The sequence below is a fragment of the Gambusia affinis genome, linkage group LG05, assembly GCF_019740435.1.
Source record: "Gambusia affinis linkage group LG05, SWU_Gaff_1.0, whole genome shotgun sequence".
Lineage (NCBI taxonomy): Eukaryota > Metazoa > Chordata > Actinopteri > Cyprinodontiformes > Poeciliidae > Gambusia > Gambusia affinis.
The window spans coordinates 12819424-13107781 of NC_057872.1; the positions used below are offsets into that span (position 1 = coordinate 12819424).

At 39.0% G+C, this 288358-nt stretch overlaps 9 protein-coding genes across 20 annotated transcripts; 4 read left to right on the forward strand and 5 right to left on the reverse strand.

Moving 5' to 3' along the window:
* The first annotated feature begins 14252 nt into the window (after positions 1 to 14252).
* Positions 14253 to 24879, forward strand: tcea3 (transcription elongation factor A (SII), 3). Of its 3 annotated transcripts, none has more exons than XM_044116501.1 (20): positions 14253 to 14628; positions 15342 to 15404; positions 15498 to 15603; positions 16717 to 16822; positions 18855 to 19325; positions 19407 to 19520; positions 19756 to 19848; positions 19933 to 20001; positions 20963 to 21073; positions 21203 to 21271; positions 21460 to 21519; positions 21657 to 21728; positions 21808 to 21876; positions 22217 to 22285; positions 22484 to 22644; positions 22725 to 22781; positions 22884 to 23038; positions 23140 to 23286; positions 24373 to 24444; positions 24539 to 24879. In XM_044116501.1, the coding sequence occupies exons 1-20, from the start codon at positions 14560 to 14562 to the stop codon at positions 24545 to 24547; spliced, it is 2142 nt and encodes a 713-aa protein (XP_043972436.1). In that variant the 5' UTR covers positions 14253 to 14559; the 3' UTR covers positions 24548 to 24879. The 3 variants fall into 3 exon arrangements, with proteins under 3 accessions (XP_043972436.1, XP_043972435.1, XP_043972437.1); XM_044116500.1 differs by having other exon boundaries at positions 14254 to 14628; positions 21200 to 21271; XM_044116502.1 differs by lacking the exons at positions 18855 to 19325; positions 19407 to 19520 and having other exon boundaries at positions 14277 to 14628; positions 21200 to 21271.
* A 20671-nt stretch (positions 24880 to 45550) lies between these two features.
* oprd1b (opioid receptor, delta 1b) lies at positions 45551 to 50752 on the forward strand. Its single transcript, XM_044116504.1, has 3 exons — positions 45551 to 45958; positions 47005 to 47360; positions 47555 to 50752. The coding sequence occupies exons 1-3, from the start codon at positions 45714 to 45716 to the stop codon at positions 48082 to 48084; spliced, it is 1131 nt and encodes a 376-aa protein (XP_043972439.1). The 5' UTR covers positions 45551 to 45713; the 3' UTR covers positions 48085 to 50752.
* A 6224-nt stretch (positions 50753 to 56976) lies between these two features.
* Positions 56977 to 62725, reverse strand: rcc1 (regulator of chromosome condensation 1). Its single transcript, XM_044116503.1, has 10 exons — positions 62586 to 62725; positions 61654 to 61750; positions 60909 to 61102; positions 60624 to 60803; positions 60002 to 60098; positions 59772 to 59894; positions 59530 to 59670; positions 59235 to 59354; positions 58965 to 59117; positions 56977 to 57850 (listed from the first exon to the last, which is right to left on the reverse strand). Exons 2-10 carry the CDS (start codon positions 61730 to 61732, stop codon positions 57675 to 57677), a joined length of 1263 nt encoding a protein of 420 aa, XP_043972438.1. The 5' UTR covers positions 61733 to 61750; positions 62586 to 62725; the 3' UTR covers positions 56977 to 57674.
* A 1166-nt stretch (positions 62726 to 63891) lies between these two features.
* Positions 63892 to 101115, reverse strand: phactr4b (phosphatase and actin regulator 4b). Of its 8 annotated transcripts, none has more exons than XM_044116508.1 (16): positions 100952 to 101115; positions 90125 to 90229; positions 89861 to 89905; positions 79736 to 79906; positions 79451 to 79531; positions 77502 to 78002; positions 73434 to 73769; positions 71379 to 71510; positions 69006 to 69534; positions 67805 to 68082; positions 67405 to 67603; positions 67136 to 67191; positions 66765 to 66826; positions 66536 to 66673; positions 66321 to 66397; positions 63892 to 65487 (listed from the first exon to the last, which is right to left on the reverse strand). In XM_044116508.1, exons 3-16 carry the CDS (start codon positions 89871 to 89873, stop codon positions 65472 to 65474), a joined length of 2589 nt encoding a protein of 862 aa, XP_043972443.1. In that variant the 5' UTR covers positions 89874 to 89905; positions 90125 to 90229; positions 100952 to 101115; the 3' UTR covers positions 63892 to 65471. The 8 variants fall into 8 exon arrangements, with proteins under 8 accessions (XP_043972443.1, XP_043972444.1, XP_043972445.1 ...); XM_044116509.1 differs by lacking the exon at positions 100952 to 101115 and adding an exon at positions 99413 to 99595; XM_044116510.1 differs by lacking the exon at positions 100952 to 101115 and adding an exon at positions 97111 to 97150.
* A 7813-nt stretch (positions 101116 to 108928) lies between these two features.
* Positions 108929 to 112474, reverse strand: LOC122830872 (endothelin-2). Its single transcript, XM_044116612.1, has 5 exons — positions 112343 to 112474; positions 111397 to 111553; positions 111023 to 111136; positions 109814 to 109867; positions 108929 to 109704 (listed from the first exon to the last, which is right to left on the reverse strand). The coding sequence occupies exons 1-5, from the start codon at positions 112398 to 112400 to the stop codon at positions 109617 to 109619; spliced, it is 471 nt and encodes a 156-aa protein (XP_043972547.1). The 5' UTR covers positions 112401 to 112474; the 3' UTR covers positions 108929 to 109616.
* Positions 112475 to 117051: 4577 nt separating this feature from the next.
* On the reverse strand, positions 117052 to 164440 carry LOC122831184 (transcription factor HIVEP3). 3 transcript variants are annotated; one of them, XM_044117189.1, is made up of 11 exons: positions 164119 to 164440; positions 141630 to 141739; positions 137166 to 137259; positions 132844 to 135171; positions 132068 to 132357; positions 129949 to 131949; positions 128243 to 128388; positions 121643 to 121818; positions 121436 to 121537; positions 120077 to 120735; positions 117052 to 118597 (listed from the first exon to the last, which is right to left on the reverse strand). In XM_044117189.1, exons 4-11 carry the CDS (start codon positions 134819 to 134821, stop codon positions 117944 to 117946), a joined length of 6006 nt encoding a protein of 2001 aa, XP_043973124.1. In that variant the 5' UTR covers positions 134822 to 135171; positions 137166 to 137259; positions 141630 to 141739; positions 164119 to 164440; the 3' UTR covers positions 117052 to 117943. The 3 variants fall into 3 exon arrangements, with proteins under 3 accessions (XP_043973124.1, XP_043973123.1, XP_043973122.1); XM_044117188.1 differs by lacking the exon at positions 137166 to 137259; XM_044117187.1 differs by lacking the exons at positions 137166 to 137259; positions 141630 to 141739.
* Positions 164441 to 170490: 6050 nt separating this feature from the next.
* serinc2l (serine incorporator 2, like) lies at positions 170491 to 178331 on the reverse strand. Its single transcript, XM_044116188.1, has 10 exons — positions 178142 to 178331; positions 177242 to 177403; positions 176655 to 176842; positions 176475 to 176554; positions 176229 to 176366; positions 175103 to 175272; positions 174791 to 174881; positions 173842 to 173992; positions 172470 to 172679; positions 170491 to 172100 (listed from the first exon to the last, which is right to left on the reverse strand). Exons 1-10 carry the CDS (start codon positions 178178 to 178180, stop codon positions 171962 to 171964), a joined length of 1368 nt encoding a protein of 455 aa, XP_043972123.1. The 5' UTR covers positions 178181 to 178331; the 3' UTR covers positions 170491 to 171961.
* Positions 178332 to 181044: 2713 nt separating this feature from the next.
* On the forward strand, positions 181045 to 184027 carry LOC122830655 (stathmin-like). Its single transcript, XM_044116189.1, has 5 exons — positions 181045 to 181148; positions 182602 to 182644; positions 182917 to 183089; positions 183187 to 183378; positions 183467 to 184027. Exons 2-5 carry the CDS (start codon positions 182629 to 182631, stop codon positions 183524 to 183526), a joined length of 441 nt encoding a protein of 146 aa, XP_043972124.1. The 5' UTR covers positions 181045 to 181148; positions 182602 to 182628; the 3' UTR covers positions 183527 to 184027.
* A 2369-nt stretch (positions 184028 to 186396) lies between these two features.
* Positions 186397 to 194955, forward strand: paqr7b (progestin and adipoQ receptor family member VII, b). The gene is made up of 2 exons (XM_044117322.1): positions 186397 to 186567; positions 191093 to 194955. Exon 2 carries the CDS (start codon positions 191106 to 191108, stop codon positions 192162 to 192164), a length of 1059 nt encoding a protein of 352 aa, XP_043973257.1. The 5' UTR covers positions 186397 to 186567; positions 191093 to 191105; the 3' UTR covers positions 192165 to 194955.
* The last annotated feature ends 93403 nt before the right edge of the window (positions 194956 to 288358 follow it).

Below are 288358 nucleotides of genomic sequence, written 5' to 3' on the forward strand. Positions count from 1 at the left end.
TTTATATTTTTCAATTCTTTTCACTTTTTGCACAGCCTTTACACAAAGCCAGGACGCACTTGACCGTGCTTTGGACTTATTTAACCACACATGGAGATCTACAGGTGGTATATTCAGACTGACAAAAGGTGTGAATCATCAGACACACCTGGCTGTTCATGGGAAGGAAGTGATGTCATGGCGTGCAGATGGAGCATCCCGAAAAAGACGGGAGCAGAGAATAGACTGGCCCCTCTCTGCTTGGAGCAGGGAGGGGTGGTAAAGGGTATTAAGTGTTAGCAACCAAAAAAGTTTGCACAGACTCTGAAACTTGACTGACTTTAAAGATCAGGGGGCACTGGGTGTCACGGCAGATGGAAACTGCTGCTGGGGGAGGCAGAAGTGTGAGAGACACTTGCACACAGCGCTGAGGATTCTTGGCATTGCAACCCACTGACAAACAATCCTAACTTTATCCTGCGAGCCGGGCCAACTGAATGGCGGCAGTGTGCAGAGTTTACCCACCAAGGGGGGCTGCAGCTCACCCCAACCTAACTCTGTTCCCATCCGAATGCTGTGATGTCTGAGGCTGGACTGTCAACTGCATTTATCATCATTTCTGTATTGGTGCCAGTAAATCTTCCCTGAAAATCCTCCCCCTTCTCCCCAAAAAAATAATCTACAGAATTTGGGGGCTAGCAAACAAACCTGCCAGTGCTTTCTTTTGTTAGACTCGGTTGGTATCATGATTCTAGCACAGCATCAAACATGTTGCTTTAGAGATTTACGGTCTGACACATGCTGATAATTACTACCAGATAGACGGGGATTTTTCTACAAGCCCTTATTTACTTTCTGTAAACTTAATCAACTACGATTACAAACATTTTACTGCAAAATCAGCATGTGTTTAATTTGGCCAAAGGAACACAGTTGAAACAGCTCCACAACATCCAGATCAAACCAAGTTGCTTGTTGTTTTAACATCATTCATGAACTCACACTGACAGGTGGGGGAATTTGAAAAGATATGTATATTTTTAAAAACCACAATTATCGGCAATCTTAGTTACTTTAAAATAAATGTAACTAACCTCCTTTTGTAAATCATACTTTGATTATTCAAGGTTAATCAAACTTTCCAGGAATTAGTAATCCATGACTTCTTGTTTCCTGAAATATAAACATGATGTAACATTTAGATCCTGATTTCTCTTTGTGATGTGAAAGACAAGACAGCATGTAATTTAAGTCATCTGGGAACAGCTGAAGTTGTCCACATCTATCGAATGAGCAATAATTGAAATGCTTAAAATTGGAAACAAAAGTTAGAGATGGAACCACATTCTTGCCACCATGCAGTGACAAAGACAAGAAAAAATGTGCCAATAATTAGCTTTGCTATCCATGAACATCTGTGTTGCTGACTCCAGTATTTTGCCATTACTATACCAGAAATTACTGCATTGCTTAGATGATTGCAACTTCTCAATATACAACTTTGGAAAAAATTTAGCGTCCACTGCACTGAACCCCATTGAAATCCTCATGATTATTCCACAAAATATTGATTTCTGATCTCTCCTTGAGTTAAAACATTAGTATTGTTTCTGAATGAGCTTGTTTTTTTTTTTTTTTTGTTTTTTTTTTGCATTATTTGAGGTCTGAAAGCACTGCATCTGTTTTGTTATTCCTCATTTTCTGCAAATAAATACAAAATTTCTGCTTGGAATTTCATAGACTTGTTGTCAGTAGTTCATAGAATAAAAGAACAATATTCATTTTACTCCAACATATACCTAGAAAAAGTAAAACCAGAGAAACTGATCATTTTAAATAGTCTCTTACTTTCTTCCAAAGCTTTAGGAAACTTTCTAAGCAATGTGACTTAGACTTTTGATCCTGACTTGTGGGAAACATTGCAACCGTCTCAGTTTAAGATTAACAGGAAGAATTTGCTGATGTGAAGCTACTTCAAAGAGCTCTTGTCAGGAATTATGGGCTCATATAAACTCTGAGCTTGTTAAAGAGTCTCAATGGAGACTTTATTTATCAAAATGTCAATTTAAAATGGGAAATTGTACTGTAAATTTTATACTCGCTTTGCCAAAATGGACCACAACATGGTTAAGTGCATTCAATGTCAAGGATCATATTTTGCAAATTCTTCAAGGAAAAAGGAAAAAACTTTCCAGAAGTGGGTTTAAGTGATGCTACCACCCTGGGCTTACCTTCTCACCCCCATGTAGCTCATCAATAAGACTTCTTTCACTTGTGTCCAGTCCTTCCTACATTCCTGGAACAGGACAGGAAGCGCAATATTGAGAAAAGGGTTTGGACCATGCTCTTCATCAACACTGGGGGAGTGTTGAAGATCTCCTTGGGGGTTTCAGAAGTCTGGTGACTCATGCAGGAGGAACCTGGTCCAATCTGATGGAGGTTTGTTTAGTCAGGGATCAGAAATATTATTGGCTTTTCCACATCCCTATATCGTTCTCTGGCTGCTTGGCTGTCCAGCTCCCACAATCATTCTCCAGCTGCAGGGGACTGGGAATACTGGCTACCATGTTCTCTGAACATGATCTGGTTATAATAACCGCATGGTTTGGTACTGATACTAATCTGAGCAAAGCCTTTATATCTTGATGTTACGCCAGAGTTATTGGAATACTTTGGAGGAGGGAATTTTCCCGAAATCAAAACCAACTTGTCTTTATACAGTTTAATAAAATAAAAAAGGGGGATCTTGTCAAAACAGATAAATCTACTGCTTTGTTCTGCCAGTTTTCACTTCAGAGACATGAGTGTTTTCCTCCAAAATCCTTATAATCCTTATAATGTTTCAATGCCAGTCATAAAGGAGCCGTCAAAAACATTATGGGAGCATCAAACCAGCTTTTTATTCATATTTTTCTTCTGATTTGTTCTCTAAAGACAAATAAGATGTTTATAAGAGTTGGTTGACTAAAACTAGTGTCTCAACATATTTTAATTAGGTTTATTTGTTAATGTTTTTTACACTAATAGAAGTATAAAATTAAATTATAACTTTTGGAAAATACTTGGTATACATTTAACATTCCCTGATTAAACAATGTAAGGGAGTGAAACAAAAGATTTCTGAGGTAATTGCATGAGAACATTTCCAAGTTGTAAATCACACTTCAGAAAGTCATGAGAAAATTAGATCTGAGTGTTTCCTGCTGTTTTGTTAAGTTAATTCCTGAATAATCCATCAGCTCCCACAGTGAGAAATAAAGCGGAGCAGCTCCATTTCTCATGAAATTATGTTGTCTGTCTACCAAGAGGTCTAAAGTTTGTTAGAAGCTGTGGCGCCTCCAGGGGAACCCCAAGAAAGAGAGGGAGACAAAAAACACTTTTTCCATGTGAAAATATCAGAGTTCCTATTTTTCTTTCTTTATTACATTCTTCTGAGATATTTCAGTCGACAGACATTTTGAACTATCTAGGAGTGTTGACTTTGGCTGTTATGCTGTGTGCTTCAAATTCCATATTTTCAAGACAATAAAATATAAAGCACAACAAACGGATTTGGAAGAATCTCATTTGTCAACTTGAGCGATCTTCCAGATTTCCAGATTCTGAAATATTTGTATTTGGACACCTCACCGTAATAAAACGAAGCTCCAGGCTCCTCCACCCCGAAGTGGATTTGGTGAGTCACTTTAAACCGACCGTTATTGTTTTCCCAATTTTGCTGAATTTTCCCCAAGTTCTGGCTTGATTGAAGGAATGTTCATCGCTGTTTGCAGCAGTGAATGAAAAGCTTTTCTGTTTAGCCCTTTGCATCACATTGTTTCACTTTTCTGCCACAGTATGTCTCTGGGTACGCAAAACAAAGTTAGGAAATTGAAACTGACAGTTACAGATACAAAATGAAAAGCATAAGCAGACTTTGTTAATCTGGCTGCCCAAACAAACTTAGTATTTATTGTGAAAACCGTTGTTTATCCAAGAACCTGTTGATGACAACCAGAAGCAGACAATGAGGACAACAACAGATTTGCCCTGATCCCAGCAGAGCTTCTCAAAATGGAGTGGAAATTTTAAATATGATCTAAAACAATCTCAGTACATCTATGAAAAGGTTTCATTATATTAATTTCAAGATGAATTTGCTTAGCATGTCCCAATCAAGATTATTTTTCCCTCCGTTTTAATCTGACTTGTTGATAATTTGGCTTGTAGCATATTTTATTGCAGCTACAGTTAAGTGTGTGATGGATGGATTACGTGATGGCCGAGGACAGAGCTCCTGCAACACAGAATCAGTGCGCGGTCCAAGGATGTCACACTGATCCTGTGCGCTTTTAGAATTTTGTCTTGTGTGGTTTTGGAAATTGACGGTCTAACGGGACAACTCCTTAATGTCCCACAGTCTGACCGTGACACTCTTCCTGAGCTGATGCGCTAATACCGAGGGAAGTTTAAGAAAAGCGTGCCAAGCAGGCTACATGACAGAGGCAGAAAGGGGGGGGTCCAGCACCCAATACTGTCTCTCACAATCTCACTGTGAACATCATTGTCCAGAGGAATAAGCATTTTGATTTGTTAGACCAACAAAATGATGCTCGTGGTTGGGAGTGTAGTTCCAAAAGCTTTGCAAAAGTATAAAGGCTTGGGATTTCATTAGATTCATAATGGAATATGCAGATGTACAGTTTGCTCCGTATTCCTATGACATAAAGACCAAACAGTACAGAACAAGTATCAGCAGCTGAGTTTAATCATGGACTTCAATGCTGGAAAAAACCCCCCAAAACATTCCTAACATCAGGTATATGATGTTTTGTCACTGTGATGGATTTAGTGTAGCTTAAGGAAAAACAAATCGACATGAATTTATTTTAATGTTAACTTAAAGCTTTAAAGGGCCTTAAAACTGTCAGCCAGCTCTGTAGCCTCATCTGGGAGACGACTGTCCCAGCGTTTACTGTTGTCAGAGATGCAGAACAGTGATAAAGCCCTGCTAAAGTTTACAGTGGCAGCCGACTTGGACCTTTTGGTACTTTGCCAAAGTGATGTAACACAGTAACCTGGTTTCCGTGGCTCAGTGGGGACTGAAACATTAATGATTTGATTGGATCAAAATGCTTTTCTTCATCTTTGTAATCTTTTTGTTTTCATCCTTCCGCTTGGTTGAGGCAGACCATCAGAAGCCCTGCATTAGCCCAACTTCTTTAATATTCAGGTTACGGTTAAAGAGTATGTATATCAAGACGACAGCGTTACTTTGCTGCTGTAACCGTGTATGTGTCTAAAAGATGACATCACCTGGTGGTCTGTTTGCAGGAAGCTTGAGAAGGAGTCTCAAAGCATCCTCTCCAAGCCGGAGATGCCTCCTCTGCTCTGAGACCCTGTGACTTCCTGGACCTACAAAAACAGAGTGGGGTTTGTGTGCTGTCAGAGAACCAAGGCCGACACAAATACACTCATCAGCCTTTCCCACCTCCCCCAGAATACACTCCATACATTCCCTGTCTTCAACACACACACACACACTGGAGACCTCCGAGCAGAGATGACACCTACGCTTTAACATGTCAGCTTGAGCTCAGGAGGGCTCCTTTATTTACTTATTTTTGTTTGATGGAGCTTTTGGACAAGGTTCCTTTTCCTTTGGGCTGCTGAAGTCTCGTGTGGTGGCCATAAATATTCCGCAAGCTTGAAACGAGCACAGATGTTTGCACAGCCAAGCCTTGATTTTACTGTTTTCTTTTTCTAAAATGATTCATGATTTCACGGTTTTAGTTCCTCCCACAGGGATCCCAGCACAAGAGGAGGCTGCACAGCAAACAGTGAAAGTGGAGACAATAGGCGACGATGCAAGTTTTTCTGAAGCAGGACATCAGAGCTACGCTTTTTACAGTTCACATACGCTCATGATGGACATAAGTGTAACTTAAGTATAGATTGTAGATCGAGGAAATTACAACTTTGATGATTTTTTTGAAGGAACTAGATTCACATGTTTAAATTGATTGTGAATTTATATGCTTTTTTTTTTCAAAAGTACCTCAACTTGATAATGATAAGACTTGTTAGACTTGTTAGTATAGCACCCAATACTATTGATCAGTGTTGGGTTCAGCTTGCTGTTAAATAGCTCTTATAGAAAAAACCAACATTCAAAGAAGGAACTTTTAAATTTTTTGGAGTCAGTTCTAACACCATGTACTAGGCAAGAAATGTGATTATCGCTGTCCAGAATAAAGCCGGCAGAACGAAACCCTTCTTCCAGAGCTGGCACCTGAAAGCTTGACTAAAATTCACAAAGCATTGAGGATCCAAACAACGATTCAGTCAAGGATTCATGTCCTGTCAACACAACATGTAAATTTCAGTCAATTCAATTGTCAATAAAGTGCTTATTGTCTCTTTATGTTTTATTCAACAGTTAGGAGAAACCTAATTGCTTAAAGATATTTCCCCTCATAACATCTTGAGAAAACATAGCCAAGTCTTTATTGTTTCCCTATGTTCAACTTAATGTAAGAATTTATTGCAGCAATACTTTTGAGGGGCCATTAAATGCCCGAAACAGTTATTGGCTCCTTTGGTAAAGAAATAATGAGAGGAGACATCAGTAAACTCTCGCAGATTGTTACAGAGGAACTCTGTTCGTTTTCAGATGAGAAGTTTACAAATATTGAAATTCGTCACCGAAAAATGTAAGCTGCATATCACCACTGCAAATAGGCAGCTAAATTCTCTAAATTTCTGTGTTTTTAGCTGCTTTGCGCTTTTCTGGAAGCTTGTTCCAGGTTTGTGGTGCATAACTTCTTCCTAGTTTTAATAATTTCCTACTTTCTTTCGATCTGTCACATAAAATGTCCAGCAAAGTAATTTGAAGTGTGAGGTAGTGCTGCATGCAAGAACAAGCTCTGACTCCTGTTTTATCTGCAGACTGTGAAAGAATAAAGCCGCTGACAGAGGTAGGGGAAAGGTGCCGGACACGTCTCAGCGTTTGAACTATAGTGCACTCAGTGGATTACTGTGCATTTGAAAAAGAAATCAGACTAAGAGGGGATTTGCACACTAACACATTTCATCCTATTGGCACAGGAACACTGCTTCATTTATTAGCCAAGTTTGACCTGATGGGCATGTTTGCAAACAGCTACATTATTCAAGTTGTTTGTCTTGGTGACATTAAAGCACAAGCAATACTTGATAAACTCCTAGCCACGTTCTGGTAGATTTTTCTTTGCATGAAAGCCTTTTCCTTTTTGTTTAGAAAAACGGGGAAGGTGTTAGTTTTTTCACCGTTTTGTCAGAAAATTGAAAACGCAGCACCAACGGAAAGCTCAGAGATCAAAATCGCAGCCTTGAGAAGTACCACAGGATCCTCTTGCAGACGAGCCATTTAAAAAACTCCTTACTGTGTCCCATGTGTTAGAATCCATTTGTCAATTCTGGATTGAATATGGTCTAAGTTTCTAAATTCCTTTCTGTTGTTTTTGTCTTTAACCTTTGTTGCCTTGAATCATTTTCTTTGTCTCCTTTCCCCCCACCCCAGATCTGCAGCTCAGGTGTCACACAGTAAAATGGACCTTCAGTTGTCAGGATGGGGTTAAATGTCTTGTGTTTAATTCAGGCTTAGTTTACTCAGTCATTTAGCTATTTTGGTTGGTACCCCAGTTATTTTGGTCAAAGGTAGTCTACAACTGCGGCACCACCAAACTAGCTCTCAATATGGCACATTTGGCAAGCATGTGCGTGCATGCGTGTGTGTGTGTGTGTGTGTGTGTGTGTGTGTGTGTGTGTGGCAGTAAATAGCGATTTAGACACAGCTGAACGTGAAAGGAGGTTCTTAAAGTCTTTGGGTGGTCCGGCTTCTCAGCCTTCTTTCTGGAAGTGGCGACACCAAACAGTGGTCATTATTAGCAGACGAACCACCCTACCAGGCTGGGATTACCTTGCAGCCAGCTGCACATGTGAACGTCTAAACAATCCTCCCACCATGTTTTGACATGCTCTATTATAGGTTCTGCATTCCGCACCAGATCCTGAGAGAGAGAGAAAAAAAATGACATCTAAATGAAATCATTCATTTGCTCGTCTGATGTCATCCAAAAATTGCCATAATTGCCGAGCTCTGGCGTCTCTGGTCTGTGACTGGAAGAGACAACAGCGGTGGGAGAGGTGTAGGCTGGAAGGATGTTCTTTGCTGGATCTATCTTAAGTCTGGCTATGCAATCATGGGAACACTTTCTTTTCTCCGCTCGACCAACAGAGCACACCTTTAACACCCCACTGTAGCTGCAAACACATGGCGCGATTGGAAGCGGTGTGGTCGGATGCAGGAGGCTAATGCTAGGCTTTCAGAGCCAGCAGCACCAGCAGCAGCAGCAGCAGGGGCTTAGAGTTGCTCGGTGCAGCAGCATGTGGGAATACACAGGTGTAGTTATGTAACTAAGTAAAGCCTGAGAGGCACAAATGCAGGCGAAGTGAGACGCCCTGAAAAGAATAAGTAAAAAGACAACAGGAATATGGGTCTCTGCAGTTTCTGTGATCTATTTTGTGGTTTGGTTTAATGAAGGTCTGTTTTGTGTTTTACTTTTTTGACATTGTCTACCTTTTCATTCAGTCTTAGTCCAGTGCTTGGATCCGGTCGTGTGTAATCAAGCTCTGTTTCTGCAAAGTGCTTTGCGGGATAAAAACAGACCCTTCACCCAAATGAATCTTTCTACGAAGATTAAAACAAAGACACAAATAAGAAAATCAAACACACTAACCTTTAATAACACACATTTAAATGTAATGTTAAAATTTTCAAAGAAAATAGTAAACACCGGGGTAAAACAAGGTAGCGTACAACCGATAGGGAAAGCAAATAAAATTCCGACTAAAAGTAAATTATATAGCTCAATAAAGGCACAGATAACACCAGCAAGCAATATATTACTCTTACATGTCAGCTAAAACACAAAGTCAACAGTGTGCAACTAGGACACAAGCAGAAATGTCAGCCCTAAAAATGACGCGACTCTGGAAAGGAAAGTCGTGTTTTTTAAGAAAGGGATAAAAAAAATCCAAAAGTTTGATTCTCAACACTTAAAATCAATCATCAGTAAACACTGCATGCAAAATCCAGTCTACGTTTGTTGCCCCTTTAAGGTCCCAGCAGCAATGGAGATTTCAACATGTACTTTTATGATTTTTGCGGTGTGCTTATGTGTAATAATCTGTCTGTGAAACCTGTTTGCACGTCTAACAGTTAGGTTTCTTGCTAATTCAAGATGAATACTGCTCTCTTTGTCTGAGGTAAACCAGCCTGTTTTCTAGCCAGCTCTCTTACATGGATACTTACCTCCTCCTGGCCTCTGCTCCAGCCACTACTTCCTCCCCATTTAGCCTGTGGTAAATACAGTTTCACTTTACCTGTTGACTGGTGTCTAATTTTTGGTTCTGTTAAGACTTATCCCAACAACAGCTTCACTGTAACCAGTATTAATGGGCTTAAACAAGTGCAGATATTTGTTTTTAATCTTTTTTTTTTCAAAAAAAAGAAAAAAAAAGTCTACTGGACTTTTATTTTTGTGTTGGTATAGAGAGATTTATGCATTCTAATTAAAGTTAGAAGACGTGGACTTTGCAATTTTACGAATAATGATAATAACAATTTCAGCGTCTTCAAACCTCAGTTAGCATGTTAAATGCTGAAGTTAATTTCAGTACAAATAGAAAAAGACAGAACAAATGGCGAAGGGGGGAAGCCTTTGCGAAAAGAACATGGCAGCAGTTCAGATGTTTGCCGACCCGAGTCACAAAACATTTGGAACAATACGCTTTGAACCGATGTGACCAAGCAAGGTGGTTTGTCAGTAAGTCACAATGTTTGGAGACAGCCAAACACAGTATGTCAACACAGATGCATCACTCAGTTGCTAAGCATGGTGGTGGAGGGGTGGTGATATGGACTCGTTTGACCTGTGCAGCTTGGAGTCCTTAAGTTGGACATGAACCCTCCATGGATCAGATGTGAGAGCATCTGTACAGGGTCAAGCCTGGCAGAAAATGGCTACTTCAAGTTACTTTTCCAAAACGTACAATCTACAAGCTACTGATTGGAATTTGATAGACTTTGACACTTTTTTTTCCCCAAGCCAGCAGCTAACACTGGATTGTGTCTGAGCTGAGCAATGACTGCCAGATCTCTGCATGACTCATCTGGACCGCCTAAATCAGCCTGGAAAATGGTTAAATCATGACGTTGCGGTTTCTTTACGGCTATGTTTTTGTGCTCTGGAATCTGAACATTCGCACACAGCTAAACTGTTTGTTGTGATGCAAATAATTTTGAAGCTCTATCGCGTTAGAGCATTTTTTTTAAAAGTGGTAATGCAGTCACTTTGTGTTTTTTATTGAGTTGCTCATGAAGGCAGTGAGGACAACTACAATGATGTCATGAGATATTTGCATTTGAAATAAGCCTCTCCCCTTGTCCCTGTTCTCTATCTCGCTCAGTGGAGCCCCAAAGGAGGTTTGATTGTAAACATACCGAATCTATGAAAAACACTGAGTATGATGAAAGCTTGAAACGAAATGAAAAATGACGCAAAGTCAAGGATTTGTAAAAATGTTTGATTATTTAAAATTGCAGAGCGATGAAGATTTTAATCATCAGTTTATGAGCTTCTACCAAGTGGATGCTGCAAACAAAACCACAATTTGCATAAAATAGTCTGAAAAGTTGCTGCAGCTGCAAGAGTTGCTTGCACATCCACGTAGGGAGGGATTGTTGTGGAGCAAGTCACAAATCAAACCAGTGCTTACCTACGGGATTACATGCTGCATGTGGATTTGCAGCGGCGAATAATCCCTTTTATTATCCAAAAGACAGACATAAACAAGAAATTGGCAGTAATAGTTCAGCTGTTTTATGCTCTAAACTGCACTTGGCTGGCAGCTTTGTAGCTCTGTCATCTACAAGCTCACCACATTATGCGTGTACTCGATTCATCGGTTGAAGTACTTGGAGGAACCCCACTTCCTACCTGTAGCCACGGGAACAGAAAACCAGGAAGTGCTTTTCTAAAGGAGTATAAATTGTCAGCTTCTTTGCTTAGCATATGTAACACATGCAACGCTGATTTTAATGATAATGAAAGCGATTCCGGTTTATATGCAATTCAACGTTGAACCCAAAAGTCAAAGTACAAGTATTATAGAATGAGTTCCAAACCCGACCTGACAAATCCTGAGACAAAACATTTCCAACAACGATCAAACAGTTTCAATTGGAAAGTGGAAATATAACCCACGATGATAAAATGGCTCAGTCTGTTTATTAGTAATAAAAAGCTCAGACGGTCTGAAATCTGGGACCAGGTCAGAGGTCACTGCAGGAGCACAGCTTTTGATGCATTTAGGTTTGGTACATGAAGTTATAGGATGTCGCAGGTTGATCTTGATCGCTGGTTCCTCCTCTTAACCTGCTTCCCCTCTTACCTCACAGTGATCCGCCCCACTTCCCGAGCTGGCCGGCACCGAGTCTGCCTTCCAGACGGGGGGAGGAAGAGGCAGAGGGGATGGAGGAGGGTGGATGGCGCTCAGCCTGTTGTGTAAGAGCAGTGTAAAGAGATAATACGCTTTGCTCAAGACAAGCTCTTTGTCTGTACTTTCACCTGCGGTCATTAACACAGTTATCTTCAAATCCCTGTGCTGCAGACAAAAGTGCCACAGTTTGTGCTCAGATAAATGGACTGAGCTTCACATTTAAAGATTTTATGATTGAAGGTTTTTTTAAAAAAAAAAAAAAAAGAAAAAAAACCCCGCTAACTATCAGGATTTAGTCCAGAGAGTTAACAGGCTCTTATTTTTTAAGGAAGGGTACATCAAAATCTTTTCTACTGTAAGTTTTGATATAGAACCAGAATTTTTCACATCTTGCATATCAAATCTAGGATTCAGGTTTGGGTGGATAAAGTTTCATATCTGCAAGAAATTATGAGTGAAAACAGTCAGCAAGCTATAAAATATGACCACATTGTTTTCAGATGTACCAACTCAACCTGAGCAAAGCACTTTCACATTCTCAACATATTTGCTTTATTTCCCCCAGCAGCAGGACTAACAGTAACTTTGAGCAGAAAGGTGCTTGAGTGGTTATTAAGAACACATGTTTTGATCATCATCCAGCACCAAGTTAAAGTTTTCAGATTGTCCTTTGTTAGTCTCATTTTCTTTAACCCACAGATGAAACCACAAATTCACATGTGCCTTTTTTCTGACTGTCTGGGGTTAAATTAGGCCAGTTCGGTGATTCAAACTGACCTAAAACAAAATAAATTTGGTCTGATTTAACTTTGGGCAGTGAGACAAAAAGTACATGTGTCTAAGTCTCTTTGGTTTATTGTTCAGTTTGCACAGAATCCTGAGTATTAATTGTCTCTAGCGTTCCGATGATTTATTTAAACACTTATCCATTTATATTTTTATTTGGATCTCTGATCTCTCCAATTGACTGAAAATTGCTTCATTACTGATTTAATATTGGAGCCTGATTTAAATCGGATCGACGTCTGCGAAAATCAGAGCTGATTTTTAATGGTCAGATCAAAACATCTGTGTAACTGTGGGATGAGTCATAAATAGGAGACGTTTGGAATCGAGAGCAGATTTGTTGGATCTGATTGCTCAAAACAGCAACAACAACAACAACAACAACAACAAAAGAACAGAGCTTTGCCCGATGAGTCACCGAGTCTTTAATAGTCATTTAAAATGCCAGTTTTGGTCTTACAAATTGGGTTTCAGGGTTTGTTTAGTCCAGAGGAAAAGCATGGAGTCTCGCCACAGGCTGATAATTATTGTTTCCATTGAATCAACAAGCTGAATCATTTCATCATGAACAGCTTGGCGACATAAGACTGTGGGAAACCTTGGGAATGCAGCATCTTGATCTCAAATCAATACTAGTAGAGCATCTAAAGTGAGACGAGTAGTTTGAGATGATGAGAGTTTGATCTGAAACTCAGAACTACTGGAGCTTGGAAAGGGTTTCATTGGTCTTGAGACTTTTCCTCGAATGCTCTCACGATAATCTTCCTAGGTAACATCTCTGCTCTAACAGCAGTCTGAATAGTTACATTGTCATCTAAAGTTGCAGAAAGATATATTTAATATGCTTTGAAGCCATGATTTCCTTAATCCAAACTGATTAGTGTATGTCAGCGCCAGTAACGGTGGTTAGACGTCTGTGACAGAGGCCATAGTAGCAGCTAGAGCTGTGTGGTTTTCATTAAACCAATGTTTCTTACTCACAGATCTTTCTGAGGCAAATCAGACAAACAAATGTGGCATGATTCATGTCTCATTTGCTCTTATTACAAGCTGCAACGCCAAAGAGAAATGTTCAAAACCCATCACTTCTGAGACACATCTGCATGTAATCCCTGCCAATCTGTCCAGTTTGCACACAATGACCAAGCAGGTTTATTGCTGTTTCACTATTTCCCCCACAAACATTACAAGACTCACATGGTTCACAGCTGACTAACTGAGGCCCTATGTTTCAGACATCTATCATTTTGCCTTGCATGCACGTGAGAAAACAGTATGATTCACATTCAACTCAACTATCAGCAGATAAAAAGCTCATATATAAAACAAGATATGGAAATATGACTGGCTCTGGTATTTGAGCAACCAAAATAGAGCAAATATATCAACCCAGAACTTACTGAACTCAACAAGCTACCGTCCGACAGAGAGATATAAATACATGCGTCTTAAGAACCGCTGTCCACACTGCCCTCTACAGGTTGAAGCAGTTATGGAACTGTTGAGTCTGCATCTGAAAATGACTCCGTAGTCTAGCGCTCCCTCTGGTGGCTAAATTACAATGACATGTTTATTTGATTTTACTTTACTGTATTTTACGTGTTACTTTTAATTACTACATTTTTTTTAGCCCTCTTTTGGCCTTTCTCGCTAAAGACCAGAAATGAATTTTCTTCAAGATAAGACAGAAACAAATCAAAACTAAAGAATCCCTGAAGTGGTCCATGTGAGACATACAGGTTTAAGTTTCTGTGTCAGACTGCTCTTTCGCACAGCAGCTGCTTTTGGCGCAGCGGTGTAAATAATTTCGGAGTGGACTGCAACCAGGATGGCCGTCAGTTTGCAAAGATTAATCATTACACACTGACCTTGCCAGAGTATGGGACCCTGAAGCACAACTCGAAAGAGTATGAAACCTTTCATTTCATATCCAGAGAGTTTTAAAGCAAAGTAGCTGAAGCCTTTAATTTCCTGTTTTAAAGGCGGAACTTTAGAGTATCAAGCACAACTTTCTCAGCTTGCTCTGAAGGAATCACCTTGAGGCTTGTGTCGCTGCTGCTCTCCGCGCCTCCCTACTCCAGCCTCTATATTTAGGCTGCTTGTTGTGGCGCTGGTCAGCTGGGACCTTCAGCAGGAGGACACGCCTCTGGATTGAATGGAGCGCACCGTGCGTAAAGTCCAGACCGCAGCAGATCCAAACTTCGTCGGTTCTTTTGGGTGTCGATTGGTTTTGGTATCGGCATTAGTTCGTCGGGGACTATAAATGCAGCGATGACTCGAGAGGAGGACCTGATCCGGATCGCCAAAAAGCTAGACAAGATGGTGTCTAGAAATAACACGGTGAGGCTGTATTTTGACACCCGGTGGCGCTTTGTCACCTCGTGCTGCAGGGAAGGCCCAGAAAGGACTCCCGCATTAAACTAAAGTTTAGTCTGAAGAGGAGTTTGGTTTTAGTCTGACTCCATGGGAGTCTGCATGAGTGTAACAAGAGCTTGTCTGTTCTGTAACAAACGATCGACAGGTGTTTGCGGGCTTGCATCTGTTTTTTTTTTCTTTTTTTTGCTGTTGCAGCCCCCTCGGTGTATAGCTGCACGACTTAAGCTTGGACAATTTGATTTGACACTTTTTTTTTTTACATATCGTTCCCCGATCGTCTCATTTCGGCCCGAAAACATTCGTGCAACAGAAAGTAAACAGCTCGGCCTGTTGATTTACAGTAGCCCCGTAGTGCCTGAGTGTTGTGTCTGCTTCTGCAAAAAAAAAGATAAAGTTTCATGGCGCTCCTACAGTCCTGCAGAAACTTTTAGCAAGTCTCAGCGCGGCTGACTCGCCCTCTGTTGTCAAGTTAACTACACGAGCTTTGTGCATTTTCTCACTTTGTTTGCGAAGACAGTACAGAAGTGAAAGTGTTTTTACCCACCAAGCAAAAATCTCTTTAAATGGCGCCCGGTTGAGTGTATGCAGATCTCTGTTTACTCTGCCATTGCATGTTTGCAGTGCATTCAATGAGTATCACAGGGTTAAAGCAACTGTAATGTCTTCTGTGAATGCAGGAAGGAGCCATCGATCTGCTGAAGGAGTTGAAAGGCTTCAATATGACACTGAAGCTTCTCCAGGTAAACTACGACTGCTATTCATCCAAAAGTCTGGCAACAACATGGAGGTGTAAGGAAGTGCAAAATACTTTTTTGGTGTTGTTGTTGTTGCAGGAAACAAGAATTGGCATGTCTGTGAACAACGTCAGGAAGCACTGCAGAGATGAAGAAGTTATCTCTCTGGCAAAAGTCCTCATTAAAGAATGGAAGAGACTTCTGGGTGAGAATATCTAACCGGACACGTAGTTTCTGGACTAACTAAATCCTTAATATGCAGGTTCAGTTTGATAAATTACAGTATTACAGATAAGTTACTAATACTTCAGCAAAGGAAACTCATCTATTACAAAGCATTACACTAATTTAGTGGATACAGCAGAAGTTTAGCAGAAAGTCAAAATATTAAATCAGAATATTACACAAGGTTAGTAAAAAGAACTTTTAAAACAAAAATATAAACCTACTGGTTATGTTGTGAATCATAAATACTTGGTTGGAACTCCTTTTGTATGAATAAGTGCAGCTTGGCATGGAGGCGATCAGCTCCATGCTCCAGCTCCAGGTCAGAGGTTTCTAGAAGCCCAGGTTGCTGCAGCCTGTGCCGATACTTGATCACTTGATCACTTTTACCTTAAAAACCAGACTTTGGATTACAAAGCAGCAGTCTAGTTCGTTGTGTCCAAACCCCAGTTTTAGTCTGACTCCATGGGAGTCAGACAAAAGTTTTAACACTTTTACACCGCAGTAGTTGTAGGCCGTGCTCTGGAGATGTCTGTCCTTGGTGGCTCGTGAAGCTTTACTCCGGCCCTCATTCCCTGTGAATCTTCTCAGAACTCTTGAGTGGACTTTGCTTCTCAAACCTCTGTGGTTATCCCTGTTGCTTCTGCTCTTTTTTTTGATGCCGCACTTTTTCTTCCACTCAGCTTCTACTTAATGTGCTTGTGTTCTGCATTCTGGGATCAGATAGTCCCCAATACCACCGTGAGGCTCCCCCCGCCCCTGTGGGACTGCCTGCTGGACATTTGTCAAGTCAGCTGTCTTCCCCATGATTGTGAATGCCGTTACATTACATTTCTGTATTAAGTTTTTTCTTTTGTTTGTTTGTATTTGTCTTATATAAGTTTCTAATTTTATTTCCTTTTTTAAATTTTGGTTTTCATTTGCTGTGAGCCATAATATTTAAAATGAACAGAAGTAAATCGCTGACGTTTATTGCTCCATGTTTAATAAATCAGTAGATTATTGAAGTTAGAAGGATATTGCCATTTTCTGATATTCGCCTCCATTCTGAGGCTGAATTATCTGCCTTTTTGTCTCCCTCTAACTCTGCCAGACTCTGGAAATTCTCACTCAGAGAAAGTTGATGAACCGAAGAACGGTTTGGATGCCAGAAAACCTGCAGCAGCTACAAACAGCTGCTGCTCAGAGCCACAGAGCAGGTCAGTCTGATGACATTTGGAAACACAAGCTGCATAACTCTGACATTACAACAAATGGACTGGATGTATATTATGATAGAAGGTTCTGTCAGAACCAGCACATGCACAATCTGCATTTTTATCAAACCCAAGATGAGCAAATTATTTTCTCTGCGGGAATAAAAAGAGCACAGCTATGGAGACAGTCATCAATTTTTGTTCATAGCTAAATATAATAGCAATCTACGAAAGCAAAAGCAAACACTTCATTCGCATTCTGCACAGATAAAATGATCTGATTGTATCTTCGTTGGTGGGTACCAATGCGCCATCTAGTGGAAACAGACACTTAATCCACCGAGAAGCAGAGCAACTGTCTTGAATAAACTCCATATTTATTCATGTTTGTATTGACATAGCAGTCAATACAAATACATATTCAAAAGTAGTTTTTCAGATTTTCAGCTAAATATTTGGTTCAATAAAACTGTTAATAAAAAAAAGATCACAATAATATATTTTACTTATAAGTACCTTTCAGATTACTTCGTACCAACAACATTAAAGCAACACATCGTGAACAAAGGTAGAACATGAATCAAGGAGAAAACATATAAGATACAAGTTGGTGTTTGTGTGATGCTTGAGAAGGTGGAGTGTACCATGCTGGTCTGAACTGGTGAGTTTTGAAGAGTCCTTTATTCAGTCTAAAGTTGAACAATTCATTTACTTCTTATTTCTCTCAATATCAGGGGAGTTCAGACTTTTCTCCAAACTGTAAAGTTGACTGTGTTGCAGGTCTCAAAAATTCAGTTGTTAATTAAAAACTCAAACATTCGTTTAGTTGTATATTTCTTTCTGCTTTTATGCTTGCAAGAAATGAACTAAACATTATCCTACTGAGAAGGACAAAAAGAATTCAGATTTTTGTAGAAACCATCCGGGTCGGATGGTTCTGTAATTTGTGCTGTATCAGATAAGTGAAAAGGATCTCAAATTGTTGCCTCATTAAAAGAAAGAAAATATTATTATTTCCAACATTTTTGGGTTTGTTTCTTATTGACTATTCTCAACAACAAGAATAGGGTACAAGTCACTTTTTCTTCAGAAATTGTTTCTTCAACAATTGCCCGTTGTGGTCGGGCCAATTTGAGTGTCTACAAATATCAATTTCCTGTCTAAAGTTTATCTGGGTGTGCACTCATGTATGATATGGGGGGCAAATTGACACAATATTTATCTCAGTTATATTTAGTTAAAAATATTCCCTCAAGACACACTTGTCACACTCCTCCACCATTAGTTGCTTATTCCCTCGTTTGTTATGAAAGTTGCTGAAACCTGGAACAGCTCCGCAGCTGTGAGACAGACCATAAAAACCTTGGGCTCCACAGATAAGAGGCCCACTCGAAAGAAAAGCTCCAAATCACAAGGACAGAGTGGGACCTGAAAAGTCTCACATGTTTTAGTTCCCACGCTTTTAGCAGAGCTTCAAGATTACTGAAGGTATTTAAGCTACTCCAGAAAAGATCACCTGCAGGGAAACTAATTTATAATTTAAACTAACAAATGCAACAATTTCTCTACTTAAAGTGTGTTTCCAACAGTTATTCATTATGTTAACTTCTATTTGTGATTTTATGTCTGAGACCGACATTAGCACATTTAGCCCCGCTGAGTGAATACTTTGAGAAACACTTCTCTTCTTAAAATTACTAACAGGGAAAAAAATGAAGAGATTTCCAAAAGCAATTGGTTGTGCCGGATTTTATTTAGGGGTACCAAACTAAAGAGGACTCAGTATAAATGCACTTTTTAGATTTTATTTTTATTTTAAGATCTTTATTTGCAAAATGTCATGTCTGTTGTCCTTCATTTTCACAGTTATGTATTATGTTTTAGTCTGTCACATAAAATCCTAGCTCTAACATGACAATACGTTTGCAAAGCAACTACATAAGAGCACAGCAGCCTTTCCTGAGTATAAAATACTCCAAAGGGGAGGAAAAAACCATTACCTCTTGACAAGAGGTAAAATACGTCTTTCTTTTAGTCACAGGAGGGTGGAGGCCAACCTGAAACATGAATCAGATTCTGACAAAAACACAAAAGAAAAACAGAACGATAACCACATAAACAAAAAGAGGCATGCGGACGATCCCGGGTCGGATGGAAAACACCTTGAAGGGCACCAAAGTGAGAAACACCTTCAAGAAATCAGAGTAGAGAAAGAAACCCCTGCCGAGAGTCCCAAACCAAAAATGGATAATAAGAAACAGAGACACGCACCAGACCTGCAGAGTGGAAAACACAAGTCGGACCCAATCAAGCACAAATCGCTGGAGGATTTGAAGAAGATGAGAAACGCTGAGCTACTAAAGAAAGAGAAACCTCCCGAGGAGCCTAAGAAATACGCAGATGATGGGAAGCAGGATAAAAGCAGAGCTGAAGGCAGACATGAGTGGCCTGTCGGCACACCTCCGAGAGGGAAGCCCGCTGAAGCTCATAAGCTAAACTTTGAAAGGTGAGGACCCGTTGGCCCAAATACTGACATTTACAGCTCACGAAGGATTCACAAAACTTCAGACTGAACTATTAATTTCAGGAGAGGAGTGCTGGACAGCAGCGTACTGTATCCCACCCGCTTCCCCTCCCCCCCTCGACCCGCTCGGCCTCTTCTACCCATCAAACGTCCATCTCTGGACTCGAAAAAAGACAGGTCAGGACCCCTGTCTGAGCTGATCGCGTGCTAACAAGCTGACGCTGGTTACCGCATGACTCAACAGGCTACTAGCTCCTCACATGTCCCGACGCCAGCCCTCCCAGTTTTATACCTGGAGGGCTGCTGTGCATGGTGCATGCCGAGGTGTGTGTTTACATGCTCGAACAGAACAGCATTCTGCTACGCCTGCTCTGATACGGCTCACATCTCTGCTGTTGTGATGTGTGATCAGGAAGGACGGTAAAGAGTCTTCCTCTCGACACTCTCGCTCTCAACCGGCCTCTCCGCCGCCAAAGCGACCTGCAGCGGAAGTCAAGAAAGAGAGGTCAGGCATGCTGTGACGCATGTTTTGAAGTATTTGTTTCACTGTGCAAAAATGAAATAAACCAAAAACTCGTTTTCACAACAGGAAAGTTCCACCGGACCCAAATGCTCCGATAGCTCCTCTTCCTTTCCACCTCCATCCTCCTCCACCGAGGTTAGGCTCTGCATGCCTGCCTGTGTGTCATATTTGCTACGTCACGGCCTTGAACTTTTCCACATTTCGTTACAACCACAAACCTAATTTTACGTGAAAGACATCAAGCCTAAATATGTTTTATGGATTCATTTTGATCACAATGACTACTGTACTCGGAGAAAAAAAAAAGGGGAGACGAATAGAAAAATCTTGACACCATTTGAAGCTATCAATGCCAGAACCAGTTGTTAGGAGGAAAAATGGGACAATTTGCTGTAAGGAAAACAGTTACCATAGCCAAGTTTTACAAGCCTTCTCTAACCAGGCAGGGCAAGTCTTGTCTCGATGGACTCTGGTCCCAAAATAGCTCCTCATGGGTCTCTGCTTGTTCGGACGACGTCGTTAGGAGGGATGGCACAACCAATCAGAGGTCTGTTAATCGGACAGCTGCTTCACAAAAACAATGTGGTTCAATTATTTTTAGCCATATCCTGTAGCCTGATGGAGATCTCTTTCTGAAGATCCAAACTACAGCCTAATCACTTCAGAGACCAGAAGTCATCACATCATCCGTTGTCCTTCTGCTATTTTTCTAAGCCACTAAATTTAGTAGTAGACAGATTTACACTCAAGGTTTAAAACAGTTTATAATCAATATTAAAACTCTGACTTACGGTTTAGTTATAAGGTTTTTAATTTTCAAACTTTGCAAAATGCAATGATTTATTAACAACACATTTTTTGACATGTGTTGACAGGCATTCAGACCCGACATATTTAGCAAAGTGAGCTCACTAAACGTGCGGAAATGTGAAATCTAATGCGTCCATCTGCACTGCGGAGACCAACACGACGTCATGCAAAATATTGGGGTTATAATGTGGCAAAATTGGGAAAACATTCAAGGGGCACAAGTGATGTAGAAATCCATCACATCATCCTCGTTCTGAAGTGGCTGAAAAGTGTTTGTCTCGTTTAGAAAAGAGCCTCCTGATCCCAACGCGCCCCTTCCTCCGCTCCCACTCCACCTCCACCCCCCCGCTGCTCCTCCGAAGCGCCCCTCTGTGGATGGGGGCAAGGACAGAGAGAGGTCTGGACCAGATGAGCTCACACTGTTATTGCCTTGAAGTACCAGAGTGAAACAGTCAAGGGAGATACAGTACTATTCAACACAGAGTTTCCCTCTTTGTGAGTTGAATCCTTGTGTTGTTTGCAGCAGCAGGAAGTCATCCTCAGACTCAAAGCCTCTGCCGCAGAAAAAGTCTGCAGATTGCGTAAAGCAAGACAGGTCTGCTTTCTGTCAAACCGCTCTCCACCCTGATGTGTATTTGTGAAAATATTAGTCTGATCTGATCTGTGATTTCAGATTTTATTGCTTGTTTCTTGCAATAAATTGAAAGCCATTCCCAGAATTAATTTATCTGCAGGTATCTTTAGTTGAGGCGTGTTTTTTTTACAGCTATTTTAATTTAACAGGAAAGATTCAGATGATGGCAAAGCGTCTAAGAAACTATCAGATGACACCAAGAGAGAAAGGTTGGAAACTCATTAACAGTGCGTGACAAAGTGAATGTCGGGAGTTCCTGCTCTGACATATGCTCATTATTATTATTATTATTAGCAACTTAACTCTACGACTGAAATTAGTACAAATTCTCACATTTTCTTGTCAGGAAAGATTCTTCTGACTCTAAACCACCCTCTACCAAAAAGCCCACCATCGAGGTCAAAAAAGAAAAACACAGGTGTGCAGGAGTGTGTGCAGAATCAAATGTGCACTTTTTTCACAGAAAGGTGTGTTTAATTATCGGTGTTTTGTGGCAGGAAGGATTCCAGTGAACTGAAGCCAGGCCAACCTGCAAAAGGCCATTCCGCTGACTCCAAATCCCTCAGGTACGAAACGCATTCAAATCTAATATTAAGAAAATACATTGAAACAGTGGATTCGGATCGGTTCCGTATGCACTCCAATGTCTTGTTCTAATTGATTAGGCGATTAAATGAAGGGTGACAAAAGTCTGGAGTTGTGTTTAAGATTTTCCATCCATTTCATAAAGACTTAGTCCGGTATGGTTGTAGCCCCTAGCATCTGATACGGCATGATGTCCTGTAATATTCAGATAGATAAAAGGATAAAAAAGCATCAATGAAATACCACTTTAACAGAGCACAATCTTACAGGGATTTAAAATGTTTGCACAATGATGCAAATTACCCTGACTGTGTTTCTCAGGAGAGAGTCTTTAGGCTCGAAGCCTCTTGGACAACCACAGAGGAAACCGTCTACTGACAGCCTGGAAAGGTATTTAGCTGTTGGGATAAAAACTGTTATAAATGACGCTGGCCATGTGTGACTTTTTTTTTTTTAAATGAAGAAAAGTGAGTGATTTAATTTTATAAAATAGCCTTCGTTTCAAAAAACACCAATAAATCTGCAGAGTGAGCTTCACACTTTTTCCAGAGCTTTTTAGCTCTAAAGCATTCCTTTTTAACCCGACAGGAAGGGTAAAACCGAAGCACCCAGAACTCCCACCACCCCGACCAGTCCGCTGTCACCCAGCTTCAGCTCTCCGGGGGGTCCTCTGTCCCCTCACCTGGCTACTGGAGACTCCGTTAGAGACAAGTGCATTGAGATGCTGGCAGCTGCCCTGCGGACCGACAGTGAGGCTAAAACCTCTCTGTAGACGACTGAAACTGCAGAGGTGATCACTGAACTGACTAATTCGCTCTGCGTTTCACAGATGACTACAAAGATTTTGGAGCAAACTGCGACGGGATGGCAGCAGAGATTGAGGATCATATCCTTTGCTTACATCACTTCACAGCTGGATCTTATTTTACTAATTGGTAGCAGACAAAATTTTAGATTTTACTGTTTGGACTTGACTGCGTGAGTTCACATATCTACCAAGAGATCAGGGCCACAGATATGAAGTACAAGAACCGAGTCCGGAGCCGCATCAGCAACCTGAAGGACCCCAAGAACCCCGGACTTCGCAGAAACGTCCTGGCCGGCAGCATCGAGTTGAGCCGCATCGCCAGCATGTCTGCTGAGGTAGTTCACTGTTACGCGGTCACCGTCTCCCAGTATTCCCCTCTTTAGTTTTCATCCTCACTGTAGGCTACATGTTCTCCTGCCCGCTGTGTCGTGTCCAGGAAATGGCCAGTGATGAGCTGAAACAGCTGAGGAACGTCCTAACCCAGGAGGCCATCAGGGAGCACCAGATGGCCAAAACTGGTGGGACCACCACAGACCTGCTGCAGTGTGGCAAATGCAAGAAGAAGAACTGCACCTACAACCAGGTAAACGGGGCTGCTCTTACAACTTAAACCGGCCGTCACAAAGGAAACGGAGGCAAGATGACATGATAATAACGAGTCGGTGTTGCTTCCTCTTCCATGCTTCCATTAAAAGAGGAACCGAGCTTTGGTTTCCTCTTTGGTGTTACACCTAAATGTTTCACATCAGCAAACAAATGTTAGCATGCACTCTGTTCTCCGTCAGAAGAAAGTCCTGGTCATCAGGTTAACTGAGCTCACGAGAGTCCACCTTTGAACAGCTCCAAAAATACAAAATCTTGCATTTTTAAATGGAAGTTCTGAAAATGTGCAGAAATGTCCTAGCTGAATTAAAATACTTCTGCCAACATACAAGGAAGTCTTTTACTTCCTCCACAACACAGTAAAAGACACATCCCAAGTTATTCCAAATGCTTGATTACGGATCATGTTGTTATGAGTGTCGTAGTCGGTTATTAACCTTTTCTCACATGGTCAAGTTACTGTGGGTAGTTTTTTTTTCTCCCCTACATACGGAGAGTCATAATTTCAAGACTTCACTTTGGATTAAATCAGGCTATCTTTGTCTGATCCTAACATCACTTACAGCTCGTTGTTCTAAAAGCAGCGGAGAAGTTTGACCGTCTGTGACGCCTTATTCTGAAAGATGTTTGTTCTGGAATGAGATATTTGCTCCTGTCCACCTGTCTGGGTTTTGGTTGTTTTTTTTTCTCTTTAGCCCTCCTTTCTATTTTTCTGGACTCTGGTGTGTCTGGTCCCTGTAATGATTCTGAACATTGTGTTTGGATTTGTATTTATTCTGGTTTTTGTGTTGCTGTTCTTTGTGTATAATTGTTTTTCCTGTGTCTGGCTGCATTGTTTACATATAGATATGTTATTGATCTGTTTTCCTTGGCTCATCAGTTTGCTTCATGCACTGCTCTTTTGGAGTCTGTTGATTACGCTCACCCCTCATCTATATTTATGCGTCTGTTTCACTTTGTTCCTCTCCAGATTCTTTTATAACTTTTCGTTCCACTTTATTTTATTTGATCACTTATTACTTTCAATATGAATTACTTTCACTCATTGTAGCTCTCCTCCTTTCAGGTGCAGACCCGCAGCGCTGATGAGCCGATGACCACATTTGTCCTCTGCAATGAGTGTGGCAACCGCTGGAAGGTAGGCCTTTAATCTGATACGTAAACTTTTCTACATAAAAAAAACTAAAACACGTTCAGAATTGTTTCTGTTTCTGTTTGCTTTTAAATTTCAGTTCTGCTGATGCCTTCGAAGGCGAAGTTATATTATTCAGAGACCCTGTATTGCTTCTTCTCCATAACTGGACAAGAAAAAGTTAGTGAACCACTGTAGATGATGATTTCAACGAAAACGTTCTTTCAATTTTTACTTGAGATTTTTTTAGATTTATGACCATGGATAAATAAAGTTGGAATACAGTGGAGTGGACTACGGCTTAATCATAAAATCCACATGGTTGTAAATGAATAATACCTAATTAACAGGACATGTTAATCTCCTTAACATGTCATGCAATACAATAGCCGTTTATTTTGTATATACATATATCTTCCAATAAAACCACATAAATAAAAACTCTCTGAAGTATCATTTAAGAAAATAAATGATTGTAATTTTCCATTGCTGTGTTTGATGTGTACAAACTGCATGTCAACTTAATCTTTTTTGGCATCATTTAACCCTTAATGAATGTATTTGCATGTATAGTGTCCTTTGTAACAGAGTCGTTAGATTGTACAAGAAAGCTAATGGAGACCTAGAAGTACGTTTTGTTTATTTTCTCCAAAACGTTACTCAGGTAAATGTAACCGAATAATTACTTAAGGCAAAATAAAAGCTACATCATGGTGGCCAAACAATTCATTCACCTGAATTAACTGGACTCTGCTTTGGGAAGTTGCCACTGGTTTGCTCATCTTCTCCAGGTTTCTCAAAGTCGTGATACCTGGATTTTTTTTCAACTTCACTAACAATTTCTACTATATTTAAAAGTATATATTTTTCTGTTGCTCTTCTCCCAGGAAAGAACAGTAGGTGGCGATAGTTCCCAGGAACTTAAAACAGCCTGATGCAGACACATCCACTCAAAAAATACATACATTTTTTTTTTTTTTTTTTTTTTTTACCACAGGGCTACAAATGATACAATTCCTGTCTCATTCAAGACCAGGTGGAAAAAAACAAATAGAAGTGCTGGTGAAATTCAGTCACATTTTCAAAGAGAGCATAGAGAAAGCATCTTCCTTTTCAGCTTCAGTAATCTTCTAACTATGCTCTATATGTCCTCTGGAAAACCTGTGGATGGCAATTATATAAATAAATAAATATACATATTTTCCCAGGTTTCCAGGCAGCCCTTCGTGAGTTTTCACCATCTGTTTTAATGCGATTAGAAACACATTCGTTTGCTTTTTCTGCATTATTTCTGCCATTAAAAAACTCTCTGCTGATCAGCAGGCAAAGATGGCATAAACATTGACTCAGCTATGTGCCAGTGCTTTATGCATGACGCCCTTTAAACTTTAAATCTTCTGGAAAATGCTGTGTGAATTTCAGCTTGACTTGACAGGAAAAAAAAACACAAAACCTACATCTGACTCCATTAACTAGCATACAATTCTGAATATGCTTACACAAGCAGATGATATTATTGACAAAGCCCAAATGTGTTCCCTATTATAATTTGTTAATGGATTCTGCAACATAATTCCCCACATTTTGAGGCAGCTGCTCGGCTCTCTGACCTCTTTTTGTTCGGAACAGTTGGTGATTTCTGATCAGAAAAGGATAATTTATTCTCCTAGGAGTAAATATTATTTCCCCCCCATTCTTTTCCAGGCTATAATGCTCTTATTGAAAATATTTTCATTTTCAGCATTAAGTACCACAAGGCTCCATTCTTAGACCTCTTTTTTTCTTGTCATTCTTGTTGGTATTTGAAGGCAAACGGGGAGAAAAATAAACCAACAAAACAACTCTAGGTTCATAAAAATCAAGGAAAGTAGAGTTGCATGAAGAGAAACTGTTGGACTTTACAAAAACTCCCAGTATAAATAGTGGGAGGGGAGATTCCTGGTACAAGAACAGGTGAGTTTAAATGATGAATGTGAAACAGTTGTTGCAGGAACAGGAGGTTAGGCAATGAGGGATGAGAAGACCGAAGGTGTAAGTGACTATTTTAAAGGGATTTTGCATAAATAGACATTAATGCCTTTGGAGAGAAGAGGAAAACTTAAAACTGTATCCAAAAATGTCATCATTTCCAGATCACTGCAAAACTAAATATAAACTAAAACGTCTATGCTGCACCTAAGAAATGCAGGATTAAAAACATTCATTTGCAATTAAATCAATTTAGAAGTTCTTTCTCCAAATTAAAAGCAAAATGTCACTTTTAACGACTATTATGTTGTCAAAATTATTCAACCTCTTCATGACGAGCAACTTTAGAGACGCATCCTTTTGTTGTTGTAACATGCTGCCAATGAGATTTATAGCCAGACTGCCCAGAACTTTCCATTTCTTAATTCCCAGTCAGTGTTTGGTGGATTTGCTGGTAAGTTTGTCATGTTGCAGGATTCAGTTCGGCTTTCAGGGTCTCGCATTTTCCACAAGCTCCGACATATATGCACCGTAGAATTCATGGTCGATAATAAGACTGTGATCTTGCCTGGTCTTGGTGCAGCAAAGCTTCCCTAAAACTCAAGACGTCCACTTCTGTGCCTCACAGCTTATATGAGGTTATGTCCAAACAGGTGGCATTTATTTTATGTTAAACGTGACATCTGTTTAATATAAAATAACCAAATAATTCAGTTTTAGTCATCTGTCTTGACGACCAATATTGTGACAGTCCTGGCCTTTGTCTAAATTGTCTTTGGCAAACATTAGTCTGACCTTTGGGTTTTTCTTGGAGAGGAAAGGTTTCCTCATTACACACCTCACAGGTGACCCATGTCCTGTCTCATTCTGATTGGACATGAACTTTCACGTCAAAAATAGGAAGAGCCAGCCGGCCATTGACTCAGTACTAACCATTTATATCCTGTTATTGGATCGTTTGTATGAATTCACCACACTGTCAAAGCTGCTTATGTGTTTGGTGTTGGTGTTGCAGAGTGGAGTAAACTGCTGCTGTGAAATTATGCACCTTCAATATGTTGTTTCAGCATCACTTTACAAGAGAACATTAAAGTCTGGGTCATTCTTAATGAAACTGAGGTGATTAAAAGATGATGATGTATAATCGAGCATTATTCTATTTTACCAAGCGTAAGTTTAGCTTACAGATAAATTCAGAAGATGCTCTATTAAAATCATTTGAATGAAAAATAATATTTCAGGTTATTTTTCTCCTTCCCGGATGTTGCCGTGTCTTGTGGAGACAAAGACTCAGACTCCTCTTTTTCTCCTGCTCCCATAATGGATCTTTAAAGTAGCCACTCCCTGCCTGCCCCAAGCCATTATCGCTTCGAGAAATTTCTTGCTCATCAAAACTATTTTCCCTCTTTGAAATCTTGACACTGCTGCACTGCAGCAGGCTAATGGAGTTCACCAACCTTTCTCTTTAGCTGAGAAACTTTTGATGTGAAAACTCGAATCAGACTTTCTAAAGAGGCCTTCATTGTCGTTAAACACATCCACTGTCTAATAGTGGGTCAGCCCCCATTTTCTGCCAAAAACAGCCCTGACTCATTGATGCATGGACCCTGAAGGTGTGCTGTGGTTTCCAGTATTAAAGTGTTGCCAGTAGCAACTCTGGTCGTCTCTGCAAATGCTTACTCAGCACTTTCTATTGATGCTTGACTGGACTGAAATGGGGAATTTGGAGGCCAAGTCAACACCTCAAATTTGTTGCCTTGCTTCTCAAACTAGCACTGAACTTTTTTTGGGGGGGGGGAAGAAGATTTTTTTTTTTTTAGCAAGTTAACTAAAAAATGATTAACATTCCCTGTTAGGCCATGACCAACAAGGAATATCCCGTTAGCAGAAAAAGTGTACATTTTCTGCAACAATAATTAATTAGTTTGTACTTGTGACATCAAAATTTCCCAGCAGCAGAAGTTTGCCCAAAGAATTGTCGATTGTGCCTTCCTCTCTAAGTGCATCTTGGTGCAGTTTGTGAAAAAACTAAACAAAACAAAAAAAAAAAACCATTATCATTCAAAATACAAAATCAATCTCCATTATCGGTTAGGTTGAAACCACCCACTTGCCACCTTTCACCTGTCCTCCACTCAAACTTTGACCAAGTTTCTGTTAATCCTTCACAATATTGATTCATACACCACAATACTCTCTGAGCTCCATTTAGATGACTGTCGTCTCTCCTGGGTCGTTCGCTGGCCAGACAGGCTTTGTTGATTCACCCTTCTTCTGTTCTGATAAATTACAGTAAATAATCTTTTTTTCACTTTCCTGGTCTTGACTAGACTTGTTTTTATGATTACAGCAGTACATTCAGAGCAGTCACTCTCCATCATCCTGCATTGACAGGAGCTCAGAGCTCACTAGAAGCTTTGCATCCTTTCCCTTTGGATGTTTGTGTCAACAGGTCTTCCTCCTTTGGTCCCATTATGATAATAACTCCTGCTTTCATCACAATCATATATTGTTTAATTCCTTTGAGGTATGCAAATGAAGAATGGTGTCGTTTGAGGATCCGCAGTTTGTTAGATGTTTAGAGTGAGTCATGTTTGCCTAGAACAGGAGCCACGGGAGTGTTGTTCCTGGTATGGCATCATATGCATGGATGCTTGATGTCAGGTGAAATGACCTGCAGGAGCAAGAGGCTCTGCAGTGCTGGAAAATATGTGACGGCAGGCTCCATGACTTCACCCGAAGCTCTCAAAGTAAGGTTTACAAGAGAAGTCTTTACAGCAGAGACATCTAAGAATAGAATAGAATAGAATAAAATAGAAATATCCTTTATTGTCCAACTGTGGGGAAATTCATATGTACCAGCAGCTGGATCTGCTTCAGTGGAAATCCATCGCCAGCTCCTTGGCTTCCCCCACGTTGATCAGGAAATGCTTCAGCTGACACCAGTCCACAAAGTCCTGAGTCCACTGTCTGTGTCTCTTTAACCACTAAATGCTGTGAGGTGACATGTCTCCACCCAAAACAATGCTTATATTTAACATAAGGATGTGTGCTAAAGTGTAGTTTTGTCTAAAAATGTTTAAAGTCAGCATTTTTAGAACATTTCTCTACTATTGGAGCATCGTAGCACAAGTAGAGTCGAATTCTTACTATTCCTACAGTACTGAAAATTTCCATTGGCCAGAAAAAACAAAACAAAACAAACAAAAACAAAAAGAAAAACAAGTGTAGAACATGTTGTTATGCATCCCTATTTTGCACACAAAGGAGTAAACAGGAAGCTTTCCTGTTGTGGTTCCTATTTTAAAAATGTTAACCAGACCAATATATAACCATAAATTATCATGTAAATACCTCTGACTAACAGCTTTAAATGTCACGTCCATTTCAGGCAGTCTTCATCAGGACATCATCAAGTATAATGAGACCAACGCTACTGTTATGGAGATTAATGTTCCTTCTCCTCATCTTCTCGAGATGATTTAATGAACCTGGAGGAGGATAGAAAACTGGGGAAATTGCTTACCACAGCAGAATGAAGGAGGACAATTTTCTGGAACAAACGTCCAGAAATATGCAAAAATGCTGAAACACTGATTTCCACTAAACCAAGCATTAAAACTTATTTATTTGGAGTGTCCTTCAATTAATACCAACATAAATTGCAGTCAGTCTTTCACTATTTTGCCACTGCAATGTAACATTTTGCTGGATTTTTCTTTTATTTTCTGATTGAATTTTGAAATGTGCTATACAAATAAAATTGCCTTCCGTAGCCAATAAAACAACAGAGTTTCCACTTAGTATAAAAGTCAATTAACATTTAATATTTCACCAATGGTGCAAGCTGTTTCATCTGCAATGTTATTCAGATCTGAAGGCCATACTATCATCCAAAACGCAGCGTCATCAGCGTCACGCAGCTCTACATCTACATCTAGATGATTTCCGCCACGTTGACCCAAAACAACTTGATTTGAAGGTCCATTAGAGCTTGGCTTTATTCTCAGAAAACACTTTTCCGTCTCTGTTCCCTTCTTGCCTGGGAATTGAAGGCAGGATGAAAAGGTTTGACAGGATTATTCATCCTCATTTCCTGGCTGACTGATGCCACTGTGGTGTTTCTAACTCTGTTTGGCTCTCAGTGAAAACTTAATTAGGCTTCAGTTTGTTACATTGGGAAAGGGGAAAGTTTGGCTCACCAATATGCTTTTGTTGTTTTAATATAATAATCTCTTTGCTATTTTTTTTAAATCTCATTATAGTGCAGAATTGATGTGTTTGCATAGTTGGAAATGGCTTCTGTATTTTTTAACAATGATTTGTAATGTCATATTGTTTTCTGAGCCATTAACTAACTAAATATATTCCATGCTTTAGATTTTCCTTTTTAATCTTGTGATTTATGTCAACTATAAGCACACAAGTAGAGCTTTTCAACTAAAAGCTAACTTTTAGATTAAGTTCAGCCATTATTACTAAGATTTAATTTATTTCTCCTTATACTGACTTTGGACGTCTCCTGCCCGAATTAGAACGCCAAATCGTATCAGAAAACAGATATTTGTTGGATTTTATAGTGATATATATATAAAGAATCTTCCTGCTTTGTTTTAACGTGGAGTCATTGTCATGTTCTCGTTTTTAGAATATTTAATAAGCTGAAGAGATTTCCTCAGTTTGATTGCTGTTAATTACCCCTTAGGAACATGCAGCTTATTTGGTGAGTTTATGGATAAAGTATAATTCTAATGTAATTTCTCAAAACCAGTGATCTTGGTCCCTTTATGAACACAAAAATGTAATTACAAGCGGCTGATTGTTGCTGCATAATTAACGGTAAATTGAGCATGTCAACATTTCCTCCCTCCATAGACTTTTCCTGCTCAGTGCTTCACACTGAATCCAGTCCCTCATTCTTACTCTAAAATCTTTTGTCAGATGATGTGATTATATAACTGAGGTTACTTATACAGTATGCAAAGAGAATGGTTTAAATCTCATTGAATGCAGCTATTATTCACTTTCTTGTCATCATCAGTGAAACGTTGAATGAACTGGACGTCACTCTGGCATTTTCTGAGCTGTAAATATCAGCGACCATCAGAAAATGCACAAATAGGTTTGAGATAGGTTTGACGAATTTCATTCGTCATGCATGGTTAAATTTGTCTCACTTCTCTTCAGGCTGCATTTTTTTGTGACTCTCTATAGTCGAGCCCACTTCTCCATCTTTGGTTCATTCAACTCTAAGTAGGAATGATGACTAATTTTCAACTTTTCTGTTCTCTTTTTGACTGAGTGGGAGTGCAGTATGAGGTACAGCTGCAGGCCGTCTGTCCACCTTTTACGTTTTGCGCTAAATTCCATTAGATGTTCAAACTTTCTTCAAACACTCCTGCCATAATGGGGATTTTGAAAAATCTGACAAACACGGAGATGGCTTCACTGCATTTGAACCTTTTTGCTGAGACAGATTTCAGACATAATTTTCCGGATGTCTCGGCGAGGGGCAGCAGACCTCTCAGAGAACAGAGAATGGCATTACAGGAGCACCATGCTTTCCCTGGGAGGTTTCTATGGTAACCACATTTTCCCAACTTTGCTTTTTCTTTTGTCTCAGATTGGTCATTGAGGTCTTTTAACTCCTACAATACTATATGGTCTCTATACTTGCCAATTTAAATGCACTTCTCTGCTCACAGTCTTTGAACCTCTACTGTCAGACAGCAAGGGCTGTTTTTCATCCCTTGCTAGTTTTATATTATTTAATAAGCTGAAGATCTTTCCTCAGTTATAATATTTATAGTTTATAGCCTCTCATCACGCAGCCAGTCTGTCCATCTTCCTGTTTCTGTCAGATTTCCTGCAATTTTTCATCTCCTCTTCTGATTCTCTCAACCTCTCACTCTCCTGACTTCAACAGCACTTGAACAGGATTTTTGAGTGGTCGGTTGTTTACCTTCATTAACATGCGTCCTCCCTGCTGCAGCAGCAGGCTGTACAGAGGTGGTTCTGCAACATTATTGGCAAGTTTGTTTACAGATAACACTTTATACGACCCGGTGCATTTAAGAAATCAAGAACAACCAACACGGATTACAAATATGATTAAAACACCTAGAAAATATGCCACTCGAATGAAAACATCAAATCAAATAATATAATATAAACATTTATTCGTGATAAATATGTACGCCTACAGTGTGGGAGGAATGAAATGTTTTGTTTGTTGCCAAAACAAAACATTGTGGTAAAAACAGTTTTTGTATCATCAAGAATACAGAAGAATGGTGGAAGAAATGTGGAGCTGACGTTTAACTTATTTTTTTCTGTGACAAGAAAATGACTTAAAAAACTCTAAAGATGTATTTTACTGTTTTCTTTCCTGTTCCTTTCCACATAGTAATAAGTGACATAGACAAATGATTTGATCACAATATGTAGAGTCTTTTTTATTTTTTGGTAAATAATCTGTAAACAGTCAGACCCTTATAAATAGACATTTTGCTCCAAATAGCTTCTTATCATAAACACAGCGTCAGGCGACTTCTACAAAGTAAAACTCTCAATCATGTTGTCAGCTTTTAAAGAGAATCCTGTAAAGAGAAATCATAATTCTTATGGTAATAACTTCCTCCAATACACTTACAATATGAAAGAAAAAAGTAAAAAAAAAGAAGTATTTCTTGGTATATCTTTTATTTTTATGATGTAATGTTTTTATTTACAAACTTTTTGCACTTGCGTTCATCGTTGTACATAGTAACCTTTTGAAATGTGTGGTGTGTTTGTACGTTTGTGCTGACATTTAAATAATCGTACAAATTGATAAGGATCAGATCATCGTCCCACAAACCCTTGAAATGACACTGTTTACTTCCCTCTAGTGTTAAGCAGCGTTTACACTTCAGAGACTCAGCTTTTGGATTTGCACTGGTAGGTGGACTTTGGGTAGCTGATTTTATTCCTAACACATATATTTGCTTCAGATATTTGAGCTTTTCTTTCTGTCTAATGTTAAAAATGCCATGTTATCATTGTCGTTCCACTTCACAATTATACAATAACTTATGCTAGTCTGTCACATTAATTTAATTGAAATACATCAATCTGTGTGATTGACACACTCCTGCAGACGTAGGTCTGTATATTCACAATCTTCTAAGAGATAAGAGTAATATCAAAATCTATCGCTTAATCTATTTGAAAAAGAGGGACAATTTTTTTCAAGTCAAATCCATTTTCTATGGAAGCAGGGAGCCAAGGAGTCATCCGTAATTTTCCGTCCTGTTTTCCTGCTGTGGCTTTCAAAGAGAAAACTGATGAGATTCTCTCCACCATGTGGGTAGTTGCATCTGATCGTCGCCTCTTTAGGTGTTACGTAAACCTGTCCGCACTCCCTCTTTTCTCATGCAGATAGCATTCTTTAACTGCTGGTTGAGGTAATGATGGGGTTTTGACATTTTATGCAAGCCTTTGTCTGCCTCTGTACATGTGCATGCAAATATCAGAGTGTTTATGAGCAGCCACGCCTGCTAGGCTCTGGACTCTCTTCCGTCTCATTTCACACCTGCCTGACACCCAGCGCTTCCACCTTCACTTTGGATCAGAGCAGGTCTGCAGTAACCCTGAAGGAAATCGTGCAGTAACACTACAAAAGATAGGGATTGTGAAATTATCAAAAACAATAAGGAATTAAAATAATAAAACCTCTGAGAGAGCATGTTTTGATTTTGTTTCTGCACCACGTCTTGTGCTGTTATAGTATATATATATATATATATATATATGTATATATATATATATATATATATATATATATATATATGTGTGTGTAGGGGTGTGTGTGTGTGTGTGTATAGTATTAGTTAAAACTGCTACTTTATACTGACAGAGATTATCTATAGTATGAAGTTGATCATTTGTGAAAATGTCGAGCTCCTCTGTCTTCTCCATGTGGTTCTACTGGCCTCTGCAGAAATGCACCACTTCCAGTCAAAAACATCCAATCAGGGCCAGAGGGAGGGTCTTAACGCAGTCAATCACACTTGTGCATGAATATTCAAACAAATGTTTACCGTGTTCTCGGTTTCTGGAATTTTGACAGACAATGAGGCACGAAAGAGTTTTAACCATTTGGTTTGTTGCCATGATGGTGCCCTGCCTTGTGCATTGAGTCTCAGCCACAAGGATAGCAAAATTTAGAGAAATCTTTTAGATTTGTTTGTTTTTTAACTTAAATAATATTTTTTGTTTCCACGACAGCAAGAAAATGTACTGTTTTCATTTAATCTCACTTGAAATGAATGTAAATTTGTTTTGCAGCAAGATAGTTTAATATAAAAAGTGATACCAAGTTAAGCACAGTTCATATGTTATGTTATTCTTATAGTCATCAAATAGGCTGATTAAATCAAATCTCAAATACCAGCAAAGCCACTGCTGGTCAAGGCAGACATCTCAGCTTCGCACGGGGTTCAGACCATCAGCAGTTCATTATCCTTCAATTGAAATCTGTTTCCACCTCATTTAAACCTTCACACCTTTACAAAGAACTGGTAACATCCTTGAAATTTCACTATGCTGCTCTCAATTTTCGTCATGCCTTTTATTACTTGTGGGTTTTTTTTGTGCATTTAAAAAAAAAAAAAAACATTCCTCACACATCCCACGTTGATATTTCAACCATTCAGCTTCGACAAGACCAATAACTCTTCTGCAGGTTTTGACCCGAAGAATAGATTTGTGACCTCTTGTTTCTCCAAGGTCTATTCTTTGGAACATTTTATTATGTTTATGAAAATATTTTTTCACATAAAGTTTGAATGTGACAAGCTTTCAGCCAAATAAAGTGGTTAAGAGGCAAGAGTTTTGCATCAACGATGGTTGTTGTGTTAGTTCTGCGTAAGCCAATTAAAAAGGTGTAAAATCTTCAGAGTGACAAGAAAACAACCGTACTGACTGGCTTACGAGAAATGCTGGATAAGGAATAGGATTCCCTCCCACATCAGTGTGTGACCTGTTTAAAAAAACAGGTCTTAAAATGACTTAATTTTGAAAAAAACAAACAAACAAACAAACAAATAAAAGCAGCATATTTTTTTCTCCATTTTTTTATTTATTTATTTTTTTTTGTAACAACCCATAGCTGTTGATTTTCCTGCTGCAAATGAAAATAATACTAAAAAAAGTGTAAATATAAATATTTATTTTCTTTTTGTGAAACCTTGTGTCATAGACTTTGATCAACTAAGCATGGGATCCACAAAGACAAATTACCCACAGGACGACTGCTTCAACTTACAGCATTCACACTGCATTTACACAGGAAGTGGAGTTTCACTAGTTGCTCTTTGAATTTTCTTTGTTTGGGTCAAGACTGAGGTTCTGCCACGCAGAACAACCCAAGAAGAATGACTCAGTTGCTTCAAAGGAAGAGCTGCTTTGAGAAGACAAGCATAAACAATCAGTCATTGCAGTATGGAGGCTGTCTCTGCCTCCCCCTGCTTTGTTTCTTCCCCTCAATCATTAATGACATCATTGCTCTTCAAACACATAAAGTGATTTAGATATATTAAAGTACTTCAGCTTTGGTTCTGAAGGCAGTGAGGATTTGTGGAGATTCAGGAGCACCGTTTTTCATTTGGCAGCCACTGCCTCTGTCTCGTCTTTTCTGAGCCGTTTGCCCCCACCAGACGCAAATCAGGGAACTAATCAAGTCCTAGACCCACAGAAATCACTGTTGCATAACTAATTGTCAGCTGAAGCTCTGACAACAAACGGAACCGCTGGCTGTTATCGGCGAACACTGCTGAGAAGGAGCTTAAAAAACATACATGGTGGGAAGTAACGTCCTCTGAGATTTCAATTTAGCAGCTAGAGAGAGCGAAGAGCAGCCAGTCACAGCTATCATACCAGAGGAGCTTCTTCTGCAAAGATTTCACAGTTTTCTCAAGGAGTGATATATGAAATCAATGTAAAAAGATGGAAAACATTCACTGGTTTCGGCAAGCGTTACTGGGATTCCAAAACACCAGCAGTGCACATCCTTTAAAGGAATAACATCTGACAGTATCCTTCATTTATTCCTTTAATGGCACTTAAATAAACTAATTATTCAATATATTTTTCAAAAGAAAATAAAGCTTAAATGTCAGAGTCACTGTATCATATCCCAGTGGTTTCTGTTCTTCTTCTTCAGAGGCAAAGCAGTTAATAAATGCAATTAAACCGACGACACAAACAATAGCAGTCCAGTTTCTTCTAAATAATTACTGCAGAGCTCAGGAATCATTAAATAACTGACTTGCAAAAGCTTTACAGTGTGATATTTCTGGTTGTTCAGTTAAACATCGATGCTCTCTCTGAGCCTATCAGAATCAAAACAGTCCTGCGGACGTGAAGAAAGCTCAATCGTTTCCTAACACAGGCATGATACTCACTGAAAAAATAACCCAAAAGAATAGACATGTTTTTTTTTATAAAAAAAAAAAACCCACATAACTGTAAATTATTAATATGCAGTTCTGCCACAGCAAGTAGCAGCAACTGCTTGTTGATGGCTGAGCAGCATGTCAAATCAGGAATAATGTTGTTGCACTAACAAGGGCAGCGCTGTGAAAGCACAAACTAGAGTTGTAGTGAAAGCTGCTTGCTAATATATCTGAATTATTCCTTCAGCTTTAAGTCAAACAGATAAATAGACCAGAGGAAGTGAAGCTTTGCACTTCACCTCAAGGTGAAGTTTTACTTATATTGATTTACATAAAAACCTTCTGCAGTTTTGGCATAGAGTTGTCAAACCATGGATGTCATGGCTGGCTATCCGAGCAGTTAGCTTGTTTTTCTGAAGTTATAGCAGGAATCTGTGCAGTAAAATGTTAAATATCCATTTGTAAATGGATAGTATGGGAAGTATGGGGAATAGAAAAGATAAATGTTACTGTTAAAGTACATTTTAACAGCAGAAGAAATCGTCTTTGTTTAATGATTTTGTTGAAAATAAAGTGAAAGAATTGTATTCTGCCAGGAAGCAGGTTTTTAGTCTTTTTTGAGTGATTCTATGGAGTAGAGCAAGAACAAGTTTCCAGGTGTTGTCTTTATAAGTACAATCTTAATTCAGATAAAGTACTGCAGAGGAAAATGCTCATGCATGAAATGTAGTTTGTACAATGCAGAATTTTCAGTGTTTTGTTTTTGGGCTTTTAACATTTTGTCAGTTTTTCAGCCATTCTGACTGCCGATGTGCAGGGAGGTAGTGAAGGGCCAAACGGACACGCCGACTCTCCCCCAGAACATTTTAGTTGAATGTCAAGCTGGGGGTGGCAGGTAGGAAGCCCTGATGCATGGGCAATTGAAGAAATATGAGGTACTCCGTGGACGGATCATTTTTCCATTTAGCTCCATCTCTGTTTCACAATGCACACTCACCCCCAAGACCAACTTTGGAGTAAAAAAAATACCTTAGCATGCATGTCTGTTGAAGAAACATGAAAACAAACCTCGCAGAAAGCTTTGCTGATTGTGGTGACGTTGCTCATTTCTAGAACATCAACATGCAGCTCCAACTTAGCATTTATATAGTAATTGTTATTTTCAGTTTTCTATATGACTGTGGTAAATGATCAGAGTCCTGCGGTCGCTGACCTCCAAATGCAACCAACCAGCCGTTTCTGCAGGGAGAACCTACTGATGCCAAATGGAATAACAAAAGCTGTGTTAACGTCTTCAGAGCTGAAGACAGCAGCAGCAGTTCTGGGCTGAAAACTGTGGACACTTCAAGGCAATGCAACATGACAGCTAACAGATGCTCAGCTCTCCAATGGGCTTTAGCTCTGACAGACACACAAGTGACTTACAGCACTGTCAGTAAACACATTCTTTTGTTTCTTCTCTCTTTCGTACACAGAGGTTTCTGAAATAACAAAGGCAGCAGAAGAGTAGATAATTCAACATGTGTTCCCTTTTTTTATTATTTCTTGTTCTAGGACATATAGCTCACTAGAGTGATGTAACTCATTTTGACAACCTGCAAAAGTCTGATGTTGACATAAAACTTATTCACTCACAATAATAAAAACATAAATAATACAGTAGTTCCTTTGAGCTGATAACTCAATCTACTGAGGAATATGCTCATGTTAGGACCGAAACAACTCTCTGGATCTGATCTGTCTATCTTGTTTCATCACTAAAAATTGAATGCCGATCTTCATTACGCAACAACTTAGCAACATGCAGACTTGAAAGTGCCAGTGCCATGAGGGACATGGTTCAGAGAGGCAGCGTAATCCTTCCCAAGGTTTTCATTGGGCTGATGACTGATGCGGGTAATCACGCTGCCTGTGCAGACTAGTAATGAGTGATTTTCTCTAAGGGGAGAGGAGAAAATTAATAATAATAATAATAATAAAAAACACGACTTCAGCTGTCTGTTTTTGTCCTTTAATGTAGGACCCATTTCTTGTTCTTTTACATTTCCACTGTAGGTCTCAGAACTCTGCAGGCAGACAGATGGAGAGGATTGTAAAGGTTCTGTCTTCACAGCGAGCGCTCACCCCGCTGTCATAACATTTCGGGGGTTTTTTTTCAGAGCTCCCTTTTTGCGGAACAGATTGTTCTCTAAAATAAATACCTATTTCATCACATCTGAGCAGGTGGAAGAACATTTTGCATGCAAACATTGATGAGCGCAATGAGATAAAGAGTTAAGGAGGTAGTCTCGCTCCAGCACAGTGTGTGAGCTATCTCACTTTCACTCCTGTCACTTACTGTTATCGGGCCGTCAATGTTTGTGAGAGTGACAAGAAAACGTACAATTCATAATTTTCTGCACAAATTTTGATATGCTTAACTAATGTGAACAAAAGAGGATCCCTCTTTAAATATCCACTGTGAATTTTGACAACTTGCCGTGAGAAATTCATATCACAGCTCGTCGAGATTACAGCAAAAATTAGATTTCTGAGCAACTAATGTTCTGGGAACATTTTCCATTGTTGACCTTTCTGCCACAGGCAGTCTAGCCGTGGGGCAATTGGAGTAGCCACTCCAATATATTTCAAAAAAAGGGGAGCAAAATTATGCTTTTGGTAAAACCAAACAAAAAATGGATCACTCCTTGTGGAGTGATCCCAACAACAAAAATTAGAAAAATCTTTATGATTTTTCCCTTCTACTTTGAGTATGCAGTGTTTGATACACTATGAAAAATTATTACATAAAAATAAATCCATCTCATAGATATCTATTGTCAAAATTCATGTTATTTAATATATATTTACAGAAGCAAGAAGATTATGTGCGTTTCTCAGAATGATTACATTATTTTAACACTACACTATTTAAGGATTGCAAGTTGAACCACTGAAAACGCGTAAGGCTGACTGCTATCAAAACTTCATCAGTCACTCAGGAGTTCAAAGACAAAATGTTGTTTTGAGTCTAATACCTCATGTGAAGTTGAGAGGAGAAAGAAGACGCAGCCTCCTTGGTTGCTGCACTGCAGCAAGAAGGTTCTGGGTTCAAATCATTAGATTTGCAGGTTCTTCAGCTTCTTCCAAAAAACAAGGCAGTTACTTTAATTGGTCTCTCTAAATTTCCCTCTGGTATGAGTGTGTGTGCATAGCTGTGTGTCCAGTGTGCCTCTGTGTGGCTCTGTGTGCCCAGCCTCTCATAAAGGCACCAGCTGCCTCTGCTAAATGTCTCCATGCCTCTCTGCTTGGTGTTATTCCTGTCCAACAGGTCATTCAGAGACTGAAAGGTGTTGATTCGGTTCAAATAGTCAGATACCTTGATGGTTCTCCACTTTAGATACACCTGTCTACTATGAGCATCTCTAAAAAAAAAAAAGTCAAAGAAAAATATTTGCAGCAACTAGTAAATTATTCACCCCAGCAAATTCTCCCAAAAAATTATTGGGTTTTCTGACTTTGTCAGGTTAACTAGATGGATTGTTTTAAGCTGGATTTCTAAAAAAGGCAACAAAAGATCATTCATAAGAGAATTTGGACATAATCACAGCGAATCAGATAAAACTCCGAACCTAACACTTTATACTCTTGACATTTATTCTCTTCACAATCCAAGATGTGTCCTTTAACCTCAGTCTTATTAAAGGGTAACTGTGGCCAGATTCATCAGAATTAAATGAAGCAAAAGCGGTTCAAGAAGCACAGGCCATTGCTTGCACAGAGTCCAGACTTTAACACTTGGAGTGTAGATTTTGTTGCAACAGTAGGATTTGTTTTTCTTCTCTCATCGGAGGCTCTGGCAGAGTCTGCAGATGCATCTCATATTCTTAAAATCAACTTTGGGCCATGATCAAAGCTAAATAAGTCACAACAACATTTTGGTATTTTTCTGTGAGTATCTTACAGGGAGTTTTGTCATGTCTACCCTATTTGTTTCATGGTTAATTTTTTTTTAAATAAAATACTGAAACCCCAGTTGTATTATTCAGTATGCAAAGAAAGGTGGCATTTATGAATTAATGTCTCAGTATTCCCCATCTCTGCACTTCATACTGCAGCAAATCTTATTTCATCTTCTGCTGACTCAGGCTAACATACATTTTTTTGATCACACTGAACAACTCTGAGGTAAGGGCAACATATTTCCACCACTGCTTCCAAACTGATGCAACTGTTGTTAAAATGTTGCTTTAATGACGCAATAATAGTCAGCTTTAATCTCTCGCTTCTCAGTTCAGCTGCTGCGTCTGCACTGATGGTGATTTATTTATCTAAATGCAGTGAGTGCCTGGAGTGGCTCCAACAGGAGGACAGCATGGTCTTTTATCTGATTAACTGAACTAATCTGACCGCTTGGAGGCGCTGATGGACTGAATACGTAAAATATGCAAAATGCAATTGTTCTTACATATTTCATCCCAGTAAAGACATAGTATACACAACATTATGCTTTCTGAGTGCTATAATCTTTCCTGATACATTTTGTATTTCACAAAATGAATCTATTTGATTATTTAAGATTAAAAATGTGATTTTAGTTGTGCCAAGCCAAAGGGAAGGGAATGAGCGGATTTCAATTAAATTGTTTTCAAAATGCTGTCCTATGAGACCTAGTAAATATACCTTCACACCATTTACTCTTCCATTTATCTGAACACTTTCATATTCTTGATGTAAATTAGTCAAAAATTAGCCGAACAAGCAGCACAAAGCCGGTGGTTTTGTTTTAAGGATTTGGTGAGGAGATATTTGCTTCTCAGTTAAAAAAAAAGAAAAAACAAAGAATCCAGCATCACATCATAGTTCCAGGTGAGATAGTTGTGCTGATTATAATTATATAATTATATGTTGACCTCCTTCCTCTATTGCATTTTACATAATGCAGCTGTGCTGTGTCTGTGGCAAATTAGGGACACAATGTAGTCTGTTAATGTTACTTACTTTATATTAGCATGCTTCTATTATTTGAGTAGCAATCTTGTCTTTTATTTAAGATATATAAAGACAAGTTATTACTTTTTTTCTGTAACATATTGTTCATTTTAATTTTTCTAATCTCCAGGTTCACTCTGTCAGCTCATGTCACGTCTTTCCTTTGTTTTGAGTCTCAGTTCAAGTCATTAAAACTTGCGGCGAGACAGATAGCTGCGAAAAACAACATTTGGAAATGAATGCTCTTGTAGACGTGTACGTTAATAGAAATCTTGTCAGACTGTCAACAGCTTCACGAAATGTCAACAGTGTCAAATTACATTAAAGCCAAAGTGTAGGAGCAAGACGACTGCAAGCAGAAGGACATGACTATTAACCATCAGGCCTGGAGCTAGCTCAGTCTAACACTATTAATAGCAGCTACGAGAAGTTTACAGCATATTTCTGGCTGGAGTAGAGTCCTTATTTTAATACAAACATTTATAAAATAAAATAAATAACTTGGTTTTGTGGTGTAAATGAAAAATTCCTCCTGCTGTGCAGCAACCACAGATTTTCTTTGATTTTTCTTGCATCATCTATTTGCAGTCTGTGGTTGCTGCAGAGAGAAAGGCTCTGCTGTCGCTTACCACCTTTTTCTTCTTACCGTTGCTGATTTATAAAGGTCATTTACCAGAGGGTGGCAATTAAGAGCACGACAGACATAAATAGAGGATGATTACGATCTGTCTGAGGTATAGAAAGGCTGGCGGCATGGCCACCAGCAGAAAACCTGATGAGGTAACGCACAACAAAAATAAAATAATGTTTTATCTTTTTATAAAAGTTTTAAAAACACTTAATATTAACTTAACAGCAAAGCGAGGTTGTTTGCCAACTTGGATGTTTTTCTTTGTTCATCTGTTCACTCCTAAATCAGAAGAAAAACTAAAGAAAGTGCAAACAACCTAGAACATGTGGTTTCTTTATGTAACCCAACCTTGTTTTAAACCTCTTGAGAGCTTTATCAGATACTGGTGTGTGGTTAAACATGCAGAGTCTGTTTGCTAATCAGGTGAAATCTGGATCCTTTTGGGTTCGATTGATTTGACACTAGCTGAGTTTCAGTTGGATTTTTTTAGTCATTATTTTTGCTTGTTAATCATGATTTGCATTGCAGATGTTAATATACAGTCATATTCAGTGTGTTTTATATGCTTTCTGTTGAGGGTTATTTTACAAATTAACCCTCTGATGTTTTCAGATGGGGTTTTTTTGTGTTTCTGTAAGATTTTATAAAATATGACATAAAATTATGTTGCATTGCATACAAGTGTTGCACAAAAATGACAAATGTACCCATATTCTAGATACTGTAATAATCAGCCAATACACGTTTAAATACATTTTAGTTACTCTGTGGAAGGAACTAGCATGAACATTTTCTGTCCAGTAGCATTTCAAGACTCTGCAAAGTCTGCGTATAAAATAAATAATAATAAAAAGACATTAACCACTGTACACTTTTTATGTTTGAAAACAAGCTGTAGATATGTTGCAATATGACAACATTGGGTCTTAAAAACCACAATTCTGCATTTAATAAATTCTTTTATTGGTTCGATAGAATTTTCAAATCTTAAATGTCACGCTTTCATTGGCTGTCAGCAGATATTCTGATGTTTTCTAGAGTTTATTTCTTTTATGATTAAAAGTAAAAAAGTCTAGAAAACATCAGTCTCTGTGCAATTAATCTCTATAAAAATGTTAATTCACTTAGTGAATTAAATTACAGAATTTAATTAACTTTTTCACAATATTCAAATTCATTGAATATGACTTTAAATCAACTCCAGCTCTTCTAGGCTGTAAACTTTGCAAAAATTGATGAAGGAAACGTTTTGTACTCTACTGAAACATGTCTTCGGTCAGCACGAATTGTCTCCAAGCCCTTTTTTCTAAATTGAAGTATACTACATTAGAAATGTGAGGGCATCATGCTGGCCCTAATCTTCCTGCTATCGCTGTTTTGCGCTGAGCTGATGGTGGCCCTGTAAAAGCAGAGATTGGTAAAGGTCATTTTATATAAATGCAACTGAAAGACAGCAGACACAGAGACAGGAGACAAGAGAAGCAGTCTGAGCCTGAAATCGTCTGACAGATTTCTATAAACACTGCTCACATCAGCGCTCAGGACTCAGCAGGCAACCAGACAACGAGTCGTGAAGGTTTCGGATACGATGGGAAAAAGGTCAAAAGGTACATGCTTAGCGACTAAATTTCTGGTAGGTAAGGATTTAGACACATCCTGGAAATGAACTCTTCAGGTTTCCATAAATTAATTTATCAATTCATACAGATGGATCGAAATATTTTTCCAGATGAATTCATAAAATATAAAATATTTGATGTATTTAACTCTCTTAATCTCAGATCAAAAGCAGAAATATCAAACTAATGCATCTATATTAGTACAATTCAATGGCAAATTGATGAAGCAGCACAATGATCATTTCTGAGTACTGCCTTAAAAATGTGTGTAATTGTCTAATAATTCCTAGGACCTCAAACCTTAAATATTTAATCAGTCCCGGCATCCCTCTTCTGCTTCAGTGAGGTCATTTTAAGGCACTAACTGACTGGTGAGAACAGCCCATCCTCTAATGAAGCCCCATTAACACGAGCTACAGGGCATGAAAGCAGCCAGAGCTTTGATCTATTCGCCTCGCGAATGTGCAGACATGTTTGATCAGGCTGTTAGGCTTCAACACAGAGACATTTTCTCAGCAGTTTCTGGTTTTGGCAATCTGGTTTCTGGAAGCTGGGATAAGAAGCTCTAATAAGAAAATAAATAGTGAACTGTTGGAGAGAATAGAAGTCAAACACGAGCAAATTCATCAAATAGATTTGAATGGATCTTATCATTGTTAATTCAGGAAATCTTGAACATTTTCAGAGCACTAATATTAACCTATTTGCTGCAATTTGTTAGTGAATTGCAACAAATTCTTAGTTTATTAGTTAAATTGACATGAAGTGTGATGAAACTCACAGGGTAACTTTTATTGAAATCTTAAGCATGGCTTCCTAAGTGTAAGACGAACATGGACAATAGATTCTGTGTTCAGAGTGATATAGGCTGACTAAGTACATGTAGCTGCTTTTAAATCCCAGTAATTTAGTTGAACATCTCTCCCCAACAAAGCCAATAAATTGCTGCCCTTAACTCGTTGTGTTCTGTGTTTTTCCCTCCTAATGAAAGTACTGCTGAGTGAGTGCTGCAGTGTGGGATTTTCTTCTGGCTCTCAGTTAGTTTCTTTCTGTTTTTAGGGACTTGTTTCTCTCCACTATCGCACCATACTTGCTCAGAATGGGAATAACTTTATACAATGTGCTGAACTCCATTGGATATACAACTGTCCACCAATTCATATTATACATTGAATTGTGGTTAACCTGATTGAATGGGAGTATGTGTAATTTGAATTTAAATATATAAGTGTAATTAGATTTATTTGATTCTATGTCTTTTGGCATTAATCGGATCAGTTTGCTTCGCAAAGACATTTGCTGTGAGAAGGTGATGTGAACAAAATAAAACTACAAAAGGAAATAAATAAAGATGTTTGTGTGTTGTACTATTTTCAAAAATCTGAAAAGCAAGCCTTGATAATACAAAAATAAGTCCTAAATCTCTCCTCTCCTCTCTTCTTCTCGTCACTCACCGACGCGCTCTGCCAATGGGAACGCGCACAGACGCACGGAGCGAGCGGGCAGGAGAGACACAAGTCCAACATCCTCTGAGCGCCATATCTCTGATCTGCTTTCTGGAGCGCTCCTGGACACCTGCAGTGGAGAAGAAAAAAAAAAAAAAAAGAAGCTCCGACTTGTCAGCGCGTTTAAACTTTCATCCAAATTGTGATGGAGTTCCCTACAGTTCCTTCAGAGGACTTTCAGGAGGTCTACTCTGGGTCTACTACTCCTTATTTAAATGCCACATTCTTAGAGGATCTGCTGACTGAACCGTCTAAAAGCAACGAAACCAGCGGGGTCGCAGTCAGAGACACCTCAGGTCTCATCATCGCAGTCTGCATCACGGCTCTCTATTCTCTCGTCTGCGTGGTGGGACTGCTGGGAAATGTGCTTGTTATGTACGGAGTGATCCGGTAAGATACACATGCCACCGTTTAATAAAAGGGGAGGAAATGTAAAAGATGGTTTGACTGTTGTTTGATTGTTTGATATAATTTTTCACACATTTATTTATAGAAAAAAGATGATGGATGATTAGAAATGGTGCAAAAATAACTACAATTTAATGAATTTTATGATGATTGGAAAAAATAAATTTTCTCTCTCTCTCTCTCTCTCTCTCTCTCTCTCTCTCTCTATATATATATATATATATATATATATATATATATATATATATATATATATATATATATATATATATATATATATATATATGTATACATATATATATATATATATATATATGTATTCAATCGTATCAGCAATTCTGCTGATACGATTGAAGTGGTAAGTATATCTACAAAGTATTCAACAAAGCTGCTGAGATTTAAATTTTTAAAGTGGCTTTGAACTAGAGAACAGAAACACTGGCTGATATTGAGGACACTGAATATTTTGGTTGTGACACTGGATTTGAAGCTTGTCATTTTAGCTCCCTCCAAAGACTAAATGTTGCAATCTAGTCAGGAATCTATGTTAATACCACTAACACTGCTTTCAGTCAGATGCAATGATGTTTTCCTCTCACATCTTCTTAGGCTGTAACATAACATCCAGACACATAATCTAATTACTAACCATCTACTGTCATGTTTTATAGAAACTGATATGTAAGCATTTGTTCATTTGGCAGAAGCACTGAAACATACAAGTTTAAGAAAGAAAATCTGACTCTAAGATGTTCCTCTGTTGGATTATTCAGTTTTTATCAACTCATTTCAGGATTACAAGCTCATTCTTAGAATGTACAAAAGCTTCTGGGCATTTGGTGTACTTTAGCTAGAAATCCTATTTTATTAGACACTGTTTAGCTTTGCTTCTGGATTGGTTTGTCAGCAAAATGAATCGCTGCATTAACTGTGATCTGAAACCTCCATGTTTGCCAGCTGAGGCCTATTCACTGCCACTGTGAGTTAGTGCCTGATATAATTCTCTGCTTCTCTTCCAACTCAACCAGGTACACCAAGATGAAGACTGCCACCAACATTTACATCTTCAACCTGGCTCTGGCTGACGCTCTGGCCACCAGCACCCTCCCCTTCCAGAGTGCCAAGTACCTGATGAGCACGTGGCCCTTCGGGGAGCTGCTGTGCAAGGCGGTCATTGCTATCGACTACTACAATATGTTCACCAGCATCTTCACCCTCACTATGATGAGCGTGGACCGCTACATTGCTGTTTGCCACCCTGTGAAAGCCTTAGACTTCCGGACGCCTGCTAAAGCCAAGCTCATCAACGTCTGCATCTGGATCCTGTCCTCGGCCGTCGGAGTGCCAGTGATGATCATGGCGGCTACCAAGGTGACAGATAAAGGTGGGTTAACATAGAAAGAAATAAGCGATATTATTTACAACGGCTGCTTTATTGGAAACTTTCCTTACCGTTTGAGCTGTAAGTGTTGACTTCAGGCAGCAATCACACCAGGAAGGATGATTTCAGCTCGGTTATTAATTCAAATTAGCTTCTACGCTTGACCTCCTATTAAAACTAATTGCTTAACTCCTCAGGAAACACCACCTGCACGCTCAGATTTCCCATGCCGGAGTGGTACTGGGACACCGTGATGAAAATCTGCGTGTTTATCTTCGCCTTTGTGATGCCAGTCCTCGTCATCACTGTCTGCTACGGCCTGATGATCCTGCGGCTGAAGAACGTCCGCCTGCTGTCCGGCTCCAAGGAGAAGGACAGGAACTTGCGGCGCATCACGCGCATGGTTCTGGTGGTCGTGGCCGCTTTCATCATCTGCTGGACCCCCATCCACATCTTCATCATCGTCAAGACCATGGTGGAGATCAACCACAAGAACCTCCTGGTGGTAGCCAGTTGGCATCTGTGCATCGCCTTGGGCTACGCCAACAGCAGCCTGAACCCCATGCTGTATGCCTTTCTGGATGAGAACTTCAAGCGGTGCTTCAATGACTTCTGTCTGCCGTACCGCTCCCGCTCGGAGCAGAGCAGCTTCTCCAGAGCGCGCAACAGTGCTAGGGAGCCCGTGTCTGTTTGCGTGCCTGCAGGGGTGCAAAGAGCGCCTGGCTGACAGAGCACAGGTCAGTCAGAGGGAGAAACGGGTCAGGATGGACTGCAGACTGATGACACACAGTTCTCCACCACAAGAGTCTGAGGTTTTGACCTTTGAATGAACCATGTTGTGACCTCTCATCTAAAATATAATTAAAGCATTTTATTTGAAATATATGAGTGCCTGCCGATAAGAAATCTAGACAATCTTCCCCTGAGCTTAGTATAAAAAACATATTTAATTCACACAAGATTGTATTACTAGATTAAAAAAATAAAAAAATAAATAAATTATTGACCTTGCTTTATTTGACTTAAAGAATCATTTTCAGCTTTAATAGTTGGGAGCTCCACATTTTACAGAGAAGATTCAGGTGTGAATTGTTTTATAGAGTATTTTAATGATTAGTATGAGGCCAGTGATGGTGTACGGATGAATCAGTGTAATCGTCACTCTCCCACAGATTACATGCTGCAATTGATGAAGATCACCTGCCTCTGATAACAGTCTGGATAGCAGCTTCCTGTTAGAACAGCAGAGAAGATTTTGTTGAAGATACTCGTGACCGTAGCTCAAAGAAACGCACAGTTTTGAAGTTAAATGTCATATATGATCCAATAAATGATGTCTAAAAATTACATTATAATTCTAAAAATTGTAGCAGCCTGTAAAACAATAAAGGACTTCAAATTCGTCAATTTGACAGCATCAGTGCCACATACTCTCTATTTATTAACTCAAAAACATCCTGAATTCAGTAGTTGGCATAAGAACAATTTTTGGTCAAAAGCTGTAAAGTAATAGTAGTAAAAGCAGCAGATTGTTGAAACGATGAACTGCTATAATTCCAGCTTGTATTTATTAGGTTCTCCATTCAAAGCAAACAAATGAAAAAAGTTGGAATAAAAAAAAACAGAAAAGAAATTAGGACATCTACTTCTTTCAGGTTTTCTATATACTATTTTCCTACTAAAATGTAAAACATTGGATACTTATTATTTATTTATTCAGTTCTTTCTTTGTTTTTATTTATATTTCAATGGTTTAGTTTTGCCTAACACTTTTATACAGTCCAGGGATGCAGCAATATTTGGGTCGATGTTGATATCCAATATTAGTACTGTTGTATTTTCCAATATTATTTATATTGCATATATTTCTCTGCACTTTAGATACTGTAAAAACAACCAGTCATTTATTTTGGCCCAGTTTTTCTTATAACAGCGATAAGTTAAAAAAAATTACTAACTTTGGCTGATACTGATGTAGGTGCTGATTTATTGTGCATTCTTAACGCAAACCCAGGCTGCGTTATGACAACAAACACTGAAAAGGTTCTGGGCTCCCGACAGGTAGAGGTATAGTCATGACACGTCTCTGATTTCATGCGATTCTACAAGTGAATGTTGATATAAAATACGTTTTTTTGCATCACTGGATGTATTTAACTCCTTCACACAGACGCACTGCCTTCATGAATGAGTAGCAATCACCTTTCATCTCTGCTCAGCTGAATATAATGTAGTATAAAGATGAGCGACTTACATTTTTTAAGGTGTACTGGGGCTGAGGGTAGTTTAGTGCCAATGATGACGAGAGAAGACATACTTGAGTGGCTGCCATATTTAACATTGTACGCTGTATGAAATGTACTGTAGACATAGGGATTTCTAATGGCCAATATTTAAAGTATTATTTATTTTGTGGTTTTGTTTGATTATGTTTCTGCACAAATGAGCTAGAGTTGGGTGAACATAGTGTTGTGTAATGACTAACACTGTAAATATTGACTCTGTCGTTACAAAATATATATATTCTGTCGCACTTTGACTTATTTTTCCTTTTGTCCAGAATTGATAGGAGAGCATTTAAACTTAGCACAAAAAGCAACACTTTTCTTGGTTGACTATTTCTCTGTTGCAACACTTCCTGGAAATAAATCTTGTACTGTCGGATTTATTCTATTTATTTTCTCTTAAATGTTGCTACATTCGTGAGGAAAATGTATTTGTGAGTTGCGCAGGAGAGGTTGGTAATTTTGGTAGGAAGAACAAAAGCTGACCCCAAGAATCTTTGATTTTGTGGAACCATTTAAGCTGAAAGAAATGTGTGCTGTTGTTGTTTTTTAACAACATAAGATATATTGCCAAAAAGCATTGTTCTAACATACTCAAAAAAAATAAAAAACAAAAATTTTTGTTGTTCTAAATGTATACATGTCCAGCACAGTCATTCAATGGATCTTCATCAATAAGAACGGTGAAGACGTTATTACTTTTTTTCTTGATCTGTTTTGTTTCTAAAATAACAAATTCTTCTAAAACTATTTTTAGTTTTTAATTATTCTGCAGATGTTCACAGACACATGTTAGATTATACAAATATTATATTTACTGCTTTTATCGTTGCTGAAAAAACTGCTGTAGTTTCTTTCTGGTGTGTTTTATTTTGAAGTTCTGATTGACAGTAGTTAAATTCTGCACTTCCTTTTCTGTGATATTTATGTCTTATTATGCTGTTAACAAAAGTGTGAGATGTGTGAGCTTCCTGTGTAATTCTTACAATATGTTGTTGATCATTATTTGAGTTAATATACTGCCGACTTGTGGCACCTGGTTACAGCTGAAGCTAATATTTGAAGTCTGTGCAAATGTAAGTGAATAAATAAAACATGCCTGCCTAAGACTGTGTTGCTGGTGAGATTTTTGAACTCCAAAATAAAAACATAATTAACTATTTCAGGATGTCTTGTATCCTTTTAACTCTGACCAGCTCCTCTGTCCCTATTGAAGAAAACCTTCACATACTTTCCCATAATGCTGCCACCACCATGCTTCACAGTGAGGGGGTTTTGTTAAGAGTGAACATTGATTTCTGTTCTTCATGTTGGCTGATAAGTTCAGTTTTGGTCTTTAGTGAGGTAAAGCAATTAGATATAAAACTATTAGTGTTTCTGACTCAGATGTGAGATTAAGAAACAACTTTAATCAGATCGTTTTGATTTTCTTCCCAGCTTAAATTTGAACATTACAGACTAACTGGGAATTGACAAAAAAAAAAAAAAACAACAACAAACAAACAAACAAACAAACAGCATAACCATTTTCTCACATAAAGATAAAATAATAACATAGGGATTTTAATGGAAGCATTTATCATTGTTAGCATGCAATTTCAAAGATGTAACAGATGCAGACTTACAAACCACAGCAGACATAGTGGCATATTGAAATCGAGCAATTCATGTAACACTGATGAGAACTGCTGAGTAAGTGCTATTTCACACAGAACTTAATATGCGCCAGAAGAGACATTATGATTATTTGATACACTGATGTGGGCATGGTGCGCTCTGCAGCAGATGCTTGCAAAATGAAGGATCAGATTATCGAGCCTCGCTTGAAATGTTGACTGAAAAGCTGAAAAACAAAAAGCTGTGAAGCATCAATTTTCATTGCAGGAGAGCTGAGACTGGATGTTGAATATGCATGCCATCTGCTAGCCGTCGAAACAGGCTGCTTGGAAATGAGAGATTTGTAAGGAAGTGAAACCTGACCCATATATTTTATTTTGCTGACAAAACAAGAGTTGCAACTTGACCCTTTAACTGTTGTGATTCACTTCCAGCAGAATACACTTTGCTATTCCTCACACCGGTGGGTGGCAGCTTTTTTAGGACACTGAAGTCGATCATTGAGTAGATGAGAAAGTGTGAAAATCTGTTAAAACTTTAAAACTTAAAGGCTTGTCTCTAAACCACAGGGATATTTTTAAAAATAGAAAATAGTGGGTAGATTTGACAAAATGTTTCTGGACCAAAGCCCAATGATTTCTGATTACATCGACTGAGGCTGGCACTCAGACAAAATGATGTGGCAATTACAGCTTTATCGGAGCAGATGAGAATATCACAGAAAACCTAAAGTTCAGTCATTCAACCGGACAAAGTTATGCACAGATTTATTTTGATGCCTGTGTCTAATGAAAATTTTAATTTGGGCTTGTCTAAAAATTACAATATTATGTAAGATAAAATGGATTTTAATATAGAAATAGAGTAGAGGAGACTAGAATAGAGATAACCTCTACTGTCTGGTGTACCAGCAGTAAAGTGACGGCTGATGGGAGCATGCAAATTCAGACAAAGGCGAGACATATAAAAACGAAAAATAAGAATGTACAGAAAGTCCTAATTTAAAGTATAAAAAAGTACCGTGCCATTGTTAAAAATAGCATTGAGTTTCTGCTTTGAAATGAATTAAATTAACTTTCTGATGATGTTCTGATGTATTGAACTGTCTGCATGTGTTACATTATTCCTTCTTTTTAATTGGAGCAGTTTTGTAAATCATTCAATCAAAAATGATAGGAAATGGATCTATTTTACAAACGAGTATGTATGGAAAAAAATACATAAAATACTACATTCATTTCCACTTCATTTCCATTCTCTCCCAGAGTCCCCCCCCCCCTCTCTCTGGCAAATCTTTTTACCGAATCACAACTCAGACTGTCGCTCAGCAGTTGGATAAAAAGAAATGGTTTTTTAATCCAACCTGCCCGTCATGGACCTCTGAAGCTAATTATCGCCCAATCAATACGAGAGAGAGAGAGACACAGGGGTCCATCAGAGGGCTGAGTCACACCACGTCCTTCTTTCACTACCGTGGCTCCATTTATGACCACCCACCACTACCGTGGCCTCCAGAGGAACCTTCAAGCCACGGGATGAACGACCCAATCTATCAGGCAAATCACCAGTAATTACAGGAGCAGCCTGCAGGCAGTGGAAGACCCGCAGTTTGACAGCAAAAGAGATATTTATTTGCAAATGATCCCTGTTTGTTTTCCGGCGCATCTGCTCGCACGTTTTCTCAGAAAAAGACCATTTACGCGACACAACGATAACATTAGAGTATTTGTGTCATTTAGTACATTAGATGCTGACTAATGCATGAGTAAAAGCAGTGGCATTTGTTGCTTCAATGTACTGACAGGCAGCTATTTGTTTGTCAGACAGGAAGCGTGACTGTATAAACAATTTAAAAAACGACGTTCTGCGAAGTGCCCTTGGCTAACAAATGAGCCCACGGATCATTATTTTCCCACCTGCAAAGTAAAAGCCGCAAAACAACGCACAGTCAAGAGTAGTCCAGCCTACGTGGTTGATGAAAAAAAAAAAAGATGCGTGGGTTAAATGTTTGCTCGTACAAACATCAACACGCACTCACTCACACCCGTACTATCGGTCATTTCATCACAGCAGTGATAGAAAAACGAGTGTCTCAACAAGTGGTTTAGCAGGGTTCGTGTCAGACTGTTGGTTTCTGTCAACCATTTTTTCCCCCTTATGGCTTAAATATCACACAGAATGTTTATAATCTTTGCACAGGTATTCATTCACACCTTTTCACATGTTGTCGCTTTATTTACAACCTCAAACAGGCAGATAGTTGTGATAGACTGAGAGCAAAAGTATAAAGTGGAACAAAAATGATACATTTATGAACTCCAAAACAGTGAAATTGTTCTTGGAGTAAAATTTGCATTGAGCCCCCTGTGCTCTGATATGCCTGAATAAATACCAGCAAGAAGCTTTTCTTCAGCAAAGGCATTAAAAGGAACAATACATAAAAAACTGTCGATAGCTATAGTTAAGACTTGAGATCAGAGCATATAGAATGGCCCAGTCAAATCCAAATGCGACTTTGTGGCAACACTCAAAATTTGATGTGTAGAAATGTTCTCAGGTCAATCTGACTAATCTTGAGCTAGTTTGCAAGGAACAATTGGCAGAAAAATATATATCTCTAGATGTGCAAGCCTGGTGGAGACTTACAGTACCTGAAACAATCCAGGTGTAATTGAATAGATAGAGATACTTGCTTCCCATCTCTGCCTCTTTTTCTAATTATTAGGTGAATTTTGAAGGAAACTGGTTACACTGTATTTCATGTAGGGGTATCAGAGTAAGTGGGCAGGATTAAAAACGTGTGCCTCATATTTTAGATTTTCACTCGTAGAAAAAAATTGAAAACCATACACTCTTTCCCTTTCACTTTACAATCGTGTGTCCCTTTGCCTTTATGTTCCAAATCCATTAAATCCAATAAAATACATGAAGGTTTGTCATTCTGGTGTAAGAAACCCCTTACACCAGAAGAGTTTTCTCTCAATACCAGATACATTTACCAAATGATTTATTCTATGAAATAATCCTGGGTTTCTTCATTGAAACCTTCTTAAGACACTGCATTCAATCTAATTCTTAATGACATGTCAATTAAGAAACCAGCCGCGCAATTCAAGAGCTGCCAAGTTACACACAAAGAATTGCTAAGTAAGGGGAACAGATGCAATATTGCACTATTTTACTGAACACATCGTGAATGCACACGCAGCCCGTGAAGAGGACGCTCCACACCTGCAGCCTGGAGTCACTTCCTGTAATGGATCAGCGAGCTGCTGTGATTAATGTGGCTTTGTCTGTTATTAGGAGCGAAGGAGCAGCAGTGCGGGCGCCGGAGACGTCTTGGTCTCTCCTGCGATTAGTTTAACAAGAAGAAGATTAGAGCCCACACTCGTGATGACAAATCCACTTTCGGCGTGTGTGAATGAAAGGAACTAATCACAGGATTCCATTGCTCCCGTTCAGCGCAAATGTCTGTCTTTGTGTTGGGAACTTTTGAGTCTTTTTCCTTTTTTTCCACCATTATCTGTCACTGAATGTTCCTGCTTTTTAAAAGCTTATGAAATCATTCAACCTTGACACCTGTTAACCTTCACAGCTTAAATCTTTCAAAACCTGTTTTTTTTTAAATAAAAGCTTTTACTTTCAGCTCCGAAAAAAAATAAATACATACATATATATATATTGAAATGTTCTGCCTTTCAAACAGAAAGTTAATTAACTAAAATTGCACTCCAAAAAGAAACTCCTGCAGTAAAAATATTTGCAGAAAACATGTGAGATGTGTTTTAAGTGTTGCTAAGGTCTTCAACAATCCATATGAAGAGGAAGTTACATGTTTCATGCAAGGAAGCCAAGCATCAGAAATCAATACAATCTTGTTAAAACTCAGACTGTGCAAACATTAAGATCTTTAATGCAATCTAACCTCTTATAATTTCTGACATTTTTTTTCCCAAATCAGAGAACAACAACATGCAACAAAACAAGTGATGCACTTAGTTCAGCTAAGTGCTCATAAACTCTACATTAACATGTCAACAGTCTCTGATCAGCCTTTTGCCACAATGACTCTAGTCCAACAGAGAATCCTCAGTCCATTTGGTCAGATGAGAGGAAGATGAGGCCAATGAGGACACATGCATCTCAGCTTCACAAATTAAACACAGGTGAATGTGGCATCATTTACATCCTCTGTTCATTTAAATTCATGACTAGCTGCGTTTGTCTGGAATGTGGTTATTTGCATTCATGATTGGCATAAAGTGAATGAGAAGCAAACTGCTGAGCATTCAGGGAACACGATTTACATATCTCTCTTCAGAGGCTCAACAGGACATTGTCCAGCTGACAGTAATGGCACAAGGAAGCAGGGTGTAGGCGTATTCTAACGGAAAATTGAAGTGCATGTGGAAGAGAAAAGGGGTTGTTAATAAAAAAAAAAAAAGGGATCTAAATATTCTATTTACAATTAATTTTTAAGTCCCAGCAGTTCCCTCTGTCGGATCAGGAAAGGTCACGCTCCATAACCCTCCAGGGATGATCGATTATGTTCCGGGATCGCCAATCATTTTTACTTTCATATTTCTGTACCCGTTTCTCAATGTGTTATTGGTGGTATTCTGTGTGTCATTTGCCTGATTTCTAAACTGATGCACTGACAGCTGTTTTTAGGGCTTTAAATCTTTTAGTTGAATCTTGGGTGATGCTGAGTGGTGTTGACCTGCCTGAATAAGGCTACATATATTTTTAATCAGCGTGGTTATGATAGAAAGTTCAAAAATGTTCTGTGATCACTCTGTCTTTCAAGCAAATTTTCCAATGTGCTGCAAAATAACTTGTAACTAGTTCATCCATTCGTAAAATTTCTTTATCATTGTCCCCCACTTATCCCCGCTCCTCTTCCTCCCACTCACTGTTGTCATCCTCTTTCTCTGTCACTCTTTATCCCACTTATCCACCTTGTGTTCCAATTAACCTTTAAGACTCATTAAACCCACTCCAGTCCTCAGAGCATTCAGAGCAAAAAGCACAACTAATAAGTCTCAAGCAGATTATTGTCAGTGTTGTCCATTTCAATCCTTAATCCTTCAATTTGATCTCTCACTCTTCAAGCACTTTTATTTTCCCCAATGCACCTTTGAGGGATGGAGGATACAGTGACAGATGGGTCTCTCATCTCTCGAGTTGAGAGACCCATCTGTTATGGATCGAGTTGAGATCCATCTCTCAACTCGATCCTGCGTTTTCTTCTCCCAAGCCACATCAGTGGAGATGGCAAACTACAGTCATCAGACTCTCTATAGTCAGATGACTCGCCCTTTCACTTTGGTTAAGACAGTAAACTCAAATCAGTAGCTTTGAAAGTCTGGGTTACATTTGTTATTATGGCTCGGAGTGCTGTTGACATTCATTCTAATTTCTCTGACTGTTGTGCTCTCCAAACATTTTCCATCTTCTTTCTATAACTGTTGTGATACCTTGTGTAGTTTCTGCCCAAAGCACGTTGGTAAAGCTGCCCTCACACTGAAATGCAACCAGATCCACAGGACAGAAGAAGCACCAACCATTTCATCCATTTGCAGTCTTGGTCATTTTGCTCGCTTTTTCATAAAATTCAGACTGAGTTTTTGCTAAGTGTGATCGAGGAGCTCTGCTTTCTATTTAAAGTGGAATTTTGTTAATTTGCTTAGAACATAAAAAAAAAAAAGAATCTCTTCAAGGCTAAAAGCGATTTATTAAAGCCCTAAAACTTGAAGCCACAACTTTAAAACATGAAGTACTGGTATGTGTAATTTACAGACTGGCTTAATGAAAAAATAACTTGCTGCAAATCAAAAACAGCTCTTAAAAAATAATCACCTTTATTTTTTGCAGGACCCAGAATGTTATTACATTTTCAAACAGTCACGACAATTGCATGTGTTTGTGTGTGTGTGTGCACTGAATAAAACGAACAGTTGTTACACATCTTGAACACATGGAATATGAATGTCCCGTCTAAACAGGTTTATTGCTTAAAGAAAATACTTTAAAAAACTAGCCTTTAGAAACGTCAAACAGCTTCTCACTTCCTTCTCGAAACGTTGCTTTCATGAATGCACTAAATACTTTCAGTCATACAGAATAACTAGAAGAAAAATTAAAAAGAAACAAAAAAGAAACCCAAAAACATTTAAAAAAATAGTCTCTCATTTTACATGATCTACCATGTAAGTCGTATCAACATTTCACCCACATTAAGAACAAAGCAGTTCTGCTAAAAGGCCAGGCCTCACCTCCTCTGCATCCTGGACATTGCTCTCCTTCAGCACAGACAGCCAAAAAAAACTCTCAATATTCAATCTGAGCATCATGAACGTGGCCCCCCACAGCAATAATTACCAAAACTATCCCCATCATGGTGTCAAGAGGCACATCAGCTCTCCTGTTTATCTTTAACCAGGAGGGCCGTGTGCTGCCCTCCACTGGAGGCCAGGAGAACTTCACGATTCTCCAGCTGCTTCCCTGTCATCTTCACTGGGCTCCACTCGTCTTCCTCCTCTCCTGTGCCGAGCTGCAGGTTGGTTCCCATGCCCCAGGCATACACAGATCCTAAAGTGAGTGCGTGTTGGAGGGGGGGAGAATAAAACAAGCAGTGAGAACTCAACTAGAAAATTTGAACTTGTAGTCAAGCACAGAATAATAAAATCTGCTCATTAATTTTTAAAAGTGCAACAAAACTGCATTTGACCAAAATTTAAGTGTTACACAAGGAGTTTTGGCTATTTAGGTCATTACACTTATATGTTAGATGATTTTACAATTCATAACTTCAGGAAAGCATTGATTTTGTTTCACTCTCTATTGTTTACTCTCATCTCAGGAAAACAGAGCAGCACTGCAGATGATCTACTGGTTTATTTAAACAAAGAAAGTTGAACAGCCTGGAAAATGACTTCCACAAAGACATTTTAGTAACTTTTAAAAAATTCAAAACTTCACCAATTATTTAACACAGCATCAAGGACTAAAGCAGAACAAAATGACAGATTAAACAAACATATAAAGCTCACAAACACAAAGAAATATCAAGGTAAGAGACATGAAGCACAAACACACTGCAGCTGTTTATGAGTAATGTCATAACAACACAATCTGTGAAGTTTTGTTTCCAAAGTCTGACGGCAACTAGAAGCTGGTAACAAACCTGGAAGAGTTGCTTCTGTAAAGGATACAAACTGTTTATGGCTGATTTTTTTAAAATACCTTTACTTGCCAGTTTTGTTTTTGTCATAAATACAACAAAATGACATATTTAAACTGTAGGCCCACATTTGCCTATCATTATTTAGAATGGCTACAACAGCTGGTGACCAGAAATGCCCTTTTAAATGCATCTAAAGTGAAAACTGACTATTTTCAGAGTGTAAATATGTGCACTCTGTGTACATATTTAAATGCAATTTAGTGACTAAAAATCAGATCATAGTTGTGACTTGATAAAGATAATCGTATTTATATTGCCTTCAGTTTCTGTTGGATCCTAAACAGTTTCTTCATGTTTATTCTACACGCTGAACCTCTTTCTGCAGCGGCCAATCTCTGTTCTTATTAGATCAGACATCAAGGAAACACCTGAAGCTGAATTTAAGATAAATTTGATTCAGGAAACTTTAAACCAAATACTCATGTGAAACTCAGAGACCAAATCTAGTTTGTTTCTCACCTTCTCTGGTAACTGCATAGCTGACAGAAGCTCCACATGACACTCCTTTCGCCGGCTCTATCCCCGCCACAGGAGTCGGCTCACTCTTCTCTTCAGCTCCTTCACCAAGACCGAGGCGGCCGTACTCGGCTCTGCCCAGACTATAAACCTGCCCTTAAAGCACAAAGGGCAAAAAAGATCTGATTTGCCTCCTGTTTCTATTTTATTTAACATTAATACTGTCTCTACATATTAATGGTATTCATAGACAGTCATGTGTGGTCTGCCAACCTTCAGCATCGAGGCAGAGGGTGTGATGTTGTCCTCCAGAGAAATCCACCCAGGCAGTGGTGGAGTTCCTGAAGCATGTTAGTTTTACTGGGGCAAAACACATCGGGGTGTTTTGAGTGCCTGGACAGATTGTGTAGAAAAAGATACGCATTTATTATGGAGACATGTACTGACACCTTTTACTACCAAACTGAATTAACTCAACAAGCGGTGTAGACAGATGAATGGAAAGAAATGAGGCCAGCATTCATAGATTGATAATCTCTCCAAATATCAAGCCAACAGCCACTCTTACCCAGCTGATGGTAGTTTGAGAGACCAAATCCATAAACGTATCCTTCTTTAGAAACAGCAAAGGTAAAATACGCTCCACAGAAGGCATCAGTGAAGCGGACTTTCCTTTTAAGTTTCACCATCTGCGGGACCAGCAGTCGTTCTAAAAGGCCGAGACACAGTTCACAAAAAACAAATGAAAGACATACCAAGATTTAGCCTTTGATCATTTTATTAACAAGTGGAGGACATGACGTTACCCACCAAGGCCTTTCCTGCCTCCTCTGTTTGAAAAATGTTCTGGTACTCTCCCCAGCTGCCCCTGCTCCGCTGTGCCCAACGTGAAAAGGTTTCCATCCACCGTCAGCAACACTATATGATCGTTACCTATTCATGCACACACAGCTGATTAAAAATAAATAAATAAAAAATACCTGCTGGCTAACACAGAGAAAGCATGAAACAACTTGACAATGAAGCAAAGTATTTCATACCTGAGGCAATTTTCACAACAGTTTCTGTGAGGGGAATTTTCACAGGAATGGGACATGTTTTCATGGGCTCTAGAAGACCAATAACACCATTGTTGTCCTGGAAATAAAATGGATCAAACACACACAAGTTAGGCTCTTTTCAACAAACATAGCAGGAGAAAAAAAATAGAGGAGCAGAAGCAAAACATATAACCCAAAGGATGGGCTACAAACGAGAGCGGACGAAAGAAATGAAAAGGCTAAAGCATAGGTTAAAAAAACTTTGATATTAAAATATAACAAAATTCAGCAACACAGAGATACTTCTTAAAATGATTTATGTCAAATGTAAACAAGTAAGCTGATTAAGCTTTTATAAGCTATGCATTGGTTACCAATAATCAAATATCAAGCACCTTTATCTTTATTACATTTTTGAAAAGATCAAACAAGTAGAAAATGAAAACTCCCATTGTTTTTATCTAACGCTGCTGTCTATCACACAAATCTTGTTTACTCTTCCACTGCGCTATATTTTGACTTGTGACATCTTGCAAGGAGGAAATTTGCAACACACAAAGATTTCCAAACATATTGAGAAGTTGATCTAAGCAAAAAAAAAAAGAAGAAAAAAAAGATTAACCCTGAATGAGCCGCAGATGTACACCGATCCATCCTCTGTGAGCGCAGCAGTGTGGCTGTCCCCTGCAGACACCTGGACCACCTTCTCATTCAGTATCAACTTCCCAGGAACCATTTCGGACCCTTCCTCTGACGTGTCCCGACCCAGAGCTCCCTCATCGTTACAGCCAAATGTGTAGACCTAAAAACAGCCACAAGCAAAAACCCAAATCATCACTTGAGAAATTCACACTTTTTAATTGCTCCTTAGTAGGAGGATCTAAGGAGGAGACAAAAGTTGACTCACATGACCAATTTCACCCAGACACACTGTGTGCATGCCTCCGGCCACCACCTGCACCATCCTCTCTGGTAGAGACAGCAGGGCTGGCTTCCTCCTCTCAGTGATGTTCTCACCTAAGCCCAGCTGTCCAACATCACCTTGGCCCAAAACCAGAACCTGGCCCACCTCTTTACAATGACTCCTATGTGAAACCACAACTAACACACAAATACAAAGACATGAACTGAATTATAAATCATTATTAATTTCCTTGTAGAAAATGAATTCAGACATCACGAGAGACTGGATAGCTTTGCTATAAGATGCTGCTTAAAGGAAATTAAACTAAAGTAAATACAATGATCAACACCCAGCTGTTAGTAATAGTACACATTTTAAATTGCTTTGCAAATAACTCAAACAAACAGAAAAAAGTTTTCAGAGTAACAAAAGGAAATATATATTTTGTGTGGTTGAAAAGGATGTTTTTCTTGAAGTAATGAAAAAAAAAATGCTTTTGACTCAGAAATTTTACAGTGACAGATTGTGTCAGAGAGTCCAATCCAGCATGTGATAATGTATAAAAATGCCAGAAGCACCTAGTTTAAACCTTGGTGGCCTTGTGACATTTTGTATGTTATAACTGTTAAAAATTTAGCAGGAAATACAGAATACAACGAGACTAAATTACCATGTAGTCTCGTGGTAATTTCCCACCTTTTCTAAGAACTTACAGGAAACCAGCATAGTTCTGAAGTTTATAATTTACCTTTTATTTTCTTGGCCTGTTCCACATCTTCACCACTGGCTTCAGTCTTCCTCTTGTTGATTAGCTTTTTGGTAGACATGGCAGCAATGCATTCACACTACAGAAAACAGTGGTACAATGAAAAGGGCATTAGACAGGATTTTCATTTTAGTTTCAGGCAAAATAATGCGCTTAATAAAAAAAAAATGTCTTAAAAGCAAAGTTGCGTGAGACAGAAGGGTTGTTGGTCTGAACAACAGCAATATAACGCCTTTAATCACTTATAATGCTCAAAGGTTTATGACTTAATGAGACGTGTGGCAGGACATGACCTGACAACAGCACAAGCGGTCTTTATTTCATTGACCGGTGGCTGATGGGGTTTAGCAGCTGTGAGGGGATCGTTTTACACTGGAAACAGCTGGACTTTTTCCACCTCTGCTACCAGACGAAAAGCAACATTCAACGTGAGCATGCATAGGGAACCACTATAGTGCAACTCTCCTGGGCTTCGTTACATCCACACAAAATGACGTGTATACATATGACCATTTGTCAGTCTATGTTGCCATATAGCAAACCCGGACAGTTTAAATTCAGTTGCGTGACCCAACACTTTCCACATGTGTGCTATAGTTAGCCTTACATAAGTGTATCTCCTAACAATAAATATATACGATGTGTATACAGAGATTCCACCTGTCAAAGTAACAAATAAAGCAGTCGTTAATGGTGCTATATAAAAGTGAGACATTTGCTTAAAAATAAATATGAAGCTGGGTTGAGTATTCAGAAGCCAACGCAAGCTAGCTTACCGTTAGCGTCACATTTGGTAATGAATGAACAACGGTTACAAACTACGGTAACTTACTAGTGCGCACATTAGTAACGATTGATTTATTTGTCTGTTGTTAGCCATATCATCACAAGAATTGGGTAAATATTTTACTAACCGTAAAACTTGCAACAGTTTGTACTTTAGGCAGAGGTGAACGTTCACAGACTGTTCCCGGTTTCCACACGCGAGCTGTACGTAAGACGTCACGTTCTTTGGAACCTTGAGAGCACGTTTTCTTAAAGAGACAGTGACGAATTGAACTTGCCGCACAAATACCGAGTCGCCACTTTCATACGCAAGTAATTATAGTGACAGAAAAAACGCTACTTGTCTATTTATATTTTTTTATTTTCAGTTTTGGTCAAAACATGTCTGGTGAAAAAAAAAGTCGCTGGAACGACATGTTTAATTCGTAAGCATGACTTAGCATCTCCAGATAGTGAGTCGTCCCCATGAATTAAACAAGTAGAGGGTACAAGTTATTAAGTCGTAGCCAAGGGTTTTTTTTTCCTTCTAAAACGGGCTACCTACAATTAAATATTTCAGGTGTTCAAACAAATTATAACATCACACAAATACTTAATATAATATCATTTACTGTCCCACAGTGGGCAGACGTAATAGCAATAGCAAGGACAGTAAATACAAAACGTAGTTTTGAGTAGAAGATATAAGAGAAATAAAACTATGCAAACTAACCCAATCCAATGTGAAAATAAAAAATAGAAAGAAAGAACAGGAAAAAAAAATGTAATAATACTATTTCTCTTTGCTCTTCAGATAAGCAGTAAGCACAAAACTAGCCCTATCACTCAAACAATTTCACAGAGATGATTAAATTAGTAAAGAAAAGTGTGGATGTTGCTTTGCCTGCTCTGGACATTGGGATATGCTAATTCAAGTCAGATTTAAATAATATTAAGAATACTAATTATGATAAACTCCCCAGAGCTTTAAAATGATCCATCCATAACCTTAAAGTGATTAAAACCTAATTTGTAATCTTTTCTCAATTTTCTTTGAAAATAAACAAAATAACAATCCATTAAAATACAATGCCAACCACACAAACAATAGAATAGCAAGGATGTGTAAAAAGACTTATTTTGCCACTTCAGCAGCATTTTCAATGATGATCAGCTGTTAATGGATGTGGATTTATTTAATCGTAGACAAACAATCTAGGAGGGTGGAGTGAAACCAAAGTGACAGCAGGTAATTATTTTGTAATACGGTATTTCCACGCCTAAATAAATGTACTCACACTTAAGATGACATAAGTGGGTTTATATGTAATAAAAGATCACTTTCTTTTAAGGCTTTTTGCACATCCTTACCAAACCCCTCCACTGCAGGGGGCGCTGTTAGAAAGTCATATTGAGTAGGGGAAAAAAAAGAGCCACGCACATGTTCACTTCAGATGAGGTTCAGAGAATAACGGCATTATTTATTCAGATCCAGATGTGACTATTTACAGTTAAAAAGAAAACTCATCGGCTCATATAATTCAACATCCAATTAAAACTGAACTTATCTTTTTTTTCTTTTTGTTTTTTTTACAGGAAAAGAAAGGCATTTCATGTTCCCATTCTTGTAGCATTTAATCACAAACTAATGTTTTGTACTTAAAAAAATAGCAACCTATAATACCTTTATATTTAAAATTTATTTCCAAATAAAAGGAAGACAAGATATACAGAAGCATCAGTTAAACCTATATGAACCCGTACACAGCATAGAGAACCCTGTAAGCTATTGGCCAGACAAAAGTACATTAAAACACACCTGCAGCTTCAAAATTCTCCAAACAAAATTGACTCCCTGTCAACCGGTTATTCATTTTCAGACTTTTGTTGTTGTTGTTGTATAAATCCCTGATCTATGCTCACAGCAACTTATATTTAAACTCTTATTACAGACACTATGAGTATGACCTTATTTAAAACGGCTACAGAATGCATTGCTTGCTCAATTGTTAAAGGGTAGTACAAAAACTCATTAAAAAAAAAGTATAAATGAAGAGAGATCGTCCAGGTCCAATGGCACTGGACGTCCAGTTGGCTCATGCAGAGGATTGCAAAAATCAGTTTCCTTTAGTTCTTCAGGCATTGCTTATGTTGGCACGCATGAACACGTAGATGGCCTCCCTGACCTGCACTTTTTTTTTTTCTGCAGCTAGATTGACGCTAAATTGGTCACCTTACATCACAACCACAAATACAGGCAAAGCTGAATAATAGTATAAAAACCAGCTCAAATATAAGCTCTCACTACTCATGTGATTACAATAACAAAATAAAATGTCTTGTGCATTACAGAGTATTTTATCATAACATCTTTCCTCAGTTGCATTCTAAGATATAACAACAGCAGTCTGTACATAACTAATAGAAAACACAAAATCCCAGAGATGCCAAGTCCTAACACGGAAAATGTCCAAATCTTCACATTCTGGTGCTTCAGTCTCTGTTATCTATTCTTACGGTGTGAAGTATGATAGGTCCTCATTGTTATTACTGTTTTTATTGTATGCTATTACATCAACAAGATGAGTTAGTGTTTCCATATACAACAAAGAGAAGAAAAAGGCAACAGAATGAGGCCGTGTTAAAGGTTTTAACTAGATCCAAGTCTCTGAAGGATGCCACACGCAGCAGCAGAGTGAGAGTAAGCGCTGGCTGTGGTGTAGCTTCTCTGCAGCCTCACTCTCTCGTTGGCACGTTGGGTCTCTCACACTCCCCTCAACCCCACGTCATCTAGGAGAAATACTGCATCTGGACCTTGCCTGCTACCGCCTCGGGTCAGGCAGAAAGCGATGTGGTGAGAGGGTGATGGAAGGCAAGCGGCGGGCATTCTTATTGTGAGTCACTTCCAGGCTCTTCCCTGATTACACAGTGCAGCAAAGTCTGGATATGGTGGGGGGAAAAAAGGGGCAATCTGCGCACGGAGCCGCCTCTGTTCACAGAAATCCTAAGTGCTTCATTATCCGAGAGCGTGGACGCTAAGGTCGATGAAACCTACACAAAACAGAGATCCAGTTTAAATAAATTCATCACACTAATATATTTATTTTTTTTCACTGATTGTGCATATTGCTTATGAAGTAAATTAGAATGATTTTATTACCAAGTCTAAATAATTACTAAGTATTTACACCCCTTAAACTTTACTCTTTCGTCACAGTAACCACAAACTTCTAGGTATTTGTTGGGATTTTTTGATAGACGCAATATAGGTTATGATTTTGATGTAGGAGGAAAACGAACCTTTCTACATTGTTTATAAATAAAAAATAATAATAATGTGGAATGCGTCTGTATTCAGCTCGTTACTCAAATATTCCTGAATAAATTGGCAAAAGTCAGGAAGAAAGTTGTGGAGTAGTTTTAAGCAGGGCTACACCCTAAGCTATTGATATCTCACATCACATCTAACACAAGACATGGATGTCAACCTAAATTGACAGGCTGACAAGGAGAGCATTAATCTGAGAAGCAGCCAAGAGGACTATAGTAACTCTGGGGGAGCTGAAGAGATCCACCGCTCAGGTAGGAGAATCTGTTAACAAGATAACTAACATTTCTCAGATAAGAGAAAAGTAATTGTTGAAAGAAAGTCCAGTTTGCAGACGCAATGGAGAGGAAAGAGCAATATGTTAAAGACGGTCACATTAGATCAAATTAAACTTTTTAGCCATATACTGTGATAAATGTAGTGCACAAAAAACTCTCCCTGGTGGTAGCATAATTGTGCATCACTCTATGCAATCAATCAATCATATTTCCTTTGGTATTCAGATTGTTTGAGAAACACTAGCGTTATAAAGGTAATATTTAACCCATAATTGTACCTTGTGTAAATTCTACTCTCTTCATGAACTTCCATTTCAGTGCTTTTATAGTCGTTGAGCTCCTTCCGAATGGCGGCCTACAAAAACAGGTAATGTTAAAACAGCAAACTTTAGAAGAAAAATATTGAATGTCACACATAGTTTAGTGAACACGATCAGTTAGGTGTATTTTTGACATAAAGGAAACTCTGCTTTAGCTTTATAATAAGCAGTACCTTGTCTGCAGGAGTCAGCTTGGTCCACGGCTTGTCTGCCCTCCTGTCGTAGTCCTGGGCCTCTGTGACTTCCACATACTCGTGGAAACGCAGGATCTTTCTCGCCTGCAGCTCTGCGACTGTGGGTCTTTGACTCAGCTACGACAGAATGATGATTTCTGTTACTACTTCATACCCATCAAAAGCAAAATATGACACCTGGGTGTTTGTTGTTGACGTGCTTGTTCACCTTTCTGGTCAGACGCCGTTTGATCTCTCTGACCTCCGCTTGCCTATCAGCTTGATTTTTGGCTAAAAAAGAACAGGGACAGAGCTTATTTTAGGCTTGAATGTGAAAGCTTTATTTGATGTGCAGGAAAGGCAGAGAAGAAAGAAGTTTCCAAAATTAGATCTCTCAACTGAATTGAGAAACCTTCTGAAAGCAAAACATCTATACAGGAGACAGCTTTGTTGAATACACTGGAACATGCAGTATAATTTGGCTTCACTGAAATTAAATAATTCAGAGGTAAAACCATCACAGCACTGAGAGATGAGTAAATACTAGAAAGTATCATTGCTGCTAATTTAAAGTGAAAGGGAGAGACAGCTGATACTGACGCTGAAGGATGTTCCTTTGCTCAAGCTCCTCAGCAGTCGGTCTCTGGCTGAGCCTCCTGAATACATAAAAAACAAACAAAAAGAAATCAGTATTTTTACAGTGTTTCATCCACTTTTCAGTCATGAAATAAGTAGGGCAACGATCTAAGAATCTATTTTCGTATCTTTTTTTGTTTTTAGAAAATCAGATTTGACATCGTCTGTTTGAGTCACAAAAAAACCCAAAACAAAACAAAACAAAACACAACAACAAAAAACAATGAATTTACCGTGTGAGTGCAGTGCCAATCTGTGTACGAATGGCCTCCCACTGCTCCCTGCTCTGCCAGGTCAGGCCCGTCTGACCCGGAGGCTGGTCCTCTCTGCTGCTTCTCTCCTGTGTGAACCTATCCCTGTCCGGGGCGCAGGGACGGCTGCTCAGCTTCAGAGCCAGAGTGTCCTTCCTCTTGACCCTGCTGGCCAGGGCACCTGCATGAAAGAAATGGAGAAAAAGAGACAAAGACAGTGGCTGTGATGGAGTACCAGACTACTGCACAGCTTCACATAGCAAAAAAAAAGAAAAAAATGAAAAAAATCAGACCAGGTTCAAAATCCATTTTCAAATTTCTCTGTACTGCGCAGGAACTTTGTAAAATAATCACTTAAATTATTTTTCTATCCCCCACTTACTGAGTGGGGGCTCATCCTCTTCGTCAGAGTCTTCCTCTTTGTGGGCCACCTGATCATCTGAATCACTGTCCTCCCTGTCATGCTGTCCTCGCTCGTCGTCTTCCTCATCTTCCTCCTCCTCACTGCTGTTTTCCCCAGGAAGGACACAAACACCAGCGTCCCCGACCAGGCAGCGGCGACTCCGTGGCTCCAGCTCTGGCTGGGGGATTTCACCGTCGTACTCCTCCTCTTCCTCATCATCTTCTTCTTCTTCTTCCTCTGAGTAGTCATCTTCAGATCTGACAGGAAGGAAACATTTCTGAGTGGATAATTACACAAATGCTGAACTTGCCTTTATTACGCTAATAACTTTTCTATGACAAAAATTTGATCAGTGCAACTCTAGTTGTGACATGAGCAGAGAAACAAATCTCACGATTTTAAAGCGCACTAATATTTGTCATTGAACTGAAGTCTGAACTGTGATGTGCTCTTTAGTCTGTGTAAAATATGAAGGCATAAGTCTATGTCTGAGACTTATTTTGAAGTAAGAAAGGAAGTAGTTTGTTTTTGCTGGTGGAGTGGACTAATAAGGACTGAAGGTCAAGTTAGCAACATTCATAAATAAAGATTAAAGAAACACTACAAACTTTTAAATAATTTATATGACCTTTGTGTTATCCAGAAGGAGCAGTAACATATTGACACACAAGATACAAACAGTTTGAAGGCACTGGGAGAATATTGCAACTGGCTAACCATTAGCACCCACCGACAATGGGGTTAGCATCTGTTTTCCAGCCTACTGTCACTGCTAAGAGCTATTTTACAGTTCTTAAAGAGGATCTATGTTAAAACTACGTTAGCTTCAGTTGTTTTAAAAATTATAAAGTTATTATATATCAAACATAACTTAGAAGAAATTTTACTTTGTAAGTTGACGGAATGAAATTGTGCCTGTCTCTTTAAGAAGCTCCTACTCTTTCTGACGCTTTGCCTTCAGCAGGATATCACAACAATGCTTCTCATTTTGCTGTTAGCTGCTCTTAGCAGAGAAGTAGTTTGTATGATGAACTCAGCAGACCGGTAGTCCCACCAGATGTTTGCTAATTGAGGCTGCTGCTAAATAACATGCCACAATATTTTGAACATTGCTGGACTGTGCAGCTCCAGTGTAGCACGAGACATGAGGATATGTCGTGCAAAGTGCTGAAAAACTCACAGCTTTAGAGGCTGAATGCTGACAGGGAGAGGTCGGCCGCGATCCGCTTGATACTCCGGAGGGGTTTCGAAAAGTAGCGCATGTGCCCGCTGCACCCCGTCTGGGTGAGGCTGCGCTGGGCCAGGACTGGAAAGAGCTCGCTGGATCATGATGTGCAGCGGGACAGGGGCGGGGCGCTGGGGCGACTCCACGGTTGGGCTCGGTGGGTCGAACAGCATCGGTATGGGCTGGGGAAGTGGGTGCGGGTAGGAGTGTTGATGGTGGAGGTGGTGGGTGTGCATGTGCTGGCGGGGTGGAGAGGGCGGTATGTGGGTGGGCAGGGGTGGGGAAGGAGGAGGAGGAGGCAGCTGGAAGCCCACAGGGAGGATGCCGTGGTCCTCCACAGAGTGCGGGGATGGAATGATGGGATGGCTCGGAGTAGAGTCCTCCGTGTTGCGCTTAGTGACTGGGGTTGTCCTCTTGGGAGGCATTGGAGGGGAGGGCTTAGCCGGATGAAGACTCGCACCCCCTGTGGCTTGACTGAAGTCGCCTGCAAGTGATAAAAAAACGAAACACCTAATCAAACTGTTCAAACGTAGAGAGACTGCTGGGGAATATGCATAATGGCGAGCTGCTAGCAAGTTTTTCTTTTTCAGTGCAGTTTGCCCCGTGACATGTGTGCACAAATGTCAGTCACACATATGCAGTCATTAAATGCACACGAACAAGCACTTTTATTACATGTGTGACTGAGCATCAGAGCACATATGCAGTGTGTGCCAGAGATACACACGCTGCCTGGGTAGAGGAGAGAGCAGCATGTGCCCCAGGCAAGAGAGACAAACGAGATGCATACATGCTCTTCGCAGCCAGACCTTAAACAATCCATCAAAGCTCATATAATTTGCCTCATACTGTGCAAAAGAGGCTCTTAAACACAAAGCTTCAGCTGTTTGCATGCACAGCTATGTGGTTGCTACAGTGCCTTGCAAAAGTATGTATAGTCCTTGAAGTTCTTCACATTTTGTCACACCACAGCCACAAACTTGAATGTATTCTTTCCATTTTATGTGACAGACCAAATTAAAGTAGCATAAAAATTGTGAAACGGAAGAAATTGCTGTATGGTTTTGAAATCCGGATCATTCTAACGTGAATGTGGTTTGATCTAAACTTCACTTTGAAGTCTTTTGTTGCCTCTAACAGACCAGGATTTCTTTTATTTGGCTCCATACGTCTTCGAATCACGTCTAAGCAGTTTCCGTGTGCAGCCACACAGCGTAACGCGGCCAACACCACTATCATGTCATCCTGGCGATTGCGTGTTCAGGTTCATGTGGAGTGTTGCTCAGTTTAGTTTGAAGGCTTTTTCTTGAAAGGTTTTGCACTTTTACATTTTTGAAACCTCAAGATTTTCAAAGCTCTGGATATTTTTTTAATATAAACTAACCTTGATTTTAACTTCTCCACAGTTTTTTCTCTGATCTGTCCTGCTGTGTTTCTCAGTCTGTACAGAAAGGCTGGACTTTGAGATTAAATCAAACCCAAGACAACTCAATTTACTTATTAGGTGATTTTAAAGGCTGCTTTATTTAGAGGAGTTACTTAGGAGAGCATGTGTACAAAGGCCACACCTATCTGATGTTTATTTGTTAAAAATAAATTAAAATAACTGAAAACCAGCTATCCTTTTTCTTCCACATCTCAAATGTCAGTTGTTTTGTGTGTCTACCACATAAAATCTCTGTAAAATGCATAAAATTTTGTGGTTTTAATGTTACAAAATGTAAAAAAAAAAAAAAAAAAAAAAGAACTTTGCGTGGCACTGTATATAGCTCTTGAAACTCTTCAGAACAGCTGGGAAAGCATAGTTGTTCTATGGAGTCAAAGTGAAAGAACAGAGGAGACAAGAGTTACAACATGCAGTTGACTGTGCTGTAGTGGAAAACATCTTCTCCTCTACCTGAAGCCCATACCATTGTCTCCACTCTACATTCCCATCCCTCCATAATTTTGCCATTTCCTCTGTGTATAACATGGGTGGAATATAACACATGATCTTGTATTATGCAAAAAACATTTGATGCGGTGCGGTCAACAGCTGAAACCTGCTGAAGGCTTGTCCTCATTCACACGTATAGCCTCTGAAAACAGGTCAACCGCACTCACACAGAAGCTCCCTCATTTAAACACAAAGCAGGGCTCAGTATCGGCTTATCGTAAGCATGCGACTCTTATTTAGTGCATCCAAAGAAAGAAATTCAATGACAATCAAGAGGTTAAAAGGCAGAGCAGCAGAAAAAACATGTTGGCACCAAAGAGGGGACGTGACACGATGAAGAAGGAAGACTCTGGACTGGCGGCGTCCTGGTGACAGAAGAGTCTCCTCTTTACCTGAGCGCAGGCCTCCGGCCCGCCGGCACAGGTAGACGGGCAGCGACAGGTAGACATCGTAGTCGCATTCTCGCTTCCAGCAGGACCAGTAGAGAGGAAGCTGAGCGTTTTCTCCCCCCTGCAGGGCGGATACTAATAGGGAGGAGACGGAGGCCTTTCAGCGAGTGTTTGTTACATAAATGAAGCTGCGTGGCGGGGCTGTCGAAGCGTTTCGTTAGGGAGTTATATTGCTGTGACGCAGCAGATGGGAATCCTTAAAGGTCGTTAATTAAACATGTGCAGCCAAACTGTAGGTTACTATGCTTTAGTTTTACACTTTTAAAAATCGTAAAGGCAAAAAATGATTAGTCTCTCTTCATTTTTCGTGCTTTATTAATCACGTGTAGACGTTTCAGATAATCTGAAAAAGGTGTATTAGGCATATAGAATGTAAAAACGACAAAAATCTGTTTCTAAATTACAATATTTTTCAAAAACTGCCTTTTTGGGGTTACAAGTACACTTACAATCTACTGATTATCCACTAAAGGAGAAAGCATGGATCAGTGATGAACCATGCCAGGAGCATCGTGTAAGTTTTTCTAAATTACTCCAAGTTCACATCAACAACTCACACAGGAGGTGAAAAAGAAACCAAAACAGCATCTAAAGCTCAGGCTCAGATAAGGTCAGGGTTCACGAGACGACAATAAGAAAAAGACTGGGCAAAAATGGTAACCATGGAAGGGCTCAGGCCATAAAATCCCCAACTTTGAATAAAGCAAACATAACAGTCTATCTCATGTTTGACAACAAAACCCCTAAATATCTTTATGATTCCCGAGAATTTTAGAACGATATTTTGTTGACTGATAAGACTAAAGTGGAAGGTGTCAAACTAATATAGCATTTCAGAAAAATAACATCATATATAGAGAGTCCAATATGCAGTTTTGGTGCTTTGGGAACTGGATGGCTTAACATAAATGATGTTAAATAGAAATAGAAAATCCTGAAGGACAAATTTCTTCTATAAGCTTGTGACCTTAAGCTCAAAGCAGACCTCTGAATGGCTCAGAAAAAAAAAAGTTTTTATAACGTCTTTGCTTAAATCAGATAAAGTCGCTGCTGCGTGACCTTCATATGAATACTCCAAAAATCTTCCAATAATACTGAATTGTTACAAAAAAAGGTCGAACAAAATTCCTCCAAAATGATTTAAAAGGCTTACTATCAGTTATTGTTTTGTCAGCAGTTTTTGCCGCCAAAGGGTGACACAACCAGTTTTTAAATTTAGCGGGCAAAAGTATGTTTTCCACATGGTTTAGGCAGGTTTATTTATTGTCTAATGACTAAAATCACAGTTTGAAATATGTGTTTAGTATTTCATCAGATTATCTTTCAGTTTTATTACATTTGCTTGATTATGTTAGTGATGATTTTGGTAGGTCAAATAGGCATAATTTATGACTCCTTTTGACAGGAAGGGGAAATAAGGAAGCACTTCTCCTGCTTTTTGATGAGCAAGACATGTTGTGTCTCATAGGTCTATAAAGAACCGTCCAAACCCGACTGTCTCTTTGAAGCAAACCATGCACTTCATTACCAACACGGATGGCTTGTTTCGCTGACTTCAAGAACATGAAGTACTAATTTATTACGACACTACAATATCAACAGATGTGCTGTTAAGACAAGAGCGAATCATAATAGAGAGTCTTAGCCTTGAGGGAATTAAAACAAGATCCCAGATGAGAGGAAAACCTCACTGTAAACAACAACTACACTGTCTGTACTGAAGCACAGCCACTAGAGCCTCCGTTATCTTCACAGTGTAAAATGCATAAAATGTTGACACTGAAGGAGCCCAGGCATGATAAATAACTAGCTGGGGAAAAGCTTCTCAAGCTGTTCGAATAACATCATTAGTGCAATGTCTGAATGTGAGCGAGTGGAATTTCTCAAGGCCAAAACTCTCCGCAGTCATTTCCTGTAGAAAACTGCTTGCAAAGTGAGTACTCATTAAGAAGTCTGTGCATTTCGGTGGCTAAGATCTGCTTGTTTTGTAGCACTTACCCAGCATGGCTGCGTTGTTCCTGTTTACAGGCTTGGGTGGAGGCAGAGGAGGCTGCTTAGTGCCCTGAGAGGAGGGCATCAGGGTTGAAGGTGTAGGCTGATGCGTGCTGGTTCCCGCAGAAGACACGGATCGAACAGGTTTGGAAGTCCCAGCGGAGGGGGAGGAGTAAAGAGTCGCCGGGTGGTTGGACGGGGTCCGAGGTGGGCCCTCGTTTCCAGGCTCAGAGGAGGAACTCATCAGCCACTTGGGAGGCATGACCGACTGCTTAGGCGGCAGAGGTTCACGGAGAGTGTCCTGCAGCGCCTCCAGTTCAGGTACAAAATGGCTGTCTGACTCTACAAACAGGGAATATCAGAGAAGCTTTATTTAATAAAGCCAAATCGAGTGGAAAAACTACAACACTGCAACTGAGTTTAAGAATATCAAACAAACAGGTCCTGAGTTATGATAAGCACACCTCTGATATTATCCAACTTCATGATGATTCAGTTCAAAAGTCAGTTTTGAAATCAATTAAATATGTAATCTTACCTATCCAGAGGTTTACCTTTTAATATAATACAAGATTTTCTTCTTTTGATTTAGTATATAGTAGCCAGCTACATAATTTAGTTGTTTTCTTTATATCAGAATCCCATGCTACTTCTCATCTCTCTCTGCTTACACTGGTGAGGCAAGTGTAAGCCAATATTCTTTGAGTAGAGGGATTTTATCTCGACACGTTTTTGAGACTCTTATTTAGCAGTAAGAAAGAAAAAGGTTCTCGAGATGCCAGAGTGGACCGTGGTTTGGACTGTGGTTTGAAGAAGCATCCGCTACTTGTAAATAGTTTTACAAGTAGCGGATGCTACTTGTTTATAGTGATTTAAAAAAATCACTATATAATTTTATAGTAAAAATTAACAGGAACTGTGTGACAGTCAAAAAAAAGAGAAAAATTTTTACTGCAGGAACAGCCCAAAAGGTGCAAATAGTGCTACAGCTAACATCAGCTTCTGAGCTTCTCGTTCATTTAAACTAAAGGCTGTTTCACAGTTGTGCATAGAATACCATAGGGCAGGTCAGGCGTTGCTAAAAGTGACCGTATTTCTCATCTTGAGTGAAGTCTGGTGCAAAGACCATCCATTATTAAATCTTTAGTTGGATCTTCCAACCTTGTCTTTTTTATGATGATTCACAATATAATTTAAAACAGATTTTCATTTTCAACTGAACATTGATTTAAACTTTTAAATAATGTCTCTCTTTATATTTCTTTCTATGATTGTAATATTATGCAATGAATGGTGCCTTCCTGCTATATGTGAACTTTTCAACAATATTTTAGTACAGCATTTTTTAGCACTAACGTTGCTGAGTTCAGTCAAGCTACCGTAATCACTACCATAGATTAAAAAAAAAACAAAAAAACAAACAAAATTGACCAAACAGTAATAAATAACTCCACTGACTCCCAGCATTTTTTCATCTGTCCAGCAGGGGGCTCCTTCTGTGGTTGCACAAAGTCTTAAGTTTAAATAAAAAAAAGAGAAAAGAGGCAACATGCTAACAATTATCTCACTGTTAGCATGTAACAGTAAAACATGCTAAAACAAAAAAACCTCATCCTAATTATTAGTTTGTGGGTTTTGTTATACTCTGTTGGAAGCCATTCTCCTCTTTTTGATAATTACCGTATATTCAATTCAAAATAAAATGGAGGATAATAATCAGAGTAAACATTTGGGATGAGGCTTTATTATTATTTTGTTATAATGCCTCCAATGGGTACACGTGATCTAACGCAATTCCTTTTCAATGTGCAAATCATCTCAGAAAGCTAAATGGTGAAATGAGGTTTCACTTGATTACTGTTAGAACCTTTTATCTGGAAATTTTAAAAGTAGCTAAATTCAATTCAAGTGTATAGCTTGTGTTTTTTTTTCCTATATTGTATAACATACTTAGGTTATGTTAAGCTTGTGGCATAATACTGGCATGAAATGAACGAAAAAAAAAAAAATTACTTCCTAGTTGCAATTACTATATCAATAATTCCTCCCTGGGCAGAAATGAACTATTATATGAGCCACTGGCAGGGAATTTATTAAAAGCAGAAGATTATCAAAGACCTTGCTGCAAAGCTCTGAATGCTTCAGCTAAGAGACTGAGTGAGCAACTCTCTGCCGCTGCAGCACTCGAAGCACCGTCTGTGGCAGCTCTTGTTTGAGAACGGCATTATCTGGGATCAGCTGTGAAGGTAAACAGTGTGGGCAGCTGCAATTACGGCCAAAAAAAGCCCACCGCCCTCTGACCACCCCTCTGCTGCCACTGCTGCTCCCACGCCATTCCTCAAAGTCGTAGCTCCAAAGTACAAAGCTGTTTATGAACAGATGAACCTCTATCAACGCGACGTCACCGAGCTAAAGAGGAAATCATCCAGAGGAAAGCAGGAAGTAGAAATGAAGCACAGTGGAGGCAGAGAGAGAGAGAAAACGAGGACAGAAAGCAGGATATGTGATAAAGATAGAAAGAGAGTAGGAGAGGGAGAAAAAGGGTCGTCGGAGAGAGAGACAGAAAAGGAAAATACAAGGTGAGATTTAAGAACAGGCACATGAAGGTGTGCAAAAATCTTTCACATCCAGCAGATTTAATTTCAACACCTTTATCTGTAATTCTTCACATTATTTATAATTTTCTTCATCTGTTTCTCCTTAACAATTCCTTCCTATGTCCCAGAGACACCACATGTATCAGTGCTACACAGCGTCATGCAAAAGACTTTTCACTTCTTGAACTTTTTCACTTTTTGCCTTGTTACGAAGGCAAACATCAACATCTTTTACTAAGACTTCATGTGACGGACCAGCACAAAGCCGTACGGTTTACATAGTAAAAATAATAATCTGAAAAAACTCACATTCATCTGCATTCAGCCTTGTTTAATCTGATACTCCTAAATAGAATCTGGTGCAGTCACCTGCTTTGACAAGTAACCTAATTAGTGAATGGGTCGACCTGTGTGTAATTTAATCTCAGGATAAATACAGCTGTTTGGTGAAAAGCCCAGAAGTTTGTTAAAGAACATTATTGAACAAAAAGCATCGCGAAGACCAAGGAACACAGCCAACAGGAGAGTTAGGATGTCAAAAAATAACCCAAAGTCTGACAATTTTTGCAAAGCGCTACTCAAACCATCACGTGAAACTGCAAACCTTCCAAGACTTGGACGTCCACCAGGTGGAAAGATCCACAGAGGTTCAGTCCCTCAAATGGACAATGATCAGTTTTTAGCTCCACAAATATGACCATTGGGAAAGGCTAATACATCGAGTTTTCAGTTTGAAACAAATAAGGGTCACAGCAAACAAGTAGTGGACATTGCTCTGGTCAACACACCATCTTTTCTTTTCTTAAGGGACGCTTGTCAAAACTGATGGCAAGCGACGACAAAAACAAGGCAATCCCAGAAGAAAACCGTTTAGAGGCTTCAATGACTTGAGACCAGGGTAGAGGTTTAGCTTCCAGCATGACCTTCATCCTGAATATACAGCCAAAGCTAAAGTGCAATAATTTAGTCGTGAGTTAGAATGGCCCAGCCAAAGTCCAGATCCGAAAGCAATGCTCAATCAGTAACAAAATGACAATGGTTACTGATTGTTGTCCTTCAATAAAAGAAGAACAACTACTATTATTATTTTCCATGTCTGGTTTTGGGAGGAATCAGCTGGTTTTTGTCTTTTTGGAGAGTTAACAGCGTGAGCATTTAAGAGCAACAATGGCTGTAGTGATCATGACAGATTAATGAGGAGAAGAGAAGGGAGGACGATCTGTTCTCTCATGTTCCTGAATAAGAAGCATAGCTGGAGCAAGCCTCCTGGGAGCCGACAGGAGGCTGTCTATATCTGGGAGGACCGCATTGTGCGCCGAGGAGTGACAGCAAGATGGAGGGAAAAAATACAGAACTGAAGAAACGCCTTCAACAACACATCAGCAAGGTCAGGTGGGGAAATGTGAGCATTATCTTTGCCTTTCACGACAACAGCTCATGTTCTGACTGTAGATCTTCAGAGTCGGAGGAGCCTTACCTCTGCGGGTCCTTCCCTCCTCTGCAGAGGCATGTCGAGGAAGGGTCGGCTTCCACTCTGCTTCTGCCGGCCGCCTCCTGCCGTCCTCTGATGGGGCCTTCTGCAGCCCCGGCCTTCTCTGCCCATCGTTGGGGTGAAGTCTGCCCCCGCGCCTGCCTTCATCCTTCTGAGCGTGGATCTGTCCCTGCCAGGCCAAGTTGGATTTCCATTCACCCTCCCCATGCACATGTGCCCCCATGGCCCCGCTCCTCCAGCCATCCTCATGCAGTCCGGTGCCCCTGGAGCACAAAGCCCCGCGGCGGTCTCCGTCTGAGGGAGAGCGGCCCCTGTGGTCCTCCGGCTGGGCGAGCCTCCCAGGGTGCATCCTAAAGTCCGACTCTCCGGGGAGTTTGACCTGGTTACCTGGGCTCCTCCCACTGCTGATGACTCCTCCCCCTCCACTGACTGGAAGCGTGTGGCCGTTTTTAACGTAGGACTGTTTCACATTTTGCGCCTCTCCATCTGAAAAGGTTGGTTGTGAAACACAAGACAAGGAACAGGTTAAAAATTGGATCTGACCTTCTGAACCAAAGACAGTATGTAACATAGAGAAAAGATGAACGATGATCTTCACAGCTGTCCAAGTCTCAATGATTTAGATAACTATGATTTTAGGCAGTAATGCACCAAGTTTCTCCACCAGCATCGTCTTTTTTCTGTGACTGTTTTGTCCAGCTCTGACCAAACTACGCTGTTATAAATTAAACTCCTAGTAACATTTAGCAAACTCCAACTGTTTGCATTTTTCTGATAGTTGGATGGAAAAGGCTTTTTTTATTTGCCATGTTTGCAAACAGCTGGTTGGCACTAGAGAGCATTTCATAGTTGCTATGGAAACTTGGTGACACCATGACGCAACTGTTTCCTGCAGTTACCATCCTGCTCATTGTATGCGGCGCCAAGGTAAATATTATTTAACCAGATGCTAAAACTTCATCTTTACCTTGAGGAATGAATATAGTGAGTTGTTTCATCTTGAAAAAGGGAAGTCGCCTGAAATGTTTTCCCCACTAAAGACAAGGTCAGCTGTTTGAATTTTGTTCTTACTAGCAAAGAACAGAGACGGGTTTTCTCTTAGAGGAGTACTGCTCACAACTTTTAGGGTAAAACACCTGATGGCAACAAGTTAGGAAAAGTTATCATGTCTCCCTGTCAAATAAATAGCTCAGTAGAGGTATTATGTCAAACAACATGGCTACCTAGTTGGCTAAAAATGTGTCGCTGCTATTGAAAAGTGGGGAAATGACAGCCACTTACTCTTGCTCAAATTTGTAAATGAGTAAATGTCCTCAAATAAAAGATTGTGCTTTTTCTTTAAAAAATTCATCTAAAATAAATCCAGAATTTATTTGGAAGATTTTACACATTTGTAGAGTTCCTAATAACTACATAGGGGACCCCATATACATATTTTCTGCATCTGACCTGTAGCTATTTGAGATTAGCAAGTATGAGTGTGAAAAAATAAAACAGCCACTGAAGAGATATTCAGTATTTGTTGTTGTGATGCAGAAGCAGCTGTAGGTTTAATAAATGGGCTTCTGAGCTGGCGGGGCCGGCAGAAAGCTTACACACACACACACACACACACACACACGCACACACGCACACACACACATACACCCCCTTCTCGAAGCTATTTTGCTGCAGGGCAGAATCCGTTCCACTTTTTCCAGAGCTCTGGAGATTGGCATGTAATTTTAAACTTATATTACATTACTATGAAAAACGGAGAGTAAATTTCCTTGTCCTAAAGTGCATTTCAGACACCTGATGGATGCCGTTTCTGCCACAATGTACTTGTGACCTAACCCTAGCGTCTGTGTCGATGTGATCACCTCAGGGCAACTTCTGTCAGAGACAGATACTGCTGTTCAAAGAGATCAAATGAATCACAGAGGACTTCTTACCATTATCTGGGACTTCCTTCAGCAGGCCCTGCTCTATGAGCTCCTGTCGGGTACGTCTAGTTGACATCTTTCTCTCCAGTTCTGCCGTCAACAGACACAATTCAAAGCAAGTTTTCATCTCCTGATGTTTTCGCAGAAAAACTTCAGGAAAACTGAAGAACATGCTAGCATTAAGGGAGAAACGCACACGCTTATTGGGTTGAAAGTTGAATGCAACCGATATGATCAGTAAGAAAAGGACGGGTGGAGACCACTCGGAGTCCAAACAAAATAAGCGACACAAACCTTCGGATGTTTCTTTGAACTTTTCGCTGCTTTTCTTCTTCCGCCACTTCCAGGGTTTGAAGATCTTGCCAATGGTAGAAAACTTGCCTTTACGCTTTGGAGGAGGGGTCGTGTCCCCTGTGCTGCCCCCCTCTCCCACCATTGTGCTGTGGTGCTGCTCCGTTTCGTCATCTGAAAGCAAGAAATGGGAAAAGTGTTACATTTTAAGACACACAGCAATACAGAACAAGAGACGGGGAGCTGGAATGTCAGAGCCGAGCTTCATCAACAAGAAGAGATGCGCAGAGAAATCCAAGTGACCGGAGTCTGCTGAAAAATAGACTACGTGGTCGGAAACTCAGGAAGTCAGTTTATTTCCAATCAATAAACGCATCGCAAAGGATAGAGACAAATTCACAGAGTCTTCAGTGTGGAGTGTCAAAGACTCAAGCGATTTTCAATACCGGTGAGTTTCTTAAAAATGAAGTCAGAGGAATCTGAGGTATAAGAAGCTACTAAATAAGAAACTGTATTTTCTGCACCATATGTCTGTGGTTCAACCAGGCTCATAGAGAGCGAGGTGTCTAGTAGACAACTGGAGTTCAGCAACGTTGCTCTGTTTTATCGTTTCTATCTTCCAACAGCTGCTTGTCCTGAAACATGTTTGTTTTAAAAATGTTGGCAGCCTCTTAGCAATCTGATGGTCTTCATCACTGGGAACAGTGGTTCTCAAAAATGTGCATAATTAAAACTAGTCATTAGCATACAAATAAAATATTCCACTGGTTTCTGAATGTGAAACTGGAACACCATTAACTTGGGTTTGATGCGATGCCTTGCTGTAAAAAAGCAAAATGAGCTACCATCCACTGATTCACTGCCGTCCACTACCTCACAGTTCTTATTTATTTTGTAAATAACTCTTACAAAATTTTCTTATAACTACTTTTACATCAGTCCCCATACATTGACAGCATCTGGAATGGTAGCCAAGATAACCAACAACGTCAAAAACTAAAAGTTAAATTCAAACCTTCAATGCTGTTTTTTTTTGTTTTCTTTTAAATGATAAAAACCCGGTTTCACATTGACTGCTCTCTCACACACAGTGAGGTGAAGATGCCTTCATTCACATATTAAATGAGAAATAAATCTAGATTATTTTCAGTGTGGTTCTTCTTGTATCCTAAATATGAGAAATCGGAGTTGGTTAACGTCGCTAGCAGCAGCTCAAAGTTTTACCACAGATCATTGATCAAAGCTCCTCTAACTGCTGGATGTCATGTTTCTGGTTTCCTATCTGTGCCTTTGTAAAATCAAGCTGCCTCATCATGGCTGGTATTATGTTTCACTGTTACTTCTCGGGCACTGAGTGTGCTTTGGCAGGGTGATGCTGAGAGATCGAGGACTCCTCCACAGAGCTACCGTTAGCAGGAGGGCTCTGGCGTTGGCTTTTAGCCAGCCTTTTTCACTGTCAAGTGCTCACATTCCTTAGCTAGATGGAGCCTCGTGCTTTATCAGCCCTTCAACTCTCGCTGTCTCAATGCAGAAGAGGGGCCGCATGCTGGAAGCGGCCATAGGCAGCAGGAAAACACTGCCAGTCAAAGCACACACGATACAGCTAGCATTAAGGAAACAAGCTTTTTTTTTAAGGAACCGCTGATTACTATGGGATGTCAATGAGGCTGGGAGCACTCCATCAAATGGCATTCTGCAGTAATGGCTAAATATTCTGGGATGCATGACTGGCAGCTCCATTGACAGAGTGCTGAGCTCAGAGAGAGCTTCGAACATCTAGTTTGTGCAAAAAGCTGCAGCTGCCGCATTCAGCCGACAAAATATTTACCACTGGAAAGAGAAGAGAGTCGGGTTTAAAACTCCCAGCGAGATGCACACACAGGATGCCTTGGCGTCGGAAGCGCCTTGCAGTCTGATTCCCACAACAATACGCTTTTGCAAAATACTAATGCAAGTTATTTAGTAAATGACTAAAAACCACAGAAGCGGAATAACAACATTAATCTTTTCTGACAAGCAAATCTACATTTCAAACACAGTGGGTCAGGGTTGTCTAGAAATATCTCCCGGCCCTCATTCAGAGTTTTAGTATCATCCTCACCCTTACAAAAGAATCCCGTGAAAATCACATGTGAAACACGGTGATATGATGAACAACTGCTGACACAGAACCGAACCCCGTTTTACAGTCAAAGGAACGACTCCTTAAGCACTTTTCATCAGTGCTTAAAGTAAAAGTTACCATTATGAAGACATAACCAGGTTTTAAAAAGTTCTGGTTTTAGAAATGTTTCTCCAAATCATTGAAGTAGTTTAAGGCCCTTTTAACGAGGTGCCAGACAAAGTGGCAAGAGTGTCAAGAGTTTCCTGTTCCTATGGAGGACCTATAGCTGGCCTCTGCTGGCCAGCTGGCTGCAATGAAAGCTAATACATTTCCCCTGAGCAAACAGTGGACTAATTAACCACCTAATACCAGCTTGTTACTCTATAAGAAGAGTAATTCAAAAATGTATATTCCACACAATAAGTAGTTCAGTTTTACTGGCAAACTTAGTCAACGTTTGTTCTATATTTCTAAAAGTGTAATATAATAGTTAGTGGTGTAGAAAATTTTCCCTGACAGATTCCCTGTTCACAGAACACACAGACACCCATGCATGCACAAATTCCTTCAAGAGAGACCACATAACCTAAACACAGGTCAACAGCCATTTTTTCCCTTTGTCTGATCACCAGGCAAAATGAGATTTTTTTTAAATTATTTATTAAATTCAATAACTGCATTGTCCCACTATTTCTGTCCTTTGGAAGGATCAACCAGCAGAACGTACGGAACCGGTCAGAATGAGAATCTGTAGGTCAGAACTTGCAGAAATCCAGAAACCAGTGCCGCCTTTCTAAAACCGGGTCCTAAGCTACCTGGACGGGGGCTGTTAAGAGTCCAGCTTCCACGGTGACGGGATCTGAAGCAACATGCCATGGGGAAGCAGGCAACATTCAGAAATCCAAGATGTCCACCCCCCCTCTGCGTGTCTCAGAAATCAAATCTAAAAGGAGGAGAATCCAGATGAGCATTTTCCCGTGGAAAAATTAGAGCAGAGAAGATCCAGGTTCCAGTGGCAGGGAAATCCGCTTATCTCGGCGAGACAAGAATGCGAGGATTCAGAGCAGCTGCCACAACGTCCAACTTAAGCATTGCTAAGGACGGCTTCTCTGTCATCCAGTTTGGATGGTGTTTCTCACACAGAGCAGACTGTTCTGTCAGAAACGCCTCTGATACAGAGGCTCAGCTGAACCAGTGGAGCAGGATGAGAGCTCTGACTGTGCCGGGCCTGCGCACACGCAGCGCAGATGACGATTGTGGAGGCTTCAGCCCGTCCAGCAGGCTTCCGTTTGAAAACAAGATCTCTGACAATGCTCGTTGAAATGTGTCAATCCAACGCCGCAAAGCTAAAATTATCCTTTGGACCCACACAAAATGATTCCTTCACAGAAAAAAGAAAAAAAACTTCCACTTGCTTCTGTTGCAGTGAGAAGTGATTCAGAGTCTTGTTGGAAGTGCAGCTGTCTGTTCCTGTGAGTTTGGAAATGGTAGTAGACGGGATAAAAAGTGCTACAAAGAGAGAAAAAGTACAGGCGTGATTGGTGGTGGTGGTGGCGGGGAGGAGGGGGTACTGGAAACGCAGTCACACAATCAGGGTGGAGGGCCATTTCCTCCCCGAGAACAAAGACAGCCTCTTCCCTTAAACTCAACACAGTCCAAGAGAGAGATTCCAGAAGAAAGCTACCAGTAAGTCGGGTGAAGCCAAGAAAAAAGGAGGAGAGAAAAATAAAATATACTTTAATGGATGATAATATAGTCGGTTCTATATTCAGAGGCTCTGACGAGATGAGGCTGAATGGTCAGATAACATGTGGGAGTCCAAGCATGTGTGGGCGGTTCCTCTGACATGCCATCCTAATGCTCTGTCAAGCATCTCCTCGAGAGGCTGCATTACCCTGGACAGCTGACCGCACGGCTAAAGGAGCCTGCTTTTTACCGGGTCTGTCTGAAAAGCTTACATAAGACACCCACATCCACTCAGAGAGTCCTCCAGTTGGGAAATACCCCCAACCTTACGAGAACTCTTATCCGTGGCAGGGCAGATTATCAAATTTAATCTTCTTAATTGAGCACAGTGGTTATAATCACGGTGACTGGTTCTTGTGGAATACAGTTGGTAAAAAAAACAAAACATTTTATCTTACCAACTTTACCTTAATTTAACCCAAAGAAGCATTTTAAGTTACAATCTAAACGTTTACTGTTAAAATTAAAATAAACTAAATACAGATACATAGTTCAGTTTAAGATTAATCTTAAGATTAGTAAGATAAAGATACATAATAAGAAAATGCAGTTCTACTAAGTTCATAAAAAATTATTTTAGACATTTTCAGACTCCTACCTATATAAAAACTAACATTTAAACCAACCCAAAGCGTCATCACTCAAACCCATGTCACCTGTTAATTTTACAGCAAAAAATGTTACTTCCTGTCCTAAGTGTTAATAACTTCAAGTATTTCTCTCATGGCTCCTATTGCAGCACCACAGAAAGCATCTCTGTGTAAGATCCCTGAAAATCTCGAGCCAACCAGGTATTGCTTGGATTTAGCTTTCTGGAAACGCTGAAATGCCCCAGTAGGGTTCACAACCTCCCAAAATTAGCTGAAATCAGCAAACACTTTTGACCCCATCCAAAAATGCTTACAACTACCCATTTTATTACTTCAAACACAGTAGAAACTGTGCCAAGGAAAATAAATGGGGTTCATGGATTAGGAGCTTTCCAAACGCTGGTCTATTTATTTCAGCTTCCAAGTGCAATTTATATTCAGTACTTTAGGTATGCTCTACGGAAAAATCCGCAAATAATTTAGAGTTACATCTTGCAACAAAACGTCCTCAAATAAGTGAATTCATTAATACTGAACATCACAGAAGCAGGAGAAATTTTGAGAGATATAATTATTCAATTATGTAGGACCAGTGTTGAATCAGGCCAGCTTTCCAGCTGTTAAGAATGACATTAGTCTGTAGACCAGGGTTAAACATACGAGCAAAAGGCTCAGCAGTAAAGTAGTTTGCAGTTTTCAAAACACTGGGATTTAAAAAGGTCCAGAATCCTGTTTTGGATCAACAGGTTTTAATGCTTTATGGAATGCCAGAGTAGAAAGACGTAGAAAAACAAACTGGACTCTTGATAAGACAGGAGGTGAAAAGTGCGTTGAATTCAAAATGATACAAGAGAAAAGAAATCTGTTTTAAATTCACAGTGCAAACAATTTCCTGTGCTCTATAACAGGAAGATAAATGGCCAGCACGTGCATGAGTGTGTAAAAACACAGCTGAGATTCATGCACATGATCCCATGATTTAGCATTCCTTGTGGTGGTGAAAGTGAAGGATAGGAACAGAAAGAAGAAGAAAAAGAGAGCGAGCGAGAGAAAGAGAGAGAGAGAGAAAGAGAGAGAGAGAGAGAGAGAGAGAGAGAGCAGGCTATGCAAAGTTGATTACACAATATTCAGCCCCCTTCTCTCCAAGATGTTTAAAGTCTTTGAAAGCACCATCAAATAAGGGAACAGATTTAAACTCTGCGTAGGAGGGGGAGTAAATCCTGTACTTTGACAAAGAGAGCCAGAGTAACATCAGAAACTCACCGCCAGAGTTCTGCTGCTGTGGGTCCTGAGTTGGGATCTCCACACGAAGGCTTTGTCCCATGATCCAGCCCCCGAGGGGCCTCTACCTGTTCTGCACCCAGCACTGAGGCCACCACTCTAGACAGATCAGCCGCTGCACCTGCCTTCCTGCTCCTTCAAAAACAGCAGGCTCTCTTTCATCCACTTTTACTCTATGTCTTTCACTTTGGTCCTTTCCCCACCGTCCCTCCTTCTTCCAAACTCCTTAAGACTTTCCCTCCCTCTGGGAGCTGGACTCCCTCTCCCCCACACTTAAGGACCCTCCCTGCTTGGCTCACAGCATAGATCAGCAATCATTGAAGGATGCCTGCCATTCCTGGGAGAAAGACAGGTTGTGTTTTTAATTTGGTGTGTGTGCCGCGGTAGTACACGGTGCATTGTTTCGATTCTGTTGTAGATACACAAGGAAAGACGTTTGAATGAACCAGAAGACACTGGAAAACAAAAACTTCAGAGCCAACATAGAAATACTTGAGTTAAACCACAAAGCTTAGATCACAATCTATTTGAATGAAATAATTGAGACTCGATGTTATTTTTCTACTTACTTGAAAACACCCTAAAAAGCAACTAATCTGCATTTACATGCAATATACATCTAAACAGTGTCTGACCAAAATATACATATTTCTGGGGGTTTTCCTATCATGAAGAAACAATGAGCACTGTTGCATTTTACAGCTATTCTTTATGATAGAGCAACAATAATCACAATTGCTGTTTATTGAAGGTAAAGAATGGAAGTCAGGTAATGTGCAAGCAAAAATCAGCAAAATGTGGGAGGCAATACTCTGATACGCCTAAATAAGACTAAATAAGGCTAACACATCAATACAGCTGTTCTGTGAAGGCCTCCGAGGTTCATTCAAGAACATTAATGAACAAACAGCATCAGGAATCCGAGGGAAAAGAGCTCTGAAGACGTTTAAAGCTTCGTTGGGTTACAAAATAACATCAGAAGCTTTGAACATGTCGCAGAGCGCCCCTCAATCGTTCATAAAAAATGGAGGAATGGTACAACTGGTAAACTATAGGATTAAAGTGTGGCTCTCCAACAACACTGACAAACTCGGAAGGGAGAAGAACAAACAGAGGAGCAGCCAAGAAGTCAATGAAAACTCAGGAGGAGCTGCAAAGAGCCACGGCTCAGGTGGGACAATCTACTCGCAGGACAACTACACGATCGGCACGCCACAAATCTGACTTTTATGGAAGAGTGACAAGAGGAAAGTCACGGTTGAAAGAAAGTCATTAGAGATAGAGGTTGTTGGTAGATTGCAACAAGTCGTACAGAAGATGCAGAAAACGTGTGAGGAAGGTGCTAATTGAGACCAAAATGAATGATTTGGACCACACTCCTCAGGAAACTGAGGAGAATATGAATGTAGCTATTCACAGGATAATACTGTAAGAAAACCAAGTTGAAGGTTACTTTTTATCAGCAAAATGGTTCCAACATGCAGCTGGAGCTGCAGCGAAAAGATTTATGTCAAATAATATGAGTTGTTAAAATGGCCTTGTGAAAAGTCCAGACACAAATGATAATTTGTGACAATGTCCTAGAAAATGCTGCTCCACCCATCTGACACAGGGTAAATTACTTTGGAGAAAAAGAATGGTAAAAAAAAAAAAATAACAATCTAAATGTGCAAAGCTGATACAAACAACCATAAACACTTGCATCTGTAGTTGCAACAGATAGTGGTTATACAAAATGATGACTCAGTAAGGTTGAAAACAAAATGTGTATTAAATAAAACAAACAAACAAAAAAACACATCAAACTATCAAATTTCTATGTGTTCAAAAAATTAAAACCACAAATAATTTTTTTCCAAAACCAATTAAAACACATTTAAATTTGTGGTTTAAATGTGACAAAATGCTAAGAAAAATTCAGGGGTATGAAAGCTTATGAATCTGATTATTGCTTTTGTTCAGAACTTGTAGAGTGACTTTATTACGCTGTTCAGCACTCCTCCTGCCTCCAGACACTATTTTATACAATTCTCCAAGCCTTTTATCACATTTCTAACAGGCCTGAGGGAATTAACATGACTGAAGCACATTTGCCAAGAAAACAATTCTGGTTTGGGGCAAACGCAAAAAAAAAAAAAAAAAAAGAAAAAAAGGAAGAAGGAAGAAAACATGAACCAGATAAAATGAGGAGCAGGGGCTGGACTTTCTGAATCAGGGCTTTGATTTGTTTTGAGGTCCGCCTGGCTTCAGAAAATCTCGTCCAGCTGCCTCTCAGATGGGTCCAGTTCACCGAGCTGTGTCATTCTGCCTGGACAGATCTGAGGTTTTCTTCTCAGGCTGAGAGCTAAAGTGTTCAGCAGCTCCCCTCTCCGCTCTCCCTGTGCCCCACATACACCCTCCGTACCGGGCCAGCATCCAGGGAGAACTGAGCCAATCCGAATGAGCCCAGAACCCGGTGTTGGCCTGACCTGGATAACAGACTGGGCCAGGCGATTTTACAAAGGCGAGGAAGTGATGGACGTAGGAGCACGCAATCACCAAACCGTCACCATCAGAGCTAGTGAAAAAGCTTCATCAGTTCATCACCGGCCTCTTCTGCAAAAACACAACTTGAAAAGGTTTTGTTTTTCATAACGACACAAAAGAGAGTTAAAGAGAGTTCTACATTTGCAGCAAAGCAGTCCTTACCCACATGACCCCTGTAATGCGGGATCTGGCATCAAGATGCTAGCAGCAGATTATTTAGATCCTGTAAGCTGTAAGGTGGGGCATTTATGGAACAACTTGTTGAAAAATGCTGGATTGGACTGAGAACTGGAGAATTTGGAGGCTAAATTAACACCTGAGACTCATTACTGGAAACTAGTAACCGTCTTTAAACTAGTAGAATTTCCGCTTTGAGGTGAATTATCCTACTTTAAGATGGCAACAGCTGTCTGACAATAACGTTTTGTTAAAATCATGTATATGGTCTGCAACAATATTTAGGTTGGTGTTATATATCAACGTAACATGCAAGTGGGCAGAAGGATCGAGGGCTTCCCAGGAGAAAGACTTCTAACATCACACTGCCTTTGTCTGCTTCCTTCCTTCCCAAAATCCTAATGCCATGTATTGTCCAAGATAGGTAAAGCACATGGCCATCTGAGCAATGTCTTTCATAATTCTCATAATGCTGCAACAGCCAGGTACTTCAGCAATTTCAGCTTCCGTAGCTCATCTGTAAGATTCGCCCACATCGCCGGTTTTCACCCCTCATCTGCATCAATGGCGCTGTCGCCAGTTCGTGCTTAGATCACTTTGGATAGGCAACGACTTTCTGGCTTCTTACACATTTCAGAACTAAATAGTTACTAGCTGTAAAACATATTCCACCCACTTACATCTAGCACGATGAAGAGATAATCAGCATTATTCACTTCACTGTGGTAATAATGTTATGAAAGATCAATGTACAATGTAATACCTTCAGATACACAAAAAAAAAAAAACTAAATCCTGTAAATTGGTGCACAAAGAGGAATCTCTGAACAGTAACTTAGAGCACTTAAATTCAGAAAACCATTTCCTTGTGAAATGCAGCTTGTTACAAAGTGAAATATGTCATTTCATAGAACTTCAATCTAATAATATATCCAGTTTAATAAAGAAACAGCTCATTTCATTCAGCAAAGGCAGACCAGAACACATTGTGATATTCATGAAGCCGAGGATCACAGAAAGAAATTTAAAGAACAAGAACATGAATTGAAGCCAAACTGCTTCATCAAGAAAACTTTTCATGGGAGTTAATTTGAACATTTAAATGTAAAGCTCTAAGTATAGAAAAGGAAAGCTCATATAAGTGAGACTCCAAACAACTTTACTTCCCCTACTATCAAACTAAAATGGTTCACTGCATTGAACACAAACACTTTTATTGTGAAATGTAACCACGGGATGTCCTGACTGAAAACTGCCGCTCATTCCAGGACACAGACGCTCTTAGAAATGTTAAACCTTTTTGGGTGAGTTATTTTTAGTGAACAGGAACCAAGGTGTGAATTAAAAGCAACCACTGCAAATAATCAGCACTTCCTTTCCTTGCAACGCTGCTACGGTTACCAGAAAAGGAAGAATCAGCGAAAACTATTTGAATAGCAAAGTACCTCAAACAGATAGATGAAAAAATGATTTTATTCCAAAATACTTCCAGCGCCTAAAGACATATCCTGATAAAGGACAAACCAATCCTCAGCCTGGCTCTGATGTCGTGAGGAAGTGTCCCTCTGACTCTGAGTGGTTCTTAAAGCGTGGAAAAGTTCAACAAACCCATAAACACTCTTGATCCACAGCTCTTTTTTTTTTTTTTCCTCCACAGCTTCACCACTGCACTTTACCGACCACAAGCAGCCAGTTGATACTCACCACGATTTTCCATTACAGAGAATGAGGCAAGCCAATCACCGGTTCCTGAAAAACAAATGTTGGAAAATCAGCAACAACTACAGACGTGAGCTGAGATTTCCAGTCAGTCACTTTTTCAGCAACCCCGATTTAATATCTTGTATTAAAATATCTGTGCGTTCAATGACATTAAGTGTACGAAAAATAAATAAACGACAGTGGTCTCAAATTTAACTTTATATATGGTCATCTAAGGGTTTTTAGTAAAAACAAGGTAGGACATACACTGTAGAATGTCATGGGCCCTGCTGGGGAAGTAAGGCAGAGTCGTTGCATTTTCTTCATTTTTCCCACATGATAATGATGGCAGCTCCACCCATCCTAACTCATCTGCAAGGAACGAAAAGATCAAAGTTAGTCATGACATCAAAATATAGCCAAGTAAGAATCTACAGAAAATTGACCCTGCAAAGGCAAATCCTAAAGGCAAATAAATGAATGAATAAATCACACAAAAAGCTTTCTGGATATTGAACAAAAAAAACAAAAAGCGCAGAACAATGTGACCACATATTTAGAGGGGAAATTTGTAAAGGTTTGTTTTTGCTAGACGTGTTTTTCCATTTGTAATTGCGTAATGTGTCCATAATCTGTATCAAACTTGTTACTGTTAGATTATTTCGTGGGTGCATCTAATTTCATCTATCTTTAAACCCTGAAGTGATTATAGTTGCATGGACAAAGCTCAAAATGTAACAAGATAGTTTTAAATATTGTAATTTTGGGATTGTTTGGTAGGATAATTATCAAAGACCTTTTTAATTTAAGGCTTCCTATGGTAGTTAGAAGTATATCTCAATATTCATCTAGTTTGGAATACAAGAAAAAAAAATACTCATTCAGGATGCTTAAAACATGACATAAATTAATAATTTTTTTTTTTACCAAAAATGACTGCACGTTTGAGGAAACGTAAAGACTTGTAAGCATTATGAAGAGTTGCATGCCACATTGGGATTTTATCTACTTTGTTACATCAATTTAATTTGATTGTTTTCTCTGCAAAACTAACTCCATAAAACTAACTGGAGATTTGGTTTCAATGTTTTTCATTTCTCTAAGAATACGTGTGTATCGAGATAGGACTATACAACAATAAATGATTACCGTTTTTGAAAATATAGAGAACTTTTTATATAGTTAAAAGGTCCCATATGAACAAATATGCAAATTCTAAATGAATGTACAATAAAATTAGCGTTTAGGAAATATTTTCCAGCAGGGAGACCTTCCCTGACACCCTGCTGGCGTGTTGCGATAGTCATATCATTTCACTGTATTAGCTTTCAGACCCAAAAATGTACAGAAGTGTGTTAAAGACATTGTAGCAACAGCTTAATGGAACAACATGTCAAAATTTCACAACGTGTGAACGATCCTCGGCAGCTCAGTCTGGAGGAACATTTAGTTCACACAGACTATAGGAGATGGTCTATAGCAGAAAGCTGCTCCTGTTCTGTTGCATCACACTAATGACAGTGAGAAAGCAGTTTTCTGGCTCACATTCAGATTTCTGTTTTTAGGTTTCATTCCACTATTCACAAATGAGAACATTACACTACAGCAATTCAGTCATTAAACACTTTTAGCGGCCAAGTGATTACTTTATAACTTCAGACTAACTCTTACATGGAGTGTCACTTATCCACAACAGAAAACCTTGACAAACTAAACATTTGGGATTGTTGAGCTGGAAAAGCAGGTAGAAAACAATAAAGGTTGATTCATTGCATTTATTTGTGAGGCGTACTAAAACTGTTAATTGAAGACAATAATAAAAAGTACATAATGAGTTCGTTCTTCTCTGAATGTTTCAGGTAACAATAGGCCTTGTCTGCCTGGAGTCGATCAATTTGGACCTGCTTCGCAAACTTTTCATTAACTAGCGAACAACTCAAATTGCTGGCGTCACCCTGTCTCAGGAGGTCTGAAAGCATTACAGCAGAGATGCTCTGATTCACGTCTCTGAGCTTCTGATCTCTTTCTGTCCTGGAACATTTTGAATTTGAAAATCTTTAAAGCTATTTGGAAATCTCAGAGTTAAGATAAAGGTCCACGTTCTCTAGAGAATACACCTAGAGACTGATTTCTTTCCACTTGGTAACGCTAAGTGCTCTAATTACCAATAAAATATGCTAGTAACATATTTTCCTTTACTCCAATTTGAAATAATGATGGAAGTTGGCCACAAATTCCTCCATTACGTCTTTAAGTTTACCAAGAGACTTTTGAAAAGTGCTCCTTTTGTATGTCAAGATCTCATATCCTTGTTAAAAAGACTCAAATAACCAGGTAGATTACCGTACTCTCCACAGTTTCCATCATCTCTTTCTCTCTCTCTGCTGTAATTTCACATCGTCACATTGTCAGAATTATATGACTCATACAGATTTCCGTATTTCTTCACAGAAAATCACAATTCACCTTTGCTGTTGTAATCACTCATATTTACTGTTTATTTTGAGACAACAAGGAAAAATGAAAAGTTTTATCTGGTCAGGCAGATTGTTATAACCAGTAGTCAATACAAATACTGTAAAATCACAGACACGGTTGGGCTGAGAAATGGGTACGAAATTTCTGACAGTCATTTACTTTATTCCCTTTTTGCGATTTCTTAAATAATAAATTAACACATAAAATATTCAACTGGCGACCCGTCCAGGATCTACCTCTCCTCTTGGCCAGAGGTAGGCACCAGTTGTCCCGCAACCCTGTAAGGATAAGCTCGTATAGACGATGTATGGATGGATGACTGGATCAGAAACGATTGCTTAAACATAAACCATGACTTCATTCTGCAACAAGGGTTAAACATCGGGAAAGGACGAGAACTGTCATTTCATATAACAATTTCAGCTGAGTTAAAATGGGTCAAATTCACTTTCTTGTACTTAGAACATGGCGGCGTAAACAGCATTGATGGACGCTGGATGTAACAGTTGAACAGCAGGTGTTTGTTCCCATGTCTAATGAAAGGAGAAGGGGAATGGAAAATACTGTATCCTCTGCAATTATTGGCACCTCTGGTAAAGATGTGTTTTTCACTGCAGTCACAAAATCTCACATTAAATTGGCGATTGGTTTGCCTCCTGCTCGCTGTGTGCTATGACTTAGTTAACCTGGGAACCATTTGTTACAGCTCTAGTTGCCTTGAACTTTTTGCGACCATTTCCTGACTCATTAAAAAAATATATAAAAAAAAAAATCGGCCTTACTCATCTGGCATGTTGTCTGGTCTATCCAATTTTCACATGTGGCTAAGAGAAACGGGCCACACCTTGGTGAGTAGCTTCAACATCCCGACATTTATTTGTGAAGGTCAACAGATATCTGCTTTATTTGACCTCCATGTTCTCAGAAATGGACAAAGTGTGATGTATGTGTGATGTATGACACATAGCAGAAAGAAAAGAAAGTCATGGGTTACTTCAATCTTCAAAAATAAATCTACTTTTAAAAAAAATATGTCTAAAGGTTTGATTATGTATATTGTATAGAAATGTTAAAGGATTGTTCCACCAGAAACTAAAAAATTATTTATATATACCATATTTATATATTAACCATTCATAGAGTTTAGAGACCCAGGTGAAGATGAATGATGGTTTTAATGACTGAATTAAACCAAAAACACAATCCAGAACCAGGCAGCACAGCTGAAACTAAGGTTCAACGCTGGTAGCGACAGGTAATACGACTGGACATAAACAGCAGAATGGACAGACTGGGATCACATTGGACAAGGACCCGACAGAGACGCTGAGACACAGGTGACATTAAATACACAGGAGGCAATCAGGGAACGAGACACACCTGGCAATAATCAAGGGGAAGACAGGACAACACGGAGACTCAGACACAGGAAGCTCGAAATAAATACACAGATCGTGACAAAGAGACAGCAAAAATATGAATATGTTTCACAAGAGCTGCCAATAAATGTGCAGTGTATTGAATTTATAAATCATACCATTTGCATCATATAATACACAAATATACTTGTATATGCACTAGGTTTAACGGTATGTAGTATATTAGTAAATACTAGTACATACACAAGTATTTATGCATATTATGCATTAGATCCAGATCCAAACCTCAAAGTCAATATATGAAATTCCTTCAGAATCTCTGCCAACATTGCAGCAGAAGTTCACTGTAAAGTTTCTTCCTGTGGTTCTGATGGTGCTCTATATTATCCTACATTTGAGCAAATTACTGGTCTAACCAAATTGCAGCCATGTTGCCTTGTGGGATAGTTTTATTTTCAGTGCACCGATGAGACAAAAGTCCCCTTAGACTCTGCTTCTAGCCTGATAGCACATGAGGCCATTTGATAAAGCTATTACAGCAATCAATGCTCCGCGTCCCACCACAGACGACCGCTGCATCTGCCAAATGAATGTGACTGTCTGTGATAATCCAAAACTCAAGCTCACAACTCTGGATTTCCGTATTCTCTATTCCTCTAAAAGGTCAGCTTACTGGCGGGGTCAAAGGTAGACTTCCCTATTAAAAGAAGCCAAACTAGGAAACAATCAAAAAGCCCTGCGTCCTGAAAACACATGCACTGATAAAACAATTATAATAAACCTAATGAACAGGCTGAGGTAGAGCTCAAACATACAGTCAGCACATACTGTAAGTGAAGGGACCACCTCTACTTATTCTGGGCTTTTAGCACTTAAACAATCTAGTCTTTACCACATTTAAAGGTTGTTTAAATCTCACCTCAAGAGAGAAAAGCCACAAAACCACAAACTTTGGGACGTCATACTTTCTTAAACCCTTTAACTGTCTCCCCAAATCCTGTCACATGTAGGTCAATGGGTCAATGGGGACACCGGCGTCCTCATGGCAGTTAAAGGGTTAAACTTAAAACTGAACCCAATCAGTCTGAGAAACATTTTATGTGTTCCTAAATATATGAAGACGATTAACAAAAACATTTGTTAATGTTTGTCAAGTCTATGAAGCCATGATTTAGTAGAGCTTAGTGTTTTGATGCGTCATGGCAGGTGTTTCACTTTATGTTGTGAGACTTTTTAATAATTAAGGATAAGAAATCTAAATATGGGCAGGTATCAGATTCTCATGGTAACCTGGACTAAACATATTATAGCTTCACTCCATTTACAAAAACTTGTTGAACATGATGATTAACAAGTTTTTGTATTTGTTTTTGTTAGACGGAAAAAGAGATTTTCCTGCTAAATAACATAATACTGTGATTACTACATTAAAAAGGGAAACAGTAATTATTTTGATTTCAATACATAGACTCAAGTAAAATTATAGAATAGTTGTTAAAACCATTTTCCTCTTTGTAAATTAACACAAATACAACAAACTCATGTTAGCTTATTAAGTAGTTGAGTTCTCTGCTTTGGTAGCTATCATAAGTCAGCTGCTAAACAGACATAGCTTTATAAATTGTAATTCAAAAAAGTGTTACCCTAATAACAGTGATTTGAGGTTTTTCTTTAGTTTCTACAGAATGACTTTCTCATGGTATCTTCAGAAGAAAAAGGAGCATGTGCAGCCACATGTGTGTGAAGGCGCCGCAGTGTGTTCCTAAATGCTTTGTACAGTCACAATTTTTATTTCTGATATTCATAATTGAAAGAACTTTAAATCAATGAAATAGGCTATTAAGAAATTCTGTAATTTATAAAAATTTTTGTCAAGCTTTATTACAGTAACTGGTGCAGGTCAGCAATTGACTACCTGGGGACCAAAGTGTCCAACTAATAGTCAGGTGACATCTGACCAGGCTGCACTGAGTTGGAGCTGCTTCAAGCACTCATCATGCTGAGGTAAGTGAAATGTCATCAGCACATCTGCATAGTGCAGTAAGAGATAATGCCGCTTTTCCATGTCAGATCAAGACAGGCATCTGAAATCCTGCAGCAATTACCACATATACACTGTGCTGTATGTATGGAAAGATGGATGGATTTCTCTATGCCACTGAAATGCCATGCAGATATGCAATAGCATGATTTGGGTATTAGAATGAAAAGCCAATATTCCTTTTTACCACAAGGGAAGCTGGTAACAGGCAGATGCTTTTGTGGGCTAAAATTGCATTTTTCTTTTTCTTTTTTACACTCCCGCCCATCGCCTGCCACAGCCTTGGCTAGATGACTCAAAATAATCGAGGAGAGTGGTGAATGTTTCACAGCAAGAACAAAAAATATCCCTGGAGTCTGACAGTAAAAGCGGATTAAAGGCAGTGAGGGGGTAGAACTACAAATATAAGGCAAGTTTTCTGAACAATTCGCTCTCCTTTGTTACATTAAATAAGCAAAACTGGTGCAAGCTCACTGCGTGTGAGCCAGAACACAGACAAAAAAAAAAGAAGCCAGGGACGGTCTAATTAAATATTAGTGATTCACTTACACTTCCTGCCACACTCACAGTCAGAAACAGAAGGAAAAAGGGATGTTGATAACCTACTTCCCCTCTGAGTGGCGAACCGTCAGACTACCCTCCATCACGCAGATTACTTCTATATCAAAGTCACGGGACTATCCAAACTGTTTCGCCTTACAAAACTCATTCTCAGAGGACGTTTAACTTCACAGCAAGTCCTTTATTAGGCCAGGACAAACAGATCGAAGAAGACATCGCCAGCTAATGACACCAGCTCCCAATTAAAGCTTAATTATTCTAACAGAGAGAATAAGTGAGCCAGCCTCTTATCCAAACATCATCAGTCACTACCCATGCTATTATTGACTACACTCCAGCAGAACAGAGAGAAGGGTCTCGCTTTTAAAAACTTACATTATATGTATTCGCATCCTCTACAGCTTTGGCGCAGACGATCTGAGCAGGGATTCTGGCTTTTTTTCCTTCCTCTCCAGCAACCAGGTATGTGAAAGTGTAGCCGCTTCACACCACATAGAGGTTTGAACTGTGTAATCTTCTGCGCAGTGCACACACCCTCACTGGTGAGTCCTACTAGTTCTGATTCAATTATGTGGGGAGAGGAAACGGCAGCAGCTGGCTAGGTTATATGCCATCTTTAAATAGCAGTTTGCTCCTAACTCCAGGGCTCAGGCGAAAGACAAAAAAATAAAAAACAGAACACCAAGCCAGATGAAAACACGCATTAAGTTCACATTTGAAGACCTCCATGTGTTCCCTGATGAAAATCCCTCTCAGAAGTAACGCAAAACTAACTTTACAACAGTCAAAGTTACCTGAGAAAGGTGAGAAAAAGGTCTCCTAAAGGCGGGACAGCACTCGGCATCAAGAGTCCACCGAGTCAGAGCTGCATGAATACATCCAGCAGCAGTTTCCTCACCTGGCTTCAAAATGGACGGACAAGGCTGTCTGTTCCCAATCCGTGCTGGGCGAGCGTCACCACCGAGCCTGCCCCAGAAAAGCGCCGCTCACCACAGGGACTAGTGGCCCACTTTTACAAGGAGCCCAAAACGCTTCTCGCCTTTGCTAAACTTTTCCTCCTCAGTGTCCCTCCAACCGGTGTGTTGCAGGGTGGGGAAAGCAGAAACACATCTCAACCGCGCCCGGGTTTATGTGAGATTCTCGCAGTATTTATGTTCCACCGAGTTGTGGCATTCACTCGAGAAAACTGTTTCAATTTAAAACAAAAATGAAACAACAGACACTCCTGCTGCTTAAGATGCACCGATCAATCAGCCGTCGATGGCAATGGGTCAGTTTTCAAATAATCGGTTCTGATCCTTGGTAAGCGGGTCAAATACTAACAAACGTTTATTTTTCTATTGATTAATTGCAGTAAACTAGAAATTTTAACCACTTTTCACCTACAAACACATTGCTGCACTTGAGATTATAAAAACACACTAAGGTCAGGTTAGGTCAAGGGTCAGGAAGCTTTACAATACAACAACCACTTTTGCGTTGCCTCCAGCTAATTTACCTACAGGCACAAAAAGATTCAAGTGTAATTAGTACATACCAACAATTACTTTCTTTCATGGTTAATTTTATTTTTATTTTTAGGTTATCGAACACAAATGAACTTTTTCTTAAACGGGTCTTTCCATAAAAGAAGAGAAAATGTACGGTACGTAGTTCGCTGTCAAATAGCAAATATTTTTCATTATGCCATTGATGTGATTCAAATTCTGTACATTTTGCAGATATTACATTAAAAAACACGCAAAAAAGCAAAAAGTACCCACTTTTTCTCACTCATACATTTTCAAACTCTGCTCCTTTCTGTGCCAAGTTAATCAGAGCCACAGCAGACGACCTGAAGAGCCTCACATGGGATAGGTGCAGAAATGGAAATCATTTTGTAATTATTTCATTTTCAGTTGAATTTAAAAGTACCTTTTTTGAATGATGCTGGAGGGGTTTCCCCCTTTGCATTATAGTCCTTTGGGAAAAACTATATCAGAAATGTCAAAACTCAGAAAACCTCCCATCAGTGTCTGCCAAGAAAGTGCCTCTCTACTGCTAAAATAATCAAGCATATTGATTATTGTAGTTGTGTTAATGTTATCTATACTATGTATTCTTGCTTTGGTGTTAATGTGTATATCAACTTCAAAATAACAATAGATGTCATAGCTAAGTTGCAAATAAATCCAAATTTTTTTCCTCCATTCTTACTTTCCAGTTTATGCTTCCAGGATTCGCTGTGACTTGGCCATTAAAACCTTTATTGGATAGGGGCATCTTCTGCAGCCAGAATGCATCCATCAGGCTGAACATGCCATGTGTGCCCATTGCTGAACAAATTGTGCAATAAAACCCAACTATTTATGCGTGTACTGTACTTTACAGTCCGTTCCCGTTCCCTGCCCAGTGACAGCTCTCTGAAGAAAGAGAGCAGGAGTGGGGGTGGACTGGAGACATTTAGCTGAGAGCTTCTGAAGGAATCTCCAGCACCGATCAGCCTCATCTGCGGTCTGACAGAATCCATCAAACCCAGCTGACAGCTTAACCATCGTGGTTGGCTCTTAATGGCCCATTAAAGAGAGGACTTTCAATGGGAAGTGGGAAGAGCTGCATCACAAGGCAGCTTTTTATTTTTCTTGGGAGAGCAAATTAAGTTGGAGAGGTAGAGGAAAGAGGAGGAAATGCATGCTGCTGCTGCTACACAGGAGACCTGGATCACGGAGGTCTCACATGTCACCGAACTACCTGTTTCACCCAGAAATGAACGCACACAAACGCAAAAGTGCCAATTGTGACACGGTTGCTTTGCTTTCTCGGAGGAATTTATCGCTTGTGAATTGACGATGTGATGCTAATAATTTACAGTGAAATTCTGAGCAATTTCTATTAACGCCCCTTAAAAATAGTATGCAATTCTGGTCCATCATCGACGAGCTTTTTGACAGGATGCAATCCTTTAAGAACACTTCAATATCAGTAAAAGAAGAGTAATTTAGAATGCATATTTTTTCTTTAAAAAAAATCTTTACCCTAGAAATCTACGTCCTTTGTGGCCCTTTTTCAATCTCCACATAGAACCATTTCCATCTCCGGAGCCACGCAGCATATTACCTGAGATACGGACTCGGTGTAACGCGTGAAAGGCATCAGATCCAGAGGCAGTGACTCCCGGAGCCGTGTGTGTGTAAGAGAGAGAGAGAGCGAGAGAGAGAGTGTATGTGTGTGTGGATGCTCTGTGATCCTGCGCCGGTGGACTGAAGATGCAGCTCAGAGGTAAAACAGACAGGTGTTGTGTCGAGTTGTGTTCCCTCGTCATAATGAGTTTTCCCAATTAGCGGCGCTTCTACACAGCGTTTTACGGGCGCGGTTTAACTCTGTGATTCGTTCAGGAACAGCTCGTACACTGGACAATCTTTACCAAAAATAAATAAGTAAATAAATAAATTCAGTAATCAAATGTAATCAAAGTCTTATGAAACACTTCATGATAAATGGATATTATGAGTGACAGTTTGAAGGTACTTTGTATGTAAGATGGTATTATTGTTGTCTTTACTTTTGCTATATTCTCAGTAAAATCTATTTGAATGACTTTAGTCTATGTATCTTGTCTTTACGTTTTCCAGGCAGTGGAAAAGGTCATTGTGTGACACTGTTTGGGTTCTTTTGATGCTCTGACTTCAAATGATTCACTCCTCAAACTGAATTACTCAAATTAATAAACTTTTTCAATAAAATGCTAATTTAATTAGAGTCACATGTAGTGCTCATTAGCGACCTGTCTTTGAGTTAACGTGAGATGTTGCTGTCCATAGTCCTTATGGTTCATTTCAAGACAAAAAATTTTAATAAAATAAACATGAGACAGCGTTCGTATTTTGTCCAATTTTAGCCCATAAAAAACATTAAAGTGACTAAAAATGTTTAACAGTGTAACTTAAAGTGTTCACGAACACTTTGGTGAAATGTTGTAGTTATAGAAGTTGAACAGTGTCGTTACTTCGCTATGAATAGCTCAGTGAACGAGGTGTACTTGAATACACCATTGTCTCGGTGGCCGTAAAACGCTGCGTAGCGGCGTACACAGGCAGCGTAGGACTGGTAGAGAGGCACAGCTCGAAGCTGAAACTGGACTCGACTGAACACTGCAGTGAAGTCAGCCAGTACGAAGAATACATCAACTTCCGGTAAAATACACTAAAACAAAAGCGGGCGTTTGCTCAAAAACATTATACAAACTTGTTTAAAGCATTCTCTTATTCACAAACATCACCTTTTAAACCAGGGTCTGCACGACGCATGTCAATACAACCAACAATCAGAGCTCGGAAACAGATCACTCTTTCCCTGCACTGCTCACATGCTAGGCCTATGCATTTTAAAAATGATGAGTGCCACAAACAAAGTCCCTGAGGCTGCATATATCGACACACACCCGTCAACATGCTGCAGATCACACACACGCATCCCTTGTGCTGCGCTTCAGTGGCGCATCAGTGACAATGAAAACCAGAAAGCACCGGTGTTCTCCGGCACCCAAGATCTGCAGCATCGCATTGCAGACGCGAACCCTACTCTTGCTGCCTATCGGCCAACTTGGAGCATCGCAACTTGTAGGAGGTCATTGTCTGCGGAGGAAACCAAACTCACCCGGCATGTTTGCTCCTCCAGGGTTCATTCATCCCCCTCCAGGTTCCCCTCTCTCCTCCTCTCTGAAAATAGTTACCGCCGATTTAAAAATAGCACTTCGGTCATTTACCTCACACTTTCTCCCCCCACCCCTTCCCGTTCCCCCGTCTCTTCTTCCAACACCCGGTCCAAACATTTCAGGCTCTTCCCGGAAACCGTCCCTGCTCGGGCATCTCGGTACTGGTAGTTTTCCGAGGAACCTGCAGCTGATCGGGCCGCGGTGCAAACGCGACCCCCACTTTGTGCTGGGAGGACTTCAGTACCCACCAGGCATTGCAGTGCATTGATCCGGGGGGGAGGCCGGGGCCGTGGGGGTGGGGGAGCATACCGTTATACCCAGCTCATCGTGCAGGGAGAAAGAATGTTTACTAGCTCCTCTCCTGTTTTCCACAATGAACTCCGTTATTTAACTGCTTCTGCTTTTGAAACCATCTTTCAGACTCCTCGGTCTCAGATGCGCAGATAACGAGTGCACATTTCTACAAATTAGAACATACTTAAAAAAGTTAATTTGCGTCTGTGATTTCAAAAAGTACAACTCGTGTATAAACCCGTCACGCACACACACAAAGTGATCAATGTTATGACCTGCACACTCATAGGGCAGACAGCATACTTAATTACGGTCCTGCACGTCGCCATTGACCATCTGTAAGAAGGATAAGCAACAAAAGCCGTATCCAAGCATTTTACTGTAAAATTGAGTGGAAGGAAAAAGTGTAGTTGAAAAAGATGCTCAAGCAACAGGGAGAACAGTTAATATTAACCTGTTTCAATTTAATTTCTTAAATTTATGTACTTTTTATGATAGTCATTGATAGTTATTTATCGATATGTAATCATATAACAAGTTATTGACAAGTTTATTGATTTTTATAAGATGAACCCTGTGAAAGATAGATAGATAGATAGATAGATAGATAGATAGATAGATAGATAGATAGATAGATAGATAGATAGATAGATAGATAGATAGATAGATAGATAGATAGATAGATAGATAGATAGATAGATAGATAGATAGATAGATAGATAGATATTTTTTATATCAGTCAAAGAAAAACTTCATCTACGAAAAGAAGAAAACCCACAATCACAAATAATAATATATATATTTTTGACAAACCTGGTATGTGAAAAATACTTAAATAAATTATTAAATAAAATCATATTTCACAGGACAATAATGTCTAAAAAATTGTGAAAACAAAAGACAAAAACAAGCAATCAAACAAAAATAATCATATCTTTAATATGAACCCATTTATTCAACAGTTTTCAACAATATCATATTTATTTTAAGGGGATTGCTCCAACCTAGTGAATTCTGTTTTAAGATGGTCTTTTCCTCCCCAGTAAATCTGTTAAGCTCAATTACCTTTTCATTCACTTTTCAGTGTAAGGTTATGTTTCTGCAATAAAGGATTCATCTACAATCAGCCTTTTTAGATTTTTATTTTTACTGTATGTGTACTACATTCCTGCACTCTAGGTTCTCAAATATTGCATAATAAAGATCTTCCCTTGATTTGTTAGTTGTTATTGATGACGTCATGGGGAGATTTTCTTGTTTCCATTTGTTTGCATCATCCTCTCAGTCTTTCTTCTCCTGACATTTGTCTTGCAGTCAGATTGAGGCTGGTTTCTAACCACCTCCAGAACATTCTTACTCTTCTCTGGCCTTAGCATGAGTTTATCTTGTCTCTCCGTTATCTTGATTACTGTTTAGTGGACTTTCACATAACCTGAATTATACAAGACAGCTTGCAAAACTCTTTTTACAGCCTTCGCTTGTTTTTAGCACTGCAACAAGGGAGATGCTGACTGCTGTCCATGTAATCTTTAACGGATGACTACTCTGCATCTGTGTTATAAGTGAGAAATAGTTGAGATTAGTAGTTTGAGATTGTGGCACACCTGCTGCCTCAATAAATGTTAACATGCAATACAAAAATATGAATTTGTCTAGAGTAATACAGACAGGGGTTGTAAATATTAATTTAAGCTGCCATGTCTTAACCAAGAGTTAATCAAAGTTATTCCTTTAACCTTTTGTTAGCTAACCACAGCTGTAAATCAGTCCTACAGCATTTTGCTAACAATATTTGTTCAATCTGAGACTATGGTAGCCAAACGCCCTCTACTGGTCAACCACTGTATTGGCATAGTTCTTTTTCCAACTCGACGGATTCATCTGAGTCACTTTTTCTGTTGATTATCTTTAAAACAGTTTATGTCTATAAATACAGAGACAAGGAAACATCCAGCGCAAGGAAGCATTTGAACCCACAGGGAAAAACCTAAACTAATAAAATCAATTTCTCCTTTGTGATCGTTGGGAATGTTTGACATTAAATATTAAACATTAAACCTTTTGGTTTAATAATATATTTCCATGCAGTGTTTGAGGGTTAGGATAAGTTGCAGGTTAGTTCATAAGTCGCCTGTAGATGTAGATTACCTTTAATTATGTTTTCCTGTCATCTTTTGAAAAGGTCTTCATCAATTTTTAGTTGTGTTTTGGTTGCACATTTGCTGTCTTTCCGCTTATTTTTGGTCCATTTCTTGATTGTTTTCAAGGAAATGCAACTGTTTTTGTTACATCATTTAAATCTGACCTTATGAATCATTAAACTAAATCAGAGGATGAAACAACTCAATCTTAAATCAGATACCAATCCAGCCTGTCTCAAAGATGCAGTTTGTTTATGGCTATTTTTTAAATCCAAGAATAATTATTTGAACTAAGTTGAAGTTGAAAATACCACTTTAACATCAATAAGGTGGTTCCCAAATAGATTGTTGTGCTGGATAGTTTTATTACTGTTTCTTTAAGAAGTGACTTTTAGATGTAGATATTGTTTATATTTCGTGAAGCATTTATGTTTGTTTATACTATTGTATGCCATCAATGTGGTAGGGCACTAATGTCTGTTATCATGAGGCCAGGTCAAAGGTGACTGAGGTGCTGAGGCATGACCTCAAACAGGTCGTTCCTATTTAAAAACCCTTGAATGTTGTTGAATTAAAACGATGTTGCAAAGAGTCGGCCAAAGTTCCTGCACAGTGACGCAAAAGATGATGGCAGCTGTTGTTGCCATGGGTGGAGCAACTACTTAATAGGTTTGTTATCAAATTCCATTAGATTAAATCTCACCCAGTTTCTGTTTACCACAAGCGTTATGGGTTTCCAGACTGATCATTACCCGAACTGTCACAATCCGGGTGCAAATTTTCATAGAATAGAAATCCATGAACCTGGTGGATAAACCTGATATTTTGAAAGCTTATCGTACTCTAAGGTGTCTGGAATGATAAAGAGCAATTTCAGTGCATAACTGGCAGTAAATGTTGAAACGATACTAATCTGGAAATGGGTAGATGAGGTTACTGACAATACTTGTGTTAATGTTCAATTTCATCTTCATTTCCTTCTTTAATTGTGACTTTTTCTGTTTTAATGAGTAAAGCAGAAAAAGTTGTGTTTTATCACGGTGTTGCCTAGTTTGTTTGGTTTCCCAGTGCAGAGTGCTTTTGTCCATTTCTGTGCAGCAATTTCTGCTCTGAGTTTTGCTCAGCTTTCCCACTTCCAAACGACTAATGTATTTAGCAGTGGGGATGGTGGTGGGAGCCCATCCCACAGTCGGTGGGTTGCCAGACCGCTCTACCTACGTCTGTAGTGGATGAATGTGTACAAGCCATTTACCATCTACCATCCATCTTATCCAGGCAATCACTGTCACCAAACCAATGTAAATGTATACTCCTGGTTTTTTTCTCAGTTTCTGGTCAAATTCTCCTGTCTGCTCTTATCTACCAATATCCTTCCCAAACCTCTTGAGTTTCTTTCAGTTCTTTTGGTAATAATCTCCTTCTTCTGCTGTTCCGGCAGTTTAATGCTTTTAAAGTAAGAACAATATAAAACAGCACACATCTTTCAAGAGTACTGATACACTGTGACCTGAATAAAGTGAGCATGTTAAAAGGATAATACAGGTTCACTGATCGGTTTCATAATCTATCAAAATTTGGTTTCAAGGAGAATTTTTTATTCTTCCCTTCAATAATATTTGTCGCAAATTTAAAGACAAAATTTGACTTTTCTTTATCTTTAAAATAGTTCATTAGCAGCAATTTAGGGTCAATTATTTGTGGATAAGGGTTTCAATTCAGAGTTTGGCACAATCAATACTTAAAGTTGTGAGTAATTTCATGAGAACAAACTAGAATGGGTTATTTTAGTGTTCTGAATTTCTAAATTAGCAAAACAAGATCATTGACTGTGGATGAACTTTTATATGTACTGACAGATATTTAAACAGGCTGCTTTCTACCACAGCACACCAAATTCTTCAGAAAAAGTCTGGACCTCCATCTATGCAGGTTAAGATTTTACTACGATGAAATTTAACAGGCCCACTAAGAGTATTTAGAAGAGACCTGAAGAAAGTAATTTTTGTATCTAAAAGGTCAAATCTAATGAATTTGATACAAAAGCTGAAATGAAATGCACAACACGCTGCTGTGTTGCAGATCATCAGAAATATTTATGGTGCAGTGCCTTTTTGTAAGTGTGAAAAACTCAAAAGGTGTTTTGACCTGAGCGACTTCAGTTTTATTTTGGATGTTTAGTTTATGTTAATTTAGTTGGAAATGTCTTAGAGAAAACATCTTTACGACAGTCTACATGACTGTATTTATTCATATTATATAACAACCCCGCCACTGATTCTAATCTTAAACATGACGTTGCTGTAAACAGTTGATAGAATATGTAGAAATTCATGTAATCTGCAATATCTGAATGAGGATCCCATGCACTGTTTATCTACAAACCTTTATCAGCTGACTCTGTGAACTCTGGTATCTCAAAGTAAAACAGATAAGGGAAACATAAATCGAACAAAAGTTTCCCTTGCTCCGCCACAGGGACAAGATCTGAGTAACAATCTGATGTTAATACTGTGCAGCATTTTAGGACCATTCAGTTATTAACTATGTTAAGCTTTGTACAATCTCATCCATTCAACATTAACTATTAAGTTGTTTCAGCAAGAAAACTACAAATCAAGTCACTTATTTGAAACACTATACAAACATGGCTATCGCAATATTTTAATTGTTAATTGGTGCAGTGATAAGGACTTTAACACATGCTTGCACGCTCTAAAACGCTTTGAACAAGAGTAACAGTAACTTTGTTATTCCACCAGGGATGCTCCTGCGACCATGTTTGATTATTTCTGCATATTTTGTAAAGTATGCAATCAGAGTTTCCTGACAAACAAAAGGAATTGTCCCTTTCAGATTGATTATAAAAATCGTCCAAACAGATCAGCTTTATTTCCTTAGATTTATACAAGATTTGACCCATGTTTTTCCACCAGGAAGTAGAAATGTAAACCTCAGGTCTTTTGCAACGTCCAACCAGTTTCCTTTCAGGATTGCCTTGTATTTACTTCCTATAAACACTGACCAGTTTTCTGATCCCTGCCGAAGAAACTCATTCCCACTGCATGATGGTGCCACCACCATGCTGTGTTATGAGGATGGTGTTCAGGGTGATGTATGGTAATAATTTCAATGCCAGAGCATTTTGTGCCACGTGTGTCTTCCGTTCAGCATATAGCAAACTTAAAAAAAGGTCATATTATGGCTTTCTTTCAAAAACACTTTCTTCCTTTGTGGGGGTGCAACATTCCTACAACTTTATCCTTGACCAAATGTTTTAAAATGATCAAAAATTAATGGGCATCAATACTTTAACAAGACTCTTCAACTTTAATAACAATTAAAGTTGAATTAATTAACTTTAATAATAAAGTTATTAAAGTTTTATTATTAAAACTTTTTAACTTTAGACTCTTCAACTTTAATAATAGTTAAAGTTGAAGAGTCTTTAACTTGAACTTAAAGATTCTTAACCCTAACCCTAAGCTTACCCTATCTCTAATATTAAAACACACTTCAATAAATAGAAGGTGATGTAAATGTTTAGTCTTTTTGTAGGCAGATACTTTTGTGTTTTCAAATAATTCCAAATATTCCTAAAGACTTTTTAAAGGAGTTCATACACAAGGCAAATCTTTTGATGCAAACAGAAAGCTATTTTAAGAGAGGGAACACACTGTTACTCTTTATGATCAATGCCTGCCGGCTGTCACTTCAATAAAAGCCTTTAGAGAACTTGTGAACACAGCGCACTAAAAGCATTTAGGAAATGTTTACCAGTCGCTTCGGGCTGTTTCTCTTGTGATGAGGCCTTTGCAAACTACAGTATTCACTCAACTCTTGAAACTGCATTACTCCTCTCAATGTAAATAAATCTGAATAGGCACATGCAATATGAACATTGTTTGTATCTACAAACAATGTTTTTGTTAGTTTTAGGTGCTTGGATGACATGGCAGACAAGTTCAATAAGAGCATGACGTCTTTTCTTTTTTGGTGATTTGCAAATGTGGAGAGAAACATATTAAAGTAATGGGGAAAACGTTTTACCCTTCAGCCTGCCTGCTCTTACAGTCCCTCACTTTTAAAGTTTTTTTTATTATCTTACTTTACAAATCAAACATTGACTGCTGCACAATATAACTCTCAGCCATGTCTGGCATTATATATTGGAGTATTTATGTATTTACATAAGGACGGGTTGTCCTATATTTTTATGCAAGGATAAACATAGGGAAGTAAATCATCAAATGAAAACTACTGTATATTTTCACTTTTTTGTAGGCTAATGAAATTTGTTTCATGCTCTGAAACATGAGTGACAAAAAAACAACCAAACAAAAACAGACTTCATCTAAATGAGGATAAAAAGTGTTTTCCAATTACACTCTACTACAATTCCTAGCTAAAAAGAAGCAACCGTGTCAATATCCTTGGAACCCAAATAATCCAGTTGTAGCTTCATGTGAACAACATTTCAGAAACATAGAAAAATCCTGCACTGACTGATGTGATTGTCTATTTAAATCATTGGTGTTATGCAAGCCCCCAGGCAGTGTCAGCTGAAGCAGCTGAAGCATTAGACAGCTTCCACCTGTTCCTGTAACTTTAAATGGCTTTTCTGTGTCTCTGCTGTGCCAGCACCATGGACAGAGTTTGGCTCCTTTGGCGAAACGCGGTGCTCGTGTTTAGTCACTTTGGATAATAATTTACTTTTTCAGATATTCATATCTACTTCAACCTCATAACCCATTTTACAACACAATCACTTCTTCTGATAGTGTTATCAATATGACTGAGCAAAAAAGAAAAGAAAAGAAATCCACAACAAACAACGTGAACCAACCAGTTACCATAGAAGGACTTCCCTCAACGCCGTCGACTCAGGATGATGAACCGGTGATGCCGAGCATTGTCATGGCCGCTTCAAGCATTGCTAAGCACAGTCTGCGTGAGAACACTCTAATTGTTTTCTGCATTGAAAGCAGCCAGCCTGTGGCTTTGTTCAGGCCTGTCAGGGAAGTATGGCTGCAGGGGGTCTCTACAAAGAAGAGCCCAAGTATGTAAAGAATGACCTGAAATGCAGTCAAGCAAAGGCAACCTACTTCTTAAAAATAGATGCACTTTAACAGTCAGCAGCCGTTGTTTGTCTTTGCGGCCTGATTAGTCAAAAAAAAAATCAAACAAAAAAAAAAAACGTCTCAGTTCATGACGGCTGTTTTTGTTTTGTTTGAGCCTCGCTTGCATATTCAGGTGCACTCGCACTGTGTGCAGTGGCAAGCAATCAAAGAAAAACGCAGGGTGACAGGGTATTTCTGTGCTTCCCTGACTTATAAATCGAAGCATTCTTTCCACAGATCCCTGTGATAACACGGCCCTTGCCGCTTCTGAATAGCAGGTAAACTCATTACTGATGTGAAGCGGTAAATTCCTGAGCCATTCACGCATGCTAGGTCGCCTTTTGAACCCAGAAAAGTGTTTGCTTGACACACAATTGAATCACACATGTTCCTCTAATAGGATTTTGTGTTCCTTTGAATTTCTCCTCTCATGAGTTACTTTATTTACTTTGGCATAGAAAACAAAATTGTAGTTTTTTTTGTGTGTGTCTAACCTTGTTTTTATTGATCTTTTAATGATGCTTTACAGATATAAGTTTAATTTACCAAAACAAACAATCAATTCCCTTAAGCAACCAGTCATATGATAAAGGCTAATTCATAACTGACATATTATATTCAATAAATCAATCAGTTTATTCATCCGATATAATATATTTTATGAGTATAATCTTAAAATTATATAAAAATAAATTGTTTATATTGTAGTAAAAACAAATAAAACTCGCATGTCCCATATTTCCGTGCTTGTATTTGCACTTGCGTTCTCTTTCTTTGGGCCTGTGACTCAGTGGCTTCAGCCTCATCCAGAGTTAAAAACAACCCGGTTGCATCTCCACCTCTCCTGATTCTCCACTTCTGTTTCCAACGCGTACCTGTAGACCTCGGGCATGTACTTTCAGCTTTCGATTTGCAGGAACAAACAGAATAACACGTGGCCTTCCCTGATCGAACACATCCCTCGGCGACCTCTCTGCTGGAGGAGTGGAATTTGTTCAGGTGCTCGTCTTCTGCCCCTTCTTTCTTTCTCTCTTTCCTTCTTGCTTCCCCGTTCATCACACGTTCTCACTCTTAGCTTGGGACGACTGCTGTCCGCCTGCGTGCCCTGTGTCTACTTCCCGCTTCGAGTTATTGGCTGCCGTTCTGAAAGAGAGGAGAGGTCAGAGAGTCAAACAGTGATCAGTCCAGGAAAAAAAAAAAAGAAAAAAGATGTCACTTCTTCATTTTTTTATTGATAGTTTCTCAATCTCACCTCAAGATGTGGAGCATGTCAAGTTGAGGCTTCTTCACAGGCTGGATCTCATTACTGCAGACAAGGAAACAGGAATGTCAGCCAAACACAAACTGCAATCCTCCCGTCTTTACAGGTCATCCAGTCAAAACAGCATCATTTTTGAGGTTTAAAATATCAACGTATCACAATTCATCTACACATGAAACAGTGCATAGCATAGTCTATCACACACATTGAACTTTTTGCATGTTGTGTGGCCAAGCTGGCATCACTCAAGCAGATACAAGAAGCAGTCAAGAAGTCCCTATTGACTCTGAAGGAGCTGCAGAAATCCACGGCTCAGGTGGAAGAATCTGTTGCCCGGACGACGACTTGCTCCAGATTCCAAAAATCTTTCCTTCACAGGAGAAGATGATCTGCTCAGATGAGACCAGATTAAACGTTTAGGTTTACAGTGACAATATTATGTTTGTGGAACGAAAACTAGCACTGCACCTCGCTCTGAGCGCTCTCACCATGATGAAAGTGAGGCAGCATCATTATATAGAGATTCTTGTCTTCAGTCAAGACAGAGGGAAGCTGGTCAGAGCCGATTTGACGATTGATGGAGGTAAATACAAAGGTAGCTTGGAAGAAAACCTGGAAAAGGCTTGAAACTCAGCCAGGGGAATCGCTTTGCAGCAAGAAAATGATATCTTCATTTTCAGCAACTCATGGATGCCTGCTACCCTATAAGGCTTTGATAAACATGTTGCATCATTTTATACCTTGTGCCTGTCTATCACGTAAGATCCCAATAAAGCACACTGAAGTTTGTGGCTGCAACGTGAAAAGAAAATCGGTAAATGTTTAAATGATGGAAAAACCTTTTCAAGGCCCTGCATGACTCTGCTCGCCGTCTCCTTGGTTTCAAGGTGCATACAGTACATACAGTACAGTCATTTCTGGGGAATGTGACTAAAGGTTTCAGAGCCTCCCACACACGTGCTTCCTCAGGGCAAATCCTAATCAACCTTTTGCAGACTTTGCATCTGCACCCAGTCCTTCAGGCCTAAGCAGGGCTGTTCTGATGCTCACACCTGTAGACATGTAGAACGTGTGAGGAACTTTTGGCTAAATATAGAACAAGCTTCTGTTTGCACCCTACCACTCCCTGTCCTCCTTTCTGCTAACTACGTGTGCAGTCTGTTTCCTTGTAGCTGATGAATGCGTGGAGACCCGACTCACCGGAAATGGCAGAAATCGGTGCAGGTCTTGTCGTTGAGCTGGGCACAGGTGCAGCGCCCGGCGGACCTTTTGCGCCGCAGCAAGCCTCCGCCTAGGCCATAAACTGTTGTCTTACTGCGGATTGAAAGACAACCTCAGTCACATAAACATTCTGCAGACTTTGTTCTCTGTTGCTTTGCAGCTGCCTTGTTTAATGGTATGGCAATAATGATAGGAGGGTCAATCAGAGGTTTCTAGGCTCAGAGCTGGAAGCACTGGACTGTTTTGGTATTTAATCCAAGTAGTTCAGGCATTGTTGTGAGTCTTTGGAAGTCTAGATTAAAAAACAAAACAAAACCCTGCTGTATCTATTGAATGTGTCCTCTGTAGCCCACCTGGGTGTGTTGACCCAGATGATATCCAGGTGACAGAAGTAGTGGCACTCAGTGTCCAGCAGCTCACTGCAGGAACAGCGCTTGGTCCTGACCCGGTGAGTCCGCACGCTGTCGACGGCTTCTGGTTCTGCCTGTTTCATAACTGGGAGACCCAAACCTGAAGATTTCAGATGAAACCAGAGGGGCTGAGCAAACACAACTAAAAGAAAATTCACGTTTCACTATAGGGTGGTTTTATTACATTTTATTTTGAGTTATTTTACCATAAGAGTTTAGTGGATGAGACAATTGGAATCTTTCTTTTTTATTATTATTATTTTTCACAAAATTACTTAAATTAGAGCTTTTTTTCTTTCTTTCTCTAAATATTGCAGTGAACCATTTTATGAAAAAGAATATTAACATTTCTGCTACTGTTCAATTTTAAAAATGCATTGGGGACTGAAAAAAAATGTAAAGAATTTTTTTATGAACAATTTCATAAACGTGGAAATGAGTTGAAGCTGAACATGTCAACCTTTAAAATCAAAATCCTGTTAAGGTGTTATTTTGGTTTTTGGTTCTGTGTTATTCTTGTTTTTGGTTATTTAAGATGTTATTGTTATTTCAAAGTCATATTTTGAGACAACATTTCTCGTGTTTTGATCTATAACGATTTTACTGTTGAAGGTGTGGTGGGGAGAGGATGAGTTTGCAAAAATGCTGCATCATATCGCAATATCTTGCGAGTGCTTTAAAGTTTGATTGTTGCTTTGTAGTGCTAATGTTAGAATACCAAAAATACATGTTTTGATTTTTTTTTTTCCCCAATTAAACTTGCTCTTAAAAAATTTGTGGCTTAGGAAAAATGTTTTTTGGAAAATCGAAAGAGCAGCTGCAAATGAACATCAACACATCTATTTTCTGAATGAATGTAAAATGGAAGAAGAAGAAGAAGAAAACTTACCGTCTTGAACCGAGGCCCAAAGAGTGACCAGAAGGAGAAGACTGCTGTGAGTAGGCATGGCTGATGCGGTGTGGATGAGCCTCTGCGGAGAGAAACTACTATCTGCTCGCTTGTTGCTGCTGCTGCTGCTGCTGATCTGCTTGTTTCACTGCTCCTGTCTGAACTTTATACCTCTCCTCCTCTGTGATGTTACGACACAAGCTCCCCGCCCCCTCCTCCTATGGCGGCCACATTCGACCCCTGGGCGTTCAATCCTGCAACACATTCCAGGAATGTCTGCGGCTTTGAAGCCTCTGAGTGGCACAGATAAATATCAGCTGTCCAGTGACGTTTACGACTGTAGGTGGATTGAGGAATTATCTTGGCAGGGGAATAATGGGGAAATTAGCATGAGATTACTGTACAGTGATGATATGATCTGAAAACCCCGTGGAGGCATCGTGGCCAATGGAAGCACATGGAGGAAGAGATTAGAGGAAAGAAGCAGGATGTTCTGTAACAGAAAAACATCAAATTAGGAATTCTTTTTTTCTCATATTACACAAATATATATATAGATATATATATAAACAATTAAAATATATGTGGTTGTTTCAGGTGCGATTTACACATATCTTATCTTATTAAGGTTTGTTCATTATATATTTATATATTGCTTCTGCAGTTATTATATTTTATTTAAGTGCTTTTTAGGCATAATTTAGATAAATGTTAATTTTTTAAACAACATCAACTTGACATTGCTCACTGGGGAATATTACACAAGCTACAGCAATAATACCCCTAACAAATGTTTAACTATTTTCTAAATCATTAAAAACTGATTTTGTGATGATTTAACATCTAAATAAAATGCTTCACAAAGGTGTTGTCACTCTTTTCTCTTTTTTTCTGTTTCAGATTATTGGACTTTTAATTGAAGATAACCTCAAGAAATGTGAATAAGTGTTTCCAAATTCCAACAATTGATTTTTGCCTTTAAAACCATTTTTGCCCAGTCTTATTGTTAAATCATTAACACTGACTTCGAAGCAAGATAGGCATGCAGTGCTTTAGATGTGTTTCTTTTTTTTAATCTTTTTTTTTAATACAATTTACTTTATTAATTTTTTCATCCACCCAGAGTATTTTTGATTGGCTGGGAATGTCCTGATTGTTCCTTGTTTATTTGTGAATAATAACTCTCATTGTGATTTGTTTGAGTTTCAATTCCCTTTTTGAAGTTTTTTTTAAAGTCTTTCAGCCTAGTTTATGTTGTCAGGTTGTACAGGTCTGCTAGCAGGAAGAAGTGGATGTGGCAAGGGAATTTGAATTCAGTTTTACAACAAATGTAAATCGACAGAGACAGGTTGAGTTTCCATTAATAAATAAAATCATTAAAAAATTACTCACAAATATCTTTCACTGATTGATGAAGAAAAATCTATTTGATGATTTGAGACGTAACAACAAAAGTAGAAGAAATCTGTAAGTGGCGTTGCATAAAGATCCCTTCAGGAATCTTAAACCCCGGTGAGATCTAATGATGGCACTTTAAACATATCAGTAATCCTGACTACATTTTTATTTCTACCTTTTCCTCTTCATTAAAATAAGATTTTTTTATCTGAACAAATTTACAACAAAAAGCTTTTTTTATTATTATTGTTAATGTCAGTGTTTTTCCTGATTGAGTTATTGCCTATAGTGTAAAATAAAATTATATTTTACCTCTTCCCAGGAAATAATTGAGATGATGTGACTTATTATTAAAGATGTCATTGATCAGTCTACTAACTGATCAATGACAGTGACCTGCTTATAGCAATAAAAAAGATTAATGTGTCTAAAATGGAAATATTATGACTTCACGGGCACCAATTTGCTCATCAATTTGAAACAGAAAAATGAAGACGAGGTAATGTCTGTTAATTAGGAAAGTCCAAATCTCAACATAACAGGTGATTTAACTACATTTACCTAGGTGACATATAAGATGACTAATCCAAGCGGGGATCAGGGATCCTGGTCATATCTCACCCACATGACCTGCTGAGACAGTTCAGCCATGACACATTCAGGCTGATAGGCAAATGCCAGCCCTCACACACGGAAACACAGGGAATAAATGTACAGATGTGACGTGCAGATACATCCACAATGATGCGCTAATCTTTTCCCAAAGGATTAGCGCACTGGTTTTTCTGAGGAGAATGGGTGAAGAGTTGAACTTGTAACTCGTAGCAGAGTTAATTTCTTTTCTGTGAAGAGGAGAGAAAATGTTTAATGAAACCTTTTAGCAAAGCCAACGAGAGACGTCGTCGTATTAGTTGCTCAGGAGAGAAACAGTTCAGAGGAGAACCACAAGTATAATCTGTAGAAATGATGTAGTTAATGGCACCAGTAGCTCTTCCAATGGCAATGTCCAGGTAAGAGACGATGCCAAACAGAAAAACAAGGCCAAAAGTATCAGTCATAGAAGAGGAGAACGCTAGCAGCGTTTTCCACGTCGAAATACAGAAACACTTCAGAGGAAAAAGCTGCAAATACAAAGTGACCAGTGAAGCTGTTGGTTACTATGGGAGAATCTGAGCAAACACTGATGGAGAGACATGACTGACCAAAGAATGAGAGTTGTTTATTTCTGTGTTAGGTGCTGCCATTTGATCTGTGACGTGAAATGGAAAATATTACTTCATCAAAATTCTGTAACTAAGTGGAAACAATTTAGCTTTGTTATATATTTCTCAGTGCATTTGAAATGACAATTAAATGACTCTTTGCTTGTTAACCCTAACCCTAACCCTCCTATGTAATCCTAAAATCTGATTAACCCTCCCTGCCCCCACACACACATACACACACCATGATCCTTATTCTTGTTTATCAAATACTAAAATGCTTGTTTGGTATTTTTAAATGAATTATAAAAAGGATTAAAAATAACCATTTGTAGCTGCATTGGTAGCTGCTAAAACATACTGAAGTGTTATAGATAGATAGATAGATAGATAGATAGATAGATAGATAGATAGATAGATAGATAGATAGATAGATAGATAGATAGATAGATAGATAGATAGATAGATAGATAGATAGATAGATAGATAGATAGATAGATAGATAGATAGATAGATAGATAGATAGATAGATAGATAGATAGATAGATAGATAGATAGATAGATAGATAGATAGATAGATAGAATTGCCAATAAAAACAACTAATTATGACTTAGATAATATAACTGTACATTTATACAGGATTTGATCAACAAAATTTTAAATATTACCATTGCACTCTTAATTTGAGCCACACTAGAAAGGATCCGTAAAGGGTTAAAATATTGAGTTGTTGTTATCTAAGCTGCTTTATAACCCAGTAATAAACAGTTGTAAAACATCTATCAGTGAGTTTTAATAACCTGCTGCAGACCTACAATTTGACTTACCCTTTTAATTTATCTCTTACTACTGAAATAATTCACTATAATTTCCTGTAAATGGCTTTTAGATCCTTTAAATTGTTATTAATAATGACTTAGTAACTATTTATTGATCATTTATAAGGGGGATCTTATTCTAATGGGGTAACAAGGCTTTCATTGATAAATATTATCAACCTCTCATTCACTCACCTTCACGGCTGTGTGATCTTTGCACTGTAGTTTGGTTTGGATGATCTGATCTAATGTGTATCCACAATAAAAACCTGAACTTTGTTGGAACTTATTGACAGAGGAATCCAACAGCTGACCCACTTGGCCCGGAAACTCTCTGGATTTTATAACAGGTTACTTAACCTGGTGTGGGCTCTGATTTGATAAGCTGGTGTTTGGTAATGTATACGTCACCTGTTTATCTCAGAACTGAAATTAACGTAATTGGAGAACAATGTGGCTCAGGTGAGTCTGTAATAATGCCTGTTTGCATATGTGAAGTACTAGAAATAGATCTGATATTAGTGATATCGGGTGTATATACTTTACAGACTGATCCTCATATCTGTAAACCTGGAAAAAGTGAAGCAATTAGAAGAAATTAGATTTTAACATCCCTTACATCTATCGGTTAGGAAAGAGTTACAAGGCCATTTCCGAACCTTTCGGAATGAACCACAGTGCAATCCTTTTAAACAAAAGGAGAGAACATGAAGTACGTTGAATCTGCCCAGGACAGGTCGATACCAAAGAAACTCCAGAAGCACAATGACGACTCATCTGTTAAATCAAAGGAATCTGCAGTTAAACCAGGAGATGAACACGTTTTCCACACATGATCAGGTTGGTGTGGGTAGCCTTTTTTTCTTCTCTTATCTTATTAAATCACTGTTTGAAAACTGCTTTTTTACATTTACTCGAGTTATCTTTTGTCTGACAACAGAATCTGATTACACTGTATAAACTGAAACATTGGGGTTTGGCAAAGAAACATGCAAAGTGGTAAATCTTTTTTCCACAGCACTCCATCCTTACAAATTCTGTTCTTAAAATCCCCGTGGATTATTAAGTCTAGTCATCTAACAAACCGCAATCAAGTTAGTGAAACAAATTACTACATTGTGCACAGATTGTCTGATCCTTTATTGTGTTTTTGTTTACAACTTTTAAAGTGAAGTTTGCAGCAAAAATGATCAGAGATGTTTGAAATATTTTGTCCAATCTTCTTTTTGTATTTAAACACTTGTGTTTCAAAGTTAATAAAAAAGGCACAATCTCATTGAAGCCCAGTGCATTATTTTTTTTCTTTTATTGTTTTTTTTTCTTTTTTAGCAACTACAAATGTTGCTGTGAAATCTGCAGGGCACTTGATCCTCTGGTACCAGCCAAATTCATTCATATCTCATCTTTACCACCAGTTCAAGTTATAAGAACATGATTAAGAAGTCAAACAGATGTAACAAAAAAGTTTTTTTTTTTCCCCAACCCCAATAATAAAAATAAAAAGGATCAATGTCATCAAATAAAAATAAATAAGGAGCATTCTCCCTTGTACAGACACATAATCTGAAGCATTCAGTAATAAAAATAAAACGTCAGTGCATTTCTTTTGACACGTGTCAGCCGCTCCTTAGGTTTTCCCATGATTTGACTAGTTACCTTGGTGATAAAGCAATGGCCCTTAAGACAAAAACACCAAATATTAACCCTCCATGACAACATAAAAAAATAATAAAACTGAATTCACAGCCTTCTCTTTGTGTACGTTTACATTTAAAATAACAGAAAAATGGACAGAAAAGGCACAAGAAACTACAATTTGAGTAATACTGAACAACCTTTTTTTTAACATAATAATGAAATATTTTGGTCATTTACAAATTTATTATTCATAATTCTGTTCACGCATATTCAAATAGATATTGAGATTAGCAGTATCTAATTAGATACAGAATATATATATTTGTATATATTTATAGAGATTTACAGGAACAATGTTTTCACACAGAAAAAGTGCATTTTTATAACAAACCTGAATATTGCCGAAGACCAAACATTTAAGTTAACAATAGTATTGAAATATATATATAAACAAAAAAAAAAAAAAAAAAAAAAAAAAAACAAGACTAGTGTAGCAACCAATAAACCAAAATTGGATGCGAGATGCATCAAGGTGTCGACACTGTTAAGTGCTCTGTTCTGTTGTGGCCGAGTCTTCTTGACCGTCTCCCTCCACCGCATCGCCGCTTGACGCCGGATCGTCCCGCTCTGGTGCGATTCCTATGGCACGATAACCTACTGGGGCTACTATTCCGAGGCTAGACGCTCCAGTTTGACTGTCTCTAGCGCCACCTTCCCTGGTCTCTGTGGCAGACCCGTGGGGGCGGACGGAGCTGTGTGAGCTGCCATATTGCTTTGAGTCTGTGGTCTCCAACTTGAGTTTGGAAAAAGTAAGTTCTGTGCTAAGAGCGTGGTGGCTGGCTCCTGCTGCCTGGTGCTCCGACCCGGCGTCTCCAGGAGTCCTAAGCCCTTGAGTCCTGGGGGTCCCGCCCCAGTATGATTCAAATCGGGACAGCGATGGCCCCTCCAGCGGGGGAGACGTTGGAGATGAGGGAGTAGTCGGGTGGGACCTCGGTCTGGCCTGTACCATTTGGATCCCACCGATGGGTATCATCAGGCAGGGGACCTTAGCTTGCTGGGAGTGCATGGGCAGATGGCTGAAGATGTTGTCTGTTGCTTGGAGGCCGGGATAAGCCTCGCAGGTGGAGAGACGGAAAGCCGGTGGGAACAAACTCGCTTCTGACAATGTTGGCCTTTCTCCTGCAGCGCCACTTTTCTCCTGCAGGGGGAGCAAACACTTTAATTTTGAAAACCAACTCCGACAGAACATAAAGCACCCCAAAGAGAGAAAAAGAAAGAGAATCAGAGATTGATATTCCCCTGAATAAAAATCTAAGTCTAAATATCAGATTATTTTACAACGATGCTCTCTGTTTGTGAATCCTCTTAATTCAGACCAATGAATCAACAAAAAACGGCTACTAAACTTGAGGTATTAATCTATCTTAAAAAAACTTCTATAAATCATAAACTTTTCCACATTTTCTAATGCTACAGCCACAAATGCCAGGATATTTTCTTTAAATTTTTATGACGTACCCACACAACAGCAGTAGAGAGAAAACAGTAGATGGATTTTCAAAGTTCTATCACTGAAAATGTGGCAAAACTCTTTTACAGCAAGCTCAATCACAATACCTGTGACAGATAACCTTGAGACAGATTTTCAATTTGAACAATATTTGCTGGGCCCTTATGATTCTTAAACAAGCTTTTATCTGAACCAATCGACTGTAGCTAGGGTTAAATGTTTGGGGTTGTTGTTGGAAATCTCAACTCTTTGACAGATTCTAACAGGTCTCTTTTCCAGGATCGCTCTGCTTTTAGCTCCGTCCATCTTCTTGTCCAATCTGAGCAGATTCACTGTGCCAGCTGAAAAAAAGACACCGCCACACCAGGATTCTGCCATCACCATGCTTCACTGTGTGTTTGGCATATTCAGGATGATGTGTAGTGTTTTACACCACATTCTCTTACTCATCAGTAAATGTTGGGCTTTTATGACCAGAAGACCTTGATCTATGTTTAGTATGATGACTAACCTCCACTCTTCACTTAAAGAATGTGGTGGATCCGGGTGTGTAGTTTAGTTTTCTTCCACTTTATTTTATCAGGGTGGCCAAAAAGTCTAATTTTGTTCTCAGCTGACCAGAGCACAATATTCCCGCAGGTTTGTTGAGGCAAAGCTTCAAGTAATACTCCTTAACGCTTTTTTTATCTTTCGTTGTTAGTTGTATCCTGTCCTGGTGTTTCTCTATTACCTAAAGGTCAAATTTAGCTGATCTATTAAAAGATTCTCCCAACTGAGTTGTGAATCACCGTAGCTCCTCCACAGCTACCCTTGCTCTCTTGGCTGCTTATTTCCTTACCTTTGCCAAGTTTGCGCTACTTTATATTCAAATGAAATGAAAAACCAACTACTGAATAGGAGCTTTATACATTTTGCTACCTGCAAAGACTCAATCTTTCATTTATTTTGGAAGACAGCACACAATATGCCATGTGCTCCTGGTCAGATGAAAGAACTTGGTGGAAAATTTGTGAAAAGGCAGTTTTAAAAAAACATTATTTTTAATATATTTTCAAGAGCACTTTGAATACAAATAGGAAAATCTGGCTCTTTAGAGTCAAAACCAACATATGTAATTTTTTTGTTCAGTACTGCATGTAGAGTAAATTCAAATAAAAAAGCACTTACTGGTTTAACATAACCTCCCTTCGTGCCTGGGCTCTCCCAGGGCAGGTATCCATGGGTTCTGTGCAGCGCCCCCAGTGGTGATGGAGAGGTTGGAACTTGAGATGGCCGGTAGCAGCTGGGTGAAATGGGACGAAGAGGAGAATGTGCTCTGACTGGAGACGGCCTCCTCTCAGGGGAGGGCGAGATGTGTCTGCCAGGCGAGGATAACTCGGTCCTCGGGGAAAGGCTGCGGATCGGCGAGGACAGCTCCAGGCGGGGGGAGAGGCTGCGGCTGGGGGAGCAGCTCTCGCTGCTGGGGGAGAAGGCCCTTGGAGAGCCCTTCCAACCTTGCCTCGAGAACAGCGCCCTCCTCCTGCCCGGAGAGGCCGCCCGTCTACTGGGCCAGACTCCCCTCGGGGCGGGCTCCGGACCGGGGCCGGGCTCTGGATCGGGGGTGCACTGCTGCGAGCGCTTTGCACAGCTGGAGCGCCCTCCCATCGATGGATGAGTGTCTGATGAACAGGAGGACGGTGGGTCTTCATGGGATGTAGACTCTTCCTCCTCCTCATCCTCCTCGTCCTCTTCATCATCATCGTTGTCATCCTCATTGTCAGAATCCTCCACATCGGAGAACTGATGCTCCCCCTGCTCCTCTGAGCCGAGAACGCGGTCGTCACTGCCTGATGTTTGAGCAGATAGAGAAAAACACAAGAAACTTTTAATCTTTTCCTCTCGCGTTCATACAAACGTTAAAATGCCTATTCAGAAAATCGTGACATCGACTCAAAAAGCCTTTACAGAACAACCTTGCACAAAAAAAAAATAAAAAATCAGACGGGCGATGATGGCTTAGTTCACCTTCCGCCAAACAAACCTCTGTTATAAATAGACTAAGAATAAAAAGGCTGGAATTCAACTGAATAGCTCTTTTCAAAACCTATTTCTGCAGCTTTGTGAATGGAGAAGTCGGTACGTCCTTGGCCGAGCTCAGCCTGGACCGTCAGCGAGAGGGAGGCGCAGAAGACAAAGCCAAGGAGGAGACTGAGGTGCTCGACTCGAAGCCAGATGGAAACAAGTCGGCTCTGTTCAGCTGCACTCCGGCGACACATTCTTGAAGACAAGGTGTAGCAGACAGACTCCTGCAACTACTGCACTGGAAGAATGGGACTGGCTCCTTATTCCTCTTTTATTTATCTCACACTTCTCCCTATCCCTTATGCAACATCAAGGGGCCAGAGAATAGAACATGCTGTTGCATAAGCTGTCAGGGTCGAGCAGCTTCTATTCTTCACATGCAGGAGTTCACGTAGCTGTGCACAGGCGGTTCTGCGGAGTGGAAGAGGAAACATGAAAGATGTCTTCCCGTCCCCACTGAAGTACCTGTTTCCTCACTCTCTGGCTCGTCCAGAGACGTCTCAGACACTCCCACTGCCTGGGATTTTTTCCCATGAGCCTTTGACTTCATGTGTTTGGTAAGGTTTCCTGGAAGAGAGCGAGAAAATATTTTTAACAGCCGCGCTAAAATACGCTCTCCTGGAGAAAACCCAAGCCACACAATTCACGTTGGTTATTTACGTCTTAGCTTACCTTTGGTTTTGAAGGCAAAGTTGCAGTGTTTACAGATGTAAGGGCGGACATCGGTGTGCGTTCTGATATGCTTTTTCAGCATGCTGGGCTTCTTGCAACGAATGCCACACTCTCCACATATGTACTTTCCCCGACCGCGACCTCGCACATAGACGTACTCCTCATTGGACCTGTAGCTAGGGTAACCAGAGGAGAAACAAAAGATTCAGATTTATAAAAAGAAGAAAGAAAATTGCTTTCAAGAAAACATTTGAGTTACAAAAATGAAAAAAAATTGGTTCCAAAGTTCCTGCTTTCCTCATGCAAAATGCTGGCAAAAAAACTCAAAACAACGATGTCAACAAAATTCTTATTCCTGGACAAAATTATGATTCTTTGACCAATTCTGGCTTGGCTTCAGGGCTCAAAGGGCACATGAAGCCAAATGTTCTCTGGTAGAGAAAACGTGTTGGCAGCCGTGGCTTTCCGACTCTCGGTGTATCGTGAAACGCTCTGCCTGCTGCGCTCAGATCAGACAGGTGTCTCTGTGCAGAGAGCAGCTGAGACACTAGTCCTTATATTTTATGATGTTCAAAGCAAAGTTCATTAAATGGAACAACATTTTTTTCTCATGTTTGCCCTCACAAAATTTACCTGGAGGCACCAAGAAAGTCAGCTTGCAACATGAAATTTTTACAGGCTTAACTGCTAAAGTGAAATAGACTTTAAACTAGACTTTTGTATATACTGCATAAAACAATTCACAGACAATAAATCACAATACACTTTTCCTTTGAATAACAAAAATAATCTATTTTTGTTACCAGAATAATGAGAGAGATATTCTTTAGAAAACTTTCTTTTTCTATAATTTGTGCGGATGAACCAAACTTAAGGAGGTCCATAATTGTCTGATATCTTGGTCACCTTGGTAACACAAGGTGATTAAGGAGTTGCCTTAAAATACATCCAGAGGCGTGTCTCAGAAAAACAGAAAAATGAATTAAATCAGAACAAAGCTTTAAAATCATTATTTAAGATTTTCTTCACTTAGAAATGAATATTAAAATAATGTTCACGTATTTAGCAAACAGAAACAGTTTTGATGCGCCAAGCTGAGCTGACACAGGAAAGATTTAGCTCGATTTGATGTCAGACAGTGAGAAATGAAGGCTGGGAGCTTTCTTCTATTGTTTATGTGTGTGATAAAGCTGAGCATGTCTTATGTGACCCATCATAAGAGCGTAATGACAGCTTTGCTCGAACAGAGGCGTTAACCCCATGTTGAAATGGCATATTAAGGTTGCCCTGTAGAAGCTCCTGTTGGGACTAAATATCTGTCCATGTGAAGAACATTGAAGATCATCATCATGAGAGAGTCAAGTTTGACACAAACACAATATTAATGTACACCTGGTAATGCAAGGCAAGGTCATTCATAGCACTAATTTTCCAACTTTATTTTAGTATTATATTTCAACTAATGCTTAATCTTAAATGACTCAGGTGGCTATAAAAATCTGGATCATCTTTTGGAGTATGGATGATGGAACATGACCAAACATGGATCCTTAAATAACCCTGTTTCATTGACCGTCTTATGTCGGGCAGAGAGGACATGTCTTAGCCAAACACATTCAGACCCGTGAGTCAGGGACCCAGATGTGTCGGGTTAATGGACGCCCAACACAGAACGATATCAAACACTTAAACCCCCAGTTAAAGCATGCCAGGTTAAGAATGAAAATCAGACTGAATGTAAAAATAAAAACATTTTAAAAGTTTGGACGATTTTCAACTTAGGCCATACATGGCCTAAAGATGAAGGATGAACAGATAATATAACATTTCTTTAATCTTTTTCTTTGTAAAGTTACTATGTCCAATAGCACAGGATAAATTGTTTATGTTTGCGGACATTTCATGAATCTAAGCTCAAAAGTCACTCTGGGCCAGTTTTAGTCTTATGTCTACAAAATTGTTGCAAGCAATTGTATATTTCTCTAAAAGAAAATTCTTTATATTGTGATTATTTCACTATGATGTTATCAGTATTAAAAACCCAGAGAAATTCTAACATAAACTTTAAAACATGGAATCAAGTGAGACAGTTCTAATGCTTCATCACTGTGAATGACCCTGATGAAAAAAAAAATTTAAAATAAAGATCACAGCAGCTAAAACAACAATGACGGATGTGGTAGCTCACATTCACACAGCATACACACACACACACGCACACACACTGGAAAGACAGAAACAAGGCTTTCTTTATGGAGGTGGGTTGGGGAAGCCCCACCAAATGCCCAGCAGCACCGACTCCCTTGGTCTCACCCTCCGCTACACTCCGGGATCGCAAAGAATACCAGCTATTCTGCTCCAAATCGGCCCGTCCTGCCAACAACAGCAGCAGCTAAAGAGAGGGAAGGGAAACCTGGCTTCAGCCAACCACCTAAAATAGACACTGCATATAAAAATCAAGCAACACATTTAGGCCTAGTCTATAAAAAAAAATGTTTATGCACAATTTTGATGTTTACCAAAAGACTATTTGAGGACACAGCAGACCACAGACCTGTTATATCTGAACAGATTGTAGTCTATGAAAAACTCCTTCTCCCGTCTCGCTGCATAAGAAGAGATGCACAATTCATTCTAGGCCGTAAACACCCAGTGGGTACCAACTGTGTTTAATTACGGGATCTCTACCACATCTACAAAACTCCCCGTTGTTCAACAGAACTAGCTGGAGCAGACCATAACAAACTGCTGCAACACGGCAAAACACTTTCAGCAGCGGCATTGAGCTGGATTCATTCAGGAGCTGGCTGCTGCTTAAACAGAACAAACTGCTTAATAAACGGTTAAAAATATTTGCAGGAGAAAACATGGCAAACGTTGTACTCCGTCGACTGAAACTTAAATCTTCCGCCCTTCTTCTGATAGATTTAACTGACAGTCTGGTTTTGTAACAACACGATTACTTAAGGAATAGACAAACTTTTAATCTATAAGATTTTAAGAAATCTTAGTTGCATCATCGATTTGTGTGTTTAGTCAAAACATTCATGTTTCTTGAACTATTTAAATTTTTTTGTGTTATCCCTATGAATTGTAATTTGATTTTATGTGATAGACAAACACATATTAGCACATAATTGTGTGGTAAAAGAAAAATTTAAAACGATTTGCAGTGTTTTTCAGCCCAGGCCAGAAAGACACACTGTACTGCAAGTTTTAGACATTTTCCTGCTTCAGCACAGCTGCTTTAAATTGATGGCTGATTAGCAGATTTTTGCTGAACTGCAATCATCTGAATTATGTCCGTTAAATCAGAGACGCATCCTAAACGTGCAGGGTAGTTTCCCTTACAGACGAGGGTTGGAAAACACTGAATTATTGCATGTATTTAAATTCAACCTGTTTTACTCTGATTCCCAAAACCAAAATTCAGTGCAACAAAATATCCACCTTCCAGCAGTTCAAAGTTAATACCCAGCTGAGAAGGAGCAAGAACACTTTTGAGATACGGTAATTATTTCAGAAAAATATGCAGAGAAGTTAAAGGGGTATAAATACTTTTTCTAACCCCACATGTTATAATGAATAGTAAACAACAGGTCAAACCTATATTTGCCTTTTGTCCTGGCAGCTATGGCTGCTGTCGCTAAAAACATATTTTCAAGTAGAAGGTCTAAACTACTTGAGCTTTTCTTTCTGACAGACATCTCTGAAGGTGTAGGACTAAATCTGACGAGCCACTGTGACAAAAAAACCCAAAAAAAAAACATGGTTAAAAGATGAATAATTATGCTGTCACACATTGCACATAGGAAGGAATTCAAAGTGTCAACAACTTTAGAGAGAAATAAATAACTGGTCCTAACAGAGTAAGAAAACAAAACATTCTGCTCTGTTCATAGCTTTAGCTTCTGAGCTTTTTTTTCAGCATGTACTGCATGAAAGTGAAGAAGGACATCATGTATCTATACACATGAACGAGACAACTTGGAGCAGGCTGGGAAAGAAATGTATGATACAGGCAGCATGAGCAGAGAGTGGGCGCAATGTGGACAGACAACAGGAGGAGGGAGGAAAACAGTGGGGTCTTTATGGCAGAAGATGCACTTCCCTAGTGTGTGTAACGTGTGGCTGGAAATCATAAAGAGTGTGAATTAGTGCCTTATCTCCTGTTAAGCAGACACCTGCTTCACTCTCAAGCTGTTCTGCACATGAACACAAAACAAAAGCCTTACTGTCTGTCCACACCTCTCAAAATCCAGTCAGAATTGTTTCTTGAATATCTCATTTCATACCAATATAAATTATTACCAGAAAATAAAACAATATGGGAATGATTTAAATCTGTCTACCGCTTGAGTAGACATGAGGACACATCTTCCTGTATTATATCCCTCTTCCTTTGCTTTAGTACGACTGTATCTCTATGAAATCAGGGGGAAATCTTCCAGCTTTAAAACACAGGGACAATGAGTACCAAATTAAGGACCAGTTTGCACGCTCATTCTTAGAAGGGCATACCCCACTGTTCCTGGGATTACTTAAGTGTTGTATGAAAGCCTATGAAAGGTTAGAAAATTCTAAACTGTAAGCACTGTTTTTATTTTTGGAGATGGCAACGCAGCAAAAAACGCAGTTTGCTTGGCACCGTAGGATGGCAAGGGTGGTTTAATTTCATAGACTGCCTCATAATGATCACACCTTTTTCCCATGTGGTTTCCATACAACCCACTTCTTGTGCTCTTCTGACTCAGGACGGCACACACTGTAGATAATTACACATTCAGAAGCAAAAAAAAAAATAAGGACCCAAAGAGTGATGGTGCAGAACAAGCGATGACAAGCTACAGAGGCTGACGGGTTTACATTCACTCATCATTGTGTTTAATGGCATTTAAAAATTGTTCCTTTTCCAGATTGGAAGGAGGGTACAACACTTAAGTTCATTGATTTATAAAAATAACAAGTTGGTGTTTAAATTGTGTCTGAATATTTGACCAACCCTACTATCAGAAATGACACTTAAAAAAAAAGGATTCCAGCATCGGCCATTAAATGTTAACGTTGGTCTTCTCTATCTACTACAAAGCCAGTTTTGATGGTCATCTGGATGGAGCATCAGGTTTCAATCAAATAACCGTTGATGAATTTAGAAGTAGGTTTTCATTATTACAATAATTTTGTGTGACACAGCTGTACGATCGGCAGCAAAGCAGACCCTCAGCATGATGTCATCACTACCATACTTGCTGATGTCGATTTTAGACTTAGAGCTTCACCTTGAAAACTCCACGCGACTGTGGCCAAACAGTAAAATCTTTGTATCACATGACCTTAAAACGTGTTTTTCCACTGAGCATCTGGCTTGTCCATGTGGGCAGCTGCAAAATAAAAGGCATTGATTTTGGAGCAGGGGCTTCATTCTGAGTCTGCACTCTCTTCACTGCAAGCATTGAGAGTTGTCTTTCAGCAGTATACTGATCATGGCAAGCTCGAGCCTGAGAGGTTCCAAGACTTTTTTTCTTCAACATTTTCACCAATTTACTTTTCTCTATGTTTAGACGAGTTGTTTGAAGCCTGGACACAGGTGGGAGTTATAAAAGAAAATGTTAACAATAAAACTGACTTTGGGATGAGTACTGAGTAAAGTAGGCTGGCTTGTGTCACAATCAATTCACAAGTACATTTCATAACCAGTTACATAAAATTGAGTTCAATCCAATTTCAACTCATATGCACAGTTAAGCCCAAAATCATACCACCGGCATAGTGACATTTAAATACTTTTCTATCAACCAAATAGATTGTTTCAGATGGGAGAGCCATGAATCTATGGAACCAAAAACTTGTTTTATTTATTCTAATAGAAATTACATATCAAAAAACACACATGCCCTTTTTAGTAGTCAAAAAATATTTACTGGCATTCTAGCAATCAAACTTTTAATTTATAATTGCTGAGCAGCTTTCTGCATGTTGTCACAGGGATTTTTGATAATTCATCTCTGTTTAAAAGCTGTGAGACCCTGGAAGGCCTCTTTGCCATTGCCCTAATCTTTAGTTCCCTCCACAGATTCTCTACCAGATTCAAGTCAGGCTGGGCTGGTCCAAAATGTAAACATTATCTTCAGTAAGAAGAAGGATGATGGTAAAAAAAATAAAATAAAAAATAGATAGTAGAACATTTTAAAACTAAATCTGTCAGGGATATGAATGATTTTGGAGTGAACTGTTAATACTGAGTGTTTAAGCCTACATTCAGTTTTGTCTGAATTTTGACTGAATATTGACTGTCATGGATAAAAATATCATGCACTCTACACTCCCACACATACACACACTCAAAGCAGATGCACTGACACACAGCTCTCACTCCAACTCAACACATCTTAGAAGCAGAAATTCACGCCAGCAGTTAGAGCAAAAAGCTTGGCTACAGGTACAAACGAGGTCCGGTGGGCCGCAGTGCCTCTCTTCTGCTACTCTCATTCTCAACTCAGCTCGATATGATCCTTTTTTTTGTTTGCTTTTATTAGGAAGAACTTTTGTAATGATGAATGACCATGTTTCAAAATATATTCTAAAGACGGTTGCACCTACCCTCCTTCAAAGATTCGGACCAAACTAGCTTCGCCTTGCTTGGAGGTGGAAGGACCGTCCTCTTCCCTCGTCTCTTTGATATTCTCCTTCAAGTGCGTCTCCTCGTCCTTCATCTCAGGCAGGGTGCTGGGTGGGGCGTCTTGTACCTTGGTAAAATTAACCAAGGTTAATTTTAAAGAGCATAACGCAGTTCTAGTTCTAGCTCTGAGTAAATAAATACCACAATATTCACATTATAGAGTATATTGCAAAAAGTATAAACCTTTTCTCTTTTGTCTCCTTACAGCAGAGAGTCATTGTTTCTATATCAAGTCTCAAGTATCCAAGGGCCAAGTCCAAGTCAAGTTTCAAGGCTTTAGCTCTAAATCCAAGTCAAGTCTCCAGTCTCTGTTTTTATTTTATTTAATCTAATCCATAACATCTAAGCACACCTCTAACTCTGCATTATTGTAAGTTAGGATTCAAAACATGTAACGATTGTTCTTCGGCCTAAATATCTACATGAACACTTAATACTAATTTTAAGTCTTTTTTAACAATTATGTCTTAATATATTACTATTCATAATAAGATGTCTTTATAATGACTAAGTTAACATCTGTTTATCCCTTTGCTATTCCTTCCCTGCCTATTGTCCACACTTTTATTATGTATTCCACTAAATAGTTTAGTTTACTAAACAGTCCTTCACCTCGCTTTGAGCTGAATAATTTTTAATAATAGCAGAAAAAACACTTTCGACATCCACATTTAAAACCTTTGTTCTCAATTCAAAATAGTAAAGATGTTCAAATGTATTGTATAAATTATAAAACAATGAAAAGGTCATGGTGGTGTCAGCAATCAAAAACAGCAGAATTCCTCTTATTTACGTTTTTGCAGCCAGACATGTCCTTTGTATTGTTGCATTTGACAGGGAAAGAATGTTGGAGGTAAGTTAAGTTTATTTTGTCCTGAAATTATCTAGTTATTTAATACAGCTTCCAGTTAGAGAAACATTAATGTGCTCATAATTCTGAAACTACAGCTAGCATGAACAGCGACAGGCTTCATTTCAATCTTTATTACATGACTTTTTTAAAGTGCTACTAAGACTTGACTCTCACCCCAGGAGACCAGGTAAAGTCTCAAGTCTTTGGGGCAAGTCTGAAGGCGAGTCTAAAGTTTGAAGTCTTTTATTCAAACTCTGCCCCACAACCACAAATGTCAATATATTTTATTGGAATTTTCTGAATAAGAACAACACAAAATAGTGCATATTTATGATGAAGAAGACAATAGTACATCGTTGCTACTTTGAGTGCATTTTTATTCAACTCCCTAAGTAAATTCTTAGTAGAATCACTCTTTATTGCAATTGCAGCAGAACAGCTAGAGTTCTGCAGAGATTACATGACACATGGATTTACTAGTTTTCCTTTTAATTTTTAAACAGGTTACATCTAAGGCCAATGGTTTGCATTGGATGGATTTTATAAAGGGATACCAAAGTAAAGGGGATACTTGTTATTTTTCAGATCTTCTTTGTAAAAAGAAAATCTTGAACATCATGTTTGATTTTCCTTCCACTCTGCGCTACTTTGCACTGGTCTGTCATATGACGTCCAAAGACGTCCGCATTCAAGATTTTGTCTGACTGAATGTGAAAAACATCAGGAGTTATAAATCTGTCTTCAAGGCATTGTAATATGTGTGTTTGTGTTCACCTGTGAAACTTGTGGAGTTGTGCTGCTTTCAGGGACCGGTTCACCTCTGGCTGGTGCCGAAGCAGTGGCCATGGTGTATGTCTCAGAGCTGTGCTTTTGTTTAGAGCACAGCAGAGACAGAGCCACCTTAGTGCTGATGCCTGGCAGATTGGGGTTGTGTGCGCTGACACTCCATGTAGAATAAACTGAGGTATGTGGGTCTCTCTCAGCAGACGGGTTGGGTTTGACATACTTCAGGTAGCACCAGTTTACTGAGGTGGAAGTGTGTAGGCTAGGGTATGAAGGAGGGCTTGGCTTCTCAACCCCCACTTCTGGAGTTGGCACCTCTTCCTTTTTTGGATTTGTCTTCTCAGTTGATTTCTCCTTTCTTTCCCTTTCTCCTCTGTTATTTTTCCATGGGAGTTGTTCCTGCACCTCTTCTAATTTGACACTTGTGCCTTCTATTCTATTTGGTTGCCTTTTCTCTCTGTCATCTAGTGTCCTCCCTAAGTTTTTGCTTTCTTCTTGGCCTACCTTGGGTTCTACATCTTCTTCCTCTTCAACACTCTTCTGTTGCTCCTCCTCTTTTACTCTTTTCTGGTGACGCTTAGCTTCAGTGCTGAGCTCTAGACTAGCAGCAGGTGAAAGCATGCGTTTGCTTCCTCCAGGTCCCAGAGAACCATAGTCATCCTCGGACACTGAGGACAGCTCTTTTGAGAGGGACAGAGGGAGAAGGCTCTGGATGGATGGAGATGGAACTTTCAGATAGGATCCTTGCAGCTTGTCCCGTTCTGTTTGGGCCATGATGATCATAGCTGTGCAAGAAGTTGATTCCTGTGAGCGAGTGGAAGCCAGAATCTGGGAGAGTGTGGTATACATGGCACTGGCAAAAGTAGGTCTATGAGTTTGGAGCCGCACTGGCACTACAAGTGATACCACTGGTGTAAGCTGTGCCAGGCATGTGGCAATAACTGGTTGTTGTTGGTGGTATGAAATGGTTACCAGAGAGTGATGGGTCAGAGCTGATGACATGGAGGAGATGGATGACCTGGTCTCTGTAGAGGACGGAGGAGGAATGTGTTTGCCAAGACTTGGCTGAAAAGGAAAGGACAGAGGCTGACTACTTCTAACCCTTGAGGAACTCGGGAGAGGAACAAGGGGTGGGAGATGATGTAGTGGCATTCTCAACCGTTCTGGCAAGTGGATCTGTCCTGGGTGGGTCTGTATAGAAGATCCAGAGTGTGAATGTAAGACATCTCTGTGAAAGATGTGGGGAGGCAGAACCTCAGTTTTGGATGTAGTTATGGGGAGTAGTTGTGAAAGTTCACCTCTTTGAAAAATGTGTTGTCCTCTGTGTTGCAAAGGAAGCACATCATGAGAGAATGAGGACATTTGAGACTGCATTAACTGCTTTGGCTTCTCTGTGGCATCCAGACAGAAGTGGGGACTGACTTCAGTAGGGTAGACATAAGGCATGTTGGGGTGAGAAGGACCGGGCATTGGGCTTTGACTAATGTTACCCACCACCTCCTGCTCTGTTTCACCTAAAGTGGCCTGTTTTACCAGAAGAAACTTTCTCCTCTCTTTCCAGGAGGACGTAGACTGCTGAGAGGAAAGAGATCCGTAATCAAAGGATTTACTTCTTGTCTCTGAGATCTGTTCAGTTTGTTGAGGCTTAGGAGGGGCCTGCTCTGAAGCTGAACGCCTCATCTCCTTGTGGCTTTGGTTGTGTTGGTGAGAAGCAGATGGGACCATCAGCATCTGGGAGCTTTGACTGCCAGAACCCCAGACAACTGGCTCTGAACGTATTGTGTCCTCAAAGGAAGCAGAGAGGCTTGAGACATTGCTTTCTTGACTAGGGCTGCGAGGAAGAGATGAAGACTCAAAGCTGGACTCCCCAGAAGACTGAGCTGCTTCTGCTAAGCGGAGTCTTTTCTTCTTTGGTGGCAGCTTTTCTGCAGGTAGTTGAGCCAGAGTCTGGCTCCGCTGGGGCCACTGGAACTCCTCTGTTTTCTCGAGTTCCTGCAAAAGAACTACAAATTAACAAAGTCTCCTGGGTAAGCAAATATGTACAAAAGTCTTAAAATGTGCAGTCCAATTTGTGTAATTAGACTAGACTAAGGAGGAGAGTCTTGCATACCTTGGATGAAGATGCTTTCACTGGGGGTGAAACAGATGGCATGTTGGAATCAAGCTCCAAAGTGACAAATATCTCTGGCACTTGGATGTTTGGCTGACGGATGAGGCGGGATGTGGAGGGAGAGGGTTTTGGCTCAGGTTGTTGTGGCTGCGGATTCTCTCTGAGGTCTGGCTCCTGGCTTTCCATCGATATACTTTCTTGTTTTTCAAAAGAACTAGTGTGTTGGATGACAGAAACACCCTTCCTGTCCCGTTGCTGCTGTTGATTTGGCTCATTATGTAAAGTAACACCTAGAGGCAATGACCAGACAAAAGCATAGAAGGTAGTATCAACTTCAATGGCTCCAGGGTTATTAAATTTAAAAAAATTGCTGTATTCTACACTACTGTCTCATGTAATGGAACCTTTCCTTCCTGTTTTTTCAAGTTTGGAATAAATATGTACATGTAAATATTAAAATGTTGGTCCTGTATTTGACTCAGTCTATTTAGGTTCAGGCTGAACCGAACTAGATTAAGATGGGTCAAATACAAACCAATGCAATTGTAGGTCTTTAGACCCAGTACTCTGCATCTTGTAGATTTGTCCAACAGACTTGCATAAGACATAATTTTTAAATGAATTTTTCTTCTGTTATCAAGTTTTGCAGGAGCCTCCTAATGATCAGTGCATTAAAACTAAGTCTGTTTGAAGCAGGCCACATCTAAAAGATGCAGCACTTTGCCTCTGGAGAACAGAATTACCCAGTAATCTAATACAAGGATGCATAAACAAACCTGAGAGGCCTTGGCTGTGCTCTGGTCTGATTGGCACTGGAATGAGACCTTCAGAGCTGCCTGATATGGGTACAGTTCCAGGGCTGGGGGGATCCTCCTCGAGGCTCTCCTCTTTCCTCCTCTTCCTCACAGCCATGGCCAGTGCTCGGAACTTGGAGTGCATCAGCGGGGGACGATTCTCTCTGCATGGGCTACATGCATCAATGCCCTCTTGTTTTGGTCCTGGACATATTCTTCTGTGACCCTCATAGTCCTCACTGTGCTGAAAGCCAACACCACAAGATCTACATTCGAAAATGCTTTGACTCTTTTGCGGATGATGTGGTTGCTTGCCTGAATGAGTTCCTCTGGCTGAGGAAGATGAGGATGCAGGGCTGATCTCCTCCAACACCGACTCAGCACCCAGGGGTACCTCTATGGCAGGCTGGCGTCTGAGCATACGTTGTGCACCTCTCATCTCTGCAACCACTGCTTGCTGCTCATCAAATGACTGGCTAAGGCGATAACTTCTTGGAGACATGGTGCCCGAAGAGAGGGGCTCTACTTGGCTTGTGGTTGATGGCAATGAGTGGCTTCTGAGAAGAGGCACTGAAAGTTCCTGTGTACTCAATGGATCTGCCTCAGAGTTTTGGGGGTGCCTCAAACCGCTGGGACCAGCAGCTTCTATTTTTGGGTCAAATGTGTAGGGATCTTTGGGGATAATAAATTTGGGTGACTCCATACTACTTTTCCTGGAGATGGAGGAGCGTCTAGGCTTCACACTGTCAATCTCACTGGTGTCTACTACTGCTTCATTAATAGTAATGAGCTTGGTAATGTGTTCAATAACTTGAGTTTTGGGTACAGCAAAGGGAATGCTTTTGTCCTCGTTTCTTGATGATGAGGAATGTGAAGTAGGAAGCTGGTGCTGGTGGGGACTGCGCTGCTGTCCTCCAAGTCTTCCATACTTCCCTAGAATAATTTCTGCATAGGTTTTGGCACTGGAACTTGGAGGGCTGACTTGGGACAGGTCGGTACTGCCTGATCCAGAAAAGTAGCCAGACTCTGTGCTGCCCTTACTACCCGGGCCTAACGATGAAGATGATGTGGAGAGGGAAGAAGAGGGAGGGTCATCTGGTGAAGCCATGGGGCCCCGTTTCCTAAGTCTCAATGCCAGTCTTTGCTTGACAGCCTGAGAATCCTCAGGCCTTTGGCTCTCCTCAGAGCCTCCAAGCCGGTCTTTAGCCCCTTTCCTCTGCTGTCGAAGCATCTCTTTAGAAGAAGATTTTCTGCGCTGGCCAGTCTCATCTTCGGATTCAGTGCTTTCTCCCTCTGTGTGCTCTTCAGGGTCTTCTCCAATACTGCTACCCTCTGGTCCACTCAAACTGGGCTCATCTCGGCTGGAGGCCAGACCTACTTTAATGCGATGGGCGTGGGACTTGCGGTGCTTGTACAAATTGCTCTTGGTCTTGAAAGAAAAGCCACATGGAGCACAAGGATAGGGTCTTTCTCCTGTGTGGGAACGAATGTGTTTCTCAAGAACACTTGGCTTGGCACATGGACGACCACAATACGAACACACGTATTTCCCTGGCTTTTGAGGTTTCTTCTCCCCCTTTTTGGGAGAGCTGACACCTTCTAGAGCCTCATGACTGGAGTGAGATGGCCCCCCGTGACTATGCTCACCCTGGGTGGAGGACATAGTGGTGAGGGATGAGGATGAGGAGGAAGTTGCAGGGAAAAAACTGGCTCCAGAGGTACCAGGGGTTTCTGAATGCTGCCATGCTGCTGCTTGCTGCTGCTGTAACCGAAGCAGGTCGGTACGTTTGGGTTGACGATTTTGTAAGCGCCCCAAAGCTCTATGTACAGGACGAGGATTAGGAGGCTGCTGGGGTTGCTGAGGTGGACAAGACCCTAATGAAGACTCAGCTGTTGCATGGTGCGACTCTTGCCTTCCAGAGCGCTCCCCATTGGCCGGACGGCTGGGCTCAGCCTCCATAGAGTGGGGAGGAGACCTCACAGACACGTATCAAAGGGCTCTGTGAGCCTCATTGGTTTAATCGCATGGCAAAATAAGGTCAGAGGCGATGGAACATTGAGAGACTGAACTGTAAATCAAAAATGAGGACTTTTTTCAGAGAGGGCAGAGAGTTAATCCAAAGTTCCAGATGAGGCATCATTAAAAGGTGCCCTGGAGCTGCATTGACGCAAGTAAACATGAAAGTTCTTTCTGTGCAAAGCAGCTAAACTTCTCTCCAGCCACAGCCATTCTAGCAGTCCTCTTAGGGTGATGACCACATCTTCTTTGTTGATTGTTGAGAGTGGCAGCTGCTCAGCTTCTGGGTGGATCTAAAGAAATTAAAACATAAAGAAAAAATTGGTCACAAAAGAGGATATATATTAACGCTCTGTATTTTTTTTTTGTGATGTACTGACATAAATACTTTAGTCCTCTAAATAATCTAATCTGTAGTTCTAACTTGGCTAGCCAATTGCCAAAGTTAGAGGTGTTGTACCACACCTCTAACCTATTGACCAATGAAGATAGACACTAGACCCCACAGTGCTGATCATTCCTTCTCAGGCTCAATTCACAGTGGGAACATGTAATCTCCATGGAAAGACCCTGGCTGGGAATTAAGCGTGGGACTCAAACTCACTGTTAAGTGTGGTGGATGATCTATTATGAGTCTGTTTTTGTGGTAAATGGCATTGCAACCTTGTCACAGAGATAAAAGCCTGGCTTATCTATCAATTCCATGATTTAAGTCCTATGGAGAACTTGTGAAGTGGGATGAAGAGAAGAAACCACTAGAGAGAGAACCCAGAACTATTGATGATCTAGAACAGGGATGTCCAATTCCAGTCCTCAAGAGCTACTCTCCTGCAAATTTTAGATGTAACCCTTCTCAAAACACCTGAATCCAATGAATGTTTAGTTGCCAGGTCTAAAAGAGCTGAATTACATACTGATGAGGGAAATCAACCATTTTAGTCAGGTATATGGGAGAATTATTGAATTGGACTGTGTAGCACTGTTTTTTTTTTCTAGAGCAATATATGGATGTCATTTATTAAAAATTTCATTTGTAAAACAGTATCAGGAAGTGCCATTTAGTTTGATAGAGGAAAAGCAATCCTAAGCCAATCAAGTCAATATTTATGGAATGTAGTATTTCAAAACATCATAGTGATCTGGACAAATGTACACAACAACATGCCATATAAATATTTCAGAATCTTCATTGAAGTTATAGAAAACCTTATGACAAAAATTTTGAACTGCTGCTTACAGAAGGTATTTCAAGAGTACCATGGTATCACATCTGACCAAAGAGCAGTCCACACTGTGGGGGTCAGAGAAGCCTGAGGTCCACCAGGCAGCATCCACAGCATGGGCACTTACAGTCATACAGCCAAGGCCCCAGTATGAGAGCAAGAAGTCAAAACAAATGTTGCAAATTCTACCTATGCTTATCTGATCTGGCAGCAAAGCAGAGAGGGGTAAATGGTGTAGATTGTTCTCCAGGCTTAAAACTTTCAAAAACTTGGGGAGAGAGTGTTTCAGTGTCAGCTCCCTCCCCACGCTCACTGCCCCCAGGCTATGTCAGGATCCCAGGAAAACCTTTTATCAAGATGGATCTATTGTAATATTTCCCATTTAGACACTACTAGAAAGCTGTGTTTATGAGGAGCTAAGAATAGCTGATCACAGACTCAGAGATGAGGGTGGAGTGAAATCTTATTCTTTATCAAGATCTATGTTCTGTAATATTTCCCTCTCTACCCCCCAATTGCAACAAAGGCTGTACTCAGGCTACACTCAAGACACAGGATTCTTGTACTGCAGCCAGTAAAAGCACACTGGGGGGAAAGCACAGAGCCAATCATAACATTTTCAGTTAGCAGCGATGCTTGACTGCTGACAGACTCTCAGCACGGGCTCATCCAGAGTATCATTCACTATCTATGACATCGACACCGTCTTCAACCCCCTAACCCTGTCACACTCTGGAGATGAGCGCTCGGTAAAAGGAGGACGCCCTGTGTGTTCTCTTCATAGCTGCATATCTCTGCAGCGGGGGAAACAGGCAGGCAGAGCAAACGCAGACAAAAATCTGCACAGATTTTCTGGAAAATATTAGAGAGAAGCAGGTGGTGGAGGAAAAGAAACAGAGGTGGGAAGTGATGAGACAGTGGCTAAATAATCAGACCCAAGAGATGACTGCGGCTTACGGTGCCAGCGGTGTCAGTGCGGTAATGACAGCTTTTTATAATGACAAAAACACAGCACAGTCAGCCTTCATTAGAGACGGTGGAAAAAAAAAGAGGAAAAGAATCACCTTTCCTTTTGGCAACAACTTGACAGATTCTTGCCTCGGTCGCCACGTTTCCCACATTTCGGATAAGGGCCAATCATCTGTCCAGCTTGTGTTTCTTTAAAGCAGAGAAGTCTTTCATTACAGCGGATTTCCAGCAACAACACTGGGCCATTACGCAGCACAACAAACCGAAACACCATTAAATTTCACTTCTGTTTTCATTTTTCCCTCCTCCACAGTTTGATGGCTGCTGCAGCTGTTTCTATCCTGGGATGTTTGAACCAACAGGGAGACGTTATTCTGCTGGACTATGAGAACTGCATCAGGAAGAAGTTGACGTAAACCCAAAAAATATCTAAAGGGGATTTTTAAGCGTACACCACAAATTAGCAAAAACAGCAGATAAACATTAGCAAAATGAGCAAACCGGGAATTGGGCAGTGCTGCGTGTCTAGAGAGGGAAACAGATTATTGGACATCAGTCCTGAATAGTTGATTCAGGAGCATTGATGCATGTAAATAGAAAATGTTTTAAAAGAATTGTGGAGAGCTGTGCCTAAAGCATCTGTCACTGACCAGATGTGGCTGGTGTGGGCTGTTTAACAGAACCTAAGGGTGTGTTTTCCAATTCTGGCATGAAAATAATCAGTGGTGCCTTTCATACTTCCCCTACTCTCTGCAGCTATTCTCCTGAACAGTAGACATCACCACAAAAATCTGCCTGTTTTCTATAAGTGATAGAAGAAGAAACTATAGGAAACACACTCCCACTAAACAACACAGATTGCCTTTATAAGACCTAGTTGAAGTGGATTTTAAAACCATGTAGCATTTTCCAAAAAAATAAAAAAATTCTTTCTGTAGTTGTATTCAACCAAACATGCTGCTTTCAGCCTCCACCATGCTCACTCTTCCTTTCAAGCCACTGCAAATCAATTGGTTGGAACAAATTCATCCTTCAGACAAATGTTTGACAGAAGATAGAGATTGTGACTAGGCTGATTTCAGTACATTAACATAGGTTAACCTAATCACTGCAGCACACACTCACAGATAATCTACAACAAAATGTGTCTAGGCAGTTGAGAATTTGATATACTGTGGTATACTCTTTGGAAGGCTTGCCAGTATTGTCCAGACCTCACACAAAGAAAAGGAAAAGTGCTGGTAGAGAAACCAAGTGGGTGAAAATGAGAAAAAAAAAATGGTCCGGATATAAATAGAAGAGAGAAGACAAAGAGAACAACACACACTCGTTCTTCCAATCCTCTGTAACAAATGTCTCAGTTCACATAGTTGTTATCAGAGGTTAGGTTTAATGATCTCAGGACTGGCTGTTGATGCAGCCCTTAAACAGGGCAATTAGAAGATTTTTAAGACGGTTTGGGAAGAGCACTGCTTTCATTATTCATCGAAGTCTAGACTGCGAGGTCGGAGCGAGGAAGCACAGTCAGAGCAGTGCCAGGAGGATGAGCGAAAGGAATGCCAGAGACAGCCTACTTTAAGACAAAGCACACACACCCATATGCGCACACAAAGTGTAGAGCAGAGGTGCAACCGGAACGAAATGCACCGAAAGCCCTTGAATCTACCTCAGTAAACCCGATCAGCCGATGCCCTGAGGTGACTTACCCTGATTTCAGTCAGGGGGTTTCCTTTCTCACAGATCTCATTCCACATAGAAGACATCCTAACAATGGTTCCTGTTACGCACAACAACACCACAACGTGCCGTCTTCAATGATTCGCTTATGCCTAAAAATGAAATTAGATTATGACACACAAGTCTTCTGTTACTGGTGCGGGTGGGGAAAGGGCGTTCCTGCTTCTATTTTTAGGCCAAGGTGTGAGGGGGGAGAATAATCCAGCTGTTCCACAGATTTAAATCTATTTCATGTTAATTCAGAGTTACGGCGTCGAAGCTTGTTAAGTGATCTGTTGTGCAAACTAGTTTCCGGTGTCTCCGCCCGAAATGTGACTAATGACTCGTCGGCAGAGACGGGAAGACGGAGCGAAAGGAGGCACGTGTGCAGGGTGAGCATGCATGCGCAAAGCTCTGTCTGCAGAAACGGGCTGTGATGCAGTCACCCAAGGGAGCCCCTGACACACGGAGGAGCTCACACTTCATCTCCCTTCTACGCGTGTGTCATCGTGCACGTCAAACGCCGTCTCCCGCCATCATGTTTACTGGATCTAGCGAATCTCCTCGCTCATCTCTAACTGTAAAATCCCACAAAGCATTTAGCTCTGCTCAGACTCTAAATTAGCATTACAGCAGTTTTACAATTAAATTTGCTAAATGTTTTTTGAAACTGTTTGACAGAGACTTAATTTGGAGTTGGTTCAGACTGAGATTAGGTCAGGAGAAGCCAGGGTGGTGCATCTCTCATTTAATTGTGCAGCTGTATTGCTTACCAACATTTATTCCTATTTAATTTTTTATACACAACATTAAATTGTTTTAATAATGCGCTCATAGAGCGGTCACTTCACAATAAAAGTAGAAATCAACCGATCAAGATTTTGCTTTCTGGTTTCCTTTGTAGTCTTCCTTCCTTACTCAGCTTTTTGTCTTTCTAAATACTAAAACACAAGAAGGGGAAAGTTTGTTACAGGTTGGTTGACAGATGAAGTTGTTTTGAATCCAAAATTAAATGGAAGACTTACAAGAGTAATCCAACTTATTCGTCAAAGCATATTTCCCCAACCCCTGCCTGATTTTTATTACATGCAAAAATTGCATCAAACATTCATGCAGTTGAGTGAAGTGTTTATAGTCAGGGAAATTGTTAGTGTTCTTGGTTTTAATGGATTTATTAATTAGGGGACATAAAAAAATATATTATTTTATTATTTGATCAATTAAAATATCCAATCAAGAGGAAGTTAGAGCTGTGTTTCTGGTGGGCCTATTGTTGCATATTTAATTTAAAGGTACGATCAATAAATTTGAAACTAAAATGTTTTTGTGTTTATTATTTTTTTAATAAATCAGCAAAATAAACAAGCTGCACAAACACACTCTGCTTCTCTTCCTCTCCTACTGGCGGTAACCTGCTGCAAGTTCCCATGGAAACCATTCCTACTCTGAAGCAACGGGCAGATGGAGAGGGAGCTGGAGGTCTAAATTTATCTCCCAGCATCCTCTCTGACTACAGACGCACACTGGCAGCAGGAAGTAAGGTGGGGAACCGCTTTGCCTCGGCGTGCGACGGCAAGCTGGCATGACCCCTGACTTTGGCCTCTCCCTCTGAGCAACGACAGAACCACAGTGCCAAGTAAGCAGTTCAGTGCTCAATACTGTACAGGTTGCTCCGCAGCATTCCCAAGCTGAAAGGCAGTCTGAAAGTTAAATCGCACCCACTCTGCGCAGAGCTCTCGGTCAAACCCAGACACTGAAACCCAAACGGTTCCACAGAAACAAAACCAGGCCAGAAAACCCCAAACACCAAGGCTCACACCCACCCAGGGTTATCACTGCGTCTGACTAACCCCACATACCAGAGCCCTCGCTCACAGCCGCTCGGCTCTAGTCTGGGATCGCGCTGTGTTTGCTGTGCCTCTGAGGCCAGAGGACATGGAGAGGGATTTCGCAGAGCTCTGATAAGACTGGCACCTCTCAACCGTCGCCGGGCTCGCTCTGACGAATAACACAACTCTGTGCAGTTGCAGGTAAACAGGTCTCATTCAGGAAGGAGCGGAACGTGGGTAAAAACATGAGAGGCTCTCCATCGCCACTTTGTTGACATACACACAAAATTAAAAGTGGTAGGTGCTCCGTCCTCCTATTTGCGGATGCGGGTGCCTTAAAACATAATTGAGAAAAGTTGCAAAAAAATAAAAATAAATTAAAGCGCCATTTTCCAAACACTAAATGTCTATGGACATCTTTTTTTAAGGCTGGCCAAAAACTTTTCTGGGCAAATTATTTTCCACTAACTAAAGGCGTTAAAAGTCAGACTTGGTTAGTCCATTTGCTCAATTCCAGTGATCCTCGATCCACATACAGACATCAGCACAGGTCTTTTGGTTGACATCTCTTCACCTTCCACTTCCCATCACGAAACTGCCCCCATCAATGTTGTATTCTCAATCAATATTAAATTAATCAATATCCTTATCAATATTAAGGAAACCTTTGCTCTGGGGATTAAAAACATTAAGGAAACACAAATCAATCGCATAACACATGCATAGTCCAGGAACGTTCCCTAAAATCGTAGCAGGCTATAAATTTGCACCCATACCCAGCAGAAACAGTAACCTGGTGACTCCTATTTGAAAAGCTGCACTGAGATCACTGCTGAAACTCTTAATTATCCTAATTAACTTTTGTATAAACCTAAAAAATTTCTACTCCCCTTTTTTTTCTCTTTTGGAAAATATGAGCCGTTCCAGTTTCAAGATGCATTATGCAAATATGAAAAAAAAGGGAAAAGAAATCGAATGAGAGGGGCGCAGAGTGAGACAGAGAGTTTAGATTACCTGACAGAGCAGACCGGTCTTCCCCCTCAGAGACGCTTCACAAGCACTGTGAGACAAGCAGGGCGAGCCAGAGAGTGCGAGCGGATATGACTGCTTGAGTGGGTGTGTTGCTGAGAGGAGAGAGAGGCAACAAAAAAAAGGAGTGATGGAGAAAGACGGAGAGAGGAAGACACTGAATGAATGTTTCTACTGTATAAATATGCAGGGAGGAGGAAGATGTCTCAGCGAGAAGAAGAAGCTTCGTGTGAGAGGACTGCCGAGGGTCTGAGAAAAAAAAATCCCCTCATTTCCAAATTACTGCAGTACTATTATCATTTACCGTTAGCACTCATACGGGCCAGGATCGTCTACAAACACATTTCACAGCTGTGGCATGCTGCTGCTCACAGACAAGATTACAAACAGGTTCTCGCACGGGGTTTTCCCCCTGCAACACATGACGAGGAAGGCACTTCCTTGCGAGTCATCATCACCTCCTTATCAGCAAACTCGTCCTTACTCTGTGGCAGTGAAACGAAAGAAAAACTCTGGAGCCCCCTGCCAAAGTGACAAAACATTCATCATGCGCGCAAAGAAGGCTCCCGGTCTCATCCAGCGCGCCGCATCTGTAAATGAATTCCAGAGCGGGATCGGCTCAGACGATTACACAGGAGCCCCCGGGCCGGGCCTACCAGCTCTGCGTCGCCACGGAGAGCGAGGGAAACAGAAAGAGAGGGAGAGGGAGAATTGAGAATGAGCGGAGGTCCTGCTGTTCCATAGAGATTTGCCTCACTGGCAGAGAGCGCAGGAAGTGTGAGTCACACGTTCTAAAATAAACGCGCTCAGCACAGTGTCGAGCCGGCACTCGAAATGAGCGGATGGCTGGGCCGCTGATCAGAAGGCAGGCAGAGGGGAGCATGAATCCATGCAGGCCGGCAACACGTGGTGGCCGTGTGGGACTCACAGCCAGGAGATGGGGATGAGTCAGGAGGAGGCCATGATCCTCTCCTGCTCTAATTGGGTCTTTTTTTCATGCCCGTCAGCCTCCTTGTTTGCTTTTCCTTTCAAACGTCCCATTTTCGTGCTTCCTTCACCCTTTCCCCGAGTGATCCTTGTATTAACTACATGCGTCTTCTATTCTTATCTGTGCTTTGTGTTTCCCTCTGCTTTATTTTGCCACAGTCAATAGGAGTGTTGTTCAGAACTTGGTGATTACCCCCGGCTCAGTGCAGCTGACGGCTGTAGATGGGGTTGTGCCGGCCTGATGCTGCCGGCTTTGCAGGCCCAGGCGCTGTATTGTGTCTGCCTGAATGTGCTCATTGTCACCCTTTACAGCACACACCTTCCATGCCGTACTTCCCTGTCAGGGACCTTCAGCCATCCGTCATCCCTTTGTCCACTGTTCCTCAGACCGAGGGTTTCTGACGGGAAGATGTCCGGAGGTGGAAGATGGGGGAACAGAACTGTCACTGTGGCGCTGATTGACAGGGAAGTTGCTCAGCACAGATGTTAAGAATACTGAGGCCAAGCCTGGACATCTAATATAGATGTGAGTTGCCCAAAAGCTCTACAACAACCGGAAATGGTACCGATACGGTTCAATAACGATTACGGCTCCGATACCAACGTGGCTCTTCTATCTGATATCAAGTTTATATTAAAGCTGATTTTATCTGGAAAATTTCAGTCGGTCAGCGTTGCACATAAAATGTATATAAACAAATGTTTTGAGAATGGGTGGTGCTGATTCGTCCTTTCACCGTGTCGTCACACTTATGCAGTTTTAGTCAACCCAACATTTTTGGGTAGACAATATTTCTTTCTACCGCAAGATGTTTAGTAATAACTGCGAGCCAATTCGTAACAACCAGTTGTATGCTTCATACCACTTTGACAACCAGTAATTTAATTACATTTTCTGTCTTCTATACGTAGTCTGCTGTAAGGAAAGGTGGTTGCAAAGATTTAGTTTTGATCATTGATCCTAATCTTTGATGCAGTGCTGGTGTTACACTTTTCAGTTACGCTTTAAAAAGTTTGTGTATGTTGCACAAACATTTAATAGCCTCACCTTTTTAAAATCAAAATCAAATATTTTATTGAGCTGTTTGGTACAACTATTTTTCAGTGTCATACATCTTTACTCATCCATGATCATCAATTCATGGCAGAAAAGATTGTTACAGAGAAGCAATCTGCATGTACCGACTCTTTAGACCCTTTTTAACTCCTAACATGTAAACGTTTTGAGGGTGACACTAAGACGTTACCCAACATTTACATTCCCATTAAGCTACAAAGTTGATAGCAGATACTTTAGTTATTAAAAAGTAGCAGTCCCTTCCACCCCTCTTTAGTCTCACCAACAGATTTAGCAGCTCTGTAACACAAATCTTTTTTATAATCTAAAAGGATCATTCTCGTAAATGCCATGTTTAATTCAAAAATATTAATTCCACAAGGACATTAAACTCTACTATTATTTTAAAATATTAATATCACGGGCACAAACAGACAAAAATAAATGTCTCAAAGAAAACGTTCCAGACAGGAAAGTTTCAGCAGATATTTAAATTCTGATATCGGACTTGGATATCTCCTGGAGTGGAGCATCTTTAACAGGGGAAGTGATGTTCAAAATAGGAAGTGCAGCGATTGTGAAGGTGTGAAAACACTGAGTACATTATTCTATAAGTGTAGAGCAGCTCAGACTTACAGTATATGCAAAGCCTTTACAGTAAATGGAAACAAGGACTCCCCTGTGTGGCACAGTCACATGAGGAAATTGCATTACTTCTCCACACATGTCATAATGTAAGTAGAAGGAACACCTAAAATGCAAACATCATGCTTTATAAGAAACTTTGTGCTGTTTTGGAGCAGCCGCAGACTGTAATTTGGACCAAATGAGTGGTTTACGCATTTACAGACAACCGTGCACATGACATATTTTTGGACTTTCACCCTGTAAATTGCAGACAGTGGCAGTGAAGTGGGAAAATATCTCAGCATTCAGAAAAAACTCTCCCTGTCCAGAGGCTGGATTATTTCAGACGTGTGGTTTTCCAATAAAGTGACCCATTCTCTTCATAAGACTGTGGCGTTATGGTAGAAATGAGATCCATTTAAAGAGCGACCCTACCCAGTGTGTACGAGGCTCGCAGTATTATACCTGTTTGTATTTACCAAAAAAACAACAACAAAAAAAACAACCCTAAAAATAAGAAAACTCTAAACTTGGAGAGAAGCAGCTGATAATAATTTGGGAACAGGATGTTAGACCCCCAAGTCCGCTCACTCCTCAAGGAAATGTACATTTACTCCATCATCTGTCTTGTTTGTCTCCTAACAAAAGTCATTAAGGCATATTTTGCAGACTTTAATCTCTATTGTTTTTACTTTTAAATACAGAACCACAATCAGCAGCAGAAGTATTGAGGCATTTCACAAACAGTTGTGTAATTCTGCAGCTGTCGGTTTTCATTATTCCAACGCAGCTCTGAATTAGTGGAAGATGGGAATACGGCAACCATCGTATCTAGGTTTGCTTCAAGTTGGTTACTGGGAGTTTGCCAAAAACAGTGGAAAATTTAGAGAAGTTAGTTAAAAAAAAATAAAAATCACGTAGACTTATTCACTAAATTTAGCACAATGCAATTCACAGCAAACAGTACATTTTTCACAGATGTTGAAGTTCTGATTATATTTCGAAGAAAAGAACTTGTTGTTTTCCTTCAGTCTCTTCTCACTAACTAATCTGACTTTATGCTTTGGACAGTTATCCATTTGAAAAAAACTATTTGAGTCCAAGCTTTAATTTTAAACATAACATTCTGTGATGTTTCTAATGGTTTCTTCCTCTCTGAGCGGCTTTCAAGCCCATGTTGTTTTAGTGCGAATAATGACACCCTTTTACCATTTTCAGCCAATATCTCCACACGGTCTTTAGGTTTTCTTCCAGGATCACAGAACTGTCTCCTTCATGAAAAGCATAGCAGCTGGACACTTCAATACCCTTTATACTTAAACAATATTGGAGGCATTTTTGTCATATCTTTGCTTACATCTACATTTAAGAATTGCAGAGATGGATTTAACTACGTCTAAACGGAGAATTTTGGAGGGTCAACTTTGAACTTTAAAGAGGCCAAATTAAAGAAAGAAGGAAAAGTTAAAACAGAGATTCCTGTCAGAGACACTTGATCCCCTTTTGGACGGTTCAATACTCGGCACGAGTGGTATGCAAACGAACTAAAAGAGTGACAAAGCACACGGGGGGGGGGATAATTATAGAAAGAGGAACTGACATTTTCACATTTTCAGAAGCTGTCCTCCTTGTGCTCACAGGTTTCACTGATGCGTGGACGTCAAGACCACAGAGCATGCTCTCCCACGCAGCTTACTGTACACGTTGTTCACAGTCGGCTGCTTTGTATTTAGCTTTTCCTCTGTCACGGTGCGAACAAAAGAATGGGCTTGCTGCAACACCGTGATGAGAGAAGTGCATTCACTTCACTGAATAAATATGGAAAGAAACAAAAGCTCTGTTGGTATGAGCTATCTTTTGAAAATATTCAATATCATTCAATCTTTCACTACACCGTGTTCCAAATTATTATGCAAATTGGATTTAAGTCTCATAAAGATAAAAATTTTTGTTGTACTATTAAATTTATAGATGGTATTGTGTGTCAGGGCTCTTTGAATCACTGTAATTAATTTCAGAGAGCTGGGTTGATGAGTTTGTCTGGTGAGCTCAATTAAAGGAAATCTACTTAAGAAGGCAGATTTCTTAAGTAGATTTAGACATGTGTTAACCTGTAACTTAGTCTGTTAAAATGATTTTTGATTGAAATAGCTTTTGATTTTAGCACATGTGACCACTTAATGCTGCACATTCAAAGAATGACCATAAAATGTTTAGAAAATTTGCTGTGCATAATAATTTGGAACAGTGCATTTTGAGTTTTTTATTTTTGAAAAAAATACTGTTCTCATGGGGAACTTTGTTCAGTAAAGTTTTATTTATACTGTAATAGTTCATGACTTGAAAGTTATACTGACCATCATTTGCATTGACCATTTAAGAAAATCTGAGAAAATATCACTTGCATAATAATTTGGAACAAGGTGAATGAATTAAGTTTTCGTGCAGATTGTTGCAAACAGGTAACAGAGTTTAAAATAACAAACCATTCTCGGTAATTGAAACCTTGCATTCTCATGCTGGTCAGTGGACTCCCGTCTTTGTCTTATAACAGCAATCACTTCTGCACAGTTATTTTTACTTTTGCTGAAGTTATCATTTCTCTGTGAAGTCACCCTTGTGGATTCCTCCCACATGATGGGAAAACCAGCGATAGTTCCTCTTTTTTTCTGCAGCTGTTCTGCGCAAAAGCCACAACAGGTTCACCCTTCTGCCTTCATGCATGACCCCGGCGCCGTGACTTATTGCCTCATCTCGGTAACCTGCCGCGATGTTAATTCAAGTTGTCACTGCTTGAACTGCTGCCTGCACAAACAAAGATGTAACGGCGAGTCAACATGTGAAAGCCTGGCCTGAGAGCGTTCAAATACGACAACCGAGCCCACAGAACATATCAACACGGCCTCCTTCTGATTGCAGAGTTTACTCAAAACTGGACTGGTCCAAGTAATTGCCACCTGCAGTAACAAACAACTCAATTTAAATAGCGTACATTTAAAGTTTACTCTGCCTCCTCCACGTCAAGCCCCTGCTCCCTGTTGTGCTTGGTGCCATGCCGCATTAGCGGCCTGTCAGCAGAGACTCTCCTGGAGCATCAATGCCTCGTCAGCTCTCTTTTCGAAGCCGATTCATAAATACACACAGCACTTGCTGTTTTGTTTATGCATTCACTTGACTGGAAGTGGCGGTGAGTGTGAATACAAAGACAAAGGAGGAGTGTGAGAAAAAGTAGCAACACAAGAAGAAAAACAAACTGTCTGCATATGTACAAGAGAAACTCTGAGACAAGACAGAAAAGTTTCACTAATAAAATCTCATGATCTCTGTAATGGCTCTCACTTGTGCCATTTGAAACACGTGTGCCTTGGCACATTAGAAAAGCATTGGGTAGTTCATTAATACACAGTTGTCAAGGTATAAACAAACTGCACCATAATAATACAATTCTGTACAAATGTGATCCTAAAGCTAGGTTCACAGGGTGGGGTAGTAAAACAACAATAATGTCTATTGTGACCAACAGGTGATCAATATTGATAGAAAATATGTTTCAAAGAATGTTGATCACTTCACTGAACACTGATCCAGAATCGCAAGGCATTCTGGGTGATGTACAGTAGACTAAGCATGGTAGGTTAAGCAACCAACCAAGCAATCATTTGATCCAGGTGTGTTAAATCATGGACAGAACTAAAACATGCAGGATGCCGGCCCTCGAGGACCCACTTTGGGCATTACTTCAAAGTGATACTAAAATATGTTATAGGCTAAATTATCAACAAGTGATATCAAAACAGAGGCGAATGCTAGTGTTAGCCAAGGGCTTTAGCAAGCTGCTCAACGCAGAAATATTCCCAGCCAAAGCATGATGTAAATTTACTGAAGACATAATATTTAGAAACAAGTGATGGTTGAAACTATGGTTAAGTTGTCATATCGACAGAACATTACAGCTTTTGAAAAGTTGTTGGGAAAGCACAGTAGGACTGTGCTGCAGAAACTCTGGTTGGGAAGAAATATTTGTCGCTGTCAAGAAAAACAGGTATTGCAAAACTCCATGCAAAACCATATGCAAGGCTTCTCACTTGAAGCCAACAAAGGGAATTTTCCAGGCTATTTGATGGGTGAATCACCAAATAGCACCAGGCTATACTACATGCTATTTTACTGAAGCACATGTAGATTTTAAAACTGAATTTGCAGGACTCTGTGATGACCTAATATAATAGAAGGTGGTTAGGTAAAGGATACTTATAGGACCTAAATAATCACACTGTTCTAGCTGTGGTCACCTTATTTTTTACATCAACAGTTCTCACTTGCAGAGACAGTTTTACTGTACTGTAAACACAAGGTTTGTGAGGTCACGATAAGAGCCAAATTTTGCTGTATGCTTATAATAACACACTCTTAGTGACAGCCAGACAACCCCCCCTGTTTCTGCACCATGATTCCAGTCTGCTTGAACTGCATCACACAAGACAGTAGAGTGGAGATTATTTGTGACTGCCTAACTTTTCATGCCTATATTAAAAACATGGAAACCCCCAATGTGCCGGCACTGTAACTAAAGTATGACCCAAGCTACTGCAACCAACTGGTCCACTTTGAATTAGCAGATTTACAAAAACGTGTCAACAACTGCTCCATTTGTCTCCGGGAGGCGAAGTATTACTCGCCAAAGAGACAGGACCACACTTAACTATACTGACTTATTTAAACATGTTATTGAGAATTATTGTTACTTCTTAGAGAGGGTGATAGAAATCACAGTGTTTTAAACACAGTCTCATAGGGAATTATATGCTGACCAACAAAACCATAATGTAAAATGACAAACTGTGCTCTTGGTTATCAAGCACAAAAGGTCATTTGACCTATATTAGGAATTGTGGCATGCCTTTGTCCAGTTGTAATCGCCTTGAAAAGATCTGATCTAGGAGAAACAAAACCTCCCCGAAACACAGGCACTCCCTCTGCTCCTTCCTCTGCTACCATCCCACTCATCCTGAGAGCTGCATCATCCTGCCTGCAGGCCTGATCATTTGAATATAACAGAGAAAAAAAAGAAGGGTTTGCTGAAAATAGATGCTATCTGAAAAGTGTACTGCAACCACAAAGGCAGAAGACAAAGAGAAAGACAATAATATATTGAGAATAATAAAAAGATACGGAGAGGAATCAACACATTAATGTAGGACAGGGGCCGATTAAATTGATTTCCTGCTACTTCTTGGCTAGTTATAGTAGCTGATTTAATGCAATCCATGCTTTACTGGTTTTCATGTCCATATAATTCATTATACCTCTATTACCTCTAGAAATAATCCCCCTTAAGGAAGTGCAGGTCACTGGATAATATAGCAATGTGAAAGAAACTAGGTACATAATTAATGCTTCTAAAGATAGCCAATTAACTATCCCCGCCACAACAAAACTTAAAAGTATATAAGAAATTACATTTAAGATACGATAAGATATAAAAAACAATATAACCAAACCTTTTTTCCCCTTTTTCTGTAATTAATAATGAGGGTATTCAAACAGGTAAAAATGTTATATAGCAATAAGAACTCTGGATGTGTACTTTTGTCAAAATTTGAGTTAGGAGTGCTTTCAAATTAGACTGAGTGAAAAGTGAATAATTCACAGGAAAGATTTTCACAAGACAGAGTAGCCTTGATGATGAATGTGGTTTAAACAAGGTTTTAACTCAGCTATTCTGTGTTGATGTGCCAATTTTAGTTATCCAGTTTCTAGAGAAAACAGATCCCTTCACACATTATAAAACATGCTAATTTCTAAGCTTATAAAAGTTAATTTTGGTGTCAAATGCCAAACAAAATGATCAGAAACAAAATTGATACATAACAATTAATATGAAATAATGTCAGACAGGACTACATATCATTTTGCATTTCTATTTTTCCCGTTTCTGGCTTTCTGAGACATACTACCAAAATAAATGACAAAGAGCAACAAAGGCCCTTTGTGGTATTAGCCGACAAAATCTTGACACTTTTGAACATTTTACAGCAACAATGCAGTATGCATGCATGCGTACATCCATTTCTTAGAAGTGTATCTTCTCTTGTCCCAGAAAGGATAACAGCTTATTGTCAGACCACTAATATTCCTCCTTAGGAGGTCTGGCTATGCAAAAATTACAAGTAATGAGGTCAGAAAATGCAACACCTTCAGTAGGTCGGCTACTTTGTCCAAATCTAATTTAACACAGCCCGACTCTCGAAATAATTTTTCTAAGCTATAGAAACTCATTTAGAGAACCGTGAAAAGCTGACAAGGAAGTCATAAGGCTGAACCCACAAATATTTTAACAAATGGAAAGGTGTGCCCTCCAGTCAGAAGTTAAAGCAAGAGGAGAAAGTCTATTTGGAATATGTCAAAAATCTAATCTGGCGTCTCACTCCTGTTCATTACTGATGCTGAATACGAGCTGCAAATCTTTCAGCTCTGCACATCGTCACAAATTACCAGTATTAGACCAAGTGTGGCAAAGGGGGAGTTAAACAACAAGTGCAGCGTGTGTGCGTGCTTGCAGGTATACACATGCTGTAATTGCAGCAAAACTCTGTAAACACAGAAATTCTCTAAATACACACTGATGTATTTACAAGCAAAATCTCTTAGACCAAGACTTGAAAACCACTAGATTTTGTGTTGCTCATTGTGGTTTGGCAGGTAGTCAATGGGTGCCTGAACGGAGAACTGTGAAAACGATGTTTACTGATATATGAAGACATGAGAATCAGCGTGTCTTCCGTTTGAAAAGTTTTAAAGTTTTATCAGTAAAACATTTTTGGTGTTTTGTTTTTAAAGTGCTAAAACACACCAGAATCAAATTAATGGCTCGTTACATAGCTTTGCCAAACTTGAGGGTGTGCTGATGATGTAGTCTAGAGATTTTAGTGTGTAGCAGCAGGGATGGTTCTAAAAGTTGCAGGGCAGTAGACCCCTGTGCTAAACCAAAGTATAAAAGGTGTGGCAAATGAGAGAGAAAACTAAATATAGCAGTTTGTTCAGAGTGAAAAACAGTCCTGAGGGTAATCTGATAACAGAGAAGTTACACAGAAAGGCAATAAATTGCATTACAGGGATTGATGAGGTGAAACCCTGATGATACCAACGAAGCGAGCCGCTGCTTCCGCAGTTCCATCTCTTGAGCAACCGACGTCTGACTTGTGTTCTGGAGACGCTGATAACATGACGGACCGGGTGAGGGAAAACACAGGCTACGGCCAATGAAAGAAATACTGTTACAACAGGGACAGCTCGCTCTCACAAGACCATCCATCCCACAGGCTGACAAAGACACATTATGCTTTTGCACTGAGAGAAAAAGGAAAAACAACAACAAAAAAACTGCAGAAGCATTAACCAAAACAGCTTAACTCACAATTTACAACCATACTGCAAAGCTGGTCATAAAGCTGATATTGAAAACGTGCTTCTTCACACACCAAGGCAACAATGCCTTGGTGTGTTTCACGCTCTTTTGCTTGGGCGAATTGATTTCTCCACTTTACAACCGTCAACTCTCCTGTCTTCTCACAACACAGTTCTCACCAGGGCTCCTCTCTCTGATCTGCCGCCGCTGTGTAATTTGGGCACTCCTACTGTAATGGACACACTACTCAGGGGCAATGAGTGGGAATCCAGTGCCGCCGCTGCACCGCTGCGACGATGCTCAGAAAGAATCCCAATGAGAGCTATACCCACACTGAGGCACTCTGAAGATGGAAAAGAAATGAGGAGTCTTTCAGATAGCAGAGAACAGAAAGAAAAGCCTACTTCGCAGCCAGGTGTGCACCAGCCTGTAGTGTCCTTGTGGCTGCAGTTGTCAGAGTGGAAAATCACATATTGGCCGGAGCCAGAGAAGAACACCGCATGTCCTTCCACTATACCATCCCCCTGGCCCAGCAAGCTGTCAATCAGCTGACACCAGGGCGAAGGCAGGGTCCTCGGAGGACAACGGCAGCGCCATTAAGCATATTAAAGTTGCAGAGTGTTGATGAAAAACTGAATGCAGTGACTAAGCTGGCCTTTCTCCCTTGTGACGTGCTGACAGTGCAACACAGGGAACAGGGAGGAGGCGGCAGACTACCTGGACGCAAACACACTGCCTGCTGATCGAGGTGGCTGAGAATGACAGGATTACATAATTAAAGAAATCTAACTCCTCAGACTGAGGAAGAGCTTCTTACAGGAAGCTTCATATGCAATATCTCTCCATAGCTATTGTTAGAGCAGCTATGGCTAACTAATGGCATAATTCATTTCAGCCAGTCCATTTAATTTTACTGCCTCGTGTCTCCAACTAATAGTGAGACATGTTACAGAGCAGTAAAACCTGCTCTGTTTAAATAGGTGCAGGTTCGGTTAGAGATGAGTAAACATTACTCCAACAGAGGAGAGGATAACAGCAAGAGAAGGTTTAGGAAGAAACAAACAATTACTGGTCTGTTGATACATCCATGCAGCCATGTATCTATAATACATCATCTTTTCACGAGTCATTAATCCATTCATTCATTTTCCATTCATAAGTCCATCCATCTCTTCATCCAATCATGGAGTCATTCGTCAATCCATCCTAAAATGTCTGGTTTTTAGTGGTTCCTTATTGAAACCACTACAAAATGTGGAGAATTTTTCATTCATACATACACGTCGACTGCACAATCTCAACATTTGATTCTGGGGGAAAATTTTTTTAAATGTTTAAATAACAATGCATGTAAACTCTGACCAGGTTCTGCTAACCACAACATTTACTGGAGTGAAAGTTGTTATCGAGGGATGAAGAGTCATTCAAAGTTTGCCACTTTCCGGACAGTCGTCCCACCTGAAAAATTATTATTGTTCCGTTTCAACGTTTTGCCAGCAAAGCTGATTAGAGGATTTTTAATTGTGCTACTGTTCAGTCAAAACAAAGTGCTGCATTTTCTTGCAGGCAGATGGAGTTTTAGGAGCCTTTTTATCATCAGTAAAGTAAAATCTGAAAATCCAGTGAACAGGTTTTGGGCTTCATCCATCGCCAGGGGGAGTTTGAAAACAAAGTTAGAGGAAACATAAAAGCTACAAGAAAAAAAATGAACAGGAAACTAAAACCGCAGATTTGAGATTCTATGTTTTTTGGGGGGTTTTCCACGCAAACCTTAACTATTTACCTTCTCTTAGTTTATCCCTAGCACCTTAATCATCTTTGGAATTCAAAGGCTGATGAAAACCTTGCTTTCAACATCTAGCAGCGGAGGATAAACATTTAGCCCTACGAGGAGAGGCAAACTCTCCCCCATCATGCCCATCATCTGTTTATTTTCTCAATTACGCTCCATGAGTCTGTGTCAGCAGCTTCGGGGGTTTTGCTCTTGCAAGAGGCAGGAGGGGGAGGAGAGGGGATCCTCTCCAGGGGTGCAAAAGTTTGAAGAATGCACGTTGCAGACACTGTATGCATGTGTGAGACTGTGGCACTTAAAAATAAAAATAAAAAAAATCATTTTAAAGTGTCTCTAACAGACGATATGCATTTTCTACAGATCACTAATCACTGAAGTGAAGGATTTCTAATTTCTAAATTTTTAGACAAATTTTTATATATGTACAAAATTGCTTGCACAGTTCTTAGTTCTTTTCAGACATTTTTTAAACAATAAAAATCATTTCAAAATTGAAGTTCTTAAACAATAAGAACTTCAATAAGAATTGATGGTCAATAATTTTACAGTTTATAGTTTTAGCTGTAAATCTCCAACATCTGTATAAAAATAAATAAAAAAAATTAAAAACAATAAAAAATCTCCATTAAAGTCTAGTGTTTGCAGAGCTGCTATCAGGCTGTTCAGGTACAAGGAAGGCACTGTCTGCTTATTTAACATTTCTATGAGAAATTAAGGTGTTCTTTAGTACCAATAATCCATCAGAAAACAATCCAACAGTCAAAAAAAAAGTCTGCACTTTGAGTTAGGAGTGGCTGCGGTAAAATTATCACAGTAACTTCTCTTTAGTAATGTTTTTACTTTCATTCATGTTTTGTTGTTTTTTACCACCATAGAGACTTGGTTAGATTTTGGCACTATTGAGGTTTGGTCTAAAACTGACTTGTTTGTAGTTCACTAAATTCAGTGTGAGCAAAGGATTGATTGTTTAAAATTGGCAAAATATACATGAATTACAAAGCAAAAAAATCTTCTTACAGTTGGACTAACTAAATTGACTGATCAGAATATCCAGTTTCAGTCTTGAATTGTCTGAAATTTGCTTTTATCATTTTCCAAGTCTAGATAATTATACATTACTGAATAAATTACTGAAAATTGGGTATGGAAATAAAGCTTTAAATTTCAGATTTTCAGCCAGTAAACTGCTTCATAGTTCCTAAGTTGTACTAAACTAAATGTTTCCTTCACAGTTTTATAAGAAACCTGGACTGCATTTGATCACATGGAGCTCAAAATTTCAAAAAATAACTGAAAAGAATAGTTTTACTCTTAACAGTGATTATTAAAACCTAGTTTGAAATTTGTAAAACCTGTTGTAAAAAACACAAAATGGAAGCATTTCAAAAACTTTTTCCAACATTTGGATTAACTTAAATCAGACAAAAATAAGGAACCTCAATATGGACCAGTAAACCCTGGGCTGCATTGAACAGTTTGTGGGTTTCTAAAAAATATTTTCCTTCTTATGAAACTTGTACTGCATCGTATCATCTTGTCTTGCGAACTGGATGTATATTTACTCTCCTGACATTAACAGTCTTGGAAAAATAATTGATGGCTCAGATTAGCTATGAGTTATTACACTTCCTGCAATCAATACATGAGGCCTAACTGCCTGACTCCTGCAATCTGCGTCTTGTTTCTTCCTGTCAAATACCCTATTTGGACACTAAAGTTTCAAATCATCATATTGCTAAGCGTATGATTTAGAACTTCATCATTCCGCAGTAATGTCACTTTAATGGTCTCATGCGTACTAGATGAGTTCAGACTGTTTAAAAAAAACATCAGGCCACAAACATTTTCATCAGGATGTTACATCAGAACATGACAGCCGGTCTGATTCTTAAAGCACAGGGGCAGCCTGTGTCCTATCCAACCCGAGCCTCTGCAGGAAACGTGTCTGTAGGAATGCTCATGCAAATATTGACCTTCAATTAGATGAAACAGACACCCAAACTCAGGGCCCGGAATATGAAGGGATCAGCAAAAACGTTGGACACATAAACAGCCACAGAGCATGCTGTATAAACACACACAGTGTACCGATTGTGCTCAAACACATCATGTATAAATGCACCTTCCTTTGCAGTGAACATACATCAAATAGGAGACAAGTGCAAAACCCAAAGGCTTTACTGAGCGCAGCTTTCCAACCTCAGACAGGATGTCAGCAGAGCATCAGGAGCAACACAAAAACCACAACAATGATTACACATTTCTTTTGTAGCAAAAAACAGATGAAAATTTGTGGAGTTTGTCTGCCTTTTTATGGAGGAAATAAAAAAAAATAAGAGCTTCCACGCTGATGGCAGTCAACCACACTGCTGCCTACTGAACAGCATATAAAGAGAGGCACGGTGGTGCAGTTGGTAGCACTGTTGCCTTGCAGCAAGAAGGTTCTGGGTTCTCCGGCTTCCTCCCACAGTCCAAAAAGATGACTGTCAATTAATCTCTCTAAATTCTCCTTAAGTGTGAGTATGTCCGTGCATGGTTGTTTGTCCTGTCTGTCTCTGTGTTGCCCTGCGATGGACAGGAAATCTGTCCAGGGTGAACCTCACCTCTCACCTGTTGACAGCTGGATGAAAAGAGGTGTTCTTCACAAGACTTCCCTGACAATGTTGGGCCACACTTTCTACAAGAGCCAAAAACATATAAATATACTAAGTAAAATTATTTATACCTCTTGTACAGCTCCAATAATTTTCTTTTTTTTAAGGCTTTCCCCTTATTTGCTGATTGCAAAGGGTTCTCTTTATGGGATTAGAGGGAAATGAATACAAATGCTGCCACACTTTTCAGAGTTTCTATCTTCACAAATAATTATAATTTACCCTCACTTTACAGTTATTAACTATTGCATGCTGTCACATCAAATTGCAATGAAATATGCATAAGTCAGTAGCTGTAATGAGACAAAATGCTTTTATAAAGGGAAGGAAAATGATCACCTTTGCTGGGCAGTGTACAGGTAAGTCCAAGCATTAAGGATAAAACTTGAACGCCATAATATCCAGTGAGTCAACAGATCAGACTACAGTCTCGCCCCCCCAAAAAAATAACAAGAAGCTGGCCTCTGAGCTCCCTATAAGCCTCCACACTTCAGAGCCTGAAGGCCCCACAGGTAAGAGACTGTTCCTCAAGGCTGAACACGGCACGCAGCAGACTGCCAGTACCAAGAGTCAGACAAAACAAATCTGGTTTTTATTGAAGGCTGCTCCACGGATTTCTCAGGGCTTTTAAAAATGCACAGCCGAAGGAGGGGGCGGTGAGCTGCTGGTGGTGCTGGTTTTGGATCCGTGGGGTTAGTTCAGCCTCCCTGCCTCAGCGGCAGAAGCTCGGCATGGGGGATTGCACCGGAGCATCGCCTGCCGCCTTGATTTGCTCGGCAGATCCGCGGCAAGGTTGGGAGGATTTCTACTCCGAAAGCTCTCTTAGCCTCCCACAGAGCAGAAATCCCCTCCAATCCTCACTTGCAGTTTCTGCAGGGGTACCGTAACACACTGACACATTCGACTCCTTCAGACAGAGAGAGAGAGAGAGGAGTAGTGCTGGATTTTGCGGAAGATAAACAAAAATACACATCTTTAAATTTAAACAATACAATCAGAACTGCTAGCGTTGTGCTGCCTGTTTCTCTCCTTCCTCATGGACTCGCTAAGCAGTTCTGCAGGCACCGCCACTGCCATGTCAATGCTATAAAACTAAACAGATGAAGATCCTAATAGATGATGCAGCCAGGGGATTTCAGGGAAGTTAGACCAAAGGCAAACAGCTGCCCTCTTTGCAGGTGTTTGCTTAATGAGCACAGATTAAGGTTGCGGAGAAGCATTTGGAGACTGTAATCTGCACAGAGACCCTCTCTCTCAAAAAGCGTGGTCCAAGAAGTGCCATGGGACCCAGAGCAGGAATACTTGAGATTTAGAAGAGGAAGGGATATCCTGTTCTGAAAAATAATACCATCAAGCAGAACAAAGACTGTATCTTCCATGACAATGTGCAGCCCTGAAAAGTTACAACGCTTTACTAAAGTTTTAACACCCTTTTGAGCCTGTCCATGTTTGTTTCATGTTACAGGGAAACAACTTTTGAAGTGTTTCCCTATAACATGTAGATCATAGGAGATCATAGGCGTTTTGTCAACAGAAATTAAATCCAGTTAAAACAACTTCATGCAGCAAATATTTAATAACCGCATCAAACCAAGTTATTTGTGGAATTACAGCAGAAAGTCTTTAGGGTGTCTCTCCACTACTAGATCTTTGTTTAATTCATCTTTGTTAAATATCTGAAGCTCAGCCTAAGCAAATAGATCATGTTGAGCTGATAGAATGACTGGGCGGAGATTTTCAAGCCTTGACACAAATTCTCAATCTGGTTCATTCTGCTTTAGGGTTGTTGACCTGCTTGAGGGTATCTGTGAACCCCAAACTCAGGTTTTGTTTGTAGAGTCTTAGTTTTCCCCCCACATTTAAAATTTTGCCCACAATCCATAAAGTACTTTTTTTTCTGTTGGATTATAGGCAATAAACTCACTGGAGCTGCCACATGTGCCACATGTTGTGGATCCCTGTTGCTCCTTCAGAGTTACCATTGGTCTCTTGGCTGCCTCTTATTTCACTCCTTTCCTTGGCCTGTCACCATCCATGTCTTGATAGGTTTGCAGTATTAATTTCCATTTTGGGACGATGGATTGAACAGCGCTGTGTGAGAATGCTTGGGACCTAATGTTGCTTTAAACCTCACCACAACTTAACCTCTGACCTATCTGGTTTGTTCTTTAAAGTCATCACGATGCATGCCACTCTTTATTTTTTTTATTTGTAAAAAAGAAAAAACACATCTCAGTTTCCTTCCAATGAGATGGAAAATGTTATGCGCCATTTTATGCTGGTCTATGAAATAAAACACCAATAAAAAGTTTTATAAAATTTTGTTAATCCCATTCAAAAGGCACTATAATTGGCTCTTTCAAAAATTATCCTGAAACTTTTTAAAAACTTTGACTTTTCATGCTCTCATGAGTTCCTCCCACCCCCAAGTTCCGCAAATCTCACAAGTGATTTTGTGACCTATCCCTTTCCAAACATACCTGCGGTGTACAGCTCAGAGGCTTACAATCACACAACAACAAAAACAGTTTCACAACGCCGGCCAATGTGCAAAAACGTGCCCTCAGTGTTGCCATAAGAAGAAAACAGAGGGATTACAAGATATACTCAAGAGAACAATGCAAAATATAAATCAGGCAACAATTGCATAACTTATGGGCTGGTGCAAAGTTGGCATTGCTCTGATGTAATAAACATGTGGCCTGTTTTGAAGAAAGAGTGCCATCACAAACGGTAAACCCGCTGACATTCCAGCTGGGCATCGACTGTGCAGGACGAGGTAATGATTAACTCTAACGAAAGGAGTGCGTGAACGAACAGCCGTCCATTTTTATGAGTTCCTCTATCCTGCAGAACATGCGCTGCTATGTACATCATTGTGTGCCTTCATTGTTACATAACCCCGGGCAAATACGCATGGTAGCAGGCCAGGCATCCGAGCTGTAACACACATCTAGACACCGGCCCACATGGCCCACACACTGAAACTTAATCTGCAGTTCAAGAGGCAGCCAACACCCTGGGCTGAGCAAGAGGCGAACAGAAAACTGAACCCCCTTCTACCTCAGACGACTACACACACCCTGACACAATTTGATACAAACATCCTACACACAAGCCTCCACACAAAGCTGGTGCTTAATAAAGCTCCAGCTCGGAGCAGCCTGCATGCCTAGGAATAAGATTATTAGGCTAGTGGGACACTTGTGGGGCTGCCAGAATGGCACTCCTGGCCTCTGCTCTGCACTGTGTGCTCGTGTAAACGTGTATCCAATGTCTTGTTCCTGGTTCAGTCTGGTCTCCCAGCAGAACAGTGGGTCTATTCTTCAACAGCGCTTTACCGAAAAGGATTAATCAGCGACAGCATGGACATCGAAAGGTTTCGGCCTGCCAGCAAAAAGGATTTTATGACTTAAGTGTGTGTCACTGGTTTCTGTTTTTTAATTCTGCCATTATTCTTACTGAGCCTCTGACACAGAATGAAAACTTCAACAGGCTCACACATGCCATTTAGCACTTTGAGGAACGTGTCGAGCAAATAAAGAACAGCAGAATATTAATATACATGTTATAAAAGAGAATACACTTCAGCATTAGGAATTCAGACAAATAAGAACAACAGATGAGTTCCCAAACTTCCCTCCCAGTTGCAATATTTTTACATTTGAGTCATCAGGCTTCACTTCCAACCCCCATTTACTGTTAAAGGTTTTGAAGAAAGTACTCAAAGTCCTTGGTGATTTTTTTTGACATTTTCAAGAAACACTTCTGTTCTGCAAATACACCTGAATGCGTTTTTGGGGTGTATTTCTGACATTTCTCCATATCTAGGTACTAAATGTTCTCATACTTTGTTGTATAATAAAATAAAACCATTTAGACCGAACACTGAGGCTCTATAAGAAAACATTTTCATGTCTTCCCACACATGATAATATGGTTCCAAATTATCTTTCCATCGACTCTGAGTAGCTTTTCTCTCCACGCTGATGAACATCAACAACGCAGAGTGATGCTGCCACCTCTAAGTTTCATAATGGGACGGTGTGTACAGTATTAGTTTTTCACCACACAATATTTGCATGTAGGCAAAAAAGTCTAAAGGAGAGTTTTTATGTATTTTCCAAGCACCTAGTGGCATTTTATAGCACAGTCAAGTAACTGCGTTACCTTTAATTGTTGTAAAGATTCTGTTTCTATCAACAATGACTTTAAAAAAATATGACTTTGTAATTTTACGGCTTGAAATTGGCCTCCGTCTCTTTAAGAAGCTGCTCCTCTTTCCGACTTTCCGCCTTCAGCAAGTCATCACAACAATGCTCCTACGGGATGTCATTTGCTACTGTTCTTAGGAGCGTTGCACTAAGAAGTTTAAGTACAATAAGTTTTGCTGACTTGCAGTCCCAGCAGGTGTTTGGTAATCGCTGCTGCCACTAGTCTGGTGGAGCTGAGTGGGGAAGGTGGGGCTGAGGAGTGCTCTGTGAGACGAAGCTGAGTAGAAGACTGAGGAGATTCCGAGGAGAAGCTGTGTAGAAATAGACGGAGCTTTATGGAAGCAAGCGTTCAGGCACCCCAAAAGACTTTCATAGAAAATTCAAGGATTTCACAAACATCCAGGGAAGAATCAAAGCAACACTCCGGGTGGGTTTTCTGATGAGGGAATGACATTAAAACATGACATAAAACTCAAAAAACGCCTCATGTCATCGGAGCACCTTCTTTCATGTGTTTTCTACATTGCTTTCATTTCTTGCGTTTCATTCACATTAAAGGCCAGCTTTGTTTGATTTGACTGTATGACTAACAGCTGTCCTGCCAAGGACACCTGGGCTCTGGATCTCTGCAGCTCCTCCAGAGTTCACTTCTTGGATGTTTCTCTAATTAATGCAGCCATGGTAGGTGTAGACTATGCTCCAGCACACAGTTTCAGACGATGGATTGAACAGTCACTACTGCTACAAGACACTTTCCAAGACCTGCTTTGATCTGTAGCTACTAAGGAGAGTGGGAAAAAGTCCAATAACAACAAATGGGCATGACTGGCTGAATCATGCACTAATCAGTCACGACAAACTTCTGTTTTCATTAAACTACACCTGAGAAAATGCATTGTGCAAGTTTCTGCAGCAGTAAATACCAGTGCCGTTTGTAATGAGACTGTTGCTGCCAAGCTGTTGACAGACAGGTTCATATGAATGATCCCGTTTAGTCTCAGGTTTTCAGGTTAGCTGTTGTTCTTAAAGAGCATCCCGCTTTTATTTGAGCCACGTTACAAAGCAATAAAACAAACTTCAAAGTAAGCCTGGCAGAAGACTTTTAACTTCCATCTCTGCCAGCCATAAAAATAATAGCAGCAGCTGCTGGGTCAAAGTATATGAGCAGCATCCATTCAGGCTATTGCACAATCTTTCCTATTTGCATGGAAATGGAGAAGTGGCACCACCCCGCCCTCCCCCCGGGACGCCCTGTTAAACAAGTGTCTTTCTTCAGCCAGCAGCACAAGTAGTGGTGGCCCAGGCCAAAGAAGACCACTGCAAGGTTGCTTCAATAAGAAATAATAATATGTTGGTTTCTCTCCATTTATGACCCGTCACCGTTACACTCAGTATGTTTTGTTCTGTTGCTTAAAGTATGACAGTATGAGACATGAAGAGAGGAAATGACACAACAGCATCACTGGTGTTTGCATTAGTTTCGCTTTTAAAAGGTACAAGCTCATAACATTGTTCCAAGGAATAATTGAATTTAACTTGCACTGTTTTTATATGAACTTAGACAAACGTTTTGAATAGTTAACTTGCTGAACAACAGAATTAGAGAAAAAAATAATTTGCATTTTAAGTCTAAAGGTTGTGCTTTAGAACCGAATTGCAATATTCAGAATACTTTTTTTCCCCATCAATGACCAAAAGATGAACTGATAACCTAAACAAAACATATTCAAATCGTAGTTCTACCACCACTGTGCTTCACAGATGGGAGAGGGTTCTTATCCAGAAAGGAAGTCTTATTCTGCTCTCCAAGCTGTTATGAGTTAAACAAACATAATTTCATCTGATTTGTCCCTCTTCCAGCTTCCTTGCTAGATCACATGATCTTTGGCTTTCTCCCTGATCCTCCAACCTGGCAACCCACTGTTTATCACTGCTCTGTGGGTGAAAAACTAAACACTGACAATACCAAAGTCAAAGACACTCTTAGTTATCCTTGAAGATAGCCTGTGTTCACTTGTGACCTCATAAAGTACGACACATCTTTCTCTAGACGTAGACATTACTCCTCCACCATACCTTGGAAGTCTTAGTTTCCCTTCTTTGAATCCTAATCTCATACTCGGTGTGACCAGAAGAGTATCTAAACTCTTTGGAAATGTTTCAGAAATTATTTCCAGCTAAAGAAACATCAACACCCCATCTCTTGGGGAGAACGTAATTTGTGTGCATTCTGATAAGTGAGTGTACCATCATCATGACGTGTAGCTGTACATTCAAGCTCGTCAAATAAAACAAATACCTATAGGTCACTTCTGAAAATTATGAGCTAATTTTACCATCAAATTATCTCACAATATCAGAGGGTCAATTACAGGAGACACGCTGCAACTGCTTTCCAGGTGCTAAGCCTTGAACTACGAACAATGTCAGAATAGTCTGACCTGGAGAAAAAGGATTTTTATTATCTTTGTTGTGAAAGTAAACTCTAGTGCAAACTAAGACTCTGGATTGAGAGTGGAGAGGCACAGAATCCACTTGGCTTTACGTTCAACTTCAATGTGAAGTTATCACAGTAATGATATACTCTCTTGACCTAAACCCAATAGAACCAATGGAGTCTTGTCATGAGCAAAATGAGAGACGACAAACCTAATGATGCTAAGGAAGCTCCTATCAAAGCTTCCTGAGCAATTCAGCAGAGCCACAGGCTGTTCACTCCATCAACGCTAAAGGAAAACCCACCAAAAACTGAGTGCACATATTGTGCATGCTTTTAGGCAGATAGCTCAAGATATAAAATATTTTTTTACTAGTTGTGTGCAACTATAGCATTTTCTAAAAAAAAAAAAAAAATAATGCAATTTTGGTTTTTTATTAGCGGTAAGAGAGCAAGCAAGTAAATATAACAAATCCAAATCACTTTTTGGGCAGAAGTGCTAAAATTAAGGAACTTTTTAATCATATTGTAATTTATTTAGATGCACCTGCAGCTCAATTAACAAATTATCCTAAAAAAAATATTTAAAAAAGTGTAATGTCTTTTCTTACAGCTTTTACTGCGTATTTGCAAATCTGTTCACATAAGGCTTTATTTAGGGGGGAAAGTCTTGAAAATCTTCCCTGGAGGTTCATTTGCATGTTCAACAAGTCCAACAAAAAAGTAACACCGTTATCTCGTAATGTAAAGAGAAACCAAAACAAAAGGCTTAGCCCATCTACACTACAAGGGCAGACCGACAGAGTAGAAGCATGATGTCATCCTTTACAAATCCACAAAGTGACGGTACAGCCCTCTTTGGACAACAACCTCGCAGGCTGGACCATCTGGATCCGCTTCTTCACACGCGCAGACGTAAGATCCGCTGCTTTCCTCAGCTGCGATCTTAAGAAGACCGAGCAGGTTGAGTGAAGGTCCATGATGAGACATGTGCTGTCGTCTATATGCTCAGCACCCTGAGCCGCTACCCAAGCTGCCTGAAATCCAGCTGACCTGCCCCTGCCTGCTGCTAAACTCGTCTGCATGCAACATATGTTAAACAACCAAACAACACAAAACCGCTACAATCAGTCCACGCAGCTCAACTTTAACACACAATCAGGCAGAGGAAAGTAAAGGGTGTGATCTGCTCTCAACTTCTCACCTCTCTCTCTCTTTCTCTCTCCTTCTCTGGGAGCCACCGCAGCACAACCGAAACCAACTCCCGCACAGGAAGAAACATTTAGGTTAATATTTACCAGCTCGCTACGGTGTGTGCGCTGCAGCCCTCTATCCCGAAGCGAATGGGCCAGAAGTCCGCATTTCCTGGGTTGAGATGCGCCGGACGCGGCGGCTGTGGGGCGCTGCTGTGGACGCAGAGTCGCGTTGCTGTTGGTTGTTCTGGGGTGTGGGGTGCCCGCTGCTGCCGCTGTGTCAGACCGGACGGCGATGCCACGTTCAGCTGATCGCCACAACAAAACAACATCTCGCCCTACGCGTCACACACTCCGCGCTCCCCGCACCACCCCGCACGGCAGCTCCCGCTGTGGGCCGCCCTCCTGTCAGCCTCCACCAGTGGGCTGGCGCGCCTCATGAATAACCATGAGCTGGCGGCGGAGGCCATTGGCTGGCAGCAGCAGTTCCTGGTTCAGACTATTGTAATTAGCAGGGAGAACTCGGCGTAGCGGGCTCAGGGGTTTTCACACAAGCGGGCTTCGAGGCGGACTTAAGGCGTTTTAATTTACATCTATGGTTTTAGAGTTTATACGCGCTTCGTTTGTGAATACGACATAAGAAATTGGAGCTAAAACAGCAGTGGATCAAATTATAAGTAATCAATTCTTCTGGGGGTCTGAGTTTCCTCTCCCTCTCAAACAATTCCACCATATCCTGTTGATAGAGCTGAACAATAAATGTTGAATAAATCATCTTTGCAATATTAGTGCCATGATATTAACATCAAAGGTCTTCAAATGCAGTCACGTCTTGTTTCTATATAGTATTATGGTCTTGCTCTGTGCCTGCTACTTATATTTCCAGATGGAGTTTCACAAAAATGATGATGATGATGGTGATGATGATGATGAGGATGATGATGATGATGATGATGATGATGATGATGATGATGATGATGATGATGATGATGATGATGATGATGTGCATTTATGGCTACAGCTGATCAGTATTCAACATTCACTTGTGATGCGGGATTTTTAAATACTTTTGTGGATATTGTGTTTCATAAATGCAACATTTGAGACCAGAGTTGCTCTTGGTCACTCCACTCTTTCCAAAGTGAATACTTCCACATTTCACTCTCGCTACTTTCCAACTTAAATCATTGTATGCCAGTTTAGTTTTCTTTTAGCATAATTTTTTGTTTGAAATTATGAAACTTAATTGTCATGAAAATGCTAAAATCTTACATAATTGAATTGATTTCTATGACTAAAAACTAAACTAAGATAATATTAAGCAACTTTCTGGAATCCTGTACTCATAGGTCTCCAACAGAAGACTGTAGATTTTTTTGAAAATTTTTTATTTGCACCATTATTAATACTGATTATTAATATTAGGAGTAATATGTAGTAAAACAAACCTATATTTCTTACTTCATGGGGCAGGAAACAGAGCTGTCTGCAGAGGGAGGTTTATTTCCCACTTTGACAATTGACAAATTAAAATTATTGTCTGTACTTTGCTCATAGTTTTATATATAGGAACATAATTATATTTACAATAAGGATGCTAATTGGACTTGTTTTGGTTTAATTAGGTCATAATCTCTCGTAATCTCTCATATTTTACAAGTCAACTGGCCCAGGGTCCCAACCAAAATGTAAGGCATTATTGTGTCTTAAACTAGAAAGTGTTTGGAATTATGAGCATTTCTATGAATATTTGTCTCAATTATTCATAAAAATACTTTGTATCAAGAGAGTATAATCTCCAATGCCATGCTTTCACATTAAGGGAAAGTGATGAAATGTGGGTATAAAACCGACAATGGTCAATGAGTAATTCATTTATTCATTTTTATGTTCATTTTTGTCCTCAATAGTGGGGCTTTAACTCCCAGCGCCATTTTTTATAAATAGCCGAATAAAAATAATTAGATTCTTTTGGGACTTTGGGGCCTGGTGTGAGCCCCTCAGCTGACCCTCCAGTTGCACAGTTTTAATATTATTCTGGAGGTAACATGAAAATGTTACTAGCAGAATAGCATGTGTAGGAAGATTTTCCACACATCTCTTGCCTCATTGTGTCTCATTTTGACCCAATACTTTGTCCTTCTAATACCTGAGGGATAAGAAGAGTGGTGTTGAGGGTCAGGTAGAGCAAAGGTCACCGAGGGACGCAGCCTTGACTGGTGTTGAGCAGATCAAACGGATCCCTACGGCCCAGCAGGCAGCAAAGGACAGGGGCAGCCAGGACACCTCAAAGATCTCCTATGAAATGAGTAGTAACCTAAAATCCAGCGTGATGTTTGTCTTACGAGAACCTGATATAGAATAAATCACGCACGTGAGGATTTATGTGCTTAGTACAACTTTTTTGCCTCCCATTTTCCGAGCTGTCTCCGCATCTGCATCCTGCACTCTTTAACTCTTTTGTTCTCAGTGCGGAGAGCAGCGCTGCAGCAGGGAAGGAAGAGGAAGGAGAGGAGAGGAAAGCAAAGAAGGAGATGGTGGGGGGTGGAAAAAGAGGGGAGGACAGAGGAGCAAAGAAATACAGCGGGGGCGGGGGGAGTCTGAGGAGGAGACGGCGAAAAGAGCGCAGAGCCACGCCGTGGTGTGAGCGCTCTGCGCTGCTACAATATGACTCTGACAGGCTTATGTAACCAGACTGGCCTGGCATTTGGCTCACAGCAGACGCCGGCTGCGCTGACTGTTATATAACTGCATTAGCTGCTCCTCTGAGCCGAGCAGAGAGCATGCGCACTGGGAAGCTCTACTGACACACACAGAAATACACCCAAACTTTCATCAAAAAACAATATGGAGAACTGCAAAAAAGAAAACAAAAAAGAAAAAGAAAACCTAATAAGGTTTTTAGTAGATTATAACAACGCAGGGCTTTGTGAAAGAATCACAAGGAATATATCTGCAGGTTACGTAGATATTCAGCCCTCTTTATTCTGATGTGCCTAAATGAAATCCAACAAAACCAATTGCTGTTAGTAGTCTCTTAGTTGGTGGACCTTTTTATGTCAGTATAAATCAAGTATTTTATTATAAATATTCAGGGAAGCAGCTAAAGGCTCAGAGTAACTCTGGAGGAGCTGCAGAGATCCACAGCTCAGTTGGGAAAATCTGTCAATAAGACAACTGTAAGTTGTGCTCTCCACAAAGCTGGCATTTATAGTAGAGTAGAAGTCGAATAAAAGAAACCTTTGGCTTTCGATAAAATATATATATCATTGTGAGTTCTGCTTCTCACTTTGCCCCAAACTGTGTAAGGAAGCAAACATGTGGAAGAAAGATTCTGGTCAGATAAGAATAAAACAGCTTTTCTGGAACACCATGCCATGTGTTAGACATGGTTGTGGCGGCTTTACACTTTTCCTCTGCAAAGACAGAGGAAGCGAATCAGAGTTGATGGGAAGAAAGGTGGAGCTAAATATAGAGCAGTCCTGGAAGAAAACCTGTTGCAAAAGACTTCAGACTGAGGATGTTCACTTTCATCTGTAAGAACATTCTTCCGCTTCATTGTTATTCCCAACTCTGCATTTGCCTATCACATAAACACCCAATAAGACCACGAACGTTTGTGATTGCAAAGTGAAAAAGTTCAAGAGGCAGGAAGACTTTTGAGAGGCTTCGTGCAAATGTACATGTAAGCTTGTAGGCACATCGCATTCACTGCAGAAAAAAACTGCACCATTGGTCTTGTCAACCATCAGCGTCTGTACATCCCATCATCCACCAACAAGTTTCCCATCATGAAAAGCCTAATTGGGGCTTAATGTTGGGTGAATGTTTCCAGTGCACATGCAATATGCCAGCAGGGCCCAAACCCAATTAACTCCCCTGCATGCAGAATATAATTTAATGGGGCCTGGATTCAACTCTTTAAACCTAATTACACCTCAGACAGGCATCTCAAGTCGGTGTGGCGGGTTGGTCAGGGAAACACACTCCCTTCCCAAAACAACATGCACCTAGAGCAGCATCACAGCAGAGGTTCAGCTCATTTATCTCAGCATAAAGTCAGAAACAAAGATATTACAGTAATCTATCTGTTTTTCTGTAGAGGGGTTTATTGCTGACAAATGCAACATGTAGATAACGCTGACATTTACCAGCTAATGTGAGAAAATGAAAGCAGGGATTAAGGCCAGACCGAACCCTGCAAGTGATAACAATTGTCTTAGTCAATCTGCAATTAAAAATCCCAGGACGCCTAACCAAGCACGGCTGCACAGTCGCACTAAGTGGCTCATAATCGACACATTACAGCCTCTGATCTCTTATTACAGCGACAAATTGCATCCGAGGACGGGAGAGGAAACGAAGGCAGGATTTATGACGTTGGAGCCAACAGCCAAAGACCGAGAGCACCTTAAATCTGTCCCTGCGAGAAATGAACAGTTTGAGTTTGCATACCTGACGTTAATGGGGAGACATAAAAGAGAGATTTATGATGCTCGGCTAATTTGGTTCTCAGATGCTGCTGGCTGTGCTCACGGGCGGCCACATTTTTCAGACTCCGAGTTCAGGGCAGAGTTCTTCAGTTTTATGAAACTCAGTCGGATCCTCCTGCAACTCTAACAAGGAGCTAAAAACAATTATGATAAAAATCAACCGAGATTTCAAAGAAACGCTGCATGTCTGCTCCTGCAGGAGGAGCTGCATTAAATCTTAATAGCAGCTAGTTTGCTACAGATGCCTGGGAGCTTGTGGATGGATGTATCGCCATGCTGTGCAGCACGTTGCCGAGTCTGAGAAGGGCATCTGAGTTCACAAGAACGACGACATGTTTCACCACCATGTTTCATCAACACACAAGCATGTAGTTTGCCCATTTCTTCGTCTTCGTCTCGCAATGCACATTTAAGTTATGTCGGATATTTTTCTTGCAGTTCTATTTTTTCTTGTAGTTTTTTTTTTTGTTTTGTTTTTAGCTTACATTAGAAATGTAAGCAAAAACAAACAAAAGTGTATGGCCTGTGAGCTGTAAGAGTGACAAATGTGCTGCTGCTTTTCTTATCACACAAAGTGGTATAGATTTCAACAGGAAATAAAAAGGAGATAACCTTTTCATTTGATTTTTATTCAGCTCAAATTTATAAATAAACATGCTGCTTTTATATGAGCTTTCTAAACATGGAAAAAGTGGGACTTCAGTCATTCTGCATTTTTAAAAGAAATAAAATCTAGACATTTCTGTGTCAAGAGAAAGAGATCCTGAATCATTGCTCTGTCATAATCATCTTTTCTACAATAAGATATTGTCCTCTGGATGCATTTTTAAGGAATTCAGGAATTCTTCAGATGGCCCTACAAAGTTTGTTTTTTAAAAAAAAAGAAAAAAAAAAGTCTATTAAATTTACTCTGCATTATGAACATCTTCATGTTACATTAAGAGTCATGGGACTTTTTCAGTATAGTTTGATGTAAATTAAACCACTTGTGAGCTTGGAGCTTCACAGATCCCCACAAATGTTTGTTCTGCAGCGACAACAAATATCTGCTGGATATTTTTAGCACTTCTTATAAAAGCAAACAAAGACAAAAAAAATACACTGAGTGTTTAGGTCCAATTTTGAGGGGCAGTTTCAAGCAAAGTGCTACAATGGTCCTGGGTGCCCAAAGTGCAGCATGCAGGCTATTTATGGCCCTTTGGAAAGACTTTGTGACCACAACCACAACTTAAGTATGTCACAAACTTAGCCACCCAGCACAGGTGTTTGCACCAAAATACAACCAGTATTTTGAAAGAAGTGACCCTTTCTGTCGTTGAACCGTAATTGTTTTTCAATCAACTGCAAGAACACATTTTTGTCTAATCTTCTGAAAAGCATTTATCGCCCCTTGGGACTAAAGATAAAATCAGATTTTGGTCGCAACTAAGCTGTGACACAACAGATAAAATCAGGATTGTAATTGATAGGCTGAGAGAGAGGTGGAGCAGCGTGAGGGTGCAAGTCCAGCGGATGTGGCATGGTTTAACTTTAGAGTCAGGAGCAGCCAAAACCAACACGTTCTGTCTTCCATGTAAGCGTGACGGAATCGCCGTGTACGCTCTGCAACCCGAGGCTTTGATTCAGAAGCAGCGGAAGGAGGACAGGTCACTTGGCAACAAAAAAGGAGTAAAATTCAGTTAAGAACTTGTAAGCACTTGAAGTCATTTACATCTAGTCAAACTTTCTCTATGAGAGACAGTCAAATCTGGGAAATCAGTAAAAAATCCAGTCATCTTTTTCTGTTGTGAGAACAATGTTATAGCTACTTTAATAAAATCTAAAAATGAGCAAAATGCTTTGTGTGTATTCATATGACCTTAGTACTGTCCATGATGCTCCTCTTGGAGAACAGAACATGATGCAACATGCCTATATTACTCAAAGTTATTGGGTCTTTATGAAATTCATCAGACAAGGAACAAGAAACACACTTTGTCCTCACTGAAAGAAACCTGTACTTTTATTAGATGTGATTTTCAATGCATTACATACAAGTTTAAAATCACATGACAGACCAGTGCCTGAGGAGATGCAATGGCTCACCACAATGTTCAGGTAAGGCATATAAGCGCATCTTCCTTCTGAAATACAAGGACTACAAAGAGGCACTTGATAGTTTTATAAAACTGAACTGGAAACAGAAAATTACCCAAAATAACATTCTTAAAGGGGATGAAATGTAAAACTGCAGAGGAAAAAACCAAAAAAAAACAATCACTCATTTCACAATACACATTCCATATGTTTATGAAGACATTTTTTGAAAAATATTAAAAACAAAAAAGTAGAATGTTTGGGACTGAACAAAAAAAAAAATGCTTTTGACACGTGCAAAATATACTGATAATATTCCCATTTCCATATAAATGAGGTAACTACATAATGCATAATTATTGTACCAGCATTACAACCGTTCAATCACTATGAACGTCAAGACAATTTAACAGCAATTCGATCACTTCTGAAATGCATTACTTCTGTTTGTACAACATTTAAAACTTCTATGTTTCTGCTCATGCCTCTTGGCAAATATGTGGCATTTATAAAAAAAAACAAAAAAACAACTTGTGTTGAGTTAATGCTGCAGCTGCTGCCTTTTTTTTCTGCCCACTGCATGTTGCCGATTAGCTGAGGATCAATAAAAGTTTCCCAGCTGCAACAGACTGCAATAAAAAGGCAAAGATTGTTGCCCGTGGCTGTCCGAGCCTGAACGCTGTCAGACGGGGAGGAAAAGCTTAGCACCAGGAGTAAACCGTCTCAAATTAGAGCAGACGAGGAAGAGCTAAGATTAGACCAGCGCTCGGTCGGCAGCATAAGATGTAGTGACGTGGCTATGCATACAGCTGAGCAGCATCAGGGAAGCCCTGTTATGATCTGCAGGGCGTGCCTTATTAGTCTTATCTAACGCTCACACTCGCCTCACTGTGGGGCTCCTGAGCAGGGCTCCCCGTATTTCACCCTCTGCAGTGAGGCAGTACAGATAATCGGGGGTTTTCCAGACCTGGTCGATCAGGTGTCTGATCAGAAAGGCTATTAATAGAGAATCTATGAGTGAAATTTGAAAGTGCCTTGTTGCTGAGTGTTTACAAGAGTGCAGAGTCTAAAATTCTACAATAAAATATAAATGCAAAAGAACAGAGGGCTGCCCATCACACTAAGAAAAAGCTGAAGTCATTATTGAACAAGCTGTAAATCAGCGTAAACTTTCATACTTCTGTAATGATTATTACTTGCAGAAGCGGTTAGACAACATAACACAAACAGTTGACACACAATGTGAAAACAACCCCCCAAAAAAATGACATTTCAAAGTCTTCATTTCACTCTTTTTAGATCATTTTATAGCATCCTTCAAACTGTCTAGTGTGCAAGGAGAAAACAGGAAGGACAAACAAGTCAAGGACATCGAGTGCTTAGCTGAAATCCCTGTCAGGGAAGATAAGAGGGGCGATGAGGGTCCAGAGGTAGAGCCCGAGGCCCAGCCAGCTAGAGCACATCTTCACCCACACAGCTGGCATCGTGCTCTGCATGGCTTGTGTGGTGGTGTCTGGTCTGACGGGGCACACACAATGAGACGCACAAGTTAATAAACAGCTCAGAATGTTACAGCTACTGACATTTATCTGAGCCTTTTTGAAGAAAATGTCCAGGGGTGGGTGAAAGTCTTTTTAAATGAATAAAAATATTCAATCTGACATTTCTATTGCTGTAAAGCGCCATCTGGTGGTTCTACACAGAATGGAGAAAAACTTTACGGCTAAACCAAATGAGTTCAAAATATTTAAAATTTTAACCCAATCCATAAACATCCATCCAGCAGAATATACAAAAAATGACAGCTAACTGCTACATTTTCACATCTTTGTTTTATTTGACTGCATCACATTCGACCACTTGCTTTCATCTCCTAACAACACTTACTGGTACCAGTTGGTCAGCGTCATCATGATGTAGAGCGAGGCCAGGCAGAGGTGGAAGTGGAAGAAGGAGTAGCTGTAAGTGACATTCTCCTCCTCATTGTCGACAGCCCTGCGCACGCCGTCCTCCCCCACGACTCCCTCACCACCGGACCCTGTGCCCTCCTCTGTCTGCATCAGCTTGTTCACCTGAGCGTTGCTGGATGAGCGGATACTGAAGAGCGCAAAAGAGGATGAAACCAGTAAAGTAAAATGTGTTTTTTTAAGAGACATGGAAGGCATGTCTAAACCATCTGCTCATTAAATGATCAGTTTGAGGATGGCTACCATCTAAAGCTGCGTAATGTGGTGTAACATGTATAAAGCATCTATACACATTGAACATATTAATCTTATAAAGCATCTATACACATTGAACATATTAATCTTATAAAGCATCTATACACATTGAACATATTAATCTTTGCCCAATTCCACTGTATTTTCATGGGATTATTTTGTGATGGACCCACTTTATCAGCTCCTTAATCCCTGACCTGACTGCTGTACTCCTTGGTCTTCATGATACTGATTATTCATCAATCTTCTGTACAAAACCTCTGAGTTCTTCACAGATCAGATGAATTTATACCGAGCTTAAATTACACAAAGGGAGACAACACACAGACTGGAGTTGGTTTTTGTGGTGTCACTGCAGGCTGGGCTCAGTATAACTGCGTGCCAAGAAAAAATGTCGAAAACCGTGTCCGAATGTCCTTCCACTTCACAATAACGCACTACTTTGTGTTGGTCTAAACTGTGTTTAAAATGTCCAACAACACAAGATGAAGTACTTCAGTCCTTTCATCACCTATCATTTGAACAATGAAGACATAACAGACCTGTGGTAAGGTTTATGACCCAACAAACATCACTGCACGCAAGTTTCACTTCTGCTAAATTAAGGCAGCCTTGATTTAAAGCAGGTTGGACACTAATCTATACTGCCCTCTTGTGGCCATCAGACGAAACAATGTGGCTTGAAGTTGCAAGCTGCATATTGATCCATTGAAAATCCTTCCCTGATGAAGGAGGATTGCTAGCAAGACATCTGTTATACAGAAGTTTTCACATTTAAAGAAAGAAACTTTACAAAAATGTGTATGTTACTTTAAAGAAACTTTAAGTTAATGTTGGGGCAGCACCGTAATGAGCGTTGTAGCGAGTTTAGCCAGACTCGCTACATTTTAACCATGTTGGTTAAAATGTATGTAAGCTCAATTGTTTTTACATATGATTTTCATATTTTATGATTTTTGGGTGCATTTGTGGCCTTGAGACTCCCAATGAAGTTTGATCATGACAAGCAAATTAAAATGGGGTCCTGTTATGTCTACCTGGCGTAGAGAGTACAGAAGAGGAAGATGACCAAACCAACGATGCCCTGAGCATCCCACCACTGCACGTGTCCTGAGTCTGGGCTGGCAGATGGTTGGGTGGTGTTGGCGTGCGAGACGAGACTCAACAAGCTCGGGTTACATTTCCGATCTACAGAATATAAACATATGCACTGTTAGAAATCCACCAGACTTCATAAAAGCTCCCAAAAACTTTCAAAGAACTTAAAGTAAAGCTGTGGTGCATGATATGGACTGTATGTTGCACAAATACATCCACATTTAACTAAATTATTCTAATCTGCTGCACATTTTTCCAAATCTGAGCATGGTATTTGTAACACCTACAGTATTTTTTTTATTATTATTATGCAGTAAAATGTCCTTTACATTCTCTGAACAATCTCTTTTCTCGCTTTGCTTTACATTTTTATTTCTGAGTAAATTTACATTCTTCAACTTGCCTGTCACTTTGGTACTCCTGACTTTCCTCACTGATGGACAATAAATGATATGTTGATACTATTCTACTCTTCTATTAATTTGCCACTTTACTTTTTTTTTATACTAAAAAAAACTTTAATTTTAGTATTTTTAAATACTAAAATTAAAGGTTTATTATTATATTATTATTATTATTATTATTTTCAGAAGGAAATCCTGCAACAGGTTTGAAAAAATGGAGAAAACTAATGGAGAGTCACAAGACTCTCCCTTCTTGTTTTTCCACTAACAAACTACAGGTCATTCACAAAAAACACAAAGATCGGTTGCTAAAATTAGCTACCACTGTTTAGCGGTCAGGCATTATGCTACATTAGAACTCACCATTGTAATTGAAAAGCTGCAGCACGTTAACAAGCACATGTAGGAAACAATGAGCGTTAACATGACTTATTGAAGAAAAAAAAAAAAAAAGGAGGGAATTGAGACTTTGGTTAGCACTCACTTGGATTGTTGGTCATGGCTGACCAAGTGACATACATGGTGTAAAGAGAAATGAGGGACGCCTGGAGCAGACCAGAGTGTGGCTGAAGTTCCTGTAATAAACAGGACACAAACACAAACATTTCAGTGGCCAAAGTATGCGAAGTAGTAAGCATTAGCAATTCACTGCTTTGATATGAAGGTTTTTATGGAAAGAGTTCTTTACTCTGAAAAAATTTTTATCTACTGGCCAAACTGGAAACATGAGTTTCCTGAAAACAAAGCATCTAAAAATACAAGATGGACGATTAACAGACACCATGAGAAACTTTACCTGTATTTTTGGTAAGATGGACACAACAGAAATGATGAGGCAGAAGATGAGGTTGAGGCTGATAAAGACTTTGTGCTCAGTGCAGTCGTCTGGCTGCGTGTAGTAAACGTAGAAAAGCACCACAGCAGAGAAAGCCAGCGCATAGTGGAGGACGGTGAAGGACAAGAGGCCTGAAATGAAGAAAAACAAGGTGAGACACAAACAAGTCTAATTTGGGAGTGTGTAGACACTGTAGCTCTCACACGTCTACACACCACTTCATTGAAGTAAATCAACATTTAAAATTAAGACTGATAAATCATTTCTAAATCTTCTCCACATGTGAGACATACGTCCTACACAGCTAAAATGTACAAGATCAATGTTCAATTTTATTTGGGAAAAGTTGAGAAATATTCATCATGGTATCAATTTTTTACATTTAAAGACCTTGTGGGTCATTTTAAAAACCGCTGTGGAAACTGGACAGAAATCAGACTGCAAAGCAGAAGATACAATTCATAATGTCATATTTAAAAATAGTCCATATTTAGAAGAACAACAGAACTATCACATTTTAAAAGAGCAAATAAACAAAAAATGTATTTGGATGAAAGAGAATAAGCTGCTTTGCCAAAGATATCTGTCAAACTTTCAGTCTAATCAACTCTTCCTGTTGGGTCAGTCTTATTTATATTTGATTCTATCATTATTCTACTACAACTTCTGTATGCACATTAGAATGTTCATCTTTTGTGCTTAGATATTTTAGACATTTGGTATGACTCCTGCAGGAACCTTGTGGTCAGGATGAGCATTTACCTTTTATATGTACCAATAATTACAAATGAGGGACTCCTGAGAAAGCTGTCAGCTCTTCTTGTATCTCCTCACCTCCACAGGTTTGCCATCACCCTTTGTATTATCGATTAATGCGGTTGAACGCTACAGCATGTTCACGTACATCCTCCACCCCACACAGTGCTGATTTCTATAACTGTTACACTGCATACTGGAAATTTTGATTTTAGTCCCAGTTTTTGTTTAAAACAAATATATGTTTCACAACTTTAATACAAGGTGTAGAGTCAACCATAACAACTTTAAACTTTTTTTGTTGTTGCCTTTTCGTTTTCCAAAACTTCACCTGCAAACCAGCATTTGTTCTGGGTTTCCTCAGCATTTTCAACCCAGATCTTATTCCACGAGTGAGCGAAGTCAATCAGGAGAATGAGCTGAATCAAAATGAAGATGAAGGATCCTACTAATCCAAAGTAAAACCACACTGTGAAAGACAAAGGAAAATGACTGGTAAGTTTACTATTCAGGTTTTAAACCCTAACCTACATGTATAGAAATATGATCAACAGGAAACATAGAAATTAGTCCTCACCAGAATTAAATGCTCCATCCGGAATAAAAAACGCCCCCACTGTGATTCCAACTAGTATCAGAAATTTGAAGAACCAGAATCTGGAAAAGAAAAATTAATTTACAACCGCACGATGAGGACGACAAAAAGTACTGCAGCTCTGACTGGAAGTGTACAGTAAGAAGCCAACAGAGCTCTCACCCATTTTGAATCACTGCTCTTGGGTCTCTGCTGTTCCGGACGCGAATCATTATGGCCGAGAACAGAAAGAAGAAGCAGGCCATGGCAAAGCACATGCGATACACAGACTTGTACCCCACAATAACGTCACACTTGACCTGGTTTTCGATACCAAGTATGGTCGTTCCTCCCTGGCAAAATCCTGGGATCTACAGAAGGAAAATTAAACACATGAAGTAAAATCTCTCACAGATACACAAACTGCCTTTCTCAGTACACAGATCTTTAAATTTAGGAACATAAACACAAATACAGCACCTGACAGTGCAAAGGTATTCATACCCTTTGACTTATTTATTTTTTTTTTTACTTGGCAGCCACAAGCTTGAATGATTTTCTACCAGGAGTTTATATGATAGACTAACATACAGGAACAGGAACAGATAACTGTGCAACACATCTGCATAAAGACTCCTGTACTGATATCCCAAAATAAAATCCATTGTCTATCAGCATGAGCTGTATATTTGTACGATTTGACACATGGTGCATTATATGCAGTTGTGTAAACCCCATTGTTATATTCCATGTTGGCTGTGAGAGCTCACTTTGCGGAGTTGTGTTTCCATTCCAGGTAGGATCATGATGACAGAGACCATAGTTCCCAGAAGCAGAAAGACAGAGAAAACCAGCCGTGTCACTGTGGAGTTATTGGAGGATGGACAGCAGCCACACACAAGGCATGGTGCTGAGCCGCACAGACATGAGGTCTGAAGATAAATGGAGACAAGGTAAACACCAAGAGGGTTTAAATAATAAAAAAAATGAATAAAATCCCTCAACATCAACTGCCTTAATGCAGGTCAAGGTCAAGTAGATATCAGAAACCTGTTGTGTTCTATTGGAAATACTGAGCTGGTAAATAATTAAACAAGATCGTCATTTACCAGTACATCACAAGTGCAAACTCACAACGACGTAATAAAACACAGCAAAAAGTTCTGTAGATTTAGGCCAACAAAACTTGACAGCACTAGCTTCTTGGCTTCTTGTCACATACTTAATCCTGTTAAAATAAGGTTTTCACAATTTCAACCATCCACTTATCCAACTTATTCAAAACTGGCTAACCTAAGGCCAGTTGCTGTTTATTTAAGAGAAATAAATTTGCAAACAGCTGGTTAAAACTGATCGCGTTACACTGTAACATTAAATGTCAGTGTAACGTACGTAAAGGTAAACATGTTGAATTGTTTTCGCTCAGTTCGGACGCTTATTCAGTCATACTGACGAGTAGCCTCTCAAACAAAATCTATATGAATGTTTCAGAGCAGTAAAGTATGGCTAACATACGATTTAACTTACTGATTAATTATTATATGTGGAAGATTAAAGTTAGCTTTAGCTTTCAGGTAGATAGGTCATGTTAGCGGAAATCCATTTTGACCACCGAGTACAAAAAGCTGTTTAAAATATGAGATAACGCTTTATGATAAACAGATACTCACACAGCTGGCCAAGGAGCACAAAGCCATACAGGCCCCCATATTTTCACGTTAAAGAGTCGAAATGTTTCGGGTTGTGCCTTCTTCCTCTGAACTGCCTGGACAAAACCACAAACTAACCGGAAGTAACTTGTTGTTTTTCAAAATAAAAGTGCTAACAGGTTACAAATCAAACATCCATCATTAGTGTCCAAGATCTTCGCCATAAGGGCCAAAATCTTCAAGAAAAAAAGTACTGCAGGGTCGCAAAATGCTTTTTTTAAGTTTATAAATAAATGTCTTGCAACCCTTTATTTTATCTGCTCAATAAAATAAAATAAAATAAAATATGTTTACGTTAAGTATGCTAAACATGATTTTCACATAGCCCACATTTCTGTATTAAATATATGTTTAATTGGTCTGATTGGTCTGCAAGATTTTTTTTTCAGTGTACAAGAGGGCTTTGTAAATCTGTGTATATCCAAAGCATCTTTAACAAGTGTTGCTAAAAGATAGGCATAGTGTTTCCAAAATGAAAAAAATTGTTAGGATTTTCCTTGTATCTTAACATCTTGTTGTGAAATATTTGAAGCTTTATATCTTTTTCTTTAGGATAGAAATGCACCACAAACCTATAATATAAACAAACATTTTCCGTAAAAAGGAAAAAAATAAAAAATACATCCAAACTATTTGGACTATTTCTGAGTTATTATCACGAAGTAATAAGTAATCTGACAGTTTTGATTGTGTCTCTATTGTGTTGGTAGTTTGAATGGTTTAAGGGGCCGTTTTCATGTGCAATTCCATCTCAACCTTGCACAGACAAACATGCAGTGAATAAATCCATTTTCAATCAGTTTTTTTGTATCAAAGAGTTAAGAATAAACACGTTTTCACGACGCTCTTTAAACATGTACACATTTGAAATTTTTTAAATTGACATTTGTGACTGTATACAAAATAGACCACCAAATATTGCAGTAGGCATATTGGGCTCTGTACTATATTTATAGATGATATGCATGTCTTTTTCTGCTGAAGTAAAACTAAGAAGAGCACTTTCAGTGTCCTTATGTCCACAGACAGACAGTGAACACAGCAAGTCTGAAACCTGCCATCTGTCCTTTCCTCTAAACGTCCCAGGAGCTCAGAGTCTGTTGCTCAATGTTGCTAACAAAGGCAAATCTGTCAGGTACTGGCACAACCCCCCTGAGAATTCTAACAATTGAGCTGACAGGCTTTGGTTATTTTCTATATAGATGTTTGTGGGGGGATGATCGGAGGGTATCGTCTTTGTCCAGTTTAGAGTTGTAGAGGCACTGGAGCCTATTGCAGCTGTTAATAGGGAAGAGGAGGGGTACACCTTGTGAGTCCCTCAAAGGACCAACACAGAGAAAAACATGAACACAAAGAATATGCAAATTCAACAGAAAGGTCTGCAGCCTGAGGTGGTCTGGTCTTAGTGAATCCGAACTGTCATAGCAAAATACAGTGTACAAACAATGGCAACGGTTGTCGTGCACAACCATCCAGTATCAGTGCCTGTGCATTTGCACTCTTGACTGCAAGTCCTCTGTAATCACTTCTTCCCTTTGACAGTGGCAGATACACTTGGCTGGCTGCAGCTGACATTGCTTGTAGTTTGCGGAATGCGGCATTCAAAGATTCCAGCTTGCCTCTCATGCACTCCTGGGATATTCCTATTTTTATTTTCTCTTTCCTGTTACAAAGAACATATATAGTGCAAAAAAGTTTCTTCTTTTAGCCTTTTAAGGTTTGTTGTTTGGATTAGGAATTGTGACTTTTTATTAGATTTTGATTTTTTTTTTCTCCTATCAAGACAGAAAATAATAAAACTTTGCTGAGAAGGAAGGATGTCATCAGGTAGATTTTCCAATAAATTAGTCTATTCTTGGTTGAAACAGTCTGGATCACATGTTCCACAGGAAACCAGAATATTTATAACCCTGTTAAGATGGGTGGTAAAACATCCAGACGGAATTACATCACACAATGTGACACAGTATTCCATACGACCATTATCTATATCCACTTATGTGTGCATTGTCATGAGGGGGCTGGTGCATACCTCCAGCAGTTATTTGCTACAAACTAGACATGTTGCAAGTCCATCATAGTGAAACAGAAACACACAAGACAAACAACCATGTTTGAACTCACTCAGAACTAAGGAAATTTATCCAGAACAATTGATCAAAGTTTGGACTGCGGGAGGAAGCTAGAGTACCTGAAAACAACACCCACGTCAGTGTGCGAAATTCATGCAGAAAGATTCCTGGGCTGCAATTTGAACTCAGGACATTCTTGATGCGAAACCACAGCGCCATTGATTGTGCATCTGTGCAGTCCATATACATTTATATCAGCAAATTAGAATTAGTTTTTAATATCATGGAATATATTTCTAGTTTGTTACTTATATAAAAATTAATTCACTGTGGTGAATTCTAAGATATAAACATTTAAAACATACCTGACTGTGATTAAGGGCATAATTTATTTTACAATTATGTGACTAACTGTTGCTGTGCATGCATAAACATACACCAGAATGACAGAGTGTCAAACAAAAATGAAGGTGCATCAAATATATAAGCTTTGTTAATGTTCTATAAATAAACCATGGCTCTGAATCGGGAAAAGATTGTTATCGCTTTTTAAACAGTACTAATCAGTACTCTTCTGTTAGTGGAACTCTAACTGACTCTGTATTTACTACTATAAGTTGGAGGGTTGTGTTTAAATTTTAGAAAAACATTTGAGCCATTTTTTTCTTTCTCTTCAGGATGCCTGCCTGTATGCCTGGCCTTCTTCGCCTTCCTGCTGGCGCGCTCGCCTTTGCAACAGCCGCGGTGATTGGTTAATTTGGACCAATGAGACGTCCCTATCTATTCTGACGTTGACAACACAGAAGGTTTGTGCGCGAAGGTGCAGATGTTGGCGGTTTGAATAGAGGCACAAAGGTAGCAAAAGGTCCGCTCTTCAAGCCGAGCTGCACTTGACGGTGAGAACAATTGCTCTCATTGAGTTGTCTTCTCTGAGTCTAGGAGCGCCTAAGAAAGCTTTGGCAGCGATAAATGTAGTTGTTGACTGTTTATTCAGTGTTTAGGGCTTTTGAACGGAGTAGGTAAAGTCACTTTTTGGTACTAAGTAGTAACTGTTATGGCCGTTGTTCACCAGCAGCCTTTCAGGATATGACAAAAAGTACTTTCAAAATTGCTTAAAACATTTATTTTAATGTAATTTATTGTTAGTATCTAACCATATAAAGTAGACAATGAGTTTCTCCGTTATGTTTGCTCAATCTATGTTTCTACATGTAATTACACTATTGTGTTCAAATAATTGATTTTTTTGTCGCTTTATGAATTAGCCTATTTTCAATCTCAAATCTATATATTTTAGGTATTGCAAATGCTCCCTCCAGCTTTTTTTTTTTTTTTTTTTTAGTAAACAACAAAGACTACTACAGCAGTTGCATTGCCCCTCCCCGCCATTTTTGCACAAATGAGTGTGCAGCCTCCAGCTGTGGGGACTCAGCTTTTAACCTGCCTTTCTCTGCGGGGCAACAATATGCAAACATTTAGATAAAGGCTGTGGTATTAGAGAGGCACAGAACATGTTTTGACTGGGGTTTAATGTTATGCAACAACTGTAATATGTGACACAATATGCACAAAAACATTTTAGTAGTCTGTCCAAATATGTGTGTATATGTAAAGAATGTGCATGCAACTTTTCAAACTTGCATCTCCAAAGTATTTGTCTCAATATACGTTATTAACTAAATATTTATTTTATCAAGTAGTTGAATATTTCATCATCATTCACCTGCAAAGTTTCCCGATACAAATTATTAACATTAGTACTTTAGTTGTCTGATGGTTTGCTTGTGGTCACCTAAGTATTCTAAGTTGTCTTTAGAGACTCCCTGAGAAGTAGCACCACAGGGCTTTTACAGTTTATGTAAAAAAATAAAAAAAATTAGCAAATAAAATATAAAAGTTTGTCCATTGACTGGTTGAAACACCTGGTTATTACTATGTTTAGTTTTTACTTAAACGTTAGAATTTTCTACATTTGAAATAAAAAAATCATAGTTGGAATATCAAGGGTATCACTATCAGCAGTTAGCTATATAACATTTAAAACAAAACCAGTGGATTGTAATATTCCCAAATGTAAGTTTGGATTTCATAACTAAATGACAAATAACTTATGTAAATAATAAATAACACCAATAATTCTTCTGAGTACTACTAAAAGTAACATAGGCATTACATGTGCCACACTGCGCTCAGAACAATTGCAGATATGAGTCCAAAGTAGGAAAGGCTTGCATGCATTGCAGTAAGATAAGAGCTTCCTGATTAAGATGTAGCTTTATTTCAAGTGAAATGTGTATTGTTCCAAATGAATTGTAAGATTTTAACTTTCAGTTTTTTTGTCTTCTGCAGGAGATTAGAAGACAATCATTTCATAAAATGGCGAATTGTGATGGTAAGTGTAATCAACTGGAATGCACTTGCACTTGCATTTCTTTTTTTTAAGACCAGCATTTTCTAAAACATTTCTGTCTCCTTCGGTTTTGATGTCAGATCTGAATTTGGAAAACAAAGCAAATGAGTTCATACAGTTTGACTGAAAAAAAAGTTTTGATAATACGTCATTTTATAAAGTAAAACAAAATTTGAAATTGAAGTTTGCAATTGAAAAAGATGGGTTATAATTTGACTACAATTAAGTATTTAATGAGATTCCTGTTTTTACAGACATTCAAGTGAAGGAGCTGAACAAGCGTGCGTCGGGTCAGGCATTTGAGGTCATTCTGCGCCCCTCGACTCCTGATGCCAAAGCGGAGTTCCCGCTGTCCCCCAACAGGAAAAGGGAAACATCTCTTGATGAAATCAAGAAGAAATTGGAAGCTGCAGAGGGAAGACGCAGGGTATCATAAAACACAAATGGCTAATATTACATCAAATGAACTTCGCTATTATACTGTGTTAACTTATGAGGAAGGACTTCTCTCGTCTTCCTGTTAGAGTCAAGAAGCCGAAGTTCTGAAACACTTGGCTGAGAAACGAGAGCACGAGAAGGAGGTCATCCAGAAGGCCATCGAGGAAAGCTGCAACTTCAGCAAGCAGGCACAGGAGAAACTCAATCAGAAGATGGAGGCGAACAAAGAGAACCGCTCCGCCCGGATGGCAGCTCTCAACGAGAAATTCAAGGAGAAGGTCAGATCCTGATACTTTCTTCTCATCTATAATTCCGTATAAAACTTACAAACTAATGTGATTGTTATTGTTTTGAAATGTTTAACAGGACAAGAAGCTTCAGGAGGTGAGGAAGAACAAGGAGGCCATAAAAGAAACTGAGAACTAACCTGTTTCTTAGAGATATAAGCTATCTGTCTGACAACCTCCTAAGATCTTAACGATGCTGGTTGTAATTATGCTTTAGATTTTTCTGGTTAGTTTTATATGTTGTCTAAATTTTCTTTTTTTTTTCTTTTTTTTCTGGAGTTCTGTTTGGCAGCTGACTATACTGTTTTTGTTTTTTGTTTTTTTTTATAAAAACAACGGCTTGTAATAAGTAAGTTGTTATATTTACCAATATCAAAAACAAAACTTAACAGACACTTCCAGACTGTTGATAATGTTGTATATCTGAACTGACTATATGATACAAGGGTTCAACCAACCGGATTCAATTCCAGTATTTTGGTTTGTGCAGGACTGTTGTTCTCTTTGACCTCACAAAATTTTGGATAAAATTTTATTTTTGTATTTTCTACCTTTCTTGGAACAGCAGACTATGGTGTGACATCTTCATGAATGCTGAAAACTGTCTCTTAACTGTTAATAAAGACTTTGACAATACTGACACCTTGTGGCCGTCACACCTTATTAAGTAAATTTGTCTCCAAAATTTTTTTAAATGAATTATTTTGTTGTATTTTTATATTAATCAGAACTAAATAATTTTGCAAACAGTTCAGTGTTTTTGCAATTACTGGTGAGTTGCATTCTATCATGATCATGAATTTTAACTTTTGCACAAATTTCCACTACTTTATAAAAAAACCTGACCAGACGTACTGAGAATTTCTTTAGGTTGGACAAATCAAACTGGAAAAATAAAGTGGTTGGAATTTCAGCACCTGATGATCTTCAGTCAAACTAAGCTAAACTCCAGGCTAACTTCAAGTACTTCTGGCAGATTATTAATTTAACATGTTATTGCTCTGTGTTAACTGAACTGTGTGGTTGTTTGTGTCTCTCCTGCAAAAGTTCTCTGGGACAAAGCTATTTACACCACGTATTACTGGTGAGAACATTCAGGTAAAACCTGAATGACAATCTGCAGTGTTGGGAAGGGTAAGGAGGAGTCTAGCCTGAGTTTTATAGGTTTGTTTACGTCTGTTTTAGCACAGGCTTGCAGTCAAGAGACACGCCTGTAACCTATCCCAAATTGGGTTGGTTCCATGAAATTCCATCTGTTGCATAATTTTGCTCAATTTGATAAAAGCTGTTTTGAGTTTATTTACATCTTTGGCAATTTTACTTTTTTTCTTCTTGTCAGTGTTCTGATGTGTAATGTGTTCAGTACTACAACATCCTACACATTTATTTCTACTCCTGACCAAAAATGTTTCAAAATGTTCCAATATTTCAAATCAATTTTTGTTTTCTTAGAACACATGGCGACAGCTCTGCAGAGATGAACCGAAAATAGAACTTCAAAATCTATGTCACTGTTGCTTGCCCACTATAATGTTTGCTACTGCGAACTGATCACCTCGATTACTATGCCTCTTATGACGTTATCAACACAAATGCATACTGAAAAATGAAAAATGCTAAATCGTGCTGCTTCAGACCATATTTAATTTCACACAGTTGTTTAAGAATTTGACAGTTTATGTGTGGACACGATGTGTTTGCAGAAGTGGGTTAGTATTGCTGTGTTTCTTCATCAACCTTCACACTACAATGTGTTCAGAGAAACCGTTAGCATCATCAAACCACAGCAATGCCTCAGGATGTGACAAAACTTGTTTGCAGCCCATATTCCCCAAAGCTAGATCATCCAGTGGACAGGCACCAGAAAGAGCATGTGTTCACTGTTCACACTGGACACCCTGATCCAAGTGTGGAAGAAATATACACTGTGGAGGATTATTTAAATTCAGAAACAATAGGGATTTGTCAGTGAGAGGGACAGCAACAAAGGAAGCGTTGTCACTCAATGCAAAACAAGGAAGATCACAGACCATAAAAGTGATTTCACAACAGCAACCAAGGAGAGACATTGCTTGTTTTGCTTACTTAATGATATTCACTGGGATCTGAAGTGACTGTATACCTTTTCAAAGCATTCCCACAACCTGGAACCAATGCACGTATGCCTGGATGTCGTGTTACAACCTCAAATGTATAAAATACACTGAGGTTATACATTAATGGTATAATAAATTAATATTAATAATAATAGCAATAACATATAAGGTTAAATGGACACCACTTGATAGATAGATAGATAGATAGATAGATAGATAGATAGATAGATAGATAGATAGATAGATAGATAGATAGATAGATAGATAGATAGATAGATAGATAGATAGATAGATAGATAGATAGATAGATAGATAGATAGATAGATAATCAGTGACTTTAAGCATGTATTATCAAGAGAGAGAGCGGTTGCTTCTCACTTTCTCACAGCTGAATGAGTTGACTTGAATTAGTGAAAATGGTGTCCATTTAACCTTTGTTGTTGTGGGTGTTGGTTTCCAAGCAACAGTGAAAAAGAGACCAATCGCAATGGCTGCAGGTGAGACGTCCGCACGTGGAAACAGGAACAATGGCATGTGTAAAGTTCGGGGTTATGTAAAAACCATAATGGTGATGCAAGTATAAGAAAACCATAATCTACACATATAGAGCGGTAAGAAACAAGATTCTAATTTTGAATTTATAGATGACTCTTAAGCTGCATATAATATCTAATAATGTCTTAAAATATCACAGATTAAACGATAAACAGTAAACTGATCAGCTGATTAAGATATATACCCTGACAGCTCAGTCCTCCCAGCACCCATGATGTTACAGAAAAGCTGTATGCCAGTGGAATAATTTGTTATCAGTGCTTTGTCCTACACAGTCAAACGGAAGACGTGATTGGTTGACATGATGCCAGAAAAAAGCAGCAGCGTACATGCTGATTGGTCAGAAAAGCTATCCGTCAGAGAGGGTTGGTTTCCTCCTCAGCAGCCGAGCTGCAGCCCGCTGCTGCTGTAGTGACGGTTATCTCCTGCCAGTCCGGCCCATCAAATAATGATATCCATGCTCTGCACGGCTCTAATTGTTTCATCGACGGGTATATCTGACACCTCGTACTGACTCTGCCCCGGACAGGTAGGTGCTTTCTGTACGCGCTTAGCTGATCTGTGAAAATTAAAGGCATCTCGCTGCTGTGATATAGATGGCACGCCGTGAGAGAAGCGCCTCGAAGGCAGAACCCGGGAAGGTTTTTTTTTTTTTTTTTTACGCCTTTCAGCGGATATCTTGGCTTTATTACGCTCAGTGTAGGTTTCATGCGATCGGAGATAACAGCAAGCGGACGGTTTATTGTAGATGCAATTGCGGGTTTATTTTCAATTTCTCTAAATTAGAAAACTGCCCCGCCGATCAGGTGCATACGAGCCTAACAGTTCCCAGCAGCAACAGGCCCATTTAGGCCCGGTTTTAATTCGCACAGAGCCACGCAAACCCGTTTTATTTTTTGTTAGTCGACTTTGTTTTTCGTCTTCATCTATAAATATTTTAAAGGATGTCAGGGCTCACTGGATGCCGAAGGGCGTGGACCTGGGATGGAGCTATGTTACGTAATGCTCCATTCATCCCTCACGCCTCTCCTCCTCATCCTCGGCACATGTTCATCCCACAGTGTCTGATCTGCCTCAGCTCCCTGCCCTCCCCACAGCGCAGGGAAGGAAAGTACAGGAGCTCATATATGAACCAGGGTCGTGGCACTGATTTCTAATAGACAGATAGTATAGGATAAAGATATTTAGTGGTGAAAAAATGCCAAACATCAAATAGGAACACTAAGAGTCTGTGTATATGCTTTCGTTTTTGCATCAAGGTAGCATATTTCTATATCTCTCTAAATGTGTGCATGTGTGTGTTTATGTATTGTGGACTTTTAATGAATAAAACAAATGAGCAAATATCCTTTGTTGTTTCACATTAGGGACACTCAGGTGTACCAGCAGCAAGTTAAAGGTGAATTGAAGTATGCATATTCAAACTAACATAAAATACAAGAAAAATAGGTCAAAGTTTCATCATAATAAAAAACTAACAATACTGTACAGTTTCTAAAAATAGCACTCTCAGATCAAAATAAATTTTCAACTGAGTAGGGTTATTTTAAAATAAAGGTGCAAGATGTGCATTTTTGTGCATCGAAAACAACAACAGATTATGAGAAGTAGTCAAAAGTGTAGTAAACACTTTTAATTACATAGGATAGGGGTTTATACAGAAGCTGATGATTATCTAAACAGGAAATGGACGTTGAAACTGTCACTGGTTGCTGCAGCTTTCTTACCATTGAGATTTGAAGATTTGTTTTACCTCCCTTACCATCTTGTGTATGGTGGAAAGATAAATATGGTTTCTAGTCTATTTTCTAAGAGGTGGTTGATTTTAAACGTTTTAATTGTTGCTCTGACCATATATGCAAATTTAGGCAAATCCCTATTTCTTGACTTACGGAGATGCGCACAGAAGAACCTTATTTAAATTGCATCTTCTTTCATTTTTTTCTATTTTGAAGCGGTTCAAACAGAAATGTCATATTGTGATGCAGGGAAACACATTCTTCAAAACTAATATTAAGTAATTACATTGCAATAAGGGCTGTAAATGTGGATGCCGCTCTAACGTTGGGTGTGACTTCATATCAGTGAATTCCAAACACTGACACAAGAAGTAAAACTTAACGGTGTGGCTTGACTGCAGCCCTCTTCTAGAAAGAAACAGAGGTAAACAAAAATGTTAACTCCTGATAAGACCCCTGCTTACATTTGTCACATGGCAGATCACAGGACATGTGGGTTTTGTGTCAAACCTGTCTGACAGCAGTCATCTTACATAAGTATGAATAAGTTTGAAATAATTAGTCATTTATTTCCAAATGGTGCTTTTTAAATACTCCATTTGATATCGTAGAAGATTAGAATGTTATGATCAGGCCAATAACAATACAGAAGTTTGTTGGGCTTAATGCTACCTGCTTAATGTTTATTTTCAAAAGGAACATTTAATGTAGCAAACACGCCTCATAGGAACACATTTTTTTATTTACTCACATCTACATGTAGTTAAAGTAAAACTTCTGAGGATATAATTTGTGTGGCCTTACAATGACACAGGGGGAGAAAGCTCAATAACACCTTTCCATTTTGAGGACTACGTCAGTTTCCTTTACTGCAACAGTTCATTATTAAACAGAGTCCTTACTTACAGTTTATGAAGTAATTAGGAAAAACAGAGTAAGTAGTCAGGTGGGGCTACAGAATTTCACGAACATGGGAAATAAGAATGAGCTGACTAAGCATTGTTAATTTCTAAACGTATAGAGTTTGATTGCTTTTCTGCTTCCACTGCTCTTTTACATCGTGCACGCTTTGGAAATTAATGCCACTGGTAATGTACAACAAGAAACACTTGTTGTAGTAGCTTCAAAATATTCAAATAAAATAACAAGTTTTGTTTTCTGATCAATAAGAGATTAATCAAAAGCCAGTACAGTGATACAGAGCAAAGATGTGTAACTGCAGACTTTTTATGGTTCAACTAAAAGCAACTTTTTTATCTTTACTCAGGTCAGTTTGTAGTCAGTCTCTGGTAAACTGAGAACAGCCACGCTGTCAACCTGCTGTCATTTCTACACTGACAGCTTCTATAAAAACAAATCTTATGCAAACACACCCAGTAGTTATGGATGTAAGGGAAACTTAATGGATTGGAAAAAGCACATGACCAAACTGAAGACCAGCCTTCAACAGTAATGCAACACTTGTATGTAAATAAGGGATCAACCCAGTTCACCTTGACAGGTTGCAACTCTGTAGTAAGAGGACAGCAGCAAAAATAATATTTTAGGTTCTACATCTTGTTGAGAACGATATATTGAATATTAAAGATGTCTTGTGCTTTGGGATTTTTTTGCAGTTTTAGTTAAACAGCTGGAGCTATGTCTCTGAAAATCTTTTTAATTCCTCTCAGTTGTCTCAGTCTAGAGATTTCTTCTTAGCAGCAGAACCTACTGAGTGAAACCAAGTTTGTTAGCCGAGTTCATCCTTTCCAGTTGATGACAGCTAACAAATGCGGGATTGAACAAACCTAATTTATTGCGCATTTATTAATAAATGTGTTTTAAGGAGGGTGTGGGGGGTAACAATAATAATTTGGGTTGATTCACTTTTAGTTAAATAATCTCAACAACCTCTGACCAGTGTAAGATCTGCTTCCTTCAAATTTTGCCACCACAATACCTTAAGCCAGTGGTTCCAAAAGTGTGGGGCGCGCCCCCTGGAGGGGGCTCAGTGCCATTGCAGGGGGTTGCGGGAAGCGGTATGGATAAAAACAAACAAACAAAAAAACCCCAACAAAAACAGTTACACAGAAGTGTTTCACTGTAAAGATGGTGTAGTGTGCTTTGTTGCAACCTGAAGTGTGAAATAAACTTCAGTGGAGTTTAAAAACTAAATATGTGTATAAGATTATGTCTGGTTGATTTGTGTGCCCAGTTTTTTTTTTCTTTTTGTGGGGGATTTTATTGTAATCCATAGAGGGGCCCAGAAAATCTTTGGGAACCACTGCCTTAAGCATTTACAAAAACTCTATAATTTACGACATGATTGACTGATCAGAAGATTAAAATCCATTGTGTTTAATATAAGGTGCAATACAGCCTGTGTAGATGAACTTTGCTTGGTGACAAGAGACAAGATAGTCTAATTGGTTAACTTTCTTTTGTTTCTTAAACAAAAAAAGAAACACAGAAAACTAATACATCAGTGCATTAAAGAGAAAGATTCCTCTGAATATTTTTAATTTACTTTAAAAACTTTGTGACATTACTCTAATGGATAAAAATTGTGCTTCAAGAAATCTTAAATCAGTGCAAAATAATTGAGTTTATGTTTAAAAAGTATGGATATTGTAGTTTGTAACAAAAAACCTGAAAACATTATGAAATATTTATAAAATCTCTCTTCAAGTTCAGACTTGAAAAGTCAAAATATGTTTGATTTGTTGCTAGATGTGTACAGCTATAATGCATATATAATATAGAAGTTTTAAAGCCCTCAACTTTGGTTGTAAAGGTCTTTAAAAATCAATTTAAAGATCTGAAGCAGATGCTAACTTTTGTAGCAGCTAGCAGTTAACCAGTTTTTTAACAGTGAAAAACTTCCTTTTTGTCTGCTACTCTGTTTGTTTTGTCAGGTACCAAACTTCTACCACACAAACGGTTAAAAGGACAGAAAACTTCTTCAATGCTTGTGTAACTTAATGTTGCCAGCTAGCCTGATGTGTTGTCTTTACTACCCGACTCTGTCAACATAGCTACCAATAACTCAAAGGCTGGCTCCTCTCCTACTTCAAAATGACATTGATGCAGGGCATCAAGTAAAAGCACTCATATGATAATAGCTTGGACAGGAAGAGCAAACCACACAGCGCTTTTCGAGAAAGATTTCACCTAGACAAAGAGTATTATGTCATTTTCATGTTGCAACTTGAGGATTACCAAATACATTTTACTTAATATTGCTATGCGCTGCATAAAAGCACAAACACATTCAGATAGAAACGTCCTCTTTGACAGATTCAGATGTTCATTGCTTCTTTTCTCTTTCCCCTCTAGTCTCCTGGTTGCAATGGCCACGGTAGTGATGGAGCAGATTGGACGGCTTTTTATCAATGCCCAGCAGCTCCGGCAGATCCCTCAGCTGCTCGAGTCAGCCTTTCCGACGCTGCCTTGCACTGTGAAGATTTCTGATGTCCCAAGGGTGTTCCGCGAGCGCCACATCCTCGCAGGCTACAGGCAGACGGACCAAAGCTGGCGGTACTACTTTCTCACCCTCTTCCAGCGGCACAATGAGACCCTCAATGTGTGGACCCACCTGCTGGCAGCTCTCATCATCCTTGTGAAGTGCCAGGAAATCTCAGAAACGGTTGATTTTCTGCGTGATCCTCATGCCCAACCCCTCTTCATTGTCCTCCTGGCAGCCTTCACCTACCTCTCCTTTAGTGCTCTTGCTCACCTCCTCTCTGCCAAATCAGAGCTCTCATACTACACCTTCTACTTCCTCGACTATGTCGGGGTGTCCGTCTACCAATACGGGAGTGCTCTGGCGCACTACTACTACGCTATAGAGAAGGAGTGGCACAGTTCAGTGCAGGGCTTCTTTCTGCACACTGCTGCTTTTTTGGCTTGGCTCACTTGCTTCGGGTGTTGCTATGGCAAATACGCAAGGCACGACCTGCCCAAGTTTGCCCACAAGCTCCTCCAAGTGGTGCCGTCGGCGTTGGCTTACTGCTTAGACATCAGCCCCGTGGTCCACCGCATCTACAGCTGTTACTGGGAAGGCTGCTCCGACCCAATAGTGTGGTACCACGTCTACCACGTGATCTTTTTCCTAATCAGCGCCTACTTCTTTTGCTGCCCACACCCAGAGAGTCTGCTCCCTGGGAAATGTGACTTCTTTGGGCAGGGCCACCAGATCTTTCACGTGCTGGTGGTGGTGTGCACCCTGATGCAGATTGAAGCACTGCGAACTGACTTCACAGAGCGCCGTCCGCTTTACGAGCGTCTCCACGGAGACCTCGCCCACGACGCCGTGGCGCTCTTCATCTTCACCACCTGCTGCTGCGCTCTCACCGCGTTTTATGTGCGTAACCGTGTGCGTGCCTCCCTCTACGAGAAGAAGGAGTGAGGACGGAGTACATCCAAAAGCAAGGAGGGTTAATTTATTTTACTCTGTAGTGACGGTTTTAACATAATTAACATGTTTTTGTCTATGAGAAATATTGGTTTGTGACAGTGACTTTTGCTTATTTCTTCTGCCAAACTACAGTAAAGTAACATGACTGAGGATGTGACATGCAGCGAGGGAAAGGGAAGCTGGGACTGTGTTGGTAGCCATGCAAATTCTACTCAGCTGTTTTACATTAACATGCGAAAACTGTTATTTTATACAGGTGAGTAGATACATTGAAGAGTGTTTTAAAATGCCCTTTGAACTTTGTTCTGTATAAGCTACCTGCCTTAATCAGATTGTAGCATTTTAAGTTATGCAAACAGTTCAATCAGAATTCATAGGCTGGAATCTAATAATTTTAAGCCAATATCCTTTTCCCTGCAGATTTTACCCAGCCTTTTATTATAAAAGCAGGTATATTTGTCATTAATGGATAGTCTTGACTTTTTGAAGTGAGGTTATATAAAGTTATTTTAAGTAATAATTTCCTTGCCTGACTGACCATGAGTTTGTAGAAAGAAATAATGAATCTTCAGCACAGTGGTAGGGTAACAGCTGGTGTGATGGAAGGCCATGCAATGAAACAGGTTTAGAAATCTAAACCTCATAGTATTGTTAGTCTAAGATAAAAATACTACTACCAGAGTAAAAATGTGGAGGAAAAAAAATATCCCTGGACAAATGTGGATTAAGAGATTTAGTGGATGATGTAAAGAATTCAAGCAAAGCTGATTTTTGAAACCAAATCTCAAAAAATGGATCAGTCCTCTTTAAGTCAAATATAATATTCTTGATATACATATTTTCTATCTTAGTCTGAGCTGAGCAGTGATTTGCTTTTCTTACTGGTCATCAACTAGTCAGAAGCAGATCTAGGGTGACTTCATAGTAGGGCTGCACAATATCAGAAAAACACGCTGAAGTTCCCAAATATGGCATTAATGATTTATGATTAATCCACATGTTTCTGGATTTCTTTACAAATTTTCTTATCCATGATGTTCCCCACCACTTACAAGCTTTAGCATCTTCAGCAGCTGAAGGTATAAATCAAGCATGGGCACAGAAACTATTATCTAAAATAACTTCATAGAACCTCTGTTAAAAAAAAAACTTAAAACTATCTGTATAGTTCATTCAGGCAATGCCTGGCAAAAATCTTTAGCATAATTGAGGACATTTTAGTAAGCTATTTGACTTCTGGAATTTAAATAAGCCAAGAATATTTATTTGGTGACCTTCTTTGAAAATGAGACTGGAGCTCTGTATTGGTTCAGTGATGGATCACTGGAGTCTTTTTCGTTGTGTAACAAATATAATTCATGTTGTTTTTTGATCCAAGGGCTGAAGTGTCAGCTTTCACCTCACATCCCATGATGTCAGTGCTTTGCGTGCATGTTTTTGATTAGTGACGGTGATGAGAGTTGAGCCACAAATGCCAAGTCTGAGTTGGAATGTTGAAGTTTTAGATTGGTTCTTTTGCTTTCTCTTTTGTTTCCGTCTTTTTTTATGTGCCTCTACGCATGTCCTTTGGTACATACTGTGGATGTTAAGTGTGTGAATGTCAATGAAAGTTTAGCCTTGCACTTTTTTTCTTACCTTGTAAATAAGTTGTACTTCTCTCTAGAGAGCATTGTCTCATTTTTACTACATCTCTCACACAATTCAGAACAAGTCTTGTTTTCTAATGGAATATATCGCATTCATATTTTTGTCAGACTTTATTGGTATTAATACATTGTTTCATAATGCTGTTTTGTTACTTTGAAGAAGACATTTATTGTCTTCAGAGTCCTTGGTTGACTTTTCTCATGAGGCTTTCTCACATGGCTTTACAACAAATGCCACTTGGATTTTTGTCATAAAATCTCAAATGTCAGAAATGATCAATATTCATTACCTCGCTCTCTGTTCACAACCGTGTTTAATGTGCCAATCAATCTGTTATTACTTCAGTGATGACGGTACTACTGAGAAATGACTAATCGGAATTTTTGTCTCGGCCTACGATGCTGTTATTGGTGAAGTTTAAGCATCACAGTCCAAAACTGTGAAACTCGAACGTTAATTATGGCATTTTCTGACTTGGTCTCATTATGCACTGCCTGAATCGACATTGTACATACTGTAACTGACAGTGCTGGCTATGTTTACATGCATGAAAACTGTATTTCTTTTGGTTTTGCGTGGCTTCTCTGAAGTGATGTGATGCAAAAAAAAAAAATAAAAACAAATAAAACTTGAGGAGAAAGACTGGATTCCAGTTCAGATGCAGTGAAAAGGTGAACTAGTGAACAGCGGGATTCAGGCTGTCTTCACGCAGTCTAATGCTTTACTGAAAGGTGTCTTTATAGGCAAATGATTTCCTGTTGGTAAATGATGTCTGTAAACATCTCACCAGCCCTACTTGTATAGTAGCATAAGGACCAAAGCAGCGACTAGGCATTTAACTTTATGTCCTCTGTGAATTATTAAAAAGGAGAGGGAACAGCTGTAGAGCTCATAGCAGCATGGATAATCTCATAGATTATCCTAGTTGTATGGTGACAAACTGTTATGAATATGGCCAGTATTCTCTGTTCATGTGTATGTAAACATAGCCTCAGATGACACTTAAAGTTTCTCTTTATTCTTTTCAAAAAAGCAGGGTCAGAGGGATCAGAATGGTTTCTGTCTCTAACAATATCTGTAACTGTACTAATATGATGTGCTATTTAAGAAAAATAAAGTGTTACTGTAACTCAAAGAGTAATGTGTTGTTTTTCTCCTCGCCCACCTAATAAATTTGACAATGCATCAATCTGGAGCTGTTCTTTTTAAAGAAATTTAAACAACTTAAGTACGTACATTTTAGTTCAATATATATACCACTGGTAGATTTAAATTTCAAATTATTTTTTACTTATTGTTTAAAATTAGACGAGACTTTCTCAAAAACAAACGTCGAAGAAATGTTACTTTTAAGATATTTTTGTTTCACATTTAATTAAATATGGTATGTTGAAAAATATTTATATCCTTCACAATAAGCAGTGAAAAAAAAGTTGCATTACGGCAATCAAAACATATTAATTGCTGACTAGCATTTTGCATATTTCTGCTGGTATTTTGAAAGTTTATATTTGGTGATTAACTTCAATTCTTTCAGGCTGGAAAGCCTCCTTGCAATCACCCTAATCTTTAGCTCTCTCCACAAATTGTCAATCAGTAAATAAATAATAAATGTACATAAATCTTGAGCCCATATATAGAGATTGCTTCTACACAATAATTACTGGCTGTACAGTGCTGAAGTTTAACAAGCTGTTTTTCATGCATGTTTGGTGCACAACCCTGTTTCAAAAATAGGACATTGTGGCAAATGCAGCAAGTCTTACATACACCCTTAATTGCACAACATGAACTCAAAACATACATAAGTTCCTGCACTGTTGTATTGTAACACTCAAAAATGTTGCCTTTTTTTTTTTTTTTTTTAGCAAATCACTGAAATTGTGAGTCAATATTAAAGTGTTTGTCATGAATCAGTTGAAAGCAGTTCAAACATGTTCATGAACATGGCCATCCACCTACACAGACAAGAAAGAAGGCAAAAAATCCTGTACAAGATGAGCTGTGGAGATCCAGGCCCAGGAGGGAGAATCTGCTGGTAGGAAAATCATGATGATGATGAAGCCAGGACTGGATGATGTTGGATGAACTGGTGGAGTTTCCAGGAAGGAGGTGAGTATACCATCAGAGGTGGAGGCCAGCAGGTGGTGCTATTTTGTGTCAATGGTGGCCTCTCACTAGTCTCTTTGTCTTCATGCTGTCACGATAACCAGGAATACTGATTAACCAGTGAATGGATCGACCAGACACAGCTGTCTTTATACTACGGTTGAAACACAGTCACTGCACTCAGGTGATCTCCTTTCCACTCATTGTGAGAATATACAAGCTCCAATTGGCTGAACCTCTGTTTAATTAGGCCAGTCACTTTAAAAGGGGGTGAATATTTATGCAATCATCTATTTGAATTTATGTCTTTATTTATCATGATTTTGTAAAAATCAGTTTTTACTTTGACACTTAATTTCTTTTTATTTTCCCCTCCGCCCCCCCCCCCCCCCAAAAAGTCAAATTTTGTCGATCATGATTGATTTTTCTGAGCAAGTAAAAGACTAAACATTCGGAGTGAATATTTTTAAAGTTTGTGGTTGGCATATACAGAATATAAAGAATGTCAACACACTGTAACTGTTTGCCGTTTTGTTAAAATAAACATGTATTTGCTATCAACTGCAATCACAAGATATCAACAAAAAGTGTTTTTGGACAGAGATTCTTCATTCTCTCAGTGTCTGTGTTTGAATGTAGACTCGTTAGCGTCAACCTGCTACATCAGCAAAATCAAGAGTTTTCAATGCCAGCGAGATACATCACGTTACGGTTCATATATAGCAGCTTGAAAGCATATTATTTAACTCATAACTCCATCACTATTTATATACTCCATCAAATGCATTACAGGTTGTTAATTTAATTTTCATACCTTAAGCTGTATCCAGTAAGTGTTAAATACCTATTATACGTCTCAGGATAGCTTCTGCACCACTAGAGGGCAACCTTGTCATTTGATAAGAGCCCCGTTTTATAGCAGTATAAAACGTAACACTATTTGGCAGGGTATTTTAGGAATAAATTAATTAATAAAGGGTTAATTCACAACCTATTCATAAATACCTTTGAGCAGGTTTTTAAATAAGTCATTCATGACAGTGGAGTTTTAGTTAGACTAAAAATGTGATCTATTACTCTGATCATTGGGCTGTAACATAATGACAGTAGTGATGTAATCTGAGCTGATTACTTTATGAAAAAAAAACAAAAAAACATGTACAATTCCTTTTATTCAACTCAATCAGCTCTAAATGGCTGCTGTAAAAAGAGCAACTGATCATTTGGGGTTTCTCTCTATAGATGAGCTCCGACCTTTTGGAAAGGTTTTTATCAAAAAAAAAAAAAAGAAAAAAGAAACGTGACATTTAAGCAGGTATAATTCCAATAGGGGGCACAAGAGATCCTTTTGTATTTCTATACATAAACCTGCTACTTACTGATGTAGCTCAGCTCTTTTTGAAGCACATGGGGGCCAGTTTAGATATATTTGTTGTGACCACTCGCAGAATTCATTACAAGCCATCTATATCTTTGATTAAACCGCAACGTATCACAAACTGTTCCCCTCCTTAAAAAAAAAAATCAAATAGTTGAGTCATTTGCATAAAGAAGAACATTGACAGTAAATTAATCCTAACCCTGATCCTGGAGCAATATCTAGAGCATCATCTAGCCCACACTGCAGTGTGTGGGTGGCACATATAGTTTAAAAGTCCATACATGCATGCTCTGTATGTTAAGGAGAGGTTGAGATGATTCTGATTATAATGCTTATTTTTATTCATATTTACATGGGTTCTTATCACATTTTGGAGGATTCTGTTGGTTTACAGATCACTTTGACTTAAATTTGTATTCATGAGGAGTCCTGTTTATGACGATCAGCTTGACTTTATGCTCTCCACGTATGTATAATACATATTTTTTCCTCTGCATGGATGTAATTTCCTATTTCGTGTTAATGAGAACAAGGTAGTTATGGACAAGAATCATTGAATTTTAAGCCCAGAAATGGGCTCTTGATACGTCTGTGTTAGATTTGATTAATTCACAGTAATACACACTCAGACGGTCCTAAATCAAATGGCAGAGATAGTGATAATTGCCTTACAGGCTGCTTCCTGTCCTCTAACTATCAATTTCTTTCTCAGACTCCATCAATTTTCAGAGGTCTGTTTCTGGAACCGCTGAGTGTCCCTCTCTTTTGTCCTCACACGCCTCCTTTCCTCTCCTGGCGGCTAGTTGCTTTACACGAGGACTACTCATCTTCATTTCTTTTCTTAATGCTTCATTTGCTTTCTGCGTATTATGTTGGGGTCAGGGTGGAGGTATTGTTGCAGGTCTACATTGTGTTTTGTACCTAAAGGTTTGACTTGTTCAACAGCCTTGCTCACAGCCGTTATACTATTTATTTCTGGCAGGTGACAGCATGAAGATCTTTTTTCCCCCCATTTATTTTGGGCAAATATCTTCTGGGATTCTATTACAACATATTTCTAATTTGTAAAGTTGAACTAATTTCAATTTCTCACCAGAAACTGAAAATAAAGAATAAACCGAAAGCTCTGGTCACCATCAGATTTCTCAGGGCTTCTAAGTTATAAATTCAAATTAGTTAGTACTTTGTTGAGATTGGAGTCATTTCAAGACCAAAGTCTCGACTCCACTAAAACTAACTGGTAACTTCTGCTAGTTCAAGTAATCTGGATTTGTAATGTCACCAAAAATATACAGCACCTAAAATATTAACTACTTATGCAGTTGTATCAGAACCTTATTAAAAATAATAATAAAATATTCTAATTCTTCCACTATAACATTTTTATTTGTCAACTGTGATTCAGGAGGCTTGGCTTTGTATTGTAAGAACTGGGTTGTCGTTTCGAACCCCCTTGCTGCCTGGTTCAGTCATTGTGTCATGTCCTGTGGTTTTCACAGTATGAGTCAAACACAGACAGGAGTTTGGGATTGTCACAGAATGCATGTTTAATGGAGAAAATGCAAACCATACTGCTGAGCGTGGTAGGAACAAACAATGTAAATAATGAACTAAATGCACAAAGTAAGCAACAAAAGGAGACAGCAGAGAACAATGTGAGCCAAGAGCTTAAGCCCACTGAGGGAGAAGCGAAAGTAGCAAAGAACCAGAGGGACTAATCAGACGTCAATGGGAAGCAGCTGGGGGACGACGCAGACAGAGCAAAATAAGATGATAGAGAGCACCTGTGCTGAGAATCAGGCAGACATGATGAAGGAAAAAGGAAAGTAAACAGAGCAGAGGAACAGAAAATACGGCACTTAAAGAAACTTGAAACTAATATCCACAGTAGACAAAACCAAATAATACAGAAAGGAAAAAAGCAACAATGTGTAAAAATAAATTAACACATACACAGAATAAAAAAAGGCAAGATATTGGGAAATAAATAACAAATCAACCATCAATACAGAAATGTTACTAAATGTATACAAGTACAGTTCATTTGCTAATTTATTGTGTTAGCTTCACATCATAGCTAAACAGAAATGACTCATTAGTATATATTTCCTTGCCTATTTTTGTATATTTAATTATATATAAATCATGCTGTCACTCATGCAGCAACGTTAAACATAAAGTGAGAAAAGTGACTGATATAGAAAACTTGTCTAGAATGTTTAATTAGAACTGAACAAAAGCGAGATGACATTTAGGACTCTACTGTCTCAATCAGAAAGGATTTTGAAAAATGTGTTTTCCTCTTGTTGACATTTAAATAAATACTTTGTGAATAACACCCGTGTATAGAAGATCAATGCTGCTCTCATGCTGTGCTTTTAAACATGAAGGTAGATGAGAGTTAAAGAGCTCAGCTATAGGACTTAAGAAATAAGGAGGAACAGGAGGTTTTACTGTAACAATTTAAACAAATTAAAACATATTATATAAATTAGAAAATATAATTCTGGTGCATTCTTAAAGTTAGGGAGCCAAGAAAAAATGTTAGCTGATTTTATTTTAACTTCAGATGGAGAAATACTGAATTCAGTCATAGCTGCCTTTTTGGCAGAGGTTTAAATGAAACTGGTCTGCTGAAATTTAACAAAACAAAACAGAACTATGGCCTATGATGCTTCTTACTTTTACTGGTGGTGCCCCTGGGAAACATTTAAAAAAATTCCTAAAGTAAATACATCTTCAATTAAAATAGTATATTTTATTAAATATCTATTAATATGTCTTTAATTGAAAAGACCTAATCTGAAATCACTCTTTGATTAGGTTAATAAATTATTTTTCCTTCTTTTTTCATTCGCCCTAACAATGCATGGTTGGTCAAAGCTATCCTAAACATTATATACTGTTTTGATAGTACCGTAAACATATGCCAATAACAGGGAGAAGCTATTTTCTTCCCAATTTCAACACATCAGCAGACATCTGCTTTAACTGACATGCTCTCATTTGGAAATGAATATCTGAGAAAAACAGAAAGTCATGGATTACTGAGCAACAGTTTGGCTATTCAGTTTACAAAACAACAGGTTAAGTTTGTTGTACTTTAAATTTTGAACCTGACATAACAAAATGTAGTGAAAATGTTAATTTCTAAAAAGGAATCTCAAATAAAGATGCAACCTTTGGGGTTATTAACCAGCCTTGTTTTGTTTCTTCCTGCCCATTATCCTAATTGAATAATAAACACAAAAAAAAAGTAGTAAAAAACTAGTTTGGGTCCAACCGACATAACTTTCCCTGACTCTGAGTGCTTGTGGCGCCCTCTGACAGATTGGCGGCCTGAGCAGGAATCCATATGGCCCTCTTCAAAAAGCCAACACTACTGGATGAAGAACTAGATCCTAGAAATATCATCTTGGTGCAATAAATCAGCCATGAATACCATCCTGAAGTGTGTGTGGATTTTTGTGGAGTTCTTATCTTGTCCACATACATATTAAACAGTCTCAGAGAGTCCCATTCTCACTAATGGAAAAATGCTGAGCTCGCAGCTGGATGAAATACACAGAAGACGGAACACGATGCAAAACAGCTGCAACAAAAATATAGCTGTTTTCAATGGCAGGGAAAACAAGTGAAAGGGGCCAACTATCGTATGAAGGAAGGACATTTTAAAGGACATGTAAATGGTAAGATAGTGGAGAAAATTATGCGGTGCAGAAAATAAGTTGCGCAAAGTCAATATAATTTCTGGTCTAGCGCACTTGGACATCTGCATCCTGACATAAATCTCATCTGTGTAACATCAGGTTAAATCCTAGAGCCATGCAGCCTATTTGCAAATGGTTACTTTTGTCGCCAAAGACTCAAGTGTTCACCGTTATTTTTCTTTCTTCATTACCATGGCTCATGTTATTGTTTCCCCCAATAATATTTAGCAACACACTTTGAGTTTCTACAGAGTTAGTTCTTGTACAACTCCCAGCGGTGTCTCCCATTAGCCACTGTTCTGTGCATTGTTGATAAAACTGCGTTAGACTAATGAAGGACAAAGTAAGAAAAGGCATAAAATGTAAATAAAACAGACTGCAGTGTGATTTCTGAAGCTGATGATCCCATATGCTGTAAATATGTGACTGCCTTTGAAAAAAATAATAATGAGGCAATGATTCTGTGCTAATACTACTTAAAAAGTGGACCAAGCATGAAAAATTTAGCTTGCATTTTCAGAGTTTTTCAGACAGCTGACTGCCCTCTGAATTTAATGTCAACCTAATATATTCCGTCTTGTCTAAAAGAGACTCTTCTTACCTCCTCTTCATCTTTGCAGTTGCCTTGATACTGCTTGCTCCACCAATCAGGTTGCCCACTGATGGGGCCTATTCATCATGAGCTGGTTGAAGAGATACTGCAGGCTGGCAGAGGTGAGGAGAAGGCACGTGTGTCCTATCTGAAGGTCTCTCTTTCTTGCCAATGCCCGTAACCACTCAAGGATAATGAATTCTCCCATCCTCCCCCTTTAACCTTGCTGTATGGCCAGGTTACAAATCCCCAACAACATTATACGGAGATAACCAGAAAGTGGGAAAAGTTTGAGATATGCAGATGGTGTGTTTGTCTCTCAGTAGGACTGTACAAGTGCAGCTCAGGGGGATCGACTTGTTTTTCCAGGTGCTACTGTTTGAATACTCAGACGAGGAAAAGCAGACAACACCATCCTGCTTCTGCTGCATTACCTTGGACTACTGTAAGTATCAGGACTGTTTCAGTCTTGCATCATATTGCGTCTCCAGTAGCAACACTTGGTTTTGTTAGTATTAAACCGAGAGCTTGCTGATATTTTTTTTCTTTTCTCTTTGCAGGACTCTTAGAGAGTTTGGCATTTATGTAAAGATCGATGAACAACACATTTTCTACTGATTGCTATCAGAGTCCCAGAAGATACCTGTGATTAGTGCTGGTTCTGTGACGAGTTGCACACAGAAGTACTGAAAGGAACGGCATATTTTCGAGTACGCAGCTTGCAAACCTGAATTATAGACTGTGCACGCACGGTATTTTACAGTAACACTTAAAAGAGAGATTATATTTACTGATGCAGCTTTTGCTCAGTGTTTGCCATGTGACCTGCTTTGTGCTGAACTCAGATACTAACAGCAGTGAGTATTAAGCTGTCTTTTACAAAAATGTGTTTTGGAAATGAATCTAGCAAACTAATATAAAATCCTGTCATGGAAAGCCTGAATCTTCTCACTGATCTGCTTTGCACCATTTTCTCATCCCAAAGAATTCACAGGCATCTCAGTCCATGTGCAGCAGGCCTTCCCAGCTGCAATCTGACCACGAGCTGTTCATCTGTCTATGCCCAGACCATAAAAGCCCTCGCTTGCCGACATTGTTTACCATTGTTGTTGTAGGCTCCGAAGTGGACGATAAGGTTAAAAAACAAAACCTACTTTGGGGGGGAAAAAAACCAAACAAACAAAAAACTAAACTAAGAAACTGTACATAAATGCATTTAATTAACAAAGAAGAGTAACTTTTTCAGTGTCTTTTTTTAGGAATGATCCTTGGAATTGCATCAAATATACACAAATAAAATGAGGAATTTACAAAAGAAATATAATTTCTGGTTTTAAACACATACAAGTCAATAGATTGATTATCAATATACAATCAATAAATAGATATTATTCCTCTCTCATACCATTCCCATTACGTTGATGTGCAGGTAGCTTATTGTGCAAATTGCATCATGACATCATTTAGCCACTTCCAGCCAACTCGACCACCACTTTGGTTACTGGAGAGTTGGTGCACAGTGATCCCCAGAGCAAGCTGAAACACTCGTCACCCAATCTGACAACATTCAGAGGAAGGTTTAGAAAGTAGAAAACAACTTTTTCTTTATGTTTTGTCTGCACATAAAACTGGAACTACTCATCAAAACAAGGAGGAAGCAGGATAGGATCAGAAAAGTAAAAACATCAGCATTGAAGTGTTCATTGCACATGTCAAATCAGAAATAAGTTGAAAAGCCAAAGATTGTTGAAAACGTGTCAGAACATTATAACAACTTTTTTGACCTTTATCGGAACATCTTTAGTTAAATTAAAACATTTGAAAAGAGCAGCAACAAAAAACATCTATCTTGTTGAAATGTTAAACAGAATGTGCAATGATAGTATTAGAGCTATAAGATATAAAATCACCACAAACTTATACGTTTCTTTACTTTCCTCAAGTAGTCTGTCTGTTCCTACACTGAGAAGCCATTACCTAAAGATTCTCTTCTTCCTTCTCCTCCTCCGCAGATTTTTTTTTTTTTTTTCAAAAGCCTCCAGATGGCCCAGGCTCTTTTTGTTGAGGCCCATCAGCATGCTTCCCGCGCTGATCTCTGCTTGCTGATACACACTATTTGATTACCAGTGCACCTGCAGCGCTGGTTTCAATTTTCAGACAGAAGGGTTTGAGTGAGCTTTTCACACTTGTTTCAATAGAAAATGAGAAGTCATTTCAAGCCTCCCTTCAGTCAATACCGCCGATGTCGTTACAGTTTCCCATAAAGGAAATCTCAGTTGAAAAATGTTCTCATGATAGATTGATTAAAGTAACTTTTTATCCTTCTTCTCCCTGTCAGTCTTCTCTCAGTCAACACAGAAAAATGCCTGTAAGTTAAATTTAGGGATTTATGTTTTTTAAATTTTTTTCCGCTATGGATGTAATTCTCGGATTTTGCAATTGAATAGGCAGAGTCATTGTGACTTCTTCAAGGTTTACGTCCATTCTGAGGATTTTATAGAGAAACTGTTAAATAAATTTCTGCTAAGTTAGCGATGTGATAAAAGGGGCATGTTGCTGTGGAATTTATCGCCTCCGTTTCTCAGTAAATTTCCTGTTGCGCAAAGTCCAGAAAATGTTGAAATTGGCAACACTGCCTGAGGCCCTACGTTAGAGTCTCTACCTGCTTACTCAGCAACTATTCAAGCAACCCGGAGAGATTTTGTGTTTTTAATGTTTCAATAAATCGAGATCTGAATTTTTCAAGAATATGTTACATTGTTTTGACTCTAAAAACCCCCCCAAAACAACAAAAAACAAAAACTGAGCTTGAAACTGCCCCCGTCAATAACTGTATGTTTTCATTTTTACATAAGCAATGCATTTAATGTCTCAGAAGCTGCACAGTATGCAGTACCTCTCATTTCAAAGAAGTCCCTAATTGTTTAGGGATGAGGCATTGTTTTTAAACCAAAAATAGAGCATTACTGGGGAAGACACATTAAATATGGAAACTAAATAATAAACAAATAAATGAAATAAAATATTTACTGTACACTGGTTGCATTCAAATGTGGAATAATGCTAAACTATGTCGCGTCGTAAAAATGTTCTTTAATGATTCATGATTTATCAAGACATTTTTTTGTGTGCATCCAAGATAGAATTTATTTACAACTAGAACAGATATAAATCAACACTACAGTGTGAACACATGAACTAAATTTACTTTATTTTCACTCACAAATAATTTCTCAAGCAGAATAAACACACAAACATACATCTAGTAAGCAACTGGTAGACAAATAATCTACAAAGATTAGAGGTTTTAGTTTGTGGTGATTTCATTACTACTGTCAGATATATGAGAGACTTCTCAGTTTCAGCCATAATAGCTATCATACAACTGAGGTTGTTTCACCTTTCAACCATTTCATATATGTATTTATTTTTACTGACACTCCAAAATGTGATATTTTTGTAAAACCTACTGAAATTGTATTGTTTCAAACTTTTTCGGTTTCTAATGGTGCAAAAAACAAAAAACAAAAAAAAAACCCCAACAAAACAAAACAGTACCACTGACAAGAAGCCTTGTTTGGTTTTACGAGGATCTGGCAAAAAGGCATTCTCTTTCATTGAAAGAGAATGCCTCTCTACATAGGGATCTCACTAAAATACATGTCTGCTGTTCAGTGACATGTAAATAAAATGTACAGAAATGGATCAATGGAACTACAAAAATGTATATTTTTACAGCCTCTGAAGTGATGCCCATTTTCAGAATCTTTTTTTATTGCACATTAACAATAAGTAAGTTGAGGCTTTTAAAATCTAAAGAGTTCTTATGGCCTGTCACTGGAAAGTGGACAGTGAGAGATGCCTGTCATCCTTGAAAATGACAAGAAAAAGGCTTTTAGGATGATGAGTGGTTGATGTGACAAAGGTATTTCTGGCTAAGTGCCCCTTCTTTGCCCAGCAAGGACAGGGAAAAGGACACTGAAAATCCTCAATTCCGCTTTGTTATATTTTCACAATGTAAGATTTTATAAGAATTTACAACAAAAGTTAGAAACTATCTGCAGCCAAAGTGAAGAGAGGAGTTTTTTTCCTGTGAGTAATTTCCATAATGTATATTTTTAAGCATATTTTCCCCCCTGTGTTTAACTTAAAACTTTGTGAGAATTTGTTCATATTTTAGTCATTTATATAGAACAGTCAAAGTCAGAAACGTTAAAACATACAGTTAAGCCAAATGTTACTCATACCTCCAGAGAATTTAAGCTTAAAGTAATCTTTGAATTTGACCAACATTCTTTGTCTGACAGGAAGTGATGTCAGCATTTTGGAGCAGCCCAGCCATAATCCTGACTTGATTCTGGTAGAGAACCTGTCACTCAATGTTGAAGTGATGGCAAGGAGACCTTCTCACCTCGAAGAGTTCATAACTAAGGGACATTTTCAAAATACTAGTGGGAACATGAAAATAGGTGGTCAGCATTTATAACAAGGGTTTGATTTCCAAAAACATTTTTTCCATTAACTATTGAGAAGGGTACACATAGATTTCAACATGTACTTTTTAATACAATGTTAGTGTAAACCTTCTGTAAAAAAAATTCAATTCAGCATTTGGATTATCTTCTTAGAAATGCCTGTCCCATTTGGTTTTTAGAAGAAACCTTGAATAAAAATTATCTTAAACCTATAGCTGCCAGCCAGGCAATAATTGCAGGCTAAAAGTCAAGAATACATAAAATAGATTTTTATGTAGTCTAACAGCAGCCCAGTTAACAACTGTGCAGTTTAAGTTTCTTGAATAATAAATCGTACTAATACTACGAACTAAACTTTACACAATATTAACAAGAGCAACATATGGGCATATTTAATTCTTAACAATAAGTTAATTGCAAAATATTTAAAAAGTCTCCAAAAGAAGGGAAAAAATAACCCACATCTCTTTAAACCTTTGGAAGCAATATTCAAGGACGGACCAGGAAGTGACGTTGTGCACGGGGAAGGTTTCAGCAGAAGTCCTAAAAAAGCTCATCATGACTGGAGTTAGAAGGTCCACCTTCATCAGCCGTTCTGTGTCAGACATTCTTGATAATTGCTGCAGAGTTATTGTCAAAAGTCAAGTTGTCAGATAAATCCAGTTTGTTTTGCCCAGAAAGCACGGTGAGCAAAAGCTATTGTTGGTTTCATTTTAACCGTCTGAAGTCAGTGGTCATCTTTTTCATTTTGTCTGTGTTGACATTCATGTTGAATACGAGCAACAATGCAAATCCTATTTGACTTTTAAAGGTAATCTGAAAATCTACAGTCAGCTATTGTTTTTACATTTGTGTTGTTTCTGTGCTGAGCTCTGATGCATCAATCTATCTTTAGGTTTTATCAGCAATAACTATCTTTAAGCCACATTCTACTGTGTGGATTCAAACTTGATCTAAGTGATAAAAGAACAAAATGTATGATCTCCTGTAATTCAAAAGTAATAGCCAGGAATCTCCTATCTGTTACTAAGACTGAACCAATATCTGAAAACAAATATTCAGAGATTCTGACTGATGAGTCCCTGATATGCAGCAGTGGATTAAAAAGCTGAAGTTAAAGCTTGTTTTCTTCTTAAAGTCTGGTCTTTTAATTTAGGCCTAAAACTAACAACTTTCTGTCACATTTGTGTGTATATTTTACTGCTAAGAGTCTTTTTTCTACATCCCTGTATTATTGTCTCTCATTGTCCCAGAGGTACATTAGAAACTTTATGGCTCTACTTTGGAGACTTTATGCAATTCTCTGCAGCAGTTCTCCAACAGAGAACTTAATGTATTAGCTATTTTTGTTTTCTTTTGTAAAATAAATCACAGGCCCATTTCTAAATTACCTTCCACTTAAAAAATACTCGAAAATTGTGGCTGAGTGAAATAACTGACTTGTTTTCAGGAAAAAAAAAAAAAATTAAAGTTTTGTGTTTTTGTTTTGTGCTGCTACTTCAATAATCCTGAATTATTCAAACTGTCTGAATTACTGGAGTGCTAAAAAAGAGATCACTAGCAGGTTAAAAAAATAACTATTTTCACCTAGAAAACAGAGCTCTTCTAATCAGGCAACCGGTTGGTGTTGTTGTTTCACACCTTTCCAAGATTATTCAGTATATCTATGACAAATTAATACCTATTCATTTCAAAACATTTTCAAATTAAGATGGTTGGAACTTGATATCATCATTCATGCTTATTTATTCTTGTATACACATATGCGTGAATAAAATAGCGATTAATTACTATCAGTACTATCAGTTCATCTCTTACCTGTTTATTTTAACATCCTTACTTTGACTTTCAGGGTCAAGATATGTCTCCAACGGCAACAGAAAATGGGGACGAGCTGTTACCGGTTGCTATGGTAACCACAATTTGTCAAGAGCAGCCCAACATAACTTACAGCAAACAATGTCAGGAGAAATAACTTTTTAACTTGACAGAATGAATTTAAAGAATACATAAATTTTGACACACTTCATATAAATACTAGCATTGAGATGGAGAGATTCATGTCCCATTTTTCCGAGGATGGGAAGTCTATCTTGACAAAATCTAAATAGAAGTGTCTGAGGGAAAGCCAGAAACACTTGAGGTCAGTGGCTGGGGGTTCAGATGTCCCAGTGCTGTGAATTAGTCTGATAGATGGTGCTCAGCCTGACAGAGCGACACAGTGACTGAATCACTGAAAAGAAGGTTAGGGTTGATTAAAAAAAAATCTTGACTGTCACACTATTTCTGATTAAGGTTTTTTTTTTTCCTTCCTTTCTGCTGTGTGGGAAAAGTACTTTCACACTTGGTTAGAGAGAGTTTTTAGTGATGCCAAGAAAGTAAAAATCTGTGAAATCTCAATTAACCTTCTACAAGCCCTGATAAAAGAAACTATGGAAAACTTCTATGGCAGGACATTTTGTTAGTTTGCTAGCTTTGCTAGTGAACACTTTGTTTTGTAAATGAATGAGTGAAACTGTTGTAAATAATGACTCTATTTTAGACTACATGTTAAAAAAAATTATAGAAAGGTAATTGGTACTATTTTTTTTTTTTCAGAACAGGATAAGAAATTTTTGAGCAGGTGAAGATGACCATCTGAGTCATAAATACGTTAATAAATCCAATTATGTTCTGTGGGTAAGAATTTCTTTTCTTACTGCTGCAGACTTCCCAGTGTGTTCCTGTAATCATCTAGTTGTGCTGATGAATGTTTGTTGTGTGTGGATCTCTGCACATTTCTGTATATACTGTATATGCGCACAGAAGTGAAAGTAAAAGGCGTCTGAAACTGGACAGACGTGTGAGGCATCCTCCAGTATGCCTAGCAGCACCCAAAGGTCTGCAGTGGAGAACCCCTGAAATGAGGAGCAGATCCTGCTTACGTCTTTCAGGGACAGTTTTATTTCAATGACAATATGTTTTATCTTACTATACTAAGATAGCACCTTCGCCAAACTTGCTTTTGAGTAATGGTTTGAGGACATATCAATGTGCACCTGTGGATTTACTGTGGCGGTAATGACTGTCATCTTCCCTGGTCCTCTACGTGACGTTTTAATGATAACAACATTATAGATGACTGGGTTTTCTTTCTTGAGGTCTGAATATCACCTTCATCAGCTACTTTCAAAAACATATTTATCATTTCTCTCGTCTTTCAGATATCAGAATGTAAATCACATTTCCCAGTCATAAATGATAACATACATTTCTGCACACTTGTCTTTATTTTGTTGTGTATTTCCTTTGTTGGTAGTACATTTTGTCCTTTAATGTCAGTCTTCATTTAATTTTTCACCCTTTACATCATTTCCTTTGTGTTGTGTTCCTTCCTCAACTGTGTTCAGCTAGCATACTTCAAAGGAGTTTTATTAAATTCTGTAAATGGTCATGTAACAATCTCTTGAGCCATTAAAATTTCACAGTATTTCTCATCAAATGAAAGTCTCTTTTGTAAAGTGCTATTTCCAGCTCTTACTGTGGCCCCCGTTTATTAAAGTGAGTGTTTTACTTTTGAGACCATGTGTGTTTGAGGCTCTTTAATAAGACAGGATGTACTTATTTATTGTACAGATGTTTCATGGAGTTACTTAAAGAAAACTACACATTGAACCAACAACATTTAGATAAGTTTAGAAGAAGCCCTCACTCAAACTATAAGATTAGTTTAGTTTAGTTTTGTGTGTAATTGAATTTCTGTTCAGTCTTTTCACTCTTGTGTTTTGGTGTTCTCTGTGTTTAGTAATCATCAAGGTCTTCCATCAATCTTTAATTAATCACTTTCATGAAGACCAACATTGTTGGAGTAACTGGGGCACAGCTGATTTTCTACATATTAAAATTCATTAGAATAACTGTGAGCCCCACTCTTTATAAATAGATGAAAGCCATTAACCCGGTAAAGTCAAATATTCAAAAACATAAATGTTGTCTTTCAGCTCATAAAGGACAAAACAGACAGGTGCTGTATAATTGCTTATGTAAATACATAAAACGGCCTAGCTGGATTGCTTTTGCAGTAAGCTTGAAGATTAGCTGTACTTCCAGACTTCCGACTTTCAAGTCCAAATAAAACAGCTGATTTTGTGAAAGGCAGATGACTTGCTCACTTCAAATACATTCTTGCTTTGAACATTATGGAGGTTTTCAAGTTGTGGGGAAACTCAAAGTCCTTTATAAGAGTAAGCCCCTTTAAACAGACCACAGCGTATTTCAAGTTCTGTGTAGAGCAACTCTTTCATTTAACGAAGTACCCAGCCACATGCACTTGTGAGTCATCTTCTTCTGCAACTGTAATGAAAGCTGGCTCAACAACTGAACTGGAGCATCATATCAGAAATCAAGCTGCTGTGAAACAGAATGTGGCAGCAGTGTTAAGTAAGCTAGCTGCTGTCTTCAAAAGATTAATGTCTGTAGAATATCTTTTCATCTTATGTCTTAAATCAACAAGATCCCCAAAAGTATGCTTTTTGTGCAAGAAAAAAGTTATCACAACACAGTTCTCTCTCTCTCTCTCTCTCTCTCTCTGTTTCTCTTTCTCTCTTTTTCTGTCTATATATATTCTGAATTGGTCTCTGGTGGGGTGAAATGGCTTCTGCTAATTAATGTCTGAACTATTAACGATGTTAACACAGTCCAGGATTAGTAATACCTGGTGCAACTGGAGGTTTCTATGTCTGATTTGCTCAGGTCACATCATTCTGACTCAGTGTGGTATACGAAGCCCAGAGTTATGAGCAAAAGCTAAACAGCTGGTTCATTTAAGCTTTACTACAGGAGAAATAAAGAAATAATAGTTGTGTGTATTTTTTGCCAGCTTTATGGTATTCTTGTAATTTTGTTCATACTGAAATTATAGCCTTTTCACCATCATAGAGCTTTTTGGTCATGTTTATTTCGTTTTCCATGTGCTCCATTCTACTGCAGAGCATTCAGTTGACTTTTTTCCATTGTTTGCTCAACTAATCATTATCCAATTATTTAAGGTATTGACTTTTCCTGCAGTGGAAAATATAAGGAAAAGTTGTTATTCCAATACCATGAGTTATGATCAACCCAGATTTTGTTATAAGAAAATGAGAACCAGGACAAAGAGGGACAAATGTAGGAAGAAAACTTAAAACTGTAAAAAATGACTCTGTCGACTTGGTTTTATCAAACAATAAAGGTCGGCATGTACAAAATGGACTTTCTGCCTCTATTTATAAAATCTCTGAATATCCAGTTCTTTCATGAATGCACCATAAAGACTATCAAAATTTTCAATAAATAAAAAAAAATAATAATTAAACACTGCATGTGGATGGGAGTAAAAAAATAAATTTTTTTTGCAAAACACATGCTTTAGAGTCGACAGAGCCTGATTTATCTTTTACTTCAGCAGTTTAGAAAAAAAGAAACACATTATATATATATATACTAATGTCTGTTACTAAATTGTAGTTTCTATTGCTGTTTTAAATAGAAACCTGTGGAAACAGCAGCAGCAGCAGCATCATTTATGGTGTGCTTTGTTTATTGTTTCTCCTCAAGCTTGATCCATGGCTGAATTTCTTGGTGCTTTTTATGTCCACTTTAATCACCCACATCTTTTCATGGGATTAAAGAGGACATAAAGGAAAGGAGTAAAAAGTTTAATTTACAAACAACAGCATTCCCTGTTGTTCACATTAAAGTGAACATATCTTAGGGCTAAAGTGGAGATTAAATGTGAAATGTTGAAAAATGGTTAAAGTAAGATTCTGAGGATATCCAATCAGCGGGACAAACCTTGCCACACTGACATTGGGTCCTTTTAACTTTGCTTACCTTCTGGTTCCTTAAGGACACAGACAGAACAAGCCCTGCAAGGTAATTGATCAACAAATAATTGCATCCAGTACATTAAACCGTCATGCAGATAAATTGACATCAGCAGAAGTTTAAGCCCAGATGATGTCACTGAATATAAAAGATATGATGTAAGAACTTCAAGATGCTAGGTTTATTTTGTGAATTCTGCAGAGTAAATAGCCAAATGCAGATGTAAACTGGTAATCAAGTTTGCCTTGATGTTAAAAACTGCAAAACAAACAAAGAAAAGCAAGTAATGTTCACAGAATAATCTGTGGATAAAATGGGTTCCAAACCCATCATTTTAACAAGCCATTACCAAAAAGTGCTGTGCCTATGCTTTGTGCTAATGTTTTGAACCGCAGCTCAAAACTCTTTAAAATGATGTCTTTGTTGGAAGACAGAGCTCTATTAAAGCTATTAGCCTGGAGCTGACATATTTCCCTCTGCTTCATCAGTCAGTTTGGGAAATGCAGCACTTGGAAGGCTCTAGTTATTGTGCAGCCTAATATAATTTTGGTTCATGCATTTGTTTTGGTTAGAAAATGAAAAAAAAAACCCCCAAAAACAAATCATGAATTTGCTCTTGATGAGAATGTCTTTCTCCAACAGTATTGTTATTGTTGAAATCTGGATGTTGTAAAGCATTCCTGACCGTGGAACGGCTCACTCTGCGTCTTTCACTCCACAGCCACTGCCTAAAATCTCAATTGACAGTAGCACAGATGGCACTATAGACGGCACACATATACACAGTCAACATAAATGCATTAAACCAAGTGATAGAGAAAAAGAGCAGATGCTATATTAATTTTCTCTCTGTTAATCCAATTCTCTGCGGCATGCCACACTTCCCCGTTTCTCTTGCGAAAACCGCTGAATTGGTATTCTTCTTCAGGCACGACTTCCTGTGGTAAATATTTATGGAGGGGACTGGGATGATGTGATAAGGTTCGTTCATGATAAAACAGAAGTATTTAAACAGAATATTTAATGACACACTCGTTTCTATACAACACAATAACATTTCAGCGCTTTAAAAGGCGTTTCTAGAAGATTTTTGGTAAAGGTCAAAGAGGCTTTCTGAAAACTTTTCTTCACCCTGGAGCAATGTGCTGTGCAGTGACTGTTTTTACTGGGGGCGCTACAATCATAAATGAAACCATAAAATGCCACACAGAGCTCTGTGGGCTGCAAGATTAAAATAGAAAACTATTTGTCCACATTAAAGCAAAATAAAAACCATGTTTGAGGTTTATTTTTGCTGCAGAGCTAAAACATCAGACTCCTAAATGCTGCCAATCAGCATTTATCTAGCAGTATGTAAAATTTTGATATTGACTCTCCTGAACACTCAAGTTCAAAGGGCCTCAATGAGCCTTTCAGCAATATTTTCTTTCTAATGCAACAGTTAAATGCAAATTTATTAAGTAGAAAGGCTGTAAAATCACATCTGTCAAATCATTTATCACTTGACACGTTTTTTAATGAATCGTTTTATTACTGTCCAAATGTTATTGTTTTCAGTTGTGATTAACTTTTGTTTGGTACTTTTTGTGCCAAGTTATTTTAGTTTGGGATGACTAAATTTGTCTCCTCTGTGTATGGTTTTCTCCCGTCGAAGTGTTTTGTCCTAGTCACTACTTGTAACACATTAATTGTACATTTCTTTTTGGCTTCTTTCTCATAAGTTGAGTTTTTCTTTTGCTCAGTGTTTCTTAATGCCCACCACCTCGGCGTAATTGCCACGGCTGTTTTCATTATTTCGTGATTGTATTTTCTGTTTTCTCCGTGTATTTAAGTTCAGCTGTTGTGTATTTTACTTATATTGCTATACTTTTCTATACTTATAGTATTTTATTGAATAATCCTTCATTAAATGAGTAAGTGGATGCCCATGTGCTACAGTGCATTCCCAGGCTTTGTTTCCTTAAATCCCTCAATTAAATCTGCATTAAGTGTTCATTGAGTTGAACTGGAGCTAGAAAACATCGTCTTCTCCCTCTCCATCACCCTCAGCTCTGGATTCCCAGTGGACTGTGTGTTGAGGCCCCTTCTGTATTCCATGCATACTTAATAAATTTTTAAGAAAGAAACCAGGCCAGGTAGCATGATACTCAATAAAACCAATAGGTTGTTTTACTAAAATGCATAACTTGACTGTTTCACAGCTACCTTTTTGAGATGAAATGTTCTCAACATTTGTTGTACTTTGTTATTTCACATGTATAAAAGATTAAACAATGAAAAAGTGCATTTTTCTTTAGATTTAGATCAATCAAAACTTGGAAATAATGCAGCACAATGTATGTGCCCTAAATTTCTAAGATGTGGAAAGAAAAAAAAAAAAATCAGAGTAACTCCTTGGTTATCAAAGTGTCTGCAACCGCTGGTACCTGGTGTCTCCATGGTAACCCCTTCTGTACACGCTGATCAATGCTGGCATTCCTCACAAGTTCAAATAATCACTTTGGGGTGCAGCTCAGGATTGCATTGGATGGTCGGCTCACGCAACTAAACCACCTCTTTGCTATCCTCCATTGTAAGATGTCAGTACCACTGGTATTGATTCAGCAACATTTAATAGCACAAAAATGGAGCTGTGTTGTGCTTCCTGCAGGTCAGTGTTCCTCTGTGCTTGGCTAACAGCTCTTCTGCTGACCCGTCGTCTCTAAGCTGGCTGCTTTCCGCTTGTCCTCCTTGGTTAGCTGGGCCGTCACATCCTCCTTGTGGCTATGAGGACGGCTATGCCGCTTCACCTCGACAACAAACCATGTATTATCTTCTACACATCACTGCAATATGCCAAGTCCATGGACTCAAATGTAAACAACATTTTCCTGATACAAAAAAGAGGCAATTTTCACACGTTCAGTTTTTGAACACAATACTACTTATTTTTGCTTGAGATACTCTGGCTAAGCAAAAGCAAAGGCAAACAACTTTGCAAATAACTGCAAATAATGGAAACATAATAATTAATCACTTGGCAGGTGTGTTATTGTTGCTTTGATTCACATTTAGACAAATCCAACAGGCAAATCATGCAAAATTAATGTAAATGTACATAGAATTGGCATGTCAGCTGCTTTTTTTTACTGGGACATGAGTGGAGAAACCAGCTGAGAAATAGTTTAACCATTGGAAACGTTGAGTATGAGACAGGATGAGCTTTTAAATCTTTTCAAAGGCGATACTTGGCAGCGAGGACCCCACTGTGACAGATGGCAGAGGGAGGTGGGGGAATAGAGGAGTACGGCAGATCAGACCTGACTCATGATTGAAGCACTGGAGGATGAGGGTTTTTGGAACTCGGGACGAAAACTGGGTGATGCAAGAAGGGATTTCAGGATTGAACCGAAACATGAATCATCTAACTTTAACGACACTTCGGAGGGTCCTGACCCAGGAGAGCTTTTCAAGGGGTTTGAACAAGTTTGCAAAAACATGAAGCGTTCCATTATAAGGCTCTTGGTGAAGGACACTGTTATGCTTAATTTCGCTCTCATGTTGAGCTTTGTGATGAGATGGATTCATTGCATTGCATCTTGAACCTGGGTCGTTCTTATTTGCATGCAATTAAGAATTTAGCTGAGCAAAGGACATGACTCTCTTATGCCGCATATGCTTATGGGAGACTAATTGCAAATGTTGTGAAGCAGTCTGAAGCCTATTGCTGGATTTATTAACCCTTTAGTCATGTTGTTTTGTGGTTATTGTAAATAGCTTTTGCTGGGAAGAAGCAGGCACACACAGCTCTGATGAAAGCGACCTAATTATTGGGGATTTGAACAGCAGAACTGCACAGCTAGAAATTTTAAGAAGAGAAAATCTAAAAAACTGATTTGGAAATTAACATCAAATAAATAATTATATAGAAGTAAGCTAACATAGTTTTACTTTTTTTAGTGTTACATCAGCAAATTTCATTATATTGTGAGAAAATTTTGTTGATTACAATACATTGTCAGAACAAAATAAGCATGATTTTAAATCGGGCGGACATTTTGGCGGAGAACATTAACAGCATCATGAAGAAGAAAGAATACGCCAGCATTTTCCTGGCCTGCCTGGCTGCCTGTTAACAATTTATTTAGAGTATAGAACAATATATCAAAAGTTGAACATTTCTACCAGGCTATGTAAGAGCAGCTTTATAAAAGAAGCCTATGGTAACTCTGGAGGAGCAGCAGAGATTCACAGATCAGGTGGGAAAATCTGTTGGCAGGACGGCTACTGTACTATTTTGCATTGTTATTGCATATAATATTTCAATAAAGCAAATTGTTTGTTGCATGGCAACATGTGAAAGTGATAATGTTTGCAAGAGAATCTCCTTAGCGTAAATCAAAGAAGTCCAACTTTTGGATTTCCTTGTTTTGAACTGGATTATCTCCCTCTTGGCATGATGACCCAGGAGGAATCTTAATGAGTTTACTGCTTCGCCTGTTTTCTAACATCCAACACTTACCGCCATCTGTTGTGCTTAAGCACAACCCGCCCTCAAGTCCAAATCTCATCACCTGATTTTCAAGTTATGCTGCTCTGCTCCACTCTCTTATCCTCTCGTCCTCCTCGGGGAGTCAGTGCCTTTGGAGTCGGGCTTTGTGAATGGAAAGGGTCCAATCTTTATGGAACACTAGGTATTCAATCTTGTCCTTCCTCTCCACCTCCTTGATGATCTCTGCAGTCCTGTTTAGCTTTATCTTTCAGAGAGAAGCAACTATCTGCATCATCTCCCTCCCTCTGTAAATTGTTTTTCCACACCTCCAGTGACTTGTTACACGCTATCGTGATTTACTGAGTGATGCTTCAATGATTTTGTATCTCTTTGTTTAATCCAAAAGAAACTAACACAGGGGTGGAAGTATTAATGTCTTTTTCTCCACCCATGAGGAGATGCTGTTTTTGTTTTGAGACAAAAGACGGGCAGACCTGTCCATTTTTACAATCTAATGTGAAATGTTCATGTATTCTTATGGCGTAACATGTCCTATTAATAAAACAACGTCATAACAGATAGTAATAACCTTGTTAGGTTAATCCTGCCAGCATTAAATAATGGTAAAAGGCTTTTACATCATTACACCGTTTATTGAAAAACGTTGCTACTTTACAAGCTATTTGATGTTTATTCATGTTCTTACCAAGCCTCTAATGTCCCCTGGTGCACAGGCCATGCTTGAGTTCAATGTTTCTGTTTTAAATGTGTGAGTTTCACAGCTGCTTTTCCTAGTAAGAACATTAAATAAATGTAATGCAGATGAAAGAGACCTATATACAGCCAACGAAGCAGAAAACCAGCACTGTTAAATTTATTTGAGAGCAAAATTCAATTTACTTTGTAAGGACACACTGACAGCCAAATTTCTCAGGAAGGCATAGAATGAAATAGGAGAAAAGCAAATTGTACATTACTGAAGGTGAGTTTCTACCATACGTTGGGTAAAATAAGTACTCAACACATCAATGTTAATTCTCAGTTTAAGTATTTTTAATAGGACCATAAATGTAAAATTTACACCTGCGGTTGACTAGAACCCAAATAATCAACACATACAAAACAAATGAGGAATTTTACTTCATAAATTAAGTTGTATTATAATGTTGAATGGCACGGAAAGTAATGACTGACAATAAGGGTAAGAACGCCAAGAAACCAGCTGGTATGTGCAAATCAATATCATTGGTATATTATTTGAAGGCATTCAATATGCTGAATTAAGCACAGACATTTGTTTGTTTAGTTTTTACTACACATTAGTTAAGTAGCAAAACTTGAAAGGTAAAATATGACCAGACATTAATTCACTTTTAACCTGTATCAACAACACTGATGACAACATATCAACAACTTAAAGTTGCTAAAAAAATCTTCTGGACTCAATGTCATGCCTACCTACATTATTTTCTACAAACCAAATGAAAATATGTCAGGCTTAATCTGCAGGTGTATATCCAATACGGCATCAGAGATGTAGGTGAATGGTTACTTGGGTTTTCTCTGAAGCTCTGGGGATTAGAGCTCATCCCAGTGCTTTTAGGTGACTGGAGGAATTGGGCTTGTGCTGATAAAAGATTATAACGTTATGATAACTGTGAAAAATACTACTTTTTTTTGTTGTATCATACATTTGAAACAAAGATTTCAAACAAAACGTAATAAGTTGATCTCTTTGACTTTGCAAAACCAAATAGAGAAACATAAAAAAATCAAAGTAAGCAGTAATCTTTTCATGATGTTGAGACAGAAGGGGATTATATATTTCTATTTACTAAGATTTTACCCAGAGGTTTGATGGCAGAAACTGTTTTTTCTTTTCTTTTTTTTTTCTACTTTTTGTGTTGGATACCTTGAGCAAGATGAAGATGGTAAACATCCATGTCTGAATTTAGGCTTCTGGACAATAATTGTTATTTATAATCTAAGAAGAACTGATGACAGGAATCCAAACTGAGAGAGTTAGTTTCATCACTAGTTATAGCAAACTTGAGCTGGAAATTACTACTGAACATTTCTGGGCATTTACACTTGTTTCTGGTTTACTTCTGTCCACTTCAATTTCCTGAGGGGTTCTTCAAATATTTTTGACTGCTGTGTGCAGTCCTCAGCGAGGACCTCATTGCTTTGACCAACTCTGTTTTAGTTGATGCCAAAAACTTAGACAAACCAGGATATTTTGAGTAGTTCCAGTGGCCCTAAACAGTTTATGCTTAAAATTTCACATTAGCATAGGTGTTCATATTTTGTAATGCTAATTCAGGGTTGTGACAGATGTTTGTAGTCAGTTTGATGTGTGTTGTGACACCTCCTCTTATTTTTCTGCTTACATATGCCTGGCAATAAAAGCCTCGTCTGCTCTTCAAGTCTGTTTTTCCCACCAGAGAAATGAGCAGTGGAGGCGAGGAAGACCAATGTAGAAATATTTGACAAAATGGAACATCCTTTTTTAAATAACGTCGCTAGAATAATTAGATCTTTTGTTCCTTCTGTTGTTGGAGCATCGATGTAAGATGAGAAGGGACAGCTTTAAGCAATTTGAAATCAGATCACAGTCTGTGGTTGTCTTTTTATTAGAAGATTTCTACAAAAAAGTACATCAGTTCATCCTCTCTTGAAGGAGACGAGACTCCTTCAAGTCTCCTCTCTTCTCAGTTCTTTCCTCTTTTAAATCTATCCTAGGAATTGAGAAATCCCTCAAGATGCTGTGTGGAATCGATTCCCAGGTCACAGACACACGCATGGAAAAGAGCAAACAAGGTCACAGAAAGCAAAGACACTGGAGGAGCTCTAAATCTCTGACAGTCAAAATAGAGATATTGTTTTTTATTTCCTCCCTTAAAACTCTTTCTTGGCTTTAACAAAAAATATCTCAGGGTCAAGGGAAAATATTGATGCTCTTCCTCATTTAATAATTACCATTTCAGCAAAATTAATTAGACAAAATATGAAATAATTTCTGTCATGAATCATGGTTGTGAGTAGGAAGGAAGGTTTTTTTTACGTGCAGGAAAATAAGGAGTATCATGAAAAATTAAATTAACAAGCTCATAAAGCCCAGTCAGGATGACAAACTGGCACCAAGCGGGTGCAGATAGTAAACAGGATGCTATGAGTATGACCAGCTGATGGCTGAAAAATACAAGTCCAATTTACATAATGGGAGTACTGGATGAGTGACAAGTGTCCTGAGTACTAATGAATGGCAGGTGTGCTGGAACTGAAGCCTGAAGAAAACTAATGAAAGGGAATGACAAAAATGGACTAAACAAACTGAATTGGTATCAAATGCAAAAGCAAACATAAACTAGATGTGCCCCCCCCCCCCCCCAAAAAAAAAAAAAAAACTGGCAGGTGTGCTGGAACTGAAGCCTGAAGAAAACTAATGAAAGGGAATGACAAAATGGACTAAACAAACTGAATTGGTATCAAATGCAAAAGCAAACATAAACTAGATGACCCCCAAAAAAAAAAAAAACAACCATTTGATTTGAGGTCAATTTGCCACTTTGCTAATTTACACCCTGCTCTGAATTAAGTTGTTACCATTTCATCATATTCTGTTTTGTACTGTAAACAAAACATTGTGCACACAGGTCCTTGCTGGCTATGATTCTGCAACTTTTGGAAGCATCTTTGCTTTAATACGCTGGATCTAAATAATTTGTTTTTTTGTAGGACACTGTAAAAGTTTGTTCCAGGATAATGAGGCAATTTGGGGATTCAGTTTGGGTTTGGTTTGGCTACTTTAAAGTTTCAGTCCACCGTCCCTTGAGGGCTGGAGTACAAAACCCCTGAATTAAACAGTTGTATGTGACTTACAAGCATTTTTGTGATATTTTCATAATATGAAGACATGCAGTCATAAAGTGCATCAAAGTAAGCATAATGTAAGCTAAGTCATACCACAGTAGATAGAAACATAATGCTAACTAGTCCATATCGAATCATATATCTTCACCTATTAGTTCCACAAATTTTCTGAAAAATAAACAAAATATTTTCTATTTATCAACCCTGTAAATGTTATCATTGAGATGGACTGAGTGTATTCAACAAAGAAAGCAAGAAACTTATGTAAAACTGACAGCAGCCTCAGGATCCTGCATAAAAGCTTCACTGTTGCAGCATTCAAAGACAGCAGATGGGACCCATCGATTGCCCTCCCCAGAACCCAACATTTGGCAGGAACTATACTTTCTCATTTTCTCTTTTTTACCACCACCCTTTACTCCACACATTTTGCACATAACTTCGGCAGTCTGCTTCACTTGGAGTTGTTTCTCCTTCCATTTTCCCTCGACTATGTTTGAAATTCAACGTTTGTTTCACTTTTAAGGGGTCTACTTAGAGGCTTGGATGGTTATCAGCATTTGGAGGGAATGTGATGCGTTCATGGTACCTTGTTGTCCTGACCTCGGTTTTGTTGCTGGGATCTAAAGCCATCATATCTGATGTCGCTGTAGACTGAGACGCATCTGGGTGGCACCTCAAAGTTTTGTCTTCTTATAAAAAAAAAATTACTGTGCTTAATTACACACATCGATAATACATACTATTTGACAGCAGTTTGGGTAAACTGTAGGAAAAAAGAAACTGTGACAGTGTAATCGATAAAATAGTAGAAACGTATTCTTGAAAACCTTTAGAAAACATCACTTTAAAAAAGGTAAACTACTTCCATACAGATTACACTGGTGTATTTCCTATGTAAAAGAAAGCACAGTGGAGGGACAGAGACAGAAACACAGTGATAATAACAGCATTAATGAATTCAAGGAAAAAATGTGTTTGCTGTCTTTACCAGGAGCTCTTTTTTCCTGATTTTGTTGTGTTATGTTGTTTTATGAACCTATTTGATTTACTTTTTTAATTTGTGAAGGGCATCATACATTTAAGCTTTTGCCTACATACTGCACCTACTGCAGGTAGTAAACTGAATAATAAATCGGATAAATGTAACAGTATTACCACACAAGTTTAATGACGTAGCGTCCTTCCTTTAGAGTACACAATTCAAACTGACATGTAAAAGTGCAATAAAAACAGCATTTGAGAAGTCTTGCTCCGTTGTTCCTGTGGTTAATGAGATTCGACTGTGGTAGCTGGCAGATATTTGGAGTAAACCCATTTTTTTAGCCTTAACAAAGTACAGCTGTTAGTTAACCATTTTTTATTTCAGGAAATGTAGCCAATGTAGACTGACCTAATCTAATAGTAAGATAAACTGACTCAGAAGTCAAAACTAATCTTTTTTTTTTCTCCAACTCTGTGTCTTTACTTTTGGTACCCTCCACAATAAACCCCATTTCCAAGAATCTGAACTATCTCATCAAACTCGTTTTTTTTTGTTTTTTTGTTTTTGTTTTTACAGTTCACCATAAAAATATTCTGAATTACTTTCACAGCTTCAATTGGAACTAATATTTGTTAATTTTTCATAATGTAAATGATCATGTGTGAAATTAGCATAACACAGAAGACATGATGTCTTCTGTTTAACAAGACAGACACATAAACTGTATTTCATAATTTCTAAAAACCCCAGAAAGCTGCGATGGCTCAAATGCTTTAACATGTTCATTAACAGAAAAGAAAACTTACCTTCAAGGGATTTGGCATGAGTTTTTCTTTGTTGTTGTATTGGTTTTCAAACTTTTATTGAAAAATTAAAGTACAACATTGCACTGCATGGCAGTCCAACCTATTTTCTGATTAAATTTGCTAATAAAAATTTTCACACAGAAAATTATGCATTCACTTATGCATTTGTGGTAACGCAAATGCATAAGAAGCTTAATTACTTTGTTGTGAGACAGTAGATTGTTTATTTTTCACCTGGAATCTGAACAGCCACACACACTGTACCCCAAAAAAAAAAGGTTATGCACCGACTTTATAGATGCTTCAAAACTTTAGTTTTTTTAATATGTTATTAATTTTTTCAAGATCTACTTACATCTTGGTTTTATATAGACCAGGATACTTTGCAGGATAAAAAAATCCCTTGCTGTGACAGCAGCTTTAATGTGGCTATTTAGTCTTTTTGCGCTATTTTCACCTCTGCCATAGATCTCAATGAAACAAGTTTAGTATTTAATTGCCAGCTGGTGTCTGGATCAAAAAAGCTTTTAAAGTCTGACAAATATGTCGGGTTACAGCAAGCAGAGGTTTTGTTACGCTTTATTATCAACCAGGAGTGGAGTCAGGTGGTGGGTCAGATACAAATCACTAAGGCAATACTTACTGCAGACAGCATGGAAAGCAATTTTACCTTGGGTGGTGGAGATAGAGGAATTGTAGGAGTTAAAAAGATGAGGGATAGTGGAGGAAGGTCGTGTGCTAAGAATAGTGGGAAGAAAATGATGGGGTGTCTGTAGAGAGGAAGATTTAAAGAAATGCTGAGAGACGGTTTGACATGCTCCTCTGACAGAAAACGTTGCTTAGAGGAGATGGAAGTGAGGAGCCATGGTTGCAAGAGACCTCATCTTCTGCAGAAACTGTGCAAATTCAAGACAGAGGAGCTGGTATAAAATCTTTATGACAGCAGGTGTCATTCCTGTAGAAGCATCATTGACAGAAACAAAGAAAGCCACCTATCTTCAGGGAATTTGTACTTCTGTAATGTAGAAATCGGATGTAGGAGGGAAAAAATGGAGCCTCATTTTCCTTTTAAGCATTGCCTCACCAATGCAAACAGGTTGCTATTTATTTTTCAGTATATAGTCTGGCGGTGCGTTTAAATCATTCAGGAGCCCAAACCGTGATTGAGAAAACGCCTCTTGCCAAAGAAGTTTGCACAGGTGTACAGCCAGCTGGCAGTGACTATAGTTAATGTGCTTAAAGGCAGAAAATTCAAGTAGGTACTCAAAAAGAATCTTTCCCCCCTATATCAGCTTGAGACTAATAGCTTCCAGCCAAACTCAAGTTTCAATGAAGGAAAAAAAACTCAAGATAATACCTGCTGGTAGTTTGTGTGGGAACTTCTATAAAGGTAGATTAATTTCACTTGTTACATTGCAAAATGTAAAAGGTGTTTCATGACCAGTCACAGTTCATATTGATTTAATCTTTTAGTACATATGTGATTAGGGTATACATATGTATATGAAAACTGAAGTCGTTTGTTTATTAAAAACTTGCACATTTATTGCACCAAGGACTATTAAATAAGCACAGAGTAGTTAAACATGGAAGCTGTGGTGCAGAATACAAAACCAAAATGCAAATGTGACTCTGTGCTAATATTACAACCTCCAAAGACCCACTACATGGGCAGAGAGACACGATCGGCTGTTTTTCTCCACGGCTGCCGGCGTGGAGCAGGGGGAACACAAGCCAAACACAAAATGTGGAGAATGACACTTGATTTCCGTGCATGAATGAGACTCAGGTGGATACTTAAAGTGTGTGGGAAACAGGGGAAATTAACATGTTGCAGATCATATCAGCATTATTAGCTCGGAGATATTTTTGAACAGTTACTTGTAAACCTGTTGCAAACACATGCAAACAGGCTAAATTAAAGGTCAGGCTGCTGACAATTCGCTTGCTCCTTCTGCACGTTTTTTCTTTTTTTCTCCAGCAAATGCCTGCCTTTCCTTGTCTGCACGTTCACGTGTCATCTCATAAATCAGTGTCTGTGTTTTCCATTTTGGCATGTTATGGAAGGCAACGAGCCTTTATCTGTGTCTGTATTATCTTCCCTGTGCTATGCTGTGATGTACTATTGTTTCCGGGAAAGTTGCCAAGACAACAGGACTGAAGCTAAAGTCTAACACAAGGTTGCATAAGTAGAAATCTCTCTCTGAGCTGTGTCAATACCAGGATGTAAACCAACACACGAGACACTCAAAACCGAACCAGAGTCTCTGTTTGTGTTCTTAATGCTGTATTGTGGAAGTCTTGCTCAAAGCATTCAATTTCAAAAGGTTGAGCTGGATATGTCAAGAAAACCCCATGAAACTAGGAAAGAATTGGATCTGACTCTTAATTCCAAAGACTGTATCTCATCAGGATTTTAATTTATTTCAGGTTTTGTGATTAACTGGTTTATTATTGACTGGAACTGTGTATGAGGCTTTGCCAGTTTGTTGTGCGGACAACTAAAAACAAAGGATTGTTTTATCAAAAAATAAAAGCAAAATGAATCAGAAGAATAAACCAACAAAAATAATAATGCATAACAAAGAGGAATGCCATTTCATAAGGGAGTATATAGCTGTCTATAGTTTTGATCAAAAGGCACTAACTGAGTCATTGACTGTAATAACAAATTAATGCATTGGACAAGAAAGTTACTTTTTATTTAGATAAAGCAGGAAGAAGACAGAATCTCATTGCCTACTGCTTCATTACCCACACAGGAGGAAATTTGCTTAATAATTAATCAAATTTTATATGTTTGTTTCTTTATATATAAATGGGATTTTTATTGATCCCTTTCAAGCTAATTAAATCACTAATTATTTTTAATGTATAATGCTTTTAAAATCTTCACAGATTTTGTCTGTTTTTTATTGTTTTGCCACATTTAAGTGTTTCAGATAATCAATTAATTTCCAATATGGACAAAAATGACAAACATGTAACAGGTGTCTTTAACTTGATCTGAACTGATCTGTGGGTAAAGCTAGACTCAGAGGATATTGTCTCTCAAGTTGGTTTCTGATTGTGAATATACAGTATGAGTCTTAAATTGAACTTTCTAGTTTTTACCACCAAATACAGACAATTCCTGTGCCACATGTTGCTGCAGCTGTTGCCAAGCTGATGTCTGTGCATATCTTGGAGCTTTCTCTAGCATCACCTTGGTGTGTTGCCAGGTTTGCAAAATAAGAGAATGCTACAGTTTGCTTTAATCCTCTGACTCCTTTCAAAGAATGCGGCTCATGAAGGATTGTTGGGTTTTAACAGGCTCACCCAGGGTAACCAGGTTCTTAAAGCCCTCCAGAAGTGATAGGCGTTTGTACCAACGAGTTCTTTTATGTTTTAGTAGTCTTAAGTCTAGCTAATGTGCACAAAAGTAGATGGTGGATGATCTTGATGCAACATTTTCCTTTTCATTTGCTGGGTATCAAAATAATAAACAAAAGCTCATAATCATTTTTTGAAAATCATGGATTCTTTTCCTTCCACTTCATCATTATGCTATTCTTTGTGATGGCCTTTCACATGACATGAATGAAAATGCACTGAAATGCGTGTTTGCAATGTTTTGGGAGGTAAAAAGGTTAAAAGGACGATGAATAACTTTGCAAAACATTGCATGCCTTACTGTATATTAAATATACAGTCTTTACATTCTTTAACTTTCCTTATAACCCCTTACACTTACTTTTGTTCTGGATATGAAAACACAAACAAATTTATCCAGTGTGGTGAACAAGGAGAGGGCATATTAGTGACCTGGGACATTGACAGCACACTCAATCAAGGGCAAAGGCCAGGAGAAAATAAAACGTCTGCAAAAAAATTTTACTCCTTTGATACTTGACTTTGTACTCTTCAAGGAAGACAACAGCTTGTCTTCTTCGAAGAGAGAAAAATAAAAAAACATAAACATGAGCCACTGTCAATATATTTTACTGTGAATAAAATATAATGTGAAGCCACAAACTTCGACGCTGCAAGGATCATGTATGTCAAAAGCGAAAAGATCAGAGGAGGGAATTCAAATTGTATTTCCAAAGGGATTTTCACTGTGCAAATGCGGCTCCTTCAACACTCTTCCTTCCCGGTGTCGTCTTGCCTCGAGCCCATAAATCTGCTCCAAAATCCTCCCAAACATTGGAGTCACTGTTGCCATGGAGGCCACCTCAATATCAAGTTTCCCTCCTCTCCTAATATTGTTACAGGCCGTATGAACAGCACCATTTCATTACGGCCCCCTAAACCAGATTAAAGCGGTCCTGCTGTGGAGCAACCGGGGGCCTTAGACAGCTGTTACAGAGGGAAGGACTAGTACAAAAAAGCCATTTACATGTTCTGAGATCCTTCTTTATTAGATTTCCCCAGATGTTGTGATCATGAACATAAGGTGTATCGTGTCTCCTGTTCTCCAGTGCAGTATAATAGGACTTTATTTATAGCTCTGCTACACCTCCATGTGAATGATCATCTAAATTATCAAGCTGTTTTCACGTTGAGTAAATTGTTACTAACCTTTTGTTAATCGGCACCCTTTTGCTTGCAAAACATTTATATCATTTGAACCTTTAACCTTTATAGCTTTTTTTAACAGGACAACCTTAAATTTAGATGTCTTTTTTTTCAAGTGGAATGCATATTTTATGCAATAGACCAACAAAGATTACTGAGATTGGAAGTAGAGTTCCACACTTCAAGTGGGAGTGTGTTTTGACAGGCCAGGAGATTAGCAAAGCACTCCACAGATGTGTTTATTGAAGCGTGGTATGAAGAAAGACATAGATGAGAAATCGCTATAAGAAGTCCGGATCAGAGTTTGGTAATCAGCCATACAGGGAGGATAGTCAACATGTGCAAGAAGATGTTCAGGCTAGATAGATGGAAAATGGCCTTTTATGCCCTGCGTGCTGAAAGCCTTCTAGCAGGACAACAAACCTAAAACCTACAGCCTAGAGGTCTACAATAATGGAATAATTTAGATCAAACCATGTTCATGTTTAGAGCTCGCATTTTTTTAAAGAACTCTGAAATAAACAAAACATTTATGCTGTACTTTTAAGAGAAAACTTAGCCGTAAGGGTCTCCCCGCACTTTAAACTTGATACCTTTTAACTTCCTTCAGATGTAAGGATATTCATGCAAGGATGAAGCTCCTACTCTTAAAACTATCAAATTACACTGAAGGGTTTTATGCTGGCCTCTTTTTTTTTTGTTTGTTTGTTTCTGGGTGGGAGAGGCAAAGAGGCACAGAAAAGCTGCAGCTTGGAACTCCTTTTCTCCAACCACCCTGTAGGTAAGTAAATGAAAGAACAACAACAGAGATTTATTTCATTTTACATAACTGAAAATTTTGCCAGTTATCAGGCTGAAATGTAATCAGGAATTTATTATGAAAGAACATCATTCATTTCAATACAAATTCAATTAAAAACACTTTATTGATCCAAAAGGGAAATTAAATATCACTGTAACTCATATTAATTCAATATTTTTCATTGAGTTGCTGTGGATGTTGGTGCTTCTGGGCAGGAATGATGTCCTGTAGGAGTTTGAGGAAGCCTCTGACTGAAGACACTCAGTCTTCAGGATGCTTAGGGTCGGATTTGTGAATGATGTCATGGCTCAGTAGTAGTTTAGAGCTACTTCTGGTTGAAATTGAACTAGCAACAACTCTGTTCCTGTCAGAATGGTCCAGTCAAAGTGGAGTACTAAATCCAATTGAAAATCTGAGTCAAAAACTGCTGTTCACAGACACTGTTCCTTCCATTCTGACAGAACTTGAGCATTTTTTTTTATTTCTTTTTAGAAAGAACAATGGGCAAGTAAAGCTGAGATTCCCCAAAAGGCTTACAGTTGCAAAGATATGGTTCTACAAAATACTGACTCTGCTGAGCTGAAAAAAAATATATTTGTAAGTAAAACAAAGAATCATTTTTCTTCCACTACCTAGTCATGTGGAGCTCTGTGTCACATAAAATTCCAGTAAAATACATAGAAGTGGCTGTAAAATGACAAAATATGAAAAAGTTCAGGGGTTAAAAACAATGGGGGAGACACTGACATGGAGGGAAGCTGAGGACGGCTGTCTTGTTTATACAAAACTCAGCAGATACTCAAGACACGGTAATGTCCTCCTGATGCTGCTGATCTGTGTCTCCGAGGGGCTTTGCTTTAGTGAGCACTGACAAACAAAAGCTTAGCACTCAAATATTGCCAAAAAGAGCTCCCACACACCAAACAATGTCTTAGTCTGTGCTACACACTGCTGCATGGGCAAATATGCCACCGCTATGCACAACGCTGGCATTGAAGTGGGCGTGCAAAGCCCAATCCACTATAGAATGCCTCTTTTACGGTATTCAACATCCATCCGGATGAAAACGGAGGTGACAATTTCAGTTTAGAGAGGTTCGCTCAGATTAAGCCACCCTTTCTTCCTTGCTTTATTCTAAAGCTTTGCATTTTTGTGGGTGTGAGAGGCTGCAGAACAAACACATGGAAAGCTTTCATCTTACCACCAACTGGACTCAAGTGAGGTGTGAAACTCACCGCGCTTAAAAAAAAAAACACCCTGAAAACATCAATCAGACTCTTTCATTGTTTGCTTTAGGTCTACGTCAATTTAAAAAGGAATAAATGTTGTGGTCTCTTAGCTAACAGAACTTTACTTACACTGTATGAGGCTGAGTTTTCTTTCTAATCAGTATTGCTTCTAAGCCTCTCGTCTTTACTAAAATAAATGCATATGCATTTACAAACCATATTTGAAACTCCTCCCCTCAACCGTCCCCAAAATACTTTTTCTTCTTAAAGTGAAGTCTGTAGAATTCATTTTTCAACACTTTTAATTACTGCAACTTCTAATAGTTTGTAAATATGCCTACATTTTTGAGTTGTAGGCACATATAGATAAAATAACTCGAGCTATTTTTCTACTTTGAGTAAATTACTAATGACTCCAGGGATCTTTTTTTTAAATGTTTTGATGGGGTTTTGTTTCACATCATATGTCTCCTAGTAACACCACATCACGAGAACAAAAAATGCTGCTCTATGATTTCACATGAGGAGATGGATCAGCCGCCGAAATCTTCAGCACTCTGCAGGGAACTTTAGAGTGATTGCAAAGTATAGGAACCTGAGTAGCTTTTTATTAGTTCCTTTTTAAAGCGGGCAGCAGGGGGCGCTAGTAGGCCAGGAACCAGTTACTTTCTCGTGAGCTCTGAGCACCTGCTCGGGTTTTCTCCTCAGATGTGCTGCATGAGCTCCTCTGCAACACAAAAGAAAGACAGCTCCTTTCCCTCTTTTTTTGTTTTTCTTGCAAAGTGCACACACTGCATAATATACAAAAAAGACAAGAAGGGGAAAAAAACCCGAACACTCTTCGCTTTGACACATCCAGTAAGCTCACCAGATCCTGCGCCTGTCTGTCGATTCTCCAAATATTCCCACTTTTAAACTGAGCTCTGCTATTTATTTTAAGTTGAACAGAGAACAATGCATGAAATATGTGCCTTCTGACTTCGCTGCATAAAAACTGATTTTAAACAGTATCTGATTAACGTGACTAAAACTTTATTTTCTGGGGTTTTGTAAGAAAAGCCTCTTTTATAAAAACGCCCTGCAGTGCCATTGTAGAGTTTAATGTTACGCTCCTCTTTCTAAAGGTTAATGCAGCAGATTTCATTATGTGCATGAAAGTGCCTCAGTGTGACACACCTCTTATGACAAGGATATCAGGTTTGGTTCGATTCTCTTCCTTTCTCCCCTTCTCTTATTCTGTTCCTCTGCTCTTTGCATGTTTCTGTGAAGAGCCGTGTTGCCGCTCAGTTCACTCCGTTACTCACGGATGCATCACTGTCATACTTTTCTTTTCTTTCTAAGTAATTTTCTGTCAAATTTTGGATTTGAGTTAAATGCATTTATTCTAATGTGTTTTAATGTTTCAAGCAAAAATTAGCCTCTTAAAAATTATCTAAAGAATTTCTTCGGCAGCTTTAAATTGTTGAATTGAAATTCGATAACGTCAGCACCACGTTTTATTGGCTTTTACTTTTTGTTTTCTCTTTTCATCCAGGTCCCTCTGACGACATCAGGAGCAGTGATTTTAAATGCAGCCCTGTTTATAAGCCACATCTTTGTCTTTTTCAATTGACTTTCCTCATCTTGAACCAGTTGGGATGATGCATTGTCCAGAAAGTTTGTTGTTTTAATTTCAAGTAAAGAGTCCAACTCTTTCATTTCCCAGTCAGAATATGAAGGTGCCGCAGGTAAATCAAAAAAGGTTAAATGTCAGGAAATGCTGATTGGTTTCAGCATTTAAATTAAAAATGGAACTTGTGTAGTTTCATTAAACTCAGAATATATTTCAAGTATTCATTTTTGGAAATTGCAGCTTACAGCCAATATAAATAAGATAAAGCAAACTAATAGAAAAATGTTTCAATGGAGAGATCTCATGCTGCTAGAATACACAATCATGGGTCATACTGCTGACTTCACAGCTATAAATCATGCAGCCATTAATGCCCTTCACATTAAATGTTTGCTTAAGTTTAATAATAGAAAGCTTAGCAAAAAAAAAAAAAAAAACATGTGACGGAAAAAGTTGTACAAGCAACATCAAATAAAGCTTTGAGAAGATTCTAAAGTATTCCATCCATCCATCCATCCACCCATCCATCCATCCACCCATCCATCCATCCATCCATCCATCCATCCACCCATCCATCCACCCATCCATCCAATCGTCACTTGTCCTTATATTATGCACAACTGTCCACAGTTTTTTTCATGACTGCATGGGAAATACCATAAGATTGAGCTTATGTAACATTCAAATTTTCTGGGAATCTAAATTTTCTTCAGCTGTACACAACATTCATCAAAAAATTACAAGATATAAACTCTTGAATACACACACACACACACACACATATATATATATATATATATATATATATATATATATATATATATATATATACCCTTTTGTAATGAATAAATATATAAGAGTAATTTATATAAAACAAATATAGAATGAACGTTTTAAAATTGAATGAATTCAATAAATCAACATTTTGATGATATTCTAACTAAGCATGCCATATTTTCTAGTGTGTAAGCCACTACTGTTTTCCACATGCTTTGAACGCTGCAATGAGACTTATGCAGAGTTTTACCAATCAGTTTCAAAATGCTTGAGAGTCAAGTGGCCTAGAGACAAAAGTGACATTGAGAGCAACAACAAAAGAGACAGAGGAAGATCAATTCTGACACTTTAACGGTTTTAATGCACAGGAGGAAGATGAAGATTGCAATTAGTAACTTTTCCCCTTTTTCATTAAAAGTAAAAAAAAAAAAAAGTCTTTATGTGTGAATATCTAATCTTAAAACATGGACACTTGTGACTTGTAGACAAGTCCTGCCCATGCATGCACCCTTCAAACTCATATTCAGGTAAGTTCAACAGAAATTACGGTACTTGTAAAGAGTGTCTGTTACGTTTGTCATTCTGACTTGCTGTAGAACCAAAAAACAGAAAACTTCAAAGCAAGTGCATAAAAAACAGTAATAAGCAGTGGTGTGAATATTTTTGGTCAAAATGATCATGTCATTCATATCCATTGAAAGCGATGAAAAGGAAAAAAAATCAAACAAACCATAGTGGCTATTGTTTTCAGCCCCACAAACAGCTATTATCCGTTTGTTTTGGTTCGGATGTTTGGAATCCTGTTGTGCTGATGCATTTTGTCCATTTGGATCTAAAGCGCCAGCGTGTTCTTTCGTGTCTCTGGTTTGCACTGCTGAAGTGCCATTGGCGACTCAGAATGGCGGCTTTATGAAGCAGGAAATTTGTTCCTTTCTTCTCATTGGATGTAAAGAGAAAAGAATAGGTAACATTATGAGATGTGTCTCATTAAAAAGGAGGGGGGCTAATGGCAGCTCTTTAACGCCGAGCCTCGGCTGCCTCTGCAGACATCAGTGCTCTTCTCCGCTGATTGCCCCTGCAGTCTCAGCATCACTTAACTTCACATTAAATCGGCCCGCGCTCTGTCTAGTTTGAGCTGGGGTAAAAGGGGAGGGAGCAGCTAGTCAGCGCATTAATGGAAGCAGAAGGACCTTTTCACTTCTCCCTTTGTTACCGAGAAGAACTGAGACCCACTAATGTCTGTGGATGTAGAGACCCACACTCATTAAGGTTTCTGTTCAGAAGGAATTAAGAAACCAAAAGGAGAGCAATAATTTCTTGCCGTTGCTCTTTCTACGCGCTGTCAGTTTTGTCATGCGTGTTTTTAGCAGACAAGAAATGTCCGACATGCCCAGTGAGTGGGGATGCTTTACAATGAGAATAGATCCTAGTATGAGGTGTTAAAAGAACATATAAAGATACACTGTTTTGTTAAAAAAAAAAAAAAAAAAAAAATCACATGATGAGGCTGCCACTTTCTTGTTTCATTGTGTTGTGTTAGCAATCTGGATGTATGCCCTAAGACACAACATAGGACTTATCTGACCAGGGCAGCTTCTTCCATGTTTTCCTGAGAGTACACAGAAAAGCCCCAGAGAATATATTGAATATTATGGTTGTTCGATGGTAATGTGTGAACCAGTTCACCGGAACACTTTGCAGCAAAATGCATCTTCTATAAAATATCCCATTCACATCAGTAGATGTAACCTTTGTCCAAAAACTGTTAATAAGATCCCAATTTTATTTCCTCTGGAATAAATAACACTTTGGCACAAGCAGCAACACCACATGAAACTCGCTATCACTTTAAAGACCTCTTGCCAATATTAAATTAAAGCAAGAGTCCTTTTTCAAAAGAAGTGACTGAGAATAAAGCAGAGAATATGGATGTCTCAGGATTATTTTCTAGCACACCTTTGGGTGTAAACCTGACAGTAAAGGCTGAGCTCCCACAGTGATGGAGGCTTAATCCTGTTATTTGTCTCATTTACACATACTTCCAGGGTCTTTGTACCTGCAGAGCGCCTGCAGGCCTCTATCAACACTTACATGTGATGGGAAGCTGAGCGGTTGGGCTTCCTACGTCATATTAGTTATCTTGTGATCAAGGGAAAGTAAAATATACAGGATAAGACTTCATTCATTTGATTATTTTTCTTTCTCAATTTGAACATTCCACATGAGCAAAGTTTGAAACACAAACAGTCTTTGAAATATTTTCTGCTTGGCTTGGGCTTAAATTTTAAATAGACTCGGGAATTACTATGTAGCTCAAATTTAAAGTGGTTTCTTGAAAATATAACAGCAATGAAAAAAATTACCATGGGAGCAGCTGTGTATTTTTCAAAAGTTTCAAGTTGCAAGAAAAACAGATTTAAGTTTTTGTTAGGAGCTTCATATGGAAGTCACTTTTTGATTTGCTCATGGCGACATTCTCGCTCTCTCTCTTAATGTAAATGAGAACATGCAACATGATCCATGTTAACATATTTACTAAAATATAATTTTAGTTGTGACATGCCAAGGGTTTTCACTGTTCAAATATTTTAAATAAAGATATATTTGGTTTTGATGGTGCTCAATATTCCATCTAGCTTTCTTCTTTCACAAATCACAACTGAGTCAACATGTTGACAATATTACATTAATCTGGAAATATTAAGTACATTTAATATTTTTTATTATTTACACATACATACATACATGAGAATATTTGTGACTTTTGTTTTCAGGCAAAAATCTGTTTATTATAAATCAGTAAATTCTACATTAACACATAAGTTTTCAGTTCTCTTTACTCACAACCAACCGAAATAAAATCCAATGCGACCAATTCCTTTCAGACGTTACCTAATAAATAGAGTTAAACTCTGTATAAATGTAGCTGTTCTGTGAAGGCCTCAGAGAGCACTTCATTTGAGAACATTACTGAAACAAACAGCATCATGAAGAACAAGGAACACAGCAGACAGGTCAGGGACAAAGGTGCTGAATAGCTTAAACGAGTACTTGCCTACAAATAATATCTTATCTTTGAATACCTCAGAGATCTATTCAACCCATCATCTGAAAATAGAAAAACTGTATCAAGACTTGGCCGTCCACCTACAATAGCAGGTCATACCCTTTAAGAAAGCCATGAAATGTCCTGAAAGTCCACAATCCCATCTGAAATTTAGACATAAAGCAAACTCATAGAAGGTTGGATAAGACCAAACTTTAATTTTCTGACCTGTGGGCAAAACCCTGTGTGGTCGAAGCCTTGTCCTCACATATCACAGTCTAAGCATTTATTTTTAGAAAGAACAAGGTTAGGAAATTCTATTTGATTCGATTTTACAGTTATGCACCCTTTAGTGTTTGTCAAATAAAATCCAAATAAAATTCAGCAAAGCTTGTGATTCTAGCAAGACACTAGAAACAGTTCAAGGGAATTAAATGTTTTTAAAAGGATCTGTCCTATCTTTAGCTCAGACATCTCTGGCCAGCTTATTCTGCACAGAGAAACTCCAAGTAAGAGATTTTGCTTTTTCCTTTTTGCACGGTTGGTTTATGCGAAAGACACGTTCATGCCTTTCCCCTTCATTCTACATTTCCAATTATGGAGGGAGACGTCAAGTGTATTTCTGAGCAGAGCACCAGCAGATCAAGCCATTGTTAGTGAAGAGACTTACAAGGGTGGCAATTTTTCCTAAGGGATAACAATCCCAACATGATAATTTTTTTTTTCTGCTATACTGTACTCCTACACTCAAAAACTTAGATGTATTCAAGATGATATTATTCTTTTTCCAGTTTGATAACTTGAGTTTGGCTCCATTTTGAACATTGTGTTATAGCAAAACTCAGATGGAGTTTATGTCCCTGGTCCTCAAGGCACACTGCCCTGCATGTTTGAGGTATTACCTTGCTTCAGTCCAGCTGATTTCAATTGATGACTGATTAACAGGCATTTGTTGAACTGCAATCAGTTGAACCATGGGCACATAAAAGCAGGGAAACCCTTAAAACAGGGGTGGGCACTCCTGGTCCTCGAGGGCCGGTGTCCTGCAACTTTTAGACGTATCTCTACTTCAACACACCTGAGTCAAATAATGAGGTCATTAGCAGGACTCTGGAGAACCTGACTGCATTTGGGAGGTGATTCAGCTGTTGGATTCAGGTGTGTTGGACCAGGGAGACGTCTAAGAGTTGCAGGACACCGGCCCTGCTCTGAAACATGTAGGACAGTGTGCCTTGAGGAACAGGCTTGGGAAACACTGCTGTTAATATAGTCCAAAATGAGGTTGACATAGGGAGGTGTCACAAACTCATGCAGAAATCCCCACAGCTGTGGGCACATAACTCCATAAATATGGAGAAAATGAGAGTGGAGCTGAAGGAAGAGAAAATAGAGTAGATATGGAGGGACATAGCCTTTGGGGACTGTTTTTCCATCTGCCAAGCAGACAAGCATCCATTCAGCGTTGTTTTATTTTTACATTTTTTCACCAATTGTTATCAGCCTTGTCCCGGGGCAGCACACTGGGTTAGCTAACTACCCAATATGGGGGCATATTGTACGTTCAGACAGCACATTGTTTTTGTCCTAACAATGCTGCAACAATGAATATGCTAACAGCTTCCTTTCTGAAAACAACAAAATAAAGTAGTTTGGATTAAAAAAAAGTGAATCTTGAGGATGGTTTTTGTGAGTGCCCTACGCTCTGTGTGATAATCTGTCCTGTGGCTGAAAAAGCAATTTCTCAACCGTTTCCCCTAGAAACATGTCTATTGTTTGTGTGTCTTCTGACCCTACTGTAGCTACAAGTCCATTCATATCAATTTGTGTCACTTCATTACACTCCGGCCATCATTTAACACCGCAACTGCTAAATCTTTTTCTCTTTCTGTTCCCTTTGCTCTGAGCCCAAGATTAAAGTGCTAACGACCACTCCCTGTTCTCATTAGATAGCCTGCCCTGATACACTTTTCATCTGACTCTGTCACACTTCTCAACCAGACTGTCGGCTAAATGAAGACGGAGGAACCCACAGAAAGTCTTTGTTCCTTTGCAGAAGAATTTGGATTTTGGTTGCTTCCTTGAGTGCAAACACGACTTGGATTTTCTTTTCTAAAACACTTGTTTCCTCATGTGTTGATGCGTGCAAATGTGGAGGCATTTGGTGTATTAAAAACTGATATTCATATTAATTAGCAGTAGTTTGATTCAGAACAACAGTTGTTAAGATTTGTGGTGCTTTTACCTTTCACACATAAAATCCATGCTGTGTTTGTCTGGGTGTGGTTACTGTATCTGCCTCCGTTCGGTGCAGATTCTCATTTGTATTAGGGCAAAATTATTCATACCTTTGGCACATTTATGTTTAATTTTATTGTTTAATTTTACTAAAATGTTTTTTTTTGACATGAAGTCATAGTAACATTAAAAGGAGTCCATTCTGTCAGAGAATTTGTGAAGTAAGATGCAGATTAGAGTGACAGCCTTCCAAAACTAAAGACATTATAAACCATCAAAACACAAGTAGTGTCATGCAAAATGTTTGTCAACACTAATAAAGGCTGAGGATGTTGAGTGTTGAGGATGTTTTAAAAAAATTGAATTTCCATAAAAGAAAGGGGGATTTAAATGGTTAATAATAAAATTATTCAAATTAAACATGAAAGGTGTAGAAAATTGTGGGAAAAATAGTCTGAAAACTGGCTGGGATCTAATAAGACAGACTGTCATTTTATATATTTTTTATATAAAAAATGTGTTTTTATATGGAAGTATTTTTAATTTATATGAATCATATAATTGTCACATCACGTCTGATTATTTCCATTATTCCCACCAGTGTTTGTGGAGTACTAAATTTTTGGATTTGCTTTGCACTTAGTATATCTTCCTGATCTTGTTTATTCCTCCTGTGATTTGCTCAGCCTGGTTCTGCTCAGTTTTAATGTTATATTTAGATCCAATGTTTAGTTATTTGCTTATTTTCCTTGTTCCCCTGTTCTCCCTCACATCTTTGGGCCTCTCTCTCTCTCTCTCTCTATCTACCTTTCTGGTCTCATCTCTCAACTGCAGCCTATTACTAATCAGCCACTGGTTCTCCAGCAAGTAATCAACTCACCTGTATTTAAGCTCCTCGTTGTCTGTCAGTCACTGCTGGACTCTACTGTTGTTTGGACCACTGTGGGCTGCCCTGTGCAACACATGCTCTCGTCTCACTAAAACTGACCATCATCAGATCCCCATGATGACTTATGTGCATTTAAGTCTTCACCTTGCACCAAACATGACAGTAATTTAGACTGAGGCTGCAACATTAGGTATGACAGGTACTCTGATGAGTTTTTGTAGACTTAAAGAGCTATGGCAATTGCTTTGTCACGCACTCTTACTTTTAGTAAATCATTGAAAAAGTTAAAACTTATGAAATATTTTCTTAGAACACACAGAGTGACACATTTTAACCCTTTATTTGTGATAACGTTAAGTATGCCACACAATTCAAATTCCCAGAACTATTGACTATTACATAATACCAATAGAAATAACGTAATGGCAGCCTGTTGAATAGCATAGTCATTTGCTGTACAGTATATGCAGTTAATATTGGGTCAGGTTTCGTGTTGCATGAATTGCTGCGTCAATGCAGTGTGGCATGCAGGTGATCAGTCTTTATGCCTGCTGAGGTGTTCAGGAATCCCAGGTTGCTATAACTGCAGCCTTCACCTCGTCTGCATTATTGGATCTGGTGTCTCACCTTCCTCTTGACAATAGTCCATAAATTATCTAAGGAGTTTAGGTCAGGCAAGCTGCTGACCACTGAAGCACACTGAAACCATGGTCTTTAAAGCAGGTATTGATACTTCTGGCAGTGTGAGCAGGAGGCAAAGCCTGCTAGAAAATGAAGTCTGGTTCTCCAGGAAGCTTGTCAGCAGACGGACGTATGAATTGTTCTAGACATTCTTTTTGAAAGCTGCACAGATGTTGGACCTGAGAAAACAGTGAATCATTTTTCCAGCATTGTTTCCCAGTGGAAACAATGACCTTTGTGGATTATCCTGCTTGTGAAGTGTGTCAGGGATGATGTACTGAAAAAAACTGTCAGATCATCTTCCTCATGACTGTGTAGCATGACCATAACAGAAAAAGCCCATGTACAAAAATAATTTAAATATTTTGTAATAGTCTGTAAAATTGAGAAAAACATTTTTTGTTTTAATTACCTTTTAGCTATACTCATTCAAATTAACAAATAAAAACGTGTCACTGGAATGGATCTACACTAATATTCAATAAATACAAATATGTGTTATGATTAGGGGCACATTTTTGAATGAAAAAGTTTTCCTTTCAGACTGATTTAATAAGAAAATCAGTCCATCATTTAATTATAACTAAATGATGGCTAATAATATCTTTATACGTTTCCATGGGACCCACTCTTTCCAATCAACATTTGAAAAAAACTGAACCTCCGACAGGCATTTTAAGACAAACAATTTCACTGGAAGAACAATAAGAGGTATTGAAATATTTAGCACAGCCATCAAACACTCTGTGCCCGAGTTATTACAATTTGAAATATACATTTAAACTCACTAAGTATAAATATTTGAACATAATGTCCTTGCATGTATTATCATTAAATAACTCGCAGCGTGCTATGTGCGCAAGGAAGATATACTATCTACTTTTCATTTGATGCCTGTGCAAACTTACAAGCAAAGATGAGAGTTTCAGCTCTCTATTTTGCTTGGCTGGGGTTTGTAATGAATCACAATTCAGTGACCTCTGCCTTGAATCAATAGAAAGCGCCACGCCAGCACTATCTTTGCCTTATTACAATACTGGTAGAGTCATTGGAAATGAGTTTCTAGCAAGCGTCCCTCTAGTTCTTTAAAAATGCATGGGATTAAGAGGGAATGGTGAGCTGTAGTATCAATCAAGCTCAACCATGTGAGTTAAAAGGAGAGAGCAGATTGGAAAATTGACGCGTGACAGTTTGCATGTTACTGAACCCTTGCTGCTCAGGCATTTTCTTTCTCTTATTACAGGAATGGGGACAAACTGTCTGCACAGCGTGAAAAAGCAATGATGCATTCGAGAAAATCATCACTGGTTGGTAAGGTCATTTTCTGATGCTATCAGAGCAAAGTTTTTAAGCTCAGGCTCCAGTTCAACTGTATGGTGAAATATACTGCAACACACGTAATGGAAATTTATGCCTTGCCCAAAAGGCTTTGAAACATTACTGCAGGAGGATTTAAATCCAGATAAATCTCTGGTTGTAAGTTTTCCAATTTTTTTTTTTTGTCCTATGCTGTCAGTAAACTTCACTTGGCCAGTCAGAAGGCAGCACAGCTCCTCGTGATAAAAGCCAAACCCCTGGTGGATTCATGTCAGTGATGTGAATTTGCTCAAATGGGCTTCCTGTGTTATCTGCAGCACCAGCTGACACCAAACACATAAAACACAGTCATGTATCCTCTCTGCATCAGACTCCGTATCTGTGACAAAACAGAAATGAAAATGCCCTGCCACATCTTTAGCGACTGATAGATAAGCTCTGCAGGCATAGTGGGGTCTATTTTTATAATGTAATAAAGGAGGTGTGGAAACAGTGCAGTAATGCAGACTCTAAGTGGTCCTCAAAAGTTTGTTTTTTCTTTCCCAACATCACAGTTTTTTCTTTTTTGCACACCCACCTCCTTCTTTAGCATCTTCAACAAATCTCCACCAGCATGACTCTCGACCCATGTCCTAGATCTAATCCCATCCAACCCTGCCGATGAATGGCTTCAAATCATCTCACCAGCGCTGAATGTATGAATCCTTAACCTCTCAATCAGTTCTGGTTCTGTCCTGACTCACTCAAGCTGGTTTGTCACCACAATCCTCATAAAACTGGATCTTGGGTTCTGACTCCAGGTCAAGATCCTCTCTGTCCTTTTCCATCTACAATGCTAGAAATGAAGCAATTATCTGTTTTAAATCTTACAGTCGGGTTTTAGTTTATGTCACACCACCAAAAAAGCTTTATTAGAACTTACCTCCTTCTCTCCTGCAACTTCTGAAACCTCAACTTTCTCTGTGACCCCAAATAAACCTCTTATTACCATTTTCTACTTCCTGTGTCTTACGGCAACATTGCTAAGGCTGCCAAACAACCTTCAGTTTCTTTAATTATACTGAGAGTAAAATCTAAATAACCTGATTTGTGTCAATTTGATGACTTAAAATGATTTTATCAGTCGCCGTCAGATAAATTTCAGTGAAGAATATTTTTTTAAAATCTGATGTCATGTCGATAATTGTGGTAAGATAGCAGCATATTAGGCTGTAAACTCTAACAATAACTTGACAGACTTTGACAAAAGCATTGTGTAGCATTTTTATAATGTAATATAATGCTAGTAATGGGTTTTGGCTAATGGGTTTTGGTTTTGGCAACTTTTTATAAATACAAATATTTGAGAACATATTTGATTAAAGTCTTCCTCCATTGAATTCTCCACTAAATTTACCCTCCACTTTTAAGGGCAGGTAAATATATTCTGCTCTCATTTATTCAGGTGGGATTCCATGTGGGAATAATCTTGACATTTCTTTAAAGGTCAGAGCAGCAAAGCCCTAACCAGCCTTTAAAGACTTTTTGCCTTCTGGTGTACATCTGCCTGGCAGAAGATATCCAAAAACTTTGACAAAAAATAAGAAACTCAAAATAAAAGAAAGCATTTCAGAGCGGCAAAACATATTCTCTCAAGATTTCTGCGTGAGCTTTAAAATGCAAAGCTGCTCAGCTAACATCAAGTGTAAAGATAACATTTTATATGATGATAAATAACAGAAGAAATGCATAAATTGGTAGAACCATTGCAATTTGGTTTGTAGGAAAAAAGAAATTTCCTTTCAAATGAACAGATGGATGGAAGGCTGCTCTCTGAGGAGAGATGGAGAGATGATTAATGATGATGATTGACACATTTCTGCATCATTTTAATTAATAATACTTCCTATAACATGGAAACTCTAATATAAATTGTTGTACATTAATTTGGCTTATTTGTTATGAGTGAGTCATGACTAATAACAACTGTGGTGTATTAATAATGCAACTTTTCATTCACAGTAATGAGCATGAAATAATCCGGTTGAGCGAGTTTCTATTTTTTTTTTTTTTAAAGATTTTATTGGCTCCAGTGTTTTTTTTTTTTATAGTTAACTGACAGGAAAGTGGGTAATGAGAGAAGGGAAAGACATGCGCAGCATAGGTCGCCAGACCGGGAGTCGAACCTGCGACAGCCGCTTCGAGGACTAAGTCCTCCTTATGTGGGTTGTGTTTAAACCCTGCGCCACCACAGCACAGCCAAGTTTCTATTTTTAAGTATTCTGTTGTAATATAAAGCTTTTCCAGCTTTTACTTTGTATTGTACAGATGATGGTTTCATGCAGCAGCAGTGTTGCACAAGTGGCTTGAGGATGTTCCAGTCAAAATCCACTGGTGTTGGAGCTCTGGTTTTACTTTGTGTTGTTCAGTCATTTCTTTGTTGTTTTTGTTTAATAGTTCAATTCATTTCCCTGTGTTCATTATTGTTACTAAAGTGTTCCCATATTAATTAAATCTTTTGTGTTTTAGGTTCTTGCTTTGTTAATCTTAGGTTACTTTTCCCCCTTTGGTATTGTAGATCCTTTAATTAGTCTCTCTCCCTCAGTTTCCCTACTTGCCTTCTACCACAGCTGTTCCTCATTAACTCTGCTTAGTTCATCTGGCACCTTTGACATTTCCACCCCTTCCTCAAAATTACAAAAATCCTGTTTGTCATTACTGTACTTTTCCATGTCTCTGTCTTCTTTCCATGACCTTCTATCCCTTGCAAGTTCTTCTCTGCTCATCATCATTCAAGTTCACTGCAGTCTTTCTCTGCAATTGGGTCGATTCTAGCCAAAAACATTACAGGCACAGCGTTTCTGGTCCAACAGTGAAAGATATTGGTTATTGAAAGGCCTGTTTCCAAAAATTAGTAAATTCTCTCCAATGCAGTTTTTATTTTCCCCCTCTGTGCTTTTGTTAACAAAATGCTCAAGATACTTATAATTAAAAACGGTAGAGTGAGTTCAAAGGCATAACATGTTGGACGAGATACCTGGATGACAACATAGCTTATTAGTTTAATAATAAGCAAAACAACTTTTAGCTTAAAGTTCAAAAGCAGGAGACAGACATTCTAATTTATTCTTCTGTAATACATAGATTAACATCATCTTATCAACTTTATATTTATCTCACATAACATATGGTTCACCCTCTATAAAAAAATGTCACAATTTGTTAGTTGTTTCTTGATTAAAAAACAAATAAAATGCACCCCTAGTCTGACCTTGAGATTTTACAGCCAGCTTGTGTAAAAGTTATTGGTTATATCACGGTTTTTATCCCTGAGTGCATTATTTTGGAGTGATGGCTCCTTTCTGTCTGAATGTCCTTTCAGCCAATGTTAGTGCTTGTTTCAGCTTAATGTGGACAATCGCTCTCTCTTTTCAGCAATTTCATGAGCCATGTTTGTTTTGGGGTTGGTACGCATACTGTGAAACAAATGTTTGAACCATTTTTATTTATTTTTTATTTTTTCTCTAAATACCTGAAACATGTTGCTACCCAACAAAACTTTAAATAGAATGTTAGTATAGTATAATAGTGTGTGTAAATTTGCAAATAATGTAAGATAAAGAAAATACCTACTCATTGAATTGTGTTCGGTCACTGAATGACACAGCATTTCACTTTGAGCATGTCTAATTTATTGAAATAGATTATAAATTGTATTAATCAAAAAATACAATGTCCATAGATTGTAATATATTTTTTACAAAGCACACCATGCCACAAAGTGCACAAAGATGGTGGCTGAAAATCTGAAATGCTCCTTAGAAGTCATAAAAGCACAAATTTCTCAGTAATTAAATGTGACACATTGATGTCTGTGGGGACTGTTTGCTGGCAGAATGCTTCTTGTCAGTGGGAAATATGAATATACCCAAGTGTTCATGTGTGCATTAATGAGATAGGAGTGTGATTAATAGGTATGAAGAGTGTAGCATTGACTCTAAAGACAGCAGATCATTTGTATTCCTCTGGTATATCCAGAGCTTCGGTCATAGTAATGCTGAACTCGACCTCCGTCGGTTTTAGAGTGATTGCTTCTTTAAATCAACCAACAGCTGCGGGGACCACCAGCAGTCAGTCAGAGTAGCGGGACCAAATGACTGACGCCATGATGAAACCTCATCTTGTCGATCCTTTTGACGGTCTGCCTTTACCCTCTGCGCTGAGCTTGGGAACATAATTTGGAATATCAGTTTCTTAAAAAGGAAACATTCAGGTGAAGTGTCATTTTTATTTTTTATTTAAAAATGGGCCTTACATATTTTAGGTAACTTTTATTTTCACTTTGCACACAATGGAGAGGACTTTGTCCTGCAGTAGAGTGGTAATGCCATTGCATCCCAGATATTCTCAGTGTTTACTGAACATAAAACTGGTAAAAAAAATATATATTTTCATGCCACCATGTCAAAAGCAGTCAGAAGCAACACTATTTCAGTCATTTGGGACACCCGATCTGAGACCTCAGTAAACGTAAAAAAAAGGTGAAAACAGTCTGTAGCGTTGAGGTTGGGGAATGGGTGGCCTCTATGTTTAAACTTTTTTTTTTAAAGTACTGTGGAAACAACAAAGAAGCAGACTTTAACAGTGTCAACTCAAATCAATTTTATACAGTTTTCTTTATCTCACAAATCAAATATTAATTTCAAAGAATTTCATTATCATGAAATCAAATAACATCCTCTGCTGGGATGCAGAACAAGTTCCATTAATGGATATAATCCACCATGACAGGTTGAAAGACAGTCTTATGCAGCCAAGACAGATATTCTGTTTCTGCTTTGTTTCCTCTTCATGCGTTGATCACATCAAAGATGTGCATTCCTGCAAACAATATTATTGAAATTCACATTTGAATATATACAAGACCCCCATTCCTCAAACATATTTTGCATGCATAGATGGCATTCATACATAAAACATGACTTTAGTCATACAATGTTAAGTACTGTAGCTCAATATCTGATTAACATTGTGTCAGTGTTAAAATCAGGTTATTGTTTTTACATGTTTTAATTATCATTTGAGAAATAAATAGAAAATAAGCCCAAATAAGTTCATACTTTGTAGTCAAAATCGTTGACTAATCTGCATGTTCAGTGTTTTATGATTTATTTCAGAAGACTGACATTTTTAAGGTGCATATCTTTATTTGCTTTCCTCCCTATGAAATTCCTCCTGGAATGCCTCAATGTGTTTCCTGAACACTGACTGAGCTGACACGCACAACACAGTGAGATTAACTACAAATGGAGAAAACATGTAACAGGAAAAAATAAAAAAACTGTCAACGGAGTCGCTTTCCTGCTCCAAAGATGCTTCAAGAAGTCACAAAACAAATCATCAAAACATCTAATATTCCACGGGATTCATTTGCCATTTGTCAGTGTTCATGATTCATCAAAAAGAAAAAGACAGAATAAATGCCATCCATGGGAGCGTTAAAGGCCAAGAGTCACTGCAGACCAATATCTAACATTTGCTAAAAAATAATGAGGATTGTCAAAACTATGGAGAAAATGCTCTGAGGATTGACAAGAGAAAAGTAAAAAATGTGAGTACAATGATGTGTCATTGGCATTCCCTCATATTTAACACAGGCTCATAAATTCTTTAACACTTTGATTTATAATACTGAAGCACCAACAATCTGAAAGAGAAGGAGAACTTGTTGTGCCACCAGGTTTTTAGATTTAGAGACCAATTGCAACTTTTTACAAGGCCAAAAACGGTTGTGTTTAGAGATTTTTTTTTTTTTTCCTTTTATGGATAAAAAAATATAAAAATGATTTATGCATCTACTCAGAATTTTCTGTGCCTGATATTAAATTTTGTATGTTGATCTAAAATGAATATTTATATATGATGAAGCAGTAATAACAGAAGAAATCTGTAAGAGGACAAACTTTTTCACAGTACTGTGTGTTGGGATATTCTGCCTGGTGGCTACATGTCTCTAATGTCACACCTCACAACCTTCATTAAACCAGTCACTATATTTGCCAACCTGCAGAAACATCTTTGCAAAAACAAATTGACAGACAAAGACCCACAATGCTGATAACAGTAATTATTGCAAGCAGGTTAACAAAGAAAAACTTCTTCTGCATCGGGTGAGTAAACAGTGCAATCACTGAACTAAAAAAACAAAAAGGTTGGAATGATTCAGCGTAAATGGAAAAAAACTGGAAGGTCTTGCATTTATAACCAGTGTTTAAAATTAAGTCACTTTTGCCATTCCATTTAAGTTCAGTTCACTAACAATGTTTTGCCTCAGATGTGTGAGGAGAAACATTTGACATCAAGAGTGACAAAACTCATCCCGGGCTTTATTAATATCTCTGCAGAAAGCTATCACGTTGCATGGAGTATCAGTTTCCCCACCTCTCCTTCCCCTCGCTCTGTCACTTACTGGAGCGTACACCTCCCACTGCTTTTAGATTAACCTTGTATTTCCTCTTTCACTGTTCAAGTCAAGCTTTCATATCATCCAGCCTAGCATGTCGTTGACTCCTTCAACTGATAAATGTAATTCACAGCTTCCAGTCTTTCTAATTCAGCAGTGCTGCACATGCCACACCCAGTGAATAAATTAGATTCATCAGAGTTGTACAGTGTGGGGAAAAAAAAAACAAAACTCAGCAGAAGAGCTTTGTAAAACAGTCTTCGATCAGCTCCTGCATAGTATGAGATCCCTTCAGTCTTGCTCTGATCTCTGTTTTGATAAATATTTGGGTTTCACCGAATCATTCATCATTCCTGCCTCTTTTGTTTTTTAATCTGCTGTTTGTGACAGGTGGACTTTCCAAAGAACCTCTTAAAGGGTCAAAGTCCTTTTCTCAATGTGATTCACGCTTCACTGAAATCGGTGCTCGTTTCTTAAGTAAGACCTCCTCAGTCTGAAACATGGAGACAACTACGCCGGGATAGACCGGACTGAATCATAACACACAATAAATGCAAACAAATTAAAAGTAAAAAAAAAAGGTGTCTTTTATTGTTCAGGCTAAAATAAATACTGAGGTATGATAGGATGCCAATCAATGCTATTTTATACTGCTTCCATGAAAACAATCTCTATAGTCCTGAAGATACATTCCACTATGTATTATGATATATTTCAATTGGCCCCTCAATACTGATCTATGTAACTATACTCCAGGATGGTGAAATATATGCCATTAAATAGATAGATTTTCTTGTAAATGTCATGTAAAATGAAAAGCAATTGACTGGAAATTACGGCTGAAATTTATTATCTCTTTCTTTAGCAGCTTTGTAACTTTAAGTCTGAGAATGATTAGTAACTCTTAAGCATTAGGTGCAAACTATGAGAGGGTTTCACATTAAAAACTTTCCCATTCCTGCGGAGATGGAAAGACCGTTCTTTATACCCTGTCATTTGCTCAACTGGGTAAAGTCTTCTGTCACCGATAATTAGGCCTCAGAGAGCCGTATAAAGACCTGCAAAGGGGAATGATTGAACAGATTGCCAGGATCCCTCAAAGCATTCACGAAACACATGAGGGTTGTGTGTGTGCATGTGTGTCTGCATGAGCGCGCAGATAGACAGACTGGCAGACAAAAAAAAAAAAAGAAGGAGGCAGACATGGTCCAATATGATTCTGGTTTTTTTTCCGCTGCCAACCTTCTGTCTGTGTTCCACTCTGATGAATTTCCCACTGATAAAACAATTAGACTGAGAGACCTAACAGTGGTTTCAGAGGCATTACTTATGCTTGGCACTAGCATGTTTTCCACTGCTTCACTGCATGTCTCTATGAGACGGTCTTTAATTACAAAAGCATGCAAAAGGTTGGGTACCCCTGTTTGTGGTAAGAGGGTGGAAAATTAGTTTTTTTTCCAAAGAAAAAGCAGTTCAAAATGAAGTAAGCCTGTGTTAATTTAGTGCAAGAGGAAGAAAAGTAAGAAGTAGAATGACAAATTAATAACAAATCTCACTTGTCTTGTCTTTAGGGTAATGTTTTGAGTACAATCAACCTTCTATAACTTCAACTAAGTCGTGTTAATAATCTTGACTAATTGAGGGAAAGCTTCCACGGGTCCCCTGAAAATGTGGAACAGCAACCTGTACAACAAAGTGACGACTCCATGGGACCGGCATGTTTATCCAGCAGACTTCAAAAAAATTAAAGGCAATGTTAACATCTCAGTTCAAGTTTGGGCTCCCCACACCATTCCTAAATCATTGTTGGCTCAGCCATTGGGAAACATTTTCCATGAAAAGTTCATGTAGTTTGTTGTCTTCCTATAGTGCATCCTAGAACCAGGCCATAAAGATTATTAAAATAAATATTCTATATCATACCAGGACACATTCTTCAATCGCTCTGTGATTTAGTTCTGATTCTCACATGCCCATTATTGGTGTTTTTAGCTGTGGACAAAGGTCAACACAGACACTCTGAATGATCTGCTGTCCCATACACAACAAACTGTGGAGAACTTCAAATTTTGACACCATTTTGTGAAAAAACCACCATTAACATCTTCATTAAGTACAGCTACAGTGGGGTTGTGTGTAGGATTTGACTGTATACGCCATGTGTTAACTTCCCATGTGTATCATGTCAGGATTCGTACCTTGAACCAGTTCTGGTCGATACAGACCTGAAACAGCCTGTGGCTCTGGAGCTGCTCAGACCCAGTCAAGGCATCCAAATATTGCTCTTCTCAGACTTGCACCTACCAATTCTTTCTTGTTTAAAGACATTAAAGTTGGGGGAAAAAAGTTGTGCATTAAAGTTGAGCACTGATGAAGAGCTGATCAATATTAGTGTTCTGGATAAGCTCGAGGTCAAATAGTGTGACACTGCATCATAAATGTCTAACACCATTAAAATGCTTGGTAGATGGGCAATATTGTGAAATGGGGTTTCAGTTTACAGTCTTTTGTGGTTACTATTGCTTTTTTGCTTTACTTTCTTTGACCACCGAGGACACTGATGTCTCCTTATCTGATGTAATAAATTTTTTGTTAAAGATACTCACAATTGGAGAAAAGGTTCATTTAAAAACAGGGAGTATCGCAAGTTATGATCCTTGCCAAAGGGAGTATTACTAAATGATAACCCAGACTTTTGTTTCAAGTGATTCTAAGTCAGTTTGTGATATTGAGAAAATATGTTTTGCCTGGCTCAACTTCAGTTTAAATACTTAAATACTTACCTGATAAAACTCCTGTACAAACATATATTGCTGTGCTTTAAGCACAAACCCCCTGTTGTCTCAGGATGATTGCTCGGGTCAGTGGAAACCTATCATTCTTGAAGAGCAGTGTACTTAGACCCATTTCCTCCTAATGACAGCAGCTCGAGGCTCTTCCAGGCACACTGACTCCCGAGTGACAAAGAATATGATCCAAGACTCCCGTTGTTCTCGGGGACAGGTCTTATTTGTCTCAGGAAAGGGCATCAGAAATGGCCAAGCCAATTGTGTTCCCAGACTTGGTTTCCCCACTGGATGTATGGCAAGCATTAAACTGCCATTAGCAACCGTGTCTACGATCACTGCCATACTTTTGCATGCCATTTTAGCCTACATAAGAAATACCATCGAGGAAATTCAAGTAGGACCTGAGATGGGTGAAACTAATGTACAAAGCCAGAGCTCCCTGTTATTCACAACAGCAGCAATGTGCATGAAAACAGGCTGCAGCCGGAGCACAACAGGAAGCGATGAAAAAGTAATTTTCATCCTCGGCCCCCTTTGCCGGGAGTGCCACTGCAGCTCCAAGTGGCCTCTGGCACATTGATTCAGAGATGAAGGGGAGGCGCCGCAGCGGCATGATCTTAAACGCGATGACACAGGACTCTGTGGCTGGCTCTTTGGACAGGTGCATGCTGGGTGATTTATGTGCACGTCCTCCTGCAGGTCCCCAGGAGCAAATATTGACGGTTTATTTCTCCGAGCTCAAGGCAACAGGGAGGCAACAATTTCTTTATGTTTTCTCTTTTTTTTCTTCTTAGACCTCAGATAAATTGAACCCCTCAAGATGCAAACACACCTGACAGGGAGCAATTTTTCCCCCAACTTACCCATCAGCCCCCACCCAACTTCAGAGAACAGAGAGGGGGAAAAAGCAACTTAATAGCAAACATTATTGATTTGTCATTTCTCTTCACGGATGTCTCTACACAAGAGGGATATTTCAATTACGTAGGTGCTTTAGCATTACTTCCCAGTCAGGACAGACCACCTACTATCAAACCTCTTAGACATTTCTGCATATAATTGCACTTACACACTTTCAATGCCCTGCATCTAAATAAACTTACACTCAAAAAATACCCTGCAAAGCCCATTGCAGCATTAGTGTGCTATGTTGAATAATAGTCACATTTGTTTGTCTTAATATAGCAACATAAGTCTAAAATTATTACCGTAATTAGCTAGTAGTAGTCAATTAAAAATAATAAACAATGATTAAAGACTAATAAGAAATCGAATAGATTAAGGAAAAAATATGAGAGGAACAGATAAGAATAAAACCGAAACCTTAAAGCTCAAATAAAAATACCAGTGCAGTGAAATCACAGTTCAGTGAGAGTGTGTATTTTACAGAAACTAATGTGTGTTGTCAGGAATTGGGAATGAGTCCAAACTAGATGTTAAAGCAAGCAGTTCACGATGCAGAGAAGAAGGTGTTGTTACACATTAATGGACAATTGATTCTTAATGTTTTATTAATCAACCAACACAGTAATGAACTGAAATGAGTTCTGAATTACCAATATTCTAATAAACAGTGGAGCATGTGGAGTTGAGCACGCCCGGCGGTCCGAGGTATGCGGTGGCAACTCTTGATCTAGCAGCTGGAGTTAGCGTCTGCTTGGACTGGCACACCGAATGCACGCAGAGCTGTCGCTTCATTGCCGACTTCTCGCTGAGTGGAGAAAAAAAGAAAACTTTTCTTCTAGGAGAATCAATTCAGATTCTTTCTGCAGGAGCCAAGACAGCCAATTTCAAGCAACTAGTCTCCTTTTTGGCCGTGGTACGGGTCACCGGTTGCAGAAGCAGCTGACCATATTTCAATTTGGATCCAAGATTCTTCTTCGAAGATGTAATCTTTTACTCAGCCAGAGAGATCAAGACATTCATGGACATGTCTCACCAAAGCAGCAACTGCTGATGGGGAACACCTCCTTCCAAGGAGCACGTCATGAGTAGGTTAGTGCAATGCATTCTGGGAGTACAGTCCAGAATCCACATGTCTCCCCAAAAGATTTCTTATATTCTGTACTTTGCATTCAGAACCAGACTGTCGGCCTGTTATGATTATCTTTCAATTATTTTTTAAGCATTTTTTTTTTTCACATTTCAGAGTCTAATACAGTTGTTAAAGTTAGTTAGCCATTGATTATTTTCTAGATTATTAAATGATTTACCATCAATAAATGTTCAATGTAGGGGGAAAAAACTTTCTCACATATTGACAGACATGTAGACAAGATCTGTTTAATACTTGTTTATATTTATGAACACTATTTTAATGAGATAAGAAATTGTTGACATTAAAGGTCAAAACTAAAAATTTTAAGGTAATCCATTCGGAAGCAGTTATTTTGGGTGAAAGGTCAACTCTGTGCAATGCAACAGAACACAAACATGTAATTTTAATGTTTTTTGTAACTTCCACTACCAAAAGCCTATGCAGTCAGTTTTGACTGCAGAGTTTCATACAAATTTAGACAGTTAAAACCGATCTCATTTCAAAGCATAACCTTGACGTTTCAGTCGGGGAGAAAGGTATACCACACACTTAAGAACCCAACAAGTTTAACCCGCAATGCTCAGTCGGGAGGGTCTTGTTTCTCTCCTCTTTAATTCGCTGCTTACTTGGGAACGGACTGCACAGGTTTTTCCTCGGTAAAGTTCGCTCCTGGGGGAAATTGTGTTTAGTGTTATCAGTGGGAGATACACTGGCTCAGTCAGCTAGAACAAACAATTATTGTGCAAAGGCCAAGGAAAGGATGTCTAGATGAAACAGCAACCCCTGTTTACTGAACTGACCCCCTTCCTATAACAGAGCAATATAATGAGGATAATACATTATTGAATGGTGAAGATAGGGGAGGGCTGTTCCATGTTCTATAATGTCCATAAATATTTTACCTCCTCTTACCTCTTTTTTAGCGGAGCGTGTGCTTGTACTTAAAAATTGGTTGTATTCTTGGATTTGAAGACAATCAGTGAGAGAAACTAAATAACTTAACACAGTAGTCTGCATCTCCTCTGGCTCTAAGAACAAATGCTTCCTGCCTTTCTTGCCACAGGGGGGAAGTCAGAAACAAACGTGAATGCTGTTGCAACAGAGCAGTTAAACCAGCTTTGTTTTGTCTCTTGTCTGAGAGACTGCTTATAATAAATGAGTCTATTTTCTTATCCTGGTACCAATCTATGGCAATCAATTCAGCTGCTCAGGAATGAAAAAAGCTTTTTTTTTTCAAGCAGATTGAATAAAATATGCCAAATTACACTTCAGTTTTACTTTTGTCAGCAATACAAAATGATTTTCTTTGTTTATGGCTCATCAGCTGGATTCTTTTTTCCCCCCCAGCTTTCATCTAAACCCAAATACTCGAAATGCATGACCACCCTCACGGCTTATGTTGAAGGTTATTTCTGGTTCAAAGTTGTTTCTTCCCTCCATGCTGTTGCCAAGTGATGCTCAAGAGATAATTATACATTTTGTTCTTATAAAGATGTACCAAAGAATGTTCCCTGTTGTGATCATCTTAGTTTTCTTCTTTTTTCCGTTTTTTTTGCTTTGCAGATGAAGTTCAACCAGGTTGCATCTCCATGAAAGCTAACCCAGCAAACCAAAGGATTAAAATACACTCTTCAAACATTATTATTCTTCATTTTAGTCAGTTATTGTGTTGAAAACAATAACAACTACAGTGCTCTGTTATTTATGTAGTTTCATCATTTTTTTTTTCTTCAGAAGACTTTGATTTGCAAAGCCTGTGATGGGCTAAGTCTCTCAAAGATGTACAGAGTCTCTCACCCTCAAGTGCAAAAAGCACAAAGACACTTAAAAAAACTGAAATAAAAAAAAAAAAAATAGCTCATACACACACACCACAATCTCCAAGGCCCAGTTTCACAGTGAACATAGGTTCACTGTGCAAAAAAAAAGCAAAAATCCTCAAGAATGACCTCTAATTTTTAATGCCTTCCTATGTTTCCCTGTGGCCAATATTTCTTATTTAATATTACCTGAAATTCAATATTTTTCAGGCACCCAATCAGCACAGGATAAACAGACAAGCCTGAATAGAAAACAAAGCAAAAACAAGAAACAAAGAAGGGTGAAAGTAAATATATTCATTTACACCTGCTGAGCACTTTGTATATTAAATTCAAAGATTAAATTCATGGTCAGAAAAATAAAGCTTCCCTTCAATTTTGTACATTTACAGAAAGATGCCGACCTAATAGATACCGTCTGTCAGACATCCAACATGCTGTGAGTACAAACACATGGAGGGCGGGAAAAGAGAAATATTTCTCTTCATGTTTTTTGTACAACATTTGTTGTGAGTTGAATTGAACACTTTTTTTTTACTTCAGTAGTTTCGTGGGACATTTAGGGGGAAACTCCTTTCAAAATTATGCACAATGCCACTTTGATTTGGGGCTGGAGTTTGCATGCTTGATTAAGCCTCTTGTTCAGCTGCCCGCATTACGCCATTTACACATGATGAACTCAGCTTCATTCATGCAATCAAAACTAATTTATCAGCCAGCTAAACAGTAAGCACTGATTGGGGGAAAGTGACACAGGTGAGTGATTTAGATCGGTTGTAGTTTAATAATAGCAGCAACATTAGTTCACTAACGACAAAATAAATGTGAACATGGCAGCAAAGCAGAAAATAAGGAATGTTGTTTTAGAGTTTATTGAATCATAGCAGTTTAGGTCCACAAAATCTTTAGTTGAAAACAAGCTTTTAAAAACTGAAATAAAGTCCGCATAATGAGGTTCTTCTACTTCTGCCAGGCTTTAGGTTCATAAAGCAAAATACAAGACTTTCTTAGAAACTTTCAAATAATCCTTTTTGATTTAGGATTTCTTTCTGTTTCCTAAATGCAACAATGTCTCCTGGGTAGAACTCAATATTTAATTGTATCTTTTATTTAAAACTGTCTATAAAATAAACATTTTGTAGGCCTAAACTGGCCTACAAAACTAAAGGAGGAAACACCAAACAGGTCAAAGGTTTTTACATTTGTTACTTCACTTTTCTGGAGGCTTTCTCTCTTTTTTATCTCTCAACTTTTCAGAGACATGTTTATGTTTACTTTTGTTGCCCCATCCTCACGGCTAATTCGAACGCATTTAATGTTTCTAATAGCGTCAGTGATTGACAGCAGTGATTGACAGCAGTGATTGACAGGCAATATTCCACGGTGGAATGACATGATGACAAAACTGGACCAGCAAACTAAGCAAACTAAGCCCTCCTTTAAATAATTGAATTTAATGAAGATTATAGTTCCAGAATTTTAACATTTATTTACTGAGAATGAGAATGCTGTTGAATTTGATTTAATGATATCAACTGAGATAAATTCAGATTTTAAGTTGTGTAGCATTTATATTTAAAATGTATTTGGCAAGTAAACTTAAAAGTACAATAGAATAATTTTAGTGTTTTTTTTCATTATTTTATTAATATTGTCCAAATTTCTGCACTTTATTGTTTGTTCACCTCTTATATAATACTAAAAGGATTTTCTAGGCACTAGTGACCTTTTTCAGATAGTGATCCAACAGGAAGGGTTCAGAGAGACAGGGGGAGAGAAATACAGCAAAGTTACTGGGGATGGGAGTCGAACTCCAGGATGCCAATGTCAAGATCTGTAGCCTCTGTATGTTTTGTATGTTTATAATGTCTAATTTTTTATTTCTATCTGCCTCCCCAGGATGTGTTCAGAGCTCTTCCAGAGGTGGGAGTTGATACTCTTTCCACCCCATATGAAAATTACTTGCTTTGAATTTTAAGAGTAGAATTTCTACAAACAACATTTTTGCTTTTCAAATATCCTTTCAAAAATGTAAATTGTTCATGCGTCATACTTCATTGCTTCAATCTATTTATGTTTTATTGTTTAAAGGTCAAACACTAAAACATGTATCTAACATCGCAATTACATTTGTGAACATTGATGAGAAATGGGTTACACACAGAGCCCACACACAAACATATTCTCTGTTATTTCACCATGTCTCATTGAAACTTTTACTTTGAAAGTCTACATGATGCCATCGGAATAAAAATTGCAAAGTGACGCAAAGCCTTGCATAATGGTCAAATTCTCTCTGTTTTCTTTTCCTTTGGTTTAAAACACAATATAGATTTCCAGCATGTTGAAGAGAACTGAAACCGATGTGACTTCAAAGAAGAGTTATTTAAGATTTTTATGGCTCTATGTCAATAAATTAAACAATGTGATGATAGCGCGGGCAGAGTTTTTAGCAGCTGCTGCAAAAGATATAAGGAAAAGCATGCACACAGACAGAGAAACACCAACCTTGAAAGAGAGAGAGGGAACAGAGAGGGTTTGGGAAAACATAAACACGATAAACACTAATTAGCTACTCTAATTGAAGTGCACTCTTAAAGTAATTACTAGGCAGAGGAAGCAGTATTTATGCTCATAAATAATCCTGACGGCACAGGGAGCCTCTGAAAGAGAGAAACTTCCCTTTCTATCTGTTGGATCTGGAGAAGCAGGACCTCCCTCACTCTAAATATCCATCAATCACAGATATTTTCAGTCAAAGTTCACTAACAATGGTTTGTTTGACTGTTCATTTGTAAAAATCTAAGTGTTATGAACTGGTGCAGCTTGTTAATTCTGCTACAGTGAAAGCTCATCTTGATGTGATCAATAACATTTTATCAACACCTAATGTTAGCAATGGCTTTCATTTTTTTTCCCATGGCTAATTTATTTAATATTTTGGCTATCCTACTCAGTTGCACATCCCTTGGTCAGAATATGCTATTTCTGATAACTGCAAAGTATTTAATGTTGTAATGTTGTTCTATGCAGTAAATGATCATCATTACAGTATATTATTATCAATAATCTTTTTATGTACATATCTTTAACACCTTTTGATATTTATGTCAACCTACATACCTCAGTGGTGTCCACTGCTGTGGATAATTCTTTTCCAATCTAGGATATTATATTTGATTTCTAAGAAAAATCTAGAAGAATGTTTTTAATGAATTCGTACCAAAGTCACCAACTCAACTACCGGTAAACTCTCCAAACTTGTGTCGTCTGTAACTTTGTTCTGTCTGAAAACCTTACTTCATGCAGCACACAAAGCAGTATATTGGTGTCCACTGTAATTGTTGCTCTAACTCATTAAGCTTTTAAATAACTAAATATCAGTGTGGGGTAGACTAGTGTTTTGTTGAGTCAATAATGTTAGAGCAGCACTGTAGGTTGCAAGAACTCTTATAAGGAAAATAATATTTGTTTTTCTCCAGGTCAAATTTCTAGAGGATAGTGGACTATTGGACTGGGACGTATTGCTCTATGCCTAACATAAAATAACCTGGATTTGTATCCGGAACAGAAGTATTTATGAACCAGACATGTCTAGTTTTAGGTTTTCCAAAACACTCTTTACATTTTAGGCATTTGGTCAAACAATCACTTTGGCTGTATACAGAATCTCCAAAAAACTAATGTTGCACACATGGAAAAACAATCGTTTGCAAAGTCCTTTCGCCTGAATGCATACAGTATTGTTATCCATCTTTGGTGTTGTGCATGGACGTGTTAATTAGTAGATTAACTTTTTCGTACATTTTTTATTTTACATGACAAACTTGAACTGAGAATAACTGTACAGTAATTAACTGTACAGGACCAAATGTGCCTTCTTCTTGCAGAAAAGAGTGGTGACATTTTCCTTGAAAGGTAAAAGCTTGGTAACTGCCGTGTTTTTGTGTGTGTGTATGTTTGTCTGTGGACAGTTCAGGTTCTTGCACACACATATATGTTTTTTTTCTGTGGAGATTGGTTCTTAAAAAGATGCATATGCCTGACCACTGACTTTAAATTTAGCTGTAACACCTTCTTCTTCACTTTAAACATACAGATAATTGAAGGCATATAATCCATTAAATCACTTTTAACTTTGATCTTTTATTGCTAGAGACGTAAGTGTTGCTGAAATTACAGCACAGACTTTTCATCAAGTTAAGTGTGAACATTTTGTCAGCTAACATGTTGAAATAAAATATGGATTTTTATCAGAAAGAAACACCAGGCTTCTGGTACTACATATTTTCTGTCAAATTTTCATACCGAGTTTGCGTTCATGACAGAAAAACATAAAAGCATGGAAAAGAGAACTGCTTTTGTAAAGCTTTACCACATTAAGCTACATTTTATTTGAGGAGAAAGAAACTGAAATATATGTGCTGGAAAAGGTTGTAAATACTCAGAAGAGATGATCAATATTCAGGATGTCATGATGTAAATAATTAAAGACAAATTTTAATAAAAAGATGAATGAGAAACATTTCATGTTTTATTCAGAATGTTTGGTTGCTGAACTATATGAACAAAAGAATAATCCATTTTTAAACTGTTCCTTTTTTCCTTTTAAGAATTAGGCCTAAATTAGTTTCTTTGTTGCAAATATTTGTAACTGTGTCTCGGAGCACTTTGGCTCAAAAACTAATTTGCTACAGGTAGAGGTACTGATTGCATTTTACTTTTGTATTTATTCCAAATGAGAATGTGAGAAACAAAAAGTACCGCTTCGTAACCTCATTTTCCTAACGGCAACACAAATCCCCCAAACAAAACTCAAACTCTTGGTTAATGTTTAACCTTAGCCACAATCATAAAAAGGGAAACTGTAATGACTTTGCTGGGAAAACATTATTTTCCTATGTACCTATATATGAGGAGCCCTTCTTAGTGGTGTCAGGAGACAAATAACCTCAATTGTTGCTCAGTTCTATTCGCTGGATGACGTATTACAGCAACTGGAACCTAATTCTTGCTCGTGCCTCTGGGCCAAGGAGTGTGGACGCCTTTTACTCAGAGCAGCTGTGGACATTCACTGCTGAATCTTATTAATGTTATTTGTTTTTATTATGTTAATGAAATTAAACACTGGGACAATGGTTCAGTGGGCCAGAAATCAGGGGGGGGGGGGGGGGGATGTCTGACAACATATTTCCATCTTTCTCTAATGAACCCATTCATTAACAGCATACAATGATATCATTTTAGGATGGAAAAAAAAGAACCGCTTTCTTGCTATTCTCTAACTTTAACGTATTACATATTTAGTTTGATACAGTTTATTTTTTGTTGCAAATTTAATTGTTTTGGACAAAGAAATGGGAAAAAAAGCAGAATAGACCAGCAAAAACGTCTCTGATTTATACGTCTGTAATAAGTTATTCATACTGACAGCTCCTCTCAGCACAGACAGATATAATCAAGTGGTTTGATTGTCCCGTTTGGGCAGAAATTACTATTGTCAAGTAAAAAAGACCAACAAGAAGGGGGGAAATAACAGATCAATCAAATAGCAGCAAAGCCTTTTCCTCATATATTATCTTTTTGTTGTTAAGACAGTCAGCCCACCAAGACTCTTTGGCGCAACTTGACATTTTGCTTGCCCCTCGTAAAAGAGAGATGTATATTTTATCTATAAACTGACTTAAAAGTCAACATAATAGCAGCTCTGTAAATCACATGTGCCAAATCTTTCAAAGCAAGAATTCATTTTTGTCCAAGTCTGCAAAGAATTAAGCAGTGCAAACTCAAACTCCAACCCCCCCCCCAAAAAAACCAAAACATTGAAATGTGGCATCATCTAAATAATAAAAACATAAAAGTGTCACAGAAAGAAGCACAAACAAGAAGAAGGAGCAAATGATATATTGAAAACTGAGAGCCTGTGATTCACAGAATTAAAATGTAAAAACGGATGCTTTCCTCTATGTTCATTCCATACAAGCACATTTAAAAGGTTTGCAACTTGAGAGGAAGAAAAAGACCTGACCTGAGCAAAACTCAACAAGAAATATGTTTACATTATCAAATAATTTTGTCCTCGTTCTTTCAGATTTCTTAATATTTCCTTTTGCAAAATTTTTCTCCTTTTACAGCTCCTATAATAGTTACTTTTGTGCAGTGTCTGTATAAAGAGGACTTTCACCATCAACAATAAGGATTTGCTGTACGTCCAGTGATGATACTTTAGGATTTTCCAGAAATGTTTATCATGCTGAGATCTGCTTTGAGCATGAACATGTTTGGATCATCAGATATTGGGCATGTTGAGATTAATTAATTTTCCACTTGACATTTACCGTGAGACGGTTGATTTCGATTTATTTTCATACATTTCTATATCTATTACAGTATTCTTTCACCTTGTTTTCATACCCACCAGAAATAGCCATTTTTTAATTTTAAAATACTACTTTATTTACTATTTACTGCTTTACTACTGAAATATCCACATCTATGTATTTTTTTAATGTGACTTTTTTTCACTGATAACATCATTTCCTGAAGGTTGTCTTCTTATTGTTCCACCTTTAGGTGACTTCACCAATAGGAAAACCTCACAGTTTGCATTTGTTGTTTCTTGAAATGACAGAAAAGGCCCAGGGCAGGACCCCGTGTGATGTTCATGAAACACAGCTGGCTATCTAAGCGTTTTCTGTAGAGAGACTGACAAAAGAAAATTCAAAAAGAGCCACGCGTTGAAGGAAAACCTTCATCTCATTTTTAGAAAAGCAAGCTTGGAGCAATGTGTTAAGGGAAAGCCATTGTTATCATTTTTAGTAGTACTGAAATTGTCAAATCAAAAGTGAAGTGAACTTTGCATTTTCTTTCACTTCATTTACACTGACATTAGCATGCCAGGCTGAAGAGTCCTCTTGAACCCAGAATAAAGCAATTAGAAACCTCTCCACTGTGTCTGGAAGAGAGCTGTGTAGTGACAGTGAGTCATCCAAGGCACTGCTGGCTCTTCTTCTTTTCTCTGCATTGTCTTTATGTTAATTGACACTTGACAAAGTACAGCAACATTGTCTTCATAATTTCTTGGAAGACTTGGCCTGTCTTGACATACTTACAAATGAACTGCTTGTCAAGTTGACAAAAAGCGACTGATTTCTGTTTAACCGATTTACATTCTCTGGCTCTGTTTGGTCCTGCTCTCTTGTGTACAACCAAATTAAATTGTCTAATTTAAATTGCTCTCGTGGCTGCAGAAAACAGTGCGATGGCTCCTCTGTGGATTAGCCTCTAGGAAATAGCCTTTTATAAAGTTGTCACTTCTGAGTCAGTGAACACTGTTTTCTCCTTATCAAAATTACGGATGACTGTGTTGGTTGGAAAATGCCTTGTTGACGAGTTCTGTAAGTGGGGGAAAAATTGAAAACATACCAGACTGTGTGATTATGCTCGTCTTTTATCTAAAACGAAATTAATATTGTGTTTTATTATACTTAAGTCAATATTTAGTGTACTACATATCTTCAAAGGGCTTTTAATTAGCTCCACTATCTAAACAAAAAAATTTAAAGAGCATAGAATCTGAGATAATCACTGCGGTATTAAGTAGTGCTTAAGACGTCTGATGAGAAAATGGATGTGAATCACCGACAGCTTGGAACGCAAACCTTTCCTCTTGTTCTAAAAGCTTTCCTTTTGAGTGTAAAAACACTTGCTCTCCTTGATTTCACATAACAATGACAAACTGTGTGTCATTGTTATGTGAAATAAGTGTGTAGTTTTTATGAATGTGAAAGGATGTTTGTATCACCAGCAGAAATGTGGGTGACATAGAATTTATGATGTCTGGTATTTTCTGGATGATCTTTGATCCCAGAAATCAAGAAAAGTTGCATATATTCAGCTGACAAAATTTTGTAGAGATCACATAAGACATTGGAGGAGCGCTGGTGATTTTTTTTCCCTCTTTCTTTCTCTAGCCTTCAAAACACTCAAAGTTGGGACTGTGTTTAGTTTAGTTTCGTTTCCTAGGCAGTCATTGGCAGTGGCATTTACAAAACTACTGCAGCAACTAATTACATGTTCTCTGCTTTTCATTCCATAGATTGTGCCAATCTGTTTTCCTCTCCAAGAAGAAGCCACAATATGAAGCCACAGTTTTACCATTGGTCCTGTTTACATTTTATTTGATCTAAATAGTGCTCCTTGAGATGTACTTCTTTAGGTATGTATGTGTGTCTGTTTTGTCTTCTCAGTCCCAGGTCGTGTGCGGCAACTTGTTGCTCACTCTGAACCGGATTCGGCTGCAGGGAGTCATTACCTCCCATTGCTGCCACATGCTTGTTCAAGAGGAGGGATTGCTGTAAGGTTTGCATGGATACAAACAAAAAACGCAAATGTAAATTGGACATTTTAAAAAATTTTTGCATGGAAATGATGTGTGGTGGTGGGATCGTATAAACGGAACTGAAGTAATTTACATTACTCATCAATCCCATGATGCTTTGTTTGAACTCTGTTAACAGCAACATTACATTTTTGGACGTGAACTCTCTCTCTCGTACAGCAAATACAGATAAAACACATGAGACAGCATCAACTTTACCATCCTAAAGTGCATAATTGTGTCATACAATTCCCTTTGTATTTCTAAGATCGGAGAAAAACCTGGCAAAATGCACGCTTCCTATGAACCAGACTATTGATCTTCCTTGTCAAGTCTGAAATAAAGTAAAATAGGTAAAGAAGGTAACCTACTTACCTATTGATTTGGTTTTATCTATGCTTATAAGTCACAGAGTTTATCAGCTGTGTGATGTGATCATTTTCTGCTGTGGCCTGAGAATTTGTTCTGTAGTGGAAAGACAGATGTCATGATCTAATGTAATATCAAGTTTGCCAGAATGCAGACCTTTCACAGTTTCACCATCTGACAACTTAATAGAGTGGGTAAAGAAAATAGATAATGCATTTACTTTAGTAACAGAACTTCCCGGCTTCACTTTCTATCTTAATGCCATTTGCTTTTTCAGTCAAAGAAAATGTCTTCAAAGCAATGGGTAAATAATTCACTGAAATGAGCAAAGAAAAAAAATTATCAATTCAACCCACTGATGAGAATGCAGTCCTGAGTGCTGCTAGTCTGTGTTTAAGAAAAATCATGATGAAACCCTCTTCCATTTATTGCCTGCTTTCTCCTTTCATCATAATAACATTTAATTCACCTGCCTCTTTTTGTTATTCATGGTGAACAACACCTGTGCATCAGCTCTCCATCCATTTGGCAAAGGTTTAATATTTACCATAGAAGGTCTTTCTCGTGGTGATTGTGTCGGTGTGAACTAACCGTTTAGGTTTCAGCCGACGTGCATCTGGTTTTAATTCTCGTGGCTGTTTGAGGCAGCTGTCCATAGAGTCAGTGTGAAACCTAAATGCAATCTCAACACAGCACTTTGGAGGTGTACAAAACGGAAAATCTACTGTCTAACAAGCAATTATGATGTTTTTCAGTGAGCTTCTCGTCTGATTTATCTGACACTTTTCCCTTGAATTGGTGATTCATCTCCCATAGGTGCCACGTTTATTGGATTTTAAAATCTTTGTGCAGCACACTGAGCCTCAAATGGATTTACTAAACCCACCTATAGTTGCATGTAAAATATATTGTTTTAAATTCTACAATGAACACTGGAATTTTTTTTTAATTAAAGTTTTTTTTTGTTTTTTTTTGTGAGCATTAATTCTTATTAGCAAAGATATTTACTTAAGAACATTAACATTTATTGGTTGAGTAGAAGATAAGTGTGTAAGGAAAATATCGATTGAATTACTCTTTGCAGACATGTCACACACCAGAAGCTTTTAACTAAACTCGTCCGTGAGCACAGATGGATTTTGGACTTACAGCTCACTTTTATCAAAGAATGTTGCATGTCCCACCAGTCATGTTGGCTACACGAGGAGCATGTGATTGAACTCTCCTGGGTGCATGCAAGGTGTGACAGGCATGGAGTGTCGGGGTCTAGAAGCCGCCCTGCAGTTCTGAGACAAGCAGGGTCAGCAGGTTAATAAAAACATCAAACAGCTTCCTGAAGAAGCTAGTTCAACACGGAGCTGCGGGGATGATCGAGGCTCCCTCCGGACTGGCTTTGAAAAGAAAAAAAAGAAAAAATCCAAACACAATAATCTGTGATTTAAGTCCAGACAAACAAGCTCTTTTCAGGGCGTGGAGAAAAGATAATTTCATCTCCTCACACTAAATGGAAATCAGCCAAATGAAATAACTTCAGCTTCAAATCAAAATAATATATTTTTTTAAACTCTGTTTGGTGGCATTTCCATTCAAACGGTATCGTCTTAGTTCCATTTTTCATTTTTAGTCACATTTTTTAGTTCAGTATGTTCACAACCTTTTTTTTCAGAATGGACACTTTCAGAAAGTTTAACTAGAAAGAAAAAGCCTCAATTTCCCTTGTGCTGTTTTAATTGTGATCCTGAAATGTCATCCAAGCAGTTAGTTTGCATTAAAAAAAAACAATTCCTGTGACTGAGGTGACACTTTCTCTCCTCAACCTAATGTATGACTGAGTGAACACACGTTGATATAGTCATCTGTCTGCAAAGTGCATTTGCAGTAACAGCTTTATGTGTGCTGCTGCTGTATGAGCTCCTTTATGAAGTTTGCTGTGAAAGAAAAGAGGCAGTTTAAGGGCAAATCTGCTTAAAGGAAGCCATAGCTGAATTTTTTCCTCTGCCATTACAGAAGTAGCCTTAACCTACTTCTGTGTTGCAGGTTATGGCTATTTTATTGTTATTGTTTGTGCAACTCTTGCAAATTCCACATATAGGTGCATTCATTTCATTCTTGCAAATGTTTCTCACTGGTGCAATTTTTGTCAGGTTGTCCTTGTTTTACTGAAAAAAAAAATGCTTCTAAAACAACTTAACGCCTCAGTTCTGAACCAATCAAAATAAAGCCTTCAGTTTTATTCATCTCATCGATGTAGCATTTCATAAAAAATCACGAATCGCTGATGAACACAAGAAGACAGAGAACAGGTGTACAGCTGCATATACAAAATGTTATTTCTAATTTTTGCTTTGTTATCAATTTTGACATCAGACAAAGACAATCTGGTGATTCCATCACCTCTTAAATTGATATAATTTTCTGACATCTTGATCATTTCCAAGAAACCAGTTTCGTGATGCTATTTTTGATATGAGGATGGAAGAAAGGAGACATGCAGCTTTTTATTTTGAATAGATTGTACTGTGTAACAACTAATAAACAGACACAAACCAGTTCCTGTTGCATTAATTTAACTCATACGTCTGGTTGATGGTTAACAGAAATTATTTTAACTCTAAATCCAAGAGATTTTATTTTATATTCAATGTCCCTTTTTATAAATAAATAAATTTGTGCAGTATTTTTCTTCATCTCCTTTTTGGTTTTGTTTTTCTCCACCAAAAGCGTAAAAAATGCTGAATGTGCCTCATTAAGGCCTTTTTTATTAACCGTCCCCTTTTTTTATATGACTTGAACTTTACAGCTTGAAAAAACTAAGCTAAAATCTCTCTGATAGGTGTGTTCTATGGGAGCCCTGTGCTGAATTAATTTCACAATACAAAAGCATTTTTAGTATCAATTTAATCAATGCCTTTGATTGTAAGCAGTGGTCACAGTGCGCCTCACAGACACATCTGTGGATGAATGCAGAATCAGAGTGAATAGAGGCTGTTTTGTTGATGCGATGAAGCTGTTCTTGATTAAAAGCAGCAGGTTGTGACATCAAAGATAAAACTTATCTTGTTTGTTTTTTTCCATCAAGACTTGCATGTTATCTGCTTTCTTTTGAGGGGTACCGCAGTTAAAAATTTGGTTAGATACAATCTAAAGAACATTAGTGACTGGTTTATCAAGTCCCTTATGAACATAACGGCAAATCTGTTGAATATGTTTCCTTTTTTTCAAACTCAACAATGAGGAAAAACAAAGGTTACAACAAAATAGAACCCACTTCTGACTTTCTAAGGAGCAGAGCGTCATTAAAGCATGGATTATCACTTTTGCCTCGTGCTTGCACCCTTGGGAACAATTTCCTGTCACCTTCAGTGGCTGTTGGTCACTCTAGATTGTATCATTTCATCCAACTAAGTGGAAGTTAGCTTACTTCAGAGCAGCATGTTGAAGGAGAATGGGGAGTTATGCAAGCACAGAAACCCACCTGTAAAGCATAAATCAATCCTGGGGCACCATTGTGCGACACCTTGCTTTTTCTTAATTATTCCTATTAGCAGTTGAGGCCTTCGAAGCATTCATCATTGTCTTTGGAAATCGACTCAGCAGATTGTGAGGGGTGACTTCTAAAAGCACACAGAGGCTGTTTTCAAGCCCGTGTGAGAGACGGAAGCAAAACCACAGCCTTAAAAGCTCAGTGTAACTCTTGAAATCATGAGCAGTTACTATGAATAAAGCATGAAAGGGTAATCAATAACCTCATTGTCATCTTGGAGTGCCTCCCCACTCTTGGTCAATATGAAGTGTTAGTTAATACAGACAAAGCTGACACACCTGATACCACCTCGGAGACGTTGTTTGCTTTATGGAGAGGGAGAGTACCAAAAAATGCAAGACATCTCTTTCTCCCCATGCTGGTCAATGATCCTTACTCATCTGAAGAGCAGCAATCAATAACAGCCTCAATTTCCATAGAGCTAAACTGACTGAAAGATTTATTTGGTTAATTAGGAGGAGGGGACAAAAAAACACAATAAAAGATGCAATCATGGTTTGCTCATTCTTTTTCTTCTCCTCTTACTTAATGATGAACTGACAGCATAGTTTGACTGAGAATACAAATAAATGTTTCATAATGATGATAAAAGATGAGAAGATGTGGTCAGATGTACTTTGGTGGTTATTTAGTGAACAGAAAATGGTCAAAATTAGCTGATAATAAAACCAGTCACTTTAGTTCTTTGATATAGAGGGCTTGGTATGTGTAAATATGTTAGGGGAAAAAAACAGCAGTGGTTTGCAGTTTTTTGCTTTTGATTCATCCTGAAATGGTTAGAATTTCAAAAGCATCTGATGTTGTTTTAGGCAATTACATAAAACCTGTTTTGTCAGGTCATTTTTCAAATCATTAATAAAGTACCTGCTCTATGGTGGATATTTGAGAAAATCTTCAACAAGCAGCTGTTGTTAAAATGGTCAATGTTTCCTAAACATATTTTCAGACAAATGGAAATGAAAATGTATAACGTCAAACTTTTTTAACTTTAGCAGCGGTTTATTGGCAGTTCTCATCATAATAACAGTGCTATTGACGATAAATTTGGGTATGCAGGAATTTGTGGTATTTCATTTCATCATTGTTGCTTTGCAGAAAAAGGTTCTGGGTTTGAATTTAGAACTGAGATCTTTCTGCCTGGGATTTGCATGTTTTCTCAGTGCATGCAACGATTCCCTCCAACTAGCTTAATTTTACTGTTTAATTTGTTGGTCTTTCTAAATTTTCCTTAGGTCTGAATGTCTGAATTCAAGGTTGTCTTCTATGTTTCTGTGTCACCATGACAACCTGTACAGGGTGTGACCTGCCTTTTGGTTGCAGTTCTGTCATCGGGCTGCAGAGCATTCAAGCCGATGTAGAAGATAATCATGTGTTTGCTCTGTTTCCAAGCTGGATTCATCTCAAGAGCCATTGCAAAGCCCTTCTGAACATTACCTCTTCCCTTTGGTCATGAGTGAATTTTTAAACAAAACTTTAGTTCATTCATTTGTTAGTAAAAGTTGATGTTAGTGTCACTTTCTAGTGTCCACTCTCTTTGTTCTGAGTAAAAAAAAGAAAAATGCTAAAAATCTGATGCAATCCTAGCCAATATTCTAGCACTATCACTTTCAAAAGACAACAGAAATATAGCAATTACTATTCACATCTTTGATAATGGGCCAGTTTTATTTCCTTATTTTTGTTGTGGCAGGGCTTTCAGGAGCAGTGTTTGCATCTCATATAGCAGCAAGGTGACTTCTGTCGTGTGATTTTGTGCTGAATTCAACACTGATAAGATAAGACAGGGGCATAGAGTTACTACCCCAGAGATACAGGACACAGAGGCTCCGTTAAGAAACGGTGGAATCAAATGTCCTTTCTCATTTTTGCACGAAAACTAATGGTCTGTTTATGACTTTCAGAAAAAAATTGAAATTATTGAGATATTAAAGAGCATACAGTTTGAAAAGTTACTTTCTGCAGCTTTAATTCTCAGTTGTTGTTTTTTTTTAACCTTTTTGTGGAAATGCATGTTCCTACTGACCCTAACTCGCTGCTTTGATACCTGAATTTCCTCACTGTGAGACAATAAAGAATGTTCTATGGTGTTCTGTGCAAATAATCTAGCACCCTAAGACCCCAAGAATGAAAATTTTTGTAGGACCATTATTCTGTTTTACAGTCGGTCTCACTGTGACGGATTGTTTGCTTTATGTTGCGATAATCTGTTCCTTCAACTGGAGTAAAGCAGTTTGTGTGACTGCTGATAAAACCTCAGAAAATTCAAACTCTGTGTTTTCAACTAGTAGACAGAGAACTAGTTTCCCTTGAAAAGTTTTCAATTAAATAAAGTTGAAAAATATTATTACACATTAGATATTGACAGCCTTATGTAGTTCCAGTCTTCATCTATGCCCCATTGATGCCTCTGAAATCAAAGCTGAAGGAGCTCCAGTTCGCCCATATATCATTGTGCCGAGGGAACGCATTCTTCACGGTAAAGTTTGATTTCGTGGCTGCTCTGGCTGGATGTAATTTTCTGCAGCGCAGCAGGAGGAGACGACTGGTACAATGGCCTCTCTCAGGCAGAACATGTTCGTCCGTGCCAGACAGCAAGAATATTACTCAAAATTGCCAGTAGTACATCATAAGTGTGTTAGAGGGAACAGTGCTGACAGAGTCTCTCGGAGCATTCTTTTCTCAGAGTGAAACGCCCTGTGCTTCCAACATTGGGTTTTAGATGACAAGAGTGAAAGATTTTATTTATTTCAAGAGCTGGGTTTGTTTGTTTTGTATGAGTGAAAACTTGCTTTGTGTTTATATAATAAAAACGGCACTGACAACCTGTTATTACGGGAATTAATGAAAAAAATACATTTGGCAAAGTAGTTTAGCAAAATATGTTTTCAATTAAAGTATTTTGTGAAATTACAGGAGCTGACAGCAGTTGGACACTCGTTCGTTGATTGTTTTTGTTTGTTTTGACAATTTCTGCTGCAAACAAACCAAAAATGGCTTCACAAAAACTATTTTGTGAAAACATCACATTGAAAAGCTTAATATATATATTTTCTTATAGCTGTGGTAGATTTTGTGTTGCTAATACACCCACAAATGTGATTTATTTAGTTAAGACAAAGCTACTCTAAAAAACCCGACTCTGTTGTTTCTTTCTCAGTTTTTGAGCACAAGGTGTTTCTCGTCTGTACTCAGACACAATTTGGGAGTGCATTGAATCTCCTCACTGGGTTCTGTCATTTTCACCGTAATACTGCTCAGTAGAGTCAAAGTGTTTTCACACATATAAGTAAAGTGACATGTTTGATAGCACTTGCCCCAAAGATCTCTGCACCAGTCAAGATGGTTGACAACAAGTGTAGCTAAGAGGCAAGTTGTGCTGACAGGTTTAATATGACATGACCTAGGATCAACTTATGATATCTTGGGTCATCTTTTTTTTTTTTTTTTTTTTTTACATTTAAGTCCTTTGGTTTCATGATATTCTACGTTTTTTAAGGTTTTGGAGAATCTGTGTCCTAGTTTTTGTGATAAACACACTTCTCATGTATTTTTCAGATGAATAAACTTTTGTTAAGTCAGTGTTTCATTTACCAAAAGAGGTGCAGCAAATTTGTAGACTTTGCAGGCGGATCACTTCACCTTTCAACTGTGGAAGAAACTAGTTGACGACTCAAATCCTCCTAGAATGGATCGAGCCAGAGTTTCTTGGGTCGTCCATGTGGATGCCAACCATCTGAGGTGAGACCCGGGGCTTGGTTACTGATTTTTTTGTTTTTTAGATTCAGCAGGTCTCACACACATTCTTGGTTGACACCCATAACCAGACTCATGTCTGCTTGTTCAAACAATGTGAGGCCACGATTCTACCAGAACCTACGAATGCAAGATTTGCTCTTGTTTGAAGATGGTCTGCAAGCATTCAGCTCCATAAGGAGCAACTGGGGTTATATTGCTGTTGGCTTAGACTGGTTAACTTTGCTGAGGTTCTGGTTACCAATTCAGATGGTTTAGTTTGTGTACAGCCCACAGTCTGTTTACATTCATATGGTGTCCATTTTTATCCCACTGTCAAGTTGCTCTGTTCTTCATCCACTACCCTGGCAGCCCCCTATTTTCTGCGCTACAGCTCTAAGACAAGAAAATCACAAAGAAACTACATGGCAAATGATGATTAAGCTCAAGCTTTAGAAAATAGTTCTTGACATGCATCTTGAGATATTGATGTTAGTTGTCGGAAAGGCAGGTAGTCATCCATGACACTATGAAAGCAATTTCTTCAACTTCTTTAGCTTCAGAGTGTCAGTGTGGTTGAATCATTTCAGCAATAACCAGCCTCTTATTTGCACAGAAGAGTCAGCAACAAATAGATGTGAAGCACTTACACACCAACAAATTAAATCCTGGAACATGCATTTCATTGGGTCTAACATTGGATTCAGTCTGCTTTGCACAGGCGCTGAAACAAAATGACAGTGTCTCGGCAAATACATCAATAGGTATCATCTATTGTAAATATTCTTCACATTTAGATCATCTAAATTCAGAAATTCTCAAAGCATAAAAGCCAGTATATTGCATCATCAATCTGAACTTTACCACTCACTGATTTTGCTCGGACCTACGCAGTAATGCTGATGTGCCCGTTCTGTCTAACCAAAATGGACATGCACAACAACCTAACTTGACTTCCTTTTTCTTAGACTCAAGCAAGTGTTGCAACACGTGTAAAAACCTGTGATCAAAAGTCAATCTTTTAACTCATTTCCCATAAAAGGGTCTGCTAATGCATTATCTAGTGCATCGGTCTGTAGCGCTTTTAGCGATTCTTCTCAGTTTCTCTAGTTAATTATTGATCCGAGCAGTGTTTAGATCAGTGAATAATTAACATGCCAGTGTTGTGGCTGTCAGACCCTGAGCAAACGCAGCAAGGAGTCAAAATAGTATTGAGAGAGGTGTTAAATTATGCAGCGTTCCACTCACAATCATTTAGGCGTGCCCTGACCAGCTTCCGTAGTGCCAGTGAACAAAACAGTTCATTCCTGGCATTAAGAGGTGATAAAATTAATCACAATTCAAAATAGTATTATTTATTTCAAAAGTGTAAGCGAGATGGGACTTAATAAACTAAATGAGCAACATTATTTCTTAGTTCTAGAACCTATTTGAGAATCTCAATTTACATGAAGTCAATTATTTTCTGTGTTTTATTTATTGACCATGGAAGTGTACTTATCTGGAAATGTGTTTTCAATAAACTATTTATTTTTCACTTAATTTTCTCTACATACTCTTATTTAAAATTCCAAAGAAATATCCATCGCTTTCACATTATTGGTAAAAACCAGGTTTTCACAACAAATGAGTCTAAATGCTATAATTTAATCTAGATGAAATTATAAATTATAATCTAGAAATACACTGGATTAATGTGCAAGTATGGATATACTACGTTAAAGTAAATGTTTTTTCTTGCAAGATAATTGCACAAAAAAGAAAAAAAAAACAATCAACGGATTCCAAATAAAGGTTTTGGACATTGTCCAGAAAAACAAATTGTTATAACAATTAACACACATGTTGAAACTCTTCCAAGGATTTCTCTTTTGTTCCTCGCTCAGTTTCTTATTGTTCAATCATGAATACTGGCCTCAGCTGAGGTAAGAGTGCTTCAGATGTTTTTAGCTATTTCAATCAATCAATCAATCAAGTTTATTTGTGTAGCACATTTCAACAACAAGGTATTTCAAAGTGGTTATATCATAAACATACATTTTGCCTTGCTTTATTAGAAGTTCAACCAACATCAAGCGATAAATCATTTAATACATACTTTACACTTTGAATGTTTTTGAGACTTGGATGTCACAAATGGCTCAGAGATCTATGTTACTTATGCCTGTTTTTAATGTGCAATTGTGGTGCACCTAAAAAAATGTCACCACATTATTTTGAAATATAACTGTGAATAGAATAAGAACTGGTCGCAGTATTTTGAAAGCCTCTCGTTTTAAGAAGGGGAAACATCTTACTGGTTTATGTAATCGGTGTGATACTGTAGAAACAATGAAACATGTTTTTATATTACAAATAATATGTGAATCAAAGAAGAATACTAAAAACGGAATTAGGTTTTAAGAGGGAATTGAAATTTGAGAATGTGCTTGCTCAGTTAAATACTAAAGAAGGGAAAGAGAAGATTTTTCATTTTTAAAAAACACTGGGCTAATTAGGAGAATTTGAGGAATAAGTATTAGGATCCAACAGATGGCGGTAGTGCAACAATAATGGATACAAGCTATAAATTTTAAAGAAGAAGAGGAATGGGAACAGTAGTGACAAAAAGGAACCTTTATTTGGGGGGCGTTGCTTTCGGGTTGGTTTTAGGGCGGACTTCCGTTTTGCTTCAGACAATCTGGATGCTAAATTCATTGCTGAGGCCTATTTTATTATCCTTCAGGTAAGCACATGGTGAAAACACACCAACACTACTCTGTAAGATGTTTCCCTCTAATTTGACCAGTATATAGCACTGTGTTACGTTTCTGTGCAGCTTTTTGCCAATAGTTGCCAGATTTATCAGGTGAGGGTAAATTTGGTAAGATGCCAACCTGGGCTGGGAAAGTCCAGGGAGGGTTAGGTGATTAGAAGGATGTGATATCTTACTAACTCTGGGTTTTAGGAGCCTCATTTTGCTTTTATTTGAATAATATTCAGTGCAAGTTGCTTGTTGATTCATAAAGTAGCTCAGAGCATGAGAGTAAAGTGAGTCCAACCAAAGTTAGAGAAACTATTCTTTGTTCATGGAGTGTGGGAATTGAGGTTAAAGTTGAAACAATGCTAAGTTGAATTCTGTATTTGTTTTGTAAGTCTTGTAATTATGCTTTTTTATTGGTATTCAGTTAAAAACAGTGTACATTTTGATGTTTATGCCAGGTAATACAGAGCTAAATGCAGAAGAGCTTTAAAACAGTTGATTTATCCTGTTTGACACACTATATCTTGCTTGTCTTCATCTAAGTGAAGGATGGAAACGTGTGGAGTTAACTATTACTTGAGGAAAAACTAAACCAGGTCTATAAGACAATGGTAATGTAAAACATTAATATTTTACACTGCAAAAGGTTTGTTAACAAATAAATCAGATGCAATCTGGATGCTAAAGGCAGCGCTTCGGTCGTCATTGCTGACTTCTTATATTATCCTTCAGATTGTGTTCATCTCTGTTGAAGCAGTCCTAACACTTGGGACCTGTAACACAATCAATTTGTGTGTCTTTTTAGCCCTATTTGACTTCTCAAATGTATAACTTTTTTTGCGTTTTAAAGCTATTTCCCCCTTAAGGGTAAGGAAACCCTTTTGTGCATTATGGAAGAGAAGTAAATAAACACATGGTTGCAGGCTGTTTGCTGGTGCCAGGCCTCAGTGTTGTTGGCTGTACAGATGTCAGAGTCAAAGTGAGGCAAGCAGACTATAGGCCCGGTCATCTAACTCGGCACACAGACATATGGACTGGCTGTCAGGTGCAATTATTAACTGGATATGTCCCCGCCACAGCAGTGGGGCACAACATGGTACCCAGAGCAAGGATAATCAAATCACTAAAGCATAAGTAATGATTGGCCATATATCATTGCATCCCTTGATTCAACTTTTAATTCTGTCGCGGTGGCTCTGAGGGGAAAACAACAAGACCCATTGATATTGATAACTCTCAACTCCCAGCACCATGTTTTTTCCTCCTCTTTGCTGAAACATACCATGTCTCTAGTTTTAAGGGTGCAAAACACAACTCAATAAGATAAAGATGTACACACAATGTACAATTAAGCAACACACAGAAGCATACTTAACTCCGTAGATTTCCATGTGCATTCAGAGAGAATCCACACAAAAGGAAATTTATAAAGCGTGCATGTAATTGGTATCTCACAGGTGAGAAACATCGTTCACTACTGCTTTGAAGAAAATGTTTTCAATACATTATGTATATGTTAAGCGTTGTCTTCTAAACAAATTTGCACAAGTTGACTATTAGTAGATTTTCACATTGTTCTGGCAATTAAAACATGTTATATAAAGCAAAATATACTGAAGGTTGTCCAAAGGACACAAAGCATAACCCTTAAATAGAAAAGACGGTGCAGCCATACAGACATAAAAGCAACTAGGCATTTTGGAAGCGCCCACGTTTGACATAAGGATTCTCACTTGACACTAGTGATGGGCCATCTGAAGCCAGGCTTCAAGGCTTGTACCGAGTAATAAGGGGGCGTGTCCGATGAAGCCCCGCTTCGAGGCTTGTGTCGTCTTGTTGAAAACCACGTGACTGGCAACAAATGAGGCCTCGCGTTGCATGGGTCACGTGACTGCTTCATTTTGCGTGTCGGTTTTCAAAATAAAAGCGTGATGAGCCGCTGCTTGATTGCATCAGATTTGTATTAATGATTTTGATGATGTCACTCATCAAAATGTAATGTTTGTTACCAGTTTTCTCAATGGTAGAGAAAACTGGCATATTTTGTGACTTACATAATAAAATGTTTTATTATGTAAAACATTTTGACACTGCATTGTTGCTGAAATGTGCTACACAAATAAACTTGATTGAAAAGGAGCCAGCAAGAAGAAAAAGTCTGACATCAGGGAATACTTAAGATGATGACTCACAAGATTCTTAAATAACAATAATTAAACCTTCACCTCTAAAATTCTCACCTTGTTGAAATTTCCACTAGTTCTTTGTTCTGCAAAAATATATCAGTCTTACACAGCAGAAACAGACTTAAAGCTGTTGGAAAAGTAAAATCCTGGCTGATGAGTAAAAATATAAGGGATCAGATCAGAGAGCCAATAGAAATCCAAGAAAAAGAGAATTTTTGAAGAATTTTAGTTTTTCAGGAGTCAAATCAAAACTCAAAGAAAACTGTCTGCCCCAACAAGCACTGCACTCCGAATACATTAAAACAAATGTCTATTGTCAAATCAGTCAATGACCAAAGAAAACAGCCACTAACAGTCAACATATACCAAGATTGACTACAAATTATTTTAATAACTAAAAAAGATTAGTTAAATAGGATTTAATTGACTCTCCTGTTACTAAGCGTGAGTTTGGCAAAAACTTTGTGACAATATTGCATTTACTAATTGTTTTTAAATGTGTCTGTCTGAGTGACAAGTCTGCTACAGCTTCAACAGCAGGTGTCACTAGTGAGAAATGAATGAAGCATCGAGTAATGAACTTTTGGGCCAAGCAATGGGCTGGGAAGCTTCATTGCTTCATGAGGCTTCATTTGGGCATCACTACTTGACACCATAACACAGGAGTAAGAGCAGAAAATTTTAATGAAATACTCTAAAAAAGAAGCACTCAGAAGTGATTAAGGCATTAATCTATGAACACAGGAGATAGTTAAAAGACTGAGGGTAAAACTAAATTCTGGATTTGTGTAAAAGAGCAGCATGCCAAAAATCAGCTCCAAGCTGCTGTTTGAGGGTAAATATACTGAGGGGGCTGATTAGTAGAGTGGAAACAGGTGTGCAGCGAGCTAGAGGGGAAAGAGGGCGGTGTTTGCTTTCATAATGATGCAGCAGGTGGGCTGAAGGCCTGATAAAAGCAGAGACAGCTGAAAGGAAAACAAAATGTGGGAACTGAAGTGTTGTAAGAGATATTACATTTAGAAGCATGAGTAATTTTAAGACACCATAGTTTGGCCACTGAATAAAATCTCGTATGCGCCTGCCTTCTTCTGAATGCAACACAAAATCCGGCTCGGTTACTGCACATTTCCAGATTTCGGAGCTGTATTAAAACTGGGTCCTTCATTTTTCAAGTTGACAAGAAGTGAAGATGCAACTTTTTGATCACGTTGCTTTGAAGTCACAGCTTGCAGCCCACTGCATGCATGTCCTTTGGGAATAGGAATGAAAGGGGGATGATTTCTGGAAAAATGAAAGGAGTGACCGAAGGATTTTCAGCTTGAAGTTGTTTTTATTTATGGCAAACCTTTTTTTATCTTTACTGTAGTAATTTTGAGAATGTAGTGATGAAAAAATAGTAAAAGTCACAGAAATAATTGAATATTCAATGGCAATTTTTTTTTCTTGATATTTTGAGTTTTTGTCTGATTTCTCTCTCTGCATTTTATTACAGATAAATACATCATACAGGGTGAATGATGTTCATTTGTTCGGTGTTGTGAGAACAGTTTGCCAATAATTATCAAAGTTTACAGAGTCTAAAAAGAAGATAATAAGATATAAATGAATAACTCTCCATAAAACATAAGACGGTGAAGCACTTAAGTAATCTTAAGAAAAAAAACTAAATGCAAAGTATTGCAATTTTGAAAGTGTTTTGTGGTTCCCCACACCAAATAAGATGAACTGTCCTGTATCTGACTGTGCTTTATTAGCATTGGTATTTCAAATCAAAAATATTACTTATATTTATAATAATTATGACAGAATTTTGTTTACCACATAAATCAGTAAAGGCTGGCTTTTGGCAGCCTTTTCACCTGAGCTCTCATGTATTAACCTGGTTCTGCAAGATTAATTCAAATCAATTTTAATTAATGTTAATTACTTTTATGCGCTTTTTTGTTTTTCTAGAAGGGAGTGCATTGAATCAATGAACTTAATGAAGTGTATGTTTCAGAGTTTGACCATCAGCGTCTGCCATTGCACAACATCTGCTTACAGCACACAGCTGTGCTTAAGGTTGACTTCACAGTGATGATTTATGATTCAATTTCCCTGTTGAGAGAAGATTTTCCTCACTGAAGGATTATTATTTCAGTATTTAAAGCTGAGTGCTGAGATTTAAATACATCTTAACAAACAGCTATCAGATCACACAACAACTAAGATGCTCTGAATTTCTCGGGTTTTTAATATTTAAAGCATATCTGATTGCAGTCTTCTCTACTAAAGAAAATCCTCTCCTTTAGTAGTCCAGTATTCTTGGAATTTAATTTTTATTGCAATACGGTTTATCAATAATTTGTTCAAGCATGTCTTGCTCTGCAAATAGAGTGATGATTGCTTGTGCAGACTTCTAATTGCCTTGTAAATGAGAGCAGAATAACCAATGTATCAGCATAGAACCAATAATCTGTTTGCTCAGAAAAACACCAGGCCGCTCAGAGTTTAAACCACTCTATCAAACTCTGAAAAGATTTAAAAACAACATGCGTAGATAATTAGTAATTTCAGTTTAATTTTAGCTTTACTTCATTTCCTCTGTGGTTGCAGATATGTGTTGACAGCTATTTGATTCACAAATAGCTCAGAGCAAACAACAAGGTAGCATTTCTAACCTATAACACATGGGAGTAACAGTACGATCACCTGCCTGATATGCTGTTGGTCTCTGTGTTGGTGTGAAAACATCGAGGCATGAACTCCACCAGACACTCTGAAGATTTGCTGTGTTAGCTGGCAGCAACATTTTAACACAAGTTGTGAGGTTTGCATTGTGTGGCCTCCAATCCATGTATCAAACTTATTTTTCACATGATGAACAGTAAACCTCCAACAAGAGCTTTGGATTTGGAGATTTCCTGACTTGGTTGTAAAGCCAGAAAAATATAGCAAGTGCCTTTGCAACTAAAAGCTGTTAAAACATGTAAACTTGCCAATTTTTCCTGAGACTTATTTGACTGATCAAGGTACAGTTCCCCTATGAGTGTGCATGACAGGTCAACAAGGGACTAACAGGAAGTTGAAAAAATACTGTAGTATCAGGAGGAAGTCAATTTAACTCTTGAGATATGCTTTTATCTTCAAGTACTCCAGCTTTCTCACACACTCCAAGAATATGACTGTTAGGTCATTTGGTCTTTCCCAAATTGCTCTGTAATAGACTGATGACCTGTCCAGCATATACTCCATGTTTCGCCCAAAGGCTGGTGGAGATGGGCACAAGTTTGTATTGTGTGTTTAGCCGTAGTTATCTTTTTTTCATTTGCTTTTTCCTGATTACAAAGTCAAACTTTAGAAAACAACAAGCAAACTGGAGTAAATTATAAAAGTTCAAACTTGTGAATCAGAAAGATAAAAATAATTGTTTTTCCAGACCAAGTAGATTTTATAATCGATTGCATAACAATGTGGGTGGCCAGTTAACTAAAAGAACAAGATGCCATTAAACTGGATTAAAACATTTTGTGGAAATTATGACATAAAGCTGGATCCATAATGCATGAATAAATCAGCTAAACATTAAAGCTCTGACTGAAGTAATTAAGTCTAATTACTATGTAAGGACTTCTGCAGAATGTCACAGAATCAATTTAAATGCAGCTAGTTGACACTTTTATGAAGGCAACAGATATAGCAGGTTTATGATTGAGTCAGCAGGAATGCTCTTTACCGAAGCAGCTGTTTCTGTACATTGACCTCATTTCAAGAAACTGTAGAACAATTTCACAAAGTGTCACTTTCATCTTTTTCTGCTAATATGAAATCAAAAATGATGTTACTGAGAATCTGAAATAATTCAAAAGATATATACACTCACATGTTACTTTAGAGAAAATATGTTTAATTACTTAACAGAAATTCTACACAATGCATTTTAATATCAAAACGTGTTAACAGCTGATATGTTGGCGCTATACTGCAAGTATACCTCCACTCTGAATAATGAGTATTAAAACATTGAGAGTCAGTGTGGTGTTTTAAGAAATGAAAGGCAAAATGAGTGAAATATCTGCATTTTCTTTCTTTGCTTGCTTTTGGGAAAGCTCTGCAGGATTCCGGATCCATCCGTGGAGCAACTGTATAAAGAAAATACTCCTGCTCAGTCTCCTGGTGAGCGTAAATCCATGTGACAAGTAACAGCATTCAAGCTCTTCCCACTCAAAATAAACAATAAGGGGAATCCAAGCTCTTTTACATATTCTGTGGGGACTGCATACATTTGTATTGACATAGCAATAAACAGAAATATATCCTTATGCACCTGCAGAAGCTTCATGGGATTTTTCTAGAATCTGTGAGATTTGTTTTCCCTTAAGTAAAATGTGCATGGAGAACACTAAAGTATGGCACACTCTGATATATGCTCAAGTTTGTCTGCAATTCATTATTCATTTTGATTCATCAATCAAAGTCTGAAAGAAAGCCTGGTTCCCTGCTTCACATCCATCTGAGGAGAGAGAGTCTGTTTTAAATGGAGCTGACATTTGTCACTGGCTGCTGCAACTGATTAACTTGACGAGCTTTCCAGAAAAAGTGTTCCGTACCAAGAACAAATTTCTCTTTCTTTTCAGTCAGGTAAAAATGCTGCACGGGCACCATCTGGCGCTACAGCCTGTCAGGTCCTCTGCGCAACTTGAAATATTAAGAAAGGGACTCGATGTCTCAAGACACGGATACCTGAAAGTAAGCTAGAGTTGTTTACAACCAGATTAAACTAGGCACAGGGAGAGAAATACATGGCGCATGCAAGCTGAGGTATTTTCATTTTTTACTATGCAGTTGTGTAGAAATGGAGCTTAGGCGAAAATTCAAACTGGGAGACTCGACCAGCTTCAACACATCATCTAATCACCACGCCGGGCCTCAGCCAATCCGGTACGGAGCTCCACGCCGCTCCAGCCAATCGTCGTCCGAGGACACCTTCAAGAGTTCAAGCTACCCTCGGGGCTTCCTGCTCGTCAGCCGTGCTACGACTCTACGTATGCGCTTTCCAACCTCTCCCACATTCAGTCAGCTAGTCAGCTGCCTCCCGTCCGCCTGCAAGCCCTGTCCTGCAGTCCCCAATTCAGCTCGCTGGCGCACCTTCCGATTATCTTAGCCCTCTTTCAGAACCAAATGCAGGGATCACCTGCCGGCTGCGCTCCTGTCGACTCCCAGTCATTCCTCACCGATCTAACCACCCCATCAAGCCTGCATTCGCCTCCATTGATGTCTTTCCTCATTGATGACGCAGGCGTCCTCTGCCATCCGCCTGGCTCCCCGTTCCGGCTCACCGTGGTCAGCTGCTACGGCTCACTGGTGCTGTCAACCTGCAGCCAAGCGCTGGTTGTCTCCACGATCCGCCGTGGCTCCATTGACGCACGTCGGCTCTTCCTCCTCGTCCCATCATGGACTCGATCCGTTGCCCGATCTTCTCTACCAGTCCACCTCCAGGAGAAAACCGAAATCAGATCACTACGCTCACCTCCGCGTAGCTCAGCTCGCAGCTGGCTCTTCAGCCTCATCAACCGGGAACTTCGTTACGCCCATCGGGCGTCGTCAGGTAAGACGCATACCCACTCCTGATTCGTTCATTTTCATACGCATCATGTCACCGTCCAGCGCACCAGTACCTTTAATTCAAGTTTATCTCGCCTCCTATTGCTGGTCAGTTGGCATCTTCAGGGTCTAGAGTAGCTCAATTAGTTAGAAGAGCCGGGGTTCTCACGGCCCGCCATTTAATGACGCACGCTCTTTGTCAACCTCATTCCGGTATTTCCCGCTCAGGCCGCTGTAGCCCTCTCTTTACTCTGTTGCTTAGCTCGCTCCAAATTCTGTCAGAAGTCCCAGTTCGTATCTCAGCACATTCTGCCCTCCAGCCCAGCTGCTGGTCTCCTAATCACAGCACTATGTTTCTTTAAGCTCTTTTTACTAATAGAGGGGATTCTTTTAAAGCTACACATGAAACACACCTGAAAACGAACGAGTTTGGTGCAATCTTTTACTTACAAATTCCTCTTTATCGGAGGAGGGAAAAAGAAAAAAAAAACTTAATCGTTTAGTTAGTAATTTAGTAAGAGAATTTGTTGAGGTTTAGGAAGTATTATTATATTGCATGTATCTAAATGCATAATGTTTTAAGTGTTTTATTTTAGTTTGTATGCCTTATAACTTCAGTGGCCACTTAGTAATTTATGCAAAAGAGGCGAGGTGCCTGGTGTTAACGGAAGGGAAGAGAAAGGGGAAAAGGCGAGGTCGCTGCAAGCGAGAATCGACAGAGCCACGGGTTTTCAACCGTAGTTGGTTTTGTGGGGATTATTTAAGATTTGACTGCTTATGAAAGGATAACACAAGATACAGTGGAATAAATCTTTTTGTTTTACATCTTTACATCGGAGCGCTGTGGAAGTTGTGTTTTTCCTCCTCAAACACACGAGGGAAATCAGCGATATTAACCTTGTGGCAACACACATCGCCTGCGATAAAGCTTACATGATCTAACTTCCCTGGCATGTGGCCGCTTACCTAAAACTGTTATCGTTTGTCCCTCCCTGTCGGTTGCAAACGTAACCCAGGCTTTCCTCTTCAAACCTGCAGCTGGTGGAGACACCCTACGGGCTCTGCGTTGTGTCATGTTGTATGTGTGAAGGTAGGATGTGTTCCTTGCAGAAGAGTAATCAGGCGCAGGGCTGTTAGTCGTGGGAGACAACAAAGCTACGCCATCAAGTCTCACAGACCGCACACCCCACCACGACATTCTCCCGACCGACTCACTTCAGTCTTCACGGACGCCGCCCGCCTCTAGTTTTGGGGGCTTTAAAAGGTAAATGGTTGCCGGAGTGGCCATCCTAATTTCCTCAGTCTGAATCCTCTTCATTTTATGAAATATTTCCCTTGCCATAGCTTCCTGCCTCTGGGGCCGTCTTTGGAGCAGAATGCGTTTATTAGCGCGCTGCGATAATATTGCCATAATCCAAGCATTAATAAAGGCCGCCCATCCGTTAGCTCCATTATGCCTTTCAATCGCCGCTGCACTTGGCAAGCTGTCAACAACATTCATCATCTCAGCTCAGCACGTGTCCGGTCATACAATGCTATCGCCGACCCTCCGTCCCCGCTTCTAAATTTCAGGTTTCGCTGTTCATGCCGTGCTACCGACGCCAACCCGAGCTAACGCCAGCCTTCAAGATTTGATGCTTAATAAATGGCTCTCTCCACTCCTCTCGCTCATCACGCCACTACATAAAGTTGGTCTTCGCCCATCTACACTTCCACTTCTTCACATACTCACGCCTGGCAAACCTTCACAGTGTATGCGCTGCTATCAATTATCCCCTTTACCCTGATAATATATCCATAGTCCTCGCTTTTATCACACTGTTTCGACCATCGTCGATTCGTACTGTCCTCCATCCGCAGTCCGCTCGCGGGCATCAGTTTTCACATGAAGCTACAGAAACCCAGTTAATCACCTAGCCTCTTCTCGAACTCTGCTGCGAAGCTTCTTTCCAAAGGGATTGCTAGGCATAGCTCCTCTATTTCCGATAGCGGAGACCGATCACTCCCATTACCTAGGCGTCTCATCACTGCGCTCCGTTCCGGAGTTTTCTCCTACTACACCTAAGCGCTCCTCCGTGCGCTTGCATCCTAGCCTTCCATGGATTTCTTGGGCTGAGTGAGTTCATGTCTGCATTGAAAGTATTCAGTTCCATGAGATCTATCTATATCTGATCTAAAATTCTTTATGCGGACCACTACAATCCTTTACATCAAACACAACAAAAAAAAGGTTTGCGTGCTATTGCACGCATGGACGGTCCGTTCTGCGCTTTTCACACCATGCTCAGATTCACATGCAAAGACATCAACTCTGCCACGGATCCAAATCTCTGTTTCTCACACCTGAATGCTTCACCTGGACTGCTAACTGGTTCACTCACCACTTCAGACTCGCGTTAACAGCTTGCGGTCTTCCACCTAGTCACTTTTCGGCCATTCTTTAGAATAGGCGCCGCAACTTCTGCCGCCGCTCAAGGCGCCCCCACAGCTTCCTCCTTCAGCTCTGTCGCTGGTCCTCCTCAGCCTTCTAGTCTTACATCAGACCGGATCTCTCAACCATACTCGAAGCTCAAAGTTCCATTTCTGCAGGTGAGCATCTCGTCATATATGGTGGTGGAGCGTTTCGCCATTTCTAACATCTCATTCTGCCTAGGAGATCCGGCCGGACCATCGGTCCTCAGCCCTCGGCTCGACAGCAGCCATTCCATCCTCCACAGGTCACCAAGCGGTCGTGCCTAACAAGTCTATCAGACTGCAGGCCCCCGCCAACGCGGTTCGCGCCTAACAAGTCTATCAGACTGCAGGCCCCCGCCAACGCGGTTCGCGCCTAACAAGTCTATCAGACTGCAGGCCCCCGCCAACGCACTTCGCGCCTAACAAGTCTCGCCAGACTGCAGGCCACGACTGACGCCTATCAGTTCGGCAGACTGCAGGCCCTACCCGACGCCTATCAATCCTGTCAGACTGCAGGCCTGACCGACGCCTATCAGTCTTGTCCGACTGCAGGCCCTGACCGACGCCTATCAGTCTGGCAGATTGCAGGCCCCGACCGACGCCTATCAGTCTCGCCGTGCTGCAGGCCTGACCTACGCCTATCAGTCTCGTCAGACTGCAGGCCCTGACTGACGCCTATCAGTTCGGCAGGCTGCAGGCCCTAACCGACACCTATCAATCCTGTCAGACTGCAGGCCTGACCGACGCCTATCAGTCTTGTCCGACTGCAGGCCCTGACCGACGCCTATCAGTCTGGCAGATTGCAGGTCCCGACCGACGCCTATCAGTCTCGCCGTGCTGCAGGCCCGACCTACGCCTATCAGTCTCGTCAGACTGCAGGCCCTGACTGACGCCTATCAGTTCGGCAGGCTGCAGGCCCTAACCGACACCTATCAATCCTGTCAGACTGCAGGCCTGACCGACGCCTATCAGTCTTGTCCGACTGCAGGCCCTGACCGACGCCTATCAGTCTGGCAGATTGCAGGTCCCGACCGACGCCTATCAGTCTCGCCGTGCTGCAGGCCCTGACCGACGCCTATCAGTCTTGTCCGACTGCAGGCCCTGACCGACGCCTATCAGTCTTGTCCGACTGCAGGCCCTGACCGACGCCTATCAGTCTCGTCAGACTGCAGGCCCCGACCTACGCCTATCAGTCCCGTCAGACTGCAGGCCTCAACCAACGCCTATCAGTCCCGTCAGACTGCAGGCCTCAACCAACGCCTATCAGTCCCGTCAGACTGCAGGCCTCAACCAACGCCTATCAGTCCCGTCAGACTGCAGGCCTCAACCAACGCCTATCAGTCCCGTCCAGACTGCAGGCCTCAACCAACGCCTATCAGTCCCGTCCAGACTGCAGGCTCAACCAACGCCTATCAGTCCCGTCAGACTGCAGGCCTCAACCAACGCCTATCAGTCCCGTCAGACTGCAGGCCTCAACCAACGCCTATCAGTCCCGTCAGACTGCAGGCCTCAACCAACGCCTATCAGTCCTGTCAGACTGCAGGCCTCAACCAACGCCTATCAGTCCTGTCAGACTGCAGGCCTCAACCAACGCATATCAGTCCCGTCAGACTGCAGGTCAGTCAGGCCTCGGCCCGGCTCCCTCTTTTGGGGGGAAGACTATCCGAGCTCGCCGAGCAGACCGCCTGCTCACGGCGATCCTCGGCTCACGGTCTTCTGCCGGGTCCGAGCGCCAAAGAATTGTACCATTAAATCTTTTTAACTGCTATTTTCTTCTCTTTGTGAGTCTCTCCAGATTGAAATGGAGCTTAGGCGAAAATTCAAACTGGGAGACTCGACCAGCTTCAACACATCATCTAATCACCACGCCGGGCCTCAGCCAATCCGGTACGGAGCTCCACGCCGCTCCAGCCAATCGTCGTCCGAGGACACCTTCAAGAGTTCAAGCTACCCTCGGGGCTTCCTGCTCGTCAGCCGTGCTACGACCCACCTCCTCCCCATCTCCACCTTCACCATGAGGGACATACTCTAGGATCCTCCGGGCTCTCCCATCTCCAGGCTCCGCTCCACCACCAGATTCGGTCCCGGGGGGAAGACTATCCGAGCTCGCCGAGCAGACCGCCTGCTCACGGCGATCCTCGGCTCACGGTCTTCTGCCGGGTCCGAGCGCCAAAGAATTGTACCATTAAATCTTTTTAACTGCTATTTTCTTCTCTTTGTGAGTCTCTCCAGATTGAAATGTCAGATTGATGGTCTCTTCAAGTTGGGAGAATTTTGCAACATCCGTGTACACACATTCTGTATAAAATGTCGTGTAAGATTTCCTTACTATTGTCCTGTTTCAGAATTGCTGGCCTCTTTCATTGCTTGATGAACAGAGGACAGAAACTTATTACTTCCATCCATCCATCCAAACACAGTCCTTTCTTCCCTTCCTACCATCAGTTGTGAAATATTTTTGCCTTCTATTTTTTGTTTGTTTTTTATTATGACTTTAACTTATCGGATAGTGCAGTAGAACAAAAAACCTATTCAAAACAGACACGCAAACTACTTTATTTCAGGAATTTGGTAATCTACCACCAATGAAAAAATCTTCAGGATTGTAGCCGCTCTCGTAGCGCATGTGACTCTGTGGGGAGTGCACTTTATACATACTATGTTTTTAAGCTAAATGGGAGATATTGTAATTGCACTGCAGCTTTTGATTTGTCTAATGGCAAAGATTTCGTTTGGTGCACAGCATGCATTTTGCGTGACAATTTTCTCTAGACAGTAGCAGATAATGGATGACTCCGGAGTGGCTTAGATGAGATCAGTGGGGAAGAAGCTCAATGGGAGACGGAGGGGGAAAAAAAGGCTACCTTACTTTCACTCGATATGTTCAGCATGCATCCACAGGAGGTGAATGATTGATTCATCAAGCCGGCAGAATCGATAGAAACCTGCTTGAGTTGTCACTCATTGAATCAAAGTCAGATTTAAACATGGGAAATATCTGGAAGAAAGAAATTAAGTTAACGAAATTAAGTTTAGAAATAATTTTTAAAAAAAGTTTTCACAAACAAAAATCAAGATACCTACACATATTTGCTGTTGATCAAATCACAGTGCATTTGTAAATGTTGAACTGTTCAAGTAAAGTTGGTTTATGATAAAGTCTGCAGAATATATCCAGCTGCACAAACTGATTTACTTTCTTCTGCTGAGTGACTGAAAAAAAGAAGATGCATCATCTAGAGAGAATTCCTGAGATTCATGAAAAGATTGAGAGAAAAGAAAAACCTTTTCACGTCAAGGTCAGACTTTAATGGCACTGAAAAGTTAATAGAAATCAAGATCAAAACAAACTTTTTCTTTCTTTTTACAACTATCCAGTCTGGTGATTAGAATTATTTCTCACTTAAAAGAAGACTAGGTGAAAAAAAGTCAACTATTATTCATCTGCAAGTAAGCAACGAAGCAAAGTTAATCACTATCCATTGATCTTACTGACACAATCTGGTGTTACCACAAGTTAGCTTTTCATTCAGATAAACCCCACAAAAGAATCCATGGCAGCTCAGTGTTGTGTATGTGATGAAGTTATTTTAGTGATAAATTATTGCTAATGGATGGCACTTTAAAGTGAGTTCATCTGTCTTCTTGTCTATGTTGCTTATGTTTGATTATGAGGTGTACTTTTATTATTATTATTATTATTATTATTAATATACAGGGAGTCTCGAGGGAAAACCAGTGCATTTTCCAGTGGCTGCTAGGCTGGAAATTGTTTTCCTTTTGCAAGAAAGAAGTGGGGTTTTTTAAATCCTCCCAGCATGTAGTTCCTCTTATGGAGTAATGGCAAAGGGCAACATGTGAAGATGAATCACTGGTGCACAGTCCAGAGACAGAGCGCTGGGCAGTGAGGTCAAAACAACGACCAGCTGATACAGAAAAATATCAGTTCCAATCCAGCAGAGCTGAGGGTGCCCACTGTTTGTGAAAAGGGGATTCTGCCCTGAATCTATCTTGCATCTAGACATTAATTGTTACTGGTGGTCTGAAACAAAATCCCTTTACCACTGGTTGGGGAGGCTAAAACAAGGATAGTACAGTTTAGCCTGATGGTGCAGGCTATTAAAGCATAATACAAAGGGATATATAAATTCAGCTGTCTTCAAAATAAAATATGTATCTTAAAAACATACGTATCTTGAAAATGTTTCAAATTTTTATTTTGCAAGAATGAAATGCATGTATTCCATTTATTTATGACAAAATAGATTCCTGACAGAAGAAAACATATATTTATTTTCCATTTCAATATTGTAACAAAAAATTTTAAAAAGTGTGGTAGCCACATGAAATAAAGTCACCCTGTATGTCATTCAGTCTCACCATGGATCCATCAGATGAGATCAGAAAGTTTCAGATGCTTGTTAGTGAACACTGCTGATCACACCAGACAAACCAGAGATAAAATATGGAACATTTTATAGCAGTTAGGTTGTAAAATGATATCCAGAGTTTAAACATCAGACGTGTTCAATCCATCATCTAAAGATGGAACAAGTTTGGCGCAATTGCAAATCTGTCAAATCATTGTGAGAGGAAAACATTAATCAGAGAAGCAGCCAAGATGCCAAGGGTAATTGTAGTTATTTTGCACCTGAGATCCACAGCTCAGGTGAATGTTCTATTGACAGACCTGTTATAGATGTACTCCACAAATCACACCTTTATGGAAGAGCAGCTTTAATAGAACTACTGCTGAGCCACAAGTAGTCCCATTCACAGTTTTTCACAACCGTAGTTGGAGACACAGCAATCATGTTGCAGGAAGAGTTCTGGTTGAAAGAGTTCAGTATTGAACTTTTTGACCTGCATACAAAATGATTTATTTGAGGGGAAGAATACTGTTCTTGTTTGCAGCGTGATGCTATGGGGACGACTTTTCTTAGACGACTTTTGCACCTGAGATCCACATTTCAGGGATCTGGAAAATGGGTGGAGCTAAAAACAGGAAAATATTCACATCCCAGTATCACATTAATCATAAAGCAATAGCAACAATAGAAGGATTTAGAAGTGTGTGTGTTGGAATACTTGAGTCAAAGTTCAGAACTAAATTCTGGGATAGCTTGAAAAATGTCTAAGCTTGTTTTGTTTCGCAAAGGAGATAATTTGGGTAATTTGTGAGATTAGTTTCCATGCCCAGAGCTGGTAGACATACCCTCCAAAAAACTAGAGCTATAACTGAAGTGAAAGGTGGTTTTACAAAGTAGTTCTATAGGCGAGATGAATACATGTACATGTAAACATTCTTTAAATATTTATTTTTCCAAGACCTGCAAAACGCGGCACTATTTGTCTTCCACCTTACAGTTATTCTGTGATTTTTCTTGGTTTCTAACATAAACTCTCAAAAAATACATTGCCTTTGAGATTATTATGTAACAAAACATTAATATTTTGAATGACAAGTATTAAATGAAAAATTTAAATTCAACTTTTAAAATAATCCCTTTTTTCTGCATATAAACTGCCAGATGTAATTTGCATAGAAATATTAGAGGAGAAAATCACACAATGCCACAAGTAGTGGCACTGCTTGGTGACGCCTTAATTTTAAGACTGCAAGCTTATCCCCATACTTGTCCTGCTGCGGGGAATTTATAATCTGCAAGAAAGCTTTTCTTACAGTATAGCAATTACTGTATCTATCACCCACAAAGATTCATGCAGACATGCAGACTGAGTTATACAATAAATGTTTTGTGACATTTGGATTAAAACCTATCTTGTGTGGGTGATAAAAGTTTAATTAAAAAACTTAATGAAGTTTTAAAAATATTTTTTGTTGTTGATAAATCTAATCCATGGAGGATATCAGAGTGATTTTGCACCCAAAATAGTCCTAGAAATTAGATATTTTAATTCACATCTTCCTCAAAATGCATTCCTCATACAGTATAGGCCTGCAAAATAAATGGATAAGCATAAAGACGCTAATCAAATGGACGAATTAAAGTTTAGGATTTAAAAAAACACGGTTTGTAGTTCTGTTGTCTAAAAAGAATGCTATGATAATTGTGGGAGTTTGGCTTTCATTTGTTTTTGTTTAGTGATTCTGTTCTTATTCATTTGTGCACCTCTCCCCTCCACTTTGACCAATATTGTCAAATTTTGCCATATGAGTTGTCTGTCAGTCAGTTTGATGTTATTGATGTCCCCTGGACTCCTCAAGATCTTGTAGGAAGTAAGATGTTTTAAAGAAACTAATGGAAAACAACAAACTAGATCAGGAAATGCAACATGTGAAGTTCAAAGGGGCCTTTTAACTTTAGCCACTGCACTGAACTTTCCTTCACTATTTACATTGTTAGCCCTCAGCAGTAATGATGCAAATTTACAGCTCCCCTGTTTTCCTTCATTTGCTGAGAAATCACGAAGCAAACGCACCACACAGGGGTTTCTTGCACCCTCCCAGCTGACCATGGCTAAATGGTGTTTTTGCTCTGCTGAACACTAATCCCTGTCAGATAAGGACCATTATAGCAAGCCCAGTATTGTATGAACAGACACTGAACCCGTATGAGGCAGACAGTGCCGCTCCACAAGGCTCTGCATCTTTTTAATACCACCACATGTCCCTCGTGTAACACAGTGGGTCATTCCTCACTCGTAGCATTCAAAGGTGAAATTTGTTTGATGAAAGGTTGTGGGGGGGAAAAAATAAATAAAAAAGCATCTTTTGTTGCTCAGCACAATGGCTTCAGCATATAAAGCAGAATAAGAAATCTACTTCACAGCAAGGGCAATTTCCTCTTATTTTACAACAAACTGGCAGAAATCTGTAAATGTGTGCATTTTCAAACATGGCCTCGGTAAATGGGTAATTGTAAAAGAGTACAGGCCATTATATGTACTATTATCCTTTACATCTGTACAAAAGATTTCAGCATGAAATCAAGTTTGCTCCCATAAAAGCCATTTAGAATTCAGCCAATCTGTCATCAAGTCTCCCCAGCACATGAAGCCGCGTGGAAATGAGCTACCCAACAGATGCACTTTATTTGTGCAGA

What these genes read in the sequence shown, in the direction of transcription:
- tcea3 (XM_044116500.1), top strand. Translation starts at nt 14,560, where the DNA reads ATGACTCGAGAGGAGGACCTGATCCGGATCGCCAAAAAGCTAGACAAG. An exon ending in AGCTGCCCTGCGGACCGACA is followed by an intron (nt 22,645 to 22,724) that starts GTGAGGCTAAAA and finishes TGCGTTTCACAG; the next exon opens with ATGACTACAAAGATTTTGGA. An exon ending in TCGCCAGCATGTCTGCTGAG is followed by an intron (nt 23,039 to 23,139) that starts GTAGTTCACTGT and finishes TGTCGTGTCCAG; the next exon opens with GAAATGGCCAGTGATGAGCT.
- oprd1b (XM_044116504.1), top strand. Translation starts at nt 45,714, where the DNA reads ATGGAGTTCCCTACAGTTCCTTCAGAGGACTTTCAGGAGGTCTACTCT. An exon ending in GTTATGTACGGAGTGATCCG is followed by an intron (nt 45,959 to 47,004) that starts GTAAGATACACA and finishes CAACTCAACCAG; the next exon opens with GTACACCAAGATGAAGACTG. An exon ending in TACCAAGGTGACAGATAAAG is followed by an intron (nt 47,361 to 47,554) that starts GTGGGTTAACAT and finishes TTAACTCCTCAG; the next exon opens with GAAACACCACCTGCACGCTC.
- rcc1 (XM_044116503.1), bottom strand. Translation starts at nt 61,732, where the DNA reads ATGTCTACCAAAAAGCTAATCAACAAGAGGAAGACTGAAGCCAGTGGT. An exon ending in ACAGGCCAAGAAAATAAAAG is followed by an intron (nt 61,103 to 61,653) that starts GTAAATTATAAA and finishes TTTGTGTGTTAG; the next exon opens with TTGTGGTTTCACATAGGAGT. An exon ending in TGTTGTGAAAATTGCCTCAG is followed by an intron (nt 59,895 to 60,001) that starts GTATGAAATACT and finishes GTGCATGAATAG; the next exon opens with GTAACGATCATATAGTGTTG.
- phactr4b (XM_044116507.1), bottom strand. Translation starts at nt 85,496, where the DNA reads ATGGGACAAAGCCTTCGTGTGGAGATCCCAACTCAGGACCCACAGCAG. An exon ending in ACAGCAGCAGAACTCTGGCG is followed by an intron (nt 79,907 to 85,435) that starts GTGAGTTTCTGA and finishes TCTTGCTTTCAG; the next exon opens with ATGACGAAACGGAGCAGCAC. An exon ending in AGCATTCAGCCTCTAAAGCT is followed by an intron (nt 68,083 to 69,005) that starts GTGAGTTTTTCA and finishes CCTTCCTGTCAG; the next exon opens with ATCTGAAGATGACTACTCAG.
- LOC122830872 (XM_044116612.1), bottom strand. Translation starts at nt 112,400, where the DNA reads ATGCCTACTCACAGCAGTCTTCTCCTTCTGGTCACTCTTTGGGCCTCG. An exon ending in TTGGGCCTCGGTTCAAGACG is followed by an intron (nt 111,554 to 112,342) that starts GTAAGTTTTCTT and finishes TGAAATCTTCAG; the next exon opens with GTTTGGGTCTCCCAGTTATG. An exon ending in ACCGATTTCTGCCATTTCCG is followed by an intron (nt 109,868 to 111,022) that starts GTGAGTCGGGTC and finishes CCTTGTCTGCAG; the next exon opens with TAATGAGATCCAGCCTGTGA.
- LOC122831184 (XM_044117187.1), bottom strand. Translation starts at nt 134,821, where the DNA reads ATGGAGGCTGAGCCCAGCCGTCCGGCCAATGGGGAGCGCTCTGGAAGG. An exon ending in GTCCGAATCTTTGAAGGAGG is followed by an intron (nt 121,819 to 128,242) that starts GTAGGTGCAACC and finishes TGGTTACCCTAG; the next exon opens with CTACAGGTCCAATGAGGAGT. An exon ending in CTTTGCCTTCAAAACCAAAG is followed by an intron (nt 121,538 to 121,642) that starts GTAAGCTAAGAC and finishes GCTCTCTTCCAG; the next exon opens with GAAACCTTACCAAACACATG.
- serinc2l (XM_044116188.1), bottom strand. Translation starts at nt 178,180, where the DNA reads ATGGGGGCCTGTATGGCTTTGTGCTCCTTGGCCAGCTGT. An exon ending in AGAGCAGTGATTCAAAATGG is followed by an intron (nt 176,555 to 176,654) that starts GTGAGAGCTCTG and finishes TTTCTTTTCCAG; the next exon opens with ATTCTGGTTCTTCAAATTTC. An exon ending in TTCTGTACTCTCTACGCCAG is followed by an intron (nt 172,680 to 173,841) that starts GTAGACATAACA and finishes TGCGCTCTTCAG; the next exon opens with TATCCGCTCATCCAGCAACG.
- LOC122830655 (XM_044116189.1), top strand. An exon ending in CTGCAGAGGGAAGACGCAGG is followed by an intron (nt 183,090 to 183,186) that starts GTATCATAAAAC and finishes TCTTCCTGTTAG; the next exon opens with AGTCAAGAAGCCGAAGTTCT. An exon ending in ACGAGAAATTCAAGGAGAAG is followed by an intron (nt 183,379 to 183,466) that starts GTCAGATCCTGA and finishes AATGTTTAACAG; the next exon opens with GACAAGAAGCTTCAGGAGGT.
- paqr7b (XM_044117322.1), top strand. Translation starts at nt 191,106, where the DNA reads ATGGCCACGGTAGTGATGGAGCAGATTGGACGGCTTTTTATCAATGCC.